At 46.3% G+C, this 288358-nt stretch overlaps 3 protein-coding genes and 1 non-coding gene across 5 annotated transcripts; 3 read left to right on the forward strand and 1 right to left on the reverse strand.

Moving 5' to 3' along the window:
• The first annotated feature begins 11342 nt into the window (after window positions 1-11342).
• On the forward strand, window positions 11343-21240 carry NUDT7 (nudix hydrolase 7). 2 transcript variants are annotated; one of them, XM_019979978.2, is made up of 4 exons: window positions 11343-11473; window positions 13545-13698; window positions 14804-14962; window positions 19926-21240. In XM_019979978.2, exons 1-4 carry the CDS (start codon window positions 11376-11378, stop codon window positions 20292-20294), a joined length of 780 nt encoding a protein of 259 aa, XP_019835537.2. In that variant the 5' UTR covers window positions 11343-11375; the 3' UTR covers window positions 20295-21240. The 2 variants fall into 2 exon arrangements, with proteins under 2 accessions (XP_019835537.2, XP_019835538.2); XM_019979979.2 differs by lacking the exon at window positions 14804-14962.
• A 44267-nt stretch (window positions 21241-65507) lies between these two features.
• On the forward strand, window positions 65508-231917 carry VAT1L (vesicle amine transport 1 like). The gene is made up of 9 exons (XM_019980143.2): window positions 65508-65868; window positions 97072-97201; window positions 101365-101580; window positions 139465-139607; window positions 149332-149435; window positions 151644-151699; window positions 155862-156056; window positions 226695-226778; window positions 229366-231917. The coding sequence occupies exons 1-9, from the start codon at window positions 65636-65638 to the stop codon at window positions 229462-229464; spliced, it is 1260 nt and encodes a 419-aa protein (XP_019835702.2). The 5' UTR covers window positions 65508-65635; the 3' UTR covers window positions 229465-231917.
• Window positions 100551-100707, reverse strand: LOC139177388 (small nucleolar RNA SNORA15). Its single transcript, XR_011561834.1, has one exon. It is a non-coding gene; the product is annotated as a small nucleolar RNA SNORA15 (small nucleolar RNA).
• Window positions 231918-261940: 30023 nt separating the features above from the next.
• On the forward strand, window positions 261941-272527 carry CLEC3A (C-type lectin domain family 3 member A). Its single transcript, XM_019978770.2, has 3 exons — window positions 261941-262395; window positions 267972-268055; window positions 270908-272527. The coding sequence occupies exons 1-3, from the start codon at window positions 262281-262283 to the stop codon at window positions 271300-271302; spliced, it is 594 nt and encodes a 197-aa protein (XP_019834329.2). The 5' UTR covers window positions 261941-262280; the 3' UTR covers window positions 271303-272527.
• Window positions 272528-288358: the final 15831 nt, after the last annotated feature.

Consider the following 288358-nt stretch of genomic DNA (forward strand, 5'->3'; position numbering starts at 1 on the left):
TCCCATCATCTCTGCCTCGTTGAGATTAGGGAAATATTTAGAATGTGTTTGCGTGTCCTAAGAGAATGACTGGTACATAATTGCAAATTATTACCACTTCTGCAGGTCATGCTGACAAGATTATCTCCCAGCAGGCTGACAATCAGAAATCTGCTTCTAATCTGGCGGTTTTTCACAGCTGGTAACCTTTTTCTTTATTCTTGGATAGAATGGAAATGAGTGTTGTATGCCTTCTCCTCTCGCTTTCATGGACCATTTATCATATCAAAGCCCATTCGTCTGCACACCAGCCTAACCAAATTAGGTAAACAGAGTTCGAGAAGGAACTGACAGCTGTTAGCGAGACGAGTAATCACAAAACACAAAGCTCATGGCAGCAGCTGCCACATAAACACAGTTTTCAAAATTATGGCAGCTCGGAGGCAGTTTCAGGAGAGAATCTTCAGAGGACTGTTAGTGCACTCAAAATGCTTCATTTGCAATGGAGGCTTGAATTCCCCATTCCTTAATAGGGTAGAAAAAGCCCTGTAAGATCTGGTCTGGCTCATCTCTCTGAGCGTACCAACTCTCTGCCCTCCCCCTCCACGCCTGCAGCACCCTGGTCTTCCTTTGGGTCCTCCAACGCTCCGAGCTCCTTCCACCCCAGGACCGGGGTGCGTGCATCCCTCCTTTGACAGAAGCGTAGCACGAGCACACAGACGAGGCAGACACCTGCAAGTTCATTCGTTCAGGCAGCACTTGCTGAGCAGCTAAGTCTAAAAGGCCTTGAGCCAAAGGATATCAAGATACAGAGCGGAATGAGACACTGATTCCTAAGTTCAGCCCTCAGCACACAGACACTGCGCTTCTGTATAAGAAATCATGAAACGGGACTTGCCTGGTGGTCCAGTGGTTAAGACTCCACGATCCCAACACAAGGGGTCTGGGTTGGATCCGTGATCAGGGAAATAGGATCCTGCATGGCACGAACATCTTGCCACCTTGCCCTCGACTTCTGGTACAATCTCCTCCCTGTCCCATCTGTAAAATTCGTGTTCTCCAACTGTCCTTAGTTTTAGTATCAAGCAAATCATCTTAGACCACTCTGTAATAGGCAGAGTATACATCACCAATAAAGGACATCTAACGGAATGTATACACTCATATATATGCACACGTATGTGTATGTTATGGAGAAGGGTATGGCAACCCCCTCCAGTATTGTTGCCTGGAGAATCCCACAGACAGAGGAGCCTGGCGGGCTACAGTGCATGTGGCTGCAAAAGAGCTGGACATGACTGAGTGACCAAGCACATGTATGTATTAAGTAGCAATCAAATGGACACAAAAATAGACCTAAAAAGTCTAAAAACTGTGTTCAATAAGGAGCAAAATGCCATAGAGTGGATATGGACATCAGAATGAAATGGTTTATATTCACATCCTAGCCTATCTCTACCTGCCCTGAGATGCTCCGTTGCTTATCTGCTCTCTGTCTCCGTACACTCATACCAAAAAGAAAAAGAAAAGCGTCTGTACATCAGAAGGTGGTTACAGAATTAATCAAGCCCATCAATGTAAAGCACTGAATGCACTTTCCTACAATGCCTCACACACAGGCCTTCAAACATAAGTGGTTGCTGGTGACGCCCATGTGTTGCTACTGGCCTCATCCTTCAGTTGGCCCAGGGGGTGGGGTGGGGCGAGAGGTGGGGGGGAAGGGGGCGGGACACTAAGGAGCATAAAACTCAGGTGACTTTGGCTGAGTGTCAGGGAGGAAAAACTAGCCCAGGCTGTCAAGGTTGAGGAAGATGCTGTGGGCAGTACCTTCTTACCTAAAGCGAACAGGATGTACATTTTAATCCCTACACAAGGTCAGAAGACTCACATTGTCAAAACCATGAACATCTCATTTCCCATGAGGCTGTACAAATTAGCCTAGTTAGCAGCCCAGCATCTATTTGAGGAACAAACCATTGCTTTTAATTATGAAAAAAGACAAACAACATGAAAAGAAACATATTCTGCTTTTTGTCCCTGTCTCTAAAGCACATCTGTATTCTAAATGAGAAAGCAAAGAGGAAACACAGCCTGACAGTTGATGCCCTTTTCCCAGAAGGATGACTCATCTCCTCAACGTCCGAGACGAGTTTATAAGGGTGGCAACCTTTGATAGCCGCTGGTCGTGCATGTTTCAGGTTATGAATTTGGCTTCTATGTAGACACATTGGCGCAAGTTCACTTTAAATGCACAATTTCATAAAAATGTACAAAAGCAGATACCAGATATATATCATGCATGCATATCACCACACATATATATCAATGGATTTATTTGTAGACAAGTAAATTGGCCAGAATGCCAGAAAATAGAGTGGCTCACTCCCTCAACAGTGCCTCTTCCCCAGTAAAGAATCTAACACTCTCTGGAGATAGTGTGGTACCTCCAGTTTCTTGCCCCTCTTAGAAAATGCTCCTATAAAGCGAGCCAGCGACCACCACCACTACCACCACCACCCCTCTCTCAATTTATGTACTGGCCTCAGTGAATCCTTGCAGTGTTATCTCCTGCCCCTGGGAGACAGCACTCTGGCTTCAAACAAAGCCAGCTTCTTGACAACTCGTTAATTGCTTTTATTCTTCTGTGCTTCTCCTTCCTTCCAGAATGAACTTCTAGCACCTCAAAATCCTTCCTCCCCTTTAAAGCCCAGTTGAAATGTTTTCTTTACCAAATTCGGTCAAAAGTCATGCATTGATGATCTAGGTGCTGCAGCCCCAGCAGTGAGGAAAAGATATCACTACACTGTTCCCTCTCTCCTGGAGCTTAGATTTGGCGGGGTGGGGGGGGTGGGGGGATGGAGGACCAGAGAATTTAGGAAAACTAAATATGTATTATATCATTCAGTGATGAATGCCCTGAAGAAAAACAAAGTAAGTTAAAGGAATGGGAGCAGCAGCAGGCTTCTCCGTGAAGTTGGCCTTTATCCTCAGGGGCAATATTCATCCTTCCCCTATATCCTTCCTTACCCATCACTCTTAATGTAGCACCACTCAAAGTGCTACATTCACCAACAAAACACGGGACACCAGTTCAAATCAATGTTAGTGGGTATCACGGGGGCAAAAAGAAGTCTATGGCCAAGTACATCAGAGAAAAGTTGCATTGAACAAAGTGAAGTAGATTTCTTTACAGCTGAATATTTTGAAAACTTCACCGTGTGTGGAATTAATGAAACTTCCGGTAAAACTGGAGTCAAGACAGGCCCGAAGGTGGAGGTCCCATGTCCCTGCCATGCATAGCCAATGACTCCACGCAGGGAGAGACAGTACCTGGATCTCCCACAGGAAGCTGTCGCCCGTTCTGCAGTCCAGCAGGAAGAGGAAGATGTCTCTTGGCCTGACAGCCCAACCAATCAGAGACTGGGGAAACTCCACCAATGAGAAACCTCCATGCACTGGGCTCCCAATCTCCCCCAATGAGAAACCTCCATACACTGGGCTCCTAATCTCCTCCAATGGACTCTGTGGTTTTATAGCCCTTTCTCAACACGCCCCACCCTATTTCCTTATAAAAGCAAATTCCCCTTCTTTGTTCTCTGGATTTGCCTACAATCTGCCATTTTTATATAGCCGAAATGGCAATTCCTCTGGCTGTTCCCAAGTAAACTTGCTTTTGTCGCTAAAAGAACTGGCTATGACACAATTAAAGATGAGACATATTAAAATAGATTGCATACCTGCAAGAGCAGGACGAAACGCAGACTTCCCAAAATGAATGTGGCCACTGTGCCTTCGTAGAGCGCACATCTTCCGTCTGAGGTTGCTTGGAACATACTTTGGGAAATACTTTATTCCCCATCCACAGTATTAATTCTTTAACATTGGTATGACGTCTAGTTGTCGTTAACAACATATAAATCAACACAACTCGCCACGGAGCAGGTATAAATAGGCACTTGGTTGCTAACAGCTTATTGTCTCCAGTAAAACTAAAAGCTGGTTTCCGTGCCCTCACTAATGTGATAGGTGGTGGGAGAGGAATGGGTGCCCATGGAGGGGAATGTCAGCTTACATTCTTTGTAAAAGAAAAGAAATAGTAATGCTGGCATTCAGCTCCATCTCCCCAAAATACCCTGGGGGGGACCTCCAGGAATTTTTCTCAAAGCAAGTTTTTAACCAGGAAGATATGATACCCTGTGTAGAAGACATCAGCTGATGTTTCTAAGAAGATGGAAAGACAGAAGGAAATTTAGAAATTACAACCCTCTGACTGTACTTATATGGTAGCCACAAGCCACATATGACTCTTTAAATTATCTAAAAGTAAATAAAATTTAGGGACTTCCCTGGTAGTCCAGTGGCTAAGACTCCTCGCTCCCAAGCAGGGGGCCTGGGTTTGATCCCCGGTTAGGGAACTAGATTCCACATGCCCAACTAAAGATCGTGCACGCAGCAAGGAAGACAGGAGATCCTTCGTGCCACAACTAAGACCCAGCACAACCAAATAAATAAATATTTTAAAAATGAAAATTTAGAATTTAGTTCTGTCACATGAGCCACATTTCAAGTGTTCAATACCCACATGTGGTTAGCTGTCACTGCATTAGAAAGTGCCAACAGAGAGCATTTCCATCATTGTAGAATGTCCTGCTGGACAGTGGCTGCTAGAAGTAGAATCCTCCACCATCAGACCCTTGAAATTACTCCGTGACAGCCCATGTTCTTTTCTGGCTTCCCCTGAAGACCTTGAATTGTGGCCAGTGCCCTCCAGCCCTGACAAGACTATTGTGTGGTCTTTTTGAGACAGGCTGGGGCTTCCTTGGTGGCTCAGTGGTGCAGAGTCTTCTTGTCAATGCAGGAGACACAGTTCGATCCCTGATCCTGGAGGACCCCGTTGGTCACAGATCGACTGAGGCTGTGCACCACAACTGTTGAGCCTGTGCTCCGGAGCCTGGACGCGGCAGCTACTGAGCCCACGTGCTGCAGTGGCTGAAGCCCTCCTATGGTAGAGCCCATGCTTTGCAGCAGGAGAGGCCTCTGCAATGAGAACCCTGCACGCCACAACTAGAGAGCAGCCCCACGACTGGAGAAGGAGCCAGGGCAGCAACAAAGACCCGGCCCAGCCAAAAATACATTAATTAACTAATTTTTTAAAATATTTTTTTAAAAAAAGACAACCCGGCCAAAGGATCAACATGGAACCAGAGGCTAGCCGCAGATGGATGGCATCCTTCTTAAAGAGTTTGTCCACCTCGCAGTGTTCATTATCCCAGATACACCAAGAGACACTGCAGCCCTGAGAGCAGAGCACAGATAGCATGCTTTCTGCTGAGGCAGAAAGAGTGGGTTGGAGAAGGCACCACGCTAGGTAAGTGGTGGAGTCTGGACTGGGGAGGGATGTAAGTTTCCATCTCCTCTCACCAACCTGTACAAGCAGTGGGGTTCAATCAGGGTTGAATGCTGAGTTCCTGGTGGGCAGACTCAAGGCCAAGGTGAAGGCACAGAGGAATTCTACAGAATTCCCTGTAGAGTAGAATCTGTTTCTTCCTCTGAGGCTGAGCTTCGCACATGCGCTGGAAAACCTTAAGCCAATTTGCTAACTAATTCACATGCTAATTGAGACCAGACTGCTTCTCATCCTGTTGTGCAGTCATGCCATTCTGTGCATCCTAGGCTGAGCCTTCATTTAGATTACAAATTTCCCAGCACAGTTGTTACTGGCAATTAAACCTACTTGATTGTTCCATTACACAAAGATTACACGACTGTTAAGGAATCAAATATAACTAATCTCTATCTCATTTCTAAAGGTGCACAGAAATAAGACCTGACAAGAGTAGAGAAATCTGTGAAAGATTGGCGCTCATCAGTTATTGTCAGTTTTTGGCAGGCCTGGATCAAAGAAACTCAGAGATTTAAGGCATCTTAATATGCAATCATATATCTGTTTTATTGTTATTACACAATGAAAATTAAACATGAATGAAAAAGCATCATGAATTACTTTGAAAAATCACATTGGCAGTACTGGGAAATAAATGCCCAGCGATTTACGCTTTTGTAGTCTGGGGCCGTTCTAGAAGCATTTTCCCCAATCATCCCTATCTAATCTTTTGTTCCCAGTCCACACCTGCTGCCAGAAAAATCAAGGACTGTCTCAGGTCACCGACTTCTTCGCTCCTGTGTCTATCCAGACTTCCTGGGCCTGACTGATTTTTACTCTTTTATTTTTTCCATATTCAAGTTCTGTTTTCTCCCCCTTTCAAAGTTTAGACTTGTTTCAGAATCACCCAAGGTCTGGTCACAAGTGCAGATGTATTTGCCTTGCAAATGAGGCAGGAGCCCAAGAATCTACATGTTTAATTACCCCCAGAAGATTTCTACGCAGACCAAAATTACTTGCTGCCATATTTGACATCAAAATCCTCAACAATAAGGACCAACTGTCCAGTGTCCCTGTATCTCCAACATCCAACTTGATGCCAAGCCCAAGAATGGGCACTCAACTTTGAAAACATTCTGAACCAAATTCACAAACTCTTTCCCTTTAATGGGGCTTCCCTGGTGGCTCAGATGGCAAGGAATCTGCCTGCAATGCAGGAGACCCGGGTTCAATACTTGGGTCAGGAAGATCCCCTGGAGAAGGAAATGGCAACCCAGTCCAGTATTCTGGCTTGAAGGATTCTATGGATAGAGGAACCTGGTGGGCTACAGTCCATGGAGTCACAAAGAGTCTTATCTTTTTTTTTTAAATGGATCTTTTACCAAAATGCAAGAACCACATTAAGTAGGGATCCGTCCATCCCAGCCAACTTTGTACAGAACAATCCGCTCAACTGCCCCGGAGTCTCTGCTGAGATGGACCTGCCTGAGTTGCCAGCTCCCAAGCCCTTAAAGGAAAATTGTCTCATTGCTACCAGGAATGATGGCTCCTGGCACTGGCAGGCCACCATCTGCCTTCCCTCTAGGGCTGCTACATCACCCAGTGTTAGAAGGTGGTGACTTTTATCCTTTTGGCATCAAACATCTCATCTCCCTTGGGAGCACTCCCTTGGGAGCATTTAAACTAGTGCCTTTACTGCTACATCAGAATCACCTAGAAGCTTGCTTAGAAATGCATGTTCCTAGATGAATTTCCACCCTGAGATAAGTACCTGTGGGGTGGGATTCAGGGCACTTAGATGTCCATGCAGCATCCTTGCCCCCGGATAATTTTTGAGACTGAGAACCCCTGACCTGTTCAAAAAGGAATTTCTGTTTCAACCTAATCTTCAAAGAACTCTGTCTACTTCCTCTACTACGGCTTCCCTGGTGGTCCAGTGGCTAAGAATCTTCCTGCCAAAGCAGGGGACATGGGTTCAATCCCTGGTCCAGGAAGATTTCACATGCTGCAGGGCAATTAAGTCCACAGGCTGCAGCTGCTGAAGCCCACGTGTCTAGAGCCCGTGTTCCACAACAAGAGAAGCCAGCACAATAAGAAGGCCTCGATCCCCAACTAGAGAAAGCTTGCCACAACTAGAGAAAGCCCATACTCAGCAACGAAGACCCCGTGCAGCCAAGAATAAATAAATACACCTTCCTCTGTTAGAAGGGCCAAGTCTGTGCCTCCTTAACTCTCTCTGATTTGCTGGGGAGAGGGGTGGGGGGTGGAGGGAAGTGATGGAGACTCGTCTGCAAGGCCCAGCCCAGCAATTGTAACCATCATCCCCTGACTGATATGTGAGAATGAACCTGAAAGCTCCCCTCTGACACTTCCCAGCAGGAATTTAGAGACCTTCGCAAACTGAGGAAGGAGCAGAGGAAACTCCCATTTCTTGAATGTCGCCCTAATGGTCGAGAAACGAGCGACGACAATGAAGACAACGCAAAATCTGGTGCAGTGGGTCCGGAGGCCGGCAGCCTCTACTGGACTGCGGTGCAGCGTCCACTCAGAGTCTAGCTTTTGTTCCTTTGTGCAGACTGCAAGACTGTCTCTGATCTTATCTTTCTTAGACACTACACCGACATAGTCCAAATCTCCTTGTTTTACCCCAGACCGGTCCCTTCTGGGCTAGTCTCCGGAACAATTAGCAAGTGCATAGGCAGCGATCATGCCTGACACCGACCCGGTCCATGCTTTCATGATCCCAGTCATACTCCCTTCTGGGGCTGGCCTTGAGGTTTGTAACAAGATTATTCTTAAGAAAAACACAGTTTCTTAACATATGCCGTTTTTCCAGGTGCTATTTCTGTGAAATTTCTCAAGGCCGTGAAAGTACATTATTAGGAATTCCCACTATACTTGAGCTTTATTTCCTGGGAAAATAACACTAAATGCTTAGTGTTTCCTATTATCCTACTTTCCCTCCACACTCTACCTGGAGCCCACTGCGTACTCCCAGGCAGAATTAATCCCTTCCCCACTCTCCAGAGTACTCTGCCCCCACCCTCCTGGATTAGAGCACTTTTCTGGCATTAAAGCTAATTGTGTAGGTCTTTTTCCCCAGACATCCTTTGCTCCAAAGGCTGGTTGGTATTTTCTTGATCTCTGTACCACCCAGACCTGGCCTTAAAGTGCTGCTCAAATTAAGTTTCCAGGTGGGTGGACTGCAGATAAGGTCCACCCTGGCCCTCGGGATGTGCCTCTTTGACTGAAATGCACATGGAGGTGTTGGCTTTGCAGGCTGGCCTGAACCTTTTTATAGCTTTGTTTTTCTTCAACACATTTTCCAGAATTTATGTCGCTACCAACAAATCTGTGTGCAAAAGCTACAGAGACAAGTTATTTCCCCTAGAAGACACTGCCCATTAACCTTGAATCCTGTATTGTTTTGCATATATATATATATATATATACACAGAGAGAGAGAGAGATGCATATTACCTTGTGATGCTCCCTGTGCTATGGCTTCCAGCATTACAAAAGCCATAACAGCTAAGTGTTTTTTGAGCAGTATTTCTGATTGAAAGCAGATGCCCTGCATTTAGCCTTGGTACACAGCAAAGCATCTCAGGATGCTGCTTTTTTACACGAAGGCAATCCAGACCCCCTCCTTTCTGATGTCAGAGAACGGATAGGTATTTTTCAGAAGGTTTAAAGCATTTTTTTTTTTTTCTGGTTCTTTCAGTCCGGACTTTTAGAAGAGCTCCTGCCTCCAATTGCCCCCCAATTTCTCCTCACTTCTAATCCATCTCCCACCCTGATTCCACAGAGATCTTCCTGAAAACCCAGACCTGTTCATTCTTCTTCCTTCAGAAAGAAGTTCAACCTCCATCTTGCTGTGGTTTCCAAAGCTTTCTCCACTGTTCCCAGGGCTCCACTCTGCAAGATGCCCTTTTTGTTCCAGCCACGCTGCACTCCTTGACTCTCTGAAACTCTTCACTCAAGCTTTGGTTTCTGCTGTTCCCTCTGCCTGGAATGCCACTGCCCCCACTTTGGCCTCTTGAAACCCCACCTAGCCCTCAAAACCTATTCGAGTGCCAGCTCCCTGCTGTGTGACTATGGGCAAGGCACTGACCCACTATGAGCCTCAGTTTGTTCATCTTCAAAAGGAGGATTCAACCAAAGGATGGGCGAAAGAAGAGAAAATAGAATGCTTGAACAATAATCTCCAGCCCCCAACTCCATCTTCACTCTTTTTATACAGAGCTAGAGCACACTACACATTCATTATCATCCCCAACAGACTAAGAGGTCTTGGAGGTCAGGGGGCTGCACTTTAGACATGCCTGGCACAAAGTATCTGCAATGGATATGTCGATTCATCTCTGTCTCACTGCCAATCAGATCCACATAATTCACAGGCCAGTTGCTTGCGAGAGGTTGCATCAAAATAAATGAACTCAAGAGGTCAGAATGATCTAACCTTAACCCCACGCCCCCTGCATGGGAAGCATCCAGTCTTAACCACTGGATCACTAGGGAAGTTCCCAAAGCAAGAGACATTTTTAAATTTCCTGATCTGGAGAGTGAGGATGGCAATACCTCTGTGGGAATAACCTTACTTCATGGGGTTGCTCAGAGGACTAAGTACACTAACATTTAAGAGAACAACTATCATCACTATTCTTAGGATGCCATCAAGCTTTTGGTTTGGGCTTTCCCAGCCTTGGCAAACTGGCAAGGTGAACAGCTGAGCTCAGTGGTCTTGGAGGTCCTGGAAACTGTGGCCCAACTATCCCACGACCAGGGCTACATTGTTATTTTCATGGGCCCTAGGTAATTTTGGTTTTATGGACCTTTCTCCATTAAATAATAAAATGAATATTATTTTAGGACTGCATTGGTTAAAGATGAATATAACCCAATCAGAATTCATTATTATATACTGCTTCTTATTATATTCATTTTCTTCTTTTGAAAGAAATTAAAGTTAAGGAATTCCCTGGCAATCCAGTAGTTAGGACTTGGTGCTTTCACTGCATAGGCCATTCAAGGTGGCAAAAAAAGAAAGAAAGAAATGAAAATTAAAACATTTTTCATGGAGTCCTGAAATTATGGGGGGCCCTGGGCATTGCACCTCCTGTGCAGGATGGAGAAGTCAGCCTTAGCCTTCCGTCTCTGAATTAACTTCTTGAATGTCAGCTCAAACCAGGCTCCCTCTCACTGATCTTCTTCAGCTACTTCTGGGATCTTTGCACAAATTCATTCTTTTTCCTGAAACTCTCCCCCCTGCCCTTCTCCCTCTCAGAGCAACAGAACTCCCTTACAATACAGCTCACTGTGCTCTACACCCAGTTTCTGATCCAGCATCTCCTGGGTGCGACCCGAGAGTCTATCCATTTTTAACAGCACACAGACGCTGCTGATGTGGACGGTCGCAGCTTCTCCCAGGACCACACTTCAAGAACAGCAGCTTGCCGGGTCAGCTCGGATACCAGTCTCTTTGGGAAGCTTTCTCTGATTTGCTTCTCCCTCACATGCTCCCCAGGGACTAACGGCTTCATCTAGGTAATTGTCTGAGTTCTGTCTCCCTCTCTCCTATTTGACTGTAAGCTCCGTGTCGTCTGTTCTCTCACCGTCCGGCCTGCAAAGTAGATGCTGGGTAAACATGTGTGGACTGCTGTTCAGAAAAATTGAACCAACATGACATCCTAGCAACGGTGAGTACGAATGTTAGAATTCTCTCAAGTCACCAGCACTGCCCTTTCCCCATTTTCAACAATTGTCAATTTCAGAATTCTTCCTTTAGCTCTTGCCTTTGAGGGAAAGCAGGAAGAAGCTCTGCGCGACCAGGAAGGCGGGGCCTTAAGCCCCCACTAGCCCTGCCCCCCACGCCTCGCCCCGCCCCACTAGCCCCGCCCCGCCCCGATCTTCAGCCTCGGCTCTCGGTCCCGCCCTGCGACCTAAGCCAGGCCCCGCCCCCAGATCCGGGCCCCGCCTCTCTCCCCGCCCCAGGCCCGGAGCTGCTCTGCGCATGCTCGTCGGGCAGAGTTCCCTGGGAAGCGTTGCTGGCAAGAAGCGAACTTTTCCCGGGACGATGTCGCGACCCGGCCCTCCCCAGGAACCTGGCAGGTAAGGCCTCCCCGACCTCTGGCACCCCGAGCCGGGCCTGGCCCTGCCTTGATCACTGCGCGGCCGGACAGGTTGCGGGCCGTGGGTGGCCGGGGCCTTCTGGCTACTTGTTGCGGGTCCCGCCTGTCCTCCTTCCGGAGCCCCACGCTCCGGACGCTCACCTCCTTTGGCAGCTCGCAGGATCCCCGGGCCTTCGCGCCTTCCCCCGCCAAAGACGGAGCCGGGTTTGCACACTTGGGGGGCGCACAGCCCCCGAGGCCTTCCCTCTTCCGCTCGCCGAGCCTCAGCCGTCGAACAGCGAGCCCGCACCAGGCAGCGCCCGGTTCAAGGTCCCCAGGCTACTTCCAGCCTCAGTTACACAAACTCTCTGAGCCTGGAACGTGATCGTGTTTTCACCTTAATGAGAAAAGCATGGACAGAAGGTGCGATGAGCCCACCCAGAATGTAGTACAGAATGTACCGACAGTAGTGTTTACCTGGCGATTACTCCGAGCACCAGCTCCTTACGTGGACGGTTTTGCAGACTGTTGCTTCTGCTGGTCCCTGTGGTCAGCTCTGGGCACCACACTTTTAAGCAGTCCCTCACATTGCTGGTCGGAAGTTCTAGTTTCCTTTTCTGGACCCCGGCCTGTGTGCACTAGGATGTGCTCTGGAGTCCCCTCCAGTGCCAGCATTCCTGTGACTCTTCAGGCCATTGGGGCACTTTCAACACCCACTGCAGTTTCCTAACTACATTATTGAGCATCCTACCTCCTAGAAAGAGGCAAGAAATAGCACACATCTCTGGCAAGCAACTATGCATCTAAGGACTGCTGCTGCTGCTAAGTCACTTCAGTCGTGTCCAACTCTGTGCGACCCCAGAGACGGAAGCCCACCAGGCTCCCTGTCCCTCGGATTCTCCAGGCAAGAACACTGGAGTGGGTTGCCATTTCCTTCTCCAGTGCATGAAAGTGAAAAGTGAAAGGGAAGTCGCTCAGGCATGTCCGACTCCTAGCGACCCCATGGACTAGAGCCTACCAGGCTCCTCCATCCATGGGATTTTCCAGGCAAGAGTACTGGAGTGGGGCATCTAAGGACTGAGACATTTAAATGGCAGCCACAGAACTGGATCATTTAATCCTTACAAACATCCTCAACATGTCACACATCAGGAAAGGGGGGCTTAGAGAGGTCAGTCCTAACACTTTGAAACCAGTCTGGCTTACTTAAACACCAGCTTTTGCCCCTTACACAAAACTGCCTTAACCCATAGTTATGAATTCAGAGAACAATGTGTGGTTAAAGCCTAAATACTTGGATTTTACTAAGTCACAAGTGGACCCAACAGTCTTTGTTGTAACATGCCCTCTGGGTGACTCTGTTGCTGCATAAGTTTGGGAACCAGTGTTATGAGGTATTTGAAGACAAGGGTTTGATAATGTGACGTAAGGGCCAGGTTAAGAGAAAGCCCTTAACCTTACGATGGTGTAACCTTTGTAACAATGAACTTGCTCTGCAAATCTGTCTTCCTGAGTATTACTGTGGGTTTCAGCACTGAACTGTTGCACAGTTGAAAGAATATTTTATCATCATTCAAAATTAATTTAGATTTTAAAGTGAACTCAGGCACTAAACTGTGTTCTTAGTAATTTTTGCCTCATTTTATCTTACCAAAAGTCACATGATTTGGGTATTATTATTGCTGTCATATTATTAAAAAGTCGGAGAAGGCAACGGCACCCCACTCCAGTACTCTTGCCTGGAAAATCCCATGGATGGAGGAGCCTGGTAGGCTCTAGTCCATGGGGTCGCTAAGAGTCGGACACGACTGAGCGACTTCCCTTTCACTTTTCAGTTTCATGCATTGGAGAAGGAAATGGCAACCCACTTCAGTGTTCTTGCCTGGAGAATCCCAGGGACGGGGGAGCCTGGTGGGCTTCCGTCTATGGGGTCGCACAGAGTCGGACATGACTGAAACGACTTAGCAGCAGCAGCAGCAGCAGGACACATAGCAAAGCAGAAACATCATGCAGTTTAGGAGCTTTTTATCATAACCCTGGTTACTAAACTGTGTGGTTTGTTTCCATTTTAGAAACAGTTTGATAGATGACGCTAAGGCCCGCTTAAAAAAGCATGACTGTGGGACCGAATATTCTCACTGTTCATCTAACAAATGTTCGATCCTTCTACCTTTGTTGGCTAAAGATGGGAAACTTTACCTGTTGTTCACCCTCCGGTCAGAGAAGGTAAGTGACGGAAAGGTTCCTGACCTTAAGGTCTCAGGATGTTTGAAAACCCCATGAAATGTGGTCACTGGCACATAGTTTGAGGTTCCAGATTCTCAGTTGGGCTTTCAAAGTTGTGATGTTCGAGGGGTACATGAAGCCACAGAATCATGTGGCTTTTTACGGAGAAGTTTTGGAAAGTAAAATAAGCAATTGAGCTAGCAAGTAATTTAAAATACTTTTATGCCAGGGTTTCTTATCCAGCCATCACCATTCGGGCTGGATAATTCTTTGTTGTGAGAGTTACCCCGTACATTATGGGACATTTAACAACATCCCTGGCCTCTTTCCACTAGAAGCCAGTAACACACACACACACAGACCACACACACAGTTTGTGACAGCCACATATGTCTCCAGATATCGCCTGCTCTCTTGGCAGGGATGCTGCTGCTAAGTCGCTTCAGTCGTGTCCGACTCTGTGCAATCCCAGAGACGGCAGCCCACCAGGGATGGGGGGCATAAAACTGCCCCCACCAAGAGCCACTGTTTTAGATTAATCCCACCCCAGGTATAGTGTGTATATGTGTGTATCCAGATCACTTTGCTGTATACCAGAAACTAACACAACATTGTAGATCAACTGTACTTTAAAAAATATATTAAGTTTTTTAAGGAATAACATTTCATCTCAATTTTAAAAAATATTTTAAAAAATAGTTGCTTATAGAATTGTTCAGACTCATTGACAAGAAATCCATCTGAAGCATTGTGCCCAGACCCGTAAGCACTCGATAAAGGTTATCCATTCAGAATGCTGGCCTTTTCATTATCCTTTTGTTCTGCCTTTTTTCTCCATCAGTGTAAATCTGTGTGTGTGTATGCTATCTTTGGAGGGCAAGGAGAGAAAAATCAGAAGTGAGGGTAATTCTCCTAGTTCAATTTTTTAAAGGACTCAAGTTTAAAAAAAAGAAAAACTTTTCTGTCTGGTCTTATTCCCTACTGGTTGCCACAAGTATGGGAATGGTCTCTGGCACAAGACAGAAATTCAGCACATACTTGTTGAATGAATGAGTGGTACCAAACTTGGAATCCCACACGGCGGCTCTGTTCCTTCCATATCCAGCTGAGAAGGTCACCCGGAGAGGTCTGCTTTCCTGGAGGTAAGTGCGAACCTACGGACGCGGACGACGTGGCCACGGCTCTCCGGGAAGCCCAGGAGGAAGTGGGGCTGCGTCCTCATCAAGTGGAGGTGGTCTGCTGCCTGATGCCACTGCCGTTTGATGTAAGGCTGGGGGTGGAGCTGTCTGGCTTAGACTTGCGTGAGCTCGCAGTAGGTAGACTATCTTCAGGATCCCACGACCCTCAAGCATGCGGTACAGAGTCAAGAGACTCTGGCTCATGTGTGGACTTTGCCCCCACTGGGTTAAGAGGCCTTGGGCAACCCCCACTTCCTATCTGGGCCTCTCCTTCCCCATCCAGAAATGAAAGGGCTGAACGCCATCAGCGGTTTTCAGACTGGGTGCTGTGGAACCCTGTAGATGCCTCAGTGTTCTTTCGTTGACATTCAGTTCACAGTTTTCTCTAGATGGGTTTATTTTTGAGAATTCTTTTGAAAAAAATAACACACACTTGAGCATGCCACATACCAAATTTTAGCCCCTCGGAGGCCACTGAAGGTACTCATTTTTGCACATACCATGGAACCAGGCTTCTCCGTATCACATAGATTGAGCAATATCCTGAGATCTAGGGAAGCTGTTTAGAATCAGTCACTACTTGTAACTGCATTTCTGTTTGAAGCAGGATTTGATAGTATATACGAAACAAACAAACATAACAACGAAAGGGGTCCTGGGACTGACAGAGCTGGACCTCATTTCCTATGAGCTGATCACAACACTCTCACTGTTATACTAAGTGACTGGAGAAGGAGTGATGTGCCGTGCTGAGGCACTTCAGTCGTGTCCGATTCTTGGTGACCCCGTGGACTGTAGCCTGCCAGGCTCCTCTGTCCGTGGGATTCTCCAGGCCAGAATACTGGAATGGGTTGCCATGCCCTCCTCCAGGGGATCTTCCCAACCCAGGGGTCAAACCCACGTCGGGAAGATCCCTGGAGGAGGGCGGAAGGAGTAAATAGGGTGAATTTAAAGTTGTATAACAGAATTATTTGACTGGTCTAAAATTTTCCATGTATACTTGTAATTTTGGAATGGTTACCGATTTCACAGAGAGTTCTCACGCAGCCGTGCTCAGGTCCCCCTGTTACTGACATTGGACATCACTGTGGTACATTTGTGACACTAAGAAATCAGTGTCAGCACTTTACCATCACTGAACTCCACGCTTTACTTGCCTTTCACTAGTTTTTCTACTGATGTCCCCCTTTCTGTCCGGGATCTCACGCAGGACACCATGTTGTGCTTGGTTGCCTGTCTCCTCATTCTCTGGTCTGGGCCAGTTTCTTAGACTGCCCTGTTCTCATGGCCTTGACACTTGTGAGGGGCACAGGTCAGGTGTGTTCTTGCACGCTCCTCAATTTGGGTTTATCTGATACTATTCTCCCAGTTAAGCAAAGGTTACAGGCTTGGGGGAAGAATAATCCCCCAGAGGTGAACTTCACTCATCACCTATCAGAATAGGTATAATTTTTTTTTAAATAGTATTGGGCTTTCATGTGAATTTTTATGTCAAAGGAAGAATTCCACTGATGCCTAAAAATTAGAAAGCCAGATTGCCCTTTGTGACGATCAATGATGCTGACATCTGTCTTAATTGGGTCAATTTTAAGAATAGAGAGGTCACCACTCCCAGGAGATTTAGCTTGGAAGAAGCTAAAGGCCATTCCATAAATGTGCCCTCAGTGAGAAAGAAACGAGACAGAAAAGTAACATTGGATTAAGACAGGACGTATGCCAGTTACTTCCTCTGTGTTTTCTAATGGGAGCCCTTTTCAGGGGATAGCTGCAAATCTCCTGGGACATCTTAGAGATTTATTTTAGAACTCTCTTGACAAAACACATAATGGTTATAGGTTCCCCAGATGAGAGTAAGTCCATTTCCAAGGTCCCCAGAGCTGCTGAGTTCACCCGTAAGGGGATCGCATACCACAGTCCTCACAGGTGTGTGTGTGTGTTCAAATGACCTGCTCCTGCTATAATGCCAATCACACCACCGAGAAATTAGAATGAAGAAAGGCTTTCAAGGAGGATGTACTGTATTTAGAAGTGCCAGTGAGGGTTGTTTTGCTTTTTGGACTTTGCAGATCTTTTAAATATGGTTCAAAAGTGCCATTTATTTAATGCCTAGAAGCCTATTCTAATTCAGTCAGAATTCTAATTCTTGACTGGGGGTAATTTTCTCTCTTGGGGAACACACACAGGGCAATGCCTGGAGATGTTTTGGGGTGTCACTGGCTTTTCCCCATGCCTGGTGTTAACCCTCCCAGGCCTTCCAGCCCCCAACCGACCTTCATACATGTCACTGTATCATACATGTATAAGCCTCTCTCTTCAAAGGCCTCGAGGGACAGTTCCCCTTTTTCTCTGTGTGTGGCCCGTAACTCCCAGTCTCCATCCTTTTGTTCGCTTCCTGAAGGTCCGATTCCTGTAACATTTCAGTGGTGTGTCCTGACTTCCAAGGCTGTTTCTAATAGTCTGCAGTTTCTTCCAGGAGCTCTAAAGCCTGGCTCATCCTATTTCCAGGGCAGAAGCCAGTCTCTGTGGGATTTCAACTCAGCAAATGGGCAAAATCCAGGCTTTTATGGGTCCTGGGATGTCTGCCACATACTACCTTTTTCCTGCCATTTCAGACACCTGTGTTTTTAGACATGGGATGTGCAGAGTTGCTGCTTCAGCCACAAGTTTCCACAGTCTCTCTTACTTTGCTGAGCTTGAACCCTGTTGAGCGTGCCTGACTCCCTATCTAGAACATTCAGTCTTAAACCCTGATCTCCCTTTGAGGCTTTGCTTTGATTCTTTTTCTTTCCTGCACTAATTTCCTTAGACTCTGACATGCCAGTTCAAGGGCTGGCACTGGCCATACAAAGTTCCTGCCCAGGCACCTGCCTAATAGGCATGGCCCTGAGACCTCTGGAAGGCCTGAGCCACAGCTGGGGATGCTGCCTCGTGGTCTCCGGGCCGCTTACTGGTGTGCCAGCTTGGAGATTTGGTGACCAGCATTTTGATAGAACTTGAGCACTCGACTCCAGCATGTGGGCAGCAGGCCTAGGGTAGAATCCTGGCTTCTGCCAAGTGGGAGCCGGGTGTGGCCATGGGCAAGTTTTTTTCTGATCCAGTTTCCATTGGTAAAGCTTCTTCAGGAGCAGGTTGTTATGAAGAACCTGGGGGAGGCTGATGGATTCTAGACGAGGGGCCCACAGGCTGTGGGGTTTGAATGGAGAGAGCAGCCACGGATGCACGGTGAGCGACACTCCAGGCTCTGTCCAGATGCTTTTTTTTTTTTTATTTCTTAATTGGAGGAAATTTGCTTTACAGTGTAGTGTGGGTTTCCACCATACAACAATGCAAATCAGCAGTAATTATACATGTATCACCTCCCTCTGGAGCCTCCCTCCCTTCCCCTGTGCCACGCGTCTAGGTCACCGCAGAGCGCCAGGCTGGCCTCCGCGTATCACACGGCAGCTCCTCGCCAGCCGTCTGTCTGACACAGGGGAGTGTGCAGACGGCGATGCTGCTTTCTGCCTCGCCCGCCCTCTCCTTGCCCCTCTGTGTCCACAAGGCCGCTCTCTGTGTCTGCGGCTCCATTCCCTTCCTGCACGTAGGTTCATCCATCAGTGCCACTTGTTCTCGATTCTGTATATACGCGGTAACAGTCCTCTTAGGATGTGTTTCTGACACACACAGACACACACACACACTCTGGTTCTCTCTCCGTACTCATGCCCTCAGGCTCCTGGAGCTGCGCCCCGCCCCCATGGGTCAGCACTGTCTTGATTTACTCCTGGCCAGGCAGAGGCCGGGGATGAAAGCCCAGCTCCCTCATCATCTCCCGGGACAGACCGAGGTACACTTTATACGCTGGAGCTGCCCGCAGCATCCCTTCTTGGCTTCCCTGCTCCCGCCCTCAACCCTTTGTCCTCGAGCTCTTCCTTAAACCCCTGGCATCTGAGCCTTCATCTCAGTGGCTGCTTGAGGGGACCTTGTGACAGAAGAGGCTGTCAGGCAGGCCGAGCACAGTGAGGGCTGCTGCTGGGTCCGGGCCTCGGGGCAGCTCACGACCCCAGACGTCCCACCTTACAGACGTCTCGAGCCCGCGCTCCCCTCCTCCGCTCCCGGTCCAGATGTTGACTTGCGTCATTAATTCAGTTAACCATCTGAGTCATCACTGCTCTTCATGCTCATCACGCATTAGCTGCCCTCCCTCAAGACCTCCCACAGGCATACTGGTCCTCCTGTAGGAGCCCAGCCCCACAGTGTCTCCCTGGATTTCCCCACTCACTTTCTCTCAGGAATTCCCCAATTCCTCCCTTTCTCATTCAAGGTCATGCCACCCCCATCAGCTCCTAAACCTTAGGCCTCCCCCGCAAGACTCCAGGTAGAATCTTTCACGGAACAGCACCCTGCGTTCATTTCAGAACAGTGGTGGTTATAAATAGAAATCTCCCCGCCAGCTAGCCTCCTAGGCTCCTCTGTCCATGAGGTTCTCCAGGCAGGAATACTGGAGTAGGTTGCCATTTCCTTCTCCAGGGGACCTTCTTGACCCAGGGATCGAACCCACATCTCCTGTCTCCAATCTGCATTGGCAGGCAGATTCTTTACCACTGAGCCAGGGAAGCCCACGCCTCCATTTAAGGGACATAAAGTTTACTTATAGAAGAAGTTTTATGTAACAGACTGCTTTGGCCTGTGAGCTTAGTTTATGCTGAAGTAGCATGCGTTTGGGAGAAGGCAGTGGCACCCCACTCCAGTACTCTTGCCTGGAAAATCCCATGGGCAGAGGAGCCTGGTGGGCTGCAGTCCATAGGGTCTCGAAGAGTCAGACACGACTGAGCGACTTCACTTTCACTTTTCAGTTTCATGCATTGGAGAAGGAAATGGCAACCCACTCCAGTGTTCTTGCCTGGAGAATCCCAGGGACGGGGAGCCTGGTGGGCTGCTGTCTATGGGGTCGTACAGAGTCGGACACGACTGAAGTGGCTTAGCTTAGCTTAGCATGCGTTTAGACATACTTTTTTATTTTTTAAACTGTATCGCTCACGTCTCAGTGTCTTCGTGTTCTGCTTTCAGAAGGATATGTGGATAACGCCGGTTGTAGGATTTATAGACTCCAACTTTGAGGCCAGACCTAACCCGGATGAAGTTAAGAACGTGTTCCTGGTGCCTCTGGAGTACTTCCTGCGTCCCCGTGTTTACCATCAGAGTCACATGACACGCTGCGGTCGTCGTGTTATTGTTCACTGCTTTGAGTACACGGACCCTGAAGATGGTGTGACGTACTGCATCCGGGGACTGACTGCAAGATGTGCCGTGTTTATCGCCTTAGTGATTTTGGGGGAAAAACCCTCCTTTGAGGTTGATTTTAATCTCAGCGATTTGATTCCACCCTCTGAAGAGTCCTTCCTGAAGCCTCAGAAACATGCTCTGAGCAAGTTATGATTTATGAGACCAACACCCAAATGACTCTCTGAGCAGTGTTCTTGTGGGCTTAGCCACGGAACAATGATTCGACCAGCTGTTGGAATTTGACAGGTGCGAATATTTTTACTGCAACTTGAAGGTAAAAAAAACCTTGCCTTTTCCCCAGTTGTCCTCTACTGTCTGAAAAAGCAAAAGTCTTTAAAAAGTAGAAAAATGTGTTTATACTATTGCATAGTTTCACCCCCAATATGTGTAACAATACTTTTCTTACATGTGTAAGAAAAGTGGTCCGGTGGCTAAGACTCTGAGCTCCCAGAGCAGGGGGCCCGAGTTCAATCCCTGGGCAGAGAACTAGATCCCATATGCTGCAACTAAGACCCAGCACAGACAGATAAAATCAATATTTTAAAAATATTTGTTGAATGTATGACCATGTGGCATTGATCTTATTTGTACGAGGTAACCTCTCTCTCTCTGTTGTTACGTGTGACAGAAACTCCTGACCAGCCATCAGAACACACCCTCCTCCTCCTTGGCTATAGAGTTGAAGCTGAACCCATAGCTCCCCAGGCAGAACCAGCACTGACTAAGATCCAGTGCAGTTAAATGTAGCTCTGAAATTGAATTTAGGCCAATGGGATGTGAAATCGTTCTTGCTGGTCATCTCCAATTTCAATTTAAGAGATAAACCAAACTCCCTTGATTGCCTTTTCCATGATTTATCTGCAAACCAGCCTTGACTTTACAGATAAGACAATTCCTGCAGGAAAGTCAGAGCTAAAAGATGTAAGACCTTGAATCTCTGAAAGACTGTGGAGCAAAGCAACCTGCCATCCTGAGCTATTCCTTTGGGACTGTTACATGGGAGAAAAAGAAAGCTCTGTCACTGCTGCCACTGTAATTGGGGTCATTTTGTTACAGCAGACCTATAGCCTGAATAATACACCATAACTCTTGAAAATGGTTGGATGGATATTCACCCAAACTTGAGGTGTTGTCAGTAATTAGAATTCAGGATGATCTGACATTTAACATACGGTTCCTGGGACATGCACAAGACGACTTTGGGTGTTGGTGGGGTTTGACGGTCATGATCCAAAATAGCTCAAAGAATATGAGAGGCCGACATTCAGGGCAGATTATCTGCCTTAATATGATAGCAGAAAAACACGCATTTCAAGGACAACCCTCAAATCAGAGGTCAGAGAGACATATATTCTGAATCACATGCCTTGAAATCTATTACTTCGTACAGGGGCATCATCGTATGTCAAATTTTAGAGTTAGCAGAGATTTCTTTCCTTAATTAAGGTGTTAGCCATCCTGGACCAGATCGGGGACCAAGGGGGTCCTGTGTTCTAGCTGAAAATACAGTGCCCACACGCTGAATCCATTTAGTCAGCCATGCCACTGTCCATTGCTGATGAATTCTGATTTTCTGAGAGCTGGAGGAGGAAAACATTCAATCTGCAGCTTTATGCCCGTAAATGTTGAAATGGTGCAAATCTGGCTGCAGCCTCGAAAGCAGATGTTGAGTGAGTTAACCCGTTAACATTCTATAACCAGCCCTGCAGGAACAGGCCTACATGGTTTCCAAACAATTATAGAGGAATTTGCAAATATGTATTTACAATCTGACAGCAGCATAATTGCTGGGTAAATGGTTGACCTCTGGTAGTGCAGAACTTTCCAAACTGTTTGTTTATGCAAACACCACAGACCTGCCTAGTTTCTAAGTGGAGATGACCCAACCTAAGTCCTCACTCTGAGTGACATGCATGGCCACCCAACTGGCTCAGTCAGGAAAGAATCTGCCTGCAAGGCAGGAGACACGCAGGTTCAATCCCTGGGTCAAGAAGATCCCCTGGAGGAGGAAATGGCGACCCACTCCAGTATTCTTGCCGGGATAATCCCACGGATAGAGGAGCCTGGCAGGCTACAGTCCACAGGGTCAAAAAGACCCGGACATGACTGAGTGACTCAACCACCACCAGCACCGCAGTGATGGGGGTATTGCCCACCCCCTTTTTAGTGGTTTATTTCATGACATTTATGTTCAGGGTTCTAGTTAAATATCCTGTTACAATGGCCAGACATTTAGGAAGTTTGACTCAAAGAAACTATTGGCAGAGCACTGATCTCACAAACTCTGCAGAACCACTGAACAAATCAACCTCAAGGAGCGATGTGGATGGACCTAGAGTCGGTCATACAGAGTGAAGCATGTCAGAAAAACAAATACTGTTTATTAAGGTATATATGTAGAATCTAGAAAAATGGTACAGATGAATCTATTTCCAGGCCGGGTTTAGAGACACAGACTTAGAGAAGGGACGTGGGTGGTGGACGGGGAGGGTGGGATGAATTGAGAGGGTGGGACGGGGAGGATTCACATATATACACTACCCTGTGTATAACTGAAGCTCCAGTACTTGGGCCACCTCGTGCGAAGAACTGACTCATTGGAAAGGACCCTGATGCTGGGAAAGATTGAAGGCGGGCGGAGAAGGGGACGACAGAGGATGGGATGGTTGGATGGCATCACTGACTCAATGGACATGAGTTTGAGTATGCCCTGGGAATTGGTGACGGACAGGGAGGCCTGGCGTGCCACAGTCCATGGGGTCGCAGAGTCGGACACAGCTGAGCAACTGAACAGAGCCGAGCTGATGTGTAAAACAGATAGTGGGATGCTGCTGTACAGCTTAGGGCGTTCAGTTTGGTGCTCTGTGATGACCTAGACGGGTGCAATGGGGTAGTGGTGGGGGGAAAGTCCAACGGGGAGGGGATATATATGTCCATAGAGCTGACTCCTTCGTGTACAGCAGAATTAACACAATATTGTAAAGCAATTATCCTCCAATTAAAAAGTCATCAGGGGCAAACCTCTACCTCGAAAGCAAGAGGAGGTGCATCTTGACTTCTGCATCCTGCCATTCTTATGATGATAACCATCTTCCTGAGTTATTGATACAGACAGAGAAAAGCAACAGAAACTCAGTGCTCCAGCCCCTAATTCTTTAGAGGGGACTCCACTTGGCCCTGTTCGGCTCACCTGGCAGGTTTCCAGGAACCTGTGGACATGTTCAAGGGCAAGGCTCAGAGCTGGGGCCACAGTTGCACGTGTTTCCCAAAGGCCCCTGAGTCAGGTGGGTCTGGGTGGGAGCATTCCTGAAGAAAGTGGGCTGGATGGACACCCCCAAATACTTATTGTCTCCAGTCCCTAAAATCTGTGCATTCTGCCATCCAGGCATCTCAACTCTTTTCTTTGCATCCCTGTGGCCTTGGTAAGCAGGTGGTTAAGTCTGAGTGGGGAGTCAGGATGCCTAGATTTGAATCCCAGCTAAGGCATCCATCCATTCAGTGACCTTTAGCAAGTTACTCATCCTCTACAGTTCTTAGTTTCCTCCTCTCTAATGTGGGAGAAACTCTTTACTTTAGGTCTGTTGATGGGATTAAGAGTTAGTACATGTGGAGGGAGGAGGGAGGAGGGTTCAGGATGGGGAACACGTGTATGCCTGTATGGCAGAACCAATACAATATTGTAAAGTTTAAAAATAAAATTTAAGAAAAATAAAATAAAAATGATAATGTATTACTTAAGAGTGTGAAAAATCAGTAAAGTGTTTCCATTTTAGAAAAATTTGTGTTCTAATGTTATTCAATAAGAATTTTATAATAAAATTATGAATAAAATTCACTTCTACCTAAAAAAAAAAAAAAGAGTTAGTGCATGTGACCTTCTTACTTAAAGCACACCCAAATGCTTAGAATAATGCCTAGGAAATAGTAACAGTGTTACTGTTAGCTGGTAATTATGGTATTATTATAACTAGGACATTATAATGGTAATAATAAGCATTGCTATTTCTCTAGTTCTGAATATCATTTTTCCTACACCAGAAGTTCATGAATTTTCTTGGTTCACAGTGAGTACCCTTGGCATCTCAGTCATTTTTTTCACAGTATATCTAGGCCAAAGGAAAACACCTAATAATTTGGTTTGTTATGTTAGTATATGTGAATGATTTAACAAGTGTTTATGTCCTCCTAACTTGGTAGCCATTTGAAAATATACTAAGTACTAGAAAAATACTATTTTCATTTCAATCCTAAACAACAGTTGCTTAACTGTGAACACCAGTGGGGCACCCGAGTAAACGGCAGACTCAAGTACAGTCACGTGATGGGAAAGAACACACAGAGGGAGGAGGGACTCAGAGAAGCCGTCCCTGAGGAGGCGGTGGCTGAGCCAGGCTGACGGATAAGGAGACGCTACCCAGGTGAATGAGATGATGGTGGTGATGATGGGGACTATTACTTATTGAGCACCTGTTATAAACCTTGAGTTTGAGCAAACTCTGGGAGATGGTGAAAGACAGAGAAGCCTGGCGTGCTGCAGTCCACGGGTCACAAAGAGTCGGTACCATGGAGCGACTGAACAACAATTATAAACCTGGCCCTTCATTTTGATTATTTCATTTAACCCTCCACCGAATCTCTGCAGTGAGTAGTAGTAGTATTCCCATTTTTAGACATGAAAATTTGAGAATCAGAGAAGTTAAATATTAGCCCATGGTCACAGAGCCAACATCCGAATACACATGTATGAATTTCACAGCTCATATTCTGCTATACTCACTTACTCAACATAAGGCTCACTTTCTAGGGACAGAGGCAAGAATAGAAGGGTTATGTTAACCTTTCCCTTGAATCACTACATGGGAAAGGGAGAGCAAAGCTGAAAATATTGGGACAGAGCAGAGTTTATTTTCCCCTTTGTCATGTCCTCCAGTTTATTCAGCTGCTGCAGCACACATTGAAATGAATGATTAGCTATGATGATTTTAATTAAAGTGGAGCATACCAATTAATAAATGAGAGTGCTGGCATCCTTGCTCGTACGACAAGTCCTTTCACGGTGCCAGCTTTCCGGGTAAGGAACTGAGATGGCGCAACATTCCTCCACCCTTCAGATGAGACGATTAAACGTAATTTCTTTTTCTTGTTGCCAGCTGGTTTCCTATCTGAGACTTGCACGGAGTTTTGATACAACTGCTGGAGTGATCAGCCCCTAGGGTCCCTCCTGGGGTCTGTGTCTAGACTCCATTCAGAAATCTTTGTTTCTGGTGCACCGTGCAGCACGTGGAAATTCCCCAACCAGGGACCTGGGGTCGGACCTATGCCCCCTGCAGTGGGAGTGAGGAGTCTTAACCACTGGACCGCCATGGAAGTCCTCCATTCAGAAATCTTGACTGCCCCCTCATCACCACTTGGACAGCTCTGTCTGCCATTCCATTGTTGCACACCCCTCAGACTTAAGACTCAAATCCTCTATGCCCACTCCTCCAACCAGCCCTATTTACGTAGCACAGACACTGCTTCATCACACCCCTTTGCATACCCTTCTCTCTCTCTCGCGCGCGCGCGCGCTCTCTCTAGGCTTCCCAGGTGACACAATGGTAAAGAATTGTCTGCCAATACAGGAGACACAAGAGATGTGGATTCTATCCCTAGATCAGGAGGATCCTCTGGAGAAGGAAATGGCAACAACTCTAGCATTCTTGCCTGGAAAATTCCATGGACAGAGGAGCCTGGAGGGCTACAGTCCATGGGGCCATAAAGAGTTGGACATGACTGAGCGACTGAGCACACATATATATAACAGATCCACAGACCATGCAACCCCTCAGTCTGACTTCCCCTGGCCTCTGGTGAATGGACCAGGGATCCATGGTCAACCCAAAGGTAGCATCTAATTTGATAGCCAAGAATCCATGACTTTGTAGAAGAAAACAGCAACTCACTGTAGTAGTCTTGCCTGGGAAATCCCATGGACAGAGGAGCCTGGCGGACTATAGTCCATGCTGTTGCAAAGAATTGGCTATCACCAAGAATGCATGAAATCTGTGACTCATGTGGTCTATTTAAACAGATGACCTAGATAGGAATTAAAAAGCAGAGACATCACTTTGCCAACAAAGTCATGTACAGATGTAAGAGTTGGACCAAAAAAGAAGGCTGAACACAAAGAATTGATGCTTTTAAATTGTGGTACTGGAGAAGACTCTTGAGAGTCCCTTGCATATCAAGGAGATCAAACCAGATAATTCTGAAGGAAATCAACCCTGAATATTCACTGGAAGGACCGATGCTGAAGCTGAAAGCTCCAATACTTTGGCCACCTGATGCAAAGAGCCAACCAATTAGAAAAGACCCTGATGCTGAGAAAGATGGAGGGCAGGAGGAGAAGGGGATGACAGAGGATGAGATGGTTGGATGGCATCACTGACTCAATGGACATGAGTTTGAGCAAACTCCAGGAGATTGTGGAGGACAGAGGAGCCTGGTGTGCTGCAGTCCTTGGGAGTTGGACAGGACTTAACAACTGAACAATAACAACTTAAGTAGCTGAGCTAAGTGCATTACATTTTCCAAAGAATTTGAACCATGACAGAAGATGATAGATGTTCAGGACCTATTTTGGCCCACATGCATGCTGAGGAGTAAGCCCAGGAAGTTAGAGTTTAAAGGTTAGATGGCCAGAACTTTTTTTTAAATAGTTTCTGAGTTTTAAAAATGAATTAATTTATTTTAATTGGAGGCTAATTACAATATTGGTGGCTTTTGCCCTACAAGTGGTGGCTTTTGCCATACATTGACATGAATCAGCCACAGGTGCACATGTGTCCCCCATCCTGAACCCCCATCCCACCTCCCTCCACATCCCATCCCTCAGGGTTGTCCCAGAGCACCGGCTTTGAGTGCCCTGTTTCATGCATCTAACTTGGACTGGTCATCTATTTCTCATATGGTAATATACATGTCCCAGTGCTATTCTCTCAAATCATCCCACCCTTGCATTCTCCCACTGAGTCCAAAAGTCTGTTCTTTATATCTGTGTCTCTTTTGCTGTCTCGCATATAGGGTCATCATTACCATCTTTCTAAATTCCATATATATGCATTAATATACTATATTGGTGTTTTTCTTTCTGACTTACTTCACTCTGTATAATAGGCTCCAGTTTCATCCACCTCATTAGAACTGATTCAAATGTGTTCTTTTTAATGGCTGAGTAATACTCCATTGTGTATATGTACCACAGCTTTCTTATTCATTCGTCTGCCGATGGACATCTAGGTTGCTTCCATGTCTAACTATTGTGAACAGTGCTGCGATGAACATTGGGGTACACGTGTCTCTTTCAATTCTGGTTTCCTCAGTGTGTATGCCCAGCAGTGGGATTGCTGGGTCATATGGCAGTTTTATTCCCAGTTTTTTAAGGAATCTCCACACTGTTCTCTATAGTGGCTGTACTAGTTTGCATTCCCACTAACAGTGTAAGAGGGTTCCCTTTTCTCCGAACCCTCTCCAGCATTTATTGCTTGGTAGACTTTTGGATAGCAGCCATTCTGACCGATGTGAGATGGTACCTTATTGTGGTTTTGATTTGCATTTCTCTGATAATGAGTGATGTTGAGCATCTTTTCATGTGTTTGTTAGAGATGGCCAGTATGTGGTGGACATGTTTTTGATGTAGGCAGTAGTTTTCATGTCAGAGATTCCACTAGGAATGACTGGAAGAAGAAATATTTCCTGAAGCAATTAAAAGATCCTTTTAAAGGTCTCATACTCAAGTCCATAAATTTTCATCGTATAGATGTAGCTTTGGTTTGATATTCCCTTGACTGTAGTTTTCCTCATTTTGCATTTTATATCTTTGAGCTTTTATCCCTTATTTCATCATGATTGTCAATGGTACCCCTGTTTCAACTCCTTCTCTTTTTGACTTATTTTGTACAGGAAACTTGAAGTTTCTCTTCTGATTGTTTTGTTCTACCTTCTTAATTCATTTGCATTTCTTTTTTAGTTTATGAACAGATTCTGCTCTGGGCTCATTTCATCTCCTTCCACCAGCCTAGGTTTTTCTTCTAAATCCCATAGAGCTCATAAAAGCATTATGGGAAATCACCTACATTTTTTTTCTGACTATAAATCCATATGGCTTAACATCAGACTGGGTGATAAACTGAAGATTTGCTAGAACTCCTAACCTGTTGTGAACAAATACTGATTTTAGCCCTCTGTACTGAATTGAATGCATGCATGCTCAGTTGCTAAGTCATGGCCGACTGTTTGCGGCCCCATGGACTATAGCCCACCAAATCCTCTCCTGAATTTTCCAGGCAAGAATACTGGAGTGGGCTGCCATTTCCTACTCCAGGGGATCTTTATGACCCAGGGATCAAACCCATATCTATTACATTGTCAGACATGTTCTTTTACCACTGAGCCACCTGGGAAGACCCAAGAAGACATCCAAGTCCTACCCACCAGTACCTGGGAAGGTGACTTTAACTGGAAATAGAGTCTTGGCAGATGTAATTAAATTAAGGATCTTAAAAGGAGACCATCCCGAACTTAAGATGGACTCTAAGTGCAATGACTTGTGTCCTTATAAATGAAAGGAGAAGAAGGTTGAAGACGGAGCCTGAGATGGAGTGATGCTACCACATGCCAAGGAACACCAGCAGCCAGGAGAAGTTGGAGAGACCAGAAAGGATCTCCTTTCCTAGAGCCTTCAGGGGAAGCATGGCCCTGACTGTACCTTGATTTTGAACTTCTGGCCTCCAGAGCTGTGACAGAAGGTATTTCTGTTGTTTAAAGCCACCAAGTTCATGGTCATTCATTATACCAGCCCTAGAAAGCTAAAACCTGCAGCTTCTATAACCACCTCCTAGTTTAGGGCTAGCTCTCCACTCTGTCTCAGGAGTAAGGTGGAAACAGTCCCCTGTTGACTGCTCTGGATTGGCACCCAACCCAAACTCAGTTAATCAGATTTGTCCCCTCAGTAATTCCCTTGAGATTAGGACCAGGCAGAGTCTGTGTGCCTGTTCGCTGGAGAGCACCCTTCTGTGTTCTCATGAACTAGCTCAGTTGCTAGACCGGAGATGCCGTGAAGGCAGGGGCTGTAGTTTGTTGGCCTTCCCTGGGTCTGGCAGTGCCTGGCATGCAACATTTCCCAATGTTTTGTATCTCAGCAGCTCAACTCAGAAATCTAAGTTGCCTCTTTTTTTTTTTTTTTGGCTGTTTGGGGTCTTAGTTGCAGCATGTGGGCTCTAGCTCCCTGACCAGGGATTGAACCTGGGCCCCTTACATTGTGAGCACAGAGTTCCAGCCACTGGACCACCAGGGAAGTTCCCTAAGTTGCCTTTGACTCTCACCCTTACCCCCTCCAACAGACACAGTCTGGGTCCCACCCATATATCCCTTGGGTCCTACAATTGTCGTGAGCTCCAGACCACTTCTAAGAGCCAATTCTAGCATCTCTGTTCCTGAGGACTTTTTCTAAACCCACAGCAGGTGGCCAGGAAGTGCCAGAAAATAAGGGCCTTCATCAGTTCAGTTCAGTTCAGTCGCTCAGACGTGTCTGACTCTTTGCGACCCCATGAATCGCAGCACCCCAGGCCTCCCTGTCCATCACTAACTCCCAGAGTTCACTCAGACTCACATCCATCGAGTCAGTGATGCCATCCAGCCATCTCATCCTCTGTCGTCCCCTTCTCCTCCTGCCCCCAATCCCTCCCAGCATCAGACTCTTTTCCAATGAGTCAATTCTTCACATGATGTGGCCAAAGTATTGGAGTTTCAGCTTTAGCATCAGTCCTTCAAATGAACTCCCAGGACTGATCTCCTTGAGAATGGACTGGTTGGATCTCCTTGCAGTCCAAGGGACTCTCAAGAGTCTTCTCCAACATCACAGTTCAAAAGCATCAATTCTTCGGCGCTCAGCTTTCTTCATAGTCCAACTCTCACATCCATACATGACCTCTGGAAAAACCATAGCCTTGACCAGACGGACCTTTGTTGGCAAAGTAATGTCTCTGCTTTTTAATATGCTGTCTAGGTTGGTCATAACATTTTTTCTAGGGAGCAAGTCTTTTAAGTTCATGGCTGCAATCACCATCTGCAGTGATTTTGGAGCCCCCAAAAATAAAGTCTGATACTGTTTCCCCATCTATTTCCCATGAAGTGATGGGTTAGGGTTAGGCCTTCAACAATGACTGGTAGAATTTGGTGTATCAATAGCCCAGCTTTGGACTTCCCTGGTAGTCCAGTGGTTAAGAATTTGCCTGCCTATGCAAGGGACGTGGGTTCGATCTCTGGTCCGGGAAGATCCCATGTGCCGTGGAACAACTAAGCCTAATATCCACTACTATGAAGCCTGAGCTCTGGAGCCAGTGCTCTGCAACAATAGAAGCCCTCGAACCGCAACTAGAGAGTAGGCCTGGATCAGCACAGGTAGAGAAAAGGAAAAGCCCACGTGCAGCAAGGAAGACTGTGCAGCTAATAAATAAATACATAGTTTTTTTTTAAAAAAAGACCTAGAAGAGCTACTAAAAAAAAAAAAGGCACCAGTTTCTTCACCTCTTGAGCCGGATAATCGTGAAGCATGCTTCTTCCCTGGATCTCAGAATGAACCAAGCCCTACTCCAGTCACTGACTATAATAACTGGCTTCTGTGTGTGCTCGGTTGCTAAGTCGTGTCCGACTCTTGTGACCCCATGGACTGTAGCCCGCCAGGCTCTTCTGTCCATGAGATTTTCTAGGCAAAAATACCAAAGTGGGTTGCCATGCCCTTCTCCAAGGGATCTGCCTGACCCAGGGATCGAACCCCCATTGCCTGCATCTTCTGCACCACAGGCAGAGTCTTTACCTGCTGAGCCACTAGGAAAGCCCACAGTAACTGGCTTAATACCTCACTTTTTAGTGGTTGCCTTCCTTCCCTGTCTCTCTCCCCCACCCCCATACCAGTGTGCCTTGTATATTCCATTAAGTTGAGTCTTCGTCTCAGAGTTTATTTCTAAGTAAACCCAAACCAAGATCCTCCTATATCCAAACTTCTGCTGAACTCTATTGAATTTACCTTCAGAATATTTGTCGAATCTGGTTCTTCCTATCTCCACTGACATTAGCTTAGTTTAAGCAATCACAGACTTGTGCAAATTATCCATGTGGTAATTAACCATCGCTCCGCCCATTGTCCTCTACAGCCTGTTGTTTATTCAACCTCGAAGTATGATCATGTTTTCCTTGAGATATCCTGATGGCTTTTCGTTGCTTTTTTGAGGAAGAGGAATGGAGCTTGTAAGCCCTGTGTTCTGGTTCCTGTCTGCCTCTCCAGCTGTCTGTTTCATGTGGTGCCTGCCTACTCACCTGCTCACCTGCTCCTACCACACTGGCCTTGCTTCAGCTCATGGACACCACCAGACTCTTGCACATGCTGACCCTTCTATCTGGAATGATTTCCCATTTGCCTTTGCCTATTGTTAACTCCTACTGGTTGTTCAGATCTCAGCTTCTTAGGGAAGCTCCTCTCTGTCCCCTTCCACTGGTTCTGTGTTCTCTTGGTACCATATACCTCTCCTATAACTCCTATCACAGTTACAATATTATAATGCTTTGTCTGATTTTACGATTGATGCTTCTCTCCTCTTCTAGACTTTGAGCTCCATACTGACGGATCATGTCTCAATTGTGGTCCATCATTGTACTCCAAGCACTTCCTGCAATTCTTAGCCAAAAAAAAAAAAAAGAGAGAGAGAGAGAGATGCTCCATAGATATGTATTCAATGAAAGAATAAAACTGTATAAATATAAAGGCAGCTATTTCTAATCAAATAGCCAATTCAGTAGGCCAAAGAAAAAATCAGTCTCTTCCCAACAGCCAACCTGATAAAAGTTAATGTAAGGTGGCCTAATATCATTGAGAGTCATCTCCTGTTTACTGGATAAAGTATATTAAGTGCCCTACCAAAAGTCAACATGAGTGAATGGCTCCTCTCTTTAACCAGTTTTTGCCTTGTAGTCATTTCCATACCTAGCTGTCCTGATGTACTTTCCTAAGAGCTACCAGAAGATAAGAATTCAATCTCCTCTTCCTTCTATTCCCAATGCTTGGATATATGTGGGGCTCATCTCCTTCAGATCTAGGTAAACTTGACTGGAGTCCCCATGGTAATTCAAGTGCAAAGCTCAGTGGTCTCCCACGATTTGTTCAAACCCTTAGAGGCTCACATTTCTCCAATCATCTCTGGTTCAGTTTCCAGCTTCTGTGAACCTTCTTTCTGCATCCTGTGCCTTGACGTTCTTCCACATCTCCTTTACTGTAGTGTCAACCCATGTCCAGGACAACCACCACTCCTTGTTTTCCCCAATATTGCCTTTTACATAAATCTCCGTGTGACTTTAGTTGGAGATACAGGGGTATCAGCCAGGTAAATGTAAATTGCTGAACTTACATGTGAATATTATGTTTTCTTGTTCTTAAAAGGTCCTGCCCATTTATGTCAAACTGGGTTCCAGGTTGATGTTGTATTTCTCAATACTTTTGTCGTAGCCTTGGTCTTCTCTGTTTGCTGACACCACCAGCAAGATACTTATTTCTTTTGCAGGAAGGCTGAAGCTACCTATTTGATTCTTTGTATCTCATGCCCATTGGGACTCATCTTGCATATTCAATAGGCCGAGCAGTGAATTTTCCCAAATAAAGAATTTATCTATACATGGTACATTAACTCCAGTGACACCTTTTTCTCACTCTACTGGATCTTTCTTTCTTTTTTCAATGAAGTGACAGAGTGAAGTGAGGACAGCCAAGGTTCATGGGCACTGTAGGTTTAAAGAACCTATTTGTGCAAAACCCATTTGATGTGTAAATGCATTGATTGTGTAAGGAGATAGATGAGCCCGAGAAATGGTGATGGGAGTGAATGATAAGATCAGAAGGACTTGGAGTAAGAAGTTGCATTTGAGGCTTGGGCAGAGGGAAGGTAGGAATGAAAATAAAGATGGGCAAGCAAGGCTGGGTTGCAAAGGCTGTAGGTGAGAGTTGGACGTGAGAATTTATATTAAAGGAGTAGTCAGGATGACTTTTAGAAGAGAGGTGGTGAGAACAACCTTGAAACAGAGATCCCAGTGAATCACCAGCCAGGGGAAGTGGGCATTGACCCTGTCACTGCCCATTCATATTCTGTGTGACCTTGGACACATAAATCAATGTTTCTGAACCTCAGTTTCTTGGTGTAAAGCATATTTGCACTAGCTGGTCTCTAAACAATGTCTACTTCTGAAATCTTGAACTCTGGACCCTCTCCAACTCTATTTGAACCCATACAGGTAATTAAGCAGTTTTGCTGAATGTTTTACAAAGGAAAAATGTGACTGAGGAAAAGAAAAGAATTGCTTTTTTGTCTACTGTTTGAAGTTAGCAGCATGCAGAGAGTTCATTATGTGAAAATACCATTTGGTGAGATTAATTAAAAAATTCTGACCTTCAGAGCAGGGATTTGGGGCAGGAATGTACAAGTCTAGAGCTCTGGACTTGCACCTTATTACGTATATGGTCAAGCGTTAGGAGGGGGACATTTGGAAGCCAATATTCCAAACCCAAGTGCTTGTTGGCTTTATGCAGTTTGTTTGAATTATTGCATGTTTAATAGGATTTAGCTACAGTGCCTCTGCTTAGCAATCTGTTTCCTTGGCAATGCAATCCTCAGAGGGGCAGAGGCCATATGGAAAATAGGGGTTATGTTGTAATTTATTAAGTGAGGTGAAAGGAAGAGAATTTAATTCAATGGCTATCTTTGCATTCCCTCTACACACACAGTAAGGAAGAGGGGCCAGCACATGGTAGGTACTTAACAAATGGAATGCATTCTTTATTATGAGAAAAAAAAATCACCCTGTGCATCATATTATAATAGATGTCCAAACATGCTATTTTTCAGGAAAATGCTTATTGTTACTGTTGTTCATTCGCTAAGTCATGTCCGATTCTGTGACCCCATACACTGCAGCACACCTGGCTCCTTTGTCCTTCACTGTCTCCTGGAGCTTGCTCAAACTCGTGTCCATTGAGTCCGTGATGCCATCCAGCCATCTCATGCTCTGTCACCCCCTTTGCCTCCTTCACTCAATCTTTCCCAGCATCAGGGTCTTTTCCAATGAGTTGGCTCTTCACATCAGGTGGCCAAAGTATTGGAGCTTCAGTTTTAGCATCAGTCCTTCCAGTGAGTATTCAGGGTTGATTTCCTTTAGGATGGACTGGTTTGATCTCCTTGCTATCCAAGGGACTCTCAAGAGTCTTCTCCAGCACTACAATTCAAAATCATCAATTCTTCAGTGCTCAGCCTTCTTTATGGTTCAGCTCTCACATCCATACATGACTACTGGAAAAACTATAGCTTTGATTATACAGAAAACGCTTAGCAGACACAGTCACTATTCTCCATCATTTCATTGGCTCTTTTTATCCCCTATATCCCTCATTTGCATTCAATCAGCAAGTCTTGTTCATTCTTTGTCCAATTCATATCCCAGGTTCATCCAGTTCTCCCACCTCCTCCGTGGCAGGTGGTCCAGCCATCATGACCTCCCACCTGGACCTACAACAGTCTCCTAATTAGTCTGTTTTTGCCCCCTGCACTCCATCCTTCATGCAGCATCTAGAGTGATCATTTGAAAACATGAGTAACATCTTTGTCACTTCTTGGCTTAAGACCTTCTAGTACCTTCCAATGTTGCCTATAATAAATTGCAAACTTCTTTCCTGGTTAACAAAATTAGTACAACCTGGACTCTCCCTACCTCTGACCTTCTCATCCTGGTCTACCTCTCCAGCTTCCTTGGTGAACTAAAACGTATCCGACCTTCCTTGTCTTCCTGAAACATGCCAAGCTCACTCCCACCACAGGGTTTTTGCATCAGCGGTCCTTGTCCCTGGAGTGGTCTTCCCCAGGCTCTCTGCATGACTGGCACAAGTTTATCATCAATTCTCAGTATACTCTTCCTTTCCTGGGAGAGTCTCACCCTGAACCCCTCCCTGTGACACTCCTGTTTTAATTTTCTGCACACCATTTCTGTATCTGGTATTTTGTATATTTATTTACTTGTTTATTTGTTTTTTCCCTCTCTCCTTCTCTGCAGAGCGTAAGCTCTGGCAGTGTGGGGACCTTTTTTTTTTTATTATATTTTACTTCCTGCCAGGAACTCAATAAATGTATCTTGCATAGATGAGTGAATTAATTTTGTTGAAAACTAATGGTCAAGTCATGTTGCCACAAAGAAGTAGGTCAGCACAATAATGAAATCAGATCAGTGATTAGGTAAAAAATTTGCCCAAGCACTTCAGTTTTTATTTTTGGTACTATTCAATACGGATAATTTGTTTCACTATAGGACAATTTTGTAATCATTTATATGTCCTTAATTATCTTTTATAAGTTAAATAAGCAGGGTGACAATATACAGCCTTGACATACTCCTTTTCCTAGTTGGAACCAGTCTGTTGTTCCATGTCCAGTTCTAACTGTTGCTTCCTGACCTGCATACAGGTTTCTCAAGAGGCAGATCAGGTGGTCTGGTATTCCCATCTCTTTCAGAATTTTCCACAGTTTATTGTGATCCACACAGTCAAAGGCTTTTGCATAGTCAATAAAGCAGAAATAGATGTTTTTCTGGAACTCTCTTGCTTTTTCAATGATCCAGTGGATGTTGGCAATTTGATCTCTGGTTCCTCTGCCTTTTTGAAAACCAGCTTGAACATCTGGAAGTTCACGGTTCATGTATTCCTGAAGCCTGGCTTGGAGAATTTTGAGCATTACTTTACTAGCATGTGAGATGAGTGCAATTGTGCGGTAGTTATAAGCATTCTTTGGCATTGCTTTTCTTTGGGATTGGAATGAAAACTGACCTTTTCCAGTCCTGTAGCCACTGCTGAGTTTTCCAAATTTGCTGGCATATTGAGTGCAGCACTTTCACAGCATCATCTTTCAGGATTTGAAATAACTCAACTGGAATTCCATCACCTCCACTAGCTTTGTTCATAGTGATGCTTTCTAAGGCCCACTTGACTTCACATTCCAGGATGTCTGGCTCTAGGTGAGTGATCACACCATCGTGATTATCTGGGTCGTGAAGATCTTTTTTGTACAGTTCTTCTGTGTATATTGTCACCCTGCTTATTTACTTCTCTGCAGAGTACATCATGAGAAAGCATGATGTACACTGGGCTGGAAGAAGCACAAGCTGGAATCAAGATTGCCGGAAGAAATATCAATAACCTCAGATATGCAGATGACACCACCCTTATGGCAGAAAGTGAAGAGGAACTAAAAAGCCTCTTGATGAAAGTGAAAGAGGTGAGTGAAAAAGTTGGCTTAAAGCTCAACATTCAGAAAACAAAGATCATGGCATCCGGTCCCATCACTTCATGGGAAACAGATGGGGAAACAATGGAAACAGTGTCAGACTTTATTTTGGGGGGCTCCAAAGTCACTGCAGATGGTGATTGCAGCCATGAACTTAAAAGACTTGCTCCCTGGACAAAAAGTCATGACCAACCTAGACAGCGTATTAAAAAGCAGAGACATTACTTTGCCAACAAAGGTCCGTCTAGTCAAGGCTATGGTTTTTCCTGTGGTCATGTATGGATGTGAGAGTTGGACTGTGAAGAAGCTGAGCACCAAAGAATTGATGCTTTTGAACTGTGGTGTTGTAGAAGACTCTTAAGAGTCCCTTGGACTGCAAGGAGATCCAACCAGTCCATTCTAAAGGAGATCAGCCCTGGGTGTTCTTTGGAAGGAATGATGCTAAAGCTGAAACTCCAGTACTTTGGCCACCTCATGCGAAGAGTTGACTCATTGGAAAAGACTCTAATGCTGGGAGGGATTGGGGGCAGGAAGAGAAGGGGAAGACAGAGGATGAAATGGCTGGATGGCATCACCGACTCGATGGACGTGAGTTTGCGTGAACTCCGGGAGTTGGTGATGGACAGGGAGGCCTGGCGTGCTGCAATTCATGGGGTCGCAAAGAGTCGGACATGACTGAGTGACTGAATTGACTGAACTGAATGATCTTTTATAATTGCTAATGGTTTTTTTTTTTTTTTTAAATATCTACTTTAATCTAGCTAAGTAGTCCAGCTCTACATTTGTATTAGGGGAAAAAAATGAGGGCAATCTAGACATGCAACAACTTGTGAATTGTTTAAATAAACTATGATAAATTACAGAAAAATGTATGACTCCATTTTTTGTCAAATAATTTTACCCATATATCTCTGTTTAGGAGGACATTTGTCCAAGTGTTTAAAATGGTCTTCTCAGGAAGGGTGGTTGGGCTTATCCTTTAACAGAAAAAATTTTGAAAGGCTGTCAAATGTAAGGACTTGGAATGTTTGTGTGGAGGAGAGAGTTTTTTAATTAAAAAAAAATACCAATCCCTAAGTGGAAAAAAAAAAAAAAGATGTAAAAATTCAAGTTCTGAAACCAAGATTTTCTGCTGGTGAATTCAGCTGGGGTGCTCAGATAACAGTAATCCTTGGTACATCTTTGCAGGCATTGGCTTAGCTGATGGGCAATGCCACGAGAGAATGGTGATGGCTCTGAGACCACTTCCCTTTTGTTCTCTCTCCTACTCAAGCCCTCACACATCCTACATCATCCCTCTATATCCCAGCAGTGTACTGTAATTACATACCTGCATTACAAATTGGTCGTGTGTAAAACACTCAGAGGCTTCCCTGGTGGCTCAGAGGTAAAGAATCTGCCTCTCAAGCAGGAAACATGGGTTCAACCCCTGGGTCAGGCAGATCACTTGCAGAAGGGAATGCAACCCACTCCAGAATTCTCGCCTGGAAAATCTCACAAAGGAGCCTGGCAGGCTGCCGTCCATGGGGGTCACAGAAGACTTACCAACAAAACAATGACAAAACATTCAGAGAAGTTGAAGCAGTTTTTCTATATGTGGGGCTGTGACTGCTCCCTCTCTTGGGCATCTGTTCTCATCCACTGATTCACAAGGGGTCTGAACCCTGTCCTGGGAAAGCAGATTGAAATGTGCCAGCAATGGGATACAGCTGTGCACATGCATGTCGGAGCTTGATGGAATAGACCAAGTTGCCAGGAGAACCTCAGGGCCCCTAGGAGAAAACCAACCTGTGAGAGAAAGAGTCTAGAATAACAGACTGAGGTTGGACAAAGAACCAGAGGTTTCTTTGGAATTTTTGAAAAGGCAGATCATCACATAAAATGAACAGTGATGTCTGCTAATCCTTCTGCCACCTCAGCAGTACCCATGAGCATGTCTCCATAGAAGGGCTCTGAGGCTCTTGCCACTTACTTGTCTTAAACGATTTTGCTATATCCCTGTTACAAAACTATTCCCTTTGTCTGTTCTCTACATCTCCATCCCTATTCCTGCCCTGGAAATAGGCTCATCTGTACCGTTTTTCTAGATTCCACATATAGGCACTATTACACAATATCTGTTTTGCTCTTTCTAACTTTCTTCACTCTGTACAACAGTCTCTAGGTCCATCCACATCTCTACAAGTGACCCAGTTCTGTCCCTTTTTATGGCTGAGTAATATTCCATTGTATATAGGTAGCTAGTAGGAACCAGAGGATGAGCTGGATGGATGGCATCACCGAGTCAATGGACAGGAAAAGTTTGAGTAAACTCTGGGAGCTGGTGATGAACAGGGAGGCCTCGCGTGCTGCAGTCCATGGGGTCGCAAAGAGTCAGACACAACTGAGCGACTGAACTGAACTGAACTGGGTAAGAACCTGCTATAAAGCACGGGAAGCTCAGCTCCGTGCTCGTGATGACCTAGATGGGTGGGGTGGGGAATGGAAGGGAGGTCCAAGAGGGAGGGGATATGTGTACACATATAGTTGAGTCACTTCATTGTACAACAGAAACTAACACAACATTGTAAAGCAATCACACTCCAATTAAAAAAAAAAAAAAACCTAAACTTGTCCACCAAGATTAGGGAAATAAAGTTTGTAATCAGGCAAAATTTCAAAGCCACGTGACAATCATGAGCTTCCTGAACTGAAGATATGGATTTAAATTAGGGCCAGATGTGCGTAATTATTTGAGAAAAAATATATGCATAGTAACTAAAGAAGTCTGAGCCTTCACGTGCAGAAGACACTTGCTTCTCATTCCACAGATTCTTAATATAAAACTAAGCAAGTTCTATCATGGGATCATAGATTTTGAAAACCTTCAATCCTCTGCCCACAATGATCAGGCAACTGTTTTCCCATGGCCTTCTCTTCCATGCACTCCTCCTGGAAGGAGTTGAGTCTGCTGCTGCTGCTGCTAAGTCGCTTCAGTCAGGTCCGACTCTGTTCGACCCCATAGACAGCAGCCCACCAGGCTCCGCCATCCCTGGGATTCTCCAGCCAAGAACACTGGAGTGGGTTCCCATTTCTCAAACAGCACATGAGTCTCGCTTGTCTTTGCAGTGCTTGCATGCTGCTTCTTGTTTAGTTGTCCTTACAATCCTGTGTTGTTTCAAGCTGACTTGAAACTCAACATTGAAAAGACTAAGATCATGGTATCCAGTCCCATCACTTCATGGCAAATAGACGGGGGAAAAGTGGAAGCAGTGACAGATTTTATTTTCCTGGGCTCCAAAATCACTACGGACAGTGACCACAGCCATGAAATTAAAAGATACTTGCTCCTTGGAAAGAAAGTTATGACAAACTAGACAGCATCACTTTGCTGACAAAGGTCCATATAGTCAAAGCTATGGTTTTTCCAGTAGTCATGTACAGATGTGAGAGTTGGACCATAGAGAAGGCTGAGCGCCGAAGAACTGATGCCTTCGAATTGTGCTGCTGGAGAAGACACTTGAGAGTCCCTTGGACTGCAAGGAGATCAAACCAGTCAATCCTGAAGGAAGTCAACGATGAGTATTCATTGGAAGGACTGATGGTGATGCTGAAGCTCCAATACTTTGGCCACCTGATGCGAAGAACTGACTCATTTGAAAAGACCCTGATGCTGGGAAAGATTGAAGGCAGGAGGAGAAAAGGGCAACAGAGAATGAGATGGTTGGATGGCATCATCAACTCAATATACATGAGTTTTACCAAATTCTGGGACACAGTGAGGGACAGGGAAGGCTGGTGTGTTGCAATCCATGGGGTTGCAAGGAGTCAGACATGACTCAGGGGCTGAACACACAACAACAATCCTGTCGGCAACACTGGGCCAGTTATCCATGTTGTACCCAGGAGTCAGGATATTTGGTGATGTTCAATGCTTTTCTAAGAACCCATGGCTATTTAAATGAGGATCTCCATGGCAGAAGTGATTCCTGGTTCTCCATCAAATTTCTCGTGAAAGACCAAGGGGAGAGAAATCGTGTTTATCATGGTCGAGCTCTGCAGTGGCTGGACTTGTGATCTGGCCAGCATGAGTTCCTATCACCCTTGGCCATCAGCCAGTACTGAGTGTCCCAGTTACATCTGTCCATATAATTATTTTTGCTTAAGCTAGTCTGAATTGGGGCCCCATGTCTTATAACCAAAGGAACCCTAACATCAAATGCATTAATGACCAACATCTTTGCCTTGCCCCAATTACTTCTTTTGAGGTTCCTGTCACAGATCCCAGTATTGATTTTCCTGTTTGGGCAGCAAATTTTTAGATATTTTAAAGGATATTATGAAAGTAGGGGAAAATACGCTACTGTTCAATCATGTGCCCTGAGAATTCCAGGCAGTGTTAAGTTCAGAAGATCCCTAGGAGTAACATTAAGAAAAAAATGCTAAGTAGATGACAGACTGGAAGTTGACTGCCAGAAAATTCTATCCTCTTCTATCTCTACTCGAGGCAATCTGACAAAATTCATTAATTTTGACTTCCAGCTAATAACATATCAGCAGATAAGCTCCCTGATGAACTTTTTCTTTGGAACATAAGGCCATCGATGTTCAGAGGGCATGCGACACTGTGAAATTAATGCTTGTGTTCTGCTGCTGCTGCTAAGTCTGCTGCTAAGTCGCTTCAGTCGTGTCCAACTCTGTGCGACCCCAGAGACGGCAGCGCAGCAGGCTCCCCCGTCCTTGGGATTCTCCAGGCAAGAACACTGGAGTGGGTTGCCATTTCCTTCTCCAATGCATGAAAGTGAAAAGTGAAAGGGAAGTCGCTCAGTCGTGTCCGACTTCTAGCGACCCCATGGACTGCAGCCTACCAGGCTCCTCCATCCATGGGATTTTCCAGGCAAGAGTACTGGAGTGATTGCCATTGCCTTCTCCGTGTGTTCTGCTAGTAGGGCCAAAAAAGTTGTGTTTCTAGGACTAAACTCTTCAGATAAATTCTCTTGGCTGTAAGTACTCAGCCCTCAGGGACAATCAAAAGTAAACAATTAGATTATCTTGATTTGCTCATACTTTGTAGTAAATTGTTCTGTATAAAGTTTCCCTTCTCCAGCTCTCCATTGATTCTTGGCTGTGCTATTATGAGAAATGAACTATGCTGTCTGTTATTTATTTCTCAATTTATTCTCAGTTTCTCTAAGATTTAATCACTAAAAATGAACTCATGAAGGGGCCAACATATTTTTTAAAAGCAATACACAAAACTAGCTTCCCTAGTAGCTCAGAGGGTAAAGCTACTGCCTGCAACGCAGGAGACCTGGGTTCAATCCCTGGGTCAGGAAAATCCCCTAGAGAAGGAAATGGCAACTCACTCCAGTATTCTTGCCTGGAGAATTCCATGGACAGAGAAGCCTGGCGGGCTACAGTCCATGGATTTGCAAATAGACACGACTGAGTGACTAATATACATACAATATACAAAACAGTTGGATTATGGGGTTCTGCTGTCCGATTTAAAGCCCAAAGGAAAGAATGCCCCTCTCCCTCTTAGCACTCCTATTAAAACAACTACTCCAAAGAGGATAAAAATGAATGAGACCAGCCCCAGTTTTGGAGAACTGGTAGCTGAAAGGATTAGGTCCATATAATGATGCTCCTAACAGTGATAGCAAAGAATCCTAATTGCTATTACCACTTTTGAAGGCTTACTGGTATTGTTCTAAAGCAGAGAATTATAAACTAGGGCCCAAGGCTTATTTTGGTCAATAAAGGTTTATTAGAACACCAGCCATGCCCATTTATTTACATAAATAATGGCCTGTAGCCACTTTGGCTCTACATTGATAGAGCTGAGTATTGCCACAGACGCTTATGATCTACAAAGCCCCCAAATATTTACTCTCTGACTCTCTATAGAAAAAAAGTGTACTGAACTTGATCTAAATGCTCTTCTAGCATTTTCCTATAAAACCCCCACAAAGACTAGGAGGTAGATTGATGCTATTTCCAGCCCCACTTTACAGATTTACAACAAACCCAGAGAAGATCAACCAGTTCTTCAAGTAAAGCTGGAGCTCGATCCACTTCTATTTGTAAAACATATTTTTTTAGAAATCCACAGTGTGCACGCATGTGTGCCAAGTTGCTTCAGGCGTGTCTGACTCTTTGCGACCCTATGGACTGTAGCCCGCCAGCTCCTCTGTCCATGGGATTCTCCAGGCAAGAAATACTGGTATGGGTTGCCGTCCACAATACTGTCTCCCTGATGCCAACAATACAATTATCCTCCACTAGTGCCCTCTAGAATCTATAAAATCTGCTGCCCAGGCAAGAAAAAGTAGCCTTTGGGATTAAGACACAAGGCCTAGATGGTAGACTAAGGAGGTGGGTTCAGGAGGAATTAGGAAGGCCCTTTTGTACCATGCATTACATAAATATCAGCCAGGAGTAAATGGTGTCACCACAAAGTTAAAACTTCTTTGTTCTGATGTACTCTGTCCTTTCAACTCCGAGCCTCTGATGATCTCGAGTGATTTGGGAAAAATTCAAGAACTTCCATAAGTTTTGTGCCGTAGAACAATACAAAAACAATGGCAAGAAAAGCTTGCGAATACAGGACTTGGCTATTCAGAACTTGTGAGAAACTCATATGTTAGGTCATTCTCTTTCATCTGGGACTATAGAATCAACAGCACATCAAGACCAACCACAGACATCTTGACTGTTTGAAGGAATCAGTCATTTTCGTGATGGCTTGAGAATGATGGAGCTTCACGTAAGTCAGTTCTGATTATCACCACACCTACGGCATTGGTATAACTGTTTTCCTATGTATGGGTGAGGAGACCCACCCAAGCCAGCCACAGGCCTGATGAAGGACACGGTTTCCCTCTGTGACCCCACGTTGGCTCCTGATACCATTTCTGTTCCATCTGGCTCTGGATCTGCAATTTCTCTTCACGTTTCAACCCTGTTCCCATTTCTTGAGTTTGCTGAATGCCTTTGGCTTCTCTGATCTGACCTCTGGGGACAGCCCTATTTAAGGGCTGGGTGTGGGCCAGCCAGCCACCAAATTTCTCTTCCAATTTCTCCTCCACCCACCAAATGAAAGAGGATGACTTGTATTTTTTCACCCCTTACGCCTGGCCTTGTGCAGGACTCTGCCCACTCAGCACTTGGACTGCCTGTTTACCTAAGAGGATGCCTTGGCCAAAGCTCCGGTTCCATCTCAGCCTGGATCTTGGCGAATCCAGTATCAATCCCTGTAACATGAGCATATTTCCTTGGGGGATTTGAGGCTCTCCATCGCATCGGTGTATTATCCACTATTGAGAAAAAGTCGGGGAGAAAAGTAGGGAAAAACCCTACTCTTTTTGGGAGTTAGAGACTTCTGGACCCATCGCCTCTCATCCCTGGTGGGTGTGGCCAAAGTCCTTTAACCCTATAATCCTTCACGCACTCATTTGTCAGAGGAGCATTACCGTGTCTGTTCTGCAAGGTTGTTGGAAGTAACAGAGGCACTGAAAGTGAGTGGCCTCCAAACTCTCCACCAAGAGGGCACTAAGTGATAAAGGCAGGTCTCATGCCCATTTGGGGCCATCTTAGCACAGACTCTCGCCCAACAGCTTCCTATCTCCAGAACTCTGTGCCCACACCTGGCTCTCTAAGACTCTTCATTCTGATCGGTCTGGTTTGTGTTCAGCCCCTGCTCTCTAGTCCACTGTTACTCAAAATGTGGTCCCTGGATAAGCACCATGCTCCTCACTCTGGAGCTTGTGAGAAATGTGGAATTTCAGACCCATCCCCAGACTCAGTGAATGAGAGTCTGCACTGTAGCCATTCCCGGCGATTCTCGTACATACCAAAGTTTGAGCAGCCCTGCTCTGGTTCACTTTTCCCCTGTAATTAATTACCATCTGTAATTTCTGTCCCATAATACATGGCAGATGATGGATGAGACTCTTATTGCTGCTGGAACAAGTTATCACAAATTCAGTGGCTTAAAGCAGCACCGATTTAGTCTCTAGAGCTTCTCCAAGTGAGAAGTCGGAAAGCAGTTTCTCCAGGGCTGAAACCAGAGCACTGGCAGGGCCAAGGCCAACAAGGGAGGCTCTGTTCTGTCACCTTTCCTGGCTTCTAGAGCCTCATTCCTCGGCCAGTGGTGTCCTCCTCCACCTCCAGGACTATCAGCCGCACCTTGCTTCAGCTCCATGTGGCCTTGTGTCTCTCTCTCCGCTGCCTCTTTATGAGGACCTTTGTTTACATTTGAGACCCAGCCAGACAGTCCAGGATTCTCTGGGTTATAATCTGAAGATCCATCATGTACTCACATATGCAAAGTTCCTTTTGCCATATAAGGTGATATTTGCAGGTTGTGGGGGTTAGGGTGTGGATATTTGGGAGGCCCAGAATGCAGACCACTATGCCTGAGTCTCTAATTTGGCACTTAATAGGTCTTTAGTAATAAAAGTTGGTTAACATTTTTATTCCTTTAGTGAATATCATAATTAATAGACGCCCCCATTAGTAGATGGGGGGGCAAAGAAACAGACTATAATTTATTATAACTGAGTATTTACGGACATATCCCTCAGATTCATATGTTTTCAGCGGAACAGATAATTAACCTTGAAATTTTCACAAAAGAGGTAAATGAGTCCACAGTAAGAAAACTGAATAGAAATTCAGATTCAGCCGGTGATTGAGATGGAGAGAGACATTCTAAGCAGAGGGAACAGCATCTGAACGGGCTTGGAGACATAAAACAACAAAACCTATTCAAGGAGCTCTCAGTGTTAGGGGAACTAGAGTCTAAGTCTGAAACCAGTCGATGAGGATCGCATCAGGAAGGGTTTTGAGCGTCTCACCAAGAAAATGGGAGTCCATCCTAGAGAGTGCAAGCAATTGTTAAAGGGTTAAAAATCGGGACTGAGAAGATCAGAGCATCATTGAAGAGATGCCTTTCTGGCAACAGTGTTGAGACTATTTTGCAAAAGCTCGGCACAATTAAATTAACTTCTCAGTTCATTGCAGGTGTTTCAATATATTTCCACTCATCATCCCTCTCATGCAGCTTCATGCTCGAACTGCTGGAGAAAAAGGGACCCAGAAAAACAAGGTGTTTTATTCCAATCAGATGCCACTCTGGTCTGAGCTGGGGCACAGCTGTTCAGTGATCATCAACACACCAGCTGCTGTTTCAATCCTTTTTAACCAGGGAGGGGATGCCAGGTATGAAATGGCAAAGAGAGCTCTGCGCACAGCATGCCTGGAAGGCTTGACTCCTTCAAGACAAGCCTGGTGTGTCTCAGATTCAGAAGGTTCATGCAGATCTTAGTCATCTGCCTTTCGAATGGGCAACTCCAGGCAGTTCTGACAGTCAGCAGGATTAAGGAGCACAGCCTCAGCCACCTGAGCTGTCCTCTGGTACTCTGAGGTCAATGGACTATTGGTTCCATGTAGATGGATGGCCCATGGATTTTCCTGGCTTCCCTGGACATGGAAGGGACAAAGAGGCAGCTGGTCACAACGATAATTTGACCACATACTACATGGGTAGGCTTGCCTTATCTTAACTATGTCTAATCTTTATAACAGAGTTTTTGAGACTACTGAATTTCACCCACAGTAAGAAATTCATTTGATGTTGCAGTGCATGGTATGCATATATGCGGGGGCTGTCCCATCACAGTGCACACTGAGTGTAGGGCACCAAAGCGTTTTCTGTTCCGTTCTGCTCTACTTTATTTCATTTTTAAAATGTTGGTCATCATGCTCTAAATTGATTTAGTGATCTGCAGTTCAAGACTAAATGGAGAGTCTGGTTGTCCCATCATTCTAGCAAAACAGTCAAGGGTGAAGTGACTTAAGCAACACACCCAAGGCAACATGAACCCCAGTCAGCTGCAAACTCCGCATCCTTCCATCATGTCGTCCTGCCTCCCAAGTCACAGAGCCTCTGCCACTGGGACGGATGCCCGAGTGCGGCAGAGAAGTGATGATGACAGCCGCAACAATTACTTAAGAAATTATATAGCCAACATCTTTTTTGCTTTTTTAAAGATCTTTTTAATGCAGATCACTTTTGAAGTCTTAATTGAATTTGTTATAATATTGCTTCTGTTTTATGTTTTGGTTTTTTGGCCTCAAGCCCCACAACCAGGATCAAACCCACACCCCCTGCACTGGAAGCCAGTCTTAACCACTGGGCCACCAGGGAAGTCGCTAGCCAACATCACTACCCAATACCTTTTAAGCCCCAATGACATGGTCACCATTGCACTAAGTGGAAGGGTTATGTGCTTTCTAATTTAATACTTTGGCCACCTGATCCAAAAACCCAACTCACTGGAAAAGATCCTGATGCTGGGAAAGATTGAGGGCAAGAGGAGAAGGGGCGACAGAGGATGAGATGGCTGGATGGCATCACTGACTCAATGGGCGTGAGTTTGAGCAAGCTCTCGGAGACTGTGAAGAGCAAAGAGTCAGACACAACTTAGCGACTGAACAACAATTTAAGTGAGGGAGAAATAGCACCAGAGACAACAGGATATAATGCAACATGTGCTGACTCAAACACAGGAAGTTTTGCATTTGCTCAACCCTCATCCCCGACTCTTACTAACCAACTCCAGCCTCAGATCACTCAGCTGTACCCAGGGCTCAGTGACTCGCTTGACGCCAGTGAACATGTGTCCCTCCGATTAGTTACATGAAGGATCAAAAGTGCTAAGTCCCTTTGTAAACTGTGCAAACATTACTTCTTATTTCCCATTTTTGAAAGGCCCATGCTGCAAAGAAGATGGAAAAATGGAAAGCTTTTAGCTTTGTCCTTTCATCAAAGAAGGCAAATAGGAAAATCAGGATGTTCCTAGCTTCAAAAAAGAGGGTCTGATACAACAGATTTTTGCCATAAAAAGAATATTGTTTCTTTCCAATATAGGAAATACAACTGTCCGGTTACCTGGCTGACCCGTGCCCTGCAAGGAGGGGCTTGTCCCTTCCAGGGTCACAGGGGATGTCCATGCTGGGCCCTGGACATCCATTCCCATCACTGCTCACCAGGAAAGATAGAATGAATATTAGATACAAAGCGTTTCCTGGCTGGGAGTTGATTGTCCCTCTATTCATGCGACTTCTACCTGCTTTTAGCTCCCCCAGTGAGCTCTGTGTCTTGCAAACTGGAGGACAGAGGGGCAGAAGACGCGTGTGGCAGGTGGCTGTGAATTGAGAAATATCACAGTCCAGTGCCAGAAGGGAGATCTCTGCAGAATCCTGAAGATTCTTGTGCCCCAGATGGACACAGACCAGAAAGTCTGCCAGCAGGGCCGGGTGAGAGTGGCGTGCAGAGGACACACCAGACACGACCATGCCCCATGCCGTCCCCTCACCGCCAGGCTTGGCCCCTGAAATGTCCTTCCGCTGCAACGTCGGCTCCACACAGCCGCCCCGCCCTGCTCCTGGCCGGCCTTCACGGCTGCCTTACCTCCGGTGATCTTTCTGTCCTGCTCTCTTTCTCTCTCATTCTCCCCCTTTCTCTCTCTTTTGTTCCATGGCACTTTTCGGGTACTTTAACTCAGTGCAACAGAAACATAGGTGCCCAGATTTCAACACCCTACATTCCTTAAGAAATATAATTGTGTAAGATACAAAATGTGGATTCAAATCTCACTCTGTCTCTTTCCGGCTTTATGAGCAAATCCCTTTACCACCATTGCACAGGGGGCCGATGGGATACAACCTGGGGTCTGGGTTTTAATCCTGATTTGAGCAGGTCACAGCACATAGCATGTGGCACATGTGGGCAAGACCAACTAAGTCTCAGCCTCCACAGCTGGATGTGAAGGCAACACTAGCCCTGCCAGCCGTGTGGGTGGAGGCTTTCACAGTACACGCGTGATGATGCCAGCATCATCGGAGGCTTTTTCAGCATCTCAGGGCTCTGAAGATGGTGAGGGTGGAAGGAGAGGAGGTGTGGGAGTCCCTAGCTCTGCCAGGTACGAGCAGTGGCTTATAGCTGCTCTCCCTGTCCGGGGCTGGGGAAAAGGGAAACCCTCATTATTTCCTGTCCATTCCTGGGGGCTCAGTCTCTCTGCCTTATGATGCTCTTTGCGCCTAGTCGGCTCCTGGCTGGTATTTGTGCTGTGCTGCGCTTAGTCGCTCAGTTGTGTCTGACTCTTTGCCACACCATGGGCTGTAGCCTGCAGGGCTCCTCTTTCTGAGGGATTCTCCAGGCAAGAACACTGGAGTGGGTTGCCATGCCCTCCTCCAGGGGATCTCCCCAACCCAGGGATCGAACCCAGGTCTCTCACATTGCAGGCGGATTCTTTACCATCTGAGCCACCAGGGAAGCCCAGGCAAACCAAGATCAGGCCAGATCTAGCCTCCTAAGGTAGGTTGCAGGAGGGGAGAAGATGCCACAGGGTTTCAACTAAAGCTGGTTGGGGAACGTTCAGGAGATGGGAGGACGGGGACTGCAAACAGTTTGGCAGGTTGACACTCCCCTCTCATTTCTCTGAATTCATCCATCCATCCATCCACTCATTCATTCATTCACTAGTGAATGAGGTCATGCTTTCCTTCTTTAAACCCAAGGGGATAAAAATGGGTCTTCAGCACCTCCCTCTGAAATAGCAACTTGCCCAGACTTAAAGGCCTTCACTCCAGCAATCCAAAAACCCAGAGTCATGAAATCAGACTGCTCTCACCAGACAGACTGCAGAGTGATGCACAGGGTCAAAGCTGACGCGGCGTTTCCTCCGCACACAGTGCAGCCGGGCCGCTGGTCCTCTGGTCACACTGGGCAGAGGGCCAGGTGCCTGCCCTCTGCTCTCAGACGTCCCCCCACTTGCTCTGTGCCCATGGGTGAGTCACTTGACGTCTCTGGGAGGCTGACGGTATGCACCTTCCTTGTATGTAAATACGGTGCTGCTGTGAACAGGGGCCCCACACCCAGCCCAGGCCTTTGCATTCCTGGTCTCATCTCATCTTCTCAACAACCCCGTGTTGCTGGAATTCCAACTAGAGTTGGTCTGAGTCCAGACGCCAGGCTTTTCAGCCCTGAGTGTTTCCTCTAAAGCCAGCCAGCTTGTGTACCAGCTCCGTGTTGTTTTGTCCTTGCGGTGTCCCATGTGCAAACTGAAATACACTTATCTTAAAGGGAAAATATATTTCACTGCCATGAAAGGAATACCAATATCGCTTGCCGCCAAGAGAAGGTAAAGTCAAAGTGAGAGACAAAACAGTGGTATAAATTCCAGCCAGAGAGCAGTGTTTACTAGGCTGCGTCCAGGGCTCATCAGAAAACAGAGGACACCCTCCAGTGGGGACACGAGGAGAGTTACTGGAGAAACTACTAACAAAAATGTGGGCAGGGTTATGGGAAACTAACAAGGGGCTGCAAAAGTTGAGAGCAAGGACCCTCTAGGGTAGCTTTAGTATATTGAGCCAATAGAAGTATAGACTGTCCAGTTAAAACCACAAATAATTTGATGACAAAGGTCCATATGGTCAAAGCTATGGTTTTTCCAGTAATCACGTATGGATGTGAGAGTTGGACTATAAAGAAAGCTGAGCACCAAAGAATTGATGCTTTGAAATTATGGTGCTGGAGAAGACTCTTGAGAGTCCCTTGGACTGCAAGGAGATCAAACCAGTCAATCTAAAGGAAATCAACCTTGAATACTCATTGAAAGGACTACTGCTGAAGCTGAAGCTCCAATACTTTGCCCACCTGATGCGAAGAGCCGACTCATTGGAAAAGATCCTGATGTTGGGAAAGACTGAGGGCAGGAGGAGAAGGGGATGACAGAGGATGAGATGGTTGGATGGCATCACCGACTCAATGGACGTGAATTTGAGCAAACTCTGGAAGATAGTGAAGGACAAGGAAGCCTGGCGTGCTGCAGTCCATGGGGTCACAAAGAGTTGACACTACTTAGCAACTGAACAACAGCAATTTTCAGAAAATAACAAATAATTTTTACTATAACTCCACCTAAGGAAATATTTGGTATCTACTTGCACTGAAATTGTTTGTTGCTCTCTGAAATTCAAATTACCTGGACATCCTGTATTTTTCTGGCAACCCTCCCATTAGGAGGGAAAGAGGAGGAGAAGCAGTTGCTGAAACACACAGGGAGAGCGAGGTCTGCAGAAGGAAGGCTGCCTGGAGAGAGCTGTGGCTTCTCTGCATGACAGACAGGGCAGCAGAGGTGCTGGGGAGCAAGGATCCGGAATGCCTCTCCTCCTCCAGGCTTCCCATCACCTGCTGGCATTTCCTGTTATTAAAACCTAACAATCAAGTAAGCCTGTTATGTCTTCCAGTGGTTTCCATGAAGATCAGCCTCCCAGGGCACAGAGCTTTGGTAGAAAGAAAAGGAAAGTGGACACGCAGGGCAAATAGAAGTTACTAGCAGACCTCCAGTTATTTGAGCCCAAAGTCTAATCACTTACTGCTAAAAGATTAGCAAGTGTTAGAAAAGTATCAAATTCTTGCTTGCACCTGACCTTCACTTTCCACTTAACTTGGTCAAAAGGTTTGGGGAAAAATGAGAAAAGGAAAAAAAAAATCCCTTTCTCATGAAAGGCTAGTGTTATTTAATGTCACGGCCATGGACAACCCAAAATGACACTGTGTGTGACCTACGTAAACCTTGGGAAACCTTGCTGTAGGTAAGCCACCAATGGGGTGCAGTGAGGGAGGCACCCTCCTCAGATACAAGATTTCAGGTGACGGCAAAGTAATCAAGGGAAAGAATATTCTAATGCATTATCTCTAGACATCACAGTGAACACAAAAATCCACAGTAACTGAAACGTTGGTATCTTGGTAAAGACCAGATCCATCCCTGGCTTTGCAAAGCTCAGCCCCGCTTGTCCCACCCTAACCCAGGGCCTGTCGGTGGTGTCTGCACTTGGCGTGTGGGTTAGTCATGGTCCTTATCACATCTAGAGGGTCCTCTTATTCCCAAGGCACACTGGCTTGTGTAGCATTCAAAGACACACACACACACACACAAACACACTTTTCAAGTGTGGCCAAAGAAAGGATGTCAGCATTTAAATTTGTATTTAAAATTAAATGCTTCTGGCTTACCAATTGGAATAACCTTAAATAAGTTACTGCCCTGTCCAGATTGTCTGTCTTGGGCCTTTTCCATGAGTAGGGATGGTCTTCTCCTGTGAGCTGTGTTTATCTGAAAACGACTTTCATCTCTGAGCATATGCCTTTCCGTGAAATCCCAAGTGAATACCCAGATGCCTAAAAACACAGATGGAAAAATCTTGGATAGATTATGCAGCCCATCTGTTTCCAGTGCTCTTGTCATGGGAATAATTTTATTTTTACATAATTAGAGAAAGTTGGTAAAGTAAATTTACCTGGGATCCTAGGATGTTTTATCAAAAATAACAAAACTTCATCCCCACTACCCTGCAGAAGCTCTAAGGTGTTAACTGAAGTCACCCAAAGCTACTTCTCAAGGGGTCTTGATGAGGAGATTTCCTTTGAGTTTCATCTCCAGGGCAAAGACTGTGGAGAGCCAAGTTACCCTTGAGTGTTCCCTTCAGCACGTTTTTCTCTAGAATATTTGGGATTCTTATAAGTGCTTTGGTTTTACACTCATGGATCTTTCTTCAAACCATAGCTGAGCTTCAAAATACCTTTTCTTAGTCCCTCTTCCCACATCAAGTGGGATTCTCTTCTGTTCTGTCCTAGAAACTGCACTTCTCAAAAGAGAAAGAGCCAAACAGTGCCTTCTAACTCAGTGTCCCAATCTACTCATGTTTAAGAGCTTAACACCTAATGCAAGCTGTTTCCTTCCCCTTCCCCTCACTACCTCCTTTCCCTCTTTTAGTCAATGCCCATTCTTTTGTGTGTGTGCGTGTTATTGCAGAGAAGAAAGCATTTAAATGAGAAATTAATATCAAAGATACTTTTAAAAAATCCCATGTATTTGGAAATTGAAGGTCCACTTTTAAATGATAAGTATATCTAAGGAGGCATAACAAGGAAAATTAGAAAACATCTATAATAGAATAAAAATGAAAAGAGAATTTACCAGAAATTGTTGCATGGGGCAAATTTGTTGCATACCAGAATTTGAAGCTGCTTAACCCAATTAAATACAATGTGGAGTCTTGAGTAAGGTATGAAAACAAATAATGGACACCAGCATAAAATTTTGTGAAATTTAAACGAAATATGTAATTTAGTTAGTAATGTTGTATCACATGTTAATTTCCGGGTTTTTTTTTTTTTTTTTTTTACAACAGAGTATTTCTTTATATTCTCAGAATTGGATTAGAAGTTTCACGCCTAATTCAAAAAACATTAAAAAAAAATCACTAAGATAATAAACTTCCTAAACTTTTAGCAGTAATAGTAGATACCAAAATACATGGAACTGTATCTAAGTTTTGAGTGAATATAGCCAATGTCTCGGAGAAGGCAATGGCACCCCACTCCAGTACTCTTGCCTGGAAAATCCGATGGACGGAGGAGCCTGGTGAGCTGCAGTCCATGGGGTTGCTAGAGTCAGACACGACTGAGCGACTTCACTTTCACTTTTCACTTTCATGCATTGGGGAAGGAAATGGCAGCCCACTCCAGTGTTCTTGCCTGGAGAATCCCAGGGACAGGGGAGCCTGGTGGGCTGCTGCCTCTGGGGTCGCACAGAGTCGGACACGACTGAAGCAACTTAGCAGCAGCAGCCAATGTCTATCCTTATCCACAGAGAAAAAATAAGACATAAGCCTTTCCTTCTAGGATGATACATAGTAACAGGTACGGAGTTGAGACTAGCCCTGATGTACTGAGCACTTTGCCTTTCTCTATTTTGGGAATGTTAAAACAGCTTTTAACAGTTTGACCACTTTGATAATCTTTTGGAATACTTTCAGTGGACTGTGACCAGCTCACCAAGCTTTTCTTCAGCCTCTCTAATTGTGACATGTTAATTTTAAGACTGACAGGTTTGATCTCCTTGCTGTCAAGTCAGTCTATCTTAAAAGAAATCAACCCTGAGTTCTCATTGGAAGGACTGATGTTGAAGCTGAAACTCCAGTATTTTGGTCATCTGATGCAAACAGACGACTCATTGGAAAAGTCCCTGATACTGGGAAAGGTTGAAGGCAGAAGGAGAAGAGGGCATCAGAGGATGAGATGGTTGGATGGCATCACCGGTGCAATGAACATGAACTTGGGCAGACTTCGGGAGATGGTGAGGGACAGGGAGGCCTGGTGTGCTGCAGTCCACGGGTTGCAAAGAGTTGGACACGACTGGGCAACCGAATAACAAATTAGAAAAGGAAAAGAAAAACCTGTAGTGCACACTGCTCAGGGGCTCAGTCATGTCCGACTCTGTGCAGCCCCATGGGTTGCAGCCCGCCAGGCTCCTCTGTCCATGGCATTTTCCCAGCAAGAATACTGCAGTAGGTTGCCATTTCCTGTTCCGGGAGACCTTCCCCACCTAGGGATCAAAACGGCATCTCCTGGGTCTCCTGCATTGGCAGGGGGATTCCTTACCACTGAGCCACCTGGGAAGCCCAGGTGGACACTAGTTACACTTTTTTGGCTACCTAGCCTCTGAACCTTCTTCCTATGTCTGGGGTGTACCCCCACCTTGAACCTGGAAGTAGGCAAACCTTGAGTCCCACTCTAGAACCTGAGGATGCAACATGTTTGCTTTGCCAGGTGCCTTCCCAGTGAGGGTGCACGCTCATGGTCCAAGCCACCAATCAGACTCACGCCCAACCTGGGCTCTGAAGCAAGGTAGCGGAGATTTGATTCAGGTGGTGGCTGGCTGGAACAGTGTCAGCAAGGTCAAGATTTTAGTGGCAACAGCGTGATGGAGTGGCAGTGGTACCCAACATCTGTTGGTGGTAATGCTTACACAAACAAAGTGGTCCCACATTTATCAGAAATGGCCAGAGCAGTGCCCTCACCAGACAGATTCTGTGGCATGTTGTCAGCTGGGGTCCTGGCTGCTCACCATCCTGCATGGTTCTACAGCCTCCCCAGGGACCTTGTGAGCTTCCCAACACCCTCCAAATAATCCCTTTTCTTTCTATGTTAAATCAGTTTCAAGTTTTATACTTGACTGATACAAAGACAACATAAAATAATGCACTCATGTCCCGTGGAGGCCAGATGACCTCATCGCTGCAGGACTGACTTTTTGTAGCGACTAGAATTTAGAAAAGTTGGAGGGAAACTCTAGTTATTGCAAGATGTAACTGGAGTTTAGAGTCCCTTGGACTGCAAGGAGATCAAACCAGTCAATCCTAAAGGAAATCAGTCCTGAATATTCACTGGAAAGACTGATTCTGAAGCTGAAGCTCCAATACTTTGGCCACCTGATGTGAAGAACTGACTTATTGGAAAAGACCCTGATGCTGGGAAAGATTGAAGGCAGGAGGAGAAGGGGATGACAGAGGATGAGATGGTTGGATGGCATCACCCACTTGATGGACATGAGTCTGAGCAAGCTCCGGGAGTTGGTGATGGACAGGGAAGCCTGGTGTGCTGCAGTCCATGGGGTCACAAAGAGTTGGACTGAGCAACTGAACTGTACTGAATTGGAATTCTGGATTCAAAACAACCTACTGCTTTGGAAGTCAGGATCACATTTGTATTGCAAAGCTAGACTTTAGTTGACCAAACACCACCACCCATCATGCGGAGTTACCGTTATCATTTTGATTTATATTGCTTTTTACTGCTTAAAGATATAATATGTAAGCCTATTTGGCTTTTATGGAGTTGTTTATAAGAGCTGTAGGCATAAGGATATTACAGTTGGCTTGCATTCATGTAAGTGGTAGGATGATAATAATAATTTAAATCAATATGTTACAGCAGCTGCCAGCCCTGCCCACCCTCTGCCCTGGACACTTAGCTCTGCACTCCTAAAGCTGCTGCCAGTGAACACCTGCTGCTCTCTGCCCGAGGGCTTTTGCTCTCGGAGCCTGACTGGTCTGAAAGCAGAGCAAGCCAGCCGTTCTGAAAGTCAGTGCTTCTGAAAGCGGCTCGCAAGAACTTCCCAGTGGACAGATGCCCCAGCTTCCTCAGTGCCCGTTTAGAACAACTCAGAAGTATGTTGTGTGCTGCTTTCTGTAATTCCCCCGTGGGGATGAGTCCCAGGTGTCACTTGATTGAAAATGCACCCATTTTCCTGTTTGTCCTCAGTCCCTAACCCTCCCAACTCCATTACCAGAGTTTCCTGGGTTCTTCCCCCAGACAAACTGCTGGGATCAAATCCTAGGGTCAAGAGTCTGTGTTAGGGGAAAGCATAACCAAGACGCCTGCACAGCAGTCAGCACTGTGCCTTGACCTGCACGTCAAGTGTGTTAGCGACGGGCCGGGGTTCTGTGTATTCACTCTTATGCCTGCCATACAATTAGATTGATTTCCTATAGGAAATAGGCTAAGGAGACAGGAAGTTATTGGAAGAGTGACTGACACCCAGAGAAGGGTCAGAGGGAGCACGTTTGGTGCAGTTCCTCTGTCCCCCAGAACCCCTAACAGGGCAGGGCTGCAGATGACACTATCCATCACAGCAAGGTGGGGGGGGAGTTGGCTTGGCCACTGCTCTTGTATCCTCAAGCTCATATCATCCTTCCAGAAGAACCTACTCTAACAATCTCCATGCATTGCTGTTAAAGAAAATGTTGCAAGCACTTGGCTCCCCTGGTTCCTGAAGTTCAGCACCATCAAAGGTCACAACTTCCTCTCTCAGGACCATGGGAAACAGGGTCAGGGTCCAGGAAGCCCTAAACAATATCCCAGCCTCTACCTCTCCAGGGACGCAGAAAGCCCTTTTTCCCTAGTAATTTATCTCTTTGAGAAACCCTGCAGTGCCTTGTGGGAAGGATGATGTCACACCAGGCAGACTGCGCAGTGGCTGACTCAGAGTCTGGAGATAGGGTCAGAGACGACTTTAGCATTAATGTGCTGAGTGTATTTTTGGAGACTCCAGCCTTCATTACCTTCATTGACTCTGTCCCATCCCCCATCCGTCACTACTTATCCTGGTCAAAGCATCCAACCCCCGGGCCCAGAACCTCATCCTGCAGCCTGCCTCAATTCCACTGCAAACTTGATTGAATTAAACCCTCAAGATAAAAACAAAGAACCAAAAAACTTTGCTCTTGATAACCAACTGGATAAGCAGGCTCACGCGACGCCAAAACCCCAAATCAATATCCACTGGACTATCTTTATTTGGAAAGGCAGTGGTATATTAAATTAAAGTGTGTCCTTTGATTTTTTTTCCTTCAATAAAATATGAGCGATTTCTACAACAAAATTGCCCAGGATGATTTAGCAGCCTTCTAAAATCAGCTTCCAATTTACTCAAGTGTCTGGACTGAGACCTGCAGGAAACGGGCTTCTGAACTCATCAAAAGGACAAACAGTATCCCAGGCTGGGAACAGTCTCCCAGTGTGTGTCATTTCGGGAGCTATCATTTCTGATCAATGTCGTCTCTGCAGAGAGAGCCCATGTGCCAGGCCACTGCCAACATTGATGACTGATGTGACCTCGGTCCCCTGGGCTGGAAGGTCCCTTGAGCATCAGTTAGTCCAAGTATCTTCTTTTACCAACAGGAACAAGGACATTTCCAAAGTCACACAGGCAGCAAGTCAAAACCATGGGCTGCCTCGCTTGCGGGGTCTAAGGAGTCATGATTTAGAGCAAGCTTTATCAACTTTCGCATGATTGACCATGGGTGGGGCTGAATAATCCTTTATTTGGGGGGCAGTTCTGTGCCTTGTAGGATGTTTAGCAGCATACTCACCCTCTGCCCCTTAGACATCTCTAGCACCGTTCATGACAACCAACAACGTCTCTAGACATTGTCAAGTTGTTCCCGAGGGGGCCAAAATCACCCCTGGCTAAGAACTCAGAGCTTAGGGCAAAAACTACAAATTGGTGCTGCTGGGCTAAATCCGGTTCACAGGTATGCTTTGTTCATTCTATGTGATATTTGTCAGGATTTTAAAAATTGGGGCAATTTCACATAAAAACCCAGACTTCTGGCTTCTTTTGAACATTTAGAAGACCTGCCAACATGGAGCACACCCCCTCACATGGCAATACGAGACTGAAGTTGAGCTGATGGCCTTTAGAATGACCACCTGTATCCCTCTTTGCCGCAGTCCCCACCGCTCCCTATTGTTTCCCTCATCAGACCCACTGTATCGGTTTTGTAATCTTTCTGGACCTCAGCTTTGTGTTTTAAGTCTTTTCCCTCAAGTACGGCTCTCAGCTCATTGAGGGCAGATCCTGCTGTTTTCTGCTATCCCTGAACAGACACTCAAAAATAGTTATCCATTGATTTGTCTAGGGCATCTTTTCCCAAAAGACATCTGGCAGAATGCTAGTCTTCAAGGTAAAAAGGCTGGAAGTCAAGAAAATGGGGTGAAGCTGCATTCTGTATTTCCATTTAAAGAGACCCTAAAAGGCCCTGTACTGAAGAAAGCTGCTGAACTGAACTTGACCTAGAGTGACTCAAGACACTTTGGTCATCACAGAACTCTCTTTTACCCTGGCACCAACCAGTATCCCAAGAAACTACAGTTCTATAGAATACAGTTCAAAGTATGACAAAGCCTGTATTGGAACTTTATGAATTAAACACAGTCACTGAAATACTAAGTGCTGTGACAAAGGCAGACGAGCCCAGTCCATGGGATCTCGAAGAGTCGGACACGACTTAGTGAGTGAATAACAGCAAACGACAAAGGCAGCTACAAAGCACTAACGTATAAAGAGTAATTTTTCTAAGCACAGACATTAAATATGTAGGATAGGTGTGATTACTATCCATACCTTACAGAATAGACAATAAAGCAACAGAAAAGGAGTTAGCCCATGGTTACCCAGCTGGGAAGAGCTCACGCCAGGAGTGGGATACAGCCCACCCAGCCGCACAGCCTAAGCACTTATTCTCCATCTACACTGTCCCGCCTCCCAGAACATCATCCCATGCTGTTTGTGTGTCTGCTTCCCTCTCAGGATAAGTACCAGGCCTCACTCGTGAAGGAAGCAGAGAGGAAATTATTATCCATTGATCAAGTGCTTCAGATAATGCTGGGAAGAATTTGACATAGAATGGCATGCGGTTCTTCACATCGTGCCTGAAAATTAGGTCTTCTGACTCTCATCCGATTTGGGCAATTCTCTCAACCTCTTGGAGCCTAGAAGCCAAATAGTTACGGAAAACTGGGATATGAACAAGTCCTGGAAATAAGGTATGTGTTCCTTCCACTTTGCTTATTGTATAGTAAGAATATAGGAGCTGGATAGATGATGGGTGGGTGGATGGATAAATGGATGGGTGATGGATGGATGATGGGTAATTGATGGATAGATGGATGGATGTACATGTGAACGATGGATGGCCGACGGAAGGCTGGCTGGGTGATGAATGGATGTGATTTCTTGCCCACTTACTCTGTGTGAGGCACCCTACTAAATTTTGTGGAGAGGTATTCTAAAAGGAACAGGCTAGGATGCTTGCTCCTAGAGAGCTTTCCCTATTTCCTGGGGCTTGATCCTTTAACCTCGGAAGAGAAAAGGCAAACTGTGCCCTTCTCACATTGCGTACTTTCAGTTTACATGGAGATCCTGCAGTTTCACGCAGTCATTGCTCTGAGAAAGCTCCAACCAACTGGATATGGGCCAATCCAGCAACAATGGAAACAAACTCTCAGGAAAAACAGCTCCTAGCCCAAACCAGAGATGTTAGGGAAACAGAGACTGAGTTAGCTGGAGGGTGATTTCATTCCTGATTTGTAGCGTCAGCTTGGAAGCAGAGAAATGGTGAGGCTGGAGCAGGGGAGGGAATACTCCCTCTTCTGCATTTCTCTTGGACTCCATCTGAGGAGTAAATGCTTTGTTTACTTCTGAACCTAAATTTTACATCCCCATCCCATTACCATTATTCACAATGATCTATAGCAAAGTACTTCAGGGAAAACACAGCTCTCTGCAGCACTTGAAAGAAGCAGACAGCATCATTTTGGTGATGATACATGCAAGAAATCATAAAGTCTCACACTAGGGGGAAAGCCCTCGATAAAATTCAGGGGGAGGGGTAAAAGAAACCACTCACAAATGTTTTAGGGTGAACAAGGCTTCAGAAACATAAGCTACTTGATTGAGATTCCTTACTCATGATGGATAGTATACTCAGTCCCGTGCAGCGTATTGTTCTCCTCACTTAGCTGATTGTGTTTACCAAATAATACTAACAATCGATAAGATCTTGTCTCCGTGGATAGCAGCGACTTATGGATAAATGAGTAAGAGCAGGTGAAACACTACTAATTGTATTCATACGTGATTGGGCTCACAAAGAGCTAAAATGCTCTCAGGAGCAGCATCTTTTGGTTACGGGAAGAGAATTGAGTGTTCTATTAACTTTCATTATAAAATTACAGACAAGTCCTTTTGAAGAGAAACATCCAAGAGGATGAAAACCTCTCTAAAAGGAGTTGTTAGGAGAGCAAGATTGAGTCACAGAATTGAGATCCTTGGACAATGTTGCCCTTTCAGAAGTTATGAGCATTAAACTGTATTCTTATCATTCATTTCTTGAAGGCCTCTCAGTGGCCTCTCTATATATCCCTGCTATACCTCCCAATAGAATCTCTCCTCTTCCCTATCACTGATAGAACTTTGACTGTTACCTCCGGTGTTGTCACTTAATTAAGAAAAAAGCCTGCATCTCCCAGTTTCCTTTGCGGCAGGATATGGCCATGTGACTAGGCTCTGGTTAATAAGAGGTAAGGCTTCCCTGGTAGCTCAGCTGGTAAAGAATCTGCCTGCAATGCAGGAGACCCTGGTTCAATTTCTGGGTCTGGAAAATCCCCCGGAGAAGGGATAGGCTACCCACTCAAGTATTCTTGGTCTTCCTTGGTGGCTCAGATGGTAAAGAATCTGCCTGCAATGTGGGAGATCTGGGTTTGATCCCTGGGTTGAGAAGATCCCCTGGAGAAGGGAATGGCTACCCACTCCAGTTTTCTGGCCTGGAGAATTCCATGGACAGAGGAACCTGGCGGGCTACAGCCCATGGGGTCGCAAAGAGTTGGACACGACTGAAAGACTTTTACTTTCAGATGTATTTTGGCTGTCTCCTCATTCTTTAAAAAGAAGCATGTGGATCTTTCTCCCTCCTCCCACATGTCTTGCTCTCACTACCTGGAACATAGATGTGAGGGGTGTATTTTGAACCATGAGAATGAGGGTCAGTCCCTCATCTGGGTGAAGTACAGAACTGGAAGGAACATTGATCCTTTGAGGAGACTCCACACCATCCTTATGTGTATTCTGTCTACTTTAAGCCACTTTTTATCTTGAGGCTTTTGTTATTCGTAGCTGAATATTACAGCCTTCCCTGACCTTCCAGAGAGAACATTCTATTTCTTCTTTACAGTGCTTATACTAGTAAATGATTAATTATCTGTGTGATTTTTTGGGGGGGAGTCATAGCAATAGGAGAGATTGCTTTGTTCCACGTATACCCTCTTAGGACGCACCGCTGCCACGAACAGTGATCCAATGGGTTTAAACCAAAACACCTGCAACTCTTTCAGAATAGCTTGGTTAGCTACCAGTTCCAAAACAGTCATGTACAGGGCAGACCAGAAAAGGATAGATGCTTAGCACCCCGGAGAAACAGCCCTTGGCCAAGGACTGACAGGAGTTGGTAGTCCATTTACCTTACCTCTCAACTGTGACGCCTTTGAGGTGTGTTCTATAGTGTCATGCAGAGTTCTCCAGCACGATTTAACCTGAGTCAATGACAGAGGTAACCTGCCAGATGGTGTACCTTGCACTAACTTCTTTCCATTCCCTATATCAATTCCATAGACCCCTATTTCCCAGCATCATCACTCAAATAAGCCATTTACACTCAAATCTTTAAATTATAAAAGGTTTGCTTCTGGGGAACTCAAGCTAGACCAATATATGTCACCTCTATTTGTTCCACTGGTGCTGAGAATGCGTGCATGCTAAGTAGCTTCAGTCATGTCTGACTCTTTGCGACCATATGGACTGGAGCCTGCCAGGCTTCTCTGTCCATGCAATTCTCCAGGCAAGAATACTGGAGTGGGTTGCCATTTCCTCCTCCAGGGGATCTTCTCGACCCAGGGATCAAACCTGGCTCTCCTGAGTCTTCTGCATTGCAGGTGCGTTCTTTACCACTAGCACCACCTGGGAATCCCAGTACTGAGAATATGTTTGTCTTATTCCCCATTCTATCTCCAGTACTTAGTAATAGTACAAGGTCAGCACTCAAAAAGTGATGAATATCAGTTCACATTTTCCCTCTGACATGTCTAGAGTTAACCCTCTATGACTAATTCTATGAGATATAAATAGGAAGTTTATTCTGCCTCTTTCAGGATGGGCTGCACACTTATTCAGTACTTCTCTGAAGATAATGCTGTACTTGTGGCAATCATGCTTCATTGACTTTTAAATTACATCAATACAAACTATAAGAAATTATAGCATACATCCTTTAATATGAGCTCTTGGATATTACTAAGATCTTTCAATGGCCATCAACCATTAACTGTTCTTCATTACTGACCTTATGAATTTGTCTTCTTCCTCAATCTCTTCTATGGCATTTTTGAAACCCATAACAGCTTATAAAATCATAAATATTATGCAGGGTGGTTAAGCATCCACACTTTAGAGTCAAATGCCTTGCACTTCAAATCCCAGCTCTGCCAGACTAAGTAGGTGACCTTGGAGAAGTTACTCAGTTTCTATTAAATTTTTTCCTGGGTAAAATGAGGATAATCGTTTCTGTCTGTGGGTCGAGACTATCCCTGAAGTAGGGAATACTGGAACCCACTCCAGTATTCTTGCCTGGAAAATTCCGTGGGCAGAGGAGTCTGGCAGGCTACAGCCTATGGGGCCACAAAAAGTCAGACATGACTGAGCAACTGAGTACACACACACATACACACCGTACCTAGGGCACAGGATTATTTTTTAGATTAAACAATGTATTATAATAAATGACTCTAATTGTATTGAGGGCAATACAATAGAAGAAATCTTATTAAAGGATACATTTGAAGACATTGACTATTCACCCCAGGTAATGTATTGCTCTGGAAGATAGATACTTTTCAAGTATTTTAGAAAACCATTCAGAAATCGTACTAAGATTGTTTCCCATATATTATTGCCCAAAGATCTCACTTCTTTTGTGTGGCACTCCCCTAAGATGGCTTATATTGTGAGGGGTTCCTATTTAGACCCCCTACACCCCTCCCAAGGTACACACCCCTGTTCCTACCTCATATACAAGTTAATAGAGCTGAGTTGTAATACTGCATTTCACCAGCAGTGGCCGCTGTGGTGACATTGCCCTACAAAATAAGGTATTTCGCAACCGAAGTTCTAAAGCCAGTGCCCAAGGAATCAATTTTATAAATTGAAAGCAGATTTATTGTGTTTATTTGGACAGATGCCTTGCCGCATAGCTTTTGGCACATTCCACCAAAGAGGAGAAGATTTGAGAGTACTTAACCATCCAGGTTAAGCACAGGACTCAGAAGAAGGTATTCCTCCAACAGCAGTAGACTGTGGTGTGTTTCCTCTTAGCTGTTGTGACAATCAGCTGCAAACCAATTATAATCCGGTGTTTATAAACAGCCAGAAGATTCCCTTGGAGGGAGTAATTATATTCCTTTTAACATATTATAAGGCAAACACTTCTCTTAAACATGCTGTGTACTGAGTGCAAAGTAGATTAACTTTCTATTCTTAATGAAAGCCCTCAGAATCAAGGCAAGGGGTCCTAATGGGACAGAAATATTAGGAGGCCAACAAAGGGCCAGAGAACATAAAATGCCGTGGAGTATTATCCATCCAAACAAGCATGCATGGTGAGAAGCTAAGCGCATCCATTTGGAGCTGGTTATGTATCCCACCACAGTCACTGTGTTCCTTTGAGCAGGATAATTCACCATGTTAAGACTCACTTTTCTCTTCTGTAAAGTGGGAACAATGATGCTTACCTAATAAGGTTTATTCTGAGAATTAAATTACAAAAGATACATAAAGTCTAGATGAGTAGATACCCGCAAATCAAGACCACACCTTGAAGATGTTATCAATGCCAGTCCCAAAGCCCGTCTGAACTCACCATTCCCTGTCTAAGATAACGGCTTTCTATGGAGAGCACCCTGCCTGGAACATCTCAGCACAGGTACGAGGGGCAGGATGAAAGCACCAGGGAGCTAACACTTCCAGGACAGCCCTTAGCGGATCAGCAGAAAGCTTAGTTTAAAGCACCCATGTTCTTACTCCTTGGATGAGACGGTGCTGAGCGTGTCCCACACTGTCTCTGGGCCTGGGGCCCCCATGTTCCTGCGGTCACGCTCCTTGTGTTGGCTTCAATTGCTTCCCTGATCACTTCCTGACTTCCTGATGGAAGCTTCCTGGGAACACCTCCCAAATAAAGCACTGGCACTCCAATGCTTGTTTCAGGATAGAATCCGGCCTGAACACTATACTGCACAATGTCAACAGACTTAATGATTTGGGCAATTTGGTTTACAATCAAATGTTCGATCCACTAGCCAAGTCTTGTCTCTTCAGCCTCCTTCTAATCTCCTCTCTTCCATCCTACAGCCATTGCCTCAGCTGAGGCTCTTATTTACTGACTGATTTGTCGATTGATTGATTTTTGTCTGCACTCGAGTCCCTAACGAATCTCCATGCTTCCAGTAATTCTATTGTCCAAACCATCACCTGTTTACCTCCAAACTTGTTATCCTGAAATGCAATCTGGTGATGCCATGCACCCCCCCCCCCTTTTTTAAGACTCCAGTGGTGCCCACTGCCTTCTGTTGAGTCAGGGCTGATTATGTCTTAACTTTTATAACACAATATGTAAAAATCCTCAAAAGCTGGTTCCAACCAACTTTTCAAGCCTAGTCTCCAGCAACTGTCAAACACAGCCAATGATCAGCTCACACAGAACAAACCAGTGTCTTCCCAGTAGTACTTTGACCTGCCACCTTGCTATGTGTTTTAAGGTGCTTGAGATCACCTATCTGAGGAACCTGGTTCACCTTCAAGGTCTGGCTCAAGGCCCCTGCTCCCTGAGGTCTTCTTCAAAGACCTAGGTTTTTTGGCTCATAACCAGAATATACACCTGTCACTCCTCAACTGCATCTTTCTTTAAACTGCTGCAAGGGAATACCCCATTTTTTTCCTTAAAAAAAAAAAAAATCTAAGTGCTTCTATGAGCTTTTTTCAAAAGGGCTCGCTAACAGAAGACAAGAAGCCAGGTATTGCTTGGCGTGTTTGTGTGTGTGTACACGTCTGCGTTGCAGGTGTGTGTGTGTGTGTGTGTAAACAGTGATCTGACCTTCTGTTGAGTCAGATCAAGAACAGAACCCCTTTCTGGTACTGAACTCTATTTTGGAGCCTCTTCAACGGCCCCAAACGGGTCAGGTGGTGAGAGTTAGCCATCGTGAGATGCTCCTCGCGATCCCGGGTAAGGGGCATCGCTGCAGGTCCCAAGTGCAAAGACCTGGATCTGGACTCCTCAGGGCAGCCAGTGGGATTTCCAGTTTCCAGTTTCCCGAACCTCTCCGTCCTTCTAACCCGGACCGGTGGTTTGGGAAACAGCGCGTTTCCCGTCAGTCCCCCGGCCCCCGCACGTCGGTGGGAGAGGAGGCCACCTTGGGGAGGGGAGGCGTCCTCCAGGCCGAGACATTCATCTCTGTCCATTTCAAGGCACCCGGCCCGCGCCGTATATAATGAAGTATTGCGTCCACGGCGGAGGACAAGGCGTCCTCTCTCTGTGTGTTTTATTCACGAGTTTGTTTTTTTTTTTTTTTTGGCGGATCTGGGCTCTGGGTTCTACGATCAAGAGCTTGGTGTGAAACTGGCTGAGAAGCGGGAGGTGAGGCTTTGCTCGGGCAGGACAGAGAGGAGGGCAGTGAGGCAGGGTGCGCGGCTCTTCGGAGGATTACGGCGGAGTCCGTGGACCGCGGCGCTGCTAGCAGAGGCTGCAGCCATTGCGCCGCCGAGCATCCCGCATTCAACAGGAGGAACCCGCGAGCGAGGGTCTCCGAGCCCCCCAGCGCCGCAGCAGCCGCAGCCCGTGCGCCCCGCGCCCCCGCGCGCCATGGCCAAGGAAGGCGTGGAGAAGGCGGAGGAGACGGAGCAGATGATCGAAAAGGAGGCAGGCAAGGAGCCGGCCGAGGGCGGCGGCGGCGGCGGCTCTCACCGCCTCGGGGACGCCCAGGAGATGCGCGCAGTGGTGCTGGCCGGCTTCGGGGGGCTCAACAAGCTGCGGGTCACCAGGAAGGCCATGCCCGAGCCGCAGGACGGCGAGCTCAAGATCCGCGTCAAAGCCTGGTCCAGTATCCGCGCGTTTCTTGCTTTCTTTCTCTCTCTCTCTTTGCGCGCTCAGAGCTCCGGGGGAGCGGCTGGCAGAGCCTCGGCGGGCACGCTGCCCGAGGGGAAGAGCCTCCCTGGGCGGCCCCCCGCGCGCCCTCACCGGCTCTCCGAGCCTCCCCCGCCGCCCCTTGGCCCGCCGATGCTGGGAAGGAGGCTGGCAGGCAAGCCCTCGCTCTCCCCAAGCCAGATCTGGGGGTGACCGGAGGAGATGGTGAGCTCCGGGGAGGGGAAGGGTGGCCGGTGGCGCCCAGCGCTCAGGGTCTGGATGATCGCGCCACGGGAGCTCTCCGTGGAGTAGGACAGCTCAGGGGCCAGGAGAGGAAGGTTTGATGGTAACATGGTTAGAAAATCGTAACCGTCGGCTCACTGCGTACCTGCCATCGGTTCTTAAAAGAGTTTTACGTGTGCGATCTTATTTAATAGTTCCCGGGACCCAGAGAGTTAGGCATCATCGTTGACCCCTTGTCACAGGTGCGGCAGCCGGGGCTCAGAGAGTGGTTTGCCCAAGATCAGCCGGCTGCCACTAAGCAGCATGGCCAGGATTTGATATGGCATCTTTTTCAACCTCTAGGCAGTTTTCCCTTTGGGGCTGAGGTCGGAAAGCCTGGCTGGGGAAATGCGTCCTTCTTCCTCACCGCTGTACACTCCCTCCTTGTGGTCTCATACTGGGAAAGGAACTGGGAAGGAAGCATTTTAGGTACCCAGCATTTAAGCCTGGTGAGAGGGAAGGCCGGCACTGCTACTTAATCCCCCTCTTGCCCCCCAGCGTCCTCTGTGTTTCTCTGAAGAGGAAAAGCACAAACAAACAAAACAGCTGAATCTTCTAACTCCTGCTTCCATCTCCTTAGTACCCTTCCTGTCCCCACCCCGCCCCGGGGAACGTCAGACCCTCACCGGGCTGGGATTCCTCCTGGAGTGTTTAAACATCGCTTGTGCTATCACTGTATAGTCATTTCCCTGGAGTTCCAGGGAGAGGGCTCGCCCCGGAGGGCTCACTGGACCAGCGCTGGGAGTCGTATGCTGCAGCGTGGAAAGCTTTCCTGGGGGACTTGCTGTTAGCACCCTGAGATGGGCCCATCCCTTCCCATCACCGTTCTTTAAAGCCCCCAACAGACCCAGCTCCCTAAAAGCAGCAGCCAGCTCACTGGTTAGCCCCCCAAACTCAGCATCTGGGAGCAGTCTAGAGGTAGGAAGAGTGCAGAGGAGCTTCCCCTCTGCTTTGCCACTTTGAGGGCAGGTGCGGGTTTCATTCTTCAGACTGGAAGGTGGCTGGAGAGAGGCAGGCACTGGTCTCTGGCTCACTTCTCACACAGGGGGCTGGGCGCATTTGACTCTAAACACAGGGGCCTCTCCCAGGGGAATTCAGGGTGGCAGAGGCGGCTTTGGCCAACTAGGGGACCCTATACAGTTCTATCTTGTTAACTCTTGCTGAACCAAGCTGGCTGATCCAGAAGGCAGAGCGTGCCTCTGATACATGCTCACTGATAAATTCCCAATGCCCAGCACAAAGCTTGGCACCCAGTGTATCTTGCTGAATGACTCAGTTATTGTTGGATGGAAGGATGGGGGAAAGGTGCCTGGAGGGAGATTGTTGAGTCATGTCTGGTGGAAGTATATCTACCTAGTAAAATTAAACCTGTGTATTGATTAATTCTCCTTCCTCAACCACCAATCAAAAATATTATGTGTATGTGTGTGTGTGTGTGTGATTTATGACCCTTATTCAAATTGAGGACTGGGTTCTAGGACTCTTTATCAGAGTGTATATACAGAGAGTAAAAATGTTGAAGCTACTTTTTTGTTAAAAGATCATCATCTGCAGGACAAATAGACCTGGGTTCTCCAGCCTTTTGCTTCCTGCGTAAATGCCAAGAGGACCTGAAGGGTTTGGAAATAATAAATGTCAGGATGAAGGCTGGGAGATTGATTTTCAAAGCCAGACACAGAAGCCTGCTGTTTTGGAGCCGCACACACACACAGACACACACACATACACAGACACAGAGAGAGAGACACACACACGCTGAGTAGAATCACCGCAGATCCCCCTGCCCCAGTTGTTTAGAAAGCCAACAAGCCAGGAGGGGTGGGAGATGATGCTGGACGAGGGAGGAAAAACAGTACTGCAAAGGGCCCAGGTTGATTTTCATTTCACCCAAGCTGGAAGCAGAGTTAATCAGTTTTGCAGGGAGGGATTGGAATAGGTTTGTGAGGATTGCCCGCTGGGCCCTTCTTTCTCCACTGGGCTAGGATTGGCTGGCCGGAGATGCCCATTGATTGTAAGATTAGCCTTGGGAGCCAGGCTGACTCATTCTGTAGCTTTATGAATCAGCTGATGGCCTCTTGGATGAAGGTTCCCCTCTTATCCGTTCTCTCTCGGTTCTCTATTTTTAATGGAAACCTTTTATCATCAAATAGGATCTGCTTTTTGCTGGAAAATAAGGCATAGTCCATCTGAACTAGTATCATTCAGACCTGAAATGAGGGTCCAAGTTGATTACCATATGAATTTTGTGGAAATGGAAGAGAGAAGGCAGGGGGACATACATATTTCATCTCATTTCCCCACTCTCATCTATGGTCTAACACAGTAGGTATTATGGTAAATCAAACTGAGACTTGGAGATGTTGAGCAATTTGCTAAAAACACCACACAGGTAATGAAGCTAGGATTTGAATCCTAGTTTATTTCTCCTTAAAGCTCTGCTCTTTTCCTCTTATTTTGTCTCCCTCTGTTGAAAAGCCAGAAGAGGTGTAGTTTACTTCTCTGGACTTTTGACACATGACCTTGTTTTCTCCCCTTTCTTCAGCGAATGTGGCTTTGATCTGTTTGCACGGGTGCTCAGTCACTTCAGTCGTGTCTGACTCTCTGCAACCCCATGCACTGTAGCCCGCCAGGCTTCTCTGTCCATGGGATTCTCCAGGCAAGAGTACTGGAGTGGGTTGCCACGCCCTCCTCCAGGGGACCTTCCTGACCCAGGGATGGAACCCGCATCTCTTATGTCTCCTGCATTGGCAGGCAGGTTCTTTATGTGCCACCTGGGAAACCCTTTTAATCTGTTTATGTCTGGCTTAAGGAAACGTTCTCTGGCTGTCCCAAGAGTAATCCAGCTTTCTCCCTAAAGTGAAGGCTTGATGGTTAAACATGGCTCAGAAAGAAGCACTGTGGGCTGTACAGGGTGGGAAGGGTAGCCAAGTCTTCTATCTGAATTGTTACCAGAACCTCATTGTTTATAGGGAACCCATTTCATCAGCCATTCAGTGAACAATTTGCACAGCAAGTGATTTAACTGGCCAGGTGGAAAAAGCGTGTGGCCTTTGGAGAAAGATAGATCTGTGTAACCATGGTGAGCATCTCTCTTAACTTCTCTAAGCTTTTCCTGCCTCGACTGCAAAATGGAGTTAATAAGATGAACACTATAGTGTTCAGAGGTTCAGATGCAAGAAAGAGATGGGCTCAAGGTTAGCAGCAAGAACTGTGGTGTTGGAGAAGACTCATGAGAGTCCCTTGACACTGAGGAGATCAAACCAGTCAATCCTAAAGGAAATCAACCCTGAATATTCATTGGAAGGACTGATGCTAAAGCTGAAGCTCCAATCCTTTGGCCACTTGATGCATTGAGCCAACTCATCGGTAAAGATCCTGATGCTGGGAAGTATTGAGGGCAAGGGGAGAAAGGGGGCGACAGAGGATGAGATGGTTAGATATCATCACTGACTCAATGGACATGAGTTTGAGCGTACTCCGGGAGATAGTGAAGGACAGGGAAGCCTGGCGTGCTGCAGTCCGTGGGGTTGCAAAGAGTCTGACACGACTCAGCCACTGAACAACAACAGCAAACAGTAGTTGTGATTGTTGTCACACTGATGCCTGTATGATAGACCCGCTGGCAACCTGATGACTTGGAGGCCATCATTTTAATCATGTATGTCATAATACAGGCAATGTTGCATCACATCTACTTAGAGATGAAGAGTGAGACCTTCCTAGACATGAGCGTAGCTCACCCCCTGCTACCCGGCTGTCCTAGGACTGGTCCCCTGGAGGCACAGCCTGAGACAGGAATGCTGTTTGAAGAGGTTGATGGTTGGGGGAGGAGGTGTCCTTTCAGGAGAAGGGGAGCAGGATAGGACAGGGGAAGGAGTGAAGCAAAGGTTGGTCTCACCTGGATCCCTCCAGGAGTTCTAGAGCACAAGTTGCACCACAGAGTCAATCTGACCTTGTAGCAGTGGGGGGAGCCTTCTGGGCTCCCCGCCCTGTCATCGGTCGGTGATGGGCTCTGGGCTGATTCCTGAGTGGGGGTGTGGAGCCTCTGTAACTCATGGAAGGAGGAACAGGGCTTCTCTGAGCTCCGACAGCCAGCTGGGGGACGGGTGCGTTGCCTGGTGACAGAGATCTGGGTGAGGCGTGAACAGTGTCTCTATACTGGCTGACCTTGACCCCGTCGCTTACTGCTCTAACCATGGGCTTCCCGGTCTATAGAATGGAAAGAATAATAGCACCGCCCTTCAGAGCCAAGCCAGTCATTCCTCAAGATCAACCCTGAAGAACTTCATTGGAAGGACTGGTACTGAAGCTCCAGTACTTCGGCCACCTGATGTGAAGAGCCGACTCATTGGCAAAAACCCTGACCCTGGGAAAGACTGAAGGCAAAAGGAGAGGAGGGTGGCAAAGGATGAGACAGTTAGATAGCATCACTGAGTCGATGAACATGAATTTGAACTAACTTGGGAGATAGTGAAGGACAAGGGAGCCTGGCGTGCCGCAGTCCACGGGGTTGCGAAGAGTCAGACGTGACTTAACAACCGAACAACAAGTGTAGAGTGTTGTAGGGGGGTTTCAATGCGACACGGTGCATCAGGACCTTTGTGGTGATGCCTGACACAGAGCAAGAGGCCAACAAATGCTAGATGGTATTGTTCAAACTGCTTTCTTGGTTTCCACAGGTTCCCCTTACAGGCTATCATACCAGCACTCTGGAGAATGAAAGGGACACTGTTGATAACTGCTCTGGGACGGCAGGGACAAACTGGGACTGTTCTAGACAAACCGGGGTTTGTGGTCTCTCCTCCCCCAGTCCCAGCAATTGCTCAGGGTCCTGTCTACACCTTTGCTGCCAGGGGTCTTGCCACAATGGCGCTTCTCTTGGACAGGAGCTGGGAGGATTTGAGGCTGAGGGTCTCCAGACTGGGCTGCAGGAACTTACTTAAGTGGCCATTAACAAGCCTGTCTGTTTGGCTTGTGGTGGAAAGGCTCTAATGGACTGGGGACGTTTATTTTCCCAGACTGATTTACAGCAAGAGGCCACGTGAAGCTGCTGGAATGAGACCAATCGGATGAAAAATAGTTGCAGCCAGTCATGGCTCCATTGGCTGATCTGAAAATGGGCCGAGGGCGGGCCACGCTAGAGGAAAGCTAGGAGATTGGTGGGATCCTGATACATCATGAAGGTCAGGTGCACTGCAGATGGGCTGGGAGCCCAGCCATTGGCTGCTGGTGATGAGGCAGCCACTGAGTTGCCTGCTATATATTTTGCTTCATTTTATCCTTATGGCCACTCAAAAGCATCAACAACATCAGTGTTACAGTCTCCATTTTAAAGATGGGGGAACTGGCATTCAGAGATATGTTAAGATTGCAAATTTTTAGGTGGACAAGCAACATAAAAATCTAAGTCTGCCTTGTTCTGGACTCTATGATCTGAGGGACACAGTGACAAACACAGAGTAGAAAGAGAGAACAGACAGAGACAGTTAAAGACCCAGGGACTCAGAGAGGCAGACAGACACAAAGACTGGAATTGGAAATACAGAGAAAGAGCCATGGGATGCACTGGACTGACTTGAAGCATAGCTGGTCACCCTCAGAACTGCATGATGGGGCTTCCCTGGTGGTCCAGCAGTTGAGACTCCATGTTGCACTGCAGGGAACACCAGTGCAATCTCTGCTCCGGGAAGATCCTACATACGGCGGAGCAACTAAGCCTATGCACCGCAGTAGGCAACCTGTATTCTAGAGCCTGTGCTCTGCAACCAGAGAAGCCGCTGCAGTGAACAGCTGGGAGCCACGACAAGAGAAAGCCCATGCGCAGCCACAAAGACCCAGTGGGCCAAAAATAGTTAAAAATAAATATATATTTTAAGTTGCATGCTGTCATCTTGCCTCCCAAAGCAGCCATTGTGGTTCTGGGCCACATCCACTTCCTCACCATTTCTGGGGTCTGGAATGCTTTTGGGATCCACTTAGAGTCACATTACTACGGTTGACCCAGAATACCCATGCTGATTAAACATGATCACCACTCAAGACATTTAAGTTCCTTCCTCTGCCGCATTTCCTCCACTGGTCTATGGCTACACCAGCAACTTGAGCTCAGGGTATCCCAAACAAGACAGCATGAAAGGTTAAGCCAGTGAAACATGGCCAATATGCTCTTCCCTGTGTCTGTTCGAATAAATAAGTGGGGTGTATGAGGTCAAGTTGCAAAGAGCCAACTCACTGCAAAAGACCCTGGTGCTGGGAAAGATTGAAGGCAGGAGAGGGGGGATGGTGACAGAGGATGAGACAGTTGGATGGCATCACCCACTGAATGGAATGAGTTTGAGCAAGCTCTGGGAGATAGTGGAGGACAGGGAATCCTGGCGTGCTGTAGTAAATGGGGTCATAAAGAATCAGACACGACTGAGCGACTGAACAACAACAATGCTCTTCTCTGTGTTTATTGAAATAAATAAATGGACTGTATGAGGTTAAGCAATGCAGGTGTTTGTAGAACTGAGAAATTGTTTGGAGGGTCCCAGTACCTGAGCTGGGAGCCACTCTGGCACAGAGACTGGAATAAAGTGCTCTGTGTTGGACGGGGTCATCAGGATTTGATGGGAAAGGGTGACTCTCCAGAGTCACACTGAGCCCCGTTTGGGGATGAGAAGGTGGAGGCGCTGCATCAGGGGTCTTTCTTGTCCATCTGAATTTGCATTTTTCCGTTAACTGTGTCCTCCCCAAGGAGGGCTGGTGATGGTGACAGTATCTGCTCTGATCCAATAACGGAATGGACTTCCCGTCTCCCCATCACTTTGAGGGAGAAAGGAAGCCCAGGATCAGAGTTTCTTCTACTTCATAGGTAGAGGAGGCACAGAACATCTCATCGGACGTCTGACATAGAGCAGGTTCCCATAAACAGCAGCCTGATCTTCATTAGATGGAAGCCAAAGGCAGGGGGCTCACGGTGGGCAACGGGAGTGAGGACTCAAGTTCACCCTCCCCTGCACCGGCAGCATCTTTGCAGCAACAAAGCCTATCATCCTTGTCATTTCCCATCCGACCCTCACCCATGAGGCTGTCATCCTTAATTTCTAGGTAACGAAAAAGGGACTCAGAGATGAAATGGGAAGAGTAAGGACCTACAACAGATCTGAGTTCAGACTCTAATCCTGCCTCATGGTGGCTGGGTGATGGTGATGCCCAAGAGACACCTTGCCCATAGCCTCCCCTTGGTACGAATAACACCCTCTCTTTGGTGTTACCGTGAAGACCGGCTGAGGGTCTCTGACCGTCCTCACTGCTCCTCAGACATAGTGAGTCAGTTATTTCCCTTCCTTTATTACTGGACTCGACCCCCATCCTCCGGTGCCCTGTCCTGATCACCTCCCATCCAACAACGTGCACAGCTGGAGTAGGGTGCTGGCTTTTGAGTCTTATGCCCAGGGTTGGGAATGGACTAGGATGAATGTATGCTACCCTGACACCAACTCTCTGCACACCCATCCATGGGTGACAGCACAGATTTCTCTGATAGCTGGGCGTGCAAAATGGCTCAACCTCTGGAGTCTGATTTACACCCATCTAGCAGAACCAAAATCCCATGACATTTGGGCAGATCACTGACATTCATGCCAACAGCAAAGCTCACCCAGGCATGGGGAAGAATGCCCTCGTGACCCCAAGTTCCTGCCACTTCTTATTCTTCATACAGGTCTTTCTTGGCATCTTGGCATTTGTCATAGAAGAAAAAGTTTAATTAGAAACAAGAAGAGGCTCTTCCTAGGAAAGGGCAGCAGGCATGTAATCTCAAATTAGTCTGATTCCTCTGTATGTGATCTCACACAGAGCATCAGTTGCAGCCACGGTATTAAAATGAGTAAATTTAATGTTTAATGTTTGAAGGCCCAAGAGACAAAATAGATGCTCCAGTGAAAGGAGCTGTTTCATCTTTGAACGTGATATTTTTCTAGATGAGAGCCTGCAGGGGAATTCTGTTCTCCAGCTCCTTGGCCCCTAAGCCTTAGCCCCTTCCCCAGCACTGTCCAGGGGGAGAAACATGTGAGCCACTGCTTCCTCTGCAAATTAAAGCACCGAGTCCTCTTAATGCTGACTGCTCCCCTCCTCCAGAGTCCCTTGTAGGATAGTTCTCTTCTGCGAAAAGACTGATAATGATTCATTTTGGGGGCTGGCACTGACTAGACATCCAAACTGGCTGGGAGGCAGGATGCATTGGGGTTATAAAAGGGGTAATGTTTGGGGTGAAACAGACGTGGTCAAGTCCTTGAAGTGGATCGTTTTTAGCAACCTCTGTCACCTTGGGAAAATGACTTCCTCTTTTGAAACCTCAGTTTGCTAAGCTGTAATATGGGTATAATTATAGTCCTTATGGGGTAATTTTAGATCGTGTCTAAAGTATTTGGCAATGATGTTGGCACATTTCATATCTGTTGAATGAATGGAGTCCTTGTCGTATAGTATATGTTTAATATATATTAATGGTGGTAAGGAGATGAAAAAAAAAATAGGACATTAGAAAGTCCCTCCTTAAGTCATAAAGTTTTCTGAATGGAGTCCCTATTCAGACTCTACGTGTCTCCCCTAAAGGGTATAAGACCCTAAAATCAAAAGTAGCTGAGGGACTTCCCTGAAGGTCTAGGTGGCCAAGACTCTGAGCTTCCAACGCAGGCAGCCTGGGTTTGATCACTGGTCAGGGAACTAGATCGCAAGGTAACTTGAGATGACATGCCATAACTAGGAGATCCCACCGCATCTGAGACCAAACGCCATCAGATTAAAAAAAAAAAAACAACAACAAAACACAGTAGCCTGGACAGGCTGTGCCACTATGGCATGACATAAACACGAACATCCAGATGTGTTCCCGAGGGAACAAGAGTGTGAGTGGGACGGTGCTCCGACTGCGCTGCAGGGGCTGGGCCAAGCTCAGGGACCTTCAGGAGGAAGACCAGCCCACTTCTGCTCCCACCTCTCTGTCCTTCCTTTCAGCCATGCTGAAGGAAGTTCACCTTGGTGAACTAGTCCCTGGACTCCTAGGCGCTCCCCTTCCCTTCCCCTTCCCTCTCTTGTCTTCTCTCTCCTCGTGGGTGCGATCAGCTGCCTTCCCGAGACCTGGAAAGATGGAGACCTTTCACCCCAGCTGCCTCCTGAGAGTTTAGCAAGCCCCGATGCAAACAGAACTTTCTTCTCCCAGTTTTCATACGTCAGGGAAGGGATCCAATTGACCCCTCATAAATCACAAACCAGCCCTTGGGTCTCTCTCTGTCTGGCCCGAGGGAGTAAGGCGTAATGATTGGCCACATTGGTGTCTCACGCCCTCCTGTTCTGACCTAAAAGAAGGGAGCACTGAGATCAACAGCCCAGCCAGGAACTCATGAAGCACGCGCACGCGCGCGTGTGTGTGTGTGTGTGGTGAATGTGGGGTAGATGCTGTAAATGGAATGGAGGGCAGTTATCAGATGACGCAGGTAGGTAAAAAACACACTGGACTGATCAAAATGGTAGCCATCATGGTGGATGGGAGACGCTTCTTTGTCCAGAAAAAAGTGAAGGATCAGAGGGGGCACTGGGGAAGGCAGCTCCATGCCTTCTCTTGGGACTTGACGTCCCTCAGCACCGAGTCATTGAATCATATTAAATAACATATATACTGTTTTCAACTTTGAGGCCCATCACCTTTTGAATCTCTGGTTGTCTTGGACCTTCCAGAAGCGTTCTCTATTCTCTGATAACTGGTGAATACCATGCCTGGCGCTTCTGTAGCAGTAGGCACACAATCAGTGTTTGGGGGAGTGAATGAATGTGTTACCCAGAGGGTTGGGTGTACATTTCGGCAGCAGTGGCTGTGCCACTTGTAAATGTGACTTTCCTAATACAAACAGTGGCCCGTCCGAGCCCGTGTTCCTTTGTGCTCTCCTCCGTCATCTTAGCTTTCTCTGAGTCTACCTCCCTCCAGCATGCAGGTCTTTGAACGGGGATTTGAAAGAATGCCAAAGGAGCTGTGTTTGGGGGAGTTTTGCTTCTCCCTGACACAGTTTGTTCTCTTGAAGCCAGAAGGTCGCTTCTTGAGCCCTCTCATAACCACTCCGCCGAGGCGGGGAGATGTGGGTCTCTAACTTCTCAAGACGCTCTGTGGTTTCTTCCTCACTGTCAGCCAGCTCCACTGGGGGCTGCAGCCAGCGCTCTCTCCAAGAGCCCAGTGTGCTGCTTCTGGCGAGGTTTACTCCAAGAGCAGTAACTCAAGTGTTCCTGCCATGCTCGCACACCTGGGGACCTGAGGCTCCACCAGCCTGGCTGGTGTTTCCCTAAAGTAAACAGTGACGTGACAATCCTTGTGTAAGATACGCACACATCAAATCATTATGCTGTACACCTTAAATTAATACAGTGTGTCAAATACAGCTCAGTACAACTGGAAAATAAATGAATAAATATTTCAAACTATTGGGGGGAAATAACCTTTTAGAACAAGTAGTATGTCCTTGACTCTGTTCTGACCTTCCTTAGTAGGTATCAGGACCCCCACCTTCAATGCCTCCCACATAGTTGGCAGGGTATCTTAGCTGCTGTGGCCTGGACTCTCAGAACACAGTTCTGGTTCCCCTCGATTGTAACCGTCTCCCGTTGCTCTGCTGTGCTCCTCCCAGGACACTGAAGCCACCCAGTGTGCTTCCCGTTTCTTCTCCATCCCGGGTGGAGCCTGGCTTTCTGCTGAGGTGGAGCCTGGCCTTCTGCTGAGAATGTGGCCCCCTTTCTACCCAATACAGGTTCTAAAGCAGCATGTGCCAGCCTCCTTATCAATGTTTCTGCTGTTTGGAGCTAATAATAATGACACTCTTGTCATTCATTATTTATCATCATTATTATCACAATGACCCTTACTGAGTGATTTCTCACAGCACCACGTTAAGGGTTTTATAGAAATTTCCCAGGTGGTGCTAGTGGTAAAGAACCCACCTGCCAATGCAGGAGATGCAAGAGATGTCGGTTCAATCCCCAGGTCAGGAAGATCCCCTGGAGAAGGGCATGGCAACCCACTCCAGTATTCTTGCCTGGAGAATCCCATGGACGGAGGAGCCTGGTGGCTGCAGTCCATGGGGTCACAGAGTCTGACACAACCCAAGCGACTTCGCATGCACACGTGCACTTAGCATGATACCCAACATTTTCTGATGAAGGGAAAGGATCAGAGAAATAAAGAACTTGCTAAAGATGACGAAACTCTTGAGACAAGAGCTGGGATTTGAGCCAGGGTTTTCTTCACTCACTTTATACCCACTCGTCACGGGCCCTTGAAGTTGAAGGGCTAAGTTGTACCAAAGCCCACATTCAGAGTCAAGCTTCCCGCTTGCATTACCATAGGCTTCTTCATCTAGGCTCCTCTTCTCCAACTCACATTTCCCTTAGCATGAGTGTTTCTCTTCTTTCCCAGGCTTATCTGCTCTTCATGCAAATAGATACGTAGTGGGACAACCCCAGTGGCTCAGTCTAAATTCTACAGTAAGCTCTGATGAAGCTTGCAAACTGCAAAGCCCTCTCCCCACCCTCCCGATGCAGACACATCTCCTTCTTAAAACAGACTATCCATCAAGTAACAGACTTAAAAAAAAAAAATCCCTAAGATCAGAAAGAATTGCTTTTCATTTATCTATGCTATCCCTAGGTCAATCAGCTAATGGGGAGCTATTAAATCCACTGTTCCTATGACTGGTCTCAATGATTTCGTAATTGGATTCTCTTTATCCTCCAGCTAAACTGACTAAAATTGTTCCGACTGGGGACCTTGTAATAAGCTGTGACTCAGTGTTTCTGCAGCCAGAACCCGGGATGTGTAATACAGCTAAAAACATGCCCCCTCTTCCCAAAACATTCTGTTCAGGTTTATCTGCTTTCAGATCCTGGAGAACCGTTCTCTCTGATCACAGAGGAGACGGTCCGAGCCCTGGGACTGCTCCTTCCTAGGAAATAAATAGGAGAGGCAAATTTGCACCCTCTCACCGGCTTGGGGTCACCGTCTCTGCCCTCAGCCTATGGCGCTTACAGGACACTCTTCCTTTTGCTCTTTTAACGTTTTTCATTCCTATTCCTGTTCTGTTTTCCCTTTTGTAGCCCAGATTTAGCTGGGATGATTCACTCTTGAATAGAAACCCAATTTTTCAATATAATTGAGAAGCACTGTCAAATTCTATTGAGTCCTTTAGAAAATGCCAAAGCTGGAACTATTCGTGCTGCAGAGGAAACATCTCGAAAATTTCTCTTCCCATTTAGACATCCCCCACCGCCCCCGCCAATGCCTCCTCTCCCTCCAAACTCTTCTCCCCGTGCTCTTCAGACTCTCCCAGACTCTCAAACCCTGCCCTCGCTCTCTCTTGTCTTTTGCATCTATCTTTGCTCACCTTTCACATCTCTTCTTTTATCTTCCAGGATAAATATTTGCTCTTCCCAAAGCACATCAATCAAGCAGGTCTTTGATCTTCTCAGTTTTACCCTGCCTACTGACAAGGCTGCCAACCAGTAACTCCCTTTAGCAGGAGGAAGGAAAGAGCTTGAATCACGCCTCGGTATTTTCCTACTTAACACCTTCAGTGGAGGAATCCTTGTTGGCAAGGCTAGAATGTGCCCTGGGCTAAGCAGTGAACATCGAAAGATGGATTTTAAGGGCGACTCCCCCTTCGAGTTGTGCATAGTCCACCGGGAAGACAGCAGGGTAGTGATGTTGCTAATGTCTCCTTCTTAACCAATTAAATTTTTTACTGAAGTTTAGTTGATTTACAATGTTATTAGTTTCTGATATACAGCAACACAATTCAGTTTTGCATATATATATATATATTCTTTTTCATATTTTTCCCATTATGGCTTTAGTATATTTTATTTTTGGTTGCACTGGGTCTTCGTTGCTGCATGCAGACTTTCTCTAGTTGCAGCGAGGGGGGCTCCTCTCTGCTTGTGGAGCTCGGGCTTCTCACTGCAGAGGCTTCTCTTGCTGTGGGGCACGGGCTCTAGGTCCACGGGCTTTGGGAGTTGCTGCACGTGGGCTCAGTAGCTGCAGTTCCCTAGCTCCAGAGCACAGGCTCAGGAGTTGCAGCACACGGGCCTAGCTGCCCTGGAGCACATGGAATCTTCCCGGGCCTGGGATTGAACCCACGTTCCCTGCATTGGCAGGCGGATTCTTAGCTCCTGAACTACCCGAGAAATCCTTCCATTTTGGTTTATCACAGGATTTGAATACAGTCCCCTTTGCTCTAGAGTAGGATCGTGTCTCTTATCTATTTCGTAAACAGTAGTTTGTATCTGCTAATTCCAAACTCCCGACCTGTCCCTCCCTCACCCCCTTCCCCTTTGGTACCCCCCAGCTTGTTTTCTGTGTCTGTGAGTCTACTTCTGTTTCGTTAGTAAGACTGTTGGTGTCATATCTGAGAGTCCACATATCAGTGATCTCATACGGTATTGGTCTTTCTCTGACTTACTTCGCTTGGTTGATAATCTCTAAGCCCACGTGCTGCTGCAGATGCCACTGTTACGTTCTTCCCTGTGGCTGAGTGGCATCCGTTGTATACGAGCACCACATCCTCTTTGTCCATGTTGCTTCCCAAGCTTTGCTATTGTGAATCTCAGTGAACACTGTGGTACATGCATCTTCTTAAATTAGTTTTCATCTTTTCCATTTATATGCCCAGCAGTAGGATTGCTGGGTCATATGGTAGTTCTATTTTTAGATTTTTAAGGAACTTCCAGACTATTTTCCATAGGGGCTGCACCAATTAACATTCCAAGAAACAGCATAAGAGGGTTCCTGTGCTCAATACCCTCTCCAGTGCTTGCTACTTTTTAATGGTAGCCACTCTGACAGGCATGATAGCTTTGATTTGCATGTCTCTAATAAAGGTTAACTAAATTTAAATACTAATTAAAACGAAAAATCCAGTGCCTCACCCACACTGTCCACATCTCAAGCATTCGGTAGTCACACATGGCTAGCGGCTGCCACGTTGAACAGAACACACACAGAATATTTTTGCCATTGCAGAACGTTCTATTGGACTGAGTTGTTCTAGTCTTAGCCTACTTGTTTCCCTACTGACATAACTGTTTTATGGAGCAAAGCTTTTATCAGCATCAATGACAGGAGATAACTGTCACGTTGTGGCAAAAATGGAGTGTTTCTCTGGGGGAGCCCTCCTTGCCTCCAGGGCTGCAGTGAGAGGTCAGGCAAGAAGCAGTCTGCACTGTCCGGTGGTACCGTCTCCCTTCTGCGGTGGGATGATGCCGGAGAGCTCGGGAGAACGGGAGCAGAGGGCGCCGCCACGCCTGAGTGACGCTTTGCTGTGGGACCTGCACGACTGCTGCGTGGTGGGTTATAACTGCCCGGCCTGTGCCAGCTGTGACCCACGGGCTGCAGGGCAACTGTCATGCTGTGAAGGCACTTATCTTGTTGGTCTCCGAGCTCTTGGGTAGCAGAGGTGCCATTGTCACTGCTGTCACATTAGTCCCGAGCCAAGCCCCAAGTCGTGAAAGGTCTGTTGAATTTAAATTAAATGCGTTTGAATGCTCTGTGCAACCCGTCACAGCCAGGCACCTGTTTGAAGTCAGTGACTCCATCGACATCTAACCCGGACCGCACAGGTCTTAACCTTTCTGGGAATCTCGTTGGGAATAAACACCTGCTGTGTTCCCAGGATAGGCTGAGAGTAAATAAATTCCTCCAGGTCCAGAAATCAAGGGGTCCGTCTCAGCATCAGGGAGAATTTTTCCTGGACACACTCATGCCGCACTTTTCGGTTTCTGCTGAGAATGGCTGTTCATATTTAGATTCTCCGTGTATCTCCTTGGCCATTTTGTTCTGTGTTTGAAATATTAAACCGACATGTGTTTGGAATACTAATGTGGACCTGTGATGGGGACATGTTTCCTATCTCTGAGGAACAACAGACCCGTGCAGCCTCAGCTCAAGCTCTGTCAGCGCACCATCAGTCCCTGTGTTAGAGATACAGGCGTCTGGGCTGGGCAAAAACAGCATCGTTCACTTAGTAAGTGGTTGATGACAAAACACATCAGATGTGTCCGAGAACTTCAGGCCTCACATCTAAAAATAATGGTTAAACAAGGTAGGCAGGAATACAAGGACCCAGACGGGGAGGAGACTGCTGTCAGGAGCCATGGCCAGGGGTGGGAAGAAGGTAGCCTGAGCATCCATAACACACTGTAAAAAAAATCTTTATATTTATTTTCTATGCGAACAGAAGGAAAATGGTGGAGTCGTAACTGAAAAGTTTTCTGGTTCTGTGGGTTTTGTTGCGTTGTTAAGTAGAGGAGTCAGATTTTTAAGCCAGGAAGTTCATTTTAGAATTTGGACTCTTAACACTATCCCATGCTATGTTTTAGCAGCAAAGATGACAGTCTGTTTAGAAAATATGGTGGAATTGAATATTTTTTTAGTTGAAAATTTCCCTTCTGTCTCTTTTGCTTACATATCACTTGAAATCATTTAGTCAATTCAAATGTCATATTTTAGTTGTTTATTCTTGGTTGAAGGATTTGAAGAGCAGTCCTCATGCTAACTGACGAAGATCTTAGCAGAAGCAAAACTATTTGTTTGGAGGTTACTCCCTCTTTTCTATAATTTTTTATTTTTGCATTCCTTTTTTATTTAGGTATAGTTGATGTACAATATTATGTAAGTTCCAGGTACATAGCATAGTGATTCACAGTTTTAAAAGTATACTTCATGTATAGTTACTGTGAACTGTTGGCTGCATTCCATGTGTTGGACAATATGTACTTGTAGCTCATTTATTTTATGTGCTGTGTGTGCTAAGTTGCTTCAGTCGTTCCCAACTCTTTGCGACCCTATGGACCATAGCCTGACAGGCTCTTCGATCCATAGCGATTCTCCAGGCAAGAGTATTGGAGTGGGCTGCCATGCTCTCCTCCAGGGAACCTTCCTAACCCAGGGATCGAACTCGTGTCTCTTATGTTTCCTTCATTGGAAGACGGGTTCTTCACCACTAGCACCAACTGGGGAGCCCGTTTATTTACACATGGCAGTTTTTACCTCTTCATTCTCTACCCCTTCCTTGCCATTCTCCCTTCTCTCCCCACTGGTAACCACTAGATTGTTATCTGCATCTGTCCTAACACACTCTTCCCAACCTCAGATGGAGCTCAGGTGGTTTCTCTCTCCTGAGGTCCACCCAGGACAATTCTGTTGGTTCTCCAGTAAAAGGTGCCATTTGAGATGTGCATGAAAGTTTTCTTTGCTTTAGACACGAGTTTTTCCTTCCGTAGCAGATTTGTATCGATCTCTTTTCATAGTCTTGACATAATAAAATGGGTGCTTTAGTTCAGTTCAGTCGCTCAGTCGTGTCTGACTCTTTGCGAGTCCATGAACCACAGCATGCCAGGCCTCCCTGTCCATCAACAACTCCCAGAGTCCACCCAAACCCATGTCCGTAGAGTTGGTAATGCCATCCAGCCATCTCATCCTCTGTCGTCCCCTTCTCCTCCTGCCCTCAATCTTTCCCCAGCATCAGGGTCTTTTCAAATGAGTCACCTCTTCCCATCGGGTGGTCAAAGTATTGGAGTTTCAGCTTCAACATCAGTCCTTCCAATGAACACCCAGGACTGATCTCCTTTAGGATGGACTGGTTGGATCTCTTACAGTCCAAGAGATTCTTAAGAGTCTTCTCCAACACCACAGTTCAAAAGCATCAATTCTTCTGCACTCAGCTTTCTTCACAGTCCAACTCTTACATCCATACATGGCCACTGGAAAAACCATAGCCTTGAGTAGATGGACCTTTTTGGCAAAGTAATGTCTCTGCTTTTAAATATGCTGTATAGGTTGGTCATAACTTTCCTTCCAAGGAGTAAGCATCTTTTAATTTCATGGCTGTAATCACCATCTGCAGTAATCTTGGAGCCCAGAAAAATAAAGTCAGCCAGTGTTTCCCCATCTATTTCCCATGAAGTAATGGGACTGGATGCGATGATCTTTGTTTTCTGAATGTTGAGCTTTAAGCCAACTTTTTCACTCACCTCTTTCACTTTTATCAAGAGGCTCTTTAGTTCTTCTTCACTCTCTGCCATAAGGGTGGTGTCATCTGCATATCTGAGGTTATTGATATTTCTCCCAGCAATCTGGATTCCAGCTTATGCTTCCTCCAGCCCAGCGTTTCTCATGATGTACTCTGCATAGAAGTTAAATAAGCAGGGTGACAATATATAGCCTTGACATACTCCTTTTCCTATTTGGAACCAGTCTGTTGTTCCATGTCCAGTTCTAACTGTTGCTTCCTGACCTGCATACAGGTTTCTCAAGAGGCAGGTCAGGTGGTCTGATATTCCCATCTCTTTCAGAATTTTCCACAGTTTCTTGTGATCCACACAGTCAAAGGCCTTGGCATAGTCAGTAGAGCAGAAATAGATGTTTTTCTGGAAGTCTTGCTTTTTTGATGCTCCAGCGGATGTTGGCAATTTGATCTCTGGTTCCTCTGCCTTTTCTAAAACCAGCTTGAACATCTGGAAGTTCACAGTTCATGTATTGCTGAAGACTGGCTTGGAGAATTTTGAGCATTACTTTACTAGCGTGTGAGATGAGTGCAATTGTGCGGTAGTTTGAGCATTCTTTGGCATTGCCTTTCTTTGGGATTGGAATGAAAACTGACCTTTTCCAGTCCTGTGGCCACTGCTGAGTTTTCCAAATTTGCTGGCATATTGAGTGCAGCACTTTCACAGCATCATCTTTTAGGATTTGAAATAGCTCAACTGGAATTCCATCACCGCCACTAGCTTTGTCCGTAGTGATGCTTTCTAAGGCCCACTTGACTTCACATTCCAGGATGTCTGCGCACGGAACAAAGGACTGAACAGAGATAGCCGGCTGCAGACCTTCCCCCTCCGGTGACAGGCAGCCAGAGCCGGAAGGGGGCAATCGCAGCCCCAGAGAGACATTATCTATAAAACTGTAAGCAGGTTCTTTGCTAACTAAAACTTCTTGGGGGTCGGGACGGTCAACATCTGCCTGAGAATGTGCGCCGGTTTTACACCCAGATAACCGAGTGGCGGGGAGGCGATAAGTCGCAGCATTGGCGCTCGCCAAACACCTCATCACCTGAGCTGCTCGGACCTGGGAAGAGCACAAAACGCAGGCCCAACTGAGTCTGCGCCTCTGAGGACTACCCGAGTGCCTGAACCTGAGCGGCTTGGACCTGGGAGGTGCATGCAACCCAGGGCTAACCTCGGATTGTTCCCGGCGGAACAACCTAGAGCCCGAGCAGTGTGGGCAGGGTGGCTACACGCGCCGTGAGCGGGGGCAGACCCAGGGTGGCTGAGGCACTGCGAGCCCACGCCAGTGTTATTTGTTTGCAGCATTCCTCCCTCCCTCCCCTCAGCGTGACTGAACAAGTAAGCCTAAAAAAAAAAAAAAAAGTGTCCTGAGTGATCACAGCATCATGATTATCTGGGTCATGAAGATCTTTTTTGTACAGTTCTTTGTATTCTTGCCATCTCTTCTTAATATCTTCTGCTTCTGTTAGGTCCCTACCATTTCTGTCCTTTATTGAGCCCATCTTTGCATGAAATGTTCCCTTGGTATCTCTAATTTTCTTGAAGAGATCTCTCAAATCTTTCCCATTCTATTGTTTTCTTCTATTTCTTTGCAGTGATCACTGAGGAAGGCTTTCTTATCTCTCCTTGCTATTCTTTGGAACTCTGCATTCAAATGGGTATATCTTTCCTTTTCTCCTTTGCTTTTCACTTCTCTTCTTTTCCCAGATATTTGTAAGGCCTCCTCAGATACCCATTTTGCTTAAACAAAGCCAAAAAAATAGGGCTAAAAAAAGACGATGAAGAAGAATTGGGAGCAAGATTTTCTGAGATCAATGATTATGGTCCTAGATGTTTTTAAGCTATCAGCTGTGATTAAGAAACAAAACCAAAATCTTGAGTTCCGGGGAAATGAGGGAATGACTCAAACCTGTGTTTCTTTGGCGCCACCCCCTTGGGTTCAGAATTCAGTGCTTTGAGGAATATCGCAGCAGCCAGAGGAGAGCTGAACAAAGGGCAAAGCAGTTTGAGGTAACCACCAAATAAATAAAAATTAAAAATAATAAAAAAAAAAAAAAAGCAAGGGCACAGCTTCCGGGCTGCTGTGGCTCAGCGCAAAGCCACACATTGGGAGCCTCCGGGCCAGGCTGCAATGGCTGCTGGGCAGTGAGTTCACCAAGCAGAGGGAATTCTAGACTCCCCGCGTGGCGTCTGACCGTGTTCCCTCTGGTGTCTGGGTCTCTACCAGTATCCAGTGATCCCCGCCTTCTAGACACAGAGAAAGCCCCGAGCTACTATTTTTCATGGATTTCCCCAAGCAGTTCACTAACCCTGCGTGTATGGTTTTCATAGCTGAAAATAATCTAGTAAACCCTGTGAAAGACTGTTTTCCCTTTGCCCCAGCGTCACTGAGAGATGACTGATGCATAACATTGTGTAAGTTTAAAGTGTTGATTTGATACGGTTGTGAATTGCAAAATGATTACCACCAACCCATTAGTCGCCTCCATGCTATCAGAAAGTCACCGTTTCTTTTCTATAGTGAGAACATTTAAGATCAACTCCTGCGTGTGTTTTGATAGTTTGTCCGCCTTTCCCCTTCTCTTTTTTTCTTAGTTTGTCGTGTCCTTGACACTTTGATCTCTTCAAGTCCTCCCTTTCCCTTCCCTCTTTGCCTCTCATCCTCAGATCCCAGTTTGAAGATACCATCCTCTTCTTCCTTCCCAGCATTGGTTGTAAGAACCCTACACCTTTCCTTCTCAGAAACCACCATGCAAAGGACACCTCTGTAAATTCTCACCATCAGTGACCACTGCTCTGGGCCAGCAGAGGAATAAAGCCCTGCAAAGGAAGGCCATAACACCCCTCTCATGGTGGATGCTGGGGTATACCACCCAGGACCCCCTTTTAGGACTGAAGAGCGCCTTCCCCCAGCTACAGTGAGTGCTGGCTGCTGGGGGCTCGCAGCTAGGTCCCTGCTGAGGAGTTGCCCTCAGCAGAAGGAAGTACCCTTGCCTGAGATCAGAGCTCCTCCCGGGGACAGCTCTCATCCAATGAGCAGTTGACATGAGGTAAAAAGGTCCAGCCCCCTTGCCTGGATTCATCATGACTTGAGGTCCCATCCTAGCTCTAGAACTTTCCACGGATAAATCGTGTCCTTTTTTACTACCACGTCAGTGTTTCAACCTCTCCATCCACTCAGTCCAGCTTCCCTCACCCCTGGGTAGGTGTTGTTCTCTGGGGTGCCTCCTATCGACCCTCCTGCATGCAAAGCTGAGTCTCGCAGTCTGCTTCCCAGGGAGCCTGACCCATGACGCCTTCTCTGTGTGCTGATGACAACGACAGCAGCTCACGCTCACTGAGCACTGCGGTGTGCGAGGCACCCCGCTTCACAAGGTCCTGTCACGTGCAATCCACACCAACCCTGACAGCGCGAGGCTGCTACCGACGCATGTTTGAGATGAAAGAACTAAGATTCAGGGAGATTAAGCAACCCCCTTGTGGAGAAGCCAGAAAGCAATAGCTAAGGGTTTACGTTTAGCTCTGACTATAGAACTTCCCTGGTAGCTCAGTCGGTAAAGAATCCGCCTGCAATGCAGGAGAATTCCATGGACTATATAGTCCTTGGGGTCACAAAGAGTCATGACTGAGCGACTTTCACTTTCACTTTCTTATGGAAATTGCTCATTCGTGTCTGACTCTTTGTGATCCCATGTCTGACTCTATACAGACCATGGAATTCTCCAGGCCAGAATACTGGAGTGGGTAGCCTATCCCTTCTCTAGAGGATCTTCCCGACCCAGGAATTGAACCAGGGTCTCCTGCATTGCAGTCGGATTCTTTACCAACTGAGCTATCAGGGAAGCCATCACTTTCACAGAGGGTGTCACCAAAGCTAAGAGTTCTTTGAGAAAACCTTGTTGAGGGTCCTTGTTCTGACTCCACGGTTATCTTGTCTGTGAGTCCGTCTCCTGGTGGCCAGGTGAGCTCTCTGGCTACACTTCTATCGAACCACTCATCCCACTGTGTTGTGATCAGCTTTCACGATTCTGTTTCCCCATGAGAAACTGAGCCCCCAGTTCTTAGACATCCAGTACTAAGTATCTGCTCAGGACATAGTAAGTGCTCAGTGTGACATGTGAGTTGAGAAGTCCCCTCTCTGTAACTGGAAACATTGAGTGATGGTCTCTTGAAAGGAAAGCAAAGGGCAGTAGCCTCTGGAGACATCACTTGCCTTCACCTCTTGGCTTTATAAACCTTAATGTGCCTCCGTATTGATCTCTGTAAAATCTGGGCAATGTGTATCTCTCAGCCTTGTTATGGTTGCTGTAAAAATTAAGTATCACACTTACAGACATTTAACACCATGTCTGATACATAGTATGCACCCCATAAATGTTATCTATTACAAGACTTAGCCACAAATAATTCCTTTTCTCCCCATCCCTATCATCTGAAGAATTAAAATAAGGGTTTCTAGAGATCTGCTAGTTTATTGGGCCCCTCAAACCATCACAAAGCCCTACATGAGAACCCATCACAGAAAGGACCTATCTCTTCTTAAAAAGTCTTCTTGTGGGAACAGCTGATTTGAGGCTACTTAGAGCAATTTTTCTCAGTGCTGATCACACATGAGAATGTGTGCCTGGGTAAAACACTCTCGGAGCTAGGACCAGAGTGTGCATATTTGGGGATTTGTGGGCCGGGGAAGGGGGATTTGTGTGTGTGTGTGCACGGGAGGGGGGAGCTTTGATGGTCATGACATGCATCCAGAAAATTACTGTACCTGAAACTTGCTCAGACTGCGCCCACGTGGTCAGCAACTTCTGCTGGGAATGGGGAGGGGGGTTGACTGCCTTGGCTCACGAAGAGTGGGGCTCACTAACTTACACAGATCTTGTTAAACATGAATTCAAAGTATTGGGTTGGCCAAGAAGTTTGCTCTGGAAAAACCTGGAAGGACTTTTTGGTCATGCCAGTATCTTGGAGATGTTTCAGAGAATCATAGAGTTCATGAATTGAAGAAACTTAAAACATGTCCACTGGTTCTATATCTTGAATTTCCTCCATGACATCTCGTTGTGGTCTTCACAAATACCCTTAGTAACCAGGAATGTGACAGCCAGTCCAAAATTTTTATCAGCAATTTGGACAGAAAAGTCAATGGCTTGATATCTGCATTCTCAGAGGCTACATATCCAAAAGGAAGAGCCAATTTTTTGGATGAAAGAATTAGGATCCAGGAAAGAGCCAGACAAATCAGAATGATGAACCTAATCTAATAAGACCACATTTAACAAGAGTAATATAATTCTTTGGACTAGGATCAAAAAATTCAGCTGCCTTAGAGGACTATGAGAGAGCTTTTCATTTTCTTATCTACTTAATCATCATCTATTAATTTTTACCTTGTCTCATCCCAAAGACAACTTGAGATAGCTTTAAAAGAAATGGTACAGCAGCAGCTCTCTAAGTGTGTTTTTTAGAGCAGCGGCGGCAGCAGCAGCTGGAAGCTTGTTAGAAATGCAGATTCTTTTTTTTTTCTTTATTTTTTTTAAATTTTTTTTAAACTTTACAAAATTGTATTAGTTTTGCCAAATATCAAAATGAATCCGCCACAGGTATACATGTGTTCCCCATCCTGAACCCTCCTCCCTCCTCCCTCCCCATACCATCCCTCTGGGTCGTCCCAGTGCACTAGCCCCAAGCATCCAGTATCATGCATTGAACCTGGACTGGCAACAGGTTTCATACATGATATTTTACATGTTTCAATGCCATTCTCCCATATCTTCCCACCCTCTCCCTCTCCCACAGAGTCCATAAGACTGTTCTATACATCAGTGTCTCTTTTGCTGTCTCATACACAGGGTTATTGTTACCATCTTTCTAAATTCCATATATATGCGTTAGTATACTGTATTGATGTTTTTCTTTCTGGCTTACTTCACTCTGTATAATAGGCTCCAGTTTCATCCACCTCATTAGAACTGATTCAAATGTATTCTTTTTAATGGCTGAGTAATACTCCATTGTGTATATGTACCATAGCTTTCTTGACCCTCGCCCTAGACCAGCTTAGTCAACAGTGCAGGAGTGGGACCCGGCCATCTGTTTTAATAAGAACTCCTCAGAATTCTGGTGTACAATCAAGTTTGAGATCTAAGATAACAGAGCCTAAGACTTTTAAAAATGGCAACCCCAAAGCATTCAGAAAGTTAAGATGATAGTGAGTGTTAGAATGACATAGAGAATGAATTCCAGAAAGCGCTGCTGTTGCAGGGAGGGGTGCTACAACTTTGGCCCGGAGCTTCCTAGTAGCCAATGAAAAGAAACAAATATGATCAGTTTCTACACTGTGCTGGGCCTGTGAGACCCATGTAAACTAAACCTCTGTGTTGAAATTTGAGGGAAAATCCCCAGTCTTCATAAAGAAGAGAACGTGTATTGTAACAAATGATATGTTCAACAATCCCTCAGAAAGTAAAACAGCGGGTTTCTGAAGGTGGTTTCTGTGACCACGTATCTCTCAACTGAACCAGATGGGGCAAGATTAGGGATTCCTATTGAGTGTGAGGTCAAAATATATGATTGGGGTCTATTGAGGTGCATTAGTAGAGAAGTAGGATTCTGGAAGATTTTCAAGATTTTCATCACATTGTCCTTTGTCTAGTGATCTGTGCCGAGGACACTGATGGCCTCTGGGAAGAACAAGACGGCAGGAAATCCAAAACCCTTTCCCATGAGCAACCTTCACCTTACCTTCACCTGGAAAATAGAAGGGGACTTTCTCCACATCTACTTGCTCTTCTTTGCTAAATCCCTCTTTGGGCCAATTTTCTCTCAAACTGGAAAATTAATAAACTATAGCTGGGCATCTGGTCCCATAACTTCATGGGAAATAGATGGGGAAACAGTGGAAACAGTGTCAGACTTTATTTTTTTGGGCTCCAAAATAACTGCAGATGGTGATTGCAGCCATGAAATTAAAAGACATTTACTCCTTGGAAGGAAAGTTATGACCAACCTAGATAGCACATTGAAAAGCAGAGACTTTACTTTGTCAACAAACGTCCGTCTAGTCAAGGCTATGGTTTTTCCAGTGGTCATGTATGGATGTGAGAGTTGGACAGTGAAGAAAGCTGAGAGCCGAAGAATTGGTGCTTTTGAGCTGTGGTGTTGGAGAAGACTCTTGAGAGTCTCTTGGACTGCAAGAGATCCAACCAGTCCACTCTAAAAGAGATCAGTCCTGGGTGTTCATTGGAAGGACTGATGCTGAAGCTGAAACTCCAGTACTTTAGCCACCTAATGCAAAGAGTTGACTCATTGGAAAAGAGTCTGATGCTGGGAGGGATTGGGGGCAGGAGGAGAAGGGGACGACAGAGGATGAGATGGCTGGATGGCATCACTGACTTGATGGACACGAGTCTGAGTAACTCCAGGAGTTGGTGATGGACAGGGAGGCCTGGCGTGCTGCGATTCATGGGGTCGCAAAGAGTTGGATATGACTGAGTAACTGAACTGACTAACTGAACTGATAGCTGGGCTGATTTTTCAGTCATCCACTTACTGGTGTCCTTGAAGAAATAACTCAGAAGCTTTTGCACGGCAAAGGAAACCATAAACAAAATGAAAAGACAACCTACAGTCTTGGAAAAAATATTTGCAAATGGTACAACTGACAAGTGACAGATTTCCAAATTATACAAACAGCTCATACAATCCAATATCAACAAACCAAGTAATCCAATCCAAAAGTGGGCCAAAGACCTAAACAGACATTTCTCCAGAGAAGACATTCAAAACAAGCAACAGGCAGGTGAAAAGATGCCTAACATTGCTAATTAGTAATGAAATGTAACTCAAGCCCACAATGAAGTATCAGAATGGCATCACTGAAAAACCTACAAATAATAAATGCTGAAGAGGGTATACAGAAAAGGGAGCCCACCTACATTGTTGGTGGCAATGTAAATTGGTACAGCCCCTATGGAGAACATCAGGGAGATTCCTTAAAAATCTAAAAATAGAGTTGCCATTTGATCCTGCAATGCCACTCCTGGGCATAGAACTATACTTTGAGAAGATACACACCCCTATGTTAATTGCAGTGCTGTTTACAATAGTGAAGACGTGGGAAGAATCTAAATGCCCATCAACAGATGAATGGATAAAGAAGATGTGGTACATGCCTGGGCTTCCCAGGCGGTGCTAGTGGTAAAGAACCCGCCTGCCAGTGCAGGAGACATAAGAAACATGGAATCAATCCCTGGGTTGGAAAGATCCCCTGGAGGAGGCCATGGCAACCCACTCCAGTATTCTTGCCTGGAGAATCCCACGGACAGAGGAGCCTGGCGGGCTGCAGTCCATAGGGCTGCAGAGAGTCGGACGACACTGAAGCGACTGAGCACACACACACACACCTGATACATGCATACGTATGATGGAAGATCACTCAGCCATAAAAAAGAACGAAATGACGCTATCTGCAGCAGCATGGATGAGCTCACAGACCATCATACTAAGTGAGGCAAGCAAGACAGAGAAAGACAAGTATTATACATTGTCATTTATATGTGCAATCTGAAAACTGACACATTTGAGCTTATTTAAAAAACAAAAATAGACTCACAAAGAAAACAAACATATGGTTACCAAAGGGGGGGGGTGGAGGGATAAATTTAGGAATTTAGGATTAGCGGATATACACTACTGTCTATCAAATAGATTAAAAAAGGGACCTACTACAGCAAAGGAGCTATGTTTCAGTTCAGTTCAATTTAGTTGCTCAGTCATGTCCGACTCTTTTCGACCCCATGAATCACAGCACGCCAGACCTCCCTGTCACCAACTCCCGGAGTTCACCCAGACCCACGTCCATCGAGTTGGTGATGCCATCAAGCCATCTCATCCTCTGTTGCCCCCTTCTCCTCCTGCCCCCAATCCCTCCCAGTGTGGCCAAAGTACTGGAGTTTCAGCTTTAGCATCATTCCTTCCATAGAAATCCCAGGGCTGATCTCCTTCAGAATGGACTGGTTGGATCTCCTTGCAGTCCAAGGGACTCTCAAGAGTCTTCTCCAACACCACAGCTCAAAAGCATCAATTCTTCGGCGCTCAGTTTTCTTCACAGTCCAACTCTCACATCCATACATGACCACTGGAAAAACCATAGCTATGTTTAATATCTTTTAATAATCTATGGTGGGAAAGAATCTGAAAAACTGTGTGTGTATATATATATGTATATATATATACACATGATATATATATGTATATATACATATGTAAAAAACTAAATCACTTTGCTATATGTCTGAAACACTGTAAATCTCAGTAATAACACTTTAAGCCTCTCATTTGACTAATAATTTAATATAGGAGGGAACAAAAGCCTTACTTTTCTAACTGTGTCAGTCTTGGAGAAACACAGGGTTGCATTTTTGCATCGAGCACCTTGCAGTACTATTTCTTTTTGCAGTGCCCTCAGATGTTTAAGGACTTCCCTGGTGGACTTCCCCGGTGGCTCAGACAGTAAAGCATCTGCCTACAGTGCAGGGGACCTGGGTTTGATCCCTGGGTCAGGAAGATCCCCTGGAGAAGGAAATGGCAACCCACTCCAGTACTCTTGCCTGGAAAATCCCATGGACAGAGGAGCATAGTAGGCTACAGTCCATGGGGTCACAAAGAGTCGGACACGACTGAGGGACTTCACTTCACTTCACTTCAGATGTTTAAGAGAGTCACATAAAAAGTCAGCAAGAAAGACATCTGACGGTCACCCCTGGTGTGGGCCCGAATCATCAGGCATAGTCAGTGCCCCCCGCCTCAGAATTCCCAAAGGTGCAAGTGAAGTCGCTCAGCCATGCCCGACTCTTTGCGACCCCATGGACAGTAGCCTGCACCAAGCTCCTCCGTCCATGGGATTTTCTAGGCAAGAGTACTGGAGTGGGTTGCCGTTTCCTTCTCCAGGGAATCTTCCCGACCTAGGGATTGAACCCAGGTCTCCTGCACTGTAGACAGGCGCTTTACCATCTGAGCCACCAGGGAATTTTAGAGAAAATTAGAAACTATTATAATGATGATGCATGGCTTGATATGCCTCTCCCTGTGTTTTTTCCTGAGGGAGTGGGAAGAAAAACGTGTTTGACAGACCCAAGTTTAAGTCCTTTCCTTCACCATTCACTGTCTGTGTGGTCTTGGGCAAGGAACTTATTATTGCTAAACAATGTTACTTGTTTTGCTTGGGGGGAAAAAAATGAGGTCATTAATGGTTGTCCAGTGAGTGATTTACGGATATTGATTCTAGTATTTGTTTTCATTTGTATTTTGGGTTCATGAGGCAGAAACCACACACATAACCCAACGAAGAGCCCTGTTATAAACACGTATGTGAAGTATCCAAGGGCCCCTTAGGTATCTGACGGCAGGGGGCACATGGGGCAAGGAGGCACCACAGGTCGAGTGTGGGCTCTTCCAGCCTTGGTAATTCAGCAGTGAGGTGTGTATAGCTGACCCTGGTGGAAGCTGCTGGGTTGGCTCTGCGACCTGGCTCAGTCCTACCTTTTGACATCCTCTCTGGTACCAAGTTGTTCTCTTGATGCATGTTTTCCAATTCATGGTTTCTGAGATCCAGTTCTTGGACCAGCTCATTTGCTTTATGCTGCATGCGCTCCTGCTCAAACTAGGATTGGCCACTCCTCCAACACTGGGTCCAACCATTGGTAGTGTCAGCTGGCAAAGAGATAGGAAGTTATAAATGTGGGCCCTGGATGTGCCCCCCTTCATCAACGGCAGTGGATGGAGTCCCTGTGAAGAGGGACTAGGGTGTCATCTGTGAGGTCCCAGGTTCTGGACTTGGCTTGGATTTGAATCCTGACTTCGACAGTTTCCACAGATGAGACTTTACACAAGTAACTTGTTGAGCCTAAGTTTCCTCATCTGAAAAGTGGGTATGATAGTTCATACTTTGTAGGAGTGTTGTTGAGTCTTAAATAACAAAAGGAAAATGTTTATCCCAGTTTCTGCCCCAAATGAGGCCCTCAGTAAATGCTGGCTGGCTCCATTTGAGGAGGAGGTGCATGGGCAGACACGATGAAACAGGTCTGATGTAGCATAAAGGTGCTTCGTCACCACCTCGTCACCTCCTCTCTGCTGAGATAAACAACACTGACCCATCCCCCCTCACGTGGGACACACCTCCTTCATGTTTCCATCCTGAAGGTGACTGGCTTCCTCCACAATCCTGAGTGCATGCCTCACTGAGAAAACGGGGTGCTCCTGGCTCTATAAGGTCTTGGCCCTTATAGAGGCTAAGCCCTTATATAAGGCTCTATAAGTCTTGGCCCTTCTCTCTGGCATTGAGTAGCTGCCTCCTCATTTATAATCACTGCACCCGCTTCATGCTGGATGGAAACTGAAGGCTGCCCTACAGAGCAGTGCGACAGGCATCTCGGCTGAAACCTTGTCCAAGGGGCTGGCGCGTTTACAGCACTGTCAAGTCATCTCTTCTGCCATTTCTCCATCAGGGGTCTTGGGAAATCATAAGTTTTCACATGGAGGATATAACACGGTGAGCTGAAATATGTGTGACATGAGATGGAGTGTTTGATTTGGGACGTAGAAATTCCTTTTATTGTTATACAGTGATGTTTTATTTATTTGATTGTGTCGGAAAATGGGCTATTTCACAGAAGCGAAGCTTACAGATAGCTCAAGTTTTCCCATTTCAGCTCTGAAATGATTTTTCACTCTCATTTAATGGGAATCTTCCCAAAATATATCTCACACTTCAGCCTTCTTAATAGAAGACACAGATATTATTATTATTGAGTACGTACTTTTTACTTGGCACAATGCCTGACTCTCATCAGTTTTCCCAACAACCCTGTGATACGGGTGCTCTCATAACTCCCATTTCACAGATGAGGAAACTGAGGCTTAGAGAGGTTGCATAACCGACCCAAGGTTACCCAGGGAGAAGTCGTGGAATTGAGACTTTATTCAGCCACATTATTGGAGAACATTTTGGTTACTAAGTGGCCCTAAGAACTATTAAACATCGAAACAGGATGGTTGGAAGTCTACACACACATTTCAGAAGGGTGTCCATGACTCTGAGCATCCCTTGGCTGTTTTCTAAAAGGCGTTAGTACTCAACCTGGCAGCACGTGTTTTTGAATATTCATGAATATTCCTTGATTCAGTGTGTGTTGCTTGAGTACCTACTGTGTTGCTGTGGGTATGAGGCATGCCAGGTATTCTGGGAGCCAAGAAGTGTGAGGCATGCAGCTGTCTTCAGAAAGGGCACACGTCAGAGATACTTCGGTGGGGGGAATATGTGAATCTGGCCTCATTTGTGACTAGAAAAACCTTGAGAAAGGGGTGACTCTAATCCACCTTTCAAGGAAGTCACCCTCCTTGCCCCTGTCCATTGCTATGGATGAGACTGACAAGTGGAGACCAGAGGTGGAAGGTAGACGTCCTGTGTCCCTGGCTGCAAAGAGGCCGAGGAAGAAACGGACAAGCTGTGTTTAAGAAAGAGTTCAAGTCTTCTGCTTGCGAGAGAAGCTGTGGTCAGAGGCCAATAGGCCTTGGGCCAGACCGAGGACTTTGGTTTCTCCAACCCATGTCTTCCTTAGATGGCAGCTTGTGAAAACAGGAAGTACGTTAGAGCCACATGTGTGAAAAAAATACGTGCTCGTGTATTTCACATACATGCTTTCTCACTTCATTCCTTCACAGCTGTTAAATGCAATTCTCAATTGTAGCTCTTAAAAAAACAACCAATAGTTTGGAACATTGGTAGCATCATTACAATCAAGTATGTGGATTTCCAAGGCAATGACTTTGATATAGTTTAATGATAACTTTCTTACTTCAAAAGTAATATGTCTATAGAGAATACCAAACAATTTCTCTCAGCCAGAGACAACTCAGGTTTTTGAAACAAGCCTTCCAGTCTTCCCACACCCACTGGCCTGTCCCTTTGACCTCTCTCTTTTGAGTCACCGTCCTGCAGGCGCACCCAGCCTGGTCTCTTGATGGCTCACGGTCACCATTACGGCTGGCCTTTATGTCGCGGTGCTGGTGTAAGTCTGTGAGATGGTTGAAAGTGAAAGCGAAAGTTGCCCAGTCATGTCTGACTCTGTGACCCTGGAATTCTCCAGGCCAGAGTACTGGAGTGGGTAGCCTGTATGGCTCCCACATACCAGCTGAGCCACAAAGGAAGCCCAAGAACACTGGAGTGGGTAGCCTGTCCCTTCTCCAGAGGCTCTTCCCAACCCAGGAATGGAACCTGCGTCTCCTGCATTGCAGGTGGATTCTTTACCAGCTGAGCTACTTGTGACAGTCTATTTGAGACCTTTTAAGTTAGATCTTTTCTTCTCTTTCTTTTTCATAGATAGGTGGGTGGCCATTATGTCTGGCTGCTTTCTGTGTTTCTTCTTATAAGCTCTTCCTAGTATTTTTTTTTCCCTCAATTAAGTGCTAGAATGGCTAATGACCAGGCTGGTCAATACATTTTTAGAGTTAGAGTAAGGAGGCTGTGAGTGGGGACAACGAGGCTCTCTCTTGAATTAGAGCGTGAACGCTGCAGATGCCATTTGAAGGGCTGAGAAAGCATGAGTTGTCTAGAGAGGTAATTGTTTTGCTTTCTTGGTGACATCTAGCTAAGTAACGTTATTATTAGACACATTTTTCCAGAAAGTTAAAAAAGAAAGAAGAGAGGAACTGGGGGGAGGAAGGGGAGGGAGGGGATGGGAAGGAAAGAAGAGTCAAGCCAGTGCTTTCTTTCCATCTCATCGTGAATTTCTCTCTTTTCATTTTGCTGTTTACAGTGGTTTAAACTTCATTGACTTGATGGTGCGCCAGGGGAATATCGACACCCCTCCCAAGACCCCGCTGGTGCCAGGATTTGAGTGTTCTGGGATTGTTGAAGCCCTAGGGGACAGCGTTAAAGGATTTGAGGTAATGTTTTGACTTCTGACTGAAAGGGTGATATTTATCTGGAATCTATTGAAATAATACAAGATTAAACAAAACATTATGCAAAATGCATTTGAAATCATCTGTAACATGTCTTCTTGTTATTTGCTTTTTAAAATTTATTTCAATTGAAGGATAATTGCCCGATAGTAGTGTGTTGATTTCTGCCATACGAGTGAATCAGCCGTGGGCACACATATGTCCCCAACTCCTGAACCTCCCCCAGCCTCGCCCCACCCCTCACAGAGCATGGCCTGGAGCCCCCCGTGCCGTCAGCGGCTCCCATCAGCTATCTGTTTCACACACGATATTCATAAGTGATAGGACTTTCCCAGTGTTTCATGCCTTTCTCAGGGACCATCTTGTTACAACTCCTCGCAACAGTCTGGTGAAGTGGCCAGGGGAAACCTTAACATCCCCTTTATTCACTTTATAGCTATTAAAAAGATTTTTAAAAAGAAAAATGTTTTTTTAAAAAGATTAAAATGAATACAACTATGGATTTGGCCATGGGTTAACCAAGCGTACACCCCTCCTCTCTCTACTCGTGGCTCCCATTTCGCCATCACATCAGGCTCAGAAGTTAATTACAAAATGCAAAGGTTGGTGAGAAATAGCCTCTGTTTCTTCTAATCACTTATAAGTCATTATTTCAGACATTGAGAAAGGGCATTTTTGGATGAAAAATGTAAAGACAAAGGGTAGAGTTATCTGACAGTAAGACAGAATTGGCTATGGGTTGGTGGCTTGGGGAGTAAGACAAGTCTACAAAGGGTTATTATATAATTCTGTTTTTGTACATGTACATAACTCCCAATAACAAAATTTTTAATCACTGAAAATATCCTATTTACCATTACCATATAAATCAAATAGGATCTGGTCTATGAAAACTGAAAAACCTATGGGCAAATCAACTATACAAAATTGTGGTAGTTGAGAGCAAGAAAAGCCATTGGAAATCAGGCATAAGAGCTCTCATTAAACTTTAGTGCTTCCCCACGGAGAGACAAAGAGACCTCACACTTGAGAATCCATCATAACTAGAAACATGGGCAAGTTACTGTTTTTCAGCCCCATCACAACCCTGCAACGTAAAGATTATTATCCCCTTAGAGATGAAGTTCAGAAGGGTTTGGTAGTTTTCCATGCGGTCAGAATGAGAGCAAGTAGAAGGTGAACCTGAATTCAAACCACTAGAGACTTTTGATTCTTCCTACAGTCCCACAATCTTTACCCCTCCTCCCCACCTGCAAATGCTGCATTGGATGGTTAATACAGGAAGAAAAATCCTGTAAAAGGCAATGCCAAAATCCCCTCGGAATCGATTTTGAGCCTGCTGCTTGGTCTCAGTGCCTCAGAGCCTCAGTATACTTTGAAAATATCAATATGCTCCAAATTCATTATGATGAATGTCTGGACCCCTCAACCAGCTCATCTGTCTTTTTGTCAGTGGTTTCCGATAACACGGCAGAAAAACGTTCAGAGAGAAGTAATTGTGCTTTTTCTTTTCTTCTCTGTGACTTTACATTTTCTGTCCCCAGGTAGGCAATATAACCAGAGGCAGCACCGTCTCTCCCTGAAAATGCTGCGTATAAGAAATACAATCTGTTCTTCATTCCTCCACGTGGTCCCAAAGGAAAAGAGCATACCGTTTGCTCTATCAATCCTGAGCACTGGATAAACAACCCATCATTTTAGGGATGGGTTGACCTTGGTTTATAGGGAGGAATCACTGTGCCTGATTATATATATTTTCCCTTATGTATGATCTTTCTTTTGCTAGTTAGCCCTGGCTTGCTTATTGTCAGATTGATCCATCATCTCCTCCACCCCTCCTCCAGTCCTTTCAGCTGCACAAATAAAAGAAGCCACCTACGGGTTTCTAGTCAGGGCGTGATTGGGGAGAAAAACCAATACTAATATGCCCTCTATAAGTCTGACTTAAGATTTTCAATCATGTTGGAGATAGAATTCCACACAGCAACACATGGAATAGCTAGCTGTCTTGGCTTGATCGATTACAAGGAAGCCTTGAAAAATTATTGCCGGGAGCACTGCAGAAAAGGAATCATTTGGGCTGCGTTGCCAAAAACTAATTTCTTTTCCCTAACAGAATCAAATAATGAGGTGAATTAGATATTTTTTAAAAAGTTTCCCACCTCTGGACTCTGAGATTAGGGTTTATCTGATGGCTGACCCCTCTTTTTGACGTTTTGATAATGAAATGAGAGGCCTGGAGCAGACAACTCTGCTGGGATGGCATGACCATTACTGTCAGGGTGGTCTGGGGTGGTATGACCATCACTGTCACGGTGGTTGAGATACTCTTTTCCCACACTATGTTTACACCGCGTGTCATCAGCTACTCTGTGGTGCTATGACAGAGCTTTAGGTTTGCATGACTCTGAAAAAGGAGGATGCCGGTATTAGACCTGAGCGATCCTCTGGTCCAAGCCATGATGTTCCTGACAGCATCCTTTGATTCTCAATGCTTCTAAGGATTGACCCTCACTGCCCATGAGACAGCCTCTCCCACCCATCAGTTTCCTCACTAGACAGCTCTTCCTCTGCTTCATGAAACTCAGTGGGTCAAAGATTTAGCTTTCGATCATTAAAGTGTGAATTCCATGGGAGATCAGGAACCAGGCTTCTTAAGAGCTGGCACTGACTGTTCTTTGCTCAGTTTACATGCACCATGCCATGTAGGTTGCTTGCTTATTATTTTATTTAATCTCATAAGGAGCCGTTCCTAATATTAAACCCATGTAAGAGCCAAGGAAACTGGAACTTAAAGACCTTAGACTAATATTCCCAGACTTGGTGGGTTTCCCCTGTTGCACACTCTTATATAACTCAGTGTCTTCTTTGTAGCACTTAGGTGTAATGAATGAACTATTTGTATCTGGAGTCAGCCTCGCTATGTTCACATCCAGGTCCAGCTGCTCTCTGGCTGCATGACTTTTGAGTCAGATCAGTGACGTGATCTTCTCTTTGCTTCAGTTTAAGTGTCTGCAAAAACCTCTCATCGTTCATCTGTAATATGGAGCTATAAAAAAAACCAGTCTCATGGGAGGCTTTTGTTGTAGTTTGTTGAACAGAGGTAAAAGAGAAAGGCTAAACTAGAAGAAAACAGTAGAATCAATTACTAAAACAAAAAAAGTAAACTAAAACACAGATATATGGAAGCCATTAGTTTACTGAGAAATCACTATGACAGTAACAATTTGAATATTGCATTGAAGAGTCACAGTACAAGCCTAATGTCAGATAGCAGAATGGTTCCATTGAACTACCACTTGGCAACTCATAAGCTGTTCGTGATGGTTTACTTTGTATTTCCCTTGAATAATGATATGTTATGGGGGGGGGGGGAAACTTAGCACATGATTATAACCACTTTAAAGGGAAGACCACTCTTTTCTTTTCTGCCTGGTGTCTGGCTATGTAAACCACTGATTAAAAAAAACCGCAGTCTTCAGCCCTGCCTCATCCGATCAGGAGGTAAACCACGTGACAGCCTTAGGACAACGCCTGCCGTATAATACGTGTGCTCCTCACACCCGCGGGCAGTCTCCTATTTCTCTCTGAGCCTGGTTGCTTTTATTCAATTCCCTGCACTCAGATTTACATGACTTTTCTGACGCACCACATTTCACATCTAATGCCATCGGTAATCCGGTGCTAACCTTTGACGCAAATACTGCAGTGAACTAGCCTGGCAGGGAATCAATACGGGCTGGGAGAGAACCAAAGAGAGCAGACTGACTCCCAGCCCTGCCCCTTTGACCCTCCACGTCCTGAAACAGGGAGATTAGATGAGAGGTCGGATCGGTAATGTGACCTTCTGACGCTAACATTCCAAGGCGTGCAACGTGGTGCACGTCGATATTTATGCTCCGGAAGAGGGATACAGACCGGGGCTTCCATGGCCTCTGGGAAGCTTGCAGAGATTGGTTCAGAGCATCCACAAATGCCTCAAAAGGCAGGTGAGGTGAAGGTGTGCATATTTTAGGGTTTGTGGTTTCTTTTTTTTCCCCCCTGGGAAGGACTCTACAGTTTTTGCTAGATCATTAAGTGTACTTGAGAAATCTCTCAAAAAAGACTAAGAAACCTCCACTCACGCCGTGCTTCCCTCTCGCCAGATCGGGGACCGCGTCATGGCATTTGTCAATTACAGCGCCTGGGCAGAGGTAGTGTGCACACCTGTGGAATTTGTCTACAAGATCCCCGAGGACATGAGCTTCTCTGAGGCCGCTGCCTTCCCCATGAACTTCGTCACCGCCTACATGATGCTCTTCGAAGTCGCCAACCTCCGAGAAGGGATGTCTGTGCTCATACACTCGGCTGGCGGCGGCGTGGTGAGTGGGCTGCTGTGCGTCCTCCTCCCCGAGGTCAGGGTGGAGAGAGTGGAGTGACACGCGGTTGATGATGTTTCTTTGTGAGCTGTGTCCATTCGTAGAGATGATCACTGTGGTTCTCCTGAATCTCACGTGCGTGGCAGAGTTCATAAGGATGAATGTGTTGGGGTTAATGTGAGCCTCAGAGATGGTTTCTCTGGAGTTTGGAAAGATCTCTTAGATGGTGTGTCTCAGTGGTGGATTCTGTAGAGAAGCACTCACTCTCAGCCTTGGCATCCCAGTGAACCTTCATGTCAATCACTGTGAGATGCTCCGTAGGTCATGTACTACTAACATTATCTGAAATGCCAAAATGGCGGAGGCTTTACTCTTTTCAGTAAGTTGCCACAAATTCGTGATACTTCCCAGAGTAATGGTGTCCTTGTTCATTTGTGTTCTGATATATTTTCTTGAGTGGCAGGGAGGCAGATGGAGATTGTACTAGCACAGTGGGAATGGCACTTTAACCTAAGTCTACCCATGAGAGCGGTTGCTTGTAGGAATGTCACCTGTAAGGCATGTTTTGACAAGGGAAGAAATAAAGGAAATTAAAATTGCTTCCCTGGAGCTCAGGAATGGCAGAGATTTCTTTCATGGTTTGGATGGATCTCAGTACCAGTCACATCATATGCACTGCCAACCTGCCCCAGGGCAAGCACTGTGTTCCCCTAGGTGTCTTGGGGTTGGAGGAGAACTCCAACCTTTGAGAATGAGAGGTACTTGTGCTCAGTCACTAGTCATGTCTTGACTGGGAAATTCCATGGACAGAGAGTGAGATGTTACTCACTAATTCAGTGACTGTGCATTGAATACATACTACGTCTTGGGCTCTATGGGGATAGAGATTAAAAAGAGAGGGTCTGGATACACTGTCCAGTAGGGCGTGAGAGGTTCTTGGGGTTGAGGATTCTGTTGTTTTATGAACTCAGAGATGAACTCTTAGGTTGCGTATATCTTAAAGATTTTTTTCATTGGTGGTTCTACTAAGGTTGTTTTTTTTTTGTTTTTAATCTTGGCTTTCTACAACTACCAAAACCTTATATACTGTACAACTCATTTCTGGTTTTCCTTTCCAAGAAGACAAGGAATGCCTTTAAGAAGAATATCTTCAATCACTTTGGCAAATTTGCCAATGTCTTTTGACCATGAGTAAAGATACAATAAAAGTTAAATATCCCCCAGAAAAGAAATGGATTTCAGTGCCAGTGAATCTGTTAACAGCAAGCAAGCCATTTAGAACGCTGGTATTTATGAGCTCGGTGTGCTCGGCACGTAACGTGTGAGACCTGTTTTCCTTTTATCAGCCTCAGTGCCAGGCTTTACAGTGGAGCTGGATTCAGTTCTGCTGAGAGTCTGTGTCGAAACATCGGCATTGACGTTGTTTGGTTATATGTTTTGATTTTTTGTTTTTCATTTGAGTTTGTTCTTCTTGGAACCAAGAGAAATGTATCAGGGACCTGGGTCTCACAAAAGAGAAAAAAACGTCTTGGGAAATAACAGAAGTTCTTACCATGCCTTATTCTGGGCTCACAGACACGAAAGGACTAAACTCTGAACTAAACTAAAGGACAGTAAGAAATAAAATGTGAAACAGGAAGGAACTGGGGAAAAGGGACAATGAGGGTGGATAACTAATGGTGCATATAATGCAGGCTTTGATGTCTTATAGCTTTGCTGAAGCTTCTTGGCTTCCTAAGAGTGGGTTGTGCAAAGGGAGAAAAATGATCAGCCATGTGCACTTGTGTTCATTTGATGGAGATAAACCAGTCACCAGGAAAACCATAACCAGTACTGGGGTGTTTGTTAGTTACTTTGCTTTTGGCCAGGCCATGCAGGCTGTGGGATCTCAGTTCCTCCACCAGGTATCAAACCCATGCTCCTGCAGTGAAAGCCCAGAGTCTTAACCACCGAGCCACCAGGGAAATCCCAGTGCTGATTTTAAGGCCAGGGATAATTATCTGTCGTTTCTCATAAGAAATGTATGCTGACATGTAATGAACATCCACTCACAGAACAGTTACCATAAATGCAACTTCTCCTGTGATGCTGTTTCTTATGGTGTGCTTGTTTCATAATCTAATAGCACTAAGTAAAGCAAAGTTTAGTGAAAGTGAATAGCCTGGGGCCAAAAGGATGTGGTCTGGCTAAACCCAAGGACACTTGAAGGGTGGGGTTGGACTTCCGGCTCTCAGGTGCTTGGGTCTCTAAGTAGCATTTTTCCCAATCAAGATTTGATGGGTGGTATGTGGCATGGGGGCTTCCCGGGTAGCACCAATGATAAAGAACCTGCCTGCCCATGCAGGAGACAAAAGACACGGGTTCGATCCCTAGGTTGGGAAGATGCCCTAGAGAAGGGCATGGCAACTCACTCCAGGGTTCTTGCCTGGAGAATCTCATGGACAGAGGAGCTTGATGGGCTACGGTCCATAGGGTCACAAAGAATCAAACATAACTGAAATGACTTAGCATGCACAAATACGCATGCAGCATGGAGTTCAAGGTTACCGTGAGAGGAAAGTCTTTTTGCCAAGCACATATCCACATATGTGAACACTCAAGTGAGATGGGGTGGACTTGACACAGTCTTATAAAAAACCAACAGGTTCTGAAGGGAGCCCAGACCATGTCACCACCCCATGGTGGAAAGACCAGCGGGCCACCTCCGGGGCAGACCTAGATTCCTCCCAAGAAGACAGCCAGCCACTGCCCTCATGATGGGGGGGTGGGCTCCCTGGGGAGTACTTTTCATGAGCTATCTGTGATGCTCTGGAAAGGTACAGGGTGTTGCCCATCACCATTGGATAAATTTGGCTCAGCTGCAGTGGGCAGCAGGAGACATGAGACATGGGTTCAACCCCTGGGTTGGGAAGATCCTCTAGAAGAGGAAATGGCAACCCACTCCAGTGTTCTTCCCTGGAGAATCCCATGGACAGAGGAGCCTGGTGGGCTATGGTCCATAGGGTCACAAAGAGTCAGACGTGACTGAAGCGACTTGGTGCACAGCACAGCTGTGGTAGGCAGGGTGATTCTCTCTTTCTCTCTCCATCCCTGACTCCCCCCACCCCACCCCAGACATCCACGTCCTAATCCCTTATACAGCAAAAGGGATTGTGCAGATGGGATTAAGGAAAGGACCTTGAGGTGGAGAGACCCTTCTGAATTATCCAGGTGGGTCTGATAAAAAGAGTCAGAAGGAGATTCAGAGATGTTACACTGCTGGCCTCAAGGATGGAGGAAGAGACCATAAGCCAAGGGCTGTGGGCAGTCCCTCAATGCTGAAAGAGACAGAGAAAGGGACTCCCCTGGAGCTTCCAAAAGGAACACAACCCTGCTAAAAACCTTGATTTTAGCCTCAGGCAACCCATTTTGGATTTCTGATCTCCAGAACTGCAATATAAAACCTCTGTATATAATGTAATATATATCCTATTACAATATAAAACTCTGGCAGAATAAATTGGTTTTATTTGTTTTTAGCCATGGAACTAGATGGTAATTTTTTGTAGCAACAATAGGAAATGAATTCATAGAGCTACTTTCTCTGGGTTGTTTCCCTTTTCATGGTGAAAAGCCAGTAATAAATTGCAAAACTAGGATTCACACCCTCCTCTGGCTGATTAGAACACACTTCTCTTTCCACTCAACAGCTCCATCATTCATTCCTTCATTTATTCATTCATTCAACACATATTTGTTCATCTTCTACTTTAGTGCCAGCTATAGACATTTCTAAGAGCCAAAAAGGCTGTGGCCTGGGTATATGTTTCCTAACTTGATGATGATCAGATGACAAATCAGATTCAACCTAATTAGGATAAAGTTTGCTTAACTGAGTTTATATAAAGTGTGCAGTCCTCATGGTACCAAGACTTCTTCTGTCTGACTTTATCAGAGGCTGTGGAGCAGAATTTGCAGACAGGAAGTGAGAAATGCCAACCTAAACGTGATTTGGAAAGAAACTTTAATATCCTATAGGGAAATAATTCAATCCAGAGCCAGTCACTTTCTCATCGAAATTGCCCGAGTCTCCACTGCTCTGTCCGATCTCTGAAGATGCTGTTGATTTCCTCTGACAGTAGCAGAGTCAGATGGTCTGAGAAGATAACATACCTAATCAAATCTCTATGTGTACTCAGTCACTCAGTCGTGTCCAATTCTTTGCAGCCCCTTGGACTCTAGCCCGCCAGGCTTCTCTGTCCATGGAATTTTTCAGACAAGAATACTGGAGTGGGTTGCCCACTTCCTACTCCAGGGGATCTTCCCAACTCAGGGACTGAACCACTGTCTCTTGCATCTCCTGTGTTGGATTCTTTACCAGTAGTGCCACCTGGGAAGCCCCAATCAAGTTTTGTCAGTCACTCAGTCATGTCCGACTCTTTGCGACCCCATGGACTGTAGCCCGTCAGGCTTCTCTGTCCATGGGATTTCCCAGGCAAGATACTGGAGCGGGTTGCCATCTCCTTCTCCAGGGGATCTTCCTAATTCAGGGATCAAACCTGTGTTTCCTGCATCGGCAGGTGTATTCTTTACCACTGATTTGTTACTGCTACATCATAAATGCAGTAAACACTTGTGAACCAAAACGCTGTTGCAAGCCATTTTTTATGGCCTAGAAAACGTATATGCTGAGCTAAGGAGAGTCCCATCCTTGATTTAATCTCAGAAAAAAAAAAAATCACTCCTAGGGATCTTGTAAATTTCAGCCTAGTAAGCTGTCTTTGGCGGTCTTGCTCATGCCATCCCACATTCTGAATATTGTTCCAGGTTTCCTCTCTGCATCTTGTGTGCATTATTAGTTGAATGAGGCCCCCTCTTCAAGGCCCTGTGGCCGTTTCACCCATATCCCCCTCCATCATCCCATGGTCCGGCTATTCTTAGTCTGTACTTGTCAGCATCCAACTAGAGGGTGCATGCATGAGATCTCAGAACCAGAAGGAGACAAAGACATCCAGTTGTGTCCCACACCAGTTGTGTACCAGGGTCATTGTAAACAGAATTCATGTAGCCCTCGTAACAACCATCCCCAAGAGAGAGTACGTAGCAGGGAAGACTTCAGACCATGAGTTCTAGAGCTGGGCTCCCTGAGCTTAGTCCCAGCTCCATCTTCCAACCCCTTGGAGAGTCGACTTTCTCATTTGTAAAGCGGGGTAACATTATGGCCAGCCTCAGGCGGTACCTCTGAACTTGAAGCAGTATACTTGCACGTGATAAACACCCAGTAAAAATGAGCTATTGTAATTTCCCAGATCCAGAGTTTCAGAGTTGTTTCCAAGCCCACAACCATTCATTAGATGGAAGGATCAAATTTGAACTCGGAATTCCAGGGCCAGGAACTCCCCCATCCATCGCTCTTGAGATTGCCCCACAGAGCCGGCCTCAAAACTGTCTGCACCGCCCCTGTCTTCTGTCTGCCCCCTACCCTATGCCCTGGATAAGAGGGTCTACACCATAGCAAGACCTCCGAATCCCCAGGGGCCTACAATTCTTGGAAACGGAATCTCTGAAAATTTTAAGAGGATAAAGTGCCTCTGTCATATCCTTAAATATCCATGTCATATCCATGAATAATAGAAGAGATGATGATTAACTGCATCTCAGCCATCAGCAGGAAGGGCTGTGGCCTGAGGACCCCCTGGGATGCATAAGACCCTCATTCTGTAACCGCTGACCCCGAGAAACAGGCCCTCACCCTCCTAAATGTCAAAGATGCTGCAGAGATGTGTCGTGGCACCAGGCCCCACCTCCCTGCTTCTGGAAACCTCTGATGCTGGCTGCCACTGCCTGACTTTCACAAGTCAGCAATATACCTTAGGTTAAGAAAAACATATCTAAAAACATTTCTTCCAAGCTGGGTCTATGTCTGGATAAGCCTCACTTGATCTTTATTTTTAGTTGCTTTTAACTTCTTTACAGTAAGTCATGAGTGAGCCAAAGAAACTATCTTTATTATAAACATTATAAAGGTTAAATTTGGCCTCTGAGACAGAGGCTTTGTTTATTCAATATTCGTTGAACATATATATCACATCATGAGGGAATAAGAGCTGAAATAGAGTCCAGTAATTTCCATACAGTGGCTGTGAGGTAGATACTGTTTCATCCCCGTTATAACAGAGGAAATTAAGACACAGAGAGGTTGAGTTACCTCTTTCAGGTCACCCAGCCATAAAGAGGATGGGCTTGCATGTGTACTTGGGTCTCTTTGAATATCGAGCTCGTGTTTTTTAAGTACTGGGAGGCCATGTGCAGAGAAACCCAGCTTCTGCTTAGAATGAAGTGGAATGGATTCCTCTCTCTGGGTTTTGTCGGTGAGCTTTCCCCCCACCCCAGGAGCTGAGGACAGCCTGGGGGGTTACTCAGGAGAGTTGAGCTATCTTCAGGAGGAGGAGGGGGCCATCCGTTGATACAACCAGCCTTCCAAGAGGCAGGCGGATTTAGTGCTGGAGCATCTCCTCTTGTTAATTTCCCAGCTGGAAATAAGCTGTAGGCTGCCGTGTCCCTGAAGGCAGGGATGGTGTGAAGTCCTCAACACTATGTCCTGAGCACACAGCCCAGTGCCCAGTATACTGGGGTTACTTGCTGAGTATTTGCAGAGGGAATGAAGGAAGAAAGGGGCAGAAGGAATGAAGGGGGAAAAGGCAGCATTTATGTTAGTTATAGAGACAGTACAGAACTTCAAGTGCTCAGATTCCAAAGTTTGAGCTGGTTTTCATCCTAGCGTCTCTGTTTTCCAGGTGAGAGACCTTGAATAAGTGCTTTAACTCCCTTGGATCTTACTTCTTCATCTGTAAGAATGGATATAATATGGATCTCAGTTTTTGTACAGCATTTTAAAAGAGGTTTATGGAGTGGGCTTTGCAAGCTAACCGGCATACAGGAAAGTCCAGTGTCAGCTGCTATTATTACTATTATCATCATGTTATTATTATCACTCTCTGGTTAGAAAATATTACTCAGTGCCACTGTGGCACTTAAACAGCCAGAAGCAAGAGAGCAACAAATCATACAGTCAGCGGGCGGCTGGTTGTTGGAACCTGGAGCAAGGGGCAGGTAAAGCCGATCTCAGCATCCTTTGTTCATCCTCCCAGACAGGTGTCTGCACAATGATCTCATGAATTAGCGGGGCTGTCACACAAGCCCCTTTTCAAGCATCACTTTCCTCAAACACATAAGACATAATTAGACATGAAGAAAAATGTACCTCCGTAGTTCCAGCCCTTGGACATGCGCTGAGAACTCCAAACAGACAGACTAGTCTTGCTGAGTTTATATAACCCCAGGGACCCATCCACTTCCCAGCAACACACTTGAAAGGCCACACTTGCTTTTCAGAATATTATTGCCCATATTAAGATGAAAAAAAAAAAAAAAAAAAAACTGTTCAGCTGGGAAAGTGTGCAGTATACAGCAAGAAGCAGCCTCGCCTGTTCTCATGGGCACCCACCAGGCTGTCAACCGTTGTCCCCGCCCTCTACCCATCCCCGGCTGGCCACTGGTCCCTCTGACAGTGTCCATCCTGTGGCTCACTCTATGAGAAACTCCAGAGAATCCCCCACGTAGTCCCTGTTCAAACCGCGCTTGGGCTCCTCAACCGTTTGACTGGATAGAGAGATGAACTCTCAGCCTCACCTTTGCTCACACAAGCCCGAGTCCTTCTCGCACCCCGCTCCCCATTGTTCCCACCCTCCACCCCACACTTGCTCGTAATCCCCTGCCCTCCCCACCGCCAGCCCCTGCCTCTCTCATCTCTCTGTGCCTGGCTCTGCCTCTGTCTGCATCTGTCTTTCTCTGCATCTCTATCTCTTGCTTTTTTTTTCCTGTATCTTTCTGTCTCTGTTCTTCCCTCTCCATTTCTTTCTGTCCTTCCTTGCTTTTATCTTTTTCTCGTTCCTTCCTTTTTTCTTCTTTGCTTTGTCTTTTTCTCTCTCCCCTTCCTTCCATCTTTCCTCCCTTCTCTCTCTTTCCCTTTTCCTCCCTCCCTCCCTCTCTCTTTCTTTCTTCATCTATCTAGTACAAGCCCTGAGGATAGGTAACTGTGTCAGTCTCTGGGTGTTATAAAGTGAGCAACATTAACCCAATGCCTCTGTCCTGAAGCCTGCAGTCTCATGGATATAATACATCTTTACCAATCATCAATGGCAGTGGTGATAGGCACTAAGCAGGGAGTAAATGGTGTTGTGACTATAGAATACAAGGTCTAAGCGCCTAGTCTAGGGGATCAGAGATGACTGTACTTAGGAACCAAACTTAGGACTGCTATTTAAGGATGACAAGGAGCTGGGGAGGTGTAAACAGTGAAGGGAAGAGGTTAGGAGGTTACAAGAATAATCAACAATGTGGAATCTGCATATGTTCCGGAAACTGACCAGAATGTGGCAAGAGAGGAGAAGAGAGAAAGAAGGGACAGTGAGTGAGTGGCAGGTGAATGACCACATGGCAGCATGACGACCATTTTTTTAAAATTTTTTTTTAATTTTTAAACTTTACATAATTGTATTAGTTTTGCCAAATATCAAAATGAATCCGCCACAGGTATACATGTGTTCCCCATCCTGAACCCTCCTCCCTCCTCCCTCCCCATAACATCCCTCTGGGTCGTCCCAGTGCACTAGCCCCAAGCATCCAGTATCGTGCATCGAACCTGGACTGGCAACTCGTTTCTTACATGATATTTTACATGTTTCAATGTCATTCTCCCATATCTTCCCACCCTCTCCCTCTCCCACAGAGTCCATAAGACTGTTCTATACATCAGTGTCTCTTTTGCTGTCTCGTACACCCGGTTATTGTTACCATCTTTCTAAATTCCATATATATGCGTTAGTATACTGTATTGATGTTTTTCCTTCTGGCTTACTTCACTCTGTATAATAGGCTCCAGTTTCATCCACCTCATTAGAACTGATTCAAATGTATTCTTTTTAATGGCTGAGTAATACTCCATTGTGTATATGTACCACCGCTTTCTTATCCATTCATCTGCTGATGGACATCTAGGTTGCTTCCATGTCCTGGCTATTATAAACAGTGCTGTGATGAACATTGGGGTACATGTGTCTCTTTCCCTTCTGGTTTCCTCAGTGTGTATGCCTAGCAGTGGGATTGCTAGATCATAAGGCAGTTCTATTCCAGTTTTTTAAGGAATCTCCACACTGTTCTCCATAGTGGCTGTACTAGTTTGCATTCCCACCAACAGTGTAAGAGGGTTCCCTTTTCTCCACACCCTCTCCAGCATTTATTATTTGTAGACTTTTGGATCACAGCCATTCTGACTGGTGTGAAATGGTACCTCATAGTGGTTTTGATTTGCATTTCTCTGATAATGAGTGATGTTGAGCATCTTTTCATGTGTTTGTTAGCCATCTGTATGTCTTCTTTGGAGAAATGTCTATTTAGTTCTTTGGCCCATTTTTTGATTGGGTCATTTATTTTTCTGGAGTTGAGCTGTAGGAGTTGCTTGTATATTTTTGAGATTAGTTGTTTGCATGATGACCATTTTATCCTTATCCTAAAAGCCATGCAGGGTCATGGGAGGGTTTTGAGCAGAAATTTAACCTGGGGTTGACAGTTTTATAAGATTCTGTATTGCTGAAGGGTGAATAGATTTGAGTGGGTCAGGGTGGAATCTGGGTGATTGAGGGATAGCCAGAGTGTCCTTCAGCTTCTCTTTAGAGTAATTAGAGCTCTGGATACCCGAATGCCAGAGATTCAGGCATGTAGGGCTCTATCCTTTGGTCTGACAACATCACAGTGTAGTCCTAGGTAAGCCTTTTCCCATCTTGTGCCTTAGGTTTTCCTGTAAAATGAGGTAATGCAATGCTGCTTCTGTAAAATAAGGTAGACCAGATGTTTCTCCTGTAAACTGAGATAGACCCATTGGTTTCTAAGGCCCGATGTCATGCTCTCTTGTGATGTGGCCAATCTTTACCTCCTAGATGAAAACTTCCTTACCTATCACTCTCACCAGCGCCAACTCCCCTCCCTATTCATCCACTCTCACCATGATTCTCTTCTTTAAATTCATAAGAGTCAGAGGAACAGTTAACAGTTGTTAAACGTTCAGTCTTTGGAACAGACTTCCTGGGTTTGAGTCCTGCTTTCTATGACTTACTACTTAGCTGTTTGTTAGTTTCCTTGTGTATAGTAGAGTTATTATACTTATCTCATAGTGTTGGGAGGCTTGAATAAATTAATATATGTAAAACATGTAAACAGTGCCCAAACCTAGTAAGTACCCAAACGTTACCTAATGAAACTGTAGGGGATGCTGTGCTGTGCCATCTAGAACACCCTTCAGAACAGAGGTACACATTTTCCCGAGCTGCCGGAAGCTTTGGCTACTGATGACTCACGGCTGTGTCCCCTCCCCAGTAATAGCTGTCGAGGGAGGGAGCTGCCTTGCTCAAGGTTTCTGCCCCTTGCTGGGGCAGCCCCTGTCTACACTGTTGGACGCAGGGCTACAGAAACCCGGCCCCCCTGCATCCATGGAGACAGCTCTGAAGGACTAGAGACAGCTCTGAAGGACTCACCCATCTTTGAAACAGTTGTGGGACTGGCATGATCATCTTTTGCAGGTGTGCCACAGCTCAACTTCTCTCTCTGCCCAGTTCTGCTTCCCTCACTCCTTTGCAGATGCTGTTCCCATGAGTACTTCCCAATAAGCACTCTGCACGCAGGTCTGCACTCAGAGTCCTTTTTCAGAGAACCTGGCTCTCGACAGTTATTGTGATGACCATTATGAGTTATCATCATCATATCATCATACCCCACTTGCCTGCCTGGTTGCTTGGTTGAATTTCCAACAATGATCATCCTTTAGACCTTGCTTCTCCACCCTGTGCTTAGTTCTGGAAGCTTATCTTCTCTCCTTTCTGAGAATCCTTCCTGTTGTCTGGAGCACTGCTGAGTGCCCAGAAGCAGCTCGTAAGTGCTGGTGGGCTGAATAAGTGTGTACACAATGGGGCTGGTGCATACTTTCTTTCTCCTAAACCATTTGGGCTCCACTTGATATTACTAAACCCAGGATATACACCAGACAAAACATCAGAATAATTTTGCAATATGGCCCCAAGCTGGGAAAACTGGGCCCTGGGCTTTCAGCTCTTATGGTGGGGTTTGCTTTTAGTATCAGGAAGAAAGAAATAAAGCTATTCCGGGCTTGGCTTAAAGAAGAGAAGCTCAGATTAAAGGCGTATTTCTCTTTATTTGGGCAAGCTACTTAACCCTCAGGACCTTGGTTTCTTCATTTTTGCAATGAGGATGAAAGTGGAGATGTGAGTAGTCAGTGAGTAAATTCATATAGAGCTGTGGTTTCCCACAGCATGGCTCCTAGACCATCAGCATCACCTGGAAGTTGTTAGAAATGCAAGTCCTTGGGTCTCACCCCAGACCAACTATGGAGTCTGAAACTCTGGCATGGAAGCCAACAACCTGAGTTTTAACAAGCCCACCAGGGGACTCCAATGCAAGGTCAAGTTTGAGAATCAGTGATACGGAACTTCTAATAAGCCTGACACTCGGAAGAATTCACTAGGAATTAGATATCACTGTCATTTGGGTGGTGGTGCATTGTAGTGGGTAATGCACACGAAATGTCATGCATTAAAGAAAGAATTAGTATTCATTTCAGTCTTCTGTATTAGTGTATGCTAGTTTAGGTTTAGGGCACAGAGGTTTAAACTCAACCAACCTGTATTTGCGTCCCAACTTCGACAATTTACTGGATGATCTTAACCAAGGTGCTTAATCTAAGTCTCAGTTCTCCGTGTGTAAAATTCACATCACAGCACAACCCTCCTCAGACTGGTATGCAGTTAACAAGAGAATGGAATCCTTAATACAGCGTCAACCCCAAGTGAGAGCACGGTAAATGGTGACTGTGATTCTATCCAAGTCACGCCCTACGTCAAAGAGAAGACATAACGGCATAATTATCCTGTAACATTTCCATGTTTGCTCATAAAAGCAGATGTAGGACCCAGCTTGTCGTGTGTGCAGGAGGGAAGTCCTCATGAAATGGTACCCATCTGTGTCACACCGGAGTGAATGGTTATTTTCAAAGTCTCAAAGCTGTGAGCTCTTCCACTGTCGAGCTTTTCTCAATCCCATGTTGCTGGGCTGCGTGCCCGCCTGGTGGAAGGACTGACTCTTGATAGGAGAGGGAGTCTGTGGTCTGAGAGCAAGGGACGCACTTTAGTGTAAAACAGCAAGAAAAATAGCCCACAAGGAATATTTGGACGCTAAGGATGCTTTTTATCCTCCTCGGCTTTATTGCTTACTTTGTATCCATAAAATCTGTCTGGCATTCGTGTCCTGTTCCTCTGCCTGGAGCAGGCATTCATTTTTGTGAGCTAGCAGAAGAGGTTCAGACCAAATACTCAGCCACTAAGGAAAGAATATGTCTACTCATGAGGTTAGGGCTCTGGCCTTGGCACCTGGATGTGGGTTCAGACCCCAGCCCTGCTACTTGCTGATTATGTATCATCTCTTTTACAAGTCTCATTTTTTCCCATTTGTAAAATGAGAAAACTCATTCAGTATTTATACAAGTAGTCAACACAGCACATGACGCCCACTTAGCTATTTTTAATTGTCCTGTTGGAAATGATGTTAGACTGTCCAGCATGGATTTAAGGAGACAGATATTCAAATTACATAAGCGTGCTTGTTTTTGCACTTTTTTTTTCTGCCTTGTTATTCTCAGGCTAAATCGGGGTTACGATAACTTCACTTCAAACCGGGAGTGAGCTATATGGATTCACGTTGATGAATGGCAGAAACCAACACAATACTCTAAAGCAATTATCCTTCAATTAAACATAATTTTTTTTAAAGTTAACCATCAACTCCAAGCCCTCTTGCATGACGATGACACGTTTCCCCAAGCATCTCTAACTGCTCACGTGTAGCTCTGACATCAGTTGGTGGTGGCCTTTTACTCCCTCCTTGCTGACCAAGGACCATCACCCCCACCAACAATGGTGGTCCTGGGGGCAGTGGAGGCCACCCAAGGGCCCCCTGTTCTCTGTTATAAACGTCGAGCCGTGGTCAGGCTGAGTCAGGGGTATGGGGATGCCAGGCATGTCATCGAGCTGACAGCAAGTTCCATTGGGCTGTCAGCCTGTCTCCTGAATACCCTGCCTTTCCGAGCTGGGGCTTCATTGTTCTGACAAGAAGACAGAGGGAGGGGACCTTGGTGATGGGAGGAGCCTGGAGGCTTCTTCCTTGGGAGGTGACAGTGCTGAGCTCAGCCTGGGGCTGGGATGTGGTGTCAAAGTAAGAGTCCAACTAATGCAAGGTCAGGTCTGGACTTGGCTTTTGTGGAAAGAGGGAGTGGTACCTTGAGTGTTTTGCACTGCAAGGAGGTCAAACCAGTCCATCCTAAAGGAAATCAGTCCTGTATATCCATTGGAAGGACTGATGCTGAAGCTGAAGCTCCAATACTTTGGCCACCTGATGTGAAGAGCCGACTCATTGGAAAAGACCCTGATGCTGGGAAAGATTGAGAGCAGGAGGAGAAGGGGATGACTGAGGATGAGATGGTTGGATGGCATCACTGACTCAGTGGACGTGAACTTGAGCAAACTCCAGGAGACAGAGGAGAATGCTGCAGTCTATGTGGTCACAAAGAGTCGGACACAACTTAGCAACTAAATAACAACAACAGCAATAAAAAGTGATACCCAAGACTGTCCATCAGGGGATGCTATCAAGGGCTTTCGAAATCAGGCTAGTCACACTTTTCCAAGGAAGGAGAACTCTTCCCTGGGGCTGAATAAACCTGAGAGTCCATTGAAACAGAGTGATATATACAGGTGCCCGGCCTGTGCTTGGTCCGGGAGAGGCCTCTGCAGGGACAGAGATGCATAAGACAGCTCCTGCCTTGTGACTCCCAGCTCTCTGGAGGAGATGGATAAACAACTGCATACATGAACTAGAATGTGGAGTCTGCACTAATCGAAGCACTTGGGAGAAAGAAGGGTTAATTCTCTATGTGGGAGGGATGCTATGTCAGCAGAATTCTTACAGATAAAGGTGAGTTTTCCAGGCTGCCGGGAAACATGGCACAGAAGGTCAGGGAAAGCGTGGAGCTAGCTGCAAGTAGTGTGTGGGCAGTGATGAGTGAGGAAGGAAGACAAGGCTCCCTCACAGGGGCCCTGAGCTGCCTGTCACGCTGGTTTCCCAAGACCCTCCCCCACTCGTACTCTCAGCACCACGATTTGAGTTTTATTCATAACTCTTTGAACAGACAAACTGATGAATAAATGAGATCCTAGATAATACCTAGTAGCAGTTTTTAAATTTAGTTATAAAATTTCAATTTTTCAAATTTTGTGAATTGTAATGGCAACCCACTCTGGTATTCTTGCCTGGAAAATCCCATGGACAGAGCAGCCTGGCAAGCAAAGAGTCAGACCCAACTGAGCAACTTCATTTTCATACACAAATTTAAGCACAGGAATGTATGTGTTGCTTAATTTTTTAAAACACGTGCTGCCAAGTACCTTGCACTCATTTTGTGTGGCTGACGACCACCCTATGTGGTATTTACCGTTATCATCAACCCGTTTTGCGGTTCAGGATACTGAGGCTTGTGGAAGTGAAGTTCCTTAGCCAAAGCCACATGGTTGGCAAAGACGGAAACGGGATTCACACTCAGAAGGGTCTTTCTCAAAGCCTGTGTTTAAACCTCTAAGGCAGGTCTGGAAATAGGAAGGAGACAGCAGGCAAGGTCTACCCATCTGCTCAGGATTTCTGCCTACCTGCCTATTTTTGGCACACTGAAGGGACCTTGCTACAAGCTGTTTCCTTTGACGGTGTATGAGGTCACACTGGCCTCTGAGAAGCCAGGTGGGCAGTGCGGGGCAGGAGTGAAGTCTGTCGGGGTAGAGGGGAGGGGGCGTGGTACGCACCAAGCCAGCTTGGAGGGACAGCCACTTTCCCCCACAACTCTCCGGGGCCCCAGCAGAAGGTCAAGCCCAGTAGGGTTGCCAGATTTAGCAAAATTCAGATTTGATCTGGCAATCCTTCCTTCCCAGGGGCCACCAAGCTCTCACACAAAAACTCCTAAACCTTCCAAGGAGCTAATTACACCAGTGAGGCTGAAATCCTGGATTTGAGGAGATTAAGGGATGCATCCAGGCAGGAATGCATTAAGGAGGGCAAATATTTTAAGCCCCAAGAGATGTAACTGAAAGGAGCCCTGTTCTCTAGAGCCCATCCCATGATGACAGAGTGGCTCCGTGCAGTGCCGAGACCTGGACTTCCCTTCCCAGGGCCAAGCAGAGGCTAGTCTTCCCACCTACCTTCCACCCCCCACCTCCGCCCCCAGAAACCTGCCACTGCTCAGGGCTCTTCCCCATCCCCCCAGCCCCAGGACAATGGGGAAGAAGACTTCCTCTGCCAAAAGGTACAGGAGGCAGGTTGTTGCCCCGATTCCTTTACCCAGCAGACCTCACTGAGCACTTGCTATGTGCCAGGCAACATGTTAGGTGTCTAGAATGCAATGGCAAATAATGGGGATAGGCACACAGCCAAAGACCAAACAAATATATGCACATGTGGACATATGTTATATATATACACAAGCATACATATGCCTGCTGCTACTGCTGCTAAGTCGCTTCAGTCGTGTCCGACTCTGTGCGACCCCATAGATGGCAGCCCACCAGGCTCCCCCGTCCCTGGGATTCTCCAGGCAAGAACACTGGAGTGGGTTGCCGTTTCCTTCTCCAATGCATGAAAGTGAAAAGTGAAAGTGAAGTCGCTCAGTCGTGTCTGACTCTTGGTGACCTCATGGACTGCAGCCTACCAGGCTCCTCCGTCCATGGGATTTTCCAGGCAAGAGTACTGGAGTGGGTGCCACTGCCTTCTCCCATACATATGCCTATTCATATGCATATATGCATACATGAATGCATACTACATGATATACACCTGAAAGGATCAAGATGCTGTTATAGAATAATCACAGAGGAAGACGCACTGCAGATTGAATCATCAAAGATGACTTCACTGAGTGGGTGACATTTAAGCAGAGACAGGTTGCAATTACATGAAAAGCAAGAAAGAAGTCCATTGCAGGCTTTAGGAAACAGTGAACACCCAAGGCAGGAATTACTGATGGTATTAAGTCACTGGAAGAAGATTATTCTTGTATAGTCATGATTGTTTGGAGAAACATCAATAACCTCAGATATGCAGATGATACCACCCTTATGGCGGAAAGTGAAGAAGAACTAAAGAGCCTCTTGATGAAAGTGAAAGAGGAGAGTGGAAAACTTGGCTTAAAACTCAACTTTCAGAAAACTAAGATCATGGCATCTAGTCCTATCACTTCATAGGAAATAGATGGGGAAACAATAGAAACAGTGACAGACTTTATTTTCTTGGGCTCCAAAATCACTGCAGATGATGACTGTAGCCATAAAATTAAAAGACACTTGCTCCTTGGAAGAAAAGCTATGACCAACCTAGACAGCATATTCAAAAGCAGAGACGTTACTTTGCCAGCAAAGGTCCGTCTAGTCAAGGCTGTGGTTTTTCCAGTAGTCATGCACGGATGTGAGAGTTGGACTATAAAGAAAGCTGAGCACCGAAGATTTGATGCTTTTGAACTGTGGTGTAGAAGACTGTTAAGAGTCTCTTGGACTGCAAGGAGATAAACCAGTCCATCCTAAAGGAGATCAGTCCTGAATGTTCATTGGAAGGACTGATGCTGAAGCAGAAACCAATACTTCGGCCACCTGATGTGAAGAACTGACTCATTGGAAAAGACCCTGATGCTGGGAAAGATTGAAGGTGGGAGGAGAAGGGGATGACAGAGGATGCGATGGTTGGCATCACTGACTTGATGGACATGAGTGTGAGCAAGCTTTGGGAGTTGGTGATGGACAGGGAGGCTGGAGTGCTGCAGTCCATGGGATCGCAAAGAGTCAGACACGACTGAGCGAGTGAACTGAACTGACCTGAACTGAATCACAGCATTGTCATGCCGAGATCTAGCTTGTTACCCACTAAGCTTTAGATGCCCCCTTGCCCAGCCAACCCCCCTGAGGTCAGTGTATAGCCCCAGCTCATGCCATCAGATTCCTGCAGTTCTCTGCCTGAGGTCGTTTTCTGGTTTGCAACTTGGCCCTGGCTTGATGCAAGGTGGAAGTGTCTAGGAGTTAACGCCCCCAGGAGTGTCCTCAAGTGCATGATGGGAGTTGGCAGATAAATCCCTGAACTGGGAGAATTACCAGGTGTGTCCTGCGTGGTTTAGAAGATCCCCACTAGAAGTGCACTCCAGCTAGTCACTGGGCTAAGCTGCTTTATAGGTTGATAGGTTTTCCTCTCTCCTGCCTCACTGCCTTACTGCTTCATCTTACTTCCGGGATCAATTGCCAAATAAACCATGTGCACACATATCTTCATTTTAGGGTGTCCTTAGGGGGAAGCCCAAACCTTTGAACAAGTCATGATCGGCCAAGATGAACTCAAGCACTTCTCTCCATCATCTGCTGCCAACTTCTTCATCTCTAGCCATACTTGTCTGTTCATCTTCCCCTTGCAACCATGCATTTTCACTCCCGACAGCCTTTGCCAGCTCCCCTTATTTCTCTGACAAATTCCTGTTCATCATGTAAAAATCACTTCCCCATGGAAGCCTTCCCTGCTTTTCCATTTCTACAGCCTCGACAGTTTGAATATTCCCAACCATTCAAAACAATGATGTAAAAGAATGTTTCACAATTGTATTATGGATAATGCCTTCATCAGACCTCATGCATCCATTTATCCATCCATCCACCCATCACCTACATCCATATATCAGGTACTGCAATTGTTCTCCAGTCTTCTCATCTAAATCTTGAGGTTCACAGTGAATCTTAGGCATCTCTCTGCTTCTAGCATGTCGTACAGGGTCCAGTTGGAGTGAGTGGGTGCTTGGCCATTTTTAATTGTTTGATCTAATTAAATTGATGAACTTCACCTGTTCCAGGCAGACAGCATCTGTGCAATGATAATGAGATTCCTAATTACACAGAGAAGGATATGTTTATTAAGTATGTGGAATTAACAAATGACCATGTTGTCAAAATGTGAACCACACGTAGACACTGTTTCATTACTTAAACTAGCTTGTCAGCTGTTAAGTCAGGAACCACGATGGATTTCCCGGTCCCTAAATGTATTATTCAAGGCAGAGACGGCCGTCGGCTTGCTCTACTTTATCAGTCCGTCGACTCTCTCTGCTTTATCAGTCTGTGGACTCCCGAGTTTGGAATTCCTGCTTTGCCTCCCACATCTCCTCTTTAGAACTATACTAAGCTGGCGGACCTCATAATTTATACTGGTAGGGTTGCCATGTCAACTATAGGATAGAACCCTATCTACTGGCAGTGTCTAATAAGGAAATAATCTAGGAGTTAGTCAAATGAGTGGCAAGTCTGTATTCAAACACTGACTGTCTAGTCTCTCCAACATTGGGCTGGACACAAAGTACGCAGTGGCAAATAAAGCAGATACAGACCCTGCCATCTGAAACTTACCATCAAAGATCTACATTCCAAGATGGTCACTGAAGTATGGCATTATAATTTCCTCTAAGATATGGACTGGTTACAAGGAATTATAGTGTATCCCACAATAGAATATTCCCCAACCATTCAACATAATGATGTTAAAGAGTGTTTCGTGCCCATGAATGTGCTCATGGTTTAAGCTTAGAAAAAAATAATCAGGGTACACAGTGGTATATTCACTGTGATTTCAATTCTGTAGACAACCAGATACTAACCTATACATGTCAGACAACTACTGGGACAAAAGAGTCAATTTGTGTAGCGTATTTATCTCTGAGACTGGCGTGATGGTTGGCATTTTTATTGTTTTCTGTATTTTCCCAATTTCATTCTTTATGAGGAACACTAACATGTGTGGCTTTCAAATAATATTTTTTTTAAAGAGCTTAGAGGAGATCAGCATGCTGCTGCTAAGTTGCTTCAGTCATGTCTGACTCTGTGCAACCCTATAGACGGCAGCCCATCAGGCTCCACTGTCCCTGGGATTCTCCAGGCAAGAACACTGGAGCAGGTTGCCATTTCCTTCTCCAATGCATGAAAGTGAAAAGTGAAAGTGAAGTCACTCAGTCGTGTCCGACTCTTAACGACCCCATGGACTGCAGCCTACCAGGCTCCTCCGTCCATGGAATTTTCCAGGCAAGAGTACTGGAGTGGGGTGCCATTGCCTTCTCCAAGAGATCAGCATAGATCCTGCTAAACGTGCCATCGCGTTCTCTCACCTACCTGGAGAATTTACTAATGTGATCAGTTTGTGCTGTGCTTGGGGAAATAATAGCTTCAGTCTTACCTAGAGCTTTCAGAGAATGAGGAAACATTTAGGAAACTCTGGACCCGTGAGAGCTGTGTACCTTTGTAAGCGCCTTCATTGACTGCAGCCTATAAATATTTGGTGGCCGAAAGCAGTAGGTGTCGGGGAGGAGGGAGGGGACAGAAACCACGCTGTCCTCTGCTCCCTCGGTCCCCCAGGCTTCTCACAGGTCAACCCGCAGCCCCTGAGTGCCGCATGGCGGCCTGGGTGTAGATCTTGCTGGGGAAACAGGTGTTGAAATCCTTAACTATCCTGCTGCCTGGTGCTAGGCCGGATGCCCAGGCCTCCATGGGGTCACATTCTTCTTTCCTCACACCCACCTTTAGCAGGGCACTGCTACCATGCATGCGTGAGAGGTTAGGGTTATGAGGACTCATAGGACTGGTCCATTTCCAGATGGCTGATGAGTGTGGCCAGGGGTACCCCAAAGGCCAGAACCTCCCACTAAGGATTCCTAGAACCCAGTGCAGCACGTGGCACAGAGGAAATGTGTACAAACCAGCTTGATGTCTATGCACAACACTGATTTATGTCCACAGCACATGCTTTTCACTGAATAGAACAATAAATAAACAGGCAAAATTTATGCGACAGTGAAAAGGATACCATGAAAGAAACAAGGTATTCCCTTACTAAGATGTGTCAGGTCAGTTCAGTTCAGTTCAGTCACTCAGTTGTGTCCGACTCTTTGCAACCCCATGAACTGCAGCACACCAGGCCTCCCTGTCCATCACCACCTCCCAGAGTTTACCCAAACTCATGTCCATCAAGTTGGTGATGCTGTCCAAGCATCTCATCCTCTGTCGTCCCCTTCTCCTCCCGCCTTCAATCTTTCCCAGCATCAGGGTCTTTTCCAATGAGTCAGTTCTTCACGTCAGGTGGCCAAAGTATTGGAGTTCAGCTTCAGGACCAGTCCTTCCAATGAACACCCACGATTGATATCCTTTAGGATAGACTGGTTGGATCTCCTTGAAGTCTCGCAAGAGTCTTCTCCAACACCATAGTTCAAAAGCATCAATTCTTCAGCACTCAGCTTTCTTTGTAGTCCAACTCTTACATCCATACTTGACTACTGGAAAAACCATAGCCTTGACTAGGCAGACCTTTGTTGGCAAAGTAATGTCTCTGCTTTTTAATATGCTATCTAGGTTGATCATAGATTTTCTTCCAAGGAGCAAGTATCTTTTAATTTCATGGCTGCAGTCATCATCTGCAGTGATTTGGGAGCCCAAGAAAATAGTCTGCCACTGTTTCCATCTATTTGCCATGAAGTGATGGGACCAGATGCCATGATCTTAGTTTTCTGAATGTTGAGTTTTAAGCCAACTTTTTCACTCTCCTCTTTCCCCTTCATCAAGAGGCCTTTTAGTTCTTCACTTTCTGCCATAAGGGTGGTGTCATCTGCATATCTGAAGTTACTGATATTTCTCCTGGCAATCTTGAATCCAGCTTGTGCTTCATCCAGCCCAGCATTTCACATAATGTACTATGCGTGTAAGTTAAATAAGCAGGGTGACAATATATAGCCTTGACATTGTCCTTTCCTGATTTGGAACCAGTCTGTTGTTCCATGTCCAGTTCTAACTGTTGCTTCTTGACCTGCTTACAGATTTCTCAGGAGGCAGGTCAGGTGGCCATCTCTTTAAGAATTTTCCACAGTTTGTTGCGATCCACACAGTCAAAGGCTTTGGCATAGTCAATAAATCAGAAGTAGATGTTTTTCTGGAGCTCTCTTGCTTTTTCGATGATCCAATGGATGTTGGCAATTTGATCTCAAGATGTGTCAGAGAAGGAAAAAATGCAGAGATTTCCATTCATTCATTCACTCCCACGTTTTATGAAAGCCTTCTGCATGCCTGTTGCTATGATGGTGGCTCCAGATAAAGAGGTGATCCAAGACATGATGTAGAAACTGGTGGTGTTAATGTTTACCCAAGGGAGATGGCTTGATAAACAATACTAAGAGTTAAATAGCTGTACATTTATTGCATTTACAAAGAAAGTCAGTGGACTTTGAAAGTCCGCTGTTCATATGAAACAGCAGGACGAAGCTTTGGGAAGTGAGGAGCTGCTCTTTAAAGAGAACAGATCATGAGGGTTGGAGAGGAAGAAAAGGTGGATCGGACATGGCTAAACACCCCAGTGGGAATTCCTCTCTGGAGATGGTGCTTCTCTTCCCTATGGGACTGAGCCTGAAACACACTCTCACCTGGAACATCTGACGCCACCTTCCAGGTGTCACGAGCTCCACACCCACACCAGTTTCAGAACCTCAGTCAAGGGATTGGCAGCCGCAGAAAGAGCCCAGACGTCTGATCCAGGAGAGCTGGCAGCAGGAGCAGGGGCTTGAGGGTCTGAGTATTTCATGCCCGGGGCAGGGGCTTTCCTGTAAACTTGTCCTCGTATCTGACGGGAGCTGAAAGCAAGGTCCGGCTCTTGGTCCTGCCCAGAGGCCTGACTAATGAGGTGCCTTCAACAAACAGGGACACTCAGAAAAATGCACAAAGCCAGAGCACTGAGTCGTGGAAACCGTCATCCTGAGCAGGGGCTCTTACTGCCTCCCAGGCACAGCCACGAGTTGGTTTCACAAGTCCCCGGGGTTAGGGTGTGGACAGTGTAGTCATCGGGCAGGGAAGTGAACTTTTATTGCCTAAGCCCCCACTTTGTACTTGAACTCGGGGAGCGCTTCTCTCTATTTAGCACATGCATGTGTGCTAAGTCACTTCAGTCGTGTTCAACTCTTTGCGACCCCGTGGACTGTAGCCCTCCAGGCTCCTCTGTCCATGGAATTCTCCAGGCAAGAACACTGGAGTGGGTTGCCATGCTCTCTTCCAGGGGATCTTCCCAACCCAGGGATCAAACCCTTGTCTCCGGTATCTCCTGCATTGACACATGGGTTCTTTACCACTAGTACCAACTGGGAATCCCTATTTAGCACATAGAGGTAGGTATTATCATCCCAACTCTAGAGGTCAAGCTGTCAGTTGAGAATCATTGGGCCACAGCCCACGGGTGGTAAGTGGTCGATCAAGGGTCAAAGTCCAAGTCTTAACGGATGCCTACACCTTTCCCTTCGCTCCTGGCCACCCTGTTCCTTCTGGTCCTTGACTTGATATTAGGGCACTCACACAATAGGTGTGTGTGTGTGTGTGTGTGTGTTAGTTGCTAAGTCATGTCCAACTCTTGTCACCCCATGGACTGTAGCCCAGAAGGCTCCTCTGTCCATGGCGTTTTCCAGGCAAGAATACTAGAATGGGATCTTCCCGACCCAGGGATAGAACCCCAGTCTCCTGCATTGCAGGCAGATGCTTTCCCATCTGAGCCACTAGGGAAGCCCAGTAATAGGTGTGGCCACCCAGTTTACCTAGCGCACTTCCACCTTCTGCCTGTTGAGTGAGCCAAGTTAGTAACAGCATCCCACTCAGCCCCTGCTCTCAAAGGGTATCCCGTTTTGGATGGTGCATTATATGCTCACCCTACCTAACAAGTTTTGGGTTGAAATAGACACATTTATCAAAACCACAGCTCCGAAATGTGAGTACAAACTATAATTTGGCTGGGAACCGTGAATCCGGCATCCCACTGTGCACCAGTAATCATCCAGGAAATGTATCCAGATGCACCGCGTGGAAGGCAGCCAGCCTGGAAGTGGCTCTGACCACCACGATTTAGAGCCCTGTGAAGGGGACTTGGCCATCTGGCAGCCTGGACTGGCTCCCTGGCCAGGATTCCAGCCATGTGGTTCCCAGAGTCCAGTTCTCAGTCAGTGTGGGCTCTGGATTGTCCTATGGGTACCTGGGCGTCTATGGGAAAATTGTCCCAATGAAAGATACGGATCCGCAGGTGGGCTGGTTAGCAGAGTTACCATGTGCAGTTGGGCAGGCTGTACACGGCACAGAAACACTCAACCCCTGGGGCAACAGAGAGGAATGCTGTTTTATATTCTTTTATGAGATGGTCAGTCCGATGCAACTCCAGGCGGAGACAGAGGAAGGCTCAGGAAAATGAAGGTTATGATACTCTCTAGTCCTAGAGACAGGAGCACACCACACGCACAAGGAAAAGGAAAGACCTCGGGGTGCTCAGGAGGCAGAAGGACGGAGCGAGGCAGACACTGGCTATGACTTTTACTGGGGTTTCTGTGGGAAAGGCCAGGCTGGGCTGGGTGGATAGTCAAGGACTGGCTATTCTGAAGCATTTCAGCAGGGATTGGGCTATAGGGCCGGTCACTAATCAACCCTCGATATTCTTCAGAAGGACTGATGCTGAAGCTGAAGCTCCCAGTATTTTGGCCACCTGATGCAGAGTGGACTCAATGGAAAAGACCCTGATGCTGGGAAAGATTGAGGGCAGGAGAAGGGGGCAACAGAGGATGAGATGGTTGGATGGCATCATCAACTCAGTGGACATGAGTTTGAGGAAACTCTAGGAGATAGTGAAGGACAGGGAAGGCTGGCGTGCTGCGGTTCATGGGGTCCCAAATAGTGGGACACAACCTAGCTATTGAACAACAACAATTACAGGCCTCCTATCTGGCTGAGAGACAGATAAGGCAGAAGAGAGTTGCCTCGGGGTGTATGAACCAGCTACACAACTGAGGAAGAGAGGGTCCCTGGATTGGTTAGTTTGCATATCAAAGAGTGCCCTTGGCTCCCTGGGGAGCCCTTTGTTATTGAATTGGAGAGCCCAGGAGGGGCCTGCCTCTCCCCAGCCAGTGAGGTTCTTAACATGTCAAAGCATCACATAATATACAGAAAACTTTAAACATCTACAATACAAATGCCCACACTTCGGTTGCCAAGGCTCACAGCTGTGCCTGCCTGGAGGTAGAGAAGGGGAGAGTGGTGGCCCTAAACTAAACCCTTCCAACTCAGCTCCCTGCCTTGCAGTCCACGTGGGGCTTAACCGGAGGCGGAAGATAACAGCACGCACGTGAGGATTGCACAAGGGCACTAATCGTGTGCTGGGCTTCCGCTCGCTGCCTGGCGCTGGGCTGAGTACTCATCTGTCAGCGTGTGAGCCTCAGCCCAACACTGGAGTCGATAGTCCTTTCTCTGTTTTATAGATGAGACCATGGAGGCGCCAAGAAATGAAATATCCTTCCACAGTCACACAGCCCATCCGTAGCGTGAGTACATACATTTCCAGCCCATTTCCCGTCATTGATGGAAAGTCAAAACTGCCCAAGGCATGTGGGGCAGATCAGCATCTAAGCAAGGGAGAAAGTAAGGAAGCCTTCTGGGCAGCAGCTAGGACCATCCTTCCAAGCCTCCTCTTCTAGAAAGGGCACACGTGTACAGTCCCAGCCCTCAGTCTCCCTCTGACATCGTGGGTCCTCTGTGACCACCTTGCCCTTTGCCACCAAACTTCCATCTCTTCTGCTACTTTATCCATTCGACATGAAGCTACTGAGACCTATGCAGTGCGACTCACTGCTGTGGATAAAGGTAAATAAGACATGGTCCTCCCCTATAGGAGCTGATAGGCTAGTGGGAGACACAAGAGAAAGAGATTTTTCAAAAGAAAGAGACAGGAACAGGAGGGAGGAGGAGGGAAGGAGAATCACAGCACAGAGTGGAAGATGGTTGAAGAGTGATGTGTATGAGTTTTAGGGCAAAGCAAGAGATATTTGATGCTTTCGAACTGTGGTGTTGAAGACTCTTGTGAGCCCCTTGTACAGCAAGGAGATAAACCAGTCAATCCTAAAGGAAATCAACCCTGAATATTCATCGGAAGGACTGATGCTAAAGCTGAAGCTCCAGAACTCTGGCCACCTGATGCAAAGAGCTGACTCATTGGAAAATACCCAGATGCTGGGAAAGATTGAAGGCAGAAAGAGAAGGGGGCAACAGAGGATGAGATGGTTGGATGGCATCACTGACTCAGTGGACATGAATTTGAGCAAACTCCAGGAGATAGTGAAGGACAGGGAAGCCTGGCATGCTGCAGTCCATGGGGTCACAAAGAGCGGACACAACTGAGCAATGAAGAGATATTAACTCCACTAGGGATCTCCAGGATGGTTTCCTGGAAGAGGTGGCTTTGGAAGCCTGGTTATTGAGCACCTGTTCTGAGTCTTCTGTGGTGAATCACATCACACATGTTGCCTCCTTTGACCCACAGTTGACCTCATTGAGTAAATGTTATTATCCCTGAATTAGAGAAGAAGAATCTAGGGGTCAACCAGCTTACCAGCAGCTCCAGGACAGAAGTGAGTCTGGGGTCCAAGAGCTCTAGCTTGCTCTGCAGCCATGGATGGGTCTTGTTTCTATGCAGTTGTTTTGGTGTCAGAACAAAGGACTTGGGCTTTAGTGACAGGAAGCTTGGGTTTAGATCCCATCACTTCCTGCCTCTAGTATTAGCCTCTCTGAGCCTCGGTTTCCAGCAACTAGCAGGATAACCTTGATCCTTCTGAGTCTGTCTTCATGCCAGGAGTATTTTGCTGGGAGGGTGAAATGAGGTGTGTGTGGAAGGTCCTGGCACAGTGCTTGGCAAAGAGCACCCGGCCAGTGAGAGATGCTTCCCCTTCCTTCTCTCCTCGTAGCCCCCAGACCCACTACTGTCCTGCAGCACAGGGCAGAGGTTAAGGCTGTGGACGCTGGAGCCAGGCGACGTGGGTTCAAATCTAGTCTCTGTTGTTACTGTGTGCCTTTGGGCGGTTACATCACTTCTCTGCGCCTCAGTTCTTTCTTCTGGAAGATGAGGATGAAGTGGTACCCTCCTCATCAAGGACGGGATGCGGATGGAATGAGCTGGTATTTGTGGAGCGCAGAGAACCCTGCCCGGTACACAGGAAGCTCTGCGCAGATGACACTGGGTAAATAAATCTAGACTCTTCACCACCTTGCCCCACTGCTTCTCACCTGAGAGCCTGTTCTGTGAGCTCAGTGCAGCCTGAGTGGAGGAAAAATGTAAATATTCACCTTGCCATCAATGGATGGGCAGAGCTGTGGGTGGCCGGGAAATGTCTCTTACTTCCAATCAGTGAAATTGACCTGGGTGTTCAGCAGCCTCATCGAGGCCCCAGGAGCAGGGAGGCTGAACATCTCCAGGCCTGCAGAGCCTCAGACCATGCTGATAGAGGGGTGACAGTTTTCTCTTCTGCCTCTCTGACTTATAGAAGACTGTTAGTCATATCCTCACCTACAGGATCTCACACGCTAAACCCATGGGCTCCGACGTCAACCTCGACTCAGAAGGGAGGAACTGGATTGTAGTCAAGGCTGTGCTGTGCTCAGTCATCAGTCGTATCTGATTCTTTGTGTCCCCATGGACGGTAGCCCACTAGGCTCCTCTGTCCACAGGATTCTCCAGGCAAGGATACTGGAGTGGGTTGCCATTTCCTCCTCTGGGGGATCTTCCCAACCCAGGAATCGAACCTGTGTCTCCTGTGTCTCCTGCATTGCAGGTGGATTCTTTACACCCTGCGCCATCGGGGAGGTGCATAGTCAAGGCTGTAACTGACCAAATTAGAAGAAGGAGACTTTATAGAGCACTGGATCTCAGCAGACTCTGCACATTAGAATCACCCTCTGGAACTTATAAAATACAGACAAATAACTAGGCGCCATCCTGGCTTGAAATAAAACATGTGCTATTAAGGTATTCAGAGCATCCCAGGGGCCTTAGCCTCTGCATCATGCCAAGTGGAATGGCGCCCTGAAGGATGAGTGGCATCAGGGTCTCCTGGGAGGCTTGTTAAACCTCTGATGCCAGGTTCCACCCCCTGGGGATTCTGATGCTGCAGGTCTGGGGTGGGGGCTTGAGAACCTGCATTTCTAACAAGTCTCCAGATGAAGTGATGTGTCACTAGCAGCTCACAAGGAGAAGCACTGAGCTGTATGATAGATAAAATCAATCATCGATCAAAGGTATCATCCACCAGGTCTTCCCAGACAAATGTGTCTACTGCTTTTTTGGATTAAAAAAAAAATCCATATTTAGACCTTCAGTTCAGTTCAGTCGCTCAGTCATGTCCGACTCTTGGTGACCCCACGGACTGCAGCATGCCAGGCCTCCCTGTCCATCACCAACTCCCGGAAGTGGATCAAACTCACATCCATCAAGTCGGTGATGCCATTCAACCATCTCATCCTCTGTTGTCTCTCCAGTGCCATGAGACCTTGAGCAATTGAAAAAGGCCTGTCTCCACTGATCTTCACTTTTTTCCTCCTTCTCTCTCTTCTCCCTCAGCCACTGCCCCCTGGAACTTCTCGCTGTAGAGACATCTGCTCAGCACATACATGTTACAGGGAGTGTCATGTGTAGTTCAAGAGTTTGGCAGCGACGAACAAGATAAAGAGGAGCTGATTCTGAAAACGTTCTAGGGGAAGGCATAGAACGTTCTTTCCTGCCTTTGATGGCGGGTCACATGGATCAGCCCACGCAGTGGGATGTGAATTTGCTCTTCTTACAACAATTGAGTCAAGTGAATTGTTGAGCAGGCAAATGACAGCCCTGATCTGGGGGAAAAGAAGAGTTTCTCAACCCGTGTCTGAATCCCAGTGTGGGAGTCAGTACTGTCATATGAAAAGCATAAGGAGGGCTCAGGTCTCCAATGTACTAAATTTTGTGATAACAGTCATTTATCTCTCCTGGTCCAAGTGCCTTTCTGCCTTGACGAAGATGAAAAAGTAAACTGGCGGTTCTTGGGAACAGAACAATCCACCCTCACTGTTTCCTCCAGGCGTCTCCTCTATATACCCCCAAGCTCATTCTTTTCCATTCTTTGACCACAAGAATGATTGGTGGTTTCCAGGAGCTGTTTAAAATCAAAAACAACTTGTGGAAGAGATAACCCTAACTCTCTTCTATAAGTGATCTTGGAAATGTCAAGTTAGCAGTAGAAAATTCCATTTTTCACTAAATGTAGGATACTGTGTAAAGTCTCATTCTCTTTGGGAGGCTTTTCAAATAGATTTTTTTTATAGACCAGCTAAGAACCAGTCCGTGTGACCCAGAAATCACGGCACTTGAGAGACCACAGGGATCAAGTTCAAGTTCCCGTTTGTCTAGTCTCTCCCTCCACATGTCCACATGCGCTGGACTGCATGCCCCCTATTTGCCACACGTTTCCAAGAGTGAAGTGTGCCAACGTGGTCTTATCCCAGGGGTTCAGTGGTTGGAATTGGCATTCTCACTCCATTGGTTTAAGTGTATGACTGTACCTTTAATAGTATCTTTATTTTATTCATATCTGTTGCCTCTAGAGGAATGCAAGCCCCAAAGTGAAAAGGACCATTTATAACTTGTTCACCTTTATGTTTCCAGGAACTCCCATAGGGCTAGGGTTAGGGTCTAACCTATTAGAGGCAGTCATGAAATAGCCCTCTAATGATGGAATGAGCAACAAAGAAGTGACAGAGAGGCTGAGGTTCAAAAGATGACGGGGAATCAGCCAAGAGAAAAGACAGGGGAGAGGGCTACTGGCAGGGGGCCTGCATGTGAAAGGTCCTGTGGTCAGAGGGTGTGGTGCTCAGGAAAGACTTGGCGTTTTCCCCATATGCTCAGTCTGTCCAAAGCTAGAGTTGTGGTGTACGATGAGGAGGTAGAGAACCTCTGCATCAGAGAGGCCCTTTGAAGCCATCTTTCCATTGTCTCCTCCTTACTTGAGAATCTGATGCTGCATCCTGCATCTCAGTGCCCTGATAGGAGCGCCTATTCCATAATCAAAGATTTTTTCTTTTTTTTTTAATCAGAGGATAATTACTTTACAATATTGTCATGGTTTTTGGCATACATCAACATGAATCGGCCCTAGGGCTACATATGTCCCATCCCTCTTGAACCACACCCCCCGCCCATCCCAGCCCTCTCGGTTGTCCCAGAGCACCAGCTTTGGGTTCCCTGCATCATACAGCAAACTCATGCTGGCTATCTATTTCACACATGGTAATGCATCTGTTTCAATCCTTTTCTCTCAAATCATCCCACCCTCTCCTTCCCCTACTGTGTCCAAAAGTCTGTTAATATTTTTTAGATTTTTTAAAATTGAACTTTTAGTTTTGTACTGGAGTGTGACCAGTTAGCAGTGTTGTGATAGCTTCAGGTGGACAGCATAGGGACTCAGCCATGTTTCCATTCTCCGCCTAAACCCTCCCATCCGGGCTGCCACATAACATTGAGCAGAGTCCCCTGTGGTATACAGTAGGTCCTTGTTGGTGATCCATTTTAAATACAGCAGTGTGTACATGTCCATCCCAAACTCCCTAACTATGTCTTCCCTCATTCCCCGTCCTCCCCAGCAACCGTAAGTTCCTCTCTAAGTCTGTGAGTCTGCTTCTGTCCTGTAAACAAGTTCATTTGTAGCATGCCTTTTTAGATTCTACACATAAGGGAGAGCATCCATTCTAAATTCAGGTTGAGTGGGTAACCAGAATTTCAGCCAGGCTTGGTCCTAATTCCAGGACAGCTGTGTTAAAAATTGTCGTTTAACAAGCTGAATATGTCTCTGGCATGTACTAAGCCTGTTACACAGATGTGCCTGCTCCTCTGACCTTCCCAGGTGGCACAGTGGTAAGGAACCTGCCTGCCAAGCAGGAGGTGGAGGTTTGAACCATGGGTTGGGAAGATCCCCTGGAGAAGGAAATGGCAACCCACTCCAGCATTCTCTCCTGGAGAATCCCATGGACAGAGGAGCCTGGAGGGCTACAGTCCACGGGGTTACAAAGAGTTGGACACAACTGAGCAACTAAAACAGCGACCTCCTCCTCAAATTGTTCATCTACTGTGCCCAAACTTTCTGGAATAAGATCTTGCTTTGAACTGCCAGTCTGTTGATAAGAGTCAAATTGCAGGACCCACCCCTCCCCGCCCCCCCACAAACAACTTCCTCACAATTATTGGCCCTGGATTTCCCACTGACTGTGCTCTGCTTGAGGAGACCTCAACAGCCCTGGGATTAGGACCGAGCTGGTTGAAATCTGTTCACCTATTAACCTGAGACAGAGCTATCCAGAGTAGATCAATTAAGCCTTCCAGACTGATGTCAAGGACCCATGGCTTTCTCTAAGATTTCCATGTCAGCAACTTGAATGCTTAGCAGGATGGACAAAAAGACAGTCAGGGACAGTCAAGGAGTCAGGGACAGCTGAGTCTGACCCCAGCCTTATCACGTACAGGCGCCAGAACCCTGGACAGGTTCTTTTCCTCTCTGAATCCCCATTTTCAGGTATAAAAGAGAAACGAAGTGTCCTACAAGTGATTTAAGGATTTAAGGCAGCTCTTTAGCCCAGTACCTGGCACAAGGTGTGAGGCAGGAACCACGCCGCTGTCACCTCTGAGGGAAGGGAGGCAGAGGCTTGCTGCGAGCTCTTACATCCTACAAGGGAAGGGGAATCAATCAGAAACAAGTACATGCAAATCTCCATTTACTGCTGTTGCTGGGAGACTAGATTGTCTTGTTCATTTTATGTTCTGGGTCTGCAGGTAAATTGCAAAATCCTTTTTATTGAAAATTCACTCCGTCTTCCGCAAATGTTTATTGAGTCCATGCTGTTTGCCAGGCACATGGGAGAAACCGAGGATAAATTAGATGCTGATCTTGCATTCACCTTGGGAGTTGGAGAAGGGAGGGTACAGATTGTCTATAAATGTGAGGGAGAGCACTTTTCTGCTTAAGTACAGAATGGTGGGTATTATTTATTTTAGAAAATCACTGAGGATCTTGCAAGGGCCTCTCATTGCCTGAGTGAATTAATTAAGAGTTAAAAGAGGGGGTGGGAATGCTGCAAATAGAGGTGCACTGAACTTGTGTTTACTACCCATCATTATTTATATAATAATAGACACTATAATCTCAGACGGTAAAGCGTCTGCCTACAATGCGGGAGACCTGGCTTCGATCCATGGGTCAGGAAGATCCTTGGAGAAGGCAATGGCACCCCACTCCAGCACTCTTGCCTGGAAAACCCCATGGGTGGAAGAGCCTGGTAGGCTGCAGTCCGTGCAAAGAGTCGGACACGACTGAGCGAATATTACATATACTACTTGTATCTGTGCTAATTATATGTGCATTTATATTGTATATATGCATGCATATGTGCTCAGCCGTGTCTGACTCTTTGCAACCCCAGGGACTGTAGCCCACCAGGCTCCTCTGTCCATGGGATTCTCCAGGCAAGAATACTGGAGCGGATTGCCATGCCCTCCTCCAGGGGATCTTCCCGACCCAGGGATCAAACTCAAATCTCTCCTGTCTCCTGCATTGTCAGGCAGGTTCTTTACCACTAGCGACATCTGGGAAGCCCATTCATATATACATATAATTCTAGCTATATATTGTATAACATAATTATATATACACAGTTGTCCCTTGGCATCCACAGGACCACACCCCTCCCCCAACAGAAACCCAAATCCAAGGATGCTCAAGTCTTTTATATAAAATTGGATAGTGTTTGCATATAACCCATGCACATCCTCCATGTACTTTAAATCATCTCAAGATTACTTATAAGCCCTAATACAAGATAAATTCGATGTAAATAGTTGCCAGCATGTGATAAATTCAAGTTTTATTTTCTGGAACCTTCTGGAATTAATTTTTCCAGAATATTTTCAAATCACCAATTGTTGCCTCCACAGATGCAGAATCAGTATCCATGAGGGCTGACTGTAACTATATTATATAATATGTTTATGTATTATATATTACATTTAGTGCTCACATATATTACATAATAATATAAATATGTAGGTAACCCAGTTACTTCTGTCACTTCATTTTATTACCACATGTATCTTTCTCTTTAAAATGAAAATGGTAAATTTCTGCTTGGGCCAGAGACTAGTAATGCTGAATGTTAAATCTGTGCTTTATTCCTGCTCTGCAAAGCTGAAAAACAAAGAAATCTGCAAAGTGACAAGGGGCTTCCCCATTACGTCAAACCCCTGTTATCTCCTGTGCATCAGTTCAACACACTTTACCAAACACCTGCTTCGTGCCAGGCTCTGCCCTGGGCACTGGGGTGTGGAGCCCACAAGGCACCGTCTCTGGCGCACGGACGGGTCAGCGAGCAGCCGCAGAAGGCGGCGGTGGCTGCTGTCCTGGAGGACGTTCGGTGGTGGCCCTGGAAGAGGGGAGAGGGTCTGCCTGGGATGCTGGAAAACTGGCGGCCTCAGAGCAAGCACTGTGAGCTGCAGAAGGGAGTGGAAAGCCAGGTCGTGACAGGAGAGGGGACGCATTCGGGGAAAGCGGCACTGTTGCAAGCAGCATGTGGGGCTGTGGAGTAGTAGTAGACTGTGGATCTGCTCCCACTGCCCATATAACCATAATAATATGGAGAAAAATGGCAATAGGAGTCCTAGTGGTAATGAGTGCAAATGCTTATTGAGTGTTCCGGTGCTAAGCCTGTGGATGCATTATGTCATACAGCCCCGCAGCAGTCTTAGAATTTATATAGTGCCATATGATGCGTATACTGTAAAATGCAGAGGCGCGGACGCTTACTCAGGGTCGCTCAGCCGGCGCGCACAGCACGTCAAGTTCTGCCGCATCATACCCTGGTGGCCTTGGCCCAGGCCCCCGACCTCCGTGAACCTCAGCTCCTTCCTCAGTAAAAGAAGGTTGAAGGCTTATTCTGCGAACGCCTTGGGATGAGGGTCAGGGCCACCGTCAGTGATGGCGCAAGTGTGTGTAGCTAGGGAGTGGGTATTGGCCAGGCGGAGGCCGTCTCTTAGCGAGGTGACTGGGTCAGATCCCGGGGGGCTGGCCTTGTGCGGTCACGTACAGGGTGTGCATTTTATCCGGAAGGCGGGACAGGCGTTGGGAAGCCTTGCAGCACATGAGGAAATGTTCAGTGGTGTGTTTAAGAAAAATCATCCTTCACGGTATGAAGTCCACGTGGAAACAGCCAGGCTGGTGAGAAGGGTGTTGTCATAGTCCAGGGGAGGAAGTGGCAGTCACAAGAGATGGTGAGGGGAAGCAATCTGTGCCATTTGGAAGAGGAGTTCAGTACAACTCCTAGATTTCTCTCTTTAGCAATGCGTGAATGGTGCAGCTCCATCCACTGAGGCAGGAAATGCAGCGGGAGGAGTGTGTGGGGTTGAATCATGTCCCCCTGCCCTCGTCCAGTTCATAAATTAAAATCCTAAACCCCAGCACCTCAAAATGTGCCCTTGTTTGGAGGCAGGATCTTCACAGAGGTCATCGAGTTACAATGAGGTCATGAGGGTAAGCCTTAAACCACAAGGCTGCTGTCCTTACAAGAAGGGGGTTTGTGGACACAGATAGGCACAGGGAGAGAAGACCAGTGTGAGGAGACCCAGGGAGAAGACCACCGGGGAGGGAGGCCTGGGTCTGCTCCCTCCCTCATGGTCATTAGAAGGAGCCAGCTCTGCTGACACTCAGTTCTGCTGACACTCTGAGTTCAGACCTCCAGCCTCAGAACCGTGAAACAGCAAAGTCCTGTTGGTTAAGCCGCCCAGCCTGTGGCATTTCGTGATGGCAACCCTCGCAAGCTCATACAAGGAGTAACTCTTTTGGAGAGAGCCACGAGTTATGTTTTGGATCGCTTGAGTCTGACGTGTGGTTTCCGGAGAGCCGGGTGAAGATGGCTGGTAAGATGTAGTTCAGTACACAGCCGTGGACCTCGGTGTGCCTAGAGAGATGAAGGCGTATCAGGAGTCTGCCGCTCCAGCCTCTATTACAGTGTGACGAGGCAGCATGTAGTAGGAATCTGAAAAGGAGTTGAGGGATAAATGTCAGGTTTGCTTAAGGCTTCCCTGGTGGCTCAGATGGTAAAGAATCTGCCTGCAATGCAGGAGACCCAGGTTTGATCCCTGGGTTGGGAAGATCCCCTGGAGAAGGGAATGGCTACCCACCCCAGTATTCTGGCCTGGAGAATTCCATGGACAGAGGAGCCTGGCGGGCTACAGTCCATGGGGCCGCAAAGAGTCGGACACTTTCACTCACTTGCTTAAGGACAGAAGGCAGGAGGGACTACACAGCTATGAGCACCAGCTCTAAGCTCTCACCCCAGCAGTACTAACAGTACCTGTCGAATTTTCAAGGATCGTCACATTGGTTGCTGACATTTACACTCTGGTGGGCTATAGCCCACAGGGTCACACAGAGTCAGATGAGACTGAAGCAACTCAGGACACATGCATAGGAAAGATAATCCCTTTTTTGTTCTGTAAAATCAGGAGATAAAGAAATGAACCAGACTTCCATGGTAGTTCAGTAATTAAGAATCCTCCTGCCAAGAAAAGAGAATCTGCCTGCCAATGCAGGGGACATGGCTTTGGTCCCTTGTTGGGGGCAACTAAGGGGAAACTAAGTGGCCCCGGGGCTACTGAGCCCATGTGCCACGGCTAGTGAGCCCGCACTCTAGAGCCCACGTGTGCAAGCACTGAGTGCCGCACGCCCGGGAGCCCATGCTCTGCACCCAGAGAGGCTGCCTCAACGAGAAGCCCCCACACTGCAGCTGGAGAGGAGCCCCCGCTTGCCAGAACTAGAGAAAGCCCGAACGCAGCCGAAACTAAATAAATAAAATGTTCTTAAGAAGAAATTAACCAAAATACCAAAGCTATTCTTAGAGCAGAGAAGTACAGCCCGTCTAGAGTCTCAGGTTCATGGCCATGTTCTGAAATGGTGACCTCCAAGCGAGCATGTCAGTAATGTGTCTATTTTAGACAGCAATGTAAAAGTCCACTTAGTGCAAAATGTCAAAATAAGTAGACAGCGTGGCATAATAGAAAATGGCAGTAGCTGGAAGTCAAGAGACTTTGCTTTGCATCTCAGGTCTGCCTCAGAAGAACTGGGTCACCTTAACCTTTCCGAGTCCCCTGTCCCTGCTCTATAAACAATGAGGGGGAGGGGGTAACTGGATGAGCTTATAAATCTGACATTTTCTGATGCTCTCAATGTTTCCTTTCATTGCAAATGTTGGGAAGAATCGTATTTCCACAAATTGACCTGCCAGCCTGATTTGAGTCCACCAACATGAAAATGTAAATAAAGTGAGAGGCAGTAATTCATATCACAGATGGCCTTTGGTGGAATGATTTCCCTCCTTAATAATTTCTGCCTCATGAAGATGGTTGATGGAACACTGGAAAAAGATAGTATTTGGTTTTAGGATGCATCCTAATTAGCAAATTGGGTTTTACTGGAAGGTTTGTGAATGCATGCGATCACAGTATTTTGTCCACTGACTCAAACTTCTGACCACACTGAAAAAGGACATGGGAAGATTACCCATTCCTAACTACTTCTGTGATCTCTCTTGAAACATTTGGTATTTAAATGTACTGGCTTTTTCTTCATATGGTTGGACATCTCAGCTCTAGCTGTAATAAGCCACTATGGGGTACGGATGATTAACAGTGACTGAGTCCCATGTTTTGTGCCAGGCGCTGACCTGTGTCACATGTTACCTCATTCCCCACCCTGGAGCAGAGGCTATCAGACACACCACACCTTCTCTGCACTCAGTGTGGTACAATTTGCTCACTTAGGGCTCCTAACTGGCTGTGGAAGCACGTTTGGTCTCTAAGGACAAGCCAGATATGCCTAAGGGTTACTGCTGCAGAAGCAACCCTGAACCCGTATCAGATGGAAATTTGGTGGATAAATACTCCAGCTTCCTCACCACTTGGTTGGGATAATGCAAGGTGCAATCTGCATTTGCTCTTGGAGTTCCTCAGAGGGACCCAGTTCCAGTTACCATGGTGGATGCTGACTTGATAAACACACCCTTTATTGACTGCCTTCCATTTCTGTCCTGATATCCCGGTGTTTCTTGCAACCCTATTCCAGATAAAGGTGGTTGTTGTTTGTTGTTCAGTCACTCAGTCATGTCGGACTCTTTGTGACCCCATGGACTGCAGCACACCAGGCTCCCCTGTCCTTCACTGTCTTCCAGAGTTTGCTCAAAGTCATGTCCATTGAGTCAGTGATGCCATCCAACCATCTCATCCTCTGTCACCCCCTTCTCCTCCTTCCCTCAATATTTCCCAGCATCAGGGTATTTTCCAGTGAGTCAACTCTGTGCATCAAGTGGCCCAAGTATTAGAGCTTCAGTAACAGTCCTTCCAATGAATATTCAGGGTTGATTTGTTTATTGACTGCCTTCTATTTCTGTCTTAATACCCTGGTATTTCCTGTGATCCTATTCCAGATAAAGGACTTGCTCCTCAGGATCTGCTTCTGGGGAATCCAAACTAGGACATCCTCCAAGATCCCTGGGGTGTAGGTAATATCAGTGCTGATTTATAGATGGAGAACCTGAAGTCCAGATGTTTAAATGATCATTGTTATGTCTTGGTACCAGGGTTTTGCTGGCTCTCCTTCCTCTATGCCAGTGGTTCTCAACTGGGGGAGATCGTGTTTCCCAGGGGACATTTCGAAATGTCTGGAGATATTTTTTTAATTCATTTATTCTTTAACTGAAAGGTAATTGCTCTACAATATTGGTTTCTGCCATCCATACGCCCACCAACATGAATCGGCCATAGATATACATATGTCCCCTCCCTCTGAACCTCCGCCCCACCTCCCACCCCATCCCAGCCTTCTAGCTTGTTACAGAGCCCCAGTCCGAGCTCCCCGCGTCAGGCAGCAGATTCCCGTGGGCTATCTGTTTCACATGTGGTAGTGTACACATTTCCGTTTGTCCCACCTCCTTCCTCCCCACCCCTGTGTCCGTAAGTCTGTCCTCTGTGTCTGCATCTCCATTGCTGCCCCGCAAATAGGCTCCTCAGTACCTCTTTCTAGATTCCATATATGTGTATTAATATACGATATTTGCTTTTCTCTTTCTGACTTACTTTGCTTTGTATAATAGGCTCTAGGTTCATCCACCTCATTAGAACTGACTCAAACGTGCTCCTTCTTATGGCTGAGTAATGTTTCACTGTATATACGTACCACAGCTTCTTCATCCATTCATATGTTGGTAGACATTTAGGGTGCTTCCATGTCCTAGCTATTGTAAATAGTGCTACAGTGAACACTGCGGTACCTGTATCTTTTTCAGTTTGGTTTCCTCAGGGTATATGCCCAGTAGTGGGAATTACTGGGTCCTATGGTAGTTTCATTCCTAGTATTTTTAAGGAATCGCCATAGTGGCTGTGTCCATTTACATTCCCACCAACGGTGCAAGAGGGTCCCCTTTTCTCCACACCTTCTCCAGCATGTGTTTGTGGATTTTCTGACGATGGGCATTCTGACCAGTGTGAGGTGGTATCTCGCTGTAGTTTTGATTTGCATCTAATAACGAGCGATGTTGACTGGAGATACTTTTGGTTGTCACAGCTGGGGGCATGCTGCTGGTACCGTGTAGGTGGAGGCCAGGGATCCTGCTAAACATCTCACAATGCACAGTTCAGCCCCCTCCAACGAAGACCAATCCAGCCAAAAAAAAGGTCAATAGTGCCAAGGCCGAGAAATCCTGCTTTTTGCCCAGCAAGCTTAGCTGTCGGGTGGTAGCTCTTCTATGTGACTTGTCTGTTATATTTCACTTCTAGGGCCAAGCTGTGGCTCAGCTGTGCTCCACTGTCCCCAACGTGACCGTCTTTGGAACAGCTTCTACTTTCAAGCACGAAGCTATCAAGGACTCCGTGACCCACCTCTTCGACAGAAACGCAGACTATGTGCAGGAAGTGAAGAGGTAAGATGTTTGTTCTAAAGAGCACCGGGATGGTCCTTGCGCTTCTCTCTTAAAGAATTTCTCTCAGTCGTGTCTGACTCTTTGCGACCCCATGGACTGTATAGGCCCAGGTCTCCCGCATTGCAGGAGGATTCTTTACCAGCTGAGCCACCAGGGAACCCCAAGAATACTGGAGTTGAGTAGCCTATCCCTCCTCCAGGAGATCTTCCCAACCCAGGAATCAGACCAGGGTCTCCAGCATCGCAGGTGGATTCTTTACCAACTGAGCTATCAAGGAAGCCCCTTCTTAAAGAACAGGGGCATTCATTTAGAGGAGGGCTAATAATAGTCATCAGCTCAGTGGTAAAGAATCTGCCTGCCAATGCAGGAGACCCGGGTTCGATCCCTAGGTCGGGAAGATCCTCTGGAGAAGGGAACAGCAACCTACTCCAGAATTCTTGCCTAGGAAATCCCATGGATAAAGGAGCCTGGTGGGCTACAGTCTATGGGATTGCAGAGTCAGACACAACTTAGCAACTGAGCATGCACGCACTCTCTCTTTCTCAGGGTCATAATGCCATAATGATGAACATGCATATTACTAGCTCTGGGCTATTTCACATGTAATTCGCTCATCTAATCCTCTCAACAACCTTATTATTATCCCCATTTTGGAGACGATAAACCCAAGGAACTGAGACGTTAAGTAACTCACCAAGCTGAATTGTGAGAGCTGCTACAACACGACCTTAACACAGAGAAGTTTATCTCTCATGCATTCACATAACAGCCCCAGGGAATGTAGACTCCAACCTGGGTGTGACTGAGAGCCACCAAAGGACCACGGTGGTGACAAATGGGACGTGGGCTTGAAACAGTCACTGGTGCTGCAGGGAGAATGAATGGGAGACGGGAGTCTGAAGGCAGAGGCGTCAGTCTGCTGGCTGTTGCGGTCTCCACAGGGGAGACTTTGGTTTATAACCAGATCCGTATTTTACCTGTGATCCTGAAGCCGTTGATCACGGCTACGTGCACGCCAACACAGGGAATCAGATGGCACACTCAGCTGCTGCCACACTTGCAGATGATCTGTGGGTCTCCCACTGCTGATTCTGAGCTTTCAAGGCAGATTCCCAGGCTCTGCTCCACTCGCAGTCCCTGGAAGGATTCAGCCAGGTCCCAGAGCCACTGTTTATATATTTTCAGTCTCCAGCACAAAATTGTAAGCTACAAAGGATTAAGTTGTCTAGCTAACATCATAACAAAGAAACCATATTCTCCACACCCCTGATTAAGGGCTGCAAGACAGGAGATCTGATTGCTTGAAGTGATAGATTTGGACCAGATTAGGTTAAACTTGGGAAGTTTCTTGGAAAGGAAAGCCTTCTGATGGTCTGAATTCCCCGATTTGTTTTTAGATATTGAATGGGGAGATCTACATGCTATTTAAGGTTGCCCCAGTATTTCCCATGAGGTGTGAAAAGAGAGCTTAAAAGCTAGATATTAGAACTTCACCATCCATTTCTCAGATGTCCAGAGATCACAGGCATTTTGTAAAAAATTTAAGTATAGATGATTATATTTTCCAGTGTAGGTAATTACAGAATATTGAATAGAGTTCCCTGTGCTGTACAGTAAATCCTTGTTGCTTATTTATTTTATATATAGTAGTCTGAAAGACTCTCAGAATATATTTTTGCCTACTCTTATACCCCTCAGGTGGTTCTTTATTCCTTTGTTTTGGCTCGCTGGGTCTTCGATGCTGCTACTCGCAGCTTTGTCTGGCTGCAGCGAGAGGGAGTGACTCCCTCTGGTTGCGGCTCTCGGGCGTCTCGGTGTGGGGGCTTCTCTTGTTGTGGAGCACAGGCTTGGGGTGCACGGGCTTCAGGAGTTGCAGCACTCAGGCACAGTGCTTGTGGCACACGGGATCTTCTCGGAACAGGAATTGAACCCGAGTCTCCTGCTTTGGCAGGTGGATTCTTTACTGAGTAGCCACCGGGGAAGTTCCTTCCTTTCTTTAGCTTGTATCTTTCAAGCTGTGATCTGATCCCTTCTGTCCTCTTTTCTTTCATCCTCTGAAGTGATATTTTGGCAAGCATCCCTTTCTCTGTTCCTGCCCTGACCAACTTAACTTAGTAAGTCCCAAGTATCTGTGGTGGGCCAGGTACTCTGCTAGGGCAGCAGATCCAGCAGAAACTACCTTGGGAATCACTGTCTTCAAGGAACTTAGAGTCTCAGTGGGGAAGACAGGACAAAAGATATTGAAAGGTTCGTTGCTTTATAGTTTTGGTATGCACTCTGGTGGAGAAATGCAAGGTGCTAGTGAAATAAGCACAGGCACGTGGGGAAATCAGATGTGTTATCCATCAAAGGGTGAGATTTGGACTGAGAACTGAGGGATGAGCATCAGGCCAAAAGAAGAGCATTTCTGACCAAGGGGAATGGCGTGTGCTAAGGCCCAGGGTCAGGAAAGACTTGGTCAGTTCCAGAATCTGCAAGGAGACCCGTGCGGCTGGAGGATGTGGTGAGAGGATTTGGGAGGTAGTAGCAGAAGAGAAGCAGGGGATAGCAGCTCTTCTGAAGAGGTGACAGTCCATACCAGGGAGCCTCTGTGGTCCCCACACCCCAGGAGCTGCACCATCCCCTCATCCCCTCACTGCACTTGACCTGCTCCCTTTAGCCCAGAATCGATGATTTCTGCTGATGTCAGAAAAGTGGAAGATAATAGCATCTGAGAGTATCTCCTCCGGCCACCATCCTGCAAACATGACCTCCAATACTTCCTTGAGTTTTTAAGTAGAGATCCTAGGATTAGCCTAAAAATGACTTGAGAAGTCACAGGTATATTTCAACTCTCTGTCCCATGAATCCTACCCTCAGGAAATAATCCTGAAGAAGATAAAAGCCACAGGTCCATATTGCCTGTTGCAGAGCCAAGTACTCCTTCTGCCTCGCTGTAGGCGCCCAGGATGGACCGACAGCGTGAATTACAGCATCGTCTATAATAGTGAAAATTCAGAACCAGCCCCCATCAACAACAGAAGGGAAGCAGCTTGGTAGATTACACTACACCCACACACTTGAGTATTATGCAGCCCCTAAAAAAAAAATGCTAGTTATGAAGACTCTGTCAGAAAATGAAAAAAATATCCATAGTAGCATATTGAGTGAAAAAAGCAGTATGCCAAATTCCAGCTACACTGTGATCACAGCTTTGTATAAATCCTTGGCGTGTAAGGACATAAAATGAAAGAAAAAAAATCCACCCACTAAGATGCAACAGGAGTGGAATGCAGAGTGACTTTTCCTTCTTTTCTGATCCGTGGATATTGTTTGTTACACAATGTTGTGTGTAATCAACTAGAAAAAAATAATAGTGTAAAATTTCTTGGGACGGAAATTCTTTTATCAACCAGTCCGTCAGTCTGCTTCTTTTGAACATGTCTGCAGCCTAGAACCAGACATTTTAAAGGGAATGGGGGGAAATATTTATAATACAGACCTAGCCTTTATGTCACTCCCCCTTCTCTTTTCAAGAGGAGAGAGATGAGTATGCTCTTTGTTTCAGGAGATGAAACAAAGTGGAAGAGTTCGAAGCTTTGAATTGTGTGCATCTGACTGTAAGGGCTTTAAAAATAAAGAGGAGAGAAAAAAGACCAGAGGGAGCACAGAGGGGGACAGCCCCCACGTGGGAGCTTGAAGACTGGGAAGTATTTTAGTCCTTAGAGAGAGGCGGGGAGTGAGTCCTACGCCAGGTCTGCATCAGTCCTCTTGCTCTTTAGAGCATCTTAGTGAGACCATTTGATGTGTATCCAGCAAGATGGAAATTCCACATCTTACAAAGAAACTGAGGCCAAGTGGAAATTAACAAAAGCCTAGCCAGCAGGAGAGAGCGGAGAGAAAACAATAGAGAAAGGGTTCCTTACTAGAGGTGGTTTTGCTAAGTGAGGTGGGAGGCATCGCAGTGAACTTTTACTAAGCAGCCTACTGTGTGCCAGGCGCGCTGAAATCGCCTCATCCCTGTGTCATGAGTTCAGAGGTGATGGTTAAAGCCATGGCATGGATGAGTTCTCAGAGAAAAGGGGAATCTGAACGAGAAGACTTGCAGGAGAGCCAAGGACCCAGCTGGAAATGGAAGTTACGATGATAAAGGGGAATTGATCTCTTGATTGACAAAGTCGAAGGGCCGCTTACCCAGTAATGACTCAATGGCAAAGGCTACCACTCAGGAGAAATCCCCCACTGATCCGAGTGGGCGAGAAGCAAAGAGCCGTCACTTTCAGAAAAGGAGCAGGGGGTTGGGGACCAAGGACAGACAGACAGGAAAATCTTGGATCAGCAATCCCCAAATATCTTGCTGCTGAATTTGGCATAGAGACTCTCCGAGCTGGGGCTATTTCTGTTTGCTTCTTAAGTCTGCAGAGATTTATGACAGCAGGAGAAAGCAGAGTAGGAACTGCTGCCTTTAACTCTGCCCTCTCTGTGTTTGTGTAATTATGCAGGCAAGGTGCACATTCCCAGAAACTGGGGCCCTGGGGGCAGCTCAGAAATGAGGATGGTCTCTGTGCCTCTGGCGAGCTGTGTAGCTCTGCTTGTGATATTCATGATTGTTCCTTTAAAAGATGCTGCTAAGGTGCTTGTCAATAGAAGGATGAGCAAGGGAGGACCTGACCCAAGCCTCCCTGTGGAAAGAAAGTTGTTCAGTGTTAGTTGTTCAGTCATATCCGGCGTGACCCCATGGACTGCAGGCTGCCAGGCTCCTCTGTCCGTGGGATTCTCCAGGCAAGAATGCTGGAGTGGGTTGCCATTCCCTTCTCCAGGGGATCTTCCCGACCCAGGAGTCGAACCCGGGTCTCCTGCATTGCAGGCAGGTTCTTTACCGTTTGAGCCACCAGGGAAGTCCCTACTTGCAGGACCTGAGCATTTTAACTAGACCCAGTGTTCAGTCCGATCCACTAACTGCGCTTCTAGTGACTAAACAAGGGGATGGACGCTTTTCCATTCTGCAGCTCTCACCTGAAGGAACATTGCTGGCCCTTAAAGGAGCAATGTCTGCTCGCAGGTTTGACTTCTATAACCAAATTGGGTCAGTGGCGTGTTCTCACCCTCAGGGCCCCCAGGAATGACACCAGCCTGTACCCAGCTTCTCATCCACAGAATCCATCTCCTCCCTTCCCTTCCTCCCACTGCACCACTGACCTTCAAAAGGATGTGATGACAGCAATGCGTGGCGAATTTTTGGCTTATTTCAACCTCCATGCATTGCCCGACTCTCTGCTCAGCCTCCACTGGGGACTATGAGTGGCAGTGGCAGTCACCCCCGGGCTGGCCACAACCCGCCCTACAAAACGTCCTCCATCTCTGGGGCTCTCACCTGGCGTCCGGTTCAAACCAGGGCCCTCCTATTCCCCACACAGTCAACTGACTCCACTGAGCCTCAGTTTCCTCATCCATCAAATGGGTATAACTGGCCCTGAGTCTCAGGACTGACACGAGGCCTCATGAGATGAGACAGTGCTGTGCCTGGCACACAGTAGGTGCTCTTAAATGTGGGGTTTTAGGAATAGCTAGAAAGTCAGGGTGTCTAGGGTGGTGAGTCAGAGGTGAGGATGGGGAAGTGGGCAGAGCATATGGTCACGTGTTTCTGTGGGCGTGCCCTGCATTTCTGCAGAACCACAGTCCAGAGGCTGGAGCCACAGGCCGAGGCCAGGCAGCCAGTGCAAGGAACTGGGATGGGCAGAGGGGAGGTTGTGGGCCCATGAGCAGAACGTGGATGTGAGGAGCCCCGGACAGGAAGTGGGGAGCAGAGGACAGGCAGGGCCAGCGGGGATGCCCCAGAAGGTGTGAACAGCCTCGTGTCGGGGAGGCCACTCTTGCACCTGGGCGGCATCCTGCGGGCCGAGGGAAGGGTCTTAGGGAAGTGAAGTTCACGGGGAGGACTTGGTCCGGGAGGGCTGGCTAGGAGAGGCAGGGCAGGCTCTCACTTCCACGGGAGGGAGCAAAACTGACCTGTGGACGTGAGAAAGGAGGGTGCTCAGCTCCCCAGCAGGCGGCTCAGCCCGGCCTCAGCAGCGTCTGTGCACCGCCTCCTGCTGCCTCTCCAGCCCCGCTGTGCAGCAGGCTCCCTCCCTTTTTTAAATTTTTAAACATTCTAAACAGCTTCATTTCAATTAGTGTACAAACCAGAAGAAAAGAACATTTACCAAGGAAAGTTTGTAACCACTTTTTTCTATTATTACACACCATGAAAAATTCATCTTATAGTGGTTCAGACTTAGTACTTATTTATACACACATTTGTTTCATGCACATATCCTTCTGCATGTTCATATAAACTCACACACCCTTATTCGCATATTTTTAAAATATGTAAATGGAAATAAAAGTTTGATGAAATGAAATACCCTTACTACAATTTGTTATTTTTTTTTAATCCCAATCTCCTCATTTATTCCTCCCCCAACCTTTCCCCTTTGATAGCCATAGTTTGTTTTATAAGTCTGTGAGTCTGTTTCTGTTTGGTGAATAAATTCATTTGTACCGTCTTTTAAAATTCCACATATAAGTGATATCATATGATATTTGTCTTTCTCTTTCTGACTTACTTCATTTTTATGATAAGTTCTGGGTCAGTCCATGTTGCTGCAAATGGTATTATTTCATTCTTTGTCATGACTGAGCAATATTGCATTGTGTGTCTGTCTGTGTATCCTACAGCCTCTTTATCCATTCCTCTGTCAGTGGGCATTCAGGTTGCATCCATGTCTTGGCTATTGTAAATAGTGCTGCAATGAACATTGGGATGCATGTGTCTTTTTGAATTGTGTTTTTTTCCAGATAAATGCTCTGGATTGCTGGATCATATGGCAGTTCTATTTTTAGTTTTTTAAGAAACCTCCATATTGTTTTTCCACAGAGTCTGCACTAATTTACAATGCCACCAAAAGTGTAGGAGGGCTCCCTTTTTTCCACACCCTCTACGGAGTTTATTGTTTGTAGACTTTTTGATGATGACCATTCTGACCGCTCTGAGGTGATACCTCATTGTAGTTTTGATTTGCATTTTTCTAATAATTAGCAACATTGAGCACTTTTTTCACATGAAGCAATCAATTTTGTTCATTCAGTTCAGTTCAGTTCAGTCGCTCAGTCGTGTCTGACTCTTTGTGACCCCATGAATCGCAGCACGCCAGGCCTCCCTGTCCATCACCAACTCCCAGAGTTCACTGAGACTCACGTCCATCGAGTCAGTGATGCCATCCAGCCATCTCATCCTATGTCGTCCCCTTCTCCTCCTGCCCCTAATCCCTCCCAGCATCAGAGTCTTCCAATGTTCATTATGGAGAGTTAATTTTTTTTAAGATTTTAAAAAATGAATGTATTTATTTTAATTGGAGGCTAATTACTTTACAATATTGTGGTGGTTTCTGCCATACATTGACATGAATCAGCCATGGGTGCACATGTGTTCCTCATCCTGAACCCCCCTCCCACCTCCCTCCCCATCCCGTCCCTCAGGGTCATCCCAGTGCACCAGCCCTGAGCGCCCTGTCTGCATGCTGTTCCCTCTGCCTGGGACCCTGTTACCACCTCTCTTGACCCACATATCTGCTCCACCTGCCACTCTTCACTTCCCCAGGGACGTCTTCCCTGGCAACCCTGATTGGGCAGATCCTCAGTGTAGACTGTCTCATGGCACCTTTGTGGCACTGGACCCCATTCGATTCCAATTTAATTTTTATTTGTATAATGTTTGATTCATATCTGCCTAAAGTAAGCTCCAAAAAAGAGGGAGAAATCAAATCTGTTCGGGTTCACCATGACATCCCCCATGCCTAGGCAGTACCAGTGCTCAATATTCAATGAACAAATGAATGACTAATTAAACAGTAAACCAGGGGCTTCCACAGTGTGGAACTGAAATCAACAGCAGCAGCAGCAGCTGGAAACTTCTTAGAAGTGCAAATACTTGGGCCCCACCTCAGACCAAGTGAATCCTAGAGCTGGGGTTGGGGAGGGGGGTGGGGGTGGTGGTGGGGGGATCGCAATCTATGTCTTAAAGAGCCCCCAGGGAGATTCTGACACACTGAGGTTTGAGATCCACTGGCCTAATTTTCTCAGTTCAGTTCAGTCATTCAGTCGTGTCTGACTCTTTGCGACCCCATGGACTGCAGCACGCCAGGCCTCCCTGTCCATCAGCAATTCCTGGAGTTTACTCAAACTCATGTCCATTGAGTCAGTGATGACATGCAGCCATCTCATCCTCTGTTGTCCCCTTCTCCTCCCACCTTCAATCTTTCCCAGCATCAGGGTCTTTTCCAATGAGTCAGCTCTTTGCATCAGGTGGCCAAAGTATTGGAGTTTCAGCTTCAACATCAGTCCTTGCAATGAACACTCAGGACTGATCTCCTTTAGGATGGACTGGTTGGATCTCCTTGCAGTCCAAGGACTCTCAGGAGTCTTCTCCAACATCACAGTTCAAAAGCATCAGTTGCTAATTTACAGATGGAACTTGAACGGACACACCCATGAGATAAGCCCTCTATTGGGTAGAAAGCAAAGCTGATCTCTTTGGAAGGGCCTCTGTAATGGGCTGGGTTTTGGACAAGGCCTGGGGGCTTTTAAAGGGCACACTCTTGTTAGACTCAGCTCTTGCGGGCACGAGAAGGTTGCCTTAGCGTCTGAACCCTGGAGGTGCGTGTGTAATTTCCTAGTTGGTGCCACTGTGGACACAGCTGGTGACATCAGCTAGTGTTGGTGGCTGAACTTTGCTGAAGGATTGGGGAGGGGGTAGAAAAACTGAGTGATGTGCTAAGGCAAGATAGCCCCTACAAACTCACAAACCTGAGGAAATGCCTTTCTTGTCTGCCCAGAGCAGGGTCCAGCCACAGCTGGTAACTCCGTGGGCAGGAATATTTTCCCTACACATCTCCCGAGAGTTCCAGTCCTACAGCCCCTCCTGCATAATCTCTTTTAACCCAGGAAGCCCAGTACGTGTTTATTAAGTGCATGAGTAAGTGAATTGCTAAATGTTAAATAAATAAACGGATGAAGGAATCTTCCTAATAGAGGACGGATGTGGATTCCCTCTATGCTGGAACCCTCCATCACTGTAGGAAGATCCCCTCTATTTAACCCTCTTCCTCTGAGAGTGTACTTATAGGTTGAACCTGGAGATTGGACAAACAGAAGTTTGCAAGTTAAATTAGTGTGCCTTTATAGATTCACTGAGGAGGGACGTGGAGAAGGAAAAAGGCAAACCCTGCTAGACTGGAAGCCCCACGAAGATAGGGAGCTTGCTGGTTATAGCACTCTGTCTTCAGCACCTTGGACAGAGTTGGGCACGCGACCCAAGCTCCACAAATATGAGTTGTTGATTGGCTTCCAGAGTGACTGTTTTGTGGTTGGCAATCGGCCAAGTATCACATTTTTCATCTCACTTCATTCCTAGCACAAAAAGACATGCTAGGTCCACTTTCCAAAGGAGAAAGGGGAGGCTCAGAGATGATGAGTAAGGTGGCTAGACAGACTGTGACCTTCCACGCTGGCACCACCCTCTGGGCTTAGCATCCTCCAGCTTTGTGAAATTCTTCAAGACGGACTCCAAGGCTTCTGCTGTACATCTTGATGCTCTCAGAGCTCTCTGTGTTCCTGAGAGTCAACAGTATGACATGGGAGGGGAGAGGGACTGCCAGTTTGTTCCCTGACAGGTTACAATATTTTACTTTGTCGTTTTGCCATTTAGAATCTCTGCTGAAGGAGTGGATGTTGTTTTGGATTGCCTCTGTGGGGACAACACCGGGAAAGGCCTCAGCCTTCTCAAACCACTGGGGACCTACATTTTATATGGTGAGTGCTCAACAGAAGCGGGGGCAGGGAGCACTGCGTGTGTGCTTGCAAAAGCTCTGAAAGACGAGATGTGCTGATATGTTGGCAGAATAAGATGGGGGTGTTCTCAACTTTTTCATATTTTCTATGATACTGCTATGGCTGTTCATTGTTTTCTATTCTAAAAGTGCCTACTGCACTATTATTCTATAAGCATGTCTCATTCTACAAGAAATAAAGCAAGGCCAAGCCAAGGTAGTGATGAGATGAAACCTGACCACAGTAGGTGGCACAGGAGGGAAATACTAATAGCTTCAAAGGAAGTTTCAAAAATGAAGCAATAAAGGACCCAAAGGAGGATGGAGAGGAGTGGATAGGATGCAGGTGGGGGTGGGTGTGGGGATAAATGGGAAGATCTTCATTACTGAAGATGAAGTTGCAAAGTACAGGATTTCCTTCCTCTAAACTACTCCTGTATGTCCCAATCAAGACAGAGGCTCTGAAGGGATGAAGTCCACATCTGCCTCTACATTCACTTATATGCTCTCGGGTCTGGGGGGATCTATGAAGGACATCTGGGAGAGGTTTCCTCCAGAAGAATGAGACCCCAGAGCCTCCTCTTTCTCTTTTGTCCCTCTTCTTCTTCCTCGCCTCCTTGTCTTCCTCCTCCAACACCACCTCCTCTTTCTCCCCCTTCCCCTTCCCCTTTTTCTTCTCTTTGTCATAGGCATAGAAAGCAATTTAAACATTAGTCTCCACAAAGGGAAAAAAACATATCTGAAGCCAGATGTCACATTCCAGAGCCATATGATCTTAGGGTTCTCCAGTGTGTGAGATTTTTGGCACTCTGTTCCATGGGAATAGAGTACAAAATTGAGCCTTAGTTCTGTATAACTTAGGAAAAAAATACTCAATTCTGTACTGTTTGCTGAGAAGTTTATAAAAGAGATCTGTGAGAGGAATAAGCAGCCAAGCATCATTTTGTCATCATCAGATCATTGTGACAGAAAGAGAAGGAAGAAGCTTTCACTGCTGGAGTATTCTGGCATCATCAATAGTGGCCATGTATTAATAGTTGAAAGGGGCAGATGCATAATTTTAAAATTATTACTATTGATAAGAGAAGCTATGAATGTCAGTGTACAATATATGGATATTGGCTATGACCGACATGTGAGTCAAATGCAGATGACACTTTATCCATCTTTGCTCATGTACTGTTTTTTCGCCTTAGTTTCACGATGTCACTCTGGTGTAATACAACTCGATCATATCACAAGTATCTAATTCATTGTATCAATCACTTGACTACTAAGTAATCAAAGCCTAGTGCCGTGATGTTTGTATCCCGTAAAAGCCATGCCATAAAAGGAGAAGCAAGTTCACCAATGCCGAAGAAGTGAGTTTAAGACAGACATTGATTTTCTCATTTACCGGTTCTCTGAGAAGATCCTAGTCCCAAATCTGTGGGGACAAAGCAGAGGAGTTGTTGAAAAGCCACCAATATTGTATAGTATCTCTCACCTTCCACCCAACCCAGAACCCAGGAGGAGGTCTTTTCTTTCTGCACGAGTAGACTCAGCTTCCTGTCTTCCCTCTGAATATCACTTGTTCTCACTAGCAAAGCTCGGTTACCTACACCTTTGGTCTCAAATGGTTTTCTCCTTTCTGCCCAGACTTCTTTGGAGGTAACATGAGTCACACCATTTCCTTGGCTTCTGAACCTGTTTTCACCCTCACCTGTTGCTCTGTACCGTGTATTTCCATCCATCTAAATTCTAGCCCAGCCCCGCCTCTCCCCACCACTTAAATGCCCAGTCAATGTCATCTCCCCAAGCCTCTCACTCACCGAGGAATCAAATTAAAACCATAAAGGAAGCTCACAAATGAGTTCATTTCTCAGTCTCCAAGAACGGAACCAACAAGACATTTTGGCAGCCCATCACTTTATTAGAATGTTGGCTTAAATCACATTTTTGCCGCATGACCAATTTTCCCAAGCGATGAAACGGTCGCCTTGAGAAATGTTACTTCCTCTTTGATCCAGTGATACTTAGTTAAAATTGTTGGCTTGACACCACCCACCCCCTCCATTTCCCTCACTTTTCCAAGGCTGAATTAAATTTCTGTTCAAGCTCTTGACAGTTTGGGGCCAAACAACTGCCATTCTTCCATGTGAACCAAGAGATTGATTGTCATGAGCTTGACTTAGGAGTCTTCCCTTTGCAGGTTCATCCAACATGGTGACTGGAGAGACCAAGAGCTTCTTCAGCTTTGCAAAATCAGTAAGTATCCATGCACGTCTAACGAACGGGGGTGGTGTGGTGCTTGGCATGCTGTAAGCTCTTCTAAGGACATGGACCTGATAGGCCAACTCTTGTTTGTCTTTCATCTGCATCATTCATTTGCAAGACAGCCCGTGTTCCCACCCTGCTCATTACACATGGTCAGGACTGTGATTTGGGGCGCTTTTGTTCAAATGAAGCAGAGAGGTGAGAGAGTCAGAGAAACTCCAGAAAGCTTTGTTTCTTATTTCAACAGAGATTGTTGGTGTTCTTAATCATTGGTCAAGAATAAACTTAGCATTAGTGAAGTTTGTTTGGTCCGTGGAGAGACCAGCCTTTCAGTTTGGCTACTTTCTAACCGGGTCTCCAGGGCTGCCTGACATTTCTCCATATCCTTATTCTACTGGCTTGGAGATACAATGGGACCTCAAATTTTCTCAAGCTCCTGGGGCGGTACTGTGATAGGGGCAAGTGTGTGAACCCTAGCATAGATGCTCATGTCTGAATACAGTGGTTACTGTGTCTGCAATTGAGAAGCTGCGTTCCTGGTACATTCACTGCATCACGAACCTACTCAGGTCTGCATTCCCACCTAGAGCTACAGTTGCTGGAATTAAACTAATTTGGACTTGAACCTGCATTTTTACCTCCACACCCACAACAAGGAGTGGCAGCGTCTCATCAGAGCCTGCCTTCGTCCTCTCTCCTCTACCCTCCCCAGCAGCCAGTGAGATGCTGATGGACTCACTCTGTGAGCATCTTCTGAGCACCTACTATTTGTGGTGCTGTGCCAAGCACCGGGTACTGCAGTGAATTAGGCTGGCACACTTGATGTCCTTGGGAGGGAGGCAGACAAGCTGAAATAAGTAACACATATTAATAAGATGCTTGGCAGAACATCTCTGAAAGGGATGAAATAGGGTGTTGCAACAGAAAAGAACAGAATGGGGTAGAGGCATTATGAATAGGGCAGTCAGACAAAACCGGGGCAAGGGGTTTAGAATTTACTCTCAGCATGACACTGTGGAGGTATCCAGATGCCCTCAAAGTGCCAACTCTGATTGCCAAAGGCTTTATTCCCAAATGGCCCCTGATTGTGGAATGATCAATACTTCCTGCCCTGAGAGTGGAATGAAAGGGCCTCTGCTTGCGTTTGAACTTCAAAGTTCAGGTCAAGGATTACGCAGCCATGGGATAAACAGGGGAGCAAGAATGGAGCCTAATGAAGGATGCTGTCTGGATCATGTCCCCTGAAGACAGGCTTTGTGTCCTTGGCAGCTGTTTCATTGCTGTGGCTGTAATTAATGTGATGCTGACGGCCTGCTGTGGGGAACCAAATTGCTCTGAAATTACATACAATTGTAAGAAGTGTTTTCCCTTTCTCCCCTACATGCACAATCACAACACACAGTGTTAATGAAATAATTGCAGTGTGCCCAGGTTCGATGAAGGCGCTTGTAAAAACAGCCAGGATGGAGGGTAAGATTCTCCTGCCCAGAACAAGGCTTCTGATTACCAGAAGGCTTTATAGCTGGAGGTCAAGAACAAAGTTTGTTCCCTTTCAGAGGCCAGGTTCAATATTAGTTGGTCGGTTAGAAGCAAATTGAAGGTAGGGCATGCTGAGGCAGTGGAATGATGGCTTTGTTCTGGAAGGTTCTAGAAAGGCATTTTCTTCTGTACATTGGAGAAAAGCTTAGAAATCGAAGGTATAGTTGGACTCATACAGGAATTTCTCACACAGCTATCCTACTGATGTTCCCACTTAAAACTCTTACAGAGTGTGTGTTCACATGCCATTTGTTTTTAGATCATAAGGGTAATGACAATAACAATTGAAGTCAACATTTCAAGAGCAGTCTGACTCCAGATCCAAAACTCTTACTCACTTAAGCCAAAATATCTCTCCAACTTCCGATGATAAAAAGGTTTCATACTTATAGACCACATACTACATGCCAGATGCTGAGCTAAGTCATTTGTACGTGTTAACACACTTATTCCCCATGACGACCCTGCGAGGTATGGTGGGGACACTGAACACAGGTTAAGCGATTTGCTCACAGTTGCACGCCGAGTGACAGAGTGGGATTCAGAAGCAGGCGCTGGACTCTGGAACTCACTTAACCACGACTGGGCAGCAACGATAGGCTCAGTGAGCTTTCATTTCACAAACGCTGCTAGAAGCACTATGCATACACTATGAATCAAGTTATTAATCATTTCTCTGCCTCCACGTCTGTGGCAAGCAGCCCAGGCCAAATACATGTCTCTTCTAGAGCTGGCCCTGGGGCCCCTGGGGACTGGGTTTTGGTGAAAATGTTGGGCATGAACCTTACCCCTGTTGACAACCTGTCTTTCTTAGACGTATTTTCCAACCATCTCATGTCCCCGCTCTTAAAAGTATTTTACTTTTTTGAGCTTCCTCAATCCTGGAAGGAGGCAGGATGTAAAGGAAACAAACCATAACATAAATGTTAATATCATAAATGTTCCTAAGTATCCATCACATGGCTCTTTGCCTTCTGTATTAAACTAGTTAGTAACCATTTTAATCTCTTAAGAGTCTTCCAGAAGCTGGAACTTCAAATTTCTAAAGTCTAACAAGAACCAAAGGGGACATAATCAAGACAGAGAAAAGCAATTGGATAAATATTTCTGTGGTTTGCTAATGAGTTATCTACTTATTTTTCCTACTTATGGCTTCCCTGATAGCTCAGCTGGTAAAGAATCCACGTGCAATGCAAGAGACCCTGGTTAGATCCCTGGGACGGGAAGATCTGCTGGAGAAGGGATAGGCTACCCACTCCAGCATTCTTGGGCTTTCCTGGTAGCTCAGCTAGTAAAGAATCTGCCTGCAATGCGGGAGACCTGGGTTCAACCCCTGGGTTGGGAAGACCCCCTGGATAAAGGAAAGGCTACCCACTCCAGTATTCTGGCCTGGAGAATTCCATGGACTGTATAGTTCATGGGTTTGCAAAGAGTCAGACACGACTGAGTAACTTTCACTTTCACTCACTTATTTTTCATGTCTAAAGTGGAAGATGGGAGACAGGAAATAAGGCAGCCGTACTTGTCAGGTGTGGCTTTCCCACTTAGGACCTTAGTGCTAGTGACATTTACGGATGGATAATTTTGTCTCAAGGACCTGCCCTGTGTATTGCAGGATTTTAGCAACATCCCTGGCTTTTTCCCAATTCCCAGGTGGTGCAGTGGCAAAGAATCCACCTGCCAGTGCAGGAGATGCAAGACATGGGTTTTACCCCTGGGTTGGGAAGATCCCAGAGTAGGAAATACTCCAGTAACCCACTCCAGCATTCTTGCCTAGAAAATTCCATGGACAGAGGAGGCTGGCGGGCTGTAGTTCAAGGGGTAGTAAAGGGTTGGACCCGAGTGAGCACACACACACTGGCTTCTTCCCAGTAGATGCCAGTTCATTCCCTGCCTTGAGTCATCACAACAAAAAAAAATCCCAAACATTTACCAAATGTCCTTTGGGAGGGGGGAGGGTAAAACTGCCCTTAGCTGAGACCCACCAATTTAGTCCCAACGCTCTGGCTTCATCACTCCATCATGCTGTTCCTTCTTCCTCCGTTATGCTTCTCTTCTCTTTTTTATCTGGTGTTTTCCAACCCTGTCCACCCGCCCCCCCCCCCCCCCCACCCAGCCTTGCTGCTGTGCCCTGCAAGGAAAGCTGCTTCCACAGGCACCCCACCGCACCCACACCTCGCTTGGACTTCTCTGCCACTCTGCTCCCTTCACCAGCCCATCACCACCACCACCACCATCCACTAAGCCAAGTGCTTTAGGCTAAACTCTCCCAGGAAACCTCAGAGGCAGTATCCTGCCACATCCCATCACTGAGAAAAATGAAGCCTGGAGAGTAACTGGGAGCAGATTGTCAGGCAGGATCCAGCTCCAGATCACGATTCCAACTGTGTGACTCAGCAGTCTGGTCACATGTGGCCTAGGAGCTGTCTTCGTAAAGGGCTCTCCCCGATCTAGATCCTGAGCATCTTCGAAGCATCACTGTGCACTCATGGCAGCGCCCAGCATAGGAGGCACTTACAAAAATACACCAGCCAGAGGTACCTCCTGGCCAACGGGAATCCCCCCAGCCTGCCCAGCACTGACTCCTTGTCACCCACACCTTCTCTCTTTCCAGTGGTGGCAAGTCGAGAAGGTGAACCCCATCAAGCTATATGAAGAGAACAAAGTCATCGCAGGGTTTTCCCTTCTAAACCTGCTCTTCAAACAGGGCCGTGCTGGCCTCATTCGGGGAGTGGTGGACAAGCTCATTGCACTCTACAACCAGAAGAAGATCAAGCCCGTGGTGGACTCTCTATGGGCCCTGGAGGAGGTAAGGATGATGTTTCCCCCAGCAGATAGTCTTTTCCTTTTAATTCTGGCAGATTTGGGTAGCCAGATCCAATCTTTTATTAAGGGATTCTTACCACCACCACCACCCCCCACCAGGCTTGTTTGTTTTAAATGAGGATCCTAAATGTCATTGTCCTAGAGTGTGGAGTGCTATGAATGTAAGATATACTTCAAGTTTCATAGTGGTTCTTAAACCACGTGTGTCAATTTGCCTCTTGTGCCATGAACCTTTCCCAGTAGGTCACTGAACTTTGATGGGTATGTAGGATTCGCCTTGACTCCAAGAGAGCGTGTACATTGTTGCAACATCAATTACATCCTCACTTGCGGGTATATGAGACCGAGGTCAGAGCAGACAATGACTCAGAGCTGAAATAATTTGTGTGCCAAGCCTGGGTGCTTGGATCCCCTTCCAGATGTCGTTAACTTCACCCTGGGCACTGTAATTATTCATGAATTGCTAGATCTAGTGTTTGAGTCTTTTTATTAACTGATCTGCTGAAGTTCTAGTATTTGAAAGCATTCCTTGATTACACAAAACAAGAACTCCTCAAATACTGAAGGGTGAACTGGCTGCAGTGGTTCAGGGGAGATGGGCTAGGAGGAAGGAGTGTCTAGAAAATTCTTCAGGACAGGAGTGGTTTTGGATATTTGGGAAGTCAGTCATGGGAGCTACCCGTGAGGAAGAAACGAAGAAATGTGTTCTAGGCTTCAAGAGACATTTCATTAAGAAATCTTCCTTGGTCCGGATGTCACGAGCTTGGCTTCAGGCAGCCAAGAAGCCCTTGGAAAATACTGTGAAAGATGTGGGCTTGTGTTCTTTTGTTTGTTTGGTTGGTTTTTGCATATAGCATGAATGAATGTCTTGTATTTTGAGGAATCATGGACACTTATGAAAAATCTAACAAATATAAAATATTCTTTGGGACAAACAGTAGCCGTCATCCTGGCATGAAACTTGGTGCTGTTTGCCTAATGGACTAGGTTGGCCAAAATCCAATGGCTTTCCTGAGCACAGAAATCCCTCCCACCCAAAATATTTTTGTAGGAATCACCATGTAATCAAATAGGGCCAGTCCTGGATCCGTGGATCAAGCCTATATATGCCTCCTTGACACAGCAATATCATAAATGGTGCTTTAAAAACCCAGCCACCAAAACCCCTTCTCTTTTAGGGTAAAAGAAATATGTGTTTATTATAAGAAACTCCTAAATTACCCAAAGACATAGGAAAAAATAAACTGAAAATCCACATTCCAGAGATGGGTAACACTGTTAATATTCTGGTTTACTTCCTTCCAGTCTTTTTTCTTCTGCCCGTGTTCACTGTAATTCCATTGATTGCTAAGTCAAATCAGATAATCATACGTTTCCTCTGCTGTGTAAGTTCCAAGATGGTTAGCCTACGGTTATATTTTTCTTGAAAATGTTTTAATTTAATGGGTCAGACATCTGTGTGGTATTCACTGTGGCCTCTCATTGGAAGAGGAAAGGGCTAGACTGTAGAATGGCTGGTCTCAGAGGTCGGGGAGAAGGGTAAACCTGGGCTAGTGGAGACCAGGTATAAGAGATTAACTTGACCATGGAGCAAAGAAGAGACTTCAGCTTACTTTCCAGAAGGGATCCAACAAATCTGGTAGCATTGAAGTGAGGCCTACAATTGAAGAGGGGTCTGGTTGATCCAGTGGGTCCTTGGTCTGGTATTGGAAATCATTCCTTGCTTACAATGCTCTTGAATCAGCAAATGTGAACTGAATAACAATTGCATGCCCAACACTATGCATTGTTGGGGGTCACAGTGGCAAGCAGATGGCCAAGGTCCCTCAGCTTCAAGCTCACTTTCAGAGCAGTGGGGCAGAAGAACTCAAGTGACACCTTTAGACATGACATGTTTGCACCTTGTTTTATGTCCCTGGATATGTTCCAGTGTCTCCTAGTTTATAGTCTATGGGAAATTGAATAGAATCTGTATCCTACTGTTGTGTGAAAATTGTATAAATCTGAATTATGTTGAATTGGTTCATAGTGCTTTTCAGGTCTACTATATCCTTCAACTTTTCTATATATTCATTCTATTAATTTTTGAGAGTTTGATATTGAAACACCAACTAAAAATATTAATTTATCTCCTTAAAAAATAATTGTAATGTATAGTGGAACTAAATGTAACCTTGCTCCATATTTTCCAAGTCTCCTGTAAATGTGTTATTACACTTTCATAATTTAAAAAATAACCACCTGCCCCCCAAAAAAAGAAAAACCCAAGTGAACAAAATTAAGTAGGGTGTTCTCCAACTGCAGTAAGTTCTGGAAGGAATAAACTACGGTATATGTTGGCAAGTAAGTGGCAGTGGGGGGAGAAGTTTCTATAAAGCAGTCTTTCCAACCTTTTAAAATTACTGTCCCATATGGAGTTTTTTTTTTTTTAATACTTTTTTCTTAATTAACCTCCTCTGTGAAACTTTAGTCCCACAGATATACCATCTACCTACCTACCCATCTATCATCTATCTATGTCCTGTATGTATATTTGTGCTTTACACATATTAAAAGTGTAAGACTTTTTAAAAAAATCCTCCAGGAACCAATTCTCACCCCTCTGGGGGTGGTTTTGCTCCCACTAAACCAATAGCTCCCCGCCCCCACTGCCAGCTATGACAACAAAAACTGTTTCCAGCCATTGCCAAATGTTCCCCAGGAGGGATAGGGAGAAGGCAAAACCTTCCCTAGTTGAGAACCACCACTTTATATGAAGCTGTATTGAGGCTTCCCTGGTGGCTCAGTGGTAAAGCATTCACCTATCAATGCAGGAGATTCAGGTTTGAACCCTGCTCAAAGATCCCATATGCCTCGGTGCAAATAAGCCCTTGCACCACAACTATTGAGCCTGTGCTCTAGAGTCCAGGAGCTGCAACCACTGAAGCCCGTGTGCCCTAGAGTCTGTGTTCCACAACAAGAGAAACCACTGAAATGAGAAGTCTGAGTACCACACTTAGAGAAAAGCCCGTGCAACAGTGAAGAACCAGCATAGCCAAAAATAACTAATGAATTTGATTTGATTAAAAAAAATCAAAGACGTCATATTGGTTAAGACAGGCACCAGGAAAGCAAAGGAATTACAGCCCCTGCAGCAGGCTAGTCATTCACAGAGTGGGGAGGGGCAGCTGCCCTGTTTGCTAACAAAAGCACCCACAGTCACTCATCAGCAACACCCACCAACGTTTTGATGGTCTCTTCAGCAGTATTTACAGACAGCATTTTAGAAGCTGCACTTGGGCCAAGCTTGGCTATTTATCAAGCCCACACAGCTCTTCTGGGCTTGAAGAGAACAGAGCATGCTTATTACTTGCAAACCTCTGAAGGATGACTACAGTGAGTCTCCCCCATCCCCTTTGGTAAATGAGTTTACAAAATTACTTCTCAGGCCAGCTCTATAACTTCATCTATGGGACAGAAAGCCCATAGAGATTAAAAGAAAATTTTCTTGGGCTCTCTGAGAACTCAAACTAGAGGAATTAATAATATCAGAGATGATTAGGGTTCCTTTTTAGCCATCTATCTTCAACTTTATTGTAAATGTTATACACACCTTGGGTGATATGCTGCAGCCTCAGATTTGTCTCCAGATAATAAATGTGCAGCTGTACATAAAACTGTAAAAACAGTTCAGAGATGGGAAAGGGAGAAAAAAATACATCTGTCAATCAAGCAGCAGAGACATTATTGGGCACCTACTATGTGCTCATACTGTATTAAGATGTCACATCTACAGAAGGGATAGGTCACTTGTTCCCTGACCCTTACGTTTATGATTTAATTCCTGAGACAATCCCTAAGACCTATGAAACAGAAGAACTGCATTTTCAATTTTGGGATGTCAGTTTCAAGTGTGACTGGAATTTGAAAACAGAGGAGAATGGTGTTAAGGAAGAATGAATGTTCAGAGATGGTTTTGAGAATGAGTTAGGTCTTGGTAGAGATTAGTAGAATATAGATTCTTAGGATGATGTTGGGGTTTATAAAAGCAAAGTATTGCCCGCAGGAAGGACAGCGTGAAGACAATCAGAGAAGTGGGAATGAGTATGGGGTACCTGGGGTAGAGAAGTCTGAACAAAGCCGAGGAACGGGAACAAAGGACGAGAGGAAATAAGGCCGATCTGCTCAATGGAGTCCAAATCTCGGGTTTGAACTGGCCTTGCCTTTGCTGCCAGGCTCAGACGGTAAAGCGTCTGCCTACAATGCGGGAGATCCCGGTTCAATCCCTGGGTCGGGAAGATCTCCTGGAGAAAGAAAGGGCAACCCACTCCAGTATTCTTGCCTGGAAAATCCCATGGATGGAGGAGCCTGGTAGGCTACAGTCCAGGGGGTCACAAAGAGTCGGACACGACTGAGAGACTTCACTTTAAAGGAGAATGAGTTGACATTCTGGGTGAGAAGATTGTTATTTAGAGACTGTGGCCTAAGGAATATGACATCATTTCATCTCTCAATTCCTGGAAGCACATCTTGGCCCCAAGTATGGCACTAGGACACACACCTGGAGTATACAGCTCTGGCTTCTGATCACAAACGCCTTTACCTGTCTGCTATTTAATAGCACACAGAGGAAACTTATGAGCTGAATTGTGTACTCCCTGATATTCACACGTTAAAGCTGCAAATCCCAGTACCACAGAATATGACTGTATTTAGAGACAGGCCTTTAAAGAGATAATTAAAATGAGGCCTTTGAGTAACCCTAATACAATCCAACTGGTGTTCTTATAAGAAGAGAGATTAGGTTGAAGAGAGACATGAGGGATGTTTGCATAAAGACTAAGTGAGGACATGGTCTTATGAAAAGATGGCCATCTGCAAGCCCAGGAAAGAGGCCCAGAATGTGTCCAACCCTACCAACACCTTGATCTTGGACTCCCAGCCTCCAGGATTTGAGAAAATACATTTCTGTTATTTAATACCACCTCCAAGTCTGCAATATTTTGTAATGGCAGCCCTAGCAAACAGATACAGGGTTGCAGGAAGGTCTTGACAATTTTATAATATTCCATTAAAGATATTTTACAACATTATTTACATATAAGTCTGTGATTACACTCTAATTATGGTACCAGTAGCCACAGATAGCTATCCAAATTTAATTTAATTTAATTAAGTCAAATGAAAAATTCAGTTCCTTGGCCACATTTCAAGTGGTCAGTAGTTGCCTGTGGCTAGTGGCTACCATATTGGACCATGCAGAGAGGGAAGGACATTCCCATCACTGCAGAAATTCTCCTGGAGCTGGTCTGTGAGATGATGTCATCCTCCTGTTTGAAGGTAGGAAAGGAATTTGTTTCCCTAGCAATCTGGTATGATTACCCTTAGTAAATTATGTTAATTATGCCCTTCCTTGTGTATCTCTCTTTGCCTTGGCTGTAGTGAAGTTCACTGCCCGAATGCATTCATTTGTTTGATTTGAGTGCTCCAATCTCTCATTACGGGTCCCCTGCGTTTTCCCCTTCATGTTATTAGCTGAGGCTTAATTATACATGTGTCTTTCATTCTATGACATCACGAAACCTACAAAGATAGAGGTCTGCCTAAAAGAATAAATGAAGGAAAAATAATGTGATGCTGAGTTTGATTAGGGACCCTTATCTGACACAGAGCAAGAGGTTGACATGATAAAAGGGAGATTACTGTTGAACCAGTGATAGGGAGGGTGGAATGGCTCAAGAGACAAGGATGGGGGAGGGTGTGGTTGTCGCTTTTAAAGAACTCCCAGACTTCAACTCCAATACCAGACTGGGAAGGTAAAAAAGGATGAAGCCAGTTATCTGAAACAGATACCCAAGCCAAAACCAAGAAGCAAAGACTGAAGAAGAAACCACGAAAAGTCCCACTTAATTATGGCAGATGGCAGTTGGCTGGTAGAGACCTCTTTTAAAGATTTACAAGCTCCTGGGACTTCCCTGGGTGTCCAGTAGTTAAGAATCCGCCTGTCAATGCAGGGGACATGGGTTCGATCCCTGGTCTTGGAAGTCCCACGTGTGTAAGGCAACTGAGCCCGTGCACAACTACTGAGTCCGTGCGCCGAAACTACTGAAGCCCGAGTGCCCTAGAGCCTGTGCCCCAAAACAAGAGAAGCCACCACAATGAGAAGCCCTCGCTCCACTACAGAGTACCCCCACTCGCCGCAACTAGAGAAAGCCTGCGTGCAGCAACAAAGACTGCACACAGCCAAAAATAAATAAATGAAAAGATTTAGGAGCTCCTTCAGAGGCCCAGCTGGGTGTAGGGAGAGTACTTGGCAGCGTCATGTTGAAGCACATAATGCATGCAGGTATGTCGTGTACTCATTGGTTTGGAGGATGGACTAGGGCAGGCAGGAGGTAACTGCACATTTTTACACCTGGGTGGACAAGCCCCACACAAAAGTGGAAGCTGTGGAATGGGAGAGAATGAGTGAATCCAAGTCACTGGGAAGGATGGAAAGCCGATATAAAGGACAAAGGGGATGCGAGTCTGGGAAACCAGGACTGCGGTTGCTAGCAGTGTGATTCGAGTTAGCAGTGATGGAAGCTGCTGTGAAAAAACTAACGTGCTCAGATGTGGGTTTGGTTTAAAGTGATGGTAGAACAGCAAGTGATGTCCCTGGGCAAGTCAAACGCACCTGAACTCGAGAGAAGAAGGCAGGATAATTACAACTACCACTACTGCTGACATTTCTAGAAGATTTGCTACATTCCAGGCATTGTTCTGGGGCTTCCCTGGCGGCTCAGATGGTAAAGAATCCGCCTGCAATGCAGGAGACTTGGGCTCAATCCCTGGGCTGGGAAGATCCCCTGGAGAAGGGATAGGCTAATGCCAGTGTTCTGGCCTGGAGAATTCTATGGACTGTATACTCCATGGGGTTTTGCATGGATTAATTTATTTAAATTCTCCAAAATCCCTAAGGCTTCCCAGATGGCACAGTGGTAAAGAATCCTCCTACCAATGCAGGAGACATGTCCCTGGATCCCTGGATAGGGAATATCCCCTGGAGAAAGAAATGGCAACTCACTCCACTATTCTTGCCTGGAAAACTCTATGACAGAGGAGCCTGGTGAGCTACAGTCCATGGGGTTGCAAAAGAGTCAGACACAACTAAGCCAGAGACTGAGCATGCAAAAAGCCTAAGACCCAGCTACTATGATCTTCATCTTATAGGTTGCAAAAGTGAGGCTTTGGGGGGAGTTATCCATGTCCAAAGTCCTTGCTTACAATTGAATTTAATGGAAATTTGAACCCCAGGGAAGTCCAATGCATAGAAGTTATTGAAAAAAAAATGACTATGAATAAACTCATTGAATAAAAGAAGGAGCAAAATAATATTAGCAGACACTTATCATAGCATGTTTGTATGTGCCCAGCGGCCTGGGAAATCCCGTGGACAGCCAGGAGCCTGGCGGGCTACAGTCTAGGGGGTCGGTCACAAAGAGTCGGACATGGCTGAGTGACTAAACAAGAACAAATGTCCCCAGGAGTTCTCCAAGCAAGCACTTTCCATGAATTAACCCATTTAATCCTCACGACAACCCCAGGGGGTAGGTACTGTTACTCTTCCTGAAGCACCAATAAAGAAAGAGGGCTTAGATGAAGTAAGCTGCCCAGGCTCACAGGGCTGGTGTGCGGTGAAGCTGGCATTCAGATCACAGGCATTAGCTTCTACTGAAGAAGGAAGAGGGTAAGACCAGAACCCCATCCCTTCCCTTCACACTGCCCGTAAAAGATGAGGCGTCCCAGGCAGGGGAGGGCGTGGGGGCCGGTAAAGGGACCACCGTGACCATCGGAGGTCCTTAGTGTCCAGACTGCTGACCAGTTGGGAGGTACCAAGGAAAAGCCTTTGAATCTGGCCCAGGGGTCACTGTTGACCTTTCAGAAAGCCTTTCAGTAGAATGATGTGGGCAGAAGTCTGAAGGCAGAGGGTCAGGAAGTGAATGCGTGGGTAGGATAGGCTGACAGCCAGCGTGAGCCTCCCATTTGGCAGCGAGCAGAGGAAAGGACTGGCAGAAGCCAGGAGGAGCAGGCCCACAGAAGGGCTGCTTAGCAAGTAGGTCATGGGTTCCATGGGCTCGGGGGCATTTCTGTTTAGCGAGATAAACATGTTCTAAAGTTAATGACAGTTGCACAACCCTGTGAAGATGCTAAAAACCATCGCTCTGCACCCTCTGAACCAATCGTGTGGTGTGTAAAGTGTATCTCAATACAGACACACACAGGAGGAGAGAGAGAGAGCAGGGCTGTTTAAGGATGGGGTAAGAGGACAGGAGAGAAGGGAAGGGGCTACAGTTTGGGCAGTCAGATCCCTGGCCTCGGGCCCTACTAACATCCTAGCTGCACGGCCTGATGGAACCAGACATTCAGCCTAGCCCATCCTCCCAGTTTTCAGACAAGGAAACCAAGGCCACAGAAGTAACCAGTAGGCTTGCTTTATGTCCCTTCCTTTTTTTTTTTTTTTTTTTTTGCAGCATGTCCCCCTTTCTTTCAAGTGAAACCCTAGACCGTTTGGTTTAACATAATCAGTCCCCCATGCACAGCTTTTCAATTTCCACACGCATTCTCCCGGCATGCCCTGCTCACAGGTGTGAAAGTGGAAGTGAAGTTGCTCAGTCGTGTCCGACTCTTTGCGACACCATGGATGGAGGAGCCTACTTCCGTCCATGGGATTTTCCAGGCAAGGATACTGGAGTGGGTTGCCATTTCCTTCTCCAGGAGATCTTCCCGACCCAGGGCTTGAACCCGGGTCTCCCACATTGTAGGCAGACGCTTTACCATCTGAGCCACCAGGGAAGTCCTACCTCACAGGTTTTCTGCACCTCAAACGTGTCAGCACCATCATGCCCCCCAGCACTGCCATGCATCTGCTCTCACCCCACTCTAGTTGTCCAGCAGATCGAGCCCCCTGCGTTAGCATCCTCATCCGTGGCAAGATGAATAACAGCCCCTTCAAGATGTCCACATCCTAATCCCCGAAGTCTTTGAGTATGCTCCCTTATGTAGCAAAGGGACCCTGCTCATGTGATGAAATTAAGGGTTTTGCAATGAGGAGACTTCCCTGGACTGTTTGGGAGAGACTGATCCCATCCCGCGAGTCCTCACGAGGGAGTCAGGGGAGTCGGAGGAGACGTGAGCAAGGAAGTGGAGCAGGGAGAGGCCATGTGATGTGGGGACACAAGCCAGGGAGGGCAGGTGGTCTCTAGAAACCGGAAAGGACAGGGGAGCCCCGGCCTCCAGAAGAAACCAGGCCCGTGGACGCCTTGGTTTCTATGCACTTGGCCGATTTCCAGCTTCTGACCTGCAGACCGTAGAAGAGTACATTTGCATTGTGTTAAGCTGTGAGTTTGTGGTGATGTGCCAGAGCAACAGTTGGAAATCAGCATGCCATCCGTTCAACAGATACTTAACAGGGGCCGGGCTCTGAAAGCTGAGAGGAGCAGTCAGATAATGACACGAGCGGGAGGTGAGCCGTCAAGGGGTGCAGCTGGATGGGAGCGTGACCAGTGTGCACCTTGACCTGGAGAAGGGCCTGGAAGCTACAGAGAGATGGAGGTGGGAGCATTGAAGGCTTGAAAAGCGTGCATTGGGTGGAACGCAGAGATAGGGAGGCCAGGAAGGCTGGCCTAGGGAGAAGGTGGGGTAGGGAGAAATCCCCACCAACTGCCCAGCTGCCCATCACTCCAGCCTCCAGGACCATGGTGCTTCTTCCGAGACCCAAGTCTCTGTTGCCTCCTTGCTTTTATCCCTCCTCTTATCTCCACCTGCCATGCCCTCCCCTCTTCTTTGTCCTTCTGCATAATTCCTGCTCACCTGTCAAGACTCAGGGACACTGCTGACTCCTCTGCAGAAACACCCCTGACATCCCCTAACCTTGCCCTGACCCCAGCCCGCACTTAGGAACCCTGCTTTCGGGTCCCAGGGGTTAGCCACCCTCACTGACACGCTCACAGACAGTCACCTGTGATGATAACAGTACCTTCCGTCAGTTTGGTGGAACCAAAAGGCTCTGCGCCCACAGCTGGATGGAGAGTAAGAACTGGCAAGCTGGTATTACAGCCCCGTCGCAAGTGTGTTCCCCGTGGGGTCATGGTCTTTGCAGTCAGGGACTCTCAGACAAGGTATCAAGCAAGGATGCTCTGTGCAGAAGGTGCCTGGGGTCTCAGGCAGGTTGCGTGCGCCAGTGGTGCAACCCCGGCCACTCAGGCCCTAGCCACACAGACTCATCTCCGCCAGAGGCCCCGGTGTGTTGCAGGATTAGGTTTTTTGCAGTCTGGTGCTCCCGGTTAAGAGGTCTGGGAGCTCAGCTCCGAATACACGTCTGTTGTGAAGGAAATGATTGTTCTCGCCTTCACGCCTGTTATCTAGCTGAAAACGAGTCACAGAACTGGATTTCCTCGCGCCGGGGATGGAGTCAGTGTAGGCTGCTCTTTGCTGTGTTCTTCCAAGACCTGGATGAGATTCTGTTGCTTCCGGAGGCTGGACAGGAACACGTCTGTTTGCTTCCACTTGCCTTCCTAGGAGGTGGGGGTCAGGGTGCTTGTCTGACTTGCAAGGTGGCATCAAAGGACTGTTTCAAACATTTTTGAGGGACCTGTCCTGATGTGTTCATCACAGATTCTGGCCTATCCGCTAGACCAGAGAAGAGGGGTAAATAACTGTTCTTCAGACCAGGATCGTGTGAGCAGGAGAACAGACATTTAAACCAGGGAACGCAGGAATAAAGGTCACACCACAGCAGGTGAACACACTGTGGATGTTGATTTCAATTTCACCTTCTGAAATCCATCCTCCTCCCTAAGCACCCCTTTCCTCCACTGGAAATGGGGCTGCTACCACGTTCCCTGTAATTGCAAAGGATTTTGTGGTTCTTGTGCCATCGACGGATAGATGTTGAATCCTTGCAATCTGAAAAGCACTCTGCCAATGTTGCTCAGCCACTCAGTCATGTCCTACTCTTTGCGATCCCATGGACTGACTGCAGCACACCAGGCTTCCCTGGCCTTCACCATCTCCCAGAGCTTGCTCAAACTCATTGAGTCAGTGATGCCATCCAACCATCTCATCCTCTGTCATCCCCTTCTCCTCCTGCCTTCAATCTTTCCCAGCATCAGTGTCTTTTCTTATGAGTCAGTTCTTTGAATCAAGTGCCCAAAGTATTGGAGCTTCAGCTTCAGCATCAGTCCTTCCAAAGAATATTCAGGACTGATTTCCTTTAGGATTGACTGGTTGGATCTCCTTGCAGTCCAAGGGACTCTCAAGAGTCTTCTCCAACACCACAGTTCAAAAGCATCAGTTCTTCCGTGCTCAGCTTTCTTCACAGTCCAACTCTCACATCCATACATGACCACTGGAAAAACCATAGCTTTGACTATACAGACCTTTGCTGGCAAAGTAATGTCTCTGCTTTTTAATACTAGGTTTGTCTAGGTTGGTCATAGCTTTGCTTCCAAGGACCAAGCGCCTTTTAATTTCATATTATAATATGCGAGAGCAGCACCAATCAGATGGGGTAAGCTTTGGGACAGTAAATAAATGCATTGGGTTTCCTGACCCTCTTACTTCTGGCTGTTTGGCCTATAACACTTCTTTTCTCTGAGTCTCCTTTTCCTTACCTATAAAATAGGAACAACTGGGGGCTTCCCTGGTGGTCCAGTGGTTAAGACACCCTGCTCTCACTGCATGGAGTACAGGCTTGGATACCTGGCCAAGGAACTAAGATCCTTCATGCTGCGAGGTATAGCCAAAATTTTTTAAATAAAAAAATTTTTTAATAAAATAAAATAGGAACAACTGACCCTATTTCTCAGAAGAGTTATATATTTGTTTCCTAGAGCTGGCATAACAAACTATCCCAAACTGAATAACAATAGACATTTACTGTCTCCCAGGTCCGGGGGCCAAAAGTCAGAAATCCATATGTCAACAGAATTAGTTTCCTCTGAGGGTTGTTAGGGAGGCTGTTCCAGCCTCTCACCCCATGTCTGGTGGTTTGCTAGCTGTTTTTGGCATTTCTTGGTGCGTAGAAGCATCATCATCCCTCTCCGCCTTTCTTTTCACATGGGGTGCTCTTGTGTGTGTGTGGGGGGGGGTCCACATTTCCCCTTCTTCTAAGGACATCAGTCATATTGGATAAGGCCCACCCTGCTCGAGGGTAAACCCTACTAATTTCATTTTCAGCGACCCTGTTTTCAGACACGGTCACATTGTGAGGTCCTAGGGGGTTAGGACTTTGAGGGCTTCCCAGTTGGTGTTAGTGGTAAAGAACCCATTTGCTAATTGCAGGAGATGTAAAAGATGCAGGTTTGATCCCTGGGCCAGGAAGATCGAATGGAGGAAGTCTTCACTCCAGTGTTCTTGCCTGGAGAACCCCATGGACAGAGGAGCCTGGTGGGCTACAAGTCCATGGGGTTGCCAAGAGTCGGACACGACTGAAGCGACTTAGCATGTATGTGAACTTGCAGGGGGTGGGAGAGGATGGGACACAATTCAATCCATAGCAAATGGTGAGTCAGACAAGATCAAACAGAAAAATATTTCGTGAACTATGAAGGGCTACAGACGTACAATTTCGCCTTGGGCTTAAAAGGGCAGGTTCCTGAATCATTCAGGTCCTCCGGTGATAACTGTGAGTTCTTGAGAAAGGTATTTCACTTCCTGAGGCCTCACTTTCTCCATCTGTGAGATGGGGTAATAGCAGTGCCTCCTCTGTGGGGTCATTGTTGGGGCAACGCAGGTGAGCAGTACCCAGCCCCGAGTAAAAGTCAGCCTCTGTCACCATATCCAAGGGGTGGGATGGGGGCGTCCCATCTTTCTGTCCCTCAGCAGGTGAGCCCCCAGGCTGATTTCCCCCTCCATTTGCCACTGCGTGATGTAGACAGGCTAACCGGGGCCCTAGCCTCATGCTTTCCCTTCATTCCCATGGGCGCCGCTTTGAGGCACAGAAGCTCAGAGCAGCATGCATGAAAAATACATGCTGCTGTTTGGATCCTCGGAGCCTCCGCCTGTCTCGTCTCGGGTTTCTAAACTGTCAGCTTGTTGGGGGAGGCTGTGCCAGGAAAGTCATTTAATAAACTCTAAATGTGCAGCTGCGAGTCCTGGACAAGTGCAAAGTGGCAGCAGTGGGTGCAGGTGGCTGTCTGCACTGAGCACTTCACTCGCCTAGACTCCCGACTGTCCTGGAAGGAGACATGTCGCCCATTTTACAGATGGGGAGACCGAGGCTCAGAGAGAGGGCTACGTGGCCCAGACGGGGTCACACAGCGGAGAAGCGGTGGAGCCGAACCTTGACTCCCAGGCTGGCTCTGTCCTTCGTCTGATCTCACAGCCAAGGCTCAGCCCCTCCTGGAAGGGGGTGGCTACCCCAGCCCTACGTCCTGCTCACCCCGACTCCCCGACTGGATGCTTCCTGAGTCAGGGGTGAGACTGGTTTTCAAAGCCCTTGTGCATCCATCCCGAACTTCTGTGAGTGCAGACAGTTGACTCTGAACTGCAAGCCTTGGGTTTCTTCCTCTGTAAAGTGGGGCCGATGACCCTCATGCTTTCTGCTGGTGTCAAACTCTGGGGCAGCAGTAAAGCAGGTGCTGTGTACAGATGCCTCGGGGTGGGGGCTTCCTCTAACTTTTTGTTCATTTCTTCCTGTCCCCATCTCTTCCCAAACGTGTGTCATTTATATCACCTCACACGCGTTGTCAAACAGCTCTTGGGTGAGGATGGGGCCGTGGTGAACTGGCTTCAGTCACGTGATGCCCGCCTCAGCCTTCTGGGGTGGGTGTTGCTCTGCCCACGTCTCAGACGAGAAGACTCAGGTGAGGGGTGCTGACCCTCCTCCGGGACGTGAGACTTGAGTGACAGCACGAATTCCCGTGACTCCCAGGCCAGCACTGGGTCTCTCCAGCTCCCTCTCTGCCTCGCCCCAGTGGCCGTGAATCATGAGCTGGTGGGCTGATCACTGCACTTTTATTCTTGGCAAGTGGACATGTTCCAAATGATCCTCTTTATCATCCACATCACTGTGTCCAAGGCTGTGGTGGGAAGTAAGGTGATGATTCAGAGGCTGCACCCACCATACCCCTTCTATCTACACAGCATTTTACTTGCCTTGTGGGCACTGAGCCCCACAGTTATCCCACAGAGATAGGCAGGTCAGGAGTTGTGCCCATTATACAGATTTTTACAAAGAGGGACTGAGGAAGATAAATGGTACTAATGGTAGAACCAGGAATCCAAGAAAGGTTTCTTACTTTGGAGTTCATGTGTCTTTGTGTGTTCATGAGTATGTGTTTGTTTGTGTGTGTGTGTGTGAGATGTGTGTGTCTTTGTGTGTTTGTATGTGTATGTTTGTGTGTTTGTGAATCTGTGTGTGTTTGTGTGTAGGGTGTATATTTGTGTATTTGTGTGTGTGCTGTGATTATGTGTGTTTTGCCTATTTCCCCAGCATAAATTTTTCTTGCAATTAAAAGATTAAATGATATAAATTTCATATGACCACAACACCCATTTAGGAAACAGAAGAAAAAGAAAAAAGATCACTCATAATTTGGCTACCCTAAGGCTTCCCTGGTGGCTCAGCGGTAAAGAATCCACCTGCCAATGCAGGAGATGCAGGTTTGATCTCTGGGTTGGGAAGATCCCCTGGAGAAGGAAATTGCAGACCACTCCAGTTTTCTTACCTGGGAAATCCCATGGACAGAGGAGCCTGGTAGGCTACAGCCCATGGGGTCACAAAAGAGTTGGGCACGACTGGGCAGCTAAACAACAGCAAACAAAACCACTGCTGTTGCCCTAATGCACTCCATTCTTGGTTTTATTCCTGTACATCTTCTTCCCCTCCACCATGACAGCTGCAAGCGGTCCAGATCCCTCCTGAGCCTGTGTGAGCACGTTAGAAGAATATTATGATGCTTGTCTAAGGAGGGACGTGAAACTGCAACGAAATGGAGGAGGTCTTTGCTTTGGGCCATTGAAGGGTTAGGGCATCAACACAGGAATTTTGCAGGGACACAAGCATTCAGTTCATAACACTCCCTGATTTACCTAAAGAGACTTAGTTTAATCCTTCTTTTCTTTCTAATATAAAAATGGGGTAAAGCAATGTGCCTCCAATACTGTTTAGGTGCCTTTGGATTCCTTCCTTGACTTGTTTTTCATTTAAGGTGTTTTATTTTTTTTCAATTTCCATATAGTTGCACATAATAATTTTTCAAACCAGCTTGCATTTACTGAGCACTTACTATTTACCAAAGCCCAGAGTTAGGCCCTGAAGAGACAGAAAAGCAAGGTACCCTAAAGGAGCAAACACCAGCTGGTGGTAGACATGTAAATAGACAATTACAGTATTTCATTGCAAGCTCACTGATGAGAACATTCATGAGAAATACTGGTGGCAAATGGCAGGCATTCAACTCTGCTTGAGTGGTCTCATGGTGGTGAGACCCTTATAAACCACACCCTCCCCGTCAGGGTTGCAGGCTTTATTTATCCACCTCTTGTTGGCAACTTGTTAGACAGCTAAAGGTTTAGGTGCTCTCGATCTTGAAATAATTTTCCAATGTTTTAAAAGAAGAAAAAGGTGCATTCAATATGTTGGTAGATCTTCATTGTCTTTAAAGAATAATAATAAAAAAAAAAACCAAAAACCTAAGGCAGAATCAAGACAGAAGAAGTTAAGAGCTAAAAGGAGATACCTTGAAATTATGTTTTCTCTCTTTTTTTTTTTTTTGTCAAGATGTTTATTTTTCGTGTTTAAAAATGGGACGAGGAGATTTCTTCAGCTCCTCCTTGGAGGATGCTTCTACGAGCAAGCACGGAGTAGCCTCTGCTACCCCCTGCTGCGATGGTTTTCCTGTTTGGGTCCATTCTTAAGTTGCTTTCCTGCCCCTGGCTTCCACGTGGCTGCCATTTTTCAGCGTCCTCTGCTGCCTTATTATTTACCCATCAGTTGACTCTCTTTCTTCTCGTTCCTAGGCTGGCAGGCTTCCCCACATCATTATTCTGTTTATATCATTAGCTGCAATTTAGGTTTGTGGTGTGATGGGATCATCCTCAAAGCGCTGCAAATAGGGCTCCCTCGCTGTAACTTTCATCACCTAGGTTTGTACTTCCCCCAAAGTGATTATAAACTTATCACACACCTGCAGTGTTGAGAAACATGCCTTTAAAAAAAGAGTGATCGGTCTCCCCTGGTGGCTCAGCAGTAAAGAATCCTCCTGCCAGTGAAGGGGGCGCAGGTTCAGCCCCTGGTCCAGGAAGATCCCACCTGGCATAGAGAAACTAAGTCCCTGTGCCACCGCTACTGAGGCTGCGCCCTGGAGCCCAGGAACCACAAGACAAGCCACTGCAGTGAAAAGCACACACACCACAGCGAGAGAGTAGCCCCCGTTCTCTGCAACCAAGATGAGCCAGCACAGCAGTGAGGACCAAGGCAGCGATACATATAAAAAATACTTATGCAAACTAGTTGATGGCTGCTTCTCGCGCTGACATTCCAAGCGTTTTATTGGCTCTAGGAGGTGCTGGCTGAGTATTTTCTTGTTTGCTGCGGGTTTAAATTTGCACCTTTCCTTGCCTGTAGTTTGAGTTTCTGCTCACCATCACTCTGTGGTGTTTGGATGGCCTTGGCTCACATCAGGAATGCCCTTCCCCACCTTCTACCAACAATGAGTGTCAAATGAACGACCTTCCCTAGTTGTGCTCAACAGTAAACATTTTTTTTTTTTTGGTGGAGGGGGGATGCTCTCTGCATTCATTCTTTAAAAAGTTTATTTACTTATTTTTAAACATTATTTATTTGGCAGAGCAAGGTCTTAGCTGCGACACGTGAAATCTTCCCCCTTCATTGCAGCACGCAGGATCTTCTGTTGTGTCACCCAAACTCTCAGTTGCAGCTTGTGGGATCTAGTTCTCTGACTGGGGACTGAACCCAAGCCCCCTGCACTGGGAGCACAGAGTTTTAGCCAGTGGACCACCTGGGAAGTCCCCCCAAAAGTTTATTGGTACCTATTTTGTGCCAGGGAATGTTGTAAGATGAAGAAAATAATGTTTCATCTTCGAGAATTTCTAGGGAGAGAGGTCTGATGTATAAATCGCTCCATTCCAGTGCAATTGGTTCCCATGGGAACAAAGTGTGACCAAGTCTTGGGGGGAAGCAGGCAAGACTTCCTTTAAGAGGAGGTCAGTCACCTTGACCTGGTTCTTCATCACCAGGCCACTTCCTGCTTATGACTGCTGTCACAAGGGGAGAGTCCTGTGAGTGACGGACAGGCATCAACAGACTCAGACGATGTCTTAGGCTGAGATCCCTTCAATGCAGAGCCTGGGGTACAGGCTTGGGTGTAAGAATTTATGTGAGAAACGGTGGCAGGGAGGAAAAGTGAAAGGGATACGTAGCATTCAGGACATGACGGGAAGACTGTTATCAGAGGCAGCTATTGCTATAGCAGTTTCCAACTGCATAATTCCTAAAGCCTGGAGTGTTCCCCTAGGAGCCACTCTCAGGAGGAAAAAAGGGAGGGTGAGCTGGCAAGACCAACTTGACAGGCAGAGGCAATGCGCAGGTGTGGAGAGACACACTGTCCCCGGGAAGTGGGTTCAAATCCCACCTCTTCCACCACCAAGAATGGTGATCTTAGACAAGTCCCTGACTCTCCGAGCCTTCATCTCCTTACCTGCCTTAGTCAGACTGGCTGCGATGGGTGGATGGCATGAGAAGACGCAGGAAGATGGCCAGGTTCTTGGGGAGACTTAGGAAATGCATCTCAGAACCGTCTCCCTGGGAAACCACAGGGTGTCCATTGACTGTCACTCCCCATCAGTCAGGTGGCCCCACAGGCACCAAGCCCCCAGGACTTGCGTGACTGTGCGTGTATGAGGATGGCTTCCCCTGCGCGCACATCAGGGACACTGCAGGTGAAGGCCAGGTATGGGCAGGGCCCAGAGCACTGTCAGCTGCGCCTGCATGAAGCTGGTCAGCATTGCACAGAACGGGTCCCAGCAGCAATAGCTGGAGAATGAAGGGCACCCAGAGGATTTCAAGTGCTGTGCAAGAGGGGTCCAATCCAACGGATGGGAAGTTTCTTTAGCAGAATAAGATCTGGAGACATGGAAAGCGGTAGGTCTTGCAAGAGGCAGCACTCGAGTGCAAGGTGCTCAGAGTGGTGCACTGCAAGCTGTTTAACAGCTAGCCTTGGAAAAGAACTCCCTGATGGGGAGAATTTGCCAATTTCCCTGTTGCAAATGCTTTCCATCAAGACCAGGATCGAGTTACCATCATGAGTGCACAGTTGGGGAGAGATGCACACCATCAGCTGTCAGAGCTGACTCCCCTGAGACACATCTCCTGGTACCAAGGTCCCCGGGTTGGCCAGTGATAGGATAGCGCTTGGAGGGTGGGGTCCCTCAAGCACTGTCAGGCAGAGACCTCGCTTCTGCTGGTCTCCTATGTGGAGAAACCCTGGCTCCGTGCTGGCTTGCCCACCTCATGCAGTGCAACTGGGGGAATCATCTCAGAACATTCCGGAATGTTTACTAGGAGACTGTATAAAAAAATTAACATTTGACCAACAAGAACCTCCTGGATAGAGCAGGGAAGTATACTTGGTATTTTGTCATACCCTCCAAGGGAGAAGAATTTGAAAAAGAAGATGTGTATTGTTGCTGTTGTTCAGTTGTTAAGTCGTGCATGACTCCATTGCGACCCCGTGGACTGTAGCCCGCCAGGCCCCTCTGCCCACGGGATTTCCCAGGCAAGAATACTGCAGCAAGGTAAAGAGTCCTCCTGCGATGTGGGAGACCTGGGTTCCATCCCTGGGTTGGCAAGATCCCCTGGAGAAGGGAGCAACTACCCACTCCAGTATTCCGGCCTGGAGAATTCCAGGGACTGTATAGTCCATGGGGTCACAAAGAGTCAGACACAACTGAGCGACTTTCGCTTCATGTGTACATCATACATATATTTAGCATAACTGAATCACTGTGCTGTATACCTGAAACTAACAAATATCAGAAATCAAATAAATATTTTAAAAATCAATATCCAGGCAGAAGCTCCCTCCCTGAGCAGTGCCAGGCCTCAGGTCTGTTTCTCCCTTGTTCTTCAAGTCTTGTTAAGCTCTCCTTACGCAGACTCCCACCTCCAGCTCCTGAATACACCCTGTGCTTCCAGATACACTGTCTTCTTATCTTCTGGTTTCCCCACCAAACCCTAAACTTCCTAAAGACAGGGGCAGACACTGTGTTGAATCGATGTTCCCGACATTGGATTTACTGCACAGGGCCTGAAACTTCCTTAATCTTTGCTTAGTTCAGTTCAGTTCAGTCTCTCAGTCGTGTCTGACTGAGAGACTGAACTGTGTGACCCCATGGATGGCAGGCTTCCCTGTCCATCACCAACTCCCAGAGCTTACTCAAACTCATGTCCATTGAGTCAGTGATGCCATCCAACCATCTCATCCTCTGTTGTCCCCTTTTCCTCCCACCTTCAATCTTTCCCAGCATTAGGGGGTTTTCCAGTGAGTCAGTTTGTCGCATCAGGTGGCCAAAATATTGGAGTTTCAGCTTCAACATCAGTCCTTCCAATGAATATTCAGGACTGATTTCTTTTAGGGTTGACTGGTTTGATCTCCTTGCAGTCCAAGGGACTCTCAAGAGTCTTCTCCAACACCACAGTTCAAAAGCATTAATTCTTCAGTGCTCAGCTTTCTTTATAGTACAACTCTCACATCCATACATGACCACTGGAAAAACCACAGACTTGACTAGATGGACCTTTGCTGGCAAAGTAATGTCTCTGCTTTTTAATATGCTGTCTAGGTTGGTCATAGCTTTTCTTCCAAGTAGCAAGTGTCTTTTAATTTCATGGCTGCAGCCACCATCTGCAGTGATTTCGAAGCCCAAGAAAATAAAGTCTCTCACTGTTTCCATTGTTTCCCCATCTTTTTGCCATGAAGTGATGGGACCAGATGCCATGATCTTAGTTTTCTGAATGTTGAGTTTTAAGTAAACTCTTTCACTCTCGTCTTTCATCGAGAGGCTCATTAGTCCTTCTTTGTTTTCTGCCATAAGTGTGGTGTCATCTGCATATCTGAGGTTATTGATATTTCTCCCGGCAATCTTGATTCCAGCTTGTGCTTACTCCAGCTCAGCGTTTCTCATGATGTACTCTGCATAGAAGTGAAATAAGCAGGGTGACAATATACAGCCTTGACGTACTCCTTTCCTGATTTGGAACCTGTATGTCTCTCTCCTCTCCTCTCTTCTCCCTCGAGGAAAAGTGCTGAGGAGAGTACGTGCTCTTTGCCCCCGAGCGGGGCAGCTTAGGTCTGCGGAAAAGCTGTTTCTCACCATCAATGATTAAAGAGAGGGCCTGGAATCATTGCTTAGTGCTTGTGTAGAGAGAATGGTAATACAAGCACAGAGTTGCAGTGAAAGACTGGGATGACAGCTCAGACAACAACAGAGGAGCCACCAGAAAGTTCTCTGTGATTAACTGCCAAGTGAAAGCCCAGACAACAGCAGCTGTCAGAGCTTGGAAAAAGTCAAGAACACTTGCGGAACCTGCAGGAGGATGGGTGTTCATCTTCTGACAGTGAGGCTCTGTTAATGGCTTAACCGATGAAAAGCAAAGTAGAGCTGAGGGAGAAGAAAGGGCAAACAAGAGGACCCGGGCAAAGGATGCTGATAATAATAATATTGACGATGATAGTGGAGAGAACACTGTGAGCATTTGCTACAAACTGGGCACCATCCTAACCCCTTCGTGTGCTCCGTACCTCATTTCATCCTGCCAGTAACCACAGGAAGTAGGTGGTATTATTTATCGATATTCAACCGGATAGAAAATGAGACACAGAGGAGGTAAGTAACTTGCCCAAGGTCACACAATAAGACATGAAAGATAAGACAAATCACTTCTTTTTAGAGAGGCTTTCTTTTAAAAGTAGGTGATGACAGTTCTTTATGAAATTGCCTGTTTCCTCCAATCCTTACCTCCCTCTGCACTTCTTTTTAAAAAGTATTCATTTATTTCTTTTTGGCTGCACTGGGTCTCGGTTAGTATACATGGGCTTTTCTACTTGCGGCGAGCAGGGGCTGCTCTTCGTTGCATAGCACTGGCTCTAGGGCATGTGAGTTCAGTAGTTGGGGAGCTTGGGCTTAGTTGTCCTGCGGCAGGAGAATCTTCCCTGACTGGGGATTGAACCTGTGACCCCTGCATTGGCAGGTGAATTCTTAACCACTAGGCCACCAGGGACATCCCCTTCTGTGCTTCTTTTCCTCACTTCTCTGCAGTAAGACTCGTGAAGACTTATGGGATACTAAGTATTGAGCACTCTGCCTGTATTTTCTTGTGCAGTCCACTCACAACCAGTCCAGCTGTGGCAGTTCAGGAGATGCAGGCTTAGAAAGAGTCAGCCTCTGGTGTAAGACTACCCATCTGCTCGGTGAGGGAGGTGGGTGTGAACCCAACCACAGGGCTCTCACCCTTTCCATGTGTGCATGCTACTTCTGCCTGTCAGCCCAGCCTCCAGCTCACCCTCCCCTCCTTCGTCCTGAGTGCAGTCCTACAGGAACGTCTCAGGCTTCTGGAAGAAAGCAAATGGAAGCCACATCAAGACTATGTCAACAACCCAACTGCTAGAGAGGGCAGTCCTAAGAGATTCCTCTTCTGATGTCTTTTGGAAGCCAAGAAGAACCAAAAAGGTGAAATTCAGTCTGAGTTGGAATACTCTTTGCAGACTTGTGAATTCTTTCAATAGGAAGAATGACGGTCCTTATAACTCTGCTTGACTCTCTGCATCCGGGGTGTAGGGATCAACAAGAATTCTGCCTCAAGGGAGGGAAAATGAAAAGCTGGGGAACAGCAGCCCCTCTTTTCTCCTGAAGGGAAATTTCAACAAATGCTAAAAACGGATATCTCAGGGAGTGTTTCAGAAATGCCAGTATTAGTGGTTTTGGAAAGGAGCATGCAATATTGCTTCTTAGTATGACAGTAGGCATTCTGAGATTTTACAGAGACTTTTTGGAGTCCTGTATTAAGGAAACCTCATTAATAGTAGTTGAACTACCATTTTCCAAAATTGTTAGGATACTACTGTAGTACTGTTATTATCATCATTTTACATCATTTGAGCTCATACTATCTGCACAGCACTGTGCAAAGAGCTCTAATGTGCAATTTCCTGTTGAATCTTTACAAGATTATAAGGTGCGGTGACTACCCCATGTTATAGATGATGAGGCAGAGTCTTAGAGAAGCTGAATAACTTTTCTGGGGGCACACGGCTAGCCACTGGCATCTGAACGCAAGCAGTCTGACTCTGAAGCCTTGCTGGTAACAGTTATCTGTGCACATTTACTGTTATCCAACAGGACAGAACCCCCGAGCTAGTTTGCAGTGGCCAGCCAGTGTCTAACTCAGCCTGCACCACCCAGTAAGACCAGTGTCCAAACCAGAATGCCAGTTTGTTAACTGACCGTGAGAAACATAACCTTTGTCTCAGACACACAATAGCTCTGGTTGGCCCGTGTCCCTGCTGAGGAGAAAACAGGGGAATCCAACTGCTAATCAGCCAAGCTCCTTGGTTATATACAACAAGGAAGGAACCAAGAGGCGATGGGCAGCTTCCGTGACTTGACTCGTGTCTCCACTATCAGCCCAGGGACCATCCCTTCCCCTCGTCCGGCTTGGTGCCTGGAGCAGTTCGGTGAGAAAAATGTCTGATGGTGGCCTTATTTTCTCAAGCTCTTTGCTCACCAGCCCTTTTGATAGCTAAAGAGCCACTCACACAGCAAGCACTGAGAACTCTGACTGCTGCCCAGACCACGCTCAGCACTCGGAATCCCAATGCCGATGCCATGGTGTGCCGGGGCTGGCTCCTACCTGCTCACAAGAGCCTATTGTCAGACGTTCGGGAACTTGGTGAGCCGGTCAATCAACATAACTGTTATATGAAATACTGAAGTATATAAACTTATGATAAAAAATTCTATTGCAGACAAAGGTCACAAATACTTAAAACTCACCACTTCTTAATTATTTTGCTACGCTTGACTCTGTATGCGCTTGGGGTTCCTTAATGCTTGCTTTATCCGTGTGGGGAAAGTTCTGCGCAGTGGCCCGCTGTGTGCACTGCTTCCTAATTGCCTGCACTGATGTCAGTTGGGAAAGCTCGTAAAACAGCCTGGTTGGGAGTATTTACACCACAGAAATCAGCGCTTGATTTATCATTTATCTTTCTGTTGACTGTCCAAACTTGGGAAAGGAATGGAGAAAACGTGACTAGCACAGGTTAAACTTTTAGAATGTGTCGTGTCTAGTGCAGACTAGGAAAGAGATTACAGGGGACCGAGTACAGATATATAGGCAGGTAAGGAATAGTCCAGCAGCAGATCAGAGATCAATCACATATCAGGATCAACAACAACAAATCTATTGGGTAGTGAGTAATTGGATTAGGGTAGGGCAAAAATCAATTTGTCAAATCATGATTGAATTGTGGCCACAGGTTGGTTACAGATGGGCCACCATGGGTGGGCAAAAATCAATGAGAGCATTCTGTGGGGTTCAATTCATTATATAGATTTCATAAAGAGTACATTACATATTTTATGATCACTTAAAATTGGGGACTATACATATTTTATGTCAGTAATGTTTCTAGTAAGCATGTGTATGTAAATATAGGAGGCTTCCCAGGCTGCACTAGTGGTAAAGAACTTGCCTGTCAATGCAGGAGACGTAAGGGATGCAGGTTCAATCCCTGGGTCTGGAAGATCCCCTAGAGGAGGGCATGGCAACGCACTCCGGTATTCTTGCCTGGAGAATCCCATGGACAGAGGAGCCTGGCAGGCTATACTCCATAGACTCGCAAAGAGTTGGATACAGCTGAAGCGACTTAGCGTTCATGCGTGTATACTTACAGCTGACTCGTGCTGTTGTGTGGCCCAACACAACATTGTAAAGCAATTATCTCCAATTACTTTTTTTAAAAATTATTTTAAAATACTGCAAGAGTTTCTTCTAAATAATATTTTTGTTGTTTGGGCCCCAAGTGTCCATAAATAAGGTGATTTAAATAAGTGAAAAGAATACATGTGAGGGAGTTTTATAAACTGGCATTTGGATACTGTTATCACTTGTCAAAATTTCAAAGAAGAAAAAATGAGGTTTGCAAAAGACTCTATAGCAGAGGTTATTCTTTTTTAAAACCTATGCCTAAGAGGATCCTTCTTAGGACATACTGAATTTTGTTCCTTTTTTTTTTTTCTTTTAAGGTAGGCATATGTTCAAACTGACCCCAGCCTTCCCTCCACTGTTGTGGGCATCCTGTGTGGAGAGTGACCTCTGATTCACGATGATGGCACTCTGGGGACATTAGTCATTCTCACTGTTATACCCAGGCAAGCAGCGGCTTTAACAGATGCTGCTTTGATTAAACTAAAAAAAAAAAGTCTCAGTGTATTACTCCAGTGAATCACAGTTTATTATTCACCCACCAGCAGTTGAAGGATTTAGATAAGAGATACTCAGGAGTGATCGTCTCCTTGGCCTATGGAGCCTCTGAAAAATAACCTGATTCTCAGAGTCGTCTTGGAAGACTCACTTCATTAATTGAGGGCCAATTTGGAAAGAGGATGAGAGGAGAATAGAGGAGGAGGTTAGAGGAAATCTAGGCTCATGTGCTAAGAAGTATTAGGATGGGAGGTAGAATCAGAAGGGGAGGAGAATCGAATAAGATGAAAAAGGGAGGGGTGATCTATCTTGAGTGCTAAGATACAGCTATTACAGGGGAAAGACATATCTATGCTTTATAATTTCAGCGATATTACCTTTTATTAAAGTACTTCCTTTAACTGTATCACCTTTAATGCTGGGTAATAAAAATTGCTAAAGGGACTCGGCTGGATCCCACCCCAGATTTAACAGAGATAATAAAATTCATCCCAAAGCAATCCCAAAGACCCCCCTGTTCAACTTCAAATCATTGCACTGAAGAAGGCAATTTTCAGTGCAGCTCAGAGACTTAACCACGTTTTCTTTATGTTTTGTTTGTAGTTTCTATTAATAGGCAGTTTACAAGGCTGGATAGGACAAAACCAAGGCTCTAAAAGACTGAGACGGCGTGCAGGGGGATTCAGGTCCTTTCTGTCTAATCTGAAGGTCTTTCTACTCTGCTGCCTTGCTTTTTGGTTCCAGTGAATTTCTTGGAATGGGTTTCCCAGGTGGCACGATGGTTAAGAATCTGACTGCCAGTGTTGGAGACGCAAGGGATGAGGGTTTGATCCCTGGGTCAGGAAGATCCTGTGGAGGAGGAAACAGCAACCCACTCCAGTATTCTTGCCTGGGAAATCCCATGGACAGAGGAGCTTGGCGGGCTACAGCCCATGGAGTTGCACAGTCAGACACGACTGAGCACACACGAGACATTATTATTATAGAAGTACACTAAGGAGTGATGAGGAAGGCATATGATTTTGCTCTGCCTTTCAGCGGGAGACTTGTGGGTTGCAAGGATTCTGAATTTCCAGTCTCCCCATCTTCATACGTAAGGGAGCCTTGGGAATGGAGAAATCAGCTGATTTGACCCTCTAGAACCTAGGCAGCCCCCTGCCATCATCCTAGGAAATGATCAGTTATTTGTCCCCCAACGAGGCAGGGAAATAAAGGGCAGAGACAGAAGCCCAAATCTTTTCTATCCAAAGACACACTCTGAAGAATTTCACGGCCCAATAAGCATGTGAACAGGGAAGTTACGGGAATGCAAAGTGGAAGCACTGAGGAACTTGCTAATTGGCTGAAGAAGCTGGAAGGTTCTCTCGCTGACCCCACTGCAGCTGGCTCAGCAAGCTGCTTATTCTGTGTTGTCTCAGAGTTCAGGAAAAGGTGATACAGTGGGTCCAAGAAGCTTGGAAATGTTTTCCCCATTATATCCCACTTAATGGTACTACCGTCCACACGAGTGGCCATGGGAGAAACGTCTCTGCCGCCGCACACGCCTGTGCACTGTTTGGGCCATTCCTCCCTCTACGTTCCTCTTGAACCCAGTACTTTCTCTTCACTCCTACAGCCACTGCTATCACCCCCTGTCACTTTCCCTTAGTTAGATGCTTTCACTGGCTGTCTCTCTCCCTGCCTCTGTTCCTGGACCCCCGGTCTTCCCTGGCCAGCCTGAGAACATCAGGGCCAGATGCATGCTGGGAATCTAGGTGCTACCCATGGTGCACTTGGGCAACCAGAGCTGTGGGAGGATGGGAAGCCTCCTCTTCCAATTATTCCTCAACATCCAGCTCCATCCCTGAAAATACAGGCTTAAAAGGGGAAGGAAGTGTATCTGCGCTGCTATCCTCCCCCCACCCCCAAGCTGACCATTAGTGTGCCTCCTACAGGATGGCAAACAAGGTGCCTTGAGTTTGCAGTCTGTAAATGGTCTAGTCAAAGCTATGGTTTTTCCAGTAGTCATGTATGGATGTGAGAGTCAGACCATAAGGAAGGCTGAGTGCTGAAGAATTGATGCTTTTGAACTGTGGTGCTGGAGAAGACTCTTGAGAGTCCCTTGGACTGCAAGGAGATCCAACCAGTCCATTCTAAAGGAAATCAATCCTGAATATTCATTGAAAGAACTGATGCTGAAGCTGAAACTCCAATACTTTGGCCACCTGATGAGAACTGACTCATTGGAGAAGATGCAGATGCTGGGAAAGATTGAGGGCAGGAGGAGAAGGGAACGACAGAGGATGAAATGGTTGGATGGCATCACTGACTTGACGGACATGAGTTTGAGCAAGCTCCAGGAGTTAGTGGTGGACAGGGAACGCATGCTGCGATTCATGGGATCGCAAAGAGTCGGACAACACAACTGGGTGACTGAACTGAGATGGTCTAGTAGGTATGCGCTCCAGGGCTTCCTCGTCTGCTTCCACCCCACCGTCTCCCGGGTCATTCTCCTCCCCTGACACCCCGCAGGGCCCTGGCTCCATCCTGGAGTAGCATTGCTGCATATCACTCCAGTCTTCAGCCTGCTGTGTAACCAGAGAGGCATGTTGCCTTGCGTGCAGTACAAAACAGCATCCACATTTCCTCTTACTGACACTGATGCCTGCCATAGAATACAACTTCAACATGTTACTATTCTACTAAGGTGCCTGTTTCTTGCTAGTCTCTTACCCAGAGGCTAGCCCCTCACACCACACACACACACACACACAAATAAACACCATGGATAAGGAGGGTAGGGAGGAAGGGCACAAGCAGAGAAAGAAAATCTTGTTCTACCAGGAATTCTTTCAGACTCAAACCAAACATCACCTCCTCCAGGGAGCCTTACTTATTTACTCCCCAACAAGAGTCAACCATCCTTCCACTGTTTCCGGGACCCCTGATTGACTTTGTCTTACCTCTTACCACAGTCGACATAGTTCCTACTTTGCCTTCAATTTTGAGCTCTTTGGAGGGGGAACCTTTCTTTAATCATCTCGGGGTTCAGAATGCATAACAGAATATTTGGCCAGGACAGGGTCTGAGTAAATATTTGGAATATGTGTGTGTGTGTCTCTCTCTCTAGCTTCTTCTTTAAGAGAGCCTTGGCTCCATAAGCGATGCCCAGGCATCTGTATCTTCTTTCACAGTAGAGGCTGTGCCAATGGGGAAGGGAAGGAGCATTGAAACCAACCAGCCACCAATGAGGAGTCCTCTCAGAGCTCTAGATGAGCATGTGTGTGTGCATGCCTGTGTGTGTCCAGATGCTTTGCTGACAACCTGGGTACCCAGAGAGAAACACAAAGCTGCTTGTGCTTCCTGATTGGTAAACCCAACGAGGCCCCTTGGTGATGGGTGTTGGACCCAGACCAGAATTCTGTTTTGATTGGAAAGGATGCTGGGCTGATAAGTGGAAACAAAACACTCTCTAATTAACAGAAATAAGAGTCTGGAGCTGGGATGGGAACAGCAACTGTGTTGCCAGGCAGAGGGTTTAAAATGAATTTGAGATGCAAATATGTGGCCCCTAGAAGACCCCATTCCCTGCTTCTCAGGGCTGGGATTTGGGAAACAGGCTGTGGGGCTATGTGAGGGTTCCTGGGGGAGTCTGAGCTGCCTTCTGAGATCCCATTCCTTCAAGTGATGGCTCTTAGGTAGCATGAGCTAAAGTGAATCTCTGTGCAGGAAAGAGGTAAGATCACTGTGACAGGGAAAGGGAGAAGCATTGTAAGATATCCCTTTCTAGCTAAATCTCCTTGGCTCTTGGGTGTACAGAGCAGCAGTTCAGAAAGAAGAAATACCTGGAACTATTAAGACAGGCTCAATATATGTCATTTATCTAAAAAGCAAACTGTATCTGAATAATGCAGCCAGAAGTCCAGATGGAATGGCAAAGTGACTGCTGTTGGGACCACAGGGAGGGGCCAAAAGCATCTGCCCAGTCAGGCGAGACCTAGCTCAGCTCCTGGGGACTTGTACTTTTCACACAGTTCTAACTGCTGTGCATCTTGGTCTGTTATGGTATCCGAAGTTTCAAAGGTAGAGGAAACTGATGGAGTCAGGTCCAGAGCGACAGCCAGTAGCCCAGCAATGGGGGAGGGAAACGCAGAGTAGACCTCCAAAAAGCTGCCCAAAGCCCTCCCCCAAACACAGCTGCTGTTAATAGTAAGAGCAAAATAACTCCATAGGGCTTCCCTGGTGGCTCAGATGGTAAAGAATCTGCCTCCAATGCAGGAGACCTGGGTTCGATCCCTGGATCAGGAAGATCCCCTGGAGAAGGGAATGACTACCCACTCCAGTATTCTTGTCTGAAGAATCCCATAGATAGAGGAGCCTGGCAGGCTATAGTCCATGGAGCCGCAAAGAGTCAGACACGACTGAGTGATTGACACTAATTCCATGCACCTAATTAGTGCTTGGAAAATCCCCACTAACTTATTAGAATTGAAGACATTACTTGACAATCATAATGATGACCTTGTGTTGTATCTTCTCAGAAGACTGAATGCTGTATCCAAATGTATCCAAATTCGATTCTCAGAAGACTATACATATCTAACTATATATTTGTATATATAATATGTCTGGGTAGGTATTGTTGTTGTTCTTTAGTCACTAAGTTGTGTTCAACTCTTTTGCAACCCCATGGACTGTAGCCAACCAGGCTCCTCTGTCCATGGGATTTTCCAGGCAAGAATGCTGGAGTGGGTTGCCATTTCCTTCTCCAGGGGATCTTCCCAGCCCAGGGATCAAACCTGAATCTCCTGCTTGGTAGGCAGATTCTTTCCCACTGAGCCACCTGGAAAGCCTGTTTATGCATTATACATATATAATATGTGTATATATGGATATACATATATATAGTGTGTATACACACACACACACGTAGAGTGAATCCATCAGAAGCTAACACAAATATCCATCCTTCTAGACCAGCAGTAGCCAATAAATTTTATCTCATATACCAATGTCAGTAGGTTGCCAGTAGCTACCTGAAGATCTGCTAGGAAGGATTCTGAGGCCAAAACTTATCTTAGAAGAAAAAAAGGCTTCTTCTTAGAGGTGATAACGTGTGTCATGGGACCTGGGAGGGAAGCAAGTGGTGACGGTCTTTCTACTCTTTTCTGGTGAGCACGTCAGAGCCCAAGAACACGGTTATAAATCAAAACCCTGTTGCTCCAAGTCCTCGTGGAGCTGCTTTTACTCGGCTATGCTGACATTTTTCCTATCTTGTAACCAGAGGTATAGCTATAAGAAGAAATTCCGCTGTGTATCTCCTAGGAGTGTTAAGGACTCATCCATTCTAGAGAGTCCCAGTTATGAGGACACATGCGAGGAAACCATCCAGCAGGAGATGGAACTGTGTTTCTCTTAAGAGGCTGGTTGGCGCCGGTCATCGGGGGACCCCGAGTTCTGTGATGAACTGTGCCCCCCTCTCACAGTGCCGGTGAGACCTGGATGTAGGCTGCCCTGTAAGCCTGCACACGGCCTGTTCTGTGCGTTTTACCTGCCCATCCGACCCCTGGCTTTATTTTCTCTCTCTATTAATATCGCTCCTTTGTCCTAATGTGGTCACTTTGAGACTTTTGGGCATATGCATTTTTCTCAGTCCCCCCTAAATCCTAATATTTCATTTATTTCAAATAACAATTAGGGAATTGTGGACACTTCAGATAAATTTTTTTCAAATTAGCATCTATTGAGACAGGTCGTGACTACCTGGAAAATTCAAGCGTGTAGAACATTGCATTTGCTAAAAAGAATAACTCTGTGTGTGTGTGTGTGTTTGTGTGCGTGCGTGTAAAATTCAAGCATTTGGAACATTGCATTTGCTAAAAAGAATAACTCTGTATGTGTGTGAAATAATATGCGGCTCTTAAAATGTCTGGGAATTAAAAGGCATCATCTTCAAGCTGAGCTACACAGAATTACAGTAATTACCAAGGCCAGTTCCTGCAAGGCAGCTGAGCTAAGACAGGTTTCAACTGAACAAAGAGAGCCTGGACCATTGTTAGGAACGTGCTACCTACTGATGGCTGCAAGCGAACGTTCTTCCGCCTCGGCCTCAGAAGGGGAGGCAATTCATTCCTTAGGATGAAAAGACAGGTGGCTGCTGGCGGCTCATCACGGCTGGAACGCCATGGAAAGAGCGGTGACGTGGCCTTTGCTGGCAGGGAAGGGTCATAGGTGGGAGAAGCAGGAAAGGATTCAGCTCTCAAATAGGGGCCAAGAGGGAGAAGGGTCTGTGTTTCCAAGTGCCTCCCTACTGTGTGCCAGGCCCTATTGGGCACTTTTCCTAAAGTCTCATTCAACTTCCTGAAACACTTCCCGTGTGATGAGAGAGGAAGCTTAAGCGCAATCAGCAGCCTTTTATTTTATGTTTTGTAGTGGAAATTCTGTTAATGAATTTTGGACTTCCAGTTGGATCATAAAGGTGGAGGAGGAGAAGGAGAGGAACAGGAAGAAGAGGGAGAGAGGAGGAAAAAGAGGAGGAAGATGCAGCAGCAGCCACAGGAGATGCTTCACTGAGCACAGAGGGGGACCAGCCCCTTCCCCACAGCCACGCAGCCATGTAGCTCCCAGCCCGTTCAGCTTGCCCTGTACCAGTGCCCTTCCAAGTGTGGTCTGCGAACCACCCAAGGGGGAATTTCTGGGAGCTTTCTAATGCAGATTCGGGGGGCCCCACCCAGATCTATTCAATTCAGAATTTTGGGCAGTCTCTACGCGCACTCCATCTTGAGAACCCCGCCCCAGCCCCGGTGGCCTCTCAGAGGCAGCGCTGTTCTGTCACAGAGGTGGGCTTTGGAAAGCTCCCCGAGCTCACCATGCCCTCCGCCAAAGTGGGGCCTGAAGACCCCCAGGTCTTCAGCTTCCAGAGGGCAGCTCCATGGCCAGGGGACAGCTGGGGGTGGTTCTCAGGCAGCAGTATGGAGCAGCAGTCAGGGACCCGCTGGGCAGCCAAGAGCACCCACCCAAAGGAGCACCCACCCGAAGGAGCAGCCACCCAAAGGAGCACCCACCCAAAGGAGCACCTACCCAAAGGAGCACCCACCCAAAGGAGCACCTACCCAAAGGAGCACCCACCCAAAGGAACAACCACCCAAAGGAGCACCCACCCAAAGGAACAACCACCCAAAGGAGCGACTCCAGGGTCCTGAAATCAGGTCTTCAAATCCCTGTCCCCTGGGGGGTTATCAGGTTAAGCAGACTTCCTCACTTGCAGGGCTTTTTCTGCTCTGTTCTGTAGAATCCCTTTGGCGTTTTTCAGAAGCCAGCCTCCCACCTGGGCACAGGGCTTCCTGCTCTGGGCCTCGATTTCTTGAAGTGTAAAACAAAGCAGAAGGGCCAGGACACCTACCAAGGCCTCCTTTTGGCCCAAAGATTCTACCCAACTTGGGAGCGCAGCTTCTGAAAACACACAGTCTTCACTGGAAAAAAAAAAAAAAAGTGACCATGGAGAAAGCCGTCCAGGGCAGCTGCTGTAGGCTTCCCAGGCACACGCTGGCCTGCACTGGGCTTGTGTGTCAGGCTGGCCCCTCGCCGCCAGCCCTGCCGTCCCCCTCCAGGTTTGGACCCTGGCCCCACTTGCCCTTTGCCCAGCGTGGGTGACGATGCCCGTCTCTGCAGCTGTGAAACGGGCATGCTGGAGGCTGCAGCCCACCTCCGACTTGCTCTGGGGTATTGAGCACTTGACTCAGCCTCTCTGAACCTCACTGTCTCCATTTCTCCATAATTCAGATGTCTGTCAAGGGCCCCCACTTCCCCTTAAAGAGCTGTACTGACTCAGCCTGAAACTCTTCCTTCCATATTTGCTATTTCCGGGGGCTTAGGATCTGGTGGTCTTCCCTGTGTCTGTGGGCAGGGTCTCTGTTTCACCTGGCATCACACAGGCACCAACATAGCACCTTCACTGAGCCCCGTAACACACCTGCCACCCCGCCCCCACTGCACACAGACACACACATTTTGAACCTTAGTAAATCTGCTGGCAAGTCAGGGGCATTTGACGATGGGGGTAGGGGTCACATCAAGGGGCAAGAACCCCCAGTCTTTGAGCTGCCACCCAATCCCTCTTCTCTCTATCTCCTCTCAACCTGCCTCCCGGACTATCACATTCATTTCCCTCTGGCTGGCAGAGTAATTTCTTTTTTCCCTTTGGACTTGGTCTTAGCAAATACCTAAGCTCTGGACCAAGGAGAAGGCCAGCTCATTCTCTGGCCTGTTTCTTTTAATTAAAGGATTTCTTTAAAAATATACGGCCCTCTTGGTGGAAGAGGCACTCTGGTGCATACAATTGTTTCTACCTAAACATGCTTCCCAGGTGGCTCAGACGGTTAAGAATCTGCCTGCGATGCAGGAGACCCGGGTTCAACCCCTGGTTCAGGAAGAGTCCCCTGGAGAAGGGAACAGCTACCCACTCCAGGATTCTTGCCTGGAGAATCCCATGGACGGAGGAGCCTGGTGGGCTACAGTCCACGGGGTCACACAGAGTCAGATACAACTGGGCGACTAACACTTGCACTTTTTCACAAGCATGTGTACATTGCAGGTAAGGCATGTGAGAGGATGGGCGGTCCTTTGTGTGCATAAAGCTCCCAGCAGTGTCCGGCTCATAGGAGGCTCATTTGCCTCCCCGCCCCCCACCATCAATCAATGCTGACAGCTGGGTGGATGGGTGAGCAGGGTGGATGGACGGACTGGGTTGGCACTGTGAAGCACACAGGGAGCAAAAGTTAAGGAGAATGCTGACTTTCTCCCGGGTTCAGGTACAGCCTTGAGCCTCTGGGAGCCTCCTTACATCTCACCTCATCCTGGTTCTAGCCCTGGTTACAGCACTCTCTGTCCCCTATGTTGACTGGAGTCTGATCTCAGCTTAACCAAATAGTTATTATTTGAACTTGATCAAGTTGCTTGAACTCTTTAGAAAATCAGGCTGCTGCTGCTGCTGCTAAGTCACTTCAGTCGTGTCCGACTCTGTGCAACCCCATAGACGGCAGCCCACCAGGCTCCCCCGTCCCTTTAAGGTAAAGGCTTGTTGAGGGGATGAAAGGGGTCCATAGATGCAGAATTCTTCATTCAGTAAATGCTGCTCGTGTCTGCCCAGAACTAATCTAAGAAAAAGGGACCATTTCAGCTTCCCAGGCTCTGGTGATTTTTCTGCTTCGTTTAATAAAATGAACTCAGCAGGAGATGAGACTAACCCATACCATTTTTCACAGTTTCCCTTCCTGAAATCAATTTTGCTTTTTCCCCAGCATTGCAAATGATGTAAAGTCTAGAGGGGAGACTAAAGGAAATTGAAAGAATAAAATAGATTGTGGACTTAGGGAGTCATTGCTAGATCACAAGATGGGTGCCCTTTGAGAAATCTTTAAAACAACATAAAACGCCGGAAGCATCATCTTTCTTTAATTCCCTCCCCCACCTCTGGCTTTGAAAGTCCTTGACCATGAAATTGACTAGATGCTTTATTTGGTCCTTTGATGATCAATGGTACGTGTTCATTTGATCCTTCCCTGCCAATGATTCATCATTAAAAAATAATGGGAAAAAAAATAGAACACTCAGAGATGCGGTGGTTGATTAAGCGCATGGAAATGAGGCCAGATTTTTTCTTATGTATCTCAGAATAGAAATAAAGTTGGCTCCACAGCTTTCCCCAGCCCCTCCTCCTCCCACGCCCAGTGGCTTTTCTGACTGAGCACTTTCCCAACCTACAGCTCTGACTGAGCCTTTGCTTTCGGCCCAGAGACTCGACCCTGTTTCATTCTTCTGCAGTCTCTTGTGCTGGGGTACCTCTCCCTCTACGTGTGACCTGGAAAGGGACTCTGTCTCTGTAGGTCACTCCAACCTGGCTGCCCCTAAAGTTAGAGATCAATCAACCGCTTCCTCTGGAGCTTTAAAGTCCTCTACACATTTACATATTTCAGCTGTCTGCCTAGTTCATGAGTGTTCAGTTACTAAGTCGTGTCCGAGTCTTTTGCCACTCCATGGACTGTAGCCCACCAGGCTCCTCTGTTCTTGCAAGTTCCCAGGCAAGAATACTGGAGTGGGTTGCCATTTCCTTCTCCAGGGGATCTTCCCAACTCAGGGATTGAACTCGAGTTCCTGCATTGGCTGGTGGGTTCTTTACCACTGAGCCACCAGGGAAACCCTGTCTGCTTAGTTAGGAATGTCTTATTTATTTATTGAGTGCAGAACTTAGTACCCATTACATGGTTTAGTGGGCTTTGCATACAGTGAGTTTTGCTATTGTGCCCATTTTACAGATAGAGAAACTGAGGCTCAGCAAGTTTCAGTAATATGATAGAGGTTGAACAGCTAGTAAGAGGTAGAACCAGGATCAAAACCAGTGAGTCCATCTCCAGAGGCTGCACTCTTAGCCACAAATCTGTGCTGTCTCCCTCTGGTTGCCCATTAATTGGCATCAGGCCAGCTGTCCTGATCTGCAGTTTAGAAAATAAAACTGCCATAGCCATCAAGTTTTCAAAATTCTTTTCAAATTCTTGGCATTTCTGACCCCTGGTTCTGATCCTTTTTGTTCATGAAAATCAAGTCCTTTGACCTCCAGTTCAATCCTTCCCTTCACAATGAGATGCCTCCTCTTTGCACTGTCAGAATAATAGAGCAAAATTTCATATCTTTGGTGTCTGTTTGGCTCAAGCAGAACATTGTCACAGCAGGACTTATTGGCAAAGTCGTTTTAATGTTGAGCCCAATCAAAGACCCCAGAGTTGGTCTCCGTCTGTGAAGGCGTCAGGACAGTGGGACCTGACTGTGGATCATTTGTTACCTTTAAGATGCCAGGGAAATCATCACTTCTCTGATCACCAGCCTCCTTTCTGACAAATGAGCATCAGATAATTTTCAATGAGAAAAGCTATATAATCACCTAGCACAGTGCCAAGCACGTATGAAAACGCATTCATTGTTCACTCATTCCACTCTTGCTACTGCTAGTATTTCTCTCTTACTACTATTTGAACTCATTGGAAAAGACTCTGATGCTGGGAAAAATTGAGGGCAAAAGGAGAAGGGGGTGACAGAGGATGAGATGGTTGGATGGCATCACTAACTCAATGGACATGAATTTGAGCAAACTCCGGGAGATAGTGAAGAACAGAGGAGGCTGGCATGCTGCAGTCCATGGGGTCACAAAGAGTCAGACACAATTTTTGTGACTGAACGACAACAATTATTCTAATGTGGATGGGGCAGGACTCAGAAATGGAGGGAGGTTGTCCCTCAGCTTCTAAAAGCTCATCCATCAAGTGTTGAACTTTTCTATAACACCACGTTATTGTGAGACAAAAGTCATGTACAAATGTTCTGTCGCTGACATCTCAGAAACCTGGAAAATCTTGGGTTTTACATCCAACCTTTTCCCCTTAAGTCACCTGTCCCTCACTCTCTCCACCACAGTGACATGTGGAAAAAAAAAATACAGTTATGGTCAAGGAAATAAGATATGAAAGCAAGTGCTCCTTGAATGACTTGTTTGATATTACTCACCAAAATCAGTTATAAAACCAGTTGCACAAAACATCTTATCTTGATTAAGAGGAGTTGATTAATAGTGGAGTCAGAAAGGTAAGTTTATTTTTCTTTTAAAATGAGTGTCTGCAACGTCCCGGTTGCTGTACCAGGATACCCTTGTTACTTTTAAGCTGCATGGTACTGACACACTCTGGTCCTTATTTGAGCTCTGACTTCTCTGGATGGATGGAATATGACATCCTTCTGTTTCCAGAAATCCTCCTCCCTCTCCATCAATAATCATTTGCTAGACTCAGGGCCACCTCAGCAGTGGGGCACTGTCTTCCAGATGGGGGTCATTAGTGAGGGAAGGATCAGTAACATTTTTTTCTGCTTTGATAGAAACTGGAGTTATATGATCGCTCTGTGCATTTGTTTTTAAGGCCATCTATTTGTATTATTCCCTAAGGAGTTTCAAGGCATGGTGAATTTCTTTGGGCATTTAATACTTCATAAATAAAGCCTTGGCAGCAATTCTCAGCTCTAGCAGATCGTGGATGTGTTCCAGAGAATATTTAAAACATAAAAGTAAATTTCAAATAAAGAAGAGCCCCATTTTCCCAAGCAGTCGGCGTTATCTCAAATCACTGATGTCTGCAGAACAGGGAGGGTGGCAGATAGGGGATCAGAAGAGAACTGTTTGGTGGGATGGAGACCCCCAACAGAATGACACCAAGGCCACCCTCATCCCTCCCAAGCGCTTTAGTCCTCATAAGATGACGTAGTGTAAGGGGCTGTAATTACCGCCACGGTATAGTTGAGGAAATACTTAGAGGTTATGCAAATTATCTGAGAAGACTCAGATGGTAAGTGATAGGATTTGGACTTGAAGCCAGCAGAATGAATCCAAAACCTGCCCTCCAAGCCGCTGTCCAACCCAGCACAATGCACTCTGCTTCCTGCATGTCCTTCCAGAAAAAAAGCCCCATATTTCCAAATGAACCTCCAAGCCACATCCAGAGCCCATGCTCTTTACCCTTTCTGGAATGCACCACCAACCCAGCCCCTCCTCCAACCCACACCCCTTATCCTTCTTGGCAGGAGCCACTGACACCTCCACCCACAAGCCCAATTTCTGATCGTGCTTGGCATGGATCACCAGTACCCCCAGCTCGTATTCCTGATACTTCCTGGGGTGAATCACTCAGCCACCCCCATGCACATACTCATCATTCTTGGGATGAACCACCGAATTTGACCCCTAGCCTGTATTCTTTCTGTTTCCTGTTCAGTGGCAGCCACTAGATATCCCCCACTATTACCACTACTGGTGTTCTTAGGGATGTTGGGGTCAGCGCTTTCTGCACAAGGGGCACCTCCTCTTGTCCCGTCCACTGGCCCATCTCTCATCACAGCGAGGAGGACCAGCAGGACTTGTGTCTGACCTTGTCCTTTGAATGACTCTCTGCCATGGCCCATGAGACAGACTCGGGGTTGGGGGGCGTCATATGGATGACACCCTGATGTCATGTCCAGTTGTTCAGCCACTAAGCTGTGACCAACTCTTTGCAACCCCATGGGCTCTACCCACCAGGCTCCTCTGTCCATGTAAGTTCCCAGGCAAGAATACTGGGGTGAGTTGCCATTTCCTTCTCCAGGGGATCTTCTCGAGCCAGGGATCGAACCCACATCTCCTGCATTGTCAGGTGGGTTCTTTACCACTGAGCCACCAGGGAAGCCTCCATTCAGCAGCTTGGCTACATACAAAATGACATTCTTGTACACTGAAGAGAGGATGCTGGAAGATTCTGGGCTTTAACTATTTCAATAGCTTCCTTTTTTATAGAGAAGCTAACTGAGGCCCAGAGATAGGAAGTAATTCTGCCAAAGTCACACATTTTCGGTCTGTGAAACAACTGATAATGGTTTACATAGAATTAACTTTTACATCAGATTTTCTGAAGTGTGTTCCCTGGAAGAGTACGGCCTGGGAAATGTTAAAAAGTAACTCAGTGGAGGGAAAGAAAAGGGTTCTGAGGTCAAATACTCTATTTGCTGTGTGCAAAATTCACCAGTTAGTTATATGAGACCTATGAAATGCCATTTTCATACTGTTCATGAGGTTCTCAAGGCAAGAATACCCAAGCGGTTTGCCATTACCTTCTCCAGTGGGCCATGTTTTGTCAGAACTCTCCACCACTCTGGGGTGGCCTGTGGTTTCACTGAGTTAGACGAGGCTGTGGTCCATGTGATCAGTTTAATTAGTTTTCTCTGGTTGTGATTTTCATTCTGTCTACCCTCTGATGGAGAAGGATAAGGGGCTTATGGAAGCTTCCTGGTGGGAGAGACTGACTAAATGGAAAATTGTGTCTTGGGCGGGGCCATGCTCAGTAAATCTTTAACCCAGTTTTCTGTTGATGGGTGGGACTGTGTTCCCTCCCTGTGGTTTGACCTGAGTCCAAACTATGGTGGAGGTAAGGAAGATCATGGTGACCTCCTTCAGAAGTTCCCATGATGCACTGCAGCACTCGGTGCCCCCAGCCCTGCAGCAGGCCACCGCCGACCCACGCCTCTGCCAGAGACTCCAAAGTCAAAGCTGTGGTTTTTCCAGTAGTCACGTATGGATGTGAGAGTTGGACCATAAAGAAAACTGAGCGCCTAAGAATTGATGCTTTTGAAATGTGGTGTTGGAGAAGACTCTTGAGAGTCCCTTGGACTGCAAGGAGATCCAACCAGTCAATCCTAAAGGAAATCATTCCTGAATATTCTTTGGAAGGACTGATGCTGAAGCTAAAGTTCTAATACTTTGGCCACCTGATGGGAAGAGCCAACTCATTGGAAAAGACCCTGATGCTGGGAAAGACTGAGGGAAGGAGGAGAAGGGGACGACAGAGGATGAGATGGTTGGATGACATCATCAAATCGATGGACATGAGTTTGAACAAGCTCTGGGAGTTGTTGATGGACAGGAAGGCCTGGTCTGGTGTCCATAGGGATGCAAAGAGTCAGACACATCTGAGCAACTGAACTGCTATACAATGCCATAAATTTTGTGCAAAATCACAGTTTTAACTATACTTTTTAGAAAGTGACTTCACAGAGGGATAAAAATTATACATGCAAAAAAACTCTACATTCCACTATTTGTATAGTGGAATCCTAGTTGGAAATTGCAAAGTCTAGCTATGTAGTTACACCTTACAAAGCCCTGAGGGGCATGGAAGTCACATAGCTATGTGAATGCTGGCACCTGGCAGGCTCAGTAGTCATATGTTAAAATTTAAAATATAGGGAGAAAACCCAACTTCTACACTTAAGCAGCTATGTTGATTTTAACTTGCTATTTTTGATAAGAAAATTTCTGATTGAATGTGGTGGTGGGGGGATAGGGTGTATAATGTATCATGACTGTCATGGTTTTAGGCTGCCTGTTTCACCACTAATGGAGTTACCAATATATTATTTTGCCTTGGGTTCTCATTATTCATCCATACCTGGACATAGAGTGCAAGGCAATTTTGGGATTCTTATTCTTTTGTTGCAAGGTAGGGAGGAGAAATCAGGGAATGTATCCTGTGAGTTTGAAACAAAGTTTAAGAAATGCTAGGTGAAACAAAGTTCAGCAGATTTCTTTGCCGCAGGACTCCTTGATCAGAGAATGTACTGCATTGTCCTTATTTGACTGTGGAAGCCTTTTTCTTTGCAGCTCACTTAATGCAATTTCCTGAGGCACAGGTGTTCCCTGGAACACAGCTTGGAAAACTAATTTCTTTACAAAGAGATAGCTCTGTTTCTGCCACCAGACTGTCAAATCCTAGCAATGCAATGATTCCGACCCGAGGGGAAGAACACGTCGGTGCTTCATCATTTGGGACCCACAGTAGAAACAGAGAGTGTCAGGTAGAAGGACATAGCCTCCTACCAGTGAAGCAATGGCTGAGATGTCATGGCTCACGGCTTGTGAACCCACAGGCTCGTCTCTTTGCTCTGCCCACAAACCTGCATTCTTATTTGCCTCCATGAATTCACAGAAATCCAAAGGGGAAAGACAAAGGGGGCCTTTCTTAACCAGGAATGCTGAGCTGGCACACAGGAGGAGGAATGTTAAGATGGGCGCATGCTAAGTCTCCACGTGGTTGATGAGGCAGTGAGATTCTGAGGACTTGGGGCATTCCTCCCATGCAAATCTCATTGGCTAAATCTGGTCATGTGGTCCCCCTCACTGCAAGGAGGCTGGGAAATGTAGTTTTCCTGGATGTCCAGGAAGGAGAGGGCAACCAGATGTGGGTAGCACAAGCGTCCCTACCTCAAGCCCCTAAATTCTTGCAAATTTCAGTAGGCAGAGGAAGAAATGGAAATTCACTTGATAGCTTAATTCAGGTGTCACATCCTGTGGTTTCATGACTCTGTCTCACCTGAACTTATAACAAACCTGCAGTATATCTCGGTTCCTCTTTTAGTGGGGAAACTGTAGCTCAGGGACCGAACCCACATCTTCTGTGTCTCCTGTATCGCAGGCGGAGTCTTTACCACCGAGCCACCAGGGACGCCCCATAGGTAGAATAATGGCCCCCAAATATGTCCACATCCTAACCCCTGGAACTTGTGAGTATGATATGTGACAAGAGGGAGTTTACAGAGGTGAGTCAGGTATAAATCTTGAGACGGGGAGGTTTTCCTGGATTATCCAGGGTGGTCTGTTGTAATCACAAGGGTCCTTGGAAGACGGAGCATGAGGGTCAGAGAGGTTTGAAGATGCTGCTGGCTTTAAAGATAGAGGAAGGGGCCACAAGCCAAGGGATGCAGGTGGAATCCAAAGAAACAGATTGTCCTAGATCACCCGGAAGGAACACAGCCCTGCTGACACCGTGATGTTACCCCAGTGAAAGCCATTATGGGCTTCCGATCTCCAGAACCGTAAGATAATAAGTCTGTATTGACTTCAGCCACTAATTTTGTGGTAATTGGTTACAGCAGCAAAAGGAACTATGATGGTATGTGGAACAGTCTTTTGAAAAACACTGAACAATAACCACCGTGAAAAACTAGGAATGACATCAGAGAGGACAGAGAGAGACAGGGTGGTTTATGGTTCAACAGTAAGATGAAAAGTGCTCAGTTGGGTGCTATCTTAGAGCTTCAAGGTCAAGCAGGAGGTGCCAATATGGCATGTCCTGCATAAGGCGATGGAAGTGTCAGGAAGCGGGGCCAGGTCTCGTGGAGAAGCACAGGCTGGGGAACAATTTCATGGAAGCTTAATGGACCTGCCTCTCACACTGCCAGCAAAAGGAACTCTGATCTAGTCCTCATTTCTGAGTGAGAGAAAAATGCATCAAGATGCTCTGTTTCCTTATGGTCCCAAAGAACATTCCTTCAGGCAATTTTTGTTTTCTATCTTTCTTTTGCCTCACCAAAAGTAGTTTATTTCACTTGGTTCTTCCTTTCAATTGAAACCAGCCAACTGATTCTAGAGCGTAGGGCATCTCTGAAAAACATAATCAAAGTTTCATTTGAAGAGTGAAATTTCTTTCTGGTTGTGGGAGATGTCGCTTCATCTAATCTGATGTAATTCTAAAGTGATAATTGAGATTTTTATGGAATGCAATTAAGAAATGTCATTACTGCTTATTACAGATAATGAAATAAATTGGCAGTGCAGGTAACAGAACTGATATTCTACAGAATTACAACTCTTTGGGAAATCAGGGGAAAGCCACCTCTTCAGGGCATCAAGAATTTTTAACCCTTCCTAATCAGAAGAAACCTTGTACCCCGTCATTCTTCACTGACCATTCAGTAATGTTTAACAGAAAACCTTCACCTTACCCCAAATCTCAGAGAGAGAGAGAATGAGAAGGAGTGGGGGGAGAATGAAGATCAGAAAGGGAAGTGGGAAATAATACAAATGAATTTATTTACAAAACAGAAATAGATCCACAGACATAGAAAACACGCTTATGGTTACCAAAGAGGGCCGGGGGAGGGGTAAATTAGAAGTTTGAGATTAACATATATACTCCACAGTATGAAAACTAAGCAGCAAGGACCTACTGTGTAGCACAAGAGAACTACACTCAACTATACTCAGTAATAACCTTTAAGGGAAAAGAATCTCAAAAACACAATAGGTGTATGTGTATGCACCACTGTGCTGCCCACCTGAAACTAACTCAACATTGTAAACCAACTACACTTCAATTTAAAAATTAATAAATAAAATTAAATTAAATGGAGCAGTTAAACCCATGTGCCGCAGCTGCTGAGCCTGCAGTCTACAGCTCGGGAGCCACAGCTACGGAAGGCCGAGTGCCCTCGAGAAGCCCCTGCAATGAGAAGCCCAGGCACCACAACCAGAGAGGAGCACCCCCACCCCAGCCCCTGCTCGTTGCAATGAGAGAAAAGCCCAAGCAGGAGCAACGAAGACCCAGAACAGCCAAAAGAAATAAATCCATAAAATTTTTTAAAAGGTTTTTTTTTTTTTTTAAAGAAAAGTGGAAAGCATGAGAAAGAGGTTTAGATTTCCTGGGTTGTGTCTCCAGCCATTATTGCCAGAGACAGAATTGCTCAGTAAAATCAATACTTGGTCGTAAAGTTAAGCTGACCGGAATTTGAAGCCCATCTCTGGCATAAACTACCTGTGGGACCCTGGATAAGATGTCCACTCCCTCTGAGCTCCAGCGTTTCCATCCATCAGAGTGAAGTAATAACATCTGTTTGCAGGGCTGTTAGACTTGTGGTGTATCTAGAGTACAGATACAGTATCTGCACTGTCTAAAGCATACTAGTTACTTAATGAATAATCATTTCCTTCTCCAGAGCATCCTGCCTCCCTCTCCTTATTGACACCTCACGACTTCCTCCTCCAAATGTCAGTGACATATGTCTGGGGGGTAGGGGGAAGCAGGTAGGAAGAAGGTGGGAGGCAAGATAAGGTTGTAAAGAGATCATAGCACCAATGACTTACCTTACAAATTTCCTAGACTGATGGAGGAAAGACCTCATGGTACAGTTGCTGCTGCTGCTAAGTCACTTTGGTCGTGTCCGACTCTGTGTGACCCCGTAGACGGCAGCCCACCAGGCTCCGCTGTCCCTGGGATTCTCCAGGGAAGAACACTGGAGTGGGTTGCCATTTCCTTCTCCAATGCAGGAAAGTGAAAAGTGAAAATGAAGTCACTCAGTTGTGTCTAACTCTTCGCGACCGCATGGACTGGAGCCCACCAGGCTCCTCCATCCATGGGATTTTCCAGGCAAGAGTACTGGAGTGGGGTGCCACTGCCTTCTCCGCATGGTACAGTAGGTGCTTCCAAACTCTGGATCCTCCTGGTTATTGTAATATCCTGAGACTTAAGGTTAAAGAGCACTTGTACTTCTGTAGCCAAATTCCCTCTAAACCTCTGAAGCAATATACTGCCCATGTTTGAGCTGAAGAAACAGAGCCTCAGAGTGGCTTCTTGATATGCCCGGGATTACAAAGTCCGGTGAGAGGAGCCTGAATCTTCCCAAATCACCACACAGCAGCTCTTTATGCCACATCACACCTGCCTCCCCCCACAACCTTGCCACCTTAGGGTAAAAGCCAAGAGCAAAGGGAAGGGGCCAAGTTCTGACACCAGGAGAAAGCCTCTTGGACCAGGCAAGGTGGGTCTCTGGATTCACACAAATTGAGAGACAAGCCGACGCCCCTACCAGGTGAAAATTCAAAAGAGGCTACTAAGCCCATGGTATAGAATCAACAATCACCGGAGAAAATGTGCCCAGAGATGTGAGACAGAACGACAGTCATATGAAGGAAGATGCTAAGTCACTGAAAGTTTAGGGACTGGGAAAACGTGCAATTCTAGACTTCAGCATTGCTCTCAGCAGGTGGAATGGGTGCTGATTTCATCACCAAGCCTACTGGATGCTGAAGCCATGCACTGGAAAAACCCCGATACTGAAGTGGGTCTGAACCCACCCAGAGAGACCACACAGCTTGGCTCCTTCCCCTCTGCCCGGGCACCTACTGGGTCCGCCCAGCTTGGAGCTACCGCCTGGGAAGGGTGACTCTGAAATGACGGGCAGAAGCCTTTCTCCTATAAGCAATGGCCACAGTTGCTCCCTTGGACAGGCAGGGTTTTTCAAGGTGTGCACTCCTTGGGCCAATTTCTGAGCCCTGCCTCCAACCCAGTGAGTTAGAGGAGACTAGAGATAGGAAATGGCAACCCACTGCAGTGCTCTTGCCTGGAGAATCCCAGGGACGGGGGAGCCTGGTGGGCTGCTGTCTATGGGGTCACACAGAGTTGGACACGACTGAAGTGACTTAGCAGCAGCAGTAGGAGCAGAGATAGGTCTGGGGTCTTCCATTTTATTATGCGTCCCAGTGACCCTAAAGCCCACTGCAAGTTGGGAAGCTGCTCTAAGCTCTGTCTTATGTCTTTGCCTACTAGATATTAATTTGACAGATATTTATTGAAATTCCGCTTATTTGTCAGGCTGTTTTAGGCACTTTGGCTACATGCAAACAAAATGGAACCCCCCCAAAAAATATCTTCAGTGCTTACATTCTACTGCGTGCAGGGGAGGTGGGAGATGAGTGAGTAGTGGAGAGAAAAATAATGAACAATAAACCCTGGACAGTGGAGTAACCCGTCCGTTGCTGGCTGGCATTTGCCATCACCTTTCCAAGCCTGTAAATGGTGAACTACCCTTTGTGAAAATGAAGGAAAACTCATTGTAAATGGAGTCAGAAAGCCCTGAAGGGGGCTTTCCCACGCAAGTGCCACTCAGCCAGCCTCACCGGCAGGGAAAAGGAAGATTGGAATTGTTTTGACAAGGAAGGACATTTCTTACCTGTAGAATTTTATCCCCTGCTTGTAAGAAAAAGGAAGTTCCCTCCCTGCCCCCAGCAGCAACGCTCTAATAACCACTTGGAGCCAATGAGAAACTGCCACAGCCTCCAACTCTTCTTCTCCAGTGAACGTTTCCTTCAAAACTCTCCCCAGTTGCCTCCTAAAGCCAGAGAAAAGCTGACCTTCTCTTTGTCTCTCCCAGCTTGCCTGCAAATTTCACCGTAGCTCACCTGTTCCGTCACATTGCAATTCCCTGCTATTCCCAAATAAACACATTTTGCTGGTGAAACAACTGGCTGGTTTATTTCCGAGGTCGACACCGTCTACAGCTCTCTGAAGGAAAGAGCACCTACCTACCAGGTCTCCGAAACGTTGGAAGGAAAGGAGATTTCTCGGAGCTGCTCTCTGTGGCGGTGAGTGCTGAAGCCTGTGTGCGCCAGCTCCTGAGGGCTTCCAGCTCTGCTCCCGTGATGGTGCCCAGTAGATTCAACTCAGCTGTGTTGGGAGCAGTTCCACCAGAAATCAGCAGGGCACCCACTCTCCACCCGTGAGATCCATAAGAAAAGCGTCGCTGCACATTCACCATCGCAGTAATACGACAAAGGGGAGAGTCACAGGGGGTAGAAGTCAAAGGGGATGGAAGCTAAATTCCAGAGCCCAACCATTTCCCCCAAATCAAGTGACCAGGGTGTGTCTCCCTTTTGCTTTCTGGGTAAATAAAGATCAGGGCTTCCCAGGTGGCACAGTGGTAAAGAACCCGCCTGCCAATGCGGACTCAAGAGACTCAAGAGATCTCTAGATCTCAAGGACTCAAGAGATCCCCAGGTCAGGAAGATCCTCTGGAGTAGGAAATGGCAACCCAGTCCAGTATTCTTGCCTGGGAAATCCCATGGTAAGAGGAAGCTGGCGGGCTTCAGTCCACAGGGTTGCAAAGAGTCAGACATGGCTGAGCACACACACATGCATGCATACACACAAGTAACGACCAAAGGAGTTGAGGCTCTGGACCAAAACATAGGCAGAAAGGCTTGGAATAAAACATATGGTAGTGACACGAGGGATCACCAAGGGTGAAGCTTTCTGCTCTCATTTCATCGTCTTGTATCTTGCATGTTTGTTGTTGGTGCTTTTCCCCTAATAGTCAGTCATTGATTGCACCCTTAGAAATTGATGAGTTTCCAGGGCATTATAAATTCCAAGCATTTAGCAGAACCAGCACTAAAATAGCTCATTAAAGAGTGTGGGTTAGAAAGGAGGATTGTCAGTGTACTTTATATACAATAATCAATTACGGCAATTTCTCAGCAGTGGTTTCTATCACTCCTCTTTAAGATGCTATAATGGAAATTAGCTCATCAGACTTTAAGGATGTTTGTTACTCTGTGTATCTCAAGTTGTTGCACACAAACTCTCTGAGGTAAGAGAAGGAATGGATGTTCCTGGCTGTCTAAGGCCATAACCTAAAGGGGTGTGTGTGTGTGTGTGCCTGTGCTGGTCACTCAGTTGTGCCCGCCTCTTTGAGACCCTATGGACTGTGGCCCACCAGGCTTCTCTGTCCATGGGATTCTCCAGGAAAGAATACTGGAGTGGGTTAGTGGGTTGCCATGCCCTCCTCCAGGGGGATCTTCCCAACCCAGGGATTGAACCCATGTCTCCTGCATTGTAGACGGTCTTCTGCATTGCAGGCAGATTCTTTACTGTCTGAGCCACAGGGATGCCTTAAAGAGGTTTAAACAAGTTCAAAATAGCATGGAAAGCATTAGCGAGTAGCACACTTGTGAAATGTTTTCATAATCAGATCTTGGGGTTGTGGGAAGCTCTGATTTGTAGTGTTTGTCAATTTCCATCGTGTAAAAGCTCCCCCCTGGCCAATTCCAAGCAACGGATGTGCTGTCAACTGATTAGCTAAATCCCTGAAAATTTAACCATTGAGCCCCATGAGCCAGTACAAGCTGGCTTCAACGTGCCACTGAAGTTAGCTTTAAAGTTAATATGAACTTTGCATTTGGCTCAATGATGCTTCATTTTTTTAAAATGATCATTTTTTTTTTCTGTCTTCAAATCTTCTAGCATCATCTAACACAGTGTTTCCCCAAGAAAGCTCTCCTTTCACCAGCGGAGTAGGGCTTTGATGTAGACTAGCCTCACATTGAATCATGTAATGAGAAGAATATGACCTTTGCATTTCCTCCCTCAATCCTCTGATTACACCAGGAGAACAGTCAGCAGGGAGCCCGTGTGCTTCCACAACTCTAGGACAAGTGTCCTCTCCTTTTTGAACCAAGAGAGAACAGACCCCGGGTTCTCATCTTCAGGTAGGCAAGGGCATCAAGCTAGAGTATGACAAAAATGTTTCCTTTTGTCTTACTCGTTATGTTTGGCTTTCGTAAGTGTCACTCAGTTGTGTCCGAGTTTTTGGTGACCCCATGGACTGTCGACCACCAACCAGGCTCCCCTGTCCATGGAATTCTCCAGGCATGGAGTACTGGAGCGGGTGGCCATTTTCTTCTCCAGGGGCTCTTCCCAACCCAGGGATCTAACCTGCATCTCTTGTGTCTCCTGCATTGGCAGGTGGCTTCCTTAATGCTTTCCATGCTATTTTGAGCTTGTTTAAACCTCTTTAGGGATTCACTAGTGGCTCAGACAGTAAAGAATCTGTGCCACCTGTTTGGCTTTTAATGGCAAACAATACCAATCTTCTCCCTCCCCACCCCCACACTTATGGAAGTAGCACGCAGTTTTCTTTTCAGTGTGTTATTAAATATGTTCCCTGTACTTAGGAGGAGGTACCTGGATGAAGCAAAAGTCGCTGGCTATTGAGCACCTTGAAGATGAGACCCGGCCTTTCGTGGGGTCTGCTTGCTGGGCCCTCTGGAGGCAGAATGGGCCAGAGGCAGCTTGGGTGCCTCAGCAGTTACTCTCTGTCTGTGGGAGCACCTGCCCCACTTTGTCTAAATCACAGATTGAGGCTCAAGCCGTATGTGCTATCACACGCTGGTTTGTCGCTGTTTGCCTGTTTCTCTGGTGTAAATATTCCCACCGTGGCTGATTTCAAGCAACCGACATGACTTCACTGTACTGAGATTGGGGAAGAAATGTGCGCAGGCGACTTCCCTGGACCAGTAAGAGTGGCTCCAGCACACGCTGGATGTGGCCACCGCTTACGGTCGTTATGAGATTATGTGGAAGGCACCAGGCAAGAGGGCCTTCCTGCTGGCTCGGATGGTAAAGAATCTGCCTGTGATGTGGGAGACCTGGGTTCAGTCCCTGGGTTGGGAAGATCCCCTGGAGGAGGGCGTGGCAACCCACTCCAGTATTCTGGCCTGGAGAATCCCCCGGACAGAGGAGCCTGGTGGGCTACAGTCCCTGGGGTCGCAAAGACACTTTCCAGGTAAGATGCCTTCTCATGCCAGCTCATGCTGGCCCCCAAGGCCATAGTTGCTGGTAACGATTATCACTGTTCTGCAGATAAGCAGCTTTGGGGCAGAGAGATTACAGAACACACCCAAAGTTATAAAGCTGGTGGGTGATGGAGCTGGGATTTAAACCCAGGTCTCAGTCAGCACTCGGATTGCAGCCATGAACTTAAAAGGCACTTGCTCCTTGGAAGGAAAGCTATGACAAACCTAGTGTGCGCACATGTGTGTGCTCAGTCGCTTCAGCTGTGTCCAACTCTTTGCAACCCCATGGACTGTAGCCCTCCTGGCTCTTCTGTCCATGGGATTCTCCAGGCAAGAGTACTGCAGTGGGTTGCCATGCCCTCCTCCAGGGGCTCTTCCTGATCCAGGATCGAATGTGAGTCTCCTGCATCTCCTGCATTACAGGTGGATTTTTTACCACTGGCCACCGGGGAAGCACTGACCAACCTAGACAGCATATTAAAAAGCAGAGACATTACTTTGCCGAAGAAGGTCCGTCTAGTCAAAGCTATGGTTTTTCCAGTGGTCATGTATGGATGTGAGAGTTGAACCATAAAGAAAGCTGAGCACTGAAGAATTGATGCTTTTGAACCGTGGTGTTGGAGAAGACTTGAGAGTCCCTAGGACTGCCAGGAGATCAAACCAGTCAATCCTAAAGGAAATCAACCCTGAATATTCTTTGGAGGGACTGATGTTGAAGCTGAAACTCCAATATTTTGGCCACCCAATGTGAAGAGCTGACTCATTGGAAAAGACCCTGATGCTGGAAAAGATTGAAGGCCAAAGCAGAAGGGGGGTGACAGGTGATGAGGTGGCTGGATGGCATCATGGACTCCATTGACATGAGTTTGAGTAAGCTCCAGAAGATAGTGGAGGACAGGGAAGCCTGGAGTGCTGCAGTCCATGGTGTCGCAAAGAGTCGGTCACGACTGAGTGACTGAACTGAACTGAACTGAACAGCGCCAGGCTTGCGGCAGACAGTGAATGACATCAGCGCCCTCTAGAGGTCAGAGTGGCAATGACAGCGGTGACCTGTGAAATCTGTGTGTGCTTAGTCACTTCAATAGTGTCCAACTCTTTGCAACCTCATGGACTGTAGGCCGCCAGGCTCCTCTGTCCATGGGATTCTCCAGGCAAGAATACTGGAGTTGGTTGCCATTTCCTTTTCCAGGGGATCTTCCCAACCCAGGAACTGAACCCTTGACTCCTGCGTCACCTACGTTGGCAGGTGGATTCTTTACCACTGAGCTATCTGGGAGTTTGAAATCTTTGAAGGAGAGATAATTCCTTGGGGGAAGAGAAGCCTTGCATCCACAGCCCTCTCCCTCCCCTTCTCCACTTAGTGACCTCCTGGCTTAGAAGGATCAAGTTAAACGGGGGGGCCAGGATGACTGACAGGCTCCCCTCCAGCTTCTAGTTGCTAACGCCTACTTGCAAGGCAGTGGTTCCCATCTGGGAGAGATTCTGTCCTCCAGAGACTACTGGCAGGGTCTGGAGGCACTCTGGGTCCTCATGCCTGGGAGGACACTGCTGGTGTCTAGTGGGCAGAGGGCAGGAACGGTGCTAAACATCCTGCAATAGGCAGGACAGCTCCACATGCAACAGAGAGTCATCCAGCCCGGAATGTCACTAATGTCGAGGTTGAAAACCCCCCTGTAAGGAGTTAGGGAGCTGGGCCACTCAGGAGGCTGAATTTATTCTACTGGAATAAAGGAATGCCTGGCACAGCCTCCGGGTGTTGGAAATAACCTCAGGCTCCCTTGGGAGGGTTGGGGACCATCTCCTCGGGATCGCAAGGGGGCTTCCTTCATCTCTCCACTGTATCTCCCCCCTCACTTTCTCCTACCTGGTGATTGCTTCCTATCTGACATTCAGAGACACCTCCCAGCAAGGCAACCCCATGGAGCAGCACCCAGTTTCTGGAAGAGCAAAACTACTCACTCAGGGGATGACATATTTCTTTAGACCTCTGCAGTCATAGGTGTGGATGGACACTTTGATGTACCCACTCCTTCAATAGTGATTCCAAGATGCGTGATTGCCAGTTGATTGTTTGGTTTGAGATGGATAGAGGCTCCTTGTCTGGCTTTCAGTGTCTCGACACTTACCTGTCCATTATTCATCCTTTCCACAAATCTTTTTAAGCGTCTGCTCTGTACTACGTCTGATGTTAAGTGTTCGAAATGAGATACTTGCCTGACATTATTTGTCACGCTAGGCGACAGGGCCACCACAACGCAGTCGCAGGGGGGGAAGGAAGCAGACTGTAGAGACACTGGCTGGGTTCGAATCCCAGCTCTGCTGCCTTCTAGCTGTGCGATGCTGGGAAAGCTTCTCAACCTCTCTTAGCTTCGGTTTCCTCACCCTTTAACATGGCAGTGCTGCATCATGTCCAGACTTGTTAGAAGCTAAATGACTAAATGGTCTCAACGGAACAGGTTTTAATCCTCTAGTTCCCGTCTTTACATCCTAGCTCTTCTAGTTTTGTTTTTTTTGTTTTTTGGGTTTTTTTTTAGCTGTGTCACCTTGAGCATATTCAGTTCTAGGGTTCTCAGTTTTGTCTTCTGTAAAGTAGAAATAATGACCCGCCATGTACAGAGTCGATGTGGAGATTAAGGGAGATGATGCCTGCAAGCCAGTTAGCCTGTTACTGCTGGCATGTTGTAAGCACTCAATAGACATAACCATTATAATCATGACTATCTATTGCTATTATATTGCCTGCAATAATCAGAGTTGAAGTAGCTATTTTCATCCACATTATTTTAGATCTGTTTCAGTGTTTTAAACAGCCGTGGGTGGCTGAGAGGTGCGTATGCTTGCCTCTTCTTTGTGCCAAGACTGTACCCTGATGAGCAGCAGGAGGGGAAAGCAACCCAGGCTGATGGGTCCTCCACGGGGCGGGTTGCTCAGTCCCACCTGCACTCACGCAGTCATGAGCTGAACCCTCTCCCAAGCTTTCTTCCTCCATGTGATGATTTCCTTAAAACTCGTCAAGAATCCCAAGCAATGAAAACCAACGAGCCTGATTATAAAGACTCCACGTTGTACACAGGCCTGTCTGCTCTGGTTCGTACAGGTGATCTGGGTTGAGTCAGGGTCTGTTCGGAGTGCTCAATTACGGAACATCAGGAAGTGAATAGACCTACTCTGTCAAGTCCATGGGGGCCAAAATACTGTATCATTTGGTTTTGCAGCAATGCCTAAGATTGCATTGACAATAGAAGTGTCTAAAAAATAGTGTAATAAGTGGCTTCTGGGATCTGTACTCGGTGAGACTATTGACTCATTCACTTGGAAGCATGACCAATTCCAGACTGTAGAACTTTTTAAGAAAGTTATTTTATTCCACATACAGATGGCCAATGGGCACATGAAAAGATGCTCTACATCACTAATTATTAGAGAAGTGCAAATCAAAACTACAGTGACCACACATCAGTCAGAGTGGCCATTACTAAAAAGCCTATAAAAGTAACAGATACTGCTGAGGGTGTGGAGAAAAGTGGAGCCTCCTACTCTGTTCGTTGGGATGTAAATTGCTACAGCTGCTATGTGGAACAGTGTGGATGTTCCTTAAAAAACTAAGAAGTGAAGTGAAGTCGCTCAGTCGTGTCCAACTCTTTGCGACCCCATGGACTGTAGCCTACAATGCTCCTCCGTCCATGGGATTTTCCAGGCAACAGTACTGGAGTGGGTTGCCATTTCCTTCTCCAGAGGATCTTCCCAACCCAGGGATTGAACCTGGGTCTCCTGCATTGTAGGCAGATGCTTTACCATCTGAGGCACCAGGGAAGTCTTTAAAAAAAAAAAAAAAAACTAAAAGCTCCAGCAATTCTCTCCCCCAGGAATGTATCTAGACAAAACTGTAATTGGAAGAAATGCATGCACCCCAGAGTTCACAGCAGCACCATTTAGTGCAGCCAAGTCATGGAGACAACCCAAGCGCTCACTGACAGAGGAGTGGATAGAAGATGTGGCGGATGTGCACAATAGACCACCGCTCAGCCAGTAAGAACGGCATAGTGCCATCTGCAGCCACCGGGGTGCGCCAAGAGACTCTCATCCTAAAGGAAGAAAGTCAGACCGAGAAAGGCAAATCCCACACATCACTTCAGTTCAGTTCAGTTCAGTCGCTCAGTTGTGTCCAACTCTTTGCGACCCCATGAATCGCAGCACGCCAGGCCTCCCTGTCCAGCACCAACTCCCGGAGTTCACTGAGACTCACGTCCATCGAGTCAGTGATGCCATCCAGCCATCTCTTCCTCTGCCATCCCCTTCTCCTCCTGCCCCCAATCCCTCCCGGCATCAGAGTCTTCTCCAACGAGTCAACTCTTCGCGTGACGTCACTTAAGAGTGGAATCTAAATCTGACATGTGAACTTATCTATAAAACAGAAGCAGACTGACAGACACAGAGAACAGACTGTGGCTGCGAGGGGAGAGGAAGGGAGGAATAACTTAGGAGTGTGGGATTCACAGATACGTGCTCTAATATGTAAAACAGATAACAATAAGGACCCACGGAGCGCACAGGGAACTCTGATACCCTGTAATACTGTCTCTTTCTCCCCGCCCTCTCTCTCCCTCTCTCTCTCTCTAACTGAATCACATTGCTGTACACTAGAAACCAACACAACATGGCAAATCAACTATACTTCAATAACAAATAAGTTACAAAAAGAAAAATGCTAAAACCATTGAAGAAATGTTTTCTCCCGATAGGAAAAATGTCATACTCGATGCAGACATTTAAAATATACCCCTTCGGAGAAAAGAAAAGAAAAGCGGACAAAACTGTCTAATTCCCATCATTCAAAATAACCTTTTTTTTTTTCCTTCCAATATTTTTATTTTGTGCATTTGGGGGTTTGTTTTGATTTTCTTTTTTCAGGGCAGTGACATTTTTCAGAAATGATAATCACACTGTAAAAACTTTTACAGACTGCTTTTCCCCCCTCTAATAGACTCTCTCAGCACTTTTAACCTTTACTGTTCTTCAGTTGCTAAATCATGTCTGGCTCTTTGTGACCCCGTGACTGCAGAACACTGGGCTTCCCTGTCCTTCAGTATCCCCCTGAGTTTCCTCAAACTCATGGTCACATACTATTCTAACAAATGTTTATGTCAGAGTTTATTCAACTGCCCTCCCCACTCCTGGACATCCAGGTCACTTTTATTTTTATTGTTATAGCTGCAATAAGTATTTTGGATATAAAGTTTCTTTCTCTTCTGTTATTCCAAATGTAGGACTACTTCCTTAAGATATATTCTCAAAAGTGGAATTGTTAGGTCAGAGAATTTTAAATACTTTACAAGGTGCTTTAAAGACTGTGTAGACTCTGCAAGTATTTCCTATGCTGCTTGGTGTGGATATGACTTCAGTTTTGTATAAATGTGGGTGAACTGCCACCCACCTTCCCAACCTCTACCCAACTCTTAGCTGTGGGGACCTTCCCAGATCCACCCTCATTCCATGACTCCCGAGGGTCTGACTGTTGTCCTAAAGCTGTCCCCTGGGTTTCAGTCCCTGTGACCACCTGTGAATTCAGAGTAGCCTGGTCACCCCGGCCCAAGGCATGGCCCTGCCAGCTGAGACAGTGGGCCCCTGAGCAGGAAAGGAAAGTGTCTGGAAGACAAAACCTCCCTCATCCCTTGACTTCTTCCCCCCAGTGTATTGAGCCTGTTTTCTGTCTCGTTGCCATAGCAACGCAACCTCAGGCTAATAGATACTCCTTGGTGCTTAGAGGAAAAATCTCAGCTGACAGACAAGCCAGGACAATGCAGGAGAGAACAGGTTAGGCCCAGATGCCCCTCCACACCTCGGCAAAGCTGCAGAGATAATTAAAAATTCGACTTTAGGGTCACGCAAACTCCAACAGAAGGCAGGTTCCAGGCCTTAGCAGAGTCATCTGTTTCTAACGCTGATTAAAATGGACAAAGATAATTCAGATGACCTCAGCTCTCCTCTCTGCTTTGATGGAGAACCTTTCCAAGCATAGGTCTTTTTAGAGGCTCTTTCTTCCTTTTGGGGAATTAGATGACTTCCAAAGAGCCTGAAAAGATCGCACAGGTTCAGTGGGATGGACAGCCTATTGCAGTATCCCACCATGGATCTTGTCAGTTCCACTTCACAGCCGCCCTGACTCCCAGGTCCCGCTGGTCTCCCCCTCTCTCCTCGTCCCCTGCCTCACCTGCGGGCATCCCTCCTGGGCTGCCTTCTCAAGACTCACCTCCAGTTAGGTCCGAGCCCCCCAGCCCCGACCGAAGAGAGCCCTGCAGACACAGCTCGGCACAGCGTCCCTGTCACTGACTCTCGGGTCCCTGCATGAGCCATCTTCCCCTTTCAGGATTTGGTGTGCGCATTTTCTCTTCCAGGAAAACGCCACCCAGCCTTACAAGCCCCGGGAAAATGCCATTTTTCTCTAAGTAGCGTCATTTCCCACCCCCCTGGGCTCTTCATTCAGGCCCAGAACGTAGGTCTCCCCACGCTGTTCTGGATGGACTGTGTGGGTGGAGTCCCCACCGTGGCAGCCAGTGGGGTGGAGGGCATTGTCTGGGGAAGGGGTTCCCTGTGTGTGTTCATCTCGCTGAATGCTGCCTGGCGCGGGGTAGGTATCCAATACAGGAATCTATTACTCTCATAAAGCCGTGTTATTTGCTGCAAAGAATAACATGATTCTATCTGGGGAAATGGGCGAAGACCTCCACCTTCTCCAGCCCAAACCCCTCACTCATAACATCAGCCTCCAACACACACCGTTGAGCATTTGGGTGCTGCATCTGTTGATACAGTTGTTGTTTGGGGAACAGAACTCAAAGTTCATATTTTAAAACCTTTTTTGGGAAATTTCAAACAAGCAGCAAATCCTGACCCACCTCCGCCCTCACCAGCCAGGTACCCATGGAGGCAGCCTTCGCGTGATGAACCCCTGGTCAGCTTGTCTCCTTTGCTGCCTCCCCTCCCCAACGGCTTTTCTGGAGTATTTTAAGGCACATCCCAGACACGATGTCATTTCATCTAACAATATTTCATCAGCCGTCTAGGTGAAAATCCTACTCCTTCTGCCTACACTGCCTGTGACCTTGGGCAGATTAATTAACCTCCCTGGTCCTCCTGTTCCGTGTATGTAACATGAGAATAATCATGGCACATCCATCAGAGGGTTACAATGAGGAGCAAATGGACTATTCTGCAAAAAACACTTGATGCTTGGCATTTGCCCAGCTTGTGTGCTAAGTGGTTGGTGTTAGCCATTAAAATCACCATCATACCATCATTATCATCATCTTTACTGATGTTAGCCATTAAAATCACCATCATTACTATTTTCCTTACTGAATCTACTGCCCAAGTCCCAAGCATTTGAGACACAAGAGACATACAAATGTATCGACCACTAATCATAGCTCTGGCAGTTGAAGGAGAACAGATTGGAACGTGGAGACACTGGAGCCCCAGAGATCAAATAGGAGGCTGGAAAAGTCATCCCGGAGGGAGGTGATGGGGCCTTGAACTAGACAGTGAAGGAGGTGGAGAGAACACACCGGGAGGTGAGAGCAAAGACCTGCGGGGGGTGCTCGCTGCAACTGAGGTCGACTTTGGGTATCGGTGACTGGAGAGAGACAGCTAAGGGAGGGAAGAGGTGGGACGGTGAAGTGTCCTCTGAGAGCCTCTGTCTTTTCTGCACTGGTTGAGGGACATCCTGGGGAGGCGCGCGGCGCGTGAGGCTGCTGATTACGGCAGCACACGGCTTCCCTTGCGCAGCTGGTGGTGTGTTTCACTTTGAAGCCACTTACACAACTCTGTGAAAGGCTCCAGACCCCCCTGAGCTTCCGTCCCCCTCCCCCCTGTTCTGCAACCTCCCTTCACTGTCCTGGTAATCAAAGTGGAGGTGGTGCTTTACCCACCACCACTTTTAAAACGTATTCTCCATGAATACATGCTCACCGTGGACTTTTTAAAAAAGACACACACACAAACATGATCTCGCTTGTATGTGGAGTCTAAACTGGCAAAATCACAGAAGCAGAGAGCAGAGGGTATGTACCAGGGGTTTGGGTCGGTGACAGAAGGAGAGGTGGTGGTCAAAGGGAACAAAGTTTTATGCAGGATATGTAAGTTTTAGAGATCTGCTAATGTGGCGTAGTGCCCATAGCTAACAATACTATATAATGTACTTAACGTCTGCTACAAGGGTAGAGCTTATATTAATTGTTCTTGTGTATGTGTGCTCAGTTGCCCAGTCATGTCTGACTCCTTGTGATCCCATGGACTGCAGTCCACCGGGCTCCTCTGTCCATGGGATCTCCCAGGCAAGAATTAAGGGATCGTCGCAACTCAGGGATTGAACCCGCATCCTCAGCATCTCCTAATTGTTCTTACCCCCAAATAATAACTGTGATAAAAAGAGTGAGAGAGAATGGTGAGGGGTGATGGATATGTTTATGGCCATGACGGTGGTGATGGTTTCACAGGTGTACACTTATCCTCAAGTTCATTGAGTTGTAACCATTAACTATGTACAGCTATTTATATGGCAATTATACTTTAATAGCGTGGCTTAAAAAATAAAGATAGAAAGACCGAGATGTGCTCTGGGCCCCAGCACTCGGATCTGCCTGATCTTTGAGAGACCCGCTTCCTGGGGTTCAAATGGGAAGAGGCATTTAAGGTTCCTGCTTTTGCAAACCAGGAAGAGTGCACAGAGACATGGACAACAGCCATGCTCCAAACCACTTGGCCTCAGGAGCCAGTGACCTCTGAGAACGTGGCTGTGTGTTTCACTCAGAACCAGTAGGCCAGTCTGGATTCTGCACAGAGGGCCCTGTGCAGGGAGGTGACGCTGGAGAATTATACAAATGTGGCTTCCCTGGTGTCTCCAACCCCCACATTCGATCTGGTCTGCCAGCTGGACAGAGGGTAAGCTCCAGGGGACCCCAATACCTGGGAAGCAGAGGTTTTGAGATGGCAAGTCCCCCATCAAGACAGGGGAGCTAACGGTAGGACCCTACGAATGTAAGGAGCCTGGGGAAGGCCTGCGTTCCAACACCACCCTGACCCAGCATCAGAGGATCTGCACGGGGGAGAAGCCCTGTGCGTGTAAGGAGTGTGGCAGGCTTTCTGTCGGAGCGCCACCTACCTGCAGCACCGAGGCTACGCACGGGGGAGAAGCTAAATGGGAGGAGTGCTGGAAAGGTTTTGGGTGTAGGTCACTTTTGTATTGTCCAGCGGCGCATCCACGCCCAGGAGAAACCCTGGGAATTTTCTCGTGTATGATACAGTCGTAAAAGTGAAAGTGAAGTCGCTCAGTTGTGTCCGACTCTTTCCGACCCCATGGACTGCAGCCCACCAGACTCCTCTGTCCATGGGGATTCTCCAGGCAAGAATACTGGAGTGGGGTGCCATTTCCTCCTCCAGGGGATCTTCCCAACCTGGGGACTGAACCCGGGTCTCCTGCATTGAAGCCAGGTTCTTTACCGTCTGAGCCACCAGGGAAGGCCGATAAGGCGTAGCTGGACTCTAACGCTTTGCCGCGGTCCTTACACTTGAAGGGCTTCTCCCCAGTGTGGTTCCTCTGGTGCCGAAGGAGCTTTGAGTTACATCGGAGGATCTTCCCACATTCTTTCCATTTGTAGAACTTCATGCCGCCTCGAAATAGCAGATGGGGATTCAGACTGGAAGCCTGACACAGGGCCTTACTTTCAAAGCCCGAGTGCTGAGGCAGATCTGAGAGACGCCCTCCGCAGGCCTGCGGCGGCCTCTGTGCCCTCAGAGGCTTGCTCCTCTGCTGCCTGCTGCATGGACTACGGTGCATGGGAAAGCCTGCAAGTGCCACGGCTGCCCGTCCGGCGTCAGCACGTGCAGCCTGTGGAGGAGAAACGCAGCAGGCTCTGGGCCGGCCCTGCCGCGGCCCCGGGGCCCCTGCATCCGCCGCTCGCGGGGTCTCTAGGCCCGGGCGCTGCTCCGGCGGGGCGGGGCCGCGCCTCACACCGTCTTCATTCCTGCTTCCCCGCCCGTGTTCACGCTGCTGCCTCAGGGGTTCTTTCTTCCCCCATCCAAGTAGTACGTGTCTTCCGGGGTCTTCCTCCCGCCGCGAAGCCTTCCCCAGCTACTCTGACCCCTTCTCCTCACCACTGACCCCACTCACTGTGGCCTCTCTCTTGGCACATCTCTGGAGGTTAGAGCAGATCTCTAACCTACCTTCAGCTTGATCTGTAGCTTTTACACTGTATCTGTGTTCTTACTATTTCAGCATAAACTCCATTGTAATTGAAAAAAAAAAAAAAAGATAAAAAACAGGAAAAGTATATTGGAGAAAATAAAAACTAGCCATAATCCTGCTACAGATATATCCAAGGTAGTTGGGTTGATATAAGCTCTCTTTTATTCTTTATATTAATATGTATTCTATGAAGGTATGACCACATTGAGTATATAATTACTCTTTCTCCTTAGCATGTCAATAAGAAATGGGATGAGGTGACCTTTCAGGGTTATCCTATAATTCCCTTAACCATCCTGAAAGACATTGATAGACATGTTTTGCTTCCCACTTTTTCCTTTTAAATATCAAATAAGAATTTAGTAATATTCAGTTAGTGAATGTTTTACGCATAAAGCTTTACTCAAGTTCCTTAATTTTGCTTCTTTGAAAAGGCTGCTGCTCCCAGTAAACCCAAGGAAAGAATCACGTATTTATCCTCCCATTCCTATAGGAGCTGTTCACCAGTCATAATCAACTAAACAGATGAAGGGGCATGGCTCCTTATAAAATGAAGGCAGGTAATAAATGAACACAGAGTCTTGGAATCGGAATTTCACAACCCCCACTAAATTAACGGGTCTGGGCTCTGAACATCAGGAAAAGAGGGCCAACCAGCCACGTGTGTCTCCCAGAGGACACAACAGCGCCCACAGTCTCAGTCTGATCAGACCTCCCACCAACCTGAAGGAAATGCAGAGCACAGGGGGCCCTGCTGGACAGTACTGGTTGCCTGCAGTTCACAGAATCCAGACCGTGGGAAGGAAACCACCGCCAAGCAACCCAGACTTTTCGACCTGGAAGGAACAGCAGCAATAATGAAATAGGACAGCCTGTAGATTTAAAAAGACCTGAAGGTGTATGTTTTTTCAAATGGCACAAGACAAATCGCTGGTGCCTAGGGATGTACTGCGGCTGCTGCTGTTGCTAAGTTTCTTCAGTCGTGTCCGACTCTGTGCGACCCCATAGCGGCAGTCCACCAGGCTCCCCCATCCCTGGGATTCTCCAGGCAAGAACACTGGAGCGGGTTGCCATTTCCTCCTCCACTGCATGAAAGTGAAAAGGGAAAGGGAAGTCATTTAGTCCTGTCCGACTCTTAGCGACCCCATGGACTGCCGCCTACCAGGCTCCTTCGTCCATGGGATTTTCCAGGCAAGAGTACTGGAGTGGAGTGCCATTGCCTTCTCCTAGGGATGTACAGTTAGGTGAAAAACGAAAGAAATACGAGGAAGTGGTCGCTCTAAAAGTCAGGATGCAGTGGTAACATCTGGGGAAGGGGAGGGAGTTGGGGCTGTGACAGAACACACAGGGAGGCTTTGGGGACGTCCAGCAAAGTTGTTTCTTTACCTGCGTGCTTACAAACTATACATGTGTGGCTGTCTGTGTATGTGTTTTATTTTATAATTTGAAAAAAGTTTAAAAAGAAAAACTTAAAGGTGTTAGTACCTGTCTCAGCTTGGATAGGTGTGTCCTTCAATTCATGTCCTTCCCTGAACCTTAGAACACGAGTGTGGAGCTAGGCTCGCTGCAGATGTATTTCAACACAGCTGAGCTGCAGAGGGCTGAGCTCAGATGAGGTCATCCTGGAATAGGATAAGCCCTTAATCTGATATGAGCTGTCCTTATAAGAAGAGGGGAGACACAGAAACACAGAAAGGAAGGGCACGTGATGACGGAGCCAGAGATGGGAATGCTGTGGCTGCAAGCCAAGGACAGCAAGCATTGTCAGCAACCCCCAGAAGCTAGGAGAGAAGCTGGAAAAAGATTCTTCCTTGGAGCCTTTGCTAGGAAGCCATCCTCCTGACACCTTGATTTCAGGCCTTTAGCTTTCCTGAAGCTTTCTTCATGCACTGAGCAGAAAGCAAGTTGTCTGATGTCCACACAGGTGTGCAGAATCAAAGCTGAGATAATTCATTCTCAGTTGCCCTAGAATGAGAAGGGCTGTAACTGTGACTCTCTGCTACTTTCCTACATGCAGTGATGTTTAAGCCAAGTGCCAAACAGGTCCTATCCAGATATTAAAACATGGTACACCAGACCCCACCCCTCGCAGAGATCTTAGCCCTCCTGGGGAGGGACTGGTCTTTCTTATTTCTCGCTGTGAGTCAGTCAAGCCCAGAGCCTCAGTTGTGGTGGGCAGTGGATATTTGTTACATGAAACACCATTTAGGTCAAGAGTCTAAAACATCAGACCCCCAGGATCGCCTGGAGTGGCATGCCTCTGCATTCTCAACAAACAGGTCTAAGCTGAAGCCAACACACTTTTCTAAAAATGTATTTAACTGGAGGATAATTGCTTTACAATATCGTGTTGGTTTCTGCCATACATCAACATGAGTCAGCCACAGGTATACACATGTCCCCTCCTCCCTCTGGAACCTCCCTCACGTCCCACCCATCCCACCCCTCTAGGTTGTCACAGAGCACGGGGTTTGAGCTCCCTGTGTCGTCACAGCAAATTCCCGCTGGCTGTCTTTCCTACACATGGTAAAGTGTATGTTCCCATGCTACTCTGTCAGTTTGCGCCCCCTTCCTGCCCCCACTGTGTCCACAAGCCTGTTCTCTATGTCTGCCTCTCCTTTGCTGCCCTGCAAATAGGTTCATCCGTGGTGACCCCCTGGATACAGGTTGTCTTCCGTCCACATTTTACGAAAACCTGACCTAACCAATGAGTGTTTTGAGGTCAGAGACCATGCAGCACCCACCGTGTGCCACAGTCTCTTCCTAGTCCTGAGGATGGAGCAGAAACCAGGCTCTGGGGGCGAGTCCCTGGCCAAGGTGTCCTGTGCGCACCGTGCAGGGGCAGGCGTCTGCCCTTGCATGGGAGGTATGGAGAGCGGACTGAGACCTCACACCGTCCCAGCTAGAGCCGATTCTTTCCCTCCAGGGGGCATCTGGCAAATGCCTGGGGACATTTTCCTTTGTCACAAGGGGGTGCTACCGGCATCTAGTGAGTAGAGCTCAGAGACGCTGCTACATGTTCTGTGATGCACAGGACAGCCCCCGCAACCAATTCTCTGACTCCAAAAGTCGGTGCTTCCTAGGTTGAGAAACTCTTGAAGAGAGAGTGGAATTAAGTGTTACAACCCAGGAGCAACAGGGTGCGTGTGGAAGTGCGGAGGAAATACCACACCCTACAGGGCGCCCCTTGGCCCCTCCTCTCCAGCTCCTGCCTCCTCCCGGCTCCACACACCACGCCCTGGGGCTTCACAGGGCTCGGTTTGAAGCTGACATCATCACATCCCACAGCTTGACTTGGCACAAGCCACGTCACCTTGCCAGACCTCAGTGTGATCTCAGCTCTCCTCTGCAAGCAACAGGGGCTCCAAGAGAAAAGAGAGGCTATTTGTCCGTACCCTTGATTGACAGTCTGACAAGCTACCTCTCCCCTCACAGAGATCGGGCGCGGAAAGTGCTCTGCTTGGTGAAGCGCCTGCTGAGCATCTGTCACGTGCTGGCTGCTGTGATGAGAGCCAGCATTGACCCCCACAGCCCCAGGGGGATGCACCGACACTGCCTTGCCGTTTACAGTTACCTGAGTTTCAGCTTTGGCCCTTTCCCTGAGACTCTCACCTTCTTCTAATGTAACCTGAGGGCAGGTTATATCACTGCCGTCCAGAGCCTAAAACCTTCCTTTCCTTCCTGTCTTAGTGGAGGACCCACAAGATCCCCTTCAAAGTAGTGGAGGACCAACTTTCTGCTGGAGTGCTTTGCTTGCAAATGCCTCTTATACAAACACAGTTACTCTTCTATTTCTACTCCTTGAATCCTGCAGTCCCCAGACAAGCTGTCCCAGGCGTATCTGCCTCTGTTGGCCACCGCTCATTTTGCACCCTGGACATCCTAACCCTTATCTAAATGACAGCCATGTCTAGATGAGACAATGTCATCTCAGTTCCCTTAGGTACAAAAATGCTCCCCAAACAGCCTGCTGCTGCTAAGTCGCTTCAGTTGTGTCTGACTCTCTGTGACCCCATAGACGGCAGCCCACCAGGCTCCCCCGTCCCTGGGATTCTCCAGGCAAGAACACTGGAGTGGGTTGCCATTTCCTTCTCCAATGCACGAAAGTGAAAAGTGAAAGTGAAGTCTGCAAACAAGCCCTTTCTATGGAAGTCTAAGGAAAGGTCACCTCTGCCTTCTAAACTGTAGTTTCCTAAATGCCAGCAGCTCTGGCCATCATCCCTTTGGAAAGATGAGAACTTTCAAGATTTTGAAGGGTCTTTGGCCTCCTTGTAGTTCTAACCCTTTTCCATAACTTCCACATTTCACCGTTTCAGGGGAAATCCTTCAAGTGTCATGGAACGCAAAACCTTCAGGTGTCATTATCCATCAGGGAATGAATAAAACTAGTATTATCTGGAGGCAAGGGGATGACCTTATTAGTGAGGAACTAGAGTCCTCCAAGCAGGAATAAGAGTTTCTCTCCCTGGCTGGAGGATTTTGCTAAAGGATTGGAAGCAAGAATCAGTTGACACAATATTCTGTAAGTTCTACCACTGCTGTGTGGGATTTCAGGAGTGGCAGGAGCTCAAGCGATGATGTAACCCATCTGCAGCAGACTTGAGAATCTTAATTCAAGAGGATTTTGAAAGCATCGTCACCAGCATCGCCCTCAGAGTTCTGGTGGCTGTCAATGACTCATTCTTGGAGCAGAGCAATATTTCCTTAAACTCTTAATATTTCTATGTCCTTCTCCTTGGCTGAGTGACAAACTTCTTGACCTTCAAGTCTCAGTCCGTAAGTTCATTCCTGCCAAGAGTTTTCCCCTGATTTTCATCCTTCTCCTAACCCCAATTGCTTCCTCTTCTGTGCCCGTCACACTTCAAACATCTCTCTTACAGATTGTACAGCAGATATTTTTTTCTGCAGGGAACAAGAATCATTTCATGCGTTTTTTTTTTTAATCTTCCCCCCAGACCTCACTTATATGTTGGAATAAGCGTCCTCGAAGTGTCCAGCTTAATTCTATTCCACCATCCAAATTTGACACTGGGGAGCACTGTTAAAGAAAATCAAAGAAATGTTGGAGGCATTTCACTAGATTTTTTTTTTTTTCATCTTTTGCTTTAGTTCAAAATACAATTCGACTAGAATATACAGTGCAGCTTGATTATGGGTTGTAGGTTTCTGCAGAACAATTCTGGCTTTTAACTCAATGTTTACTTCATTTGAACTCCTCATGACCGCAGTGCATACTTGATCATCAGTGTCAACGTCATCTAGGTTCCCAGGGAAAAAAGGACCAGTTGCTTCATCTGATTCTACTGTCTTGCTGTTTTGTCTTCCCTTTCCCTCACTCTCCAAATATCCTGTCCCTCTTCTAAACCCGTGTTCCTACCAATGGCCCTTTAAAAATCTTCTTGGACCATCCACACTATTTTGTGGCCAAGCAGACACTTCTTTTAAAATGACGACTTACTGCCTCCTTCTATTGACAATATTTGGCTTCCACGCAGTGCCAGAACTAGAATGGGGCAAGGCACGTGACTAGGGTGCAAAATTTAAGGAAGCACTCACTCTTGGGTGCTAAACCACCACTCAAATGACCTTGGGAGTGAGCACCCCCTTAAATGCCCCACCTTAACCCATGCCTTGCATCATTGCACAGATCCATTTGCATCTAATCCAAACAGGAACTGTGTTTGATTTTTTTCTCCACCTTCCCAGTGGGTCAATCCATGATTCTGGACATTTTACTTTTTCAGTCACTCTTCCATATAGGTCAAAATCTCAGGGCTCACTCACTTTAGATTCTCACAGCTTCTCGACAGAACATAAACCCCAGATTTCAAGTCTACCTGCACTGAATGTGTTACTTTTCCACACCCACTTTGGATTTTAAGCAATCATCCATTCCCCCCAAAGATGAATGCCGTTAATATGAGTCATCTTCCAAATACGAATTGGGTAGATGTGCTTCTTAATTAGAGTATTACTCATTTCTTCCTTTTCAAAGCTTTTAATTTATCATCTAATAGACACAGTGATCCATGGAATAATCCATCTTAATTTTTTTTCCTCTTTTAGATGGCTAGGCTTATTACTATTCATAGCACAAGCCAAATGCTTTGGTTATTAAGTGGTATCATTTGTACTCTAATGAATTTGTGCCTTTCACAACATGGAAAAGGAAATGAAATATTGGGAAACATTAAATGAGACCCCAAACAAAGATGGAGCATCATTAACCCTCATTGCTCAAGCATGAAGGAACTGACCAGTCTGAAGATGACTGGAGGGTGTAGATCTGTGTGAGCGGCCCTGGACAACTGCACCCTGGCAGGCTCTGGAATGTACTGCCAACATCCCCAGCCAACTTCCCCAGCATCTTGCCCGATGCTCACTTTTGTTCTCTGTCCTCATGTCCGCTGGCCTCTTTGCAGTCTCTTCTTTCATACTTTGTCCCCTCTTCTTGCGATGGTCCTCTCCCTTCTTTTCCTAGTCATGTTTCTACTCATCCTTTAAAACCCAGCTCAACTGTCGCTTCTTCAGAATTTTCCATGATCTTCCCAACCAGGTCAGTTCCCCTATCCACGTTCTCTTAACACCATCTCAGAATTACCCAGTGGCAAGCCTACATTTATTTGAGTCATTTTGATTAAGACCATGAGCTTCATGATGGCTGGGATCTTGTGGGTTTGCTCATCGTCATTTTCCGCAACTTCCAGAAAACCACTTCTCCTAGATCCGTTGCAGGAGGAAAGAAGAACGACCACAGCTAGTGTTCCTCTGTGAACACAGTCTGAGCCAATCACGTTTCCCCAGGGGTCATGCGTGGACACCAACTTGAATGCTACGGGACTTGGTTGGAACGCAAACTAGGGATACACGACCAACTCTGATGGACTGTCACCCACTGGGGTGAAATAAACAATTTTTAGATCGTGGAACTCTTCTTATGACGACTAGCCTGTTTAGTAAGTGAAACTGTGATTCCTTCTGGACAGAGAGAGTGTCTGTTTCGACCACCACTCCGCACACAGCTCCTGGAAAAGGGCTTTGGCACTGTTGGCTGAGTGACCAACCGAATGAACAGGTGGACAGAATAACATATCAAGAAGATGGGGAGCAAAGAGGTGAAGCAGCTTGCTGGAATGATGTTGCTGAGTCAAAGCAGAGCCTGGGAAGTGGGGATATCACGCCTGCCTCCTGCCACCATCCTCTCGGGCTGCAGAATCCAGCTGCTGAGACCAGCTCTGGCCAGCCCCACAGCTGGGATCCTGGCTGCAGTCAGTCCATCTGTCCCGCAGCTGGCAGGGGTGTCTCAGCCTGGGTGGGGGACCACGCCCTGATTATGAGCAGACTGCACTGGGCCACCCTGGCAGCCACCAAGCATGCCGCCTGGGCCAGGGGCTCTGGAACGTGGCATGGATCAGACAGAAACCTCTGGGCAGGCTCAGCCGTGTGATGTCTTACTCTCTGCACAAATCGACTCCTTTGTTCGTTCATTCGTTCGTTCTGCAAGCTGTCATATGCCAGACGCTCCTTTGCACTGGGATCCCTGAGGTTGGTGTCATTGTCATGCCATCCAGGCTGCACTCTCCAATACGGCAGATGTGAGCAGCTGAAGTGCAGCTGGTCTGAACTGAGACATGTGCTAAGAGGAAAGTACACCCTGGCTTCCAAACACTTAATATTTCATCCATAGCTTTTATTATATTGAGCATACATTGAAATGATAGTATTTCAGATAGATAATGATGCTGCTGCTGCTGCTAAGTCGCTTCAGTCGTGTCCAACTCTGTGCGACCCCATAGACGGCAGCCCACCAGGCTCCCCCATCCCCGGGATTCTCCAGGCAAGAACACTGGAGTGGGTTGCCATTTCCTTCTCCATAGATAGATAACAGATAAGATAATAAGATTATAGGTATAAAGTATATAAGATAATAGATAATAATCTAGTTAAAGAAAATATATTATTAAAGTGAATCTCAGCAGCTTCTTTTTACACTTCTAATTGGGTCTAATTGGGGCTTCCTAGGTGGTACTAGTGGTAAAGAACCCAACAAAACCCAAAAAAACCTCCTGCCAAAAAAACCAGGAGACATAAGAGATGTGGGCTCGATCCCTGGGTCAGGAAGATCCCCTGGGGGGCACTGCAATCCACTCCAGGATTCTTACCTGGAGAATCCCATGGACAGAGGAGCCTGGCGGGCTGCAGTCCATAGGGTGACAAAGAGTCAGACATGACTGAGCAACTAACATTTTCACTTTCACAGACAGAAATGTAGAAATAGGTGAAATTAATTTTAATCATATGTTTTCCTTTACCCAGGATACTTAAAATGCTATTGTTTTGAAATTTTTAAATTAATGATTTTAATTGGATGATAATTCCTTTACAATATTGTGGTGGTTTTTGCCATACATCGACATGAATCAGCCATGGGCACACATGTGTCCCCCATCCTGAACCTCCCCACCGCCCTCCCCACCCCATCCCTCTGGGCTGCCCCAGAGCACTGGCTTCGGCGCCCTGCTCCATGCATTGAGCATGTACTAGCCATCTCCTGACATGAAGCAGAGAGTCTGCACTCCTTTTTATTATGATTAAATCACTGAAGTGCATTGTGTATTTCACACTCCAGCACATCACAGCTGGGATGGCCGTGGTTCAAGTGCTCAGTGTCGCGTGCTCAGTGGTCACTGTGACAGGCTGTGCCACATTGGCTGGATGTTCCTCCTGAATGCAGTGGGGAGAGGCTCCAAGCAGAGGTGTGCTTTAGAAAAACTCCCTGGCAGCCACAAGGCAGGTCAGCAGCTTTCTGAACGTTGTCACTTCCATCTTCTGGGCACTGTCACCCACGCAGGTGCTTCACATAAACTGGCAACTTGGGAGCAACATCTCTCTTTGCAGATTTTATCTTTTGATGATGTCGCTGGAGGGAAGCTTTGGGGTGCACACAGCAGAGACCCATCTGCTCTGGTTTTCCCAGAGTCCTAGAAAGGGCAAGCTGCAGTCTCAATTCCCATGTGGTTCCCACACCATTCAGATGATGACTTGCCACAGACCCCTTCGATTTTTCATCTTCGGGTTTCTCCTCTGTTGAAACTCTGATGCCTGCCTGTGGTCACCTAAGAGGCTTGAGGTGCAGATAAAATGAAGCAACATGTGTAAAATGCTTCACGCTGTGCTTCATAAAGAATTGATCAAAAAACGGTACTGAGTTTCTTTCCCTCTGAGAGCTGTCATAAAAGATTCTTCCCACCCCCAACAGCAGCCCAGGAGGACTGTAAACTCAAACAGCATGACTGGGGATCAGATTCCTAATCCTTTCTCCATCCCCCATGTATGGAACTTCAAGGCGTCAGTTCATTTCAGAAAGCAATCTACAAAAAATATGCAGATTAGAGCCAGCCCGGCAGGGAGCTCTTTTCCCAGCACCACAATCAGCTTTTCTGTCTCCCTGGGCTCTACCTTATTGGAGAAGCAGTTTAAAAACTGTTCCTAATCTCCAAGGAGTTTCCAGGTGTTTAATAACTTGCCTGGGTAATAGACAACTGAATTCTGGGAAATCATTATGTGAGCATCAAAGGAAGCGGCATGTTCTGGGCAGAACTGGGGAAAAGCATTGGTTTTTGAAGTCTGACAAAACTGAGTCAGAAACACGATTCTGTCGCCCACAGCCATGTAACCTTTGGACAAATTGCTTATGTCTTTGAGCATCAAGGTACTGATCTGTAGAATGGGATAATATGTACCTTGCAAGGGAAGAATTATACATTCCAGGTAACAATGTATTAATTATCTGTGGCTGCATGACAAATTATCCCTAAGACTTACTGACTTAAAATAACTCCATGATCTCTGTTCCTGTGGGTGAGGACTCTGGGCAGGGCTTAGCTGGGTCCTCTGGCTGCAGTCAAGGTGTCAGCCAAGGCTGTGGCCTCATTTCATGGCTGGACTGAAGGAGGATCTGCTTCCAAGCCCTCTCATTGGCTGTCGGCAGGATCCAGAGCCTGGGGGCTTTTGGATGGAGGGGATCAGCTTCTCATTGGCTGTTGGCTAGAGTTCTCCCTCCATTCCTTGCCACGGTGATGGGGGGACCTCTCCATAGAGCAGCTCACAACATGGCAATTTGTGTCATCAGAACAAGAAAGCAAGAAGAGCCAGAGAAAGAGACAGACTGCAAGACAGAAGTCAGTCTTTCATAACCTAATCAGGAAGGGACATCCCATCACTTTCGCTATACTCAGTTTGTTAGAAGCAGGTTGCTGGGTCCAGCTCACATTTAATGGTGAGCGCGGGGATGGGTCGTGGGGATACACACGGAGGTGAGTCCCAGAAAGGGGTTGGGAGCAGTTTTAGAAGCTGCCTGCCACAATATTTAAAGATTCTTAGTAAACAGTAGTTGTCAGCACTGAAATACGAAAGCACTTGGAAAGCAATGTTCATCACAGAAATGGGAGAAACCTCCTGGATTATGTACCAGGGGCAGGGAACTCAACAGTCACATGATGCCATCAGTCTACAAAAGAGGCTGATTCCGACCAACGCTACCTTGTCCAAAGAACGCGTTTAAAGATACACTGAATTTACAATGACCGCTGGTTTGACAACAGGTTACCAGATAAACATGTTTGGACATTAGAATTGAAAGGCGCCTATTTCCCCTACATCATGTTTTATATCTAAATCTCTTTCTAGTTACTGTAGGATGCCCACGTTTTTATGGAGATGTAAAGATATGCACCTCGGTTTTCTCATTTAACTGTATTATAAAGGCATTTAATCCTACTGCAGTCTTTATAATTAGCACTTTAACAGCCACAAAACATTTCCAATCGGTAGATATATGTCAGAACTTCGGTTTACTTGACCATTCCCTTATTCTGTGACATATAAGTTGCTCCAATGTTTTGCCATTGAAAGCAATTGAGTATCTTTTCTGTGGTAATTTTTTCCCCATAATTTGAATTGTGTCTTTAGGACAAAAGTCCTACAAAAGCAATTGGAATATGCACCTCTTAATGGGTCTCTCAAGTTTTCATTCGAATGGGAAGCTGGCTTTGGTTTTTCTATAAGCAAACACTGCTCCATAAACCCCAGATTGAGTTCCTCAAAGGCAGACAGACACCCTAATTTACTTAAAAAAAATTTTTTTTTAAGATATGGCACCTAGCCTATAAGCAACAATTAGTGAATATTTGTGGATTGAATGAATGCATGAACAAAGATGTTTAAAACTGAAACTTCAGGGAAAATATTTTAACTAGATCTGTTGTTTCCTTGAAAAAAAAAATCAAGAGATGTTGCACTCCCATTTAGATTTTACTGCGATGCAGAGGATTTATCCACGCCAAGCTTGGCGTTGTTACCATTTCCTTCTTTTATTTCATCCCCACAGCACCCCCGAGTGTTCATTTTCCATACGGCAACAATGAAATGCTGGAAGCCCCCATCACGCTCCATCCACACCTGCCTTTGCAAAGGGGGCCCAGGAGGCGTCTGTGTGCTTGTCTGACAAGCCCTCGTCACTTGGGGAGAAACAGGAAGCCCCCTCACTGGGGAAAATGCTAGTCTGGAGACGCCTCCACTCGGGTGGGAAAAATGTTCCTGGGTCATGGGCCATTTTAGCCAAACTGCGAACCAGATTATGTAACATTGGAGTAAGCTGGGCACAGATGACCCTAGAAAAATAATTTTACAATTTTATTGGTCAAAATTTGCTCTGGTTAATGGGCCCTGACACGTTCTGCAGCATGTAACTCTTGGAACCCCACAGGCCTTTCCTCCCCCAGTTCTTTTTCCTTTTTTTAAAGAAACGTTCCTCTTTTCATTTCTGGAGCTATCACGCTCATTTTTTTAGACCCAGGAAACCTAACTGCTTGCATAACAACAGAGTGTGAGTGACAACCAGAATTTAAGTTGGGAACCACCGCCGGTTGAGCTGCTAAACCTGGACTGCAGCGCCCCCTGGTGGGCAGCGAGTGGTTTGGCTTGTCCAGGTCCTCTCGTCACCTGGATGGCATCACCAACTCGATGGGCACGAGTCTGAGTAAACCCCGGGAGCTGGTGATGGACAGGGAGGCCTGGCGTGCTGCAGGCCATGGGGTCGCAAAGAGTCGGACACGACTGAGCGACTGAACTAGCCTGTCACCTGGGTGACGTCTCACCTCACCTTTGTCTCCCTGTCTCCCAGGTGAAGGAGGCCATGCAGCGAATCCACGACCGAGGGAACATCGGCAAGTTAATTCTGGACGTAGAGAAGACCCCGACGCCACTGGTGAGTCAAAGGAGAGGCATCTGTTCACTGCGGCAGGAGAGGGTTTTCAGAGGCAGGCACACGTGCGGTGGAGGAGAGCTCTCTGCTCTCAGCTCTCTGCTGGGGCTGGTGGGGGAGACCCCAGGTAAGTGGGTGAGGGATTAGTCACAGATGGGATGAACGCCAATAAGGAAAGGAAAAGGCTTCGGCAAGAACATTTCCAGAGCCATCCGAGGGCAGAGGGGAGAGGACAGAAACCACAGCCCGGGCCTGTTACCTGAGCTCACTCTTGGCTACAGGTGGGAGGAATTCCTGGTAAAGGTTCATAAACTCACATTCAGATCCCCAACAGAGTGATGCCACCTGCCTCCGAGCTGCCTCCTGCTGGCCCCAGGGCTTTTCTCTTACCAGGACCACACCCTTACATGTGGGGACCCCCCCATACACACCCTGTCCCTCAGGAGTGAAGCATGTCACACACACATCCCAGACCCTCTTGCAAGGGTCCCTTGAGGGGCTCTGCAGTGTGGCGGTCAACACACAGACTGCCCCCAGGCTGCATGGATCCTGAGCCCTGCTCTGAACCCCTGCATGACCTGGGCAGTCGTCACTCTGGCTTCAGCTCCACTGTCTGTAAACTGGATCTGAATACGCCCTCATCAGTCAGTTACAGTGACGTGCATAAAACTTTGTTTCGTACAAACTAAGTTCTAGGAAAGATTTAACCAAGAAAATACTCGGGAAGACTTTTGGTTTCTCACATGTTTAGCTTTGGAGCTGCATCAGTGGTTGATGAAAGAGGAAGAACTAAAATCCTGGCACGTTTTAGTCCAACGTGCATGCTTTAAAAAGTGTTTCCTTGCTTTTGAAACCAGAATGTGGTTTGGGTATAATGGCCATTTCACACAATGAAGGACAGTTTAGTGAGAGGATATTTTACAACATGGAAGTGACTGATAACAATCTGGAAATAATTTTCTAAATGCTTTCTAAGTCCCAGGACTGGGCCAGCAAGTGTTTGGAGGCAGATAAGGGGTTACGGTTAGGCTAGAATCGCAGGGCTTCTGTGCACCTGTGTTCTGTTTTTTAAACCCGTGACCGAGTCTATCTCAGTCCCATCAGAGGAGGGGGTCTAGAGCCCGGCTGGACCGCTTATTGCTCTCAAGCACCGGAGTTGTTCCTGGCTTCCTGCCCTCCATTACACCTGAGGTCCTGTTGGGTGGTGGGGCTGGTAGGAAGGCCTGCTTGACCACAGGAGGATTCTCAACAGGACAGGAGCTGCAAAGCCACCTTTCTGAGTGAAAGCCCAGGCCGTACCGTGGCAGGTGTCGCTGTCCTCGTTGCTGGAGCTCAGGGGGGCTTTCACCCCTGGGACCGGAGCTGACAGCAGATGGGCCTGCGGTCCGGGGAGCATCTCTTGGCGGGAGGGGCCCGTCCCTCCTGGATGGAGACGAGGCTTGAAGGAGAGGCAGCCAGCGGTGAGGGTATTTCTAGGGAGAGCAAACAGCACAGGGTCCGGGCTCTGTGGGGCCGCGTCACCGCCCTGCAGCATGTGTGGGGGGGATGGGTGCAGCTAGGGGCTCCTGGGGCACACTCTCCTGGCAGAACGGCCACTGTCAGAGCTCAGGGGGCATCAAAGGCCCCGAGTCTGCCCCACTGAACCCACTGCAGGGAGCACACCCGCCACTCGAAACCGTCTGGGCTACAAGGCGTGGGGGCAGCAGGCTGCCCGAAGGTCCGGAAGCGGACGTGCCTACAAGCAGCGGGAACATCTGTTCTGCTGGGGCCTTCTCCTGATGGGGACGGGCGAGCACAGCAGGGCTCATCTGACACCGTGCGTAGGGTCAGAGCCGAGACGGAGCTGCTGCCTGCACACCCCGCGGCGTCAGACGGCGCCCCCGCCCCAGGCCTGGCATCTGCCCCGGGCCCCAGAGAGGGCTAGCGACCTTCTCTGCAGCCTGCTGACCTCCGCTGCCTCACGACTTCCGCTTACATGTCACCTCTGAGTCTCCCTTTGCACCGCTGCAAAACAAGTGCCAGCAATAGTTATTGCTATGGCTACTACGTCATGGCTGTTGGGAAGAGAAAAAGTGGGGTGATGGACACGAGGTACCTGCATGGTGCTGAATATGGCGTGTATACTAATAAGGAAGAACTCTCACCACTATGTGTTCACTGTTCTAAAACGCACATTGCCTTCCTGTGTGTGTCCGGCACTTTGCTAGCTGCAGGAGATAAAACGGAAGAAAGCAGGAGCCTGGGTCATCTGCCCGGTCGCTTGCAGTTCCCACAGCGGGGCAGGGTGTCATCTGTTCACAAGCCGTGTGTATAGATGGGACACGGTAGCCATGGATCCGGGCCACAGAGGCGCTCACAACAGGGGGACTGTTCCCATTAGAGAAGTCTGGGAAGGCTTCCTTGAGGAGGCGGGCTGTGTGCTAAAGGAGAAGCAGGCTTGCGCAGGCAGGAGGGTGGAGGGGTGGAGCTCCAGGGAGAAGGCCCCGCATTCATCAGTAGCCGAGAGAGAAAGTCCAGCTCCAGGTTAGACCACGAAGGAGGGGGTGGTGCCGAGAGTCAGGGGCCTATCCCTGTTTCTGTTGGATTACAGATGGCCAACGACAGCACAGAGACCAGCGAGGCGGGCGAAGAGGAGGAGGACCACGAGGGAGACAGCGAGAACAAGGAGAGGATGCCCTTCATCCAGTAGCCCGCGGCCCGGGCAGGAGGACAGAGGGATGCTCTGGGAGAAGAGGACCCAGCTGAGAAAACCCTTCTGTGCCCCAGTGAACAAACGCTGTAGTCCAGTGCGTGTCGTGTTTGTCTGCTGTCAGCCGAGCTAAAAAAAAAGCTGTTGATCACTGTTGTTTTTGAAATTAAGTGCCAAGCCCATATCACGCGGTATTACATCCCTTCCCCATCTGTGTATTTTACACTCTGCCCTCTTCTCTGTTTCAAAACCATCCATCTTTGGGTCCTTCTCGACAGTTCTAGAACAGCCTTGAAAATCGATACGAGCCCACAGGTCCGTCGCTTAGGAGGCCAGACGTGGGCAAAGACGAGTTTGGGTTGAAAGGTCCAGATCCGAGAAATCTTCGGGCCAGTGATCCTTTTTGCTGCCAGCCGCCCATGCTTCCGACAGGAGCACTTGCCGGTTTGGCCGGCAGAAAGAGGGTAGGCCGGGAGATGTTTTCACGAGCCCATTAACTGTAGGATCTCCCCAAGTCATACTCTACTTCCTCCCACTGAAGAGGCAACCTCTTCACCTTCATTCAGGTGTTTCATGGTCAAAAGGTTGGAAGACCCTCCTCCCACCCTCTGATGCTTGATCCCTTCACTGGTTCTTAACCACAAACATAGGGGAAGAGATGTGCATTTTTCAGGACAGAAGATGGGTCAACAGCAAAGTGTGAGGACCAGCCACGGGGATTCCTCCTCTGAAACCCCATCACGGGAGCAAAATCCTCTGGCTGCGTATAGATTTCATTTTAAGAAAATGTGCCAGGTGCAGGACTATTTCCGAGTCACTCCTGAGACCTGCCTCTGTTTGCACACTTGCCATGGCATTACCCTTCTTCCTCTTTTCATTTCCAGGTACTGGATAACCACCTCTACCGTAGATTCCCCTCCTCCCCCAGGGAAGACCCCCTTTTTGAGCCCTATTTGGGGGGAAAAATCAATGAGTATCTTTTTTCTTGCCAAAGCATGTTCCTACATGTAACAAACTCTAGTGATACAAAAGGTTGATGTTTATTATCTGATGCCAAATGTGCGTTCCTCTCCTCTGAAATAAAAAATCATGGTGCAGACTCTTTGCAAGACCCTGCTTTTCAGAAATCAGGGACCAAACTACTTGATCACACACCCTTGATGAACTTTCCAGCTCCCAAATTCCTAAGGAGCCCACCCCTAGCCCCACCCCACTTGATATGGCTTGAGGCGAACAGTTCCCCTGGAGGAAGAGAAAGAGAGTCAGTGAATCCATGGAGATTGCGGGGGGGTCCTCATCACCTTCTCCCGGTCCTGCTGTCCCAAGAGGTCGATTCCATCACTAGCAGACCAAGCTGCAGACACAGGAGCCCACACGGTTACCAAAGGGCTCCCACATTGCCCGATCTCTCCACCACTGAGCCTTAGGGTAGAACCCACTCTTTCCCCAAGTGATGGCAATGAATGCATCTCAGCAATTACCTGTTTTATTCCCTAAGTCCCTTTGTAACAAATGTCACCTCCCTGAACATGTGCTTTTTTTCCCCCTATCTTAAGCTTGTGATGATGACTTATTTATGCCAAATATTTATCTGAAAGAAGTGTCTCCTCACTGTACGTACACATAAGCTATGAAGATGAGAAAGGGTGGTGCCATCTGATGAGCAAAGGGACATGTGTATCTCAAAAGGAGACGCCAACATCAGCGTCTCTTCCTACCCCAGGACACGCCAGTATTCCAGGTCTTGGCCACTTTAGAAAGATCACATAGAGGTTGTATTGCCCCTTCTCCCAACACTTTTGCTAAATGCTGTGCTACTGGTCCTGTTTCTCCCACAGCCAAGTGTTCCATGAGGTCTTAAGAAGAGCCGCTATCCAAGTGGCATTCCTGGTGAGCTAGACAGAAATGGCGTTTTCTTGGGCTGGGGGAGCAGACACCTGTGAGCATCCCAAGTCTCTTCTCTGGCTGGGGAGACAGAACTGTCCGTTCAGAAGCCAAATGCCCTTTGTTATGTCCAGTGGGTTAGCATGAAAAGACCTTCTTTCCCAAGTCTGTTTCTTCAACTTTAATCACAAATTGTGCTGGTGAGTTAAAGAAAACCCTTTTGTCTCCGTGAAATACAGAAGGAGAAGAGAAAACTAGTGTTTGACCAATAAGATCAACTAATGCCATGAAGACCGGGGGGAAAAATTAAAGTATCAAAATGAACCGTTTAACACTCTTGTTTGAAGCATCTTTGCCGCCACGTGGTTGTTTTCCTGAAGGAAGTGTACAGAATGTCTCAGGTTGCCTTAAAGGAACTGTGCAGGCTTCACCGTAATGTCAGCTTGATACGAGGGAACTGAAGCATTGTCTAATGTATTTGTGGCTTTAGAGCTTTCGTTATATTGTGCCTACAAAGCAAATCATGTTTACATTAAAAAATACAAATAAAAGTATTCAGCATAGCATAACCTTGCCTGGCATCAGTTATTCTACATACACAGTTGTTGCAAAAACAGCCCTGCTATTAAAACGCAAGGCACCAGTGGCTAAAAAAGAAAACATTAAAAAAAAAAAACACATCCGAGAAGAATCCTCCAATGAGGGAACTAGAGGCTACATAGAAAAAATAGGAGTTGAGATGAGACAAGCCTTTAAAGGGGCTTCTCTGGTGGCTCAGATGATAGAGAATCTGCCTGCAATGCAGGAGACTGGGGTTCAACCCCTGGGTCAGAAAGATCCTCTGGAGAAGAGAATGGCAACCCATTCCAGTATTCTTTCCTGAAGAATCCAGTCCATGGAGTTGCAAAAAGTCAGACACGACTGAGCAACTGAGTGAGTAAGCAGAAGCTTTGAAAAAAAGCATTTAGCTCCCCTCAAGCTGAATATATATACATACACACACACACACACACACGCACGCACACACACACACACACACACACACCCCTTGTATATATATGTATATATAAAGACACTCTCTTACCCTCCCAACAACCTTAAGAAGCAGGATCCATCATTATGCCCATTTTACAGGTGCAAAAACTGAAGACAGGTTTTGCACTAAGATCACACAGCTAGGAAGTGGTGGAGCCAGGATTTAAAGCCACAGTAGAATCCTTGCTCTTTCCTGCCCCATATGCTTCCTGGCTCAAATAAGGGGTAACATACAATGCACTTCAAGTTACCATCCCTTCTCACTAGAAACTCTTCAGGGATTCCCTTTCCTCTGATTTCAGGGATACATTCGGCAATTTGTTTTGTTTTTCAGCAAATAACATGCACATCAAGAAGCATTTTTTTTTTTTTTTGGTCCAGCCTGTGATCCAAGTGCGCAGTGAAGTGCTATTTTAAACCTCACACATTTCAACCATTTTCCTTTTCATGATCAAATCAATATCCTCAAGGTTATCAAAGAGATGCACAGAAGTGAATCTCCAAGGGCAAAGGTTTTGTGAAGGAGGAATTCATGATTAGGGAGGCTTCTTCCTTCCTTCTGGGTAGGAAGCCCAAAATATTAGAGCTAGGTCGCATGTTAATAAAATGCCACATACATAAACTTGAGTTAACAAGGCAGAAAAGTTAGTCACATTGTGCGTGGAAGTCTTACAAGATCAGTGTGCAAAGGGTGTTCTCATTCTGTTCTCACTTAATGCTCCTGTACTCCGTGTAAGGCTCATGACCTTGCATAGCCAGGGTTGGTGTGCTGTCACAGGGAAACCCAGTTCAGCAAAAAACTGCAGCATAAACTAGAACCTGTGTCTTCACTTGCAAATCTGAGAGTGGGGAGCAGGACCTGTAGCTGGGAACAAAACTCTTTTCAGCCACGTGGACGAAGGTAGACCGGAAATGGAGGCAAAACTTTTACATGCCATTTGGGGCAGAGGAAGACATCTGTGCAAAAGCCAGGAGGTGGGATCACTGAAGGGCATTTTGGCAGGATGGGGAACAGAATCCTGCAGCTGAAATACACGCTCCCCTGTGTGGGGCTGGAGTGGGGCTGGAGAAAGGCATGAGGCGAAGCCCAAACAGGGCACGGAGGTCTTTGAATGCCAAATGAATAGTCGTGGATTTCCAGGGGAGGGAACAAGGGTGTGCAGTGGGGTGACATGAAAGCCTGGGGGTGTGGGGGGTGATTACAAAGGGTAAATGTGGGGTTCAGTGGGAGGAGGGATAGGAGATAAGCCTAAAGGTGATCCAGAGGTAGACAGCCCTTTGCCCTGGTTTGGGTCCTCCAGAATCAGACACTGAAACAAGGATTTGAAAGTCAGCAGTACTGGGAGGTGACCCCAAGAAGCACAGATGGGGGCAGAGCAGATATAAGACTGAAAGAGGAGAAGCCACTTCGCGTGCGTCTGTGAGCAAGTGACTACAGGAGGAAACCTACAACTAACTCACCTGAGGAAGAGGATGTATTTCTCCATTAACTTCCAAGTATCACTGGATGGATGAGAGCAACTCCTAACAAGTGTGTTGATTCCCTGATGCTCTTCCATCTTGGACAACAGGTCTAGAGGAAGGGCAGAAATGGACACCAAGGGATTTCCCTGGCAGCCCGGTGCCTAAGACTCCATCCTCCCAATGCGGAGGACCTGCATTCGACCCTTGGTCAGGGAACCGGATCCCACAGGTGGCAACTGAAGATCCCACGTGCCACAACTAAGACCCAGTGCAACCAAGTAAATAATTTTAAAAAAATGCAATGTTTTTCAAAAAGAAATGTTACACCAAGATATGTAACACAGATTCAAAGAGGTAATGTTAGGGGGCAGAGGGCGGGGCAAAGCAGAGGGTCCGATGCTGATGGAAGACAATGCTGAGGACACTGCGCACGGGGAGGTGATGGCTGAGTGCATCTCTCTCTTTTTCTGACAGTACCAGGGAGCATGAGCTCTTAGTTCCTTGATCTGGGATCAGACCCACGCCCCCGGCATCGACAGTGCAAAGTCAACCACTGGACCACCAGGCAAGCCCTGAGTGCAGTGTTTCAAGCTGACTTAGTGTTGTTCATGAGAATAAAAGCACACCGCACAGAGCTTGGTACCTTAGGTTCAGTTCAGTTCCGTGGCTCAGTCGTGTCCGACTCTTTGCGACCCCACAAACCGCAGCACTCCAGGCCTCCCTGTCCATCACCAACTCCTGGAGTTCACTCAGACCCATGTCCATTGAATCTGTGATGCCATCCAACCACCTCATCCTCTGTCATCCCCTTCTCCTCCTGCCTTCAATCTTTCCCAGCATCAGGGTCTTTTCAAATGAGTCAGCTCTTTGCATCAGGTGGCCAAAGGATTGGAGTTTCATCTTCAAAATCAGTCCTTCCAATGAACACCCAGGACTGATCTCCTTTAGGATGGACTGGTTGGATCCCCTTGCAGTGCAAGGGACTCTCAAGAGTCTTCTCCAACACCACAGTTCAAAAGCATCAATTCTTCGACGCTCAGCTTTCTTTATAGTCCAACTCTCACATCCATACATGACTACTGGAAAAACCATAGCCTTGACTAGACGGACCTTTGTTGGCAAAGTAACGTCTCTGCTTTTCAATATGCTGTCTAGGTTGGTCACAACGTTTCTTCCAAGGAGTAAGCGTACCTAGTGAGCATGACAAGGGCTGGGAAAATGGGGTGATTAGGAAATACTCAGTAGCTTCCTTTTCTTAAACAACAGATAATACATAGATCTCACTATTTCACTTTCAGATTTATAAGGGTCACTTATAAGGGTCATGAGGGGCTTCCCTGGTGGCTCAGACAATAAAGAATCTGCCTGCAATGCAGGAGAAAAGGATTCAATCCCTGGGCTGGGAAGATCCCCTGGAGAAGAGAATAGCTACTCACTCCAGTATTCTCCTGGAAAATTCCATGAACAGAGGAGCCTGGCAGGCCCCAGTCCATGGGGTTGCAAAGAAGCGGACACGACTGAAAACTAACACAGATAGATAAAACAGTCATGAGAAAACTGGCTCCCTCCGCTCCCTCATTTACTGGCAGTCCTCAACCCAGAAGAGCACTCTCTCTCAAAAACTCGACCATGCTGGCACCCTGAAAAATACAGTTTTGCTGTTTGGAGGCTACCCAGTCTATGATATTTTGCTATAGCAGCTTGAATTCTCTAAGGCGTAAATGTTTTACCTTCTCTGTCTTGAGCAGAATGAGCAAAGCTCTTATTATGATCCAATCAAATATGCTGGGAAATTTGTCTTATGAGTTATTCAAATTGGCTCCCAAACACCCAAACAAAGGAGTGACTCAGATAGGAGCAGAGAAACCCAAACACACCACACGCGTATGCTCCCACGTGTGCAGCGACCAAGAGCACACGCCTTGGAATCCTGCAAATCAAGAATCAAATTTGGGTAAAAGGCTTGGCATTTGAGCTTGCCCCTACTGAAATGAAGGGAATTTCCTTCCTTGGAGAAGGAAATGGCAACCCACTCCAGTAGTCTTGCCTGGAAAATCCCATGGACGGAGAAGCGTGGTAGGCTACAGTCCATGGGGTTGCAAAGAGTCGGACACGACTGAGCCACTTCACTTCACTTCACTAATGAAGATGATCATATGGTCTATGTCCTAGAATTGTTGTGAAGATGAAGTGTTTATATAACCAGATTGAAACTATGACCCACATGTTCCAATCTGGAAATCAGATGGCAGATGCTTTCAAAACAAGGGTTTTTTTTTTTTTCATTCATTCAACAAACATGTTCTCAGCACAGTATTTTTAGTATTTTAGCAGGAAAATAAAAAGTAGACAGTCTCTTCCAGCCCTTCAGGAGTTTACAGTTGAATGATGTAACAACAAATAAGTTTTCTCACTAGTGCAAACAGCAATCTATTTGTAGATCCTGCCTTGGTACAGAGAGGTGGTGTGGTCTGAGCAGTTAACAGTGCTATATTTGATGAACCATGTTCATCAGGAACAGGGGAAGAGAGTGGTCCAGGAGAAGGAACTATCCTTAGGCACATTAGTGGGAAAGTGCAGGCCGAGTTCATGGAATGGTACATTTAGCTACTGCACGCATAGGGAGAAGAGACAAATGATCAATATGGCTGAATTATAGAAATACACTAATATCCTTTCAAAGATTCCGGATTTTGTACTAAACAAAGGGATTAACCCAGGGATTGATGGAGAATGTTCTCAAGTAAGAGGAGATCATGAGAAATCTCCCCCAGATGAACACCATTATTTATATGGTCCAGGTGGTTCAAGTGGTAAAGAATCCACCTGCCAATGCAGGAGATGCAAGGGACACGGGTTCAATCCCTGGGTCGGGAAGATCCCCTGAAGGAATGGCAACCCACTCCAGTATTCTTGCCTGGAGAATTCCAGGGACAGAGGAGCCTGGTGGGCTGCAGTCCTTGGGGTCACAAAGAGTCGGACACAACTGAGCATGCACGCACAGAGCTTCTTCTAGCTTTGGGAGGCAGATCAGATTGCAGGGGTCCTATCAGAATCACGATTCTTTAGCAAGTCCCCCCCACCCCCACCCCAGAGTCCATCCATAACACGTTTGATCACGAATTTCAGCAGCACTAAACTGACATGAATGTGGGGGGGGGGGAACCTCTTCCTTTCAGGAGTGAAACAAAGAGGGGCAGGTGATGTAAGCTTTTCCCTAAGAGGGGGGCCACTTGTCCAGAGGTGCCCCCCCAAATGTAAATCACTACTGGAGCTGGGAGTCAAAACCAACAGAGGACAATGACCCAGGTAGCATACTTACAAATGCTCATGGGCATAAAGCTTGGGATCATTTTCAAAATACTATCCCACCTTAGAGTTTGGAGATTTTCATAGAGTGAAATCAAATCAAGGCAAAGCATGAAAGTGAATCACACATTTACTGAGGATTTGCTCTTTGCCAGGCATTTTACACATGCTCTCACTGAATCAAAACATTACCTCAAAATATAGATATCGTTCCTGCTTACAGATCAAGGACATTAAATTCCAGAGAGGTAGCTTGCTCATGTTCACTCGGTCACAGAGTAAAGTTCTGTCTATAGAGTCCAGGACTCCATATAACAGAAAGGTTTCTTCCCAGAAGCTAGGGAAGATGGGGACTAGCAGTTCCAACCTCACAGCCTCCTGGGGAGGTGGTCCTTCCTCCCTTGCATACTTTCCTCCACACTCCCTCCACCACCCCCTCCTAAGCACAACTTCCTCTCCATTAGCTCTGGTGTGAGCCAAAGCACTCTCAGGAAGGTTCTGATTAGCCAGCTTGGGTCACATGCCCATCCATCAACCAATCATTGAAGCAGAGGGATGGCTATTCTCATTGGTCAGTCTGGGTCATGTGACCACCCCTGTACCTGGTCATGGTAGGTACAGACAACTTGAATGACAGTCCTACCAGAACCATCTCAAGTCACAGAGAGTTAGATCCTCACGGGATAGGAGGCTGGGCAGTTAAAACTGGGTCTACTGTAGCTCCAGTCTACTGAACACTGATTGTATACCAGACACTGGTTTTTTTGTTTGTGTTGGTGTTTTACTAGTTTTATTTTCTGGACTCTGTTTTAAGCCCCTGTGGGAACCACCACTGACACCTCCCCGCTGTGTTGTCTTGGCTCCCTTGACACCAGAGTCCACTATGCCTGTGGGCAGTTCCTAGCAAGCGCATCACTCAAGCACCTGCCTTGGTCTTTCTTCTTTATGCTTTCTTTCCACTCCAGTGCCACAGGGCACAAGTGCGCCAAGGTAAGCCTTGTGCGCCAAGGTAATTCTTACTGTGGTGGGGACTGGGGGCAGGTGAGCCACACCCCCAGGGGCAGCCTCAGCCATGCAGAATGGCAGCCAGTAGATCAGTGCTCAGATTCCCTTGCCATGCTCCACATGGTGTCTGAAGGGCCCCCTCATGGGAGTCAACCCCAAGTTGTCACAATTGTGACTTATTCATTAGCAAGCGCACTGGCTTTTCTTCCTTCCTTATCTCCTTCTCCCTACACCCCCCACTCCTGCTTCTAGAGATCACCAAATAAACCGCACCCGAGTCCTCACCTGGGGGGCTATTTTTGTTGTTCAGTCGCTCAGTCGTGTCCAACTCTCTGTGACCCCATGAACGGCAGCACGCCAGGCTTCCCTGTCCTTCACCATCTCCCAGAGCTTGCTAAAACTCATGTCCATTGAGTTGGTGATGCCATCCAACCATCTCATCCTCTGTCGTCCCTTTCTTCTCCTGCCTTCAGTCTTTCCCAGCATCAGGGTCTTTTCCAATAGGGTCTGCTCTTTGCATCAGGTGGCCAAAGTATTGGAATTTCAGCTTCAGCATCAGTCCTTCTAATGAATATTCAGGACTGATTTCCTTTAGGATTGACTGGTTGGATCTCCTCGCAGTCCAAGGAACTCTCAAGAGTCTTCTCCAACACCACAGCTCAAAAGCATTAATTTGGCATTCAGCCTTCTTTATGGTCCAACTCTCAGATCCATATATGACTACTGGAAAAACCATAGCTTTGATGACACATGGGATTTCCCTGGTGGCTCAGAGGTTAAAGCGTCTGCCTGGAATTCAGGAGACCGGGGTTTGATCCCTGGGTTGGGAAGATCCCCTGGAGAAGGAAATGGCAACCCCCTCCAGTACTCTTGCCTGGAAAATCCCATGGAGGGAGGAACCTGGTAGGCTACAGTCCACGGGGTTGCAAAGAGTCAGACATGACTGAGTGACTTCACTTTCACTTTGATGACACATAGGACCTTTGTCAGCAAAGCAATATCTCTGCTTTTTAATATGCTGTCTAGGTTTGCCATAGCTTTTCTTCCAAGAAGCAAGTGTCTTTTAATTTTGTGACTGCAGTTGCCATCTGCAGTGATTTTGGAGTCCAAGAAAATAAAGTCTGTCACTGTTACCACTGTTCCCTATCTATTTGCCATGAAGAGATGGGACCAGATGCCATGATCTTCATTTTTTGAATGTTAAGTTTTAAGCCAACTTTTTCACTCTCCTCTTTCACTTTCAAGAGGCTTTTTAGTTCCTCTTTGCTTTCTGCCATAAGGGTGGTGTCATCTGAATATCTGAGGTTATTGATATTTCTCCCTGCAATCTTGATTCTAGCTTATACTTCATCCAGTCTGGCATTTCGTATGATGTACTCTGCATATAAGTTAAATAAGCAGGGTGACAATATATAGCCTTGAAGTACTTCTTTCCCAATTTGGAGCCAGCTCGTTGTTCCATGTATGGTTCTAACTGTTGTTTCTTGACCTGCATACAGATTTCTCAGGAGGCAGGTAAGGTAGTCTGGTATTCCCATCTCTTTAAGATTTTCCCACAGTTTGTTGTGATCCACACAGCCAAAGGCTTTAACATAGTCAATGAAGCAAAAGCAGACATTTTTCTGGAACTCTCTTGCTTTTTCTGTGATCCAACGGATGTTGGCAATTTGATCTCTGGTTCCTCTGCCTTTTCTAAATCTAGCTTGAACATCTGGACGTTCTTGATTCATGTACTGTTGAAGCCTGGCTTGGAGAATTTTGAGCATTACTTTGCTAGCGTGTGAAATGAGTGCAATTGTGCAGTAGTTTGAGCATTCTTTGGCATTGCCCTTCTTTGGGATTGGAATGAAAACTGACCTTTTCCAGTCCTGTGATCACTGCTGAGTTTTTCATATTTGCAGGCATATTGAGTGCAGCACTTTCATAACATCATCTTTTAGGATTTGAAATAGCTCAACTGGAATTCCATCACCTCCACTAGCTTTGTTTGTAGTGATGCTTCCTAAAGCACATTTGACTTCACATTCCAAGATATCTGACTCTAGGTGAGTGATCATCTAGATAACCATCGTGGTTATCTGGGTCATTAAGATCTTTTTGTATAATTCTTCTGTGTATTCTTGTCATATCTTCTTAATATCTTCTGCTTCTGTTAGGTCCATACAATTTCTGTCCTTTATTGTGCCTATCTTTGCATAAACTTTTCCCTTGGTATCTCTAATTTTCTTGACAAGATCTCTAGTCTTTCCCATTCTATTGTTTTCCTCTATTTCTTTGCCTTGTTCACTTAGGAAGGCTTTCTTATCTCTCCTTGTTGTTCTTTGGAGCAAAGGGCTACTTTGGGGGAACACAAATAAAAATAGCATTTTGCATGTATTAACTTGGCCAGATACTCATAACAAGCCTAAGTTAGTGACACTATCCCCACCTTACTGATGAGAAAATGAAGCCAGGAAATTCCCTGGTGGTCCAGTGATTAGCAATAGGCGCTGTCACTGCCGAGGGCTGAGATTCAATCCCTTGTCAGAGAACTAAGATCCCATAAGCTGCATGGCATCACAAAATAAATAAATAAATACACACACACACACACACACACACACACACACACACACACATGAAGCCAGAGAAGTTAAATAAAGTGCCCCAAACTACATATAGCAACTGAGTTTCCAGAATTTGGGCCAGAAGTCAAGCTAAGCTCTCTCTAATGCTCAAGTCATTGAGAATGCTTAACAAGTTGGAGACAATTATTCCAAAGCACAGCGAGTGACAATTAGAGAGACTTTGGGGGCCAGCCCTCCTTAGCTTTTCAAAAGCCTGCCCAGGGAGTAAGAAGGGATTAGTGCTGTCTCCCTGACTCTGGGGCATTCTATCCACGGCAGGCAGGATGGTGCCCAGCCACCCTGATGAGTTAAAGGGCTGTGCTGTGAAGCGGGGGAAAGACCATCGCACAATGGCAGTCAAGCTGATCTCTTCATCCTTCACAAAAACAAGCACAAACACTTATTTTCTGAGCCAAGGCTCAGGCTCAGGTTGACTATGGATGTTAAGAGCTGGTTTGTCTATTGTTTTAGGGGCAGAAGTCAGAAAATTCCAAAGATTCTTCAGATTAGTCAGCTAGCAAGGCAGGAAGCCCATGCACCATCTAATCGACACTGAGTTTTTAATTATTAACTAGCTTTGTACAACAGGGTAAATGTACTTTACCACTAGTGCCGCCAGGAGATATAAGAGACCCAGGTTTGACCCCTGGGTCGGGAAGATCCCCTGGAGGAGGGCATGGCAACCCCCTCCAGTACTCTTGCCTAGAGAATCCCAGGGACAGAGGAGCCTGACAGGCTACGGTCCATGGGGTTGCAAAGAGCTGGACACAACTGAAGCGACTTAGCATGCACACACACGCACGTGAATGCACTTAGTACCACTGAACTGTACAATTAAATATGGTTAAAATATTTTATGTGACTTTTACCACAATAAAAAAAAATTTTTTTAAGGAGTACATCAGAATGCCCTTTCTTACTCAGGATCTCTATCGCTATCTATCTATAAAACTAACTCTACTAAGGTAAAAATTACTAAGGTGACTCAATTAAATTCTACAAATATTTACCAAGCTTTGCCTAAGTGCATGGCCCTGTTCTTTGTGTTCTGAAGGATTCAGAGGTAAATACAGCCTGGCCACTGCCAGGCTCGTGAGTGAGAGAGGAACAGCAATGACCAAGAAAGGCTAGCAGGCCGGAGGGAGGGACGCAGGGGACTGCATGGTACGGAGCTGAGAAAGGGGGTGTCTGTCCTGGGGGTAAGACAGTCTCCCTGGAGTGAAAGTAAAGGCTTCGCCTGTCAAGAACTGACTCCACCCTACTTGTATCTTGATGGCCAAAGGCAGGGACTCTGAAGACAGACGCCCCGAGTTAGGATCCTGACTCTTACAGTTGCATGACCTCGAACAGGTGATCCTCTCTAGGCCTCTGTTGCCTCCTCTGTAAAAGGTAAATGATAAGATGAACCTGGGGATAAACAATAAGGGACAGAGTGTACATGTCCAAATGTAGCCACTTGGGAAATGCTCCAAGGTCTTAATTGGGACACAATTATCAAATATTTAAAGTACAAAATTTTAAAAATTAGAGCCAACATACCTCCTAATACAAGAGCAGTATCTCCCAAATTTCAGCTATTTACATACCAACCTTTTGATGATTTAAAATACGTATTTTTAAATTTCCTTCCCACCATAAATGGAAAATCAATACTGCTTGCCAAGAATAGAAAAGACAGAGCAATCATAAGCATTAATACCTGGAGCCAGATTATGAACTCCCACTGCCCAAACATCAAGTAATTTGAACCTCAAAATAAATAATGATAGTAATTCAATTTAAGCCATGAATAAAATAAAAATCTGTGAGTCCATCAATAAACAATGTGCTGACTGCAATAAAATGCCAACAAACAAATGCAAATGAAATGATAGAGTTAGAAAATTAGCTACTTGGTGAAAATTTGATGAAAAACAGTTTATTTACCTAGTCTCAAAATATTTTCCCCCCAAATGAGGGAAAAAGTCATAACCTTGTAGTTGAGAAACCTGGCAGGTGACCTTAACCAAGTGATCAAAGGCATTCTCATCCAAAGGGACCAGTTGACAACAGATGCTTCCTAATAGGATGGACTGAGAAGGACACAAGATCACTTCTATGATATTCCTGCCAAAATACGCGGACTGAATTTACTCAGGAGGAGATAGCAGACAACCCCAAACTGAAGAACGTTCTAAGAAAAGAAAGAAGTGCCCTGCTTTCTTCAGTAATGCTCCAGAGAGTCAAAGAAAGGCTGAAGAACTATTACAAACTGAGAGCCTAAGGAGACAACGGAACCGCTACGGCTGCTGTGTGACCCCGTACTGGACTCTGCGCTAGGTGGCAGTGCACGAGCCGTAAAGGGACGCTCCTGGGACAGCCGCTGAAATCAACTGGGAACTGCAGGTTCCACAGTAACAGCGCATCAGCAGCACACTGCCTGCTTTTGACAGCTGTGTTGTGTCTGTGTTAGAGAGTGTCCTGGCTCTTAGGAAACACACACTTAAAAAAAAAATGACAAAGCCAGGGGGGCAAAATGTAGGCAGTACGTGAAACTGGATCATAGGTAGAAAGGAGTTCCTTACACTGTTTTTGCAACTTTTCTCTAAGTTGGAAATTATATCAAAATAAAAATTGACCCAAAGAATAATACAAGATTAATATAATAATACATACTAGTAGAGTCTGGTTAAAAACTATTGTCCATGTGGGACTTCCCTGGGAGTTCAGGGCTGAAGACTCTATGCTTCCACTGCAGGGAACACGGGTTGGATCCCTGGTCAGGGAACTAAGATTCCACATGCCTTGCAGTCAGGAAAGAAAGAAAAAAACTATAGTCCATTGAAGTCTCTGAACTTGAGGCCAGTGCCTGGTTAATAAAAAAAAGATTAGCAAGTCTTAGAAGAATTATAAGCCAGAATGACATGAAATTTAGACTGTCTGCTGGACACCATCATCAAGAGTGAAAGGGAGCTGGCAAGGGGAATGGCCGTCTCACTGTGTCATAAGACATTCTTTAATGTATGCACCCCAGTGCTCTGCACACCAAACTGCAGGGAAGCCTGCTGTCCGCAAACAAGGTCTGTAGAAGCTTTGGTCTGCCCGGCAGCTGGAGGCCTTGTAGGCCGGACGCTGGGGCGGTCTGACTTTCCTGCAAGCACTTGACTGAGAAGACGGGCCAGTGCATGTAACTAAACACACTGGTTGTCACCTGTGAGAAATCCACTTTGCTCACAACAGTTTTAAACCAATTCTCACTTCTGGGTGGTGACAGTATTTTCTTCAGCCAGCTGTTCCTACTTAAATGCTGGCTACGGCCGGCTTCAGCAGTGACTCATCAACAGAAGTTTTGTTTCCTCCACACCAGAACACTCAGACGGAAAGAGAAACCATCTGTCAGCCACCCTGACAGCCCCTTTCTAGCACCTGCAGACCCAAGATGGAGACAGAAGCCTTCAAATGGCCCCCCAAATAGCCCCAGGGCCCTGAAGGGGCTGAAATTCAGTGTTACCAAATAGTGCTCCTCCTGCAAAGGAAGCGAGCTCTGAGGCTGGACCGGCCAGTGTCATCTTACCCCCAGGACGCCCTGTCCACACCTGACTCTGCAGGTCAGGGGCGCAGGATCTCTCAAGTGCGGTGGTCTGGGGAGAGTGTAGGAAGAGAGAAAGGAAAGCTTGCCACTCCTGTTTTTGAGACTATCCATTCATTTAAAGAATGTAAGAAAGGCCATATTTACAAAAATGCACAGATCTGTTGTTGCTGTTGTTCAGTCACTAGGTCGTGTCTGACTCTTTGCAACCCCACAGACTGCAGCACGCCAGGCTTCCCTGTCCTTCACCATCTCCCAGAGTTTGCTCAAGCTCATGTCATGTCCATCGAGTCAATGATGCCATCCAACCATCTCATCCTCTGTCACCCCTTTCTCCTCATGCCCTGAACTTTTCCCAGCATCAGGGTCTTCGCATCAGGTGGCTAGAGTATGGGAGTTTCAGCTTCAGCATCAGTCCTCCTAATGAATATTCAGGGTTGATTTCCTTTAGGATTGACTGGTTTGATCTCCTTGCTGTCCAGGGGACTCTCAAGAGTCTTCTCCAGACCTGTAGTTGCGTGATTTTTTCCCCCAATCCTATCTATGAATTTCTATGGCAGTGGAAATACGTGCATTTGAAGATAAGGTGAAAAGTCTAAATGCAAGGCCTTTTGTAAAACAGGCCTCCTCCATTTCTCCCCACCCACTACACCACAACAAGCTTTAGCCTGGAAGGACATTCAAGGCTGGTCAAGGAAGCCTCCCAGGCAGCCCCCAAGCCCCGCCCCAGCCCCGCCTCCTGCCCCGCCCCTCCCCAGAGCAGCTTGGACTTGCCCTTGGTGCTCCTGCCACCTCACCCTCCACTTGGCTGTGATCCACTGGTCCAGCATCATGGTCAGGCTCCTACAGAGGTTCTAAGGCTTTGCTGGGCTGTCTTGTAGAGCTGGAAGGAACCTTAGCAATCCTTTTAAGTCATTCCCAGCGATGGAACTGAGGCCCCAGAAGCAGCGGAGTGACTTACACAAGATCCCACGTCAACTCCTCTTATAGCTCATCTCAAACATCTCTTACTCCACATGATACAGGGTATATATACATCAGAAGCACCTACGGGGCCTTTTGACACTACACCTGTCCAGTGAAAGTGAAAGTCACTCAGTCGTGTCCGACTCTGTGACCCCATGGACTGTTGCCTGCCAGACTCCTCTGTCCATGAAATTCTCCAGGCCAGCAAACTGGAGTGGGTAGCCATTCCCTTCTTCAAGGGATCTTCCCAACCCAGGGATGGAACCCAGGTCTCCCACATTGCAGGGGGATTCTTTACCATCTGAACCACCAGGGAAGCCCTCACCTGTCCAGGGAGGGGCTCAATCCTGGAGTTTCAGATTCTAAAAACCTAGGATGGGCTTCCTCACTGTGAATATATTTTTTTAAGCTCCACAGATATTAATTTCTTATGTACACACATACACACACCAAGTTGAAAACATTTTTAGATTACTAGGCTCTGATCCAATTTTCCGTGTGATGATGATCATCGTTTATGTGGTACTTTACTGTTTACAAACTCCCTTCAAATCCATTATTGCCTTTGATCATCACACAACACGGTACAAGCATAATCTCCCTCTTGCAGATGAGGGAACTGGACTCAACAGGTTAATCCTCCAGGGTCACATAGCTCATCAGTGGCAAGGCGGGACCCCCAATCCAGGTTCTGCCCGATTCCAGATGCCATTGCTTTCTACTATATTAAGCTGCCCCTGGACCACTGTTTGGACAAGAGGATGCAGGAGGCCACGATTGGAGGACTGATTCTATTTAGACAGCTGCTAACTAGCACATTTAAAACTTTTATTTAGTAATTGTGAGCATTTAACTGAGAAAACACATAATAATTCTCAAAATAGCCAGCATCAGGAAACATTGGAATTTAAGTTCTACATGGGCAGAGGTTGGGTCTGTGAGTTTACTCTAGTATCCTTGAACCTAGAACCCCTCCTGGAAGGAGTCAACTGATACTTAACAAATGGACAAGTCTGAACGAGGTATGCAGACCGGCACCATATTCCAGCCAAAACCAATCAGTGGTCCCAGCAAACCAGGTGTGACACATGTCACCTTCCTCCCGCTACTCTATCTATCCTCCCTGACCTGACAAGCCTTGGGGGAAATGGCATTATTATTCTGGAGGAAGCAGTAAGGAGCATGAAACCTAAGTTATGAAGATGAGCCTCAATTATAGCACTAAACTCTGGCCCTGTTTCCAGGAGAGTCAATTAATATTTAATCGAGCCCTGTCAGTTAAGTAAAAGAAAGGAGAAGCACAAGCCCCCTGTCGTGGGATTTATCACTCATAGCAGGACATTCCACTTGCTAAACATCCAGCATCCTGGTTCATTAAGCGGTTATGCCCAACAAGTCAACTGAACATCCCTGGGACAGATTTACAAATAAAAGTCAGTGGAAAACTGAAAAATAACCTGCTTACAGTGATTTCTATTGAATGGATTTCTATTTCTGAAGAGCAAAAAAAAAAAAAGAAAGAAAGAAAGAAAGAAAGAAACGAGAGAGACTGAGGAGGCATGAGAATGGACTTCGTGGAGTCACTTATTCCAGAGCCTGCATCCTTGAGTACGAACCAGGAGATGTGCAAGCTAACAAGATATACACGTGTTGTTAAACAACAAACCACCCAAATTACAGTGCCTGGAAGTTCTGTTTTATAACGGCCTTTTCCCTTTTAGAAATATACTGTAGGAATTTTCCATGTTGATCAATATTCTTTTACAGCAGAATTTTAATGATGGTTTAAAAGTCCAATAGACTAATTCCCCTTTGAGTAATCCCCTTTCAATTTGGGGCCTTACAAAAAATTGTTTTGTTTACTCCTTCTAAACTACTGTCAACAGATGCAAGCCAGAGACTTGTTTGCTCCTTTATTTCCAATAAGGGATACTCAAGGCAAGTACTGGGTTTTTCAACAACAATTCCAGCTATCTGTTATATATTTTGGAGGATGGCCTGGTCGCTTTGGGCAGACATAAATTACAGAAGGAAGCAGGCGTGGTGAAAGTGGGTCTTTCAAAACCATCAGACTGTCCCCTGGACTTGCTGTCTCCACAGCCTAGCGGCCAGGCTCTGGGAACATTTCCTGTCTGGTTCCCACTGGAAGGAGCCCTGCAGCGAGGAACGACATCCAATGCAAATTGGATGTCCCGAGATGAAAACTAGACACTCATAAAACACTGACTCCTTCATGTTTACCAGACTTTCAGAATGGATGTGCAAGTGGTTTCCTGAAAGGAAAGAAAAGCTGGTTCATATTCTAAAGCCCCAAATCTTTGACTCTGAAAATAAGACCAGTATTTTCTGGATGCCAGCACCACTCCCCATTACGCCCAGCCATCCTGCTCCCTAACTTGAAGGACCTCTCCACACCACTAAGAAAAAATATAAAATTGAAATCCACCTCTTACAGATTTTTTCCTAATGGGAAAATGGACACAGCCTTTTAAAATAGAGCTAAGGATGATGGCCCTGGGGCACTATTATGGTCAGAGAACATAGCAATACCTGCATCCTGCCTTGACCCACCCATCCCTCCTCCCCAATTCATGAGGGACAGTGGGGAATGGACACAAGAAACAACTCGGTTAGAAGAGAGCTTGAGGCTCAGACTCTACTACAGAGCACCCCAGTGTCCTGGGCTCTGAAACCTACCCCGAATTTAAGAGCCTCTGTGTCTCCCTTTGGCTAGATCCACATCTCAGGACTTTACTACCATGAGAAGGAAGCTCACAGGAAGAGGCAAAAAGAAAGAGCTAGCCATTTCTATGTGGGACCCTTCCAAGAACTAACAACCCTGAGGGCTGATCCACGCGTCCTGATCTGTCCTGAAGTTGACCCGATCCAATCACTGTCCCCGCCTCCTGGGAAGGAGAAAAGCTAAGGCCTACTCCTCTTTCCCATGGGATATAATTAGCAATATGTATTAAGAATCTTAGAGTAGTCATTCCCTTTAGTTCAGCAATATTGCTAAACATCGTTCTAAGTAAGTGCTTTAAAAGTACTAACTTATTTAAGCTCCACAATAAACTTGTATTTTAAGTACTACTATTGTCCTTTTTAGCTCAAATAGTAAAGAATCTGCCTGAGATGCAGGAGACCAGGGTTCGATCCCTGGGTTGGAAAGATCCTCTGGAGAAGGGAATGGCAATCCATTCCAGGATTCTTGCCTGGAGAATCCCATTGACAGACAGGCCTGGCAGGCTACAGTTCATGGGGTCACAAACAGTCAGACACGACTGAATAACTAACACACACATTGTCCTTTTTAAAGATGGGAGACAAACACGTGGAACAGCTCAGAAAACTGCCCATGACCCGAGAGCTGGTGGCAGAGCCCAGCTGTGAGCCCAGGCAGTCAGGCTCCAGTCTGTGTTAAGCGTCAGACTCTATTGCCTTTCAGTAATAGTAGTAATCCAAATAGTAGTAATCCACTTACAGAATTGTGCCTCCTAAGACAAGTACTGGATGCAGGGAAAAAAAAAAAGGATTAACACACAAAGATGTTCATCTCATCATTATTTACAATAAAGGAAAAATTGGAAATTAAAACAAGTGAAGAAGTTTTAGTAAAGTAGGGCACATAAAATACTCAGTTCAGTTCAGTTCAGTTGCTCAGTCGTGTCCGACTGTTTGCAACCCCATGGACCGCTGCACGCCAGGCCTCCCTGTCCATCACCAACTCCCAGAGTCCATCCAAACCCATGTCCATTGAGTTGGTGATGCCATCCAGCCGTCTCATCCTCTGTCATCCCCTTCTCCTCCTGCCCTCAGTCTTTCCCAGCATCAGGGTCTTTTCAAATGAGTCAGCTCTTTGCATCAGGTGGCCAAAGTATTGGAGTTTCAGCTTCAACATCAGTCCTTCCAATGAACACTCAGGGCTGATTTCCTTTAGGATGGACTGGCTGGATCTCCTTGCAGTCCAAGGGACTCTCAAGAGTCTTCTCCAACACCACAGTTCAAAAGCATCAATTCTTTGGCACTCAGCTTTCTTTATAGTCCAACTCTCACATCCAAACATGACTACTGGAAAAACCGTAGCCTTGACTAGACAGACCTTTGTTGGCAAAGTAATGTCTCTGCTTTTAATATGCTATCTAGGTTGGTCATAACTTTCCTTCCAAGGAGTCAGCGTCTTTTAATTTCATGGCTGCAATCACCATCTGCAGTGATTTTGGAGCCCAGAAAAATAAAGTCAGCCACTGTTTCCACTGTTTCCCCATCTATTTGCCACAAAGTGATGGGACCGGATGCCATGATCTTTGTTTTCTGAATGTTGAGCTTTAAGCCAACTTTTTCCACTCTTCTCTTTCACTTTTGTCAAGAGGCTCTTTAGTTCTTCTTCACTTTCTGCCATAAGGAAGGGTGGTATCATCTGCATATCTGAGGTTATTGATATTTCTCCCAGCAATCTTGATTCCAGCTTGTGCTTCATCCAGCCCAGCATTTCTCATGATGTACTCTGCATATAAGTTAACTAAGAAGGGCGACGATATACAGCCTTGACGTACTCCTTTTCCTATTTGGAACCAGTCTGTTGTTCCATGTCCAGTTCTTCCTGACCTGCATACAGATTTCTCAGGAGCCAGGTCAGGTGGTCTGGTATTCTCATCTCTTTCAGAATTTTCCACAGTTTATTGTGATCTACAGAATCAAAGACTTTGGCATAGTCAGTAGAGCAGAAATGGATGTTTTTTTGGTACTCTCTTGCTATTTTTGATGATCCAATGGATGTTGACAATTTGATATCTGGTTCCTCTGCCTTTTCTAAAACCAGCTTGAACATCTGGAAGTTCATGGTTTACATATTGCTGAAGCCTGGCTTGGAGAATTTTGAGCATTACTTTACTAGTGTGTGAGATGAGTGCAATTGTGCGGTAGTTTGATCATTCTTTGGCATTGCCTTTCTTTGGGATTGGAATGAAAACTGACCTTTTCCAGGCCTGTGGCCGCTGCTGAGTTTTCCAAATTTGCTGGCATATTGAGTGCAGCACTTTCACAGCATCATCTTTCAGGATTTGGAATAGCTCAACTGGAATTCCATCACCTCCACTGCTTTGTTCGTAGTGATGCTTTCTAAGGCCCACTTGACTTCACATTCCAGGATGTCTGGCTCTAGGTCAGTGATCACACCATCATGATTATCTTGGTCATGAAGATCTTTTTTCTACAGTTCTTCTGTGTATTCTTGCCATCTCTTCTTAATATCTTCTGCTTCTGTTAGGTCCATACCATTTCTGTCCTTTATTGAGCCCATCTTTGCATGAAATGTTCCCTTGGTATCTCTAATTTTCTTGAAGAGATCTCTAGTCTTTCCCATTCTGTTGTTTTCCTCTATTTCTTTGCACTGATCACTGAGGAAGGCTTTCTTATCTCTCCTTGCTATTCTTTGGAACTCTGCATTCAAATGGGTATATTTTTCCTTTTCTCCTTTGCTTTTCGCTTCTCTTCTTTTCACAGCTATTTGTAAGGCCTCCTCAGACAGCTATTTTGCTTTTTTGCACTTCTTTTTCTTGGGGATGGTCTTGATCCCTGTTTCCTGTACAATGTCATGAACCTCCATCCATAGTTTATCAGGCACTCTATCAGATCTAGTCCCTTAAATCTATTTCTCACTTTCACTGTATAATCATAAAGGATTTGATCTAGGTCATACCTGAATGGTCTAGTGGTTTTCCCTACTTTCTTCAATTTAAGTCTGAATTTGGCAATAAGGAGTTCATGATCTGAGCCACAGTCAGCTCCTGGTCTTACTTTTGCTGACTGTATAGAGCTTCTCCATCTTTGGCTGCAAAGAATATAATCAATCTGATTTCGGTGTTGGCCATCTGGTGATGTCCATGTGTAGAGTCTTCTCTTGTGTTGTTGGAAGAGGGTGTTTGCTATGACCAGTGCATTTTCTGGGCAAAACTCTATTAGTCTTTGCCCTGCTTCATTCCGTATTCCAAGGCCAAATTTGCCTGTTACTCCAGGTGTTTCTTGACTTCCTACCTTTGCATTTTAATGTATCCATTAAAACAGTGTATAATAACTTGGGTCACTGGGTTGTTGCAGACCCACCTGCAAACCTGCTTCTCAGGGTTTCTCTGAGCTCTCAGCCAGCCTCCTCCTGCCCCTATAATATTAGGGGAGAATCTGGAGGCCAGGTTCCCGCAGAAGGTCTGAGAAAACTCACTAAATGGAGAATCCGCCTCACTCTGAAACAAAAACTTGAGCCCAGGGTTAGAATCACTCGACATTCCCACCTACTTCATAAGCATTGTTAGCACTTGCCATTGGGCAGGCTCTATTCTAAGCGTTTTCTGTGTTGTGACGAATTCAGTCTCCACCTAAGAGGCAGGTACTGTTGTTCCACCTTCTCTTGCAGCAATGACACACAACTGAAAAGTCAAAGCTGGGACTCAGTCCAAGGCCGTTTGGTTCCAGAGTCTGTGGCTTTAACCAGCCCCTCCCAGCCCAGAGCTTGCAGGGGGGCCGCCCTCTGGTCAGCAGCCTGTGGGCATGGATGTGTGTGGCCGTGGCCAGCACATTCCTGCACCAGAAGTGAGGTCTGTGCAGGACTGTGAGGCTGGATCTGGGTGGCGCAGGGGACGAGGGAGAAGCTGGGCCCGGGGGGGGCGGGGGGAGCCTGCGGACGGGGGCCAGATCCCCCTGTCATCTTGCACACCAACACGTCCTCTGCTTCTGACCCAGCACACAAGCGGGGACCTATGCAGGGCACAGAAAATCTCTGTACCTTTCAGTTAAGTTTGCTGTGAACCTAAAACTCCTCTTTCATAAAAATTCTATTTAAAAAATTAACTTTTTAATCTCTACTTAATTGCAGTCTGGCTTCCATGTCTAATGCATTACAGAAATTGCTTCAAGTCATTTTCTTACTCCCAAGACCAGTGTTTATTTTAGTCTTTTTCCTATTTTGCTTCTTTGACCTATTTGCCAGTTCTTTCTCTCTCCTCCCTAGGAAACTTCATCTGAGATTTTTAAAACACGGTCTGTGTTTTAAAACTACAGGTTTTCTCTGGCTTTTCTGGCCACTGAAGCCCTTTCCTGTCTCTTTCCAGCCCTTCAACATCTGGGACCCAATAGATTTGCCTCTGATTCTACTCTTTTCACCATCTGAGTATCCTGGCTTCATCCCCATCATCAATTTCCCACTATTAACATATCATTGATTCTCTATTAACAAATGATTGATGCATTTATGGAACTCTCTTTTTCTATCTCATTCAAGTGTCCAACCATCATATCCAATCATCTATGAGACAGACACAGCTGAGTGTCCCATAAAAACCTTAAGACTGACTCATCCAACATCAAACTGATTTTCACCCCCTCCATCTGCTTCCCTGGTGGTTCAGCTGGTAAAGAATCCACCTGCAATGTGGAAGACCCCGGTTCCATCCCTGGGTGGAGAAGATCCCCTAGAGAAGGGATAGGCTTCCCACTCCAGTATTCTTGGGCTTCCCTCGTGGCTCAGCTGGTAAAGAATCCACCTGCAATGCAGGAGACCTGGGTTTGATCCCTGGGTTGGGAAGATCCCCTGGAGAAGGGAAAGCCACTCCAGGATTCTGGCCTGGAGAATACCATGTACTGTATAGACCACGGGGTCACAAAGAGTCGGACATGACTGACTTTCACGTCTTCCCCATCTGCTGCTTCTCTTCCTCACAATTACTTAGTCAAAAGAAGTACAAGTAACGCCTTGTACCTATAACCCACCCAGTGATTTTTCCTTTTCCTATTCTTTCTGAGAATCGGATCCCATGGACCTGGTTTCCTCTGGTTAAGCACTTAGGGTTTCAGTCTCAGGAAGCATGTGCTGGAAAAGTGACCCCAACGCCATCCTTTTTACATCATCTCAACCAACAGGAATAGCTTGACTGTTTACTCAAGCCCACTGAAGGGGAACACGAGGTGACTCGACTTCTGTTGCTAAGCTTCCGGCAGTAAGCTGTCATGGATTTAAAGCTGGAAACTGAGCTAATTTTCCAGAGAGGCGGGCCTTCTCAGAGGGTCACTGCAGCCCGCTGTCGCCTTGCTTGGAGCACAGGCGGGGTCACAAGCCCCTGAACTCCGAGGGAGAACAAGGGCCTCACTGTTGCCCCCGGAAGGCTGAGCACGATGTCCATGGAGCCCCCGGGAGACCCACAGAGAGGAGCAGTGGAGGCTTTCCCACTGCGGACCCACCTTGTTCTCGGTGGACAGGGGGTGAAGACTGACTTATTTGTGTTCTCAAACTACCTTGGCAGCAGGGCCAGGCACAGCTCACAACAAATCTGGACCATCGGCACACCTAAGAAAAACAGACCGAGAGACCAGTGTTTGCCTTCCATGAAAAGTGCACTGTTTGCTGCAGTGAGTATTTGGAGGATGGGACAGCGGGGGTGGCCAGGGCGGGCGCAGGGTGGGCGACTTCACGGTGAAGTCGTTAAAAGCTGGGACAGTGTAATAATGACGGATGATTTATTAATAGCAAGCCCGCATATGAAATCTCTCTTCTGTACCAGCCACTCTGTTGATTGCTTGTAGGGGATCTTTTTAATCTTCCCAATCATGTTGGCATATAGTCATTATGGTCCCCAAATTACAGGAGCATGAGGATCAGAGAGGTTAACGAGCTCGCCCAAATCACAGAGCTAGCAAATGAGCGAGCCGCCACGACTCACCCCCAGGTCGGGATGATGTCGTCTGCACACTTTCCACGACTGCACACCAGCGTGGGAAGCAAGGACACAGTGAGGTGTCTGATTGGGGCCAAGGATGCGGCGGCCTCAGCCACCATCTGAGAGGCTCCACACGGAGGCAGGGTGGATAGAGCCAGAACACTCGGTCCTGCGAGAGGGGAGGGAGCTGGGTGAAAATGACATCACGCACCACACACTGGCCCAGAGGAGTGACTCCCACAGGCCTGGGGCAGAGCAGAGGGATTCGGCCTTGGGAGGGGCCATGTAACCAACGTCAGGGAGAACCCGAGGAACTTGGGGCAGTGGCGGGATAGTGGCAAATGGGCAGGAGAGACAGAGCAACCTCAGGGGCCTTCATGAACTAAACTGGGGCTGGCATCCAAGAAAGAAAGCTGGGAGAAGGTGCGGAGGAAGGAACGGCAGGACTTTCTAGCCGAAGAACCAGGTGCTCTGATGGGTAGTGAGCCCTCCATCATGAGAAGCATCAAAGTAGACTGGACAGGGACTCATGCCTCAAGTTCAAATATATGACTACAAGTGTCTCCTAAACTTGAGATCCACTACCCCAACTTTACCAGAAATTTTCACACTGATCTCCTAGGTAAGCCCATGAAGCCCCAAATCCTCCTTCACTGCCAGGTGGGCCTCATCCCCTGCTGGTTCCTGAGTGGGAGACCCCTGTTTGATGGACGCTTAGAAACTGAGGATTCTAAGAAAAACCGTTTCACTCTCTAAGACTACGTCTCACCTTCTACAAGACGAGGATAACAATGCCTCCTTACTGCCTGCATGCACGTGTGCTAAGTCGCTTCGGTCGTGTCCGACTCTTTGTGACCCCATGGACTATAGCCCGCCAGGCTCCTCTGTCCATGGGATTCTCCAGGCAAGAATGTTGGAGTGGGTTGCCATGCTCTCTTCCAGGGCATCTTCCCGACCCAGGGATTGAACCTTCATCTCTTATGTCTCCTGCAATGGCGGGCAGGTTCTTTACCACTAGCACCACCTGCAAAGGCCCTTTCTTACTGCATTTAGGTAAAAAAAGAAACTCTTAGCACAGTAGTTCAGATAAGATTGTGTGTTGCATGGTCAGTTGTGTCTGACTCTGTTGCAACCCCATGGGCTGCCAGGCTCCTCTGTCCATGGGGTTCTCAAGGCAAGAATACTGGAGTGGGTAGCCACTTCCTTCTCGGGGGACCTTCCTGACCCAGGGATTGGATAGCATTGAAGGAATATAAATCACTCATCTCTTTACTCCAAACCCTCTTGGTTGGTCATTTCATGCAACACACGTTTGTAAGTGTCCGCTAAGCATCAGCCAGTTTTGAAGCTCCAAAATTGTGCTCTCCAACCTGGCAGCTACTAGCTGCAAGCGGCCACTGAACACTTACATCAGACAGCGCTGGTCTAGGAAATCAGAAGGGAATAGGACAGGATCCTTGTCCGAGATAACACATGTGCGGAAAACAAATACAAGATAAGTACAGAGTGTGTAGAAGCCCTTAGATAGAAGTATGGTCTGTGCAAGAACCAATGGGACCAAATCTGTAGGGCTGGGGGTGGGGCGGGGCTGGTGCCTCAAGCATCTATATGACGCGAGTGAGGGAAGCCCTTTCATCCATCACCTGTTGCGGTAAGTTGTGGCTTGTATGTTTTATACACACGCTCTGGTTTTCTCAACCATTCCACAAGGCAGATGAAGAAACCAAGGTTCAGACAGTTGACAAACTCTGACCGTTGTCATATAACTAATAACTTATATGAAATATTTTTTTTTTTTGGTCATGCCATGTGGCCTGTGGAATCTTGGTTCCCCAACCAGGAATCGAACTTGCGCCCCTGGAGCAGACGCACAGAGTTTTATCTGCTGGACCAGATCTGAAGTTTTAACACCAGAAGTATCAGTGCCCTTGCGCTTTACCTCTGTTCAACGCTGGAGCCTTTACTGTCTCCAGAGCTGCCCCAGCCTTCTCTTCAAATTCCAGGCCCATGGGTCACAGCTACAGATCAGAGCCCTGCATGGGAAGAAGGCAGCTTGCACATCTCCCGTCACCAGTCTTTCCTCCAAACAGCTCAGCCTTGCTCCTGCCATTTCCACGTTCATTCCATCACTTCCCCCTGAATGCTGCCCCGGGTTCTGAATGCAGCCTTTGCGTGTGTTCCACCTTGAGGATGAACAGCAAACAGACACGGCGCCAGATGGACATTTGCTAGAATCTAATCCTCGGAAAAACAGCCTGAAGCGACTTTAAAATAGCAACACACCGGTGACACTGGGTGACCAGGGGACCTGTTGTAAACAGCAACTTAATAAAATAAAACCCTGGTGACAGTTTTAAAATCCTCACCAAACATTTTGGGACTAAAGGCAATATTTTTATAGCTCCTATTCCCTGGCTGTAAATGTCGGCTTTTTCTTAAATAGCCCTTTCAGAGGCCCAGGTGCAGCCCAGGGGACAAGCTGATGACAACATGCTGCTCCATAAAAGAGCGACTGTTCAGCCTCCAGGAAAACCCAGCGAGGCCCGTGTTTCCCAAGGGCCAGGTCGGGGCGGCCCAGATCCCCCGTCCGCCCCGCCCGCCCCGTCACTTTGATGTGTGTGTGGCTCACGACAGCCTTCTTTCCAGGTCACCGTCATTTCTCTTCCTGCTTTTCCTTTGGCAGTCTTGGGGGTGGGGGTCCACCTCAAGGGGTGGGCCATGTCTGATGGGAATCACACTGGGGACAGGGACAAAAATCCTTACCTTGAGACTACCCTCAGATCCGACTCTCCCCCCCACCTCCCCTCCCCCCTTCTCCTAGCCGATTGTGCAGACGTTGAGTTTCCACTGTTTCCCCTGGACCGGGCGTCTCTCCGGGAGGAAAGGAAAGTTCCCACCCGTCTGGTCTCAGGGCCAAGCACCTGCAACGTCCCAGTGCTGAGACGGGTGGTTTCTTAGCATGACTCCAGGTGTTATTCCTCCAAACAAGAGCCTCGGGCTCTTTGCTCTTCCATGAGTTGAGATGCGGTTTCCTGGGCCAAGTGCCTTGCTATTGGAGCCTCGGAGGAGAGGTGGGAAGGCAGGGCAGCAAAGCAAAACTGTCCTGCCCGACACGAGTACATGTTTTATTGAGCAAATACTAAGTGTCAAATACCACATGCAAAGTCGAGTTAATTTGACCCAGCCCCAGCCCTCTGGGAGCTTACAGCCTAGCTGGTGAGACTGACATCCTGCAGGAGATCAATGAAGTAAAAACGTTTAGAAGTCAGTCCCAAATTGTGACAAGGGCTATAAAGGAAGCAGAGTCCTTTGGTGGATAAAACAGGGCAGGACCTTCCTAGACTGGGCAGTGAGAGAAGACGCGTCTGGGAGTGCAGACCTGAAAACAGGAAGCCGTACCCTGAACATTACCCATCTGGGCACATGTCAAGTTTGGGAAGGGATGGTATGCAGGTGTACGCGTAGGCTCAGTGGCTTCATTCATGTCCAATTCTCTGCGACCCCATGGACTATAGCCCGCCAGGCTCATCTGTCCATGGGAATCTCCAGGCCAGAATACTGGCATGGGTTACCATGCCTTTCTCCAGGGGGTCTTCCCAACTCTGGGATTGAACCCCCATCTCTGCCTTGGCAGGTGGTTTCTTTACCCACTGAGCCACCTGGGAAGCCCTAGGGATGAGATAGGGTGGCAGGGAAAAAAATATGTGGAAAGGAATGGTGGGGTGGATGGAGGAATTGAAAATGAGTCAAGGCTGAAAAAAGGTCTCGATGACTGGAGAAAGTCAGCAGGAAGAACCAGGTAAGTTCTTGGCAGGTAAGAGGGCCTTAGAAACTACGGCGAGAAGTCTAAGCTTCCATGGAAAGATGTGGAGTGTTTTCAGTAGGAGTGCTATGCTATGCTATGCTAAGTCACTTCAGTTGTGTCCGACTCTGTGCGACCCCAGAGATGGCAACCCACCAGGCTCCCCCGTCCCTGGGATTCTCCAGGCAAGAACACTGGAGTGGGCTGCCATTTCCTTCTCCAATGCATGAAAGTGAAAAGTGAAAGTGAAGTCGCTCAGTTGTGTCCGACTCTTAGTGACCCCATGGACTGCAGCCTAACAGGCTCCTCCGTCCATGGGATTTTCCAAGCAAGAGTACTGGAGTGGGGTGCCATTGCCTTCTTTCAGTAGGAGAGCGATGATCATATCAGTGACCTGTGGCTAGTTCCTGTGAGTTGGACAGGAGCCCAGCTCCATCTCAGGGATGAGACGGGTTAGGGTGGGAGCTCTTAGTGACTCGGGGCAGGATGATGGCAGGAGAGATGACAAAGGCTTGTGGAGGCAGGAACCACAGCAGCATGTGCTTTTGACCAGGTTGTGGAGAGGGGTGTGGGGGGCAACAGTGAGTGCCAATGGCTCCAAGACGACACCCAGGTTTTGGAACTGGCGCACGATGGAACATTAACTCTGATACGGGGGGCTCAGGAAGAATGGGACCTTTTAAAATTCATGGGGGAATCCCCTGGTGGTCCAGGGGTTAAGAAGACTTGGCAGTTTTATAGTGGTGGCCCGGGTTCAATCTCTGATCTGAGAACTAAGATCCTGCAAGCCATGAGGTGCAGCACACACAGAACAACAAATAAATGGAAGTAAATTTAAAAACCACGGGACATGAGTAGGGGAAGAATGCAGAACTGCATTTAAAGCATCATGAGTTTAAGGTGTCTTTTGAGATCCAGCTGGAAGCATCGCATGAGCAGTAGAGCTGTGAGGCTGAAGGAGGAGTTCCAGGTGGAGAGGTCAGAGTGGAGAGTCCCAGACGGAGTCTGAAGCCTGGAGAAGGAACTCGGCCATCTCAGGAGAGTGTGCAGGAGATCAGGACAGACAGGAGGGAGTCCTAAGCAGTCTCAGGCAATAGCAGTGAGGAAGAGGTGGATACTCAAAATATTTAATTAGAACAAAAATTGTGCACTTTCATGAAACTATCCTCCATGCTACTGTAATGCTGGCTGCAACATTATACGTTTATTTGCCCAAACCTGCAGAACTCTCCAAGTGAAAAAGTGAATCCTAATATAACTACAGACTTCAGTTAATAACATGAGCTTTCCAGTTGGCGCTAGTGGTAAAGCACCTACCTGCCAAAGTGAGAGATATATAATGAGACATGGGTTCGATCCCTGGTTTGGGAAGATCCCCTAGAGGAGGGCATGGCAACCCACTCCAGTATTCTTGCCTGGAGACTCCCACGGACAGAGGAACCATACCACACACACATGCAAGGCGGTAATAATAAGAGAAACTGGGGTTGCGGGGCAGGGTGGGAAGAGGAGATCTATGGGAATTCTCAATACTCTCTGCTCAACTTTTCTGTAAATCTAAAACTGCTCCAGATATAAATGAACTTATTTACAAAACAGAAAGGGACTCACAGACATAGAAAACAAACTTAGAGTTATCAAAGGGAAAAGGAGATAAATTAGGACTTTGGGATTAACATACACATACTACGCTATATAAAATAGATAACTACTATTACTACTGTATAGCAAAGGAAACTATACCCAAAACCTTGTAATAACCTATAATGGAAAAGAATCTGAAAAAGAATATATGTACATTTACTGAGGGCTTCTCTGGGGACTCAGATGGTAAAGCATGTGCTTGCAATGCTAGAGACCTGGGTTCGATCCTTGGGTTGGAAAGATCCCCTGGAGAAGAGAATGGCCACCCACTCCACTATCCTTGCCTGGAGAATTCCATGACAAGAGGAGCCTGGTGGGCTACAATCCATGGGGTCACATAGAGCCAGACACGATTGAGTGGCCAACGCTAGCTAACATGTATAACTGAACCACTCGCTGTACACTTAAAACTAACACAGAATTGTAAATTCACTATATTTCAATTAAAATAAAAGATGGGTGATAAAAAATAAACCTGGATTTATGAAAAAAAAAAAACTGCTCTAAAAATAGTTTGCTAGTTTTAGAAGCAAGCATGGGCTTTCGGATCTGGCTAACAAAAAACAAATCAGGAAAGTGTCAGAGGCTTTCCTGGAAAGGGAAAACAGCTTAAAACAATACGGATTTTTTTTTTTTTAAGATAAGCCTAGCTTTAGCACAGGACAGACCAAAGATCTAAGAGGAATCATTAGCTATCCACCACTGTCTATAACTTGAAATCTCTTCTCAGAGTAAAGGATTTGAGAAGCTGGCAGAAAGCTTTTGGATCAATCACAAAATAGTTGTAAAACATCGATCCTTTTTCCCTTGTCAAATCAAACACATGTTTCCCAGGTCAAAAGAAGTATCTTCTGGGTCACTCAGAACTAGATTTTAAATTCAACTCCCACTCTTGGGACCTGAGTGACACTGAACAAATCTGGTTCGATTTTCTGAGGCTCAGTTTCAGTCATCCGTAAAATGCAGAGAATGTTTATACCACGGGCTTGCTGTGAAGACTAAAAATGTGTGGCATTACTGTACTATTATAAATTACGTTAAGGAAATTACAGGCATTATTACTATTATCATCATCGCTATTATCATTAAGCACTGGACATCAGACTGAATGCTTATTGTCATAACTTTGTTGACTCTTTCCAACAACGCTGTAAAGTTAGCATCCCTAGGTAACCCATTATTAAGATGAGAAAAGACTCAGAGAGGTTCAGTAACTTGTCTAAGAGCACACAGCTGCTAAACAGTTGAGAGTAAAATATGAACCCAGCTCAAGTTCGTGTCCAAGATGCTCTCAATGGCCTATATACAGATTGCCCACATCAGTACGAGTTTACATTATAAATAAAATCTTTATTTTTAAACTAACACATTATTTTTTATTTCATATATTACATTATGTTAGACTTTCCTACGTCACCGGTCTTACTTCAACATCAATATTGTAGGTAGTCTACAAGGTGGCTTTAGCAGGAGGGAAATCAAGATGGATTAGACTGGTTTTCCTCACTAAGATTCAGAAGAAATTAATCACCCCTTGATTCTTCCTGTATTGTCTCCAAAAGAAAGAAATACAATGAGTTTGGTCCTTGGGACCTTCCAAAATCTACAAACCCTGCCCTCCATCCGCACCTAGTCATCCAGATAGTGATGTCAGTTAGTCAGGACAGAGGTCTTTCCCCAGGGTCTACCTTGGACACACTCCTGGAAGTTCCTTATTTTGTCATAAGAGTCTACCTGGTTCTCAGTTGTTGCTACTGTCGTTTAGTCACTAAATCATGTCTGACTCTCTGTGACCTCATGGATTGTAGCCCACCAGTCTCCTCTGTCCATGGGATTTCCCAGGCAAGAATATTGGAGTGGGTTGCCATTTCCTCCTCCAGGGGATCTTCCCAACCCAGGGCTTGAATCCAAGTCTACTGCTTGGCAGGCGGATTCTTTACCACCTGGGAAGTCCCTGGTTCTCAGTACTTTTCCTAAAGCCCATTTCTTGCCCAGGTAAGAATAATTACAGCAAGTCTTTCACTGTATTTCTCTGTTATTTCTGTATTTCCTTTGAAAGTGTTTTTTAAGTGTTTGAGATAATTTCAAAGGAATAAAGTGTTAGTTGGTGGAGACCTGCGAGATAGTGATGGTTGACATTTTACATTAATTTTTATGGAAAAAATTCACTGTCTTTCTTTTCTTTCTAAGGTGTGTTTCCCCAAGAATTTAACTCTTGCTAAACCCACAAAATCCTAACAGGAGGCCCTTTGACCATCCCCATTACTCTGTGTGAATAAACTCTTCCCAAGCTCCATATGAGCTGTGTAGACACACGAGTGTGTGCAGATACACAGGTGGTGCTCTGGCATAACATGCACATACTCCCACAGTAACTTTCCTAGATGTGTGTATGTCACTGAACGCACTTCTCAGAATATTAAGTGAACTGCAGAGCTCCAGGCCAAAGACTTCATCAGTCTTCACAGAGAGACCCCAAGCTTCCCGGACTTTAGATTGGAAAAAAAAAGAAAGAAAAGAAAGACAAAACTTTTAGTCCCTTTATAAACTCTGATATGCTCTGAAAAGGCAAGGCAAGTAGGAAAATTTTTCTTCGCAGGAAATTTTTTTTTTAATGCCTAAACGAGACGTGAGAACAGGGGCCACCTTATGCGGCAGCCAGCAGAGGCACTCAAACTTTCCGTCAGCAGGATCCCAGCCAAGCTGCTCAGCGTGCTTTTATAAAGCTGGCCCCAGGCATCTCAGGGCAAGATGTGGCTGTGACGTCTACTCTGCCCTTAGTCCTCCAGAGGCAGTGGCACGGTGGCTGTCAGACTCGCCCCACAGCCATGGCAAAGAACGGACTTGTAATTTACATCCTGGTTATCACCTTGCTCCTGGATCAGACCAGCTGCCACGCATCCAAGTTCAAAGCCAGGAAGCACAGCAAACGCCGAGTGAAAGGTAACGGGGTGCCTCCATCCAGCAGAACTCTAGGCTTGCTCAGGGTGGGGAGGAGGTGGACGACGTTCATTTCCAGACTCCCCCCGGAGACCATCTCTGCTGGCGGTTACCATGGCTTCATGCGGATCTGGCATTTTCAGGGGACAGAGTGACCTCTTAATTCTCTGGGACTGTTTGATATTTAAGGAATCATATGGTAGGATTCTGGTTTCGTACAATAAAAAAGGCTCTTGCAAAAAGACTTTCTGTATTGTATATCCTCCATCAGGTGAGCTTAGGCAAGAAAATGTTCATTAGAGTGTGACAACCTGGATACAACGTCTGCTATTTGGAATGAGGGATCAAGTAGAACAAATCGATTAACAGAGTATACTGTTTCACTCATAGATATTGTACAGCTGTTCAAATTCATCTGTAAGAGAACTATAATCTTATTCAATGTGTAGTAGAGGATAGAGCTATTGGTAATGTGACTTTCGTTTCATCAATAGATATATTTTCATATCCCTGGGAATATAAGGACAGTCTATATTATATGTTTAAGCTTCTTCATGTCATAGAGAAGTTTTAAGTCTTTCACTTAAAAATATTTCAACACACAAGTCATACAGCATTTGAACATATGTTAATGCAAAACAATCTCCAAGCAATTCCAGTTTGGGGTGCCTTGAATTGGATTGAAACAGTCAAAGTGTCAGTCGCTCAGTTGTGTCCAACGCTTTATGACCCCATGGACTGTAGCCCACCAGGTTCCTCTGTCCTTGGGATTCTCCACGCAAGAGTACTGGAGTGGTTTGCCATTCCCTTCTCCAGGAGATCTTCCTGTCTCAGGGATCGAACCAGGGTCTCCTGCTTTGCAGGCAGATTCTTTACCACTGAGCCGCCAGGGAAGCCCTGAATTGGTTTAAGAGAGCTAAAAAGTCTTGCAAGGAACAAAGATAATGGCAATGTACACGCAACGCACTGAACCTAAGTCAAAACTAAATCATCGAGGAAGGCGTGGTGTGATGTGCATCTCATTCTGAGTTCTTTTCATACAGGAGATTTCAAGGTGAATACTGGCACTATTTCCTCATCAATTTCACTTCATCAAGAACAACACACAAACAGTAATACCAGCAAAGTTGAAGTCTGGATTTAACACAACACGAATGGCTGGCTGGTGAGAAGGGAGCTTCTCTTGCTGGTCACGTTGTTAAGATTATGAAGGGCCCTGCTTTAGGTCTGATGTAAGGTTCCTTTTTGTTTCTTTGATAATTCTTTATAACACTGTGCTGGCCTCTGCCACACATCACCATGAATCAGCCAGGTATACACGTCCCCTCCCTTCTCAACTCCCCTCCCATGGCCCACCCCAGCCTGTCCCTCTTAAATGCAATTTTTTTTCCCTAAAGAAATACTACACTTCTCTGTTACCTCCTTTAAAGAGAGATTAAAATATCTCTCATGAGCGATGAAGCATTTTGTGGAAGACGAAGGCAGGGAAAGGAAGGGGAGAGATGTGGCATTTCTGCTGGGTGATGAGGCATGTTTTGTCGCCAGCCTCTCTTTGCCACGAAGAAGGTGTGGTCAGCTGGTGATCACCTAGCAGGGGTGTGGGGAGGGGTGTGAATATGTGAATGTGTGTGTGTGTTCTCTGTGGGTGTTTCTGAAATAACTGCAGTTCAGGGCATCATGTTCTATCCTCCAAGGCACACACACACAAGTGCACACACACGCTTTTGTTTGCTTTTTAACCGACTGGGTCCAATCCTAGACATCATCCTTCCAAAGCAGTTTGGCTCATTTTTTGCTGTGAGACCCAAGAAAGTAGATTCTACAATACGCAAAGCCATTAGCCTAAACCTGTTAAACAGTTCTTTTAAACTGCCTGGAAATAATACCAAATCTTATGAAAGCAAAAGCAAAAGTCATTTTTTTCTCTCTCAATTCTTTCCATAGAATTAACCATGATTAACTGCTAAGAGATAATATTCCCAGAGTTTTCTTTAATGCCCAATTAAAAATTGATTTGTTGTTGTTTAGTTGCTAAGTCATGTCTGACTCTTTGTGACCCCATGGACTGTAGCCCCACCAGGCTCCTCTGTCCATGGGATTTTCCTAGCAAGAATACTGGAGTGGGTTGCCATTTCCTTTTTCAGGGGATCTTCTCAACCCAGGAGTCAAACCCAAGTCTCCCACTTGGCAGGTGGATTCTTTACTACTCTGACACCCGGGAAGCCCTACTTTTAACAAAATAAGTGTTGGCTGTCTAAAGTACTTGGCAGACAAATTAGCTGATTTTATCTGTTAACTCTTGGATAACCTCACATATAAGGCATTCCTCAGTCCTTTTAAAAGCTGCCTAATATTCCATGTGTGGATGGGTTATGGCTTATTTAATCTGTTCTTTCTTGGTGAAGCTCTATGTTAATCAAATCTATCTCTTTTTGATCCAATGCCTCAGTGAATTGCTTTGTACATAGATATTGATCCCAATGCTAGAATATCGTGATGATACTTCTCTAGAAGTAAAATGGTAAGTTAGTTACACCATCTGTCTTTCAAAACGGTAGCATGAACTTGTGTTCTCAACTTCAGTATACGAGAGCACCTACTGAGTTTCTCTTGTGGCTCAAAAGTTAAAGAATCGGCCTGCAATGCAGGACAGGAGACCCAGGTTCAATCCCTGGGTCAGAAGGAACCCCTGGAGAAGGAAACGGCAAATCATTTCAGTATTCCTGCCTGGAAAATCCCATGGACAGAGGAAACTGGTGGGCTACAGCCCAGGGAGTCTCAGAGTCAGACACGACTGAGTGCCTAACATGCACACACACCTTGACAACCTGACCTATCGTCAGTTTAAGCTGTGCCAGCCTAACAAAACCCCAGAAGACTTTAAATTTGCATCTCTTTGCTTATTAATGAGGTTGAGATATTTTTTCATGTATTTACTGGTCATTTTTTCCAGCAATTATTTTTGCATTCTTATCCAGTACCTATTTTTGGAGAACAACAATAATAAAATGAAAGGGAGCCTTTAAAAAACTCAAAATGGTAATTGAGCGATTTAGCTCCAAAAACAAGTTTCCCCTGCTATTCACTTCACGGGCCTCAACAAATTAGGTTGAGCAATGCAAGTTATGTTGTAGTAATGAATTAAATATAATCTCTATTTAGTGATATAGTTGTTCCCTGTATTCATTTTGACAAAACACAACCACATTTCTCACAAAGGACAGAAGCAGACTCCAAGCCACCTGGATAACAATTTCCATAATGGTCTCCCAGGAGCCTAATATTAATTCATGTGCCTTCATGTTAATTACAATGTTTACAGCTCCCCTGTGGAGGCCAGTTACTTAAATAGTGTGGAGTTGGAAGCTGGGAGGAACTGGGGTGACATCTGTATGGCTCACAACTTGTAACCTGGAAGAAAACTTAGCAGTCTTTGCAAGTCCGGCCTCCAACAGCCACTGGCTTTGCATAGTGAATGCACCCCTATATTTATTCTGGGTTGAATGGCCCTGTTGAGGAAACCCTTGTTATTGTGCTTCTCAGCTGAGCTATCGGAGAAGGCAAGGGCACCCCACTCCAGTACTCTTGCCTTGAAAATCCATGGACAGAGGAGCCTGGTAGGCTGCAGTCCATGGGGTCGCTAAGAGTCGGGCACGACTGAGCGGCTTCACTTTCACTTTTCACTTTCATGCATTGGAGAAGGAAATGGCCACCCACTCCAGTATACTTGCCTGAAGAATCCCAGGGACAGGGGAGCCTGGTGGGCTGCTGTCTCTGGCGTCGCACAGAGTCGGACACGACTGAAGCGACTTAGCAGCAGCAGCAGCAGCAGCAGCTGAGCTACTGGATGCCTTGAGAATGGATGTCCGTGCCTGGATACCCCAGGAGGCATTTCCCAACCTGAATGTGGAAACACCTGACTTGCAAAGCACATGTTTAAGGGGGAAATGAGTCAGCCATGTTTGGATACTGGCCTGTCCTGAAAACACCCAAGACAGAACACAGATTCTCCATGTGGTACCCCTGCAAAGAGGCAGCTGGGAACAGCCATATCAAGCTTTAAGCGTCTTAGCTGCTTGAGGCTACATAGTAGGGACCAAGCAGGTAAAGGTCGTCACTGTGCAGAAACAGATGGAAGGGGTGGAAAGAGAACAGATTTGAAGACAGCAAGATTCGAATCCAACTCTGCACCTTACAGCTGGGTGGTCTTCGACAGGTTCATTCAGTTTTCTGTGCCTCTCTTTTTTTCTGAAGTGATATTGTCTATTTCATAGTAACATTGAAAGAATTCAGCTCCTGGCACACAGTGTATGGTGGCTTTAATATTCTTAAATGTGTATTAAGATTTATTTATTATCATTCCTGCTTTTGAAGAGCTCACAAGTTGTCAGTTTCTAAGACACTGCCCAGCAGGTCTGGATTTTTGATTCGTCAAAGTTACTAATTTCCTACTCCTTATTTATACCCAAGGAGAGCCATGGGGACATCCAAGACTAAATAAATTGCTAGTCCTTAATACAGAAGCATTTTCATAGGGCTGTTTATCACTGCCTTTCCATACTTCTCCATGAAAACCACTTAACCCTGCTAAGAGCCATTACACCTGGAGCATCAGTTGAGTAGGGGTATTGAGGCCAGGGGACCTGGAGACCCAATTAAGTCTGAGTATGAGTTCTACCACTTACTTGCCAATTATGCTTATTGAGTTCATTCTCACTCTTCAGTGGGAATCTCATTTTCCTCCATTCCTAACTATCTTTGAAGAGTAAGTGAAAATAACATGAAACTATTTTGTATGCCATCATTTATTCACTCAATAAACGTTATGAGATTGATTATGTGCCAAGCATCATGTGAAACATCAGGAATACCATGGACAACCAGAGAGATAAAATTAAGTAAGTAAAGAAACACGATTATAGATTGGAGAAAGTGTGTGGAAGAAAAACAAAGGTTCAAGGAAAGAGACCAGCCAGAGAGATGTAGAGAGGATGATCAGAAAGTCTTCTCAGAAGAGGAGATGTTTAAGCTTGATAAGACGATGGATAAGGGAGTTCCCTGGCAGTCCAGTGGTTAACATTCCACGCTTCCAATGCAGAGCGTGAGAGTTTGATCCTTGGTTGGGGAACTAAGATCCCACATGCTGTGGGGCCAAAACAAAATAAAACTGAAGTGTTAAGAAAAAGAAAAAGGACAAGACCTGGGCCAAGAGTGTCCCAGGCAGAAAGATCACACTCGAAGGGTCCTGTGATGTTCTAGAGTGCATCGAAAATCAACCAGTCTAAAGTCTAGTGATGGGCAGGGAGTCACACGGGATAGGGCTGGAGAGATAGACAGGCGCCCCACCTCACAGAAGAAACTCCCAGTATTATTACCCCCACCAAACCCTTACAAATCTTCCTGAACAACTTTGCGTTCATTCATTGTTTTTCATGTACTCTGGGCTCAGTTTCATCAAAATCACCCTCGGCTTATGTTCTGTATCCCGAAACTTTATCTTATTTTGTTTTATTTGTACTTTATTTTAATCATATGTTGTTTTATTCATCCTATCCCACCCCACTCTAAAAAATCCTCAGAGAAGGATGGAGACCTGAAGACTCAAGTGGAAAAGCTCTGGAGAGAAGTCAATGCCCTGAAGGAAATGCAAGCCCTGCAGACAGGTGAGACTCGTCTTATCTCAACAAGATAGGAAAAGAAATTGTGATTAGCCAGCAATTCAAACCACATTGAGAGTGCATGTCATTCTAGGTGACATTTAAAAAAAGAGAGAGAGACATTGACAAGGCAGAGATGAGTCCAGGACAAAGGATTCAAAAGCTGGGAGGATGAATGTTTTGGGAAATCAGCTTGATTTTCCACTTCCTTCGCCTGTCAATGAGTGGAATAAAAATCAAACCAAAAATCAAATCAAATGTATTATTGCATTTCAATAATACATTTTGGAAGACCATCCATATATATATATATATTTTTTTGCTGTGCTGTGCGACATGCGAGATACCTGATCTTAGTTTCCTGACCTATGACCTAGGATGGAACTCTTTCCCCCTGCTTTGGGAGCACAGAGTCTTAACCACTGGACCACCAGGGAAGCCCTCATAATTCTTTATTAGGCAATGGAACACAATTGAAGCAAGTATTAACTCGACAAAATAACCAGCATTTCTTAGCTGTTTACTAAGATGCTTAGGTCCCCAGGCAGCTCAGTGGTAAAGAATTCGCCTGCCAATGCAGGAGACCTGAGTTTGATCCCTGGGTCAGGAAGACCCCCTGGAGGAGGAAATGGCGACCTACTCCAGTATTCTTGCCTGGGAGATCCCATGGACAGAGAAGCCTGGAGGACTACAGTCCATGGGGCCACAAGTGTTGGACATGACTTAGCAACTAAACAACGACAACAAAATAACCCACTGAGAGCTCAGCCAAGGTGGAACTAAACCCAGGGTCACAGGACTCAGCTCTGGCGACACTGAGTGGGTCAGATGCTCTGGAGAAGAGCTTGCCAGCAGGGGGCAGCAGTGAGTGTTCCTAATGGCAACCCACTCCAGTGTTCTTGCCTGGAGAATTCCAGGGATGGGGGAGCCTGGTGGGCTGCCATCTATGGGGTTGCACAGAGTCGGATACGACTGAAGCAACTTAGCAGCAGCAGCAGCAGCAGCAGAGCTCCCAGCAGCCTATGAAGCTCCCAGGGCGAGGAAATGAGAGCCACGCTGGGCAGACTCTGGAACACCCCTGGCTTGCAATGTTCACATCCTCAGGGAGGAATACTGTCATAGCAACTCCAAAGGCAGAGCTTCGAGGGTCCCAGAAGAGAGCTGCCCAATTACAAGAGTTAATGCCTTCAAGGAATACCAAAGTTAGGGCTTTTTCATCAGCTATTTATGGCCCCCAGGGCTCCCCAGGGGGCTCAGTGGTAAAGAGTCCACCTACAGTGCAGGAGACACGGAAGACATGGGTTCGGTCCCTGGGTCAGGAAGATTCCCTGCAGAAGGAAATAGCAACTCACTCCAGTCTTCTTGCCTAGGAAATGCCATGGACAAAGGATTCTGGAGGGCTGCAGTCCATGGGGTGACCAAAGAGTCAGACACACCTGAGCGATTGAGCTCGGCACACTGATAGCTCCCAGGCCAGCTGTATGCTACCAGTCTTGAGCCATTTTTACCATAAGCAATATTGCCTAGTTACACTGCTGGCAGGTCCCTTTATCAAGTTTCCTGGGGAACAGAATCAGGAAGTTAAAGGAAGGTCAAATGAGTTTTCAGAAGAGGAAAGAGCTTGGTTAACCCTTCAGCCATAGTTGGGGGCTATAATAATACTTTATAAACATCAACACAGTTCAGTCGCTCAGTCGTGTCCAACTCTTTGCGACCCCATGGACTGCAGCACACCAGGTTTCCCTATCCATCACCATCTCCCAGAGCTTACTCAAACTCATATCCATCATGAACACATTAATCCTTCAATAATTTATGAGACAGATGCTGCTATAATTCTTCTCAGTTTACAGATGAGGAAACTGAGGCACAGGGAAATTAAGGCTGACACAGATAATAAATATCAGAACTGACACCTAAGCTGAGGCAGTACAGCCCTGAAGCCTGATTCTCCAATGCTATGCCTTAAAACTATCTTTATATTTGGCTTATATCCTGGATAAGATAAACAATATTTAGCTTATTGTTATCTGCTGTGGGCTCAGTTATCTGCTGTAATCTTACGTGCAATGTAAGTCACCTTTTTATATGCTAACAACTCTTTTAAGCTTCATTATATTGTGAGCTCAGTTGCTTCAGTCGTGTCTGACTCTGTGACCCCATGGACTGTAGCCCACCAGGCTCCTCTATCCATTGGATTCTCCAGGCAAGAATACTTGACTGGGTAGCTATTTCCTTCTCCAGGGGATCTTCGGGATACAGGAATCGAACGCATGTCTCCTGCATTGGCCGGCAGATTCTTTACCACTGAGCCACAGGGAAGCCCCAGGCTTCACTACCCTGATATGTAAGGACAGGTGTAATAAGAATCCCACATCATGGGACAGTTGTGATTATCATACGGGTTCATTTATGTAAAATGCTGGGCACAGTGTCTGCCTCTGTGCACAGAGTCTTCATTACACGCTGACTCACCATTATCTCCATGCATCGTCCTTTCCACCACTGTCTGCTGCTACTGGCCAGGGCCAGTTCTAGATTCGGAGAAGGCAGTGGCACCCCACTCCAGTACTCTTGCCTGGAAAATCCCATGGACGGAGGAGCCTGGTGGGCTGCAGTCCATGGGGACGCAAAAAGTCAGACACAACTGAGTGTATTCACTTTCACTTTTCCCTTTCATGCACTGGAGAAGGAAATGGCAACCCATTCCGGTATTCTTGCCTGGAGAATCCCGGGGACGACGGAGCCTGGTGGGCTGCCACAGAGTCGGACATGACTGAAGCGACTTAGAAGCAGCAGCAGTTCTAGATTATTATACTCCCACAGCATGTTAATATGTCAAATCTCACATTTTACAGTCTGTCTCCGAGGCACAAAATTTCACAAGAAGTGCTACCTTGCCGTGGAAGGCTCGAAGCACTTCCACGAAGCCAATGAAGACTGCATTTCCAAGGGCGGGACCCTGGTTGTCCCCAGAAGCACGGATGAAATCAATGCCCTCCGAGACTATGGTAAAAGGAGCCTGCCGGGGGTCAATGACTTTTGGCTGGGCATCAATGACATGGTCGCAGAAGGCAAGTTTGTCGACATCAATGGGCTTGCCATCTCCTTCCTCAACTGGGACCAGGCACAGCCTAACGGTGGCAAGCGGGAAAATTGTGCCCTCTTCTCCCAGTCAGCTCAGGGCAAGTGGAGTGACGAGGCCTGTCACAGCAGCAAGAGGTACATATGTGAGTTCACCATCCCTCAATAGTCCCTTCTCAGGTACACCTTCCCAGAAAGACCGGTCATGATTTACAGGCTGATGGTTCTCAAGAATGGTTCAAAATCGTCATAGGGGAGGCGATGTCCCTAGGAAAACGAGAGGCAGCCAAGCTTGCTACCACACTGTATTGTGATTTTTCCCCTCCACGGGGATTGGGGGATCGGAAAATAATCATTCCGTCATGTACACACTGCTCAAGCAGCTTCTGCAAAAATGGGCTATTAGACCTTTCTCATTCCTGGTCCCTCTTCCTTGTATAGACCAGGTGTGTATCAAAAAGACAATGGCCAGAAAAGCAAGCTGTAGGCTACCTGGAAGATCTTCTGTTAAAGGTTTCATATGTATCTGAGTGATGAGGTGCTACATAATCCAAAACCTTTTCAGTCTGATGCTCGGTCTGCTCCCCCCTAGTGACAGCATCTTATTAGCCGTCACCCTTTCCTTGAGTCGCAGCATCCCCTGGTGGGACATGTAACTGCTCTATCACATGGATACATAGAAGTCTCAGATAAGCTCTGGTTTAACTCTGTTTTCTTCAAACCCACCCGACTCCTGCCCCCGCCCCCAGTGATATATACACATCGTTGTTTTTTTTGTTTTTTTTTTTAAGTTCCCAGTAAAGATCTGAAAGGAAATGTTAAGGCAGCATAATATTTGGTCAGTTTCCACCCTAGTATGACATTACAGTTTCCAACCTGAATAGGTAAACCGAAGGCAGAACAGAGTAGCAGACTGTATAGAAAAAGAGAAACTTTTTAAAGTCTCCTTTTCCCCTGCTTTAGTTTTATGAAATCAACAGCGGATATTATACATCTTAGTTTCCTTTTTTAAAATATATTTTACACAGATATATATTTTAACAATCATATATTTAAGTCTATTCGGAGAAAAATCTATATTTAGATTGAAAGTTGGAAGGTGGATTTAAAAAACCTTTTTTGAGTTACATGTACATCTATACTTTTATTCTGCCAAGTGCTGCTCCCCCTAAATTGTTTAGATTGTGTAATGTAATGCCATTGCTTAATAAGAAATTATGAAGTTAAGCCTTGGAGAAAATGGGTTTTTTAGAAGCAAACAATTCTAGGTACATTCTGTTCTTCAAATAAACATCCTTTTTTTTTTCCCTTTAAATGTTGAATATGTTTTGGGAACAAAATCCTTCTTTATAAACTTAATCATGTATGCTTGGAATTAAGTTTTAGTTCTTCACACTGCACAATAATAATAAAGCCTGAATTCTGATCAATGTGGGGTTATATGGGTATTGTCTGGAGTTATTCAAACTATGTTGGTTTATATCAGACTTGAAATTGGGGGATAAATGCACTAGATTTGATCAAACTGGTGATTTAGATGTGCTGTAAGGATAGTTTTACTTGAGAATAAAGAAGTAAAGTGGAGACGGAGGAAGAGAACTTTTTAAAAGTTGCACCTGCCATTGTTTCTGGTTGACCCTGATCAATTTCCTCTTCCAACGCAACCACAGTCTCCGCGTGGGAATCTTATCAAATTGCAGATCCCATAGGTCTGGGCTGAGGTCCCAGATTCCTCACTTCTAAAAGCATCTAGTGGAAGCCAACAGGGCTGGACCACACACCACAGTCTGAGAGCAAGGGTCTGAACCTGTAACTATTGCCCAGAGACAGTCTCTGCTGATTCAGGTCTGTTCCCCTTTAACTCAAGTCAAGGGTAGGACCTACAGTTAATCTGTGTGAAGAACAATACTGAGAGAAATTTTTCTACCCATCACAGATGCTTCCAGCCATATCATTACATGATCTACAAAATAAAAGTCCATTAGTTAAAGGAAACAGTAATTGAGACTCAACTTAGTGATCTGAAGGAAAATGTATCTCAAGGCTCAAAGGCATAAGTTGAATAGAAGTTCTTACGCTAAAAATAAAGATACAACGTCTTTCCTGCTCTCTGATTACAGAGAACTTTCATATTCTCACCAACTTCAGTACATCTAACAGATAAAGAAGCCCACTAATTTTAGTTATTTAAGTTATTAATTTAATCTGATGTCAGAGATTCAAAGGACACCTACTAACTATAAAGCACCATGGTACATAATACGTAAGGACAGAAAGGAAGTAAGTGATGTTATCTATACTAGCTCACAGGAGGAGAGCAGGACTTGTCTCTGGAGTCCAGGAAAAAAATATTAGTAGCTCTAATTATATATGAAAATTGTAAATTTACAGATTATTACTATCTAGTTTAACCTAAACTGAAACCCACAAAATGGGCACTGATTTAAACAGATTCTCACAAAGAAACACCACATTGAACATGCACTAATAGTAAGACAAAATGTGCCCACATTCAAACAAGCAGAGCTAACACGTCTACTGATTCAGAGAGGCATGCATATTGCAGGCAAACCCATTCAGAATCTTTCCCAGTGATTGCCAATGCCACTGGGAGTCATGAAACGCTTTTTGCTATTTTATTTTTGCTAGAAACATTAAACAGGAACAAAGAGAATTTAGGCTTCTGACAGAATTCTTCCCTTCCAGTTAGATGCAATGTGCAGAATGAAGCCAAACATAGATAAGCCGTGATGAGAAATGACAGGGTGGAGAGGGAAAACAGGGAAGGGGAGAGACAGAGAGAGAGAGAGGAAACGAGTGTGTGTTTTCACAAAATGCTGAGTTTATCATTCTTAAAGCCCTGGTTTTTATTTCTGCAAATTCTCTGAGCTACTGTACAATCCCTTTCCTTTTGCATCTGAGCTAGCTGGAGTTGGCATACTGACCAGGATAGCCTAGGTTATGAATTTGCAGAGCTTACATCTAGAGAGGCAAACAAACAGTAAACAAGCAAAGGAAAAAACAAGATCATCTCAGAAAATATGACGAAACGTCAAAGGACTGACATGACAACGCGGCATAACAAATGACACAATTAAAATGACACAGGAAGGAAATCAAACAAGGAGATGAAAGATGGAGTGACGAGAGGGAGTATTGCCAGACAGAACAGACAACTTTTGTAATACACTCCCCCGCCTGTTGAAAGAGGATGGAAAAGAAAGCGATCCATAATCTTCAGGGCAAAAGTGCAAGAGAGACCCCAAGAACATTGACTAACCCCAAATCACCCAGCAAGCTGGGGACAGAGCAGGGACTGGAATTCAATTTCCTGTCTCCCAATGCCAGCCCAGGTCAAGGTCAGTTAAGGTCAAGGGACTTGGAGTCTGAAGACCTAGACTCCACACTCACTACATATGTGATTTCAGGTAAGAATAAACGTTTGAGTCCTCACTTCCTCCTCTCTCAACAGAAATGATAGATCATCCACAGAAATCTGAAAATATAATTGCCGAGAAAGCAAGCACTCTGGATATCGCATCTTTAAGAAAATAAAGAGCTTTGTTCCATTAAATAACCAAAACATCTCACGAAAGAAAAATCTGAAGAGTAGGGGGGAAAAAATTAGAAATTATCCTTTATCTTGGTCTTTTTCATTCATTTATCTAGTTAATAGTTATTCAGCACATGTATCCAGCAGTATCTTTTTACCACCTTCCATGCAAGGCACAGGTTACATCATTAGGCAATGTTATATCCTGCTTTATTTTACTTATAACCATTTTCCTAGCTTTTCCATAATGCACTTTTATGGTTCCATAATATTCCAATGTTAATTGAGCACATAAATGAATGAACGAAGGCTCAGTCGCTAAGTCATGTTTGACTCTTAGCAACCTCATGGACTGTAGCCCACCAGCCTCCTCTGTCCATGGGATTCTCCAGGCAACAAGACTTAAGTGGGTTGCCATTTCCTCCTCCAGGAATCAAACCCACATCTCTGGCCATCTCCTGCAGTGGTAGGCGGATTCTTTACCATTTCGCCATTTATGAGTGGAATTTCACTTAAACTTCTAAATATAAATGTTTAGTCTTTATGTAAATAAATAGAAATTTTGCTTTTTATTTTTATTCTGTAAATAATGCTCTAATGAATATTTTTTGGTGATTTTTTTTCTCTTTGACTGTAGATTTTTCTCCCTTGTTAAGATAGATTTCCAGGCAGTCCAGTGGTTAAGACTCCACTTTTCCACTCCAGGGGCAAGGGTTCCATCCTTGCCGGGGAACTAAAATCTCCGCATGCAGTGCTGAGCAGCCAAAAACAAAATAAAAATAAACCTAAGCAAAGAAAGACAGATTTCCAGAAGTGGAATTGTTAAATCAAAGGATAGGAATAATCTTAGCCACTTTGGATCATGGTGTGAAATTGCTTTCCGAAAGGATAGTGCAAACTGAAGAGGCAGCATGCCCTGTAACACCACTAAATTTGGAGTCAGCTCGTCCTGGGTTTGAATACCAGCATGCATGCTCTGTGACCTGGAACAAATCATTTTACCTGGCTGAATACATTCCTAATTTATCAATAAACAATAAAAGTAAAACAATGTGAAGGGATTCTTAATATTTACCTTAGAAAATTGTTAGGATTAAAAATAAAGACAGAGTTAACAGCTGGTAATAGTTGATTTCGGATATATTAATTATTCAGTTAAAAGTGGGATGGTGGAAGTGAGAGAAGTACTTGGAAGAAGCCTCACAGGTACCAGGTAATATTATATTTGTTATATTCATTTGGCTTCCCTTGCGGCTTAGCTGGTAAAGAATCTGCCTGCAATGTGGAAGACCTGGGTTCAATCCCTGGGTTGGGAAGATCCCCTGGAGAAGGGAAAGCCTAGTCACTCCAGTTTTCTGGCCTGGAGAATTCCATGGACTATACAGTCCATGGGGTAGCAAAGAGTTGGACGCGACTGAGTAACTTTCACTTTCATTTTATATTCATTTGAGTTACACAAATTCAAGCTGTGCTAAAAACTTGGAGTGAAGACCAGCATGAAATAAAAAGTTACCAGAAATACATATAATTATAAAACAGGATGAATGCATTTTAAAACAAAACAGGGTTTTAGAAAATCTCCAGAAGCAAGACAGACTTCAATGGGGACTAGAGCCCTTTATGACGTGAAGGGGTATACTTATCAGCACCAGCTTGGGGAAGTTTTTACATGTTCTTGCTGCCTCCCCACGGACGTGCCTAGAAGCCCTGAGAGAGGCAACAGAGGGGGCCACATAGAGAGCCCTGCCTTGGGGAGCAGCTGCAGCTCTGGACACGTGCACACAGCCCCTGGCAGGCCTGGGCAAGGAGGCACAGGGAGATGTGCAAGGCGATCGCGTGGCCCGACAGCGCTGAGGTGCTGGCGCTGGACGTGGCGCTGGGCGGGCTGCTGGCGGGGGTCAGAGGCGAGGCGCGCGCAGTGGCCGCGCAGGGAGGGTGAGGCGGGCTGCTGCGCTCGTCGCTGTCCATCTGGGCCGGGTGCTGAAGCCGATCGTTCAGAACGCCCGCGCAGCGCGCATCTCTCGGTGGCATCTCCGGCCACTGGGAGTGAACCTCAACGACAGAGAGGGCTTCTGGCCCAACAGCCAGGCCACTTTTTCATATAGGTCGGAGTCTTCCAGGAGCACCTGCTTTCTGGGGAGGAAAGGGCAGCGGTCTGGCTTCTGCCTTCTTCTGGGCACCAAGGTGAGGGAGAAAGGGTCTGGGAAAATCCACTGCTCCTTGTCTTACCCTTTCAACTGCCAACACCAGCTGACCACAGGGGTCCAGTGACAGGTGATGGACATGACTGTCTTCTCTCCTTGCCTTGTAATGGCAAAGCTAATTATCAAGCCACCTTTTTGACAGGGAGGAAGCAACCCACAAGCTGACTTGGTTTTCTCATCTGTAAAATGCAGGTAATATTTGAGGACATCTAGAAAATGAAATTAATATTCCCACTCATTTGAAGTTTTGTGATGATTTCATGAGATAGTGCAGGCAGAAGGACACTGCCCAGGTTCGTTGCTCGTAGGAGATGCTCAGAAGATGAAAAGCATCACCATCTGCTGCAAACCGAGTTCTGAGGCCTGGAAATGGGTGGGCCTCATCTTTTTAGAGGTAAGTACTCAAAATTCAAATATCAGGGGGTTCTGAGAAAAGAAATTTCCTGAGTATTCAGAGAACAATGAGAAGAAGATTAAAATGACAGGAATTTTTTTCCCAAGGTGTAGATTTAGCCAGAATAAGTAACCAAAATCAGTCCTAGAGATTCATTTTTAACAGTGAACACTCACTTTTAACATGTGCTGTCTTTTAGCATGATATCAAAAACAATCTCAAATAATATTGTAGTTTTTGAGTTAAATTTCTTCTTATAAAATCTACTTATATCCTTAGATCCAAACTATAAGTTAACTGGGCTGATTATGGAATCAAATGATATTAGTAAATTAATATATGTGGGAATAAGGTCTCCACTCCAGTTCATAGTCTGGAGTGAGGTTGGTGGACTTCCAATGTTACCCTTCAGCACTGACTATCTTCATGGCCTAGGATGAGAGAGAACAGCCTTCCAGTAGATGCAGTGGTACACCCAGACTCCCTTCTGGGATGCAGGCACTCACCCCAGCTGCTGGGAGTGTTGGCTCCCAGCTGCTCACAGATGAAGCCCTCCTGAGCAACTGCCCTCCACTAAAGGGAGCTGCTTCACTCAGGTTTACACCATGTCCTGGGGAACCTCATAATGATGAGGAGAGACAAAGACCTGGCCCCTTGCCTGAATTCTGGGCCTTGCTGAAGGGACATCCCAGCTTTAGCTCTTTGCACAGGGTCAGTTGAGGCCTCCGTTGTAACTGCATTCCATTTCAACTTCTTCCTCTCCTTCCTTGGTGCTGGTCCTGGAGACATCCCCCTCACCTGCCCCCAACAAAACTGCAGCATGAAAATCTAATTTCTGAATTTATTTATTGAGAAACCTGACTTCTGACACTCTAAAAGCCTCTCTGTCCTCATCTGTAAAATGCACATGGTAATCACTACATCACAGGGCTCTTGGAGAATGCAGTGAAATAATGCCAGTAGAGTGCCCAGCTTGGAGTCTGACATAGACTGAGTTCTCCCTACCCCGAATCCCCAAATCGATCTAGAGAATCAGTGCAATCAGGGTCAAAATCCAAGTTGGCATCTTGGCAGAAGCAAAAACACATATAGAAATTGACAAGTTGGTTCTAAGATGCATATGGCAACGCCCACAACCAGAACATACAAAACAATCTGGAAAAAGAACAAAAAAAGAGAACTTACAAAAAACTGGAGAACTTACATACCTTGACCTCAAAGGTTACTACAAAGCTGGAGTAATCCAGATATTGGTATAAGCATGGACATATATCAGTGGAATAGAGTTCAGCAATAAACTTGCATACTTATGGGTAAGTGATTTTTGACTAGAGTGCTAAGATCATTCAACGGGGGGAAATAATCTTTTCAATAAACGATGCCAGGATAATTGGACAGTCAACATGCATCATAATCAATTTGGAACATTTCCTTCCACTGTATAGTAGATTAACTGAAAAGAGATCCAAGACCTCAATGGAAAAGCCAAAACAATAAAAATCTTAGAAGAAGATATAGGTGCAAATCTTTGTGACCTGGATTACACAACAGTTCAAGCAACAATGTGGAGAAGGCAATGGCACCCCACTCCAGTACTCTTGCCTGGAGAATCCCATGGATGGAGGAGCCTGGTAGGCTGCAGTCCATGGGGTCGCCAAGAGTCAGACACGACTGAGTGACTTCACTTTCACTTTTCACTTTCATGCATTGGAGAAGGAAATGGCAACCCACTCCAGTGTTCTTGTCTGGAGAATCCCAGGGATGGGGGAGCCTGGTGGGCTGCCATCTATGGGGTCGCAAAGAGTCGACGCGAAATTGACAAGTTGGTTCTAAGATGCATATGGCAATGCCCACAACCAGAACATACAGAACATACAAAAGTTGTGTCTTTTTCAGACATGACTGAAGCGACTTAGCAGCAGCAGCAGCAGCAAGCAACAATGAAAGCAACAGATAAGTTGACCATCAAAATTAAAAATTTAATTAAAAAAATTAAAAACTTCTGATTTTTCACAGGACACTATGAAAAAAATGAAAAGACAACCAACAGAAAGGGATAAAATATTTGTAAGTCATGCATCTGATAACAGATTTGTATCTAGACTACACATAGACCTATTTACAAGTCAACAATAAAAATATCATCCAATTTAAAAATGGGCAAAAGATTACATTCTACTTCAACAATTATTTCTGCACACGAGTCATCTAACTTTCCAGGTCTGAGGGCAAACTTTGTGTTTTACTGCTTTCTGCAGCTCCAGCACCTACCAAAGGAGAGGCAAAAGCATTGGCTTCAGTAGGAGACCTATGCTTCCATTACGACTCTGACACTTAACTAGTCCTTTGATACTGAACAAGTCACTTCACTTCTTCAATCCTCATCTTTCTCAACTATAAAATGGGCCTAGTAATAACACCTACTTCATGGAACTTTGGAGACTGGATGCAAGAGTGCATGTCAACCTTTTAGCACAATGCCTAGGATAATAACTAGCATTGTTGTAAGTTGTAGCTATAATCCTGAGTTAATAAAATTATTGTGACAAATAAAATTATGTTTCTTTAAATTAATTTTTAAATTTTTTTAAATTGTGGCTGTGCTGTCTCTGCTGTGGTGCTTGGGCTTTCTTCAGTTGCAGCCTGTGGGCTCAGTGGTTTTGGGACATGGCTCCGTTGTCCCGCTGCATGATCTCAGTTTATAGATGACCTTATGAGAATGGTGATAGTACCAGTCTGACCCCAAATCTTTGTGGGGAGACCGGCTATGTGCTGGGGCTCAGTACAGACTGTGCGGTGGCCTTCTGCAAGGCTTGTGGGGCTAATGCTGCCATCACAAGACTGGACCAGAGATGGGTAAGCCTTGGGGGGTCTTTTACATTCTGTTTTCCCCACTCATTTCAATCCAAACCAGTAAAAGTGAAAGTGTTAGTTGCTCAGTCATGTTTGACTCTGTGTGACCCCATGGAAGCCTGCTAGACTTCTCTGTCCATGGGATTTTCCAGCCCAGAATACTAGAGTGGGTAGCTATTCCCTTCTCCAGGGGATCTTCTCGACACAGAGATCGAACCTAGGTCTCCAGATTGCAGGTGGATTCTTTACCATTTGAACCACCAGGGAAGCTCTCATTCTAAAACAGAAAGTTGATTATTAGCTCATTTATTGTCTACAGACTAGTCTGTTCTGCCTCTGGAAACTTGTTTACAAAGAATACTTGTGGATGGCTTCCAGGACACATTGACCAAGTGATCGTCCTACTGGACTGCATAATGGCAACTCCATGGCTGAGTAATCAGCAGTGGGAGTGTTAGGGGACTGTGACTTCTCTAATCAATTTGTGCTAATGATGCAATGAACATAACCTGACATAGACCCAGAATGCTTGAGGTATCATTTCATTCCAATCGCAATGGCCATCATCAAAAAGTCTACAAATAATAAATGCAGAAAAGAACGTAGAGAAAAACGAGTGACCATCCACCTCCTACACTGTTAATGGGAAGGTAAATTGGTGTAGCCATCATGGAGAACAGTATGGAGGCTTCTTAAAAAATACTAAAAGCAGGCTTAATATATGATGCTGCAGTCCCACTCCCAGGCATATATCTGGGGAAAAAACTATAATTCAAAATGATACATGCACCCCAATGTACTGTGCATGTATCACTGTTGTGCAATTCACAACAGCCAAGATCTAGATCAACCTAAATGTTGATTGACAGGTGAATGGATAAAGATGTGCTACATACCTACAATGAAATATTACTCAGCCATAAAAAGAATAAAACAATGCCATTTTCTGCAACATGGATGGCCTAGAGAGTATCATACTAAGTGAAGTAAGCTGGACCGAGAAAGACGATTATCATGTGATATGGCTTATATGTGGAATCTTAGAAAAAATCAAACGAACTTATATACAAAACAGAAATAGGCCCACAGACATAAAAACAAACTTATGGTTACCAAAGGGGAAAGGGGGTAGGGAGGAATAAATTAGGAGTTTGGGATTAATACATATACAATACTATATATAAAATAGATAATAAACAAGGACCTACTGTATAACACAGAAAACTATACCTAATATTTGTAATAACCTATAAAGGAAACTATCAATAACCTCAGATATGCAGATGATACCACCTTTATGGCAGAAAGTGAAGAGGAACTCAAAAGCCTCTTGATGAAAGTGAAAGAGGAGAGTGAAAAAGTTGTCTTAAAGCTCAACATTTAGAAAACGAAGATCATGGCATCTGGTCCCATCACTTCATAGGAAATAGATGGGGAAACAGTGGAAACAGTGTCAGACTTTATTTTTTGGGGCTCCAAAATCACTGCAGATGGTGATTGCAGCCATGAAATTAAAAGACGCTTACTCCTTGGAAGGAAAGTTATGACCAACCTAGATAGCATATTCAAAAGCAGAGACATTACTTTGCCAACAAAAGTCCATCTAGTCAAGGCTATGGTTTTTCCAGTAGTCATATATGGATGTGAGAGTTGGACTATGAAGAAGGCTGAGCACCGAAGAATTGATGCTTTTGAACTGTGGTGTTGGAGAAGACTCTTGAGAGTCCCTTGGACTGCAAGGAAATCCAACCAGTCCATTCTGAAGGAGATCAGCCCTGGGATTTCTTTGGAAGGATTGATGCTAAAGCTGAAACTCCAGTACTTTGGCCACCTCATGCGAAGAGTTGACTCATTGGAAAAGACTCTGATGCTGGGAGGGATTGGGGGCAGGAGGAGAAGGGGACGACAGAGGATGACATGGCTGGATGGCATCACTGACTCGATGGACGTGAGTCTGAGTGAACTCCGGGAGTTAGTGATGGACAGGGAGGCCTGGCATGCTGCGATTCATGGGGTCGCAGAGTCGGACATGACTGAGTGACTGAACTAACTAAACTAATAAAGGAAAAGAATCTGAAAAGAATGTATATATATTATACTGCTGCTGCCGCTGCTAAGTCACTTCAGTCGTGTCCAACTCTGTGTGACCCCATAGACGGCAGCCCACCAGGCTTCCCCGTCCCTGGGATTCTCCAGGCAAGAACACTGGAGTGGGTTGCCATTTCCTTCTCCAATGCATGAAAGTGAAAAGTGAAAGTGAAGTTGCTCAGTCGTGTCTGACTCTTAGCGACCCCTTGGACTGCAGCCCACCAGGCTCCTCTGTCCATGGGATTTTCCAGGCAAGACACTGGAGGGGGGTGCCATTGCCTTCTCCAATATACATTATATACATATATTATATGTAGATATATCTGAATCACTTTGCTGTATACCTGAAACTAATACACTGTAAATGAACTATACTTCAGTTAGGTAAATAAATAGATAGTTAAGCATCTAAAAAAAAAAAACACCAGAACAATCAGTCTTTGGGCAAAACACTGGTTATCTCAAATAATATTGGCCAGAGAATTCATTACCCTGACTTGTAGGAACGGACTGATCATCTTAACCACATTAGGCAGTAACCAGAGGCAGAGTGCACACAGCCACTTATGACCAAAAGAAAGTCAGTGTTTCATGCCAAGCATGAGTTACTGAAACTTACCTGCCTTATCTGACAATTTCCCTCTTGAAACCTCCCTTTTATAGCCTCACAAGTTTCTAGGAATCACAGGAGTTCACACCATCCAAGGGAAATGGGGTGGAGATGTGTCAGTTAACTTCTATGCTTGTCTTAATAGCAGTCCTGAGACAACTGTTTGGGTGTCTCCGTCATCCCCAACAAAGCACCTTAGTAACAACACTTCCTTCGGTCTCTATAACAATAAAACACTGAGGAACCAGCCAACTTTCCTTCTCTTCTCCAGGGGATCTTCTCGACCCAGGGAATGAACTCAGGTCTCCTGCATTGCAGGCAGATTCTTTACCATCTGAGCCACCAGGGAAGCCCCATGACAAGTACACAGTTGTTTTTAATTCTTCAAAGAACTGGCTTGCAACCTGAATGATACCATATCTTGATGCTGACCCAGCCATTCAAAGACAGTATCCTCGCTTTTTCTTATCAGGAGGTAGACCTTCCACCAAGTGAAAGTGAAAATGAAGTCACTCAGTTGTGTCTGACTCTTTGTGACCCCATGGACTGTAGCCTACCAGCCTCCTCCGTCCATGGGATTTTCCAGGCAAGAATACTGAAGTGAGTTGCCATTTCCTGCTTCAGGGGATCTTCCCAACCCAGGGATCGAACCCTGGTCTCCCACACTGCAGGCAGACACGGTCTGAGCCACCAGGAAAGCCCAGACCTTCTACCAAGATGGACATAAAAAAATTCCTATATTCTAGACCTTAGAGCTGTGTGTCTTTAGAATCCTTTAGTAAATACTTCCCTGAAGGCTTTGGGATATTTTTCTTTTGCTCTGGGTCTTAGTTTCACTTTAGTGTAAGAGAGAACGCCTAAAAAACAGTTTCTGAGTCTCTGAATATCAGCTTCCAATTTGGGCAACTTGTGACTAAGGGGAGGAGAATATGCTATCCCAGTATGTGCCACTTTGGCATGAGGGTTATTTTGAGCTAAAACAATTAGATCCAGCAGATCTAAGAATAATCTTTTCCCTCCCTCAGTTCAGTTCAGTCACTTAGTTGTGTCCGACTCTGAGACCCCATGGACTGCAGCACGCCAGGCTTCCCTGTCCATCACCAGCCCCCAGAATTTACTCAAACTCATGTCTATCGAGTTGGTGATGCCATCCAAACATCTCATCCTCTATCGCCCCCTTCTCCTCCTGCCTTCAATCTTTCCCAGCATCAAGGTCTTTTCCAATGAATCAGTTCTTTACATCAGGTGGCCAAAGTATTGGAGTTTCAGCTTCATCATCAGTCCTTGCAATGAATATTCAGGACTGATTTCCTTTAGGATGGACTGGCTGGATCTCCTTGCAGTCCAAGGGACTCTCAAGAGTCTTCTCCAAAACCACACACAGTTCAAAAGCATCAGTTCTTTGTTGCTCAACTTTCTTTATAGTTCAACTCTCACATCCATACATAACTATTAGAAAAACCATAGCTTTGACTAGATGGACCTTTGTTGGCAATGTCTCTGCTTTTTAATGCGCTGTCTAGGTTGGTCATAGCTTTTCTTCCAAGGAGCAAGCATCTTTTAATTTAATGGCTGCAGTCATCATCTGCAGTGATTTTGGAGCCCAAGAAAATAAAATTTCTCAGTGTTTCCACTGTTTCCCCATGAAGTGATGGGACCAGATGCCATGATCTAGTTTTCTGAATGATGAGTTTTAAGTCAACTTTTTCACTCTCCTCTTTCACTTTCATCAAGAGGCTCTTTGGTTCATCTTCACATAAGGGTGGTGTCATCTGCATATCTGAGGTTATTGATATTTCTCCCAGAAATCTTGATTCTAGCTTGTGCTTCAACCAGCCCCACATTTTGCATCATGTATTCTATATATAAGTCAAATAAGCAGGGTGACAATATACACCCTTGACAAACCCCTTTCCCGATTTGGAACCAGTCTGTTGTTCCATGTCCAGTTCTAACTGTTTCTTCTTGACCTGCATACATATTTCTCAGGAATCTCAGTCTGGTATTCCTATCTCATTAAAAATTTTCCACAGTTTGTTGTCATCCACACAGTCAAAGGCTTTGGCCTTCTCCCCTCCCTCTGAACTGCCTTAAAGAGTTTAGATAGGGTGCTGGTCCCAGGAAGAGAACTATCACCAGAGATAACTTTTTACACAGTGTCAACCACAACTTTGCACTTGCCATCTATCTCTACAAGGACTAAATCATGTGCTTCCATAGCTGCTGATTTTCAACATCTCCAAAAGGAGTTCAGGGTAGAGAGCAGAAATGAGGCACTCTGTGCTCCATGGAAAAATTGTCCAGACAGGTTCTTATAGTTAGGTATTTTCAGGAGTTGATTTCATGAGCCCAGTTCTTGTATCTCCTCATATTTAGAAAAGCACTAAAATCCCTGGTCCTCATGATTATTAGAAATACTCTGCAAAAAAATGTGAGCGTGATTGCACGTATCCCCCCTTCACCAAAATCACATGTATACTGACCTCCCTGCTGCCCTGCACCACCCTACTTCCTGCCTCTTTGGAGCAGTTTCTTAGGGCTATCTGCAGTCCTCATCTTGCCCCAAATAAAACTTAACTCAAACCTCTCAAATTGCACATTTTTTAAAGTCAACATCACAAAGTGTTATCAGCATGGCAAGGCAAACATTTGTTTACCAAACAGGTGTTCTTCTCATCTTGTGAACCATCTCCCACCCCTTTGAAGCTCCTGGCCCTTACCCCTTTCTGCTTAGCTAGGCATGCAAGCCTCAGCTACCTGATTGCCAGAGAACCTCACATTTTTGTGGGGCTTCCTGATGTATGACATTTATTTTTCTTCTGTTAATCTGTCTTATGCCATTTTAATTATCAGATCAGTAGAAGAAATTAGAAGGGAAGAAAAGAAGTTTTCCACTCCTGTATGACCACAGAGTTACTTTAAAAAAAAATCCTTTCAAATACATTGTCAGGTTTCATCTGAGAAAGCAGTAAATATGCCTGGTAGTATTGAACAACTGCTTGAATACAAGAGACGTCCCCAAAGAGAGGGCAAAAGCTACTGCCCTCTGCAGATCCAGAGTCACTCCCAAAGACAGCTAAAAGGAAGAAGGACTTAGACAATTCTCCTGAGAGGTGGTAACAGTCAGTAGGACCCCAGCCACAAATTGAGGTGCAATGCATATTTTAGCCATATTTTTGGGGTCCCAACCTTATGGTTGTCAAGCCAAGTTCTCAGGACACAAAATGAGACAAGGCAGGAGCTGTCCTGGGAAAGAAAGGACGATAACCAATGTTTGTCCTGCCAGCTGAACTTGGATCAACCAGACACCCGGATTGCCATCTGCGAGAGCTGACTTTGGTAACAATTCTTACCCTTTGTCAGCTTCCGCCAGCTTTCCCAGGATGCTGTCTGTGGGCTCTGGAGTGAGTTGGGTGTCCCAGAGGGTTCCATTCTGGTCACCAGAAACTGTAGAGGAGGTAAAGTTATTATTCCTCTGCTTGTTACAAAGAGTGCCTGGCTGAGAACGCCTTCTCTGGGCATTTCACAGATGGATGAGCTTATCTAAGATGGTTAAGTGACCCCACTGAGGGCACTGCAATTCTTGATTATCTTTAGTAACTTTAACCTATTAGCTCAGGCTGAAAAATTTTATTCACCAGCGACATCACATTAACTCCATTCCAGTTTAAGTCAGACCCAGTCTGACTCCAGATCCGATCCAGTTTCTGGACCTGATTAGCCTCCAGCGGGTTTCTGGACCCAGGCCAGAAAAACATATGCTCAGATGGTCTGGAAGCTCATGAGGCGGAAGCTGGGGACCCAGGACCAGGAGGACTTGCCCAGCACCTCCAGGGACTCAGTTCCTGCATGCTGGGGCTCCTGGCAGCTGTCTGGGGTCTCCTTCGGTTCCCTTCCTGATATCAGTTTTAGTTAATATGCACTAAATCGGGCATATTAAAAAAAAATTAAAAGCCAATGAACAGGACCTCAGCCAGATGATCAAGGTCAGCCTCAATGCTGATAAGTCACGGGGATGTCAGACCCCCTTAATTTGATGTGATAAGAGTGGCAATGTGTCTCTGTGGTCTTCTCCCCAAACACCCATAACCCCAGGTGAATCATGAGAAAACCAGCAGGGAAATCCCAGCCGAGGGACATCCTGCAAAACACCTGACCAGCACTCCTCAAAACCCTCAAGGTCAGTAAAACAAAAAAGTCACAATCTAAAGGACCTAAGGAGCATGAAGACTAAATTGTTCTTGGTGGACTCACAGGAGAGAGAAAGGACACGGGAAACACTGAGGAAATATGAATAAACTCTGGACTTTTGGTGATAATATCATATCCATATTGATTTGTTAATCATAAAATAAATGCACCATATTAATGTAAGATGTTAACAGGGGAAATGTTAATACAAAATATTCATTGGGTGTCAGACATATGCAAATTTTTTGTAATTTTTCTGTAACTCTAAAACGATTCTACAATTAAAAGTTTACCTATAAATATCTAGAGGAGATTGCTTTTTTTGAAAACAGCAGTGGCTTTCTAAAGCAGTGGCCCGCAAACTTTAAACGTCAGATAAATCATCTGGCAGCCTGCTAAAATTCAGATTCTGATTGGGATGGGGTCTGAGAAGTTGTATTTCTAATTATCTCCCCCGACCATACTGAATGGGCTTCCCTGGTGGCTCAGATGGTAAAAAATCTGCCTGCCCATTCAGGAGGCCCAGGTTCGATCCCTGGGACCATACTGAATGAAGGCAATAAGCACCCTTCATAAAAGAAACGCGTTGTCAGAGGAATCATTTCCAATAAGATTCCTTCCCCTCATCTTTTATTAGTGGAAGTTACGAGGGAGTTGTATGGTTTTCTGGAGTGGTCTTAGGATGTGCCCTTTTCTCTTTGTGCAATAAAATATGCATTTTATGGCAAAATAAGAAAAATTTAAACATTTAAAAAAATTCTCTTTCGGTTTCTTCTCTCCTCCAACTATGCATATATCCACACCATACATTGGCCAAAACCTCCCCCATTAGCAGGAATATCTGCTGCTCAACCATAAACAGAAACATTCTCCTAGCATCAACAAGACAGCTCATTTTTGGAGTTCCTGGTAGTTAAGACTCTGCACTTTCACTGCCGAGAGCCCGGGTTCAATCCCTGGTAGGGGAACTAGAGATTGATCCTGCAAGCTGCATGGCTCAGCACCCCCATCTCCAAAAAAAAAAAAAAAAAAATTAATGTACAGCCTTCTGTTTAAAACAAAAACAAAACTTATGTAAACTGTCTTGACTTCTAACGGGTGAAACAGTTCTCAGAGATTTCTGAGATACTCTTCTTAGGTTATTATAATCCTCAAATTTGGTTCGAATAAAATATACCAATTCTTTCTTAGACTAGACTGGTTAATTTTTTGCCAACACCCTTTTGCTGCTGCCAGATAACTTTGTACTGCTCAGAATTTAGGTAAGCTGGTACATCTTTTAAGTTTGGGCAGTTTTACAACTTCAGAAGTCAGGAATTCCCTGGCAGACCA

This window comes from Bos indicus, chromosome 18 (assembly GCF_029378745.1).
Source record: "Bos indicus isolate NIAB-ARS_2022 breed Sahiwal x Tharparkar chromosome 18, NIAB-ARS_B.indTharparkar_mat_pri_1.0, whole genome shotgun sequence".
NCBI lineage: Eukaryota > Metazoa > Chordata > Mammalia > Artiodactyla > Bovidae > Bos > Bos indicus.

Bases quoted from the DNA above. Each gene is read 5' to 3' on its own strand.
- NUDT7 (XM_019979978.2), top strand. From the start codon at position 11,376: ATGCTCGTCGGGCAGAGTTCCCTGGGAAGCGTTGCTGGCAAGAAGCGA. The intron at 11,474-13,544 runs GTAAGGCCTCCC...TTTCCATTTTAG, and splicing joins CCTCCCCAGGAACCTGGCAG to AAACAGTTTGATAGATGACG. The intron at 13,699-14,803 runs GTAAGTGACGGA...TTCCATATCCAG, and splicing joins TCACCCTCCGGTCAGAGAAG to CTGAGAAGGTCACCCGGAGA.
- VAT1L (XM_019980143.2), top strand. From the start codon at position 65,636: ATGGCCAAGGAAGGCGTGGAGAAGGCGGAGGAGACGGAGCAGATGATC. The intron at 149,436-151,643 runs GTGAGTGCTCAA...TTCCCTTTGCAG, and splicing joins GGGGACCTACATTTTATATG to GTTCATCCAACATGGTGACT. The intron at 226,779-229,365 runs GTGAGTCAAAGG...GTTGGATTACAG, and splicing joins AGAAGACCCCGACGCCACTG to ATGGCCAACGACAGCACAGA.
- CLEC3A (XM_019978770.2), top strand. From the start codon at position 262,281: ATGGCAAAGAACGGACTTGTAATTTACATCCTGGTTATCACCTTGCTC. The intron at 262,396-267,971 runs GTAACGGGGTGC...AAAAATCCTCAG, and splicing joins CAGCAAACGCCGAGTGAAAG to AGAAGGATGGAGACCTGAAG. The intron at 268,056-270,907 runs GTGAGACTCGTC...CACATTTTACAG, and splicing joins AATGCAAGCCCTGCAGACAG to TCTGTCTCCGAGGCACAAAA.